General features: G+C 44.8%; 2 protein-coding genes, 1 long non-coding RNA gene, 1 other non-coding gene and 5 pseudogenes across 11 annotated transcripts; 7 read left to right on the top strand and 2 right to left on the bottom strand.

Moving 5' to 3' along the window:
- Positions 1-21,427: 21,427 nt before the first annotated feature.
- LOC109439084 (patr class I histocompatibility antigen, A-126 alpha chain-like) lies at positions 21,428-94,416 on the top strand. Of its 4 annotated transcripts, none has more exons than XR_016020355.1 (9): positions 21,428-21,647; positions 21,967-22,251; positions 22,509-22,784; positions 23,379-23,654; positions 23,772-23,885; positions 24,323-24,355; positions 24,497-24,544; positions 24,696-24,833; positions 94,236-94,416. XR_016020355.1 is itself a non-coding variant. In XM_019719278.3 (8 exons), the coding sequence occupies exons 1-8, from the start codon at positions 21,575-21,577 to the stop codon at positions 24,698-24,700; spliced, it is 1,110 nt and encodes a 369-aa protein (XP_019574837.3). In that variant the 5' UTR covers positions 21,428-21,574; the 3' UTR covers positions 24,701-25,106. The 4 variants fall into 4 exon arrangements, 1 of the variants encoding a protein (XP_019574837.3); XR_016020356.1 differs by lacking the exon at positions 94,236-94,416 and adding an exon at positions 25,615-26,275; XR_016020357.1 differs by lacking the exon at positions 94,236-94,416 and adding an exon at positions 24,920-25,106.
- Positions 57,539-58,339, top strand: LOC109439081 (cyclin-G1 pseudogene; annotated as a pseudogene).
- Positions 63,263-65,166, top strand: LOC141571859 (mediator of RNA polymerase II transcription subunit 4 pseudogene; annotated as a pseudogene).
- Positions 88,292-90,747, bottom strand: LOC148758877 (uncharacterized). The gene is made up of 2 exons (XR_016020361.1): positions 90,447-90,747; positions 88,292-89,935 (listed from the first exon to the last, which is right to left on the bottom strand). It is a non-coding gene; the product is annotated as an uncharacterized LOC148758877 (long non-coding RNA).
- On the top strand, positions 90,810-94,416 carry LOC148758876 (popy Class I histocompatibility antigen, A-1 alpha chain-like). Of its 4 annotated transcripts, none has more exons than XM_088795851.1 (8): positions 90,811-91,027; positions 91,333-91,611; positions 91,839-92,117; positions 92,709-92,984; positions 93,102-93,215; positions 93,633-93,665; positions 93,808-93,855; positions 94,014-94,416. In XM_088795851.1, the coding sequence occupies exons 1-8, from the start codon at positions 90,964-90,966 to the stop codon at positions 94,016-94,018; spliced, it is 1,098 nt and encodes a 365-aa protein (XP_088651977.1). In that variant the 5' UTR covers positions 90,811-90,963; the 3' UTR covers positions 94,019-94,416. The 4 variants fall into 4 exon arrangements, with proteins under 4 accessions (XP_088651978.1, XP_088651976.1, XP_088651977.1 ...); XM_088795853.1 differs by having other exon boundaries at positions 90,883-91,027; positions 91,385-91,611; XM_088795852.1 differs by lacking the exons at positions 93,808-93,855; positions 94,014-94,416 and having other exon boundaries at positions 90,810-91,027; positions 93,633-93,685.
- Positions 94,417-96,501: 2,085 nt separating this feature from the next.
- On the top strand, positions 96,502-159,789 carry LOC148758874 (di-N-acetylchitobiase pseudogene; annotated as a pseudogene).
- On the top strand, positions 125,103-125,316 carry LOC148758875 (small nucleolar RNA U3). Its single transcript, XR_016020524.1, has one exon. It is a non-coding gene; the product is annotated as a small nucleolar RNA U3 (small nucleolar RNA).
- A 13,344-nt stretch (positions 159,790-173,133) lies between the features above and the next one.
- Positions 173,134-173,709, bottom strand: LOC141571860 (transmembrane protein 217 pseudogene; annotated as a pseudogene).
- Positions 173,710-208,768: 35,059 nt separating this feature from the next.
- LOC141571616 (large ribosomal subunit protein eL30 pseudogene) lies at positions 208,769-226,619 on the top strand (annotated as a pseudogene). Its single transcript, XR_016020360.1, has 2 exons — positions 208,769-208,978; positions 226,279-226,619. The product of XR_016020360.1 is annotated as a large ribosomal subunit protein eL30 pseudogene (transcript).
- Positions 226,620-241,850: the final 15,231 nt, after the last annotated feature.

Raw genomic sequence — 241,850 nt, 5'->3', positions numbered from 1 at the left:
GGGAACAGGGCTTTATTGGGGAACAGTGTGTACTTCCAGGCCTTATTTTCCAAGTCAAGTTGTTGTCCTTTCAGTTTTAGTTGTGGAGGGCACAGCTCAGTTCCAGGTCCAGTTGCTGTTGCTAGTTGCAGGGGGCAGAGCCCACCATCCCTTGAGGGACTCGAGGAGTTGAACTGGCAACCTTGTGGTTGAGAGCCCACTGGCCCATGTGGGAATCGAACTGGCAGCCTTTGGAGTTAGGAGCATGGAGCTCCAACCACCTGAGCCACCAGGCTGGCCCTTTTTTTCTTTTCTTTATTCCCATCCTCTTTCCCCCTCTCCTCTGGCAACCATCAGCTTGTTCTTTATATTTTTGGATCTATTTCTGTTGTTTTGTTAGATTCCATACATAAGTAAAATCATACTGTATTTGTATTTCTCTGTCTGACTCATTTCACTTGGCATAATGTCCTCTAGGTCCATCCATGTTGTCATAAATGGCAAGATATATATCACATCTTCTCTAGCCATTCATCTACTGATCCATTCATCTACATTCATATATTTACATTGCTTCCATAGCTTAGCTATTACTAATAATGCAACAATGAACATAGGAGTGCATATAACTTTTCAATTTGGTTTTCTTTGAATAAGTACCCAAAATTGGAATCACGGGATCACATGATAACTCTATTTTTAATTTGAGGAACTTCCATATTATTTTCCATAGTGGTTGCACCAATTTGCAATCCCACCAACAGTGCATGAGAGTTCCTTTTCTCCACATCCTCACCAGCACTTGTTTGTTGAGTTATTGATGATGGTCATTCTGACAGGTCTCAGCTGATAGCTCATTGTGGTTGTATTTGCATTTCTTTGATGATTAGTGACATTGAGCATCTTTTCATATGTCTATTGGTCATCTCTATGTCCTCTTTGGTGTAATGTCTGTTCAGGTCCTCTGCCCATTTTAGAATTGGATTGTTTGAATTTTTTTGATGTTAAGTTATATGTGTTTATTATATATTTTGTACACTAACCCCCATCTGATTTATCATTTCTGAATATCTTCTCCTATTCAGTGGTTATCTTTTCATTTTGTTGATGGTTTAGTAGGTTTACCTTAAGACAGTGAATATGATCAGGAAACAATTAGGGGAAGGGAAAACGCTGGCACAGACAGTCACCTTCCTGGAGGTCCGTTCTGCAGGAGCAGATCGTCCCCTGATTAATATAAACCCTGGCTGTGTGGACACCCAGGATCCCAGGCTGGAAAACAGCCCCTGATCTTCCATCAGTGTCTGAGCACTTTCTCCATTTCTCCGCCCAGTCACACATCTCTTAGGAACCATCTACACTCACCTGCCTGCCTACACATTCATTTTTCCTGAGGGCCTTGTTTGTTGACATTTTATAAGAAATGTGAAAAGAAGGACACATTTTTGTAAGGGTGACCCTGATGACAAGAGGATCTGAATTCCAGAAGCCCTGGTCCCTCAGATGGTCTTTCAGGGAAATTTGCAACCTCCCTGCCTCGAACCTCATGGAGAAGCAGAGGAAATGTGGGCTGAGACCAAGCCTGTGAAGCCCTGAGGTGACCACAGAGGCTGGTGCTCCCTTGTGACACAGGTCACTCTGGATCCGGGGCTCCTGGGCACTGGACACACTGATTCGCCAAGTCCCCAGCCTCCCGCCTCTGCCTCCTCCCACAGTTTCTCAGTGTCCTGGCTGCCGAGCTTCTAGTCCCCAGGAGTCATCTCTCCCACCTTTAACCTCTCCTCTGGGTGACAAATGGCCACGAGACCAACTAGTGGCCTCTCTCCCAGGTTATTTGTCATCCTGGCTCCCTCCCATGATTTGTCACCTGCCTGGGTCACCATCCCTGGCCCCAGAAGTAACAAGGACAGATGCTACGGCCAATGAACCGTGTGGGATGACACCTGACAGACTGGGGAACCCCGTATTCACCCCTCCATGCCCGGTATCTTCTCACACATCCCAGTTACAAGGGTTAGAGCAGCAGGAGCTTCACACCAGCCACGGTCCCCGCAGTGATTAGGAAGTGCTAGAACGTGGGTCAGAGAAGAGAATGGCAAGAGCCTGACCCGGCCACAGGGACCCAGAACAGCACCTGCTACACTGGCTCTGAGAAGGGGCTTCCAGCCCTCGCCTCCCTTCCTACCTCATCTCAGGATCAGGGGCCTGGGCAGCCCTTATGCTGCACGTGGCACGTGAGTCTCTGCTCCCCTCCAGGAGGCTCCACGATAGCTGCCCACCTATGGAGAGTCCTGTCTGCTGCAGACCTGGTGGCCACAAGCTGTGTCCCGAGTCTGGGGCTCTTCAACTTGCAGCAGTTCAGAGTGATCTCTGCTGGGTAAAATGCCGGGGCCGCTTCCCATCAGGCCTTGGGTGACAGGTCACATATGCTGACATGATACTTGAGAGGGTCAGAAGAGTCAGAAGGGATTTGGGAGATAAGTGTCTCCTATCACAGTCCCTTCAACACAGACACATTCAACTAGAGAATGGACAGACTTGCTGGGTTTGAGGGAAGATAATGAGGAAAGTCAGCCATAGCCACAGCCTGAGGGTGGGAAGAGGAGATTCTATTTCAAACTGGACTCTAGGATGACCCAGCTTCCATTATTTCATTCCTCCTTTTTATCTCTAAAGATGTCTTCTCTGCTCTTAAACCTATCCATTTGGTCTCAATTTTAGTGATTTTTTTCAATTTTAAAATTTCTACTGGGTTCTGTTATATACTGAGTTGTGTTCCACCCAAACAGTATATTGCAATCTTAACCCCCTGTATCTTAGCGGGTGACCTTATTTAGAAATTGGACCTTTGCAGATTTAACCAGTTAAGATGGGGTCATTAGGGTGGTGACCCCAATATGAGCGGTGTCCTTACAAAAACAGGAAATTTGGACACAGAGACAGACTTGCACAGAGGGAAGTTTATGTGACAAAACAGGGAAAATAGCATATGAAGATGGAGGCAGAGATTGGACTGGCAAAGGTCAGCTGCAAACCAAGGAATGCCGACCACTGCCAGCAGCCACCAGAGGCAGGAAGGAGGCAGGAAGGATTCTAGGCAGAATCTCTGAGGGGGCGTGGCCTTCCAACACCTTCATTTCAGGCCTCTAGTCTCCAGAACTGTGATCCAATACATTTCTGTTGTTTCAAGCCATCTAGCTCATGGTTCTTTGTTACAGTAGCCCTAGCAAACTAATACAAGTCCCTTTTAAAGTGTTCTATGTCACCTTTTAGAATTTCCAGTTCCCAAGTCAAATTATTATGTGTCTGTATCTGAACATGGAAAGCACATTTGTTTTACTGCATGTGTAGAATTCACAAATTCTAAAGTTTGTGCAGTTCTGCCTCAGTTGAAACTTGTTACCCCCGATTCTGGCTCATGTTGTCTTGGTTGGCTTTGCTTGTATGCTGGACCATTTTAAAAACTACTGTGTAAGCCTTTCCTGCTCCCCTGCCATCTTGGTTGGGGGCTGTCCCGTACCTAAGGCAGGAAGATGGTGGCTGCAAAGAAGACAAAAAAGTCTCTAGAGTCGATCAACTCCAGGCTCCAACTTGTTATGAAAAGTGGAAAGTACATGCCAGGGTACAAGCAGACTCTGAAAATGATCAGAAAAGGCAAAGCAAAACTGGTCATTGAAGAAAACACAAATAAATGAAATGATAAACTGTGCTCAGGGACAGGAAAGAGCAATATCATTAAAATGTCAATCCTGCTCAAAGCAACCTACAGATTCAATGCAATCCCTACCAAAATACTCATGGCATTTTTCACAGAACTAGAGCAAATAATACTAAAATTTATATGTAACCACAAAAGACTCCAGATAGCTATAGTGATATTAAGAGAGAAAAACAAAGGTGGAAGTATTACGCTCCATGATTTCAAACTATACCAGAAAGCTGTCATAATCAGAAGAGTATGATACTGGCACAAAAACAGGCACATATATCAATGGAACAGAATAGAGATCCCAGAAACTAACCCTCATTTAAATGTTCGATTAATCTATAACAAAGATGGCAAGATTATACAGAGGGGAAAACACAGTCTCTTCAATAAATGTTGGAAAAACTGAAAAGGCACGTGAAAAAGAATGAAACTGGACCACTTTCTTACACCATGTACAAAAATAAACTCAAAGTGGACTAAAGATTTGAATGTAAGAGCTGAAACTATAAAACTAGAAGAAGACAGAGGCAGTAAACACAATGACATCACACTTAGCAATATTTTTTTGGATGTGTTTTCAGGATGAAGGCAATAAAGTGAAAATAAACAAGTGGGACTATATCAGACTAAAAAGCTTTTGCACCATAAAGAAAACCGTCAACAAAATGAAAAGGCAACTTATTGAATGGGTGTTGCCACGCAGCAGCCTACCCTCTGTCTCCTCCTACCTGCCCCTAAAAAAAGGACAGTTTGTGAGACGGATCCTTTCAGGGACTTTGCTTCACCTTTGTGCTTACACCTTATATCTCCCTGTTTGACCCCAGAAAGATGGCTGGTTAGCCAATGACAGGAAAGCTTCCCGGGGGGAGGGGGGACAACTCAAGTCAGACACAGCTGCGTGGGGGCCAACAGGAGAACCCACGGGGTTCATAGAGGTGGGCACAGCCCCCCACATTCCCCCACCTAAGGAAAGCCTCTGCCTCTGTGGCTGCATTCCTTCCCACAACCTGCAGGGGAAGAGACTCAATGATGTGCTCTCCACCTATTCATATGCATAAAGGTTTTGTCCCTTGGGGAAGTACATACATCCTGAGACTTCCGGTTCTGCTGCCTGCAGGCAAGTGTGATTGGCTTGAATCAGTTTCCTATTGTGATGTATGGGATTCACAGACCTTGAGATTGACAAGATTTACTTCTTTTACTTCCACACCTAACTAATAAAAACGATGTGTTGGCCCGATTTGGGGCTCAGTCCTTAAGGCTGGAGTCCTTTGGCCCTGCTTGCACTCTATTCTTGGCTGCTGTCTTTCTTAACCCTGCAACGCCCTCCTCGCTCCCCACAACTCTTGTCGCGCGGGACGCGACAAATGGGAGAAGACATTTGGAAATAATATATCCAATAAGGGGTTAATATTCAAAATACATAAGGATCTCATACAACTGAACAACAAAAAACAAAGCAAAAAATCTAATGCAATGAAATGAACAGACAACCTGACATTTTTCCGAAGAAGACATAGAGATGGCCAACAGACATGTGAATAGATGCTCAACATCACTAATCATCGGGGAGTTGCACAGAAACCACAATGAGCTATCACGTCATGCCTCTCAGGTTGGCCTTTATCAGAAAGAAAACAATAACAAGTATTGGCAATGATGTGAAGAAAAGGAGCCCTTGTGCACTGCTGGTGGGACTGCAAATGGGTGCAGCCACTATGGGAAACAGTATGGAGTTTTCTCAAAAAAATTAAGAATAAAATTAAGAAAAAAATTAAGAAAAAATTAAGAATAAAATAAACGAGAAATTCCACTTTTGGGTATTTATTCAGAGAAACAAAAAGCATTAATTCAAAAAGATATATGTTCATTGCAGCATTATTTACAATATTCGAGATATAGGAGCAACCTATGTACCCACTGGTAAATGAGTGGGTAAAGATGTGGTATACATATATCTATATATATACACTCGTACATATACATATACATATATACAATGGAATATTACTAAGTCATAAAAAAGAATGAAATCTTACTGTTGCGACAACATGGATGGACCTAGAGAGTATTATGCTATTACATAAGTCAGACAGAGAAAGAAAAATACTGTATGATTTTACTTCTGTATGTGGAATTCTAAAACACAAAAGAAACAAACAAAACAAAACAGAAACAGACTCATAGATAAAGAGAAAAAAACTAATGGCTGCCAGAGGAGAGGGGCAGGGGGTAGGCAAAAACGGTGAGGGGGATTTAGAAGAACAAATTGCCAGTTATATAATAGGTCATGGGGATGTAAAGTACAGCATAGGAAATATAGTCAATAATATCATAACAACTCTGTGTGGTGACAGATGGGTACTAGACTCACCATGGTCATCACTTCATAAGGTATGTAAATGCCAAATCACTGTGTTGTACACCTGGAATTTATGGAATATTCTATGTCAACTATAACTTTAAAATACATTTTGAAAAAGATAAATGAACAATGTTTCTATAATTTTTGCCGAATCACTTGAAAGTTACTTGCAAGCATCATGACCCCAATCCCTAAACACTTCAGCATTCATCTCTTTAAAAAAAACACATTTCTTCTTATCCATAATATTATAACAATGGGGAAAATAACTACAAGTCTCAAATATATTCAAATTTCAAGATCATATAAAATTATCTTAATTATCCTTCAAAAAATAAATTTCTATCAGCTTTTGAAAAAAAAATCATCTCTTATTTAGTAACACTTTTTAAATGTCTACATAATCTTCCAGTGTGGTTATGCACATGGGACTATTGAGACAAGGGCCACAGCTCACCTTGGCATCTGTCCCCTCAGCCAGGCAGAAGAGGGGCCCCTGTGCAGGGTCACACCTAGTCCCCCAGAAATCTCTCTTGAAGCAGGTGTCAGGCAGACCTGAGAGGGGGTATGAGTGCACTCCTGCCCCACAAGGGTCCACAGTGAACCCATGGAAGTCCTTTAATGCCTCTTCTCCCCGAGGTATTGCTCCCCATCACCAGGAAGTCAAGAAAGGCTCCACACATTGGAACTAAGACGCAAGCACCGCAAACCTTCTCATCTGCACCAACAGAGCCCGTGAGAGCCCAACCCCTGCTCCTGCCCTCCTGCGTCTCTCACACTAACCCCCACCATCTGCCTGACGCCACCAGGACTTGTCTCATTATGTCCTTTCCCTGTTTGTCTCAGTCACACCTGGTCCCCCCAACTTCCTGCACACTCATCTCCACAGCTCTGCAGACCCCTATTCCTTCTCCTCTCACACCCCCTCCCCAACCCCTGAGACCTTCCCACTGAGCCCCTGAGCTCTCAGCCCAGCATCAGCCAAATCCCCAGAGTCCTCTGTCAGGAGGTTCCTTCACCTCGCAGCTCTGACAGAAGCCTGGGCCTCCCCAAGGACACGGCTCCCCATAAAGTTCTCCCCCATGGTGGTGCACCTCTCCTTCCATAGGTACCTCATACCCCATGTTCCTCTCTTCCCTAAACATTTTCTTACGTGAACCTTCTGTACTCAGATTACGGCCCCCACTCCCCTCACTGTAACTATTCCCTGTGAACCCCAGGTCACTCCCCCATTTTTGACTCTTTTAGCTCCTGGCCCACGTCACCCTCCCCAGCAGAGTTATCTCCTTGGTCCTCATTGATTTCCACATAAGAAGAGGTGGGAGGCTGAAGAGTGGTCCCCAAAGATGTCCAGCCCTCATCCTTGGAAACTGTGAATTGCTTCAGTGGCCATAGGGACTTGGGTGATATAATTCAGGGTAAGGACCTTAAAATAGAGAGATGACCCTGGATTATGCAGATGGGCCCAATCACATCACACAATCCCTTAAAAGCAGAGAAGTTTCTCGATGGAGTCAGAGAGGCTGCAGCAGAGATGCGGCTGAGGAGAAGTCAGAGAGGTTCCAAGTGGGGGAAGGACTGGCTGCTGTAGGGACTTTGTTCCAGGTCCTCTAGGAGCTCAGGGTGGCCCCAGCTGGCAGCCTGCAAGGAAATGGGGGCCTCAGTCCTACGTCTGCAAGAAACAATTCAGACACCAAATTTGTGAGCTTGGCAGTGGATTCTCCCAGCGCCCTCAGTAAGGAACAGAGACCTGCCAACACCTTGATCTTAGCCCAGTGAGAGCATGTGGGACTTGGACCCACACCCTGTGAGGTAATCAGTGGGTGCTGTCTAAAGCAGTAGGACCCCACCCAGCAGAGGGGATGCTCCCAGTCCCTGGCTTCTCACTTCCCTGAGCTCCTCTCCTCCGTGACCTTCTGCTCTGTTCTCCCTGGGCCCCATGCCCTTGTCATCCCCTAGACCTTATCACTGCCGACAGCCCAGCCCTTCCACAGTCTCCATTCCACGGTCCCCACTCTCTGCCACCATCTGTCCTGCTCATCCCCTTGCAGGGTGGCCTAAGCCCTGGAAACACTGAAACGATGATTTTATCATATGTTGTAATGTAACACCAGCAAACCATTCATCACAACTCTGCCTGTTTATGGTATTGGCAGAAGAACAGAGAAACAGACCAATGGACTAGAATTGAGAACCCGGAAATAAAAACACATATATATGGGAAGATTGTTTTCAACATAGGAGCCAAAAACATACAATGGAGAAAAGACAGCCTCTTCAATAAATGGTGCTGGGAAAATTGGAAAGCCACGTGCAAAAGAATGAAACTAGAGTGCTATCTGTCACCATGTACCAAAATAAACTCAAAATGGATCAAAGACCTCAATATAAAACCTAAAACAATAAACTGCATAGAAGAAAACATAGGTACTAAACTTATGGAACTTGGGTTCAGAGAGGATTTTATTAATTTAACCTAAAGGGCAAGAGAAGTAAAAGCAAAAGTCAATGAGTAGGCCTATATCAAACTACTTTGCTTCTGTACAGTAAAAGAAACCATCAACAAAACAAAGAGGCAGCCAACTGAATAGAGAAAATACTTGCAAACAAAGCTGCTGATAAGCGGCTAATGTCCAAAATATAAAATACAACTCAACAAGAACAAAAACAATCTAATTAAAAAATGGCCAGAGGACCTGAACTGACACTTCTCCCAAGACGACATAAAAATGGCCAACAGATATATGAAAAAATGCTCAACTTCACTAGCTATTATGGAAATGGAAATCAAAATCACAATGCGATATCACCTCCCAACAGTTAGAATGGCTATCATCAACAAGACAAATAGTAACAAGTGTTGGAGAGGCTGTAGAGAAAAAGGAACCCTCATACACTGTTGGTGGGAATGCAGACTGGTGCGGCCACTATGGAAAATAGTATGGAGGTTCCTCAAAAAATTAAGAATAGAATTAACATATGACCCAGCAAGTCCTCTTCTAAATATCTACCCAAAAAATCTGAAAACATTTATCCGTAGAGATGTATGTACCCCTATGTTCACTGAACATTATTCACTGTGGCCAAGACATGAAAACAACCAGTGTCCTCCGATAGATGATTGGATAAAGAAGATGTGGTATATATACAACAGAATACTACTCAGTCATAAGAAAAGATGAAATACTGCCATTTGTGACAACGAGGATGGATCTTGAGATTGTCATGCTAAGCAAAATAAGTCAAACAGAAAAAGTCGAGAACTATATGATTTCACTCATGTGACATATGAAACTGAAAGCAACAAATGAACAAGACAAGTAAACAAACAAAAACTCATGGATACAGACAACAGTTTAGTGGTTACCAGAGGGTAAAGGAGGAGGGGGGATGGTAGAAGGGGGGAAAGGGGGTCAAACATGAAAGGAGAACTGATTCTGTGTGGTGAAAACACAATACAATATATAGATGATATATTATAGGATTGTAAACTTGAAACCTATATAATTATACCAACCAATGTCACCCCAATAAATTTAATGAAAAAAATTTAAAAACCCACAAATGTGCCTATTTCCCAGGCTTGGAATCCACCCGGTAGCACATCAACTCCAACAACCCTTAAGCCCACTGGGATCCCACTTTGTTGATCCTGCCATCTTTTCACCGTTGCTCACCCCTCAATGTCCTCTCCTCCCTTGTCACTCATTTTAAATTCCATGATAAGTAATTTCAATCCCTCCCTTGTCTCTCACTTGCTTTGTCACCCTTGCTTGGAAAGACAACACAGCTGGTGAATTTGACCTCTGTCCACCCTGCCCCTGCCCCCGTGCAGCTGCAGGAGGCTGGAGAACAACTCACAGCCACGCTGACCACTGTCACCTCAGTGTCATGACCCAAACCACAGGGGAGCCCACACGGCTCCCAGCCATCACCCTGTCCTTGCACGTTCACTCGGTCTGCTCCCATCCTGGCTGCCCTTACATACCTCTCTGCTCACCATCCAGCCCCCTTCCCATTCTCATTACTGCTGATGGCCTTGTTTCCTACCTCACTGAGAATGCTGAGCTCGTTAGAAGGCACCTTTACAGATTTCCACCACCGTCCACTTGCAGACCTTTGTCACAGGTTCACTGTCCCTGCTGCCGGCCAGAGCCAGTCCCCCTGCTGGTGCCCTAGACCTCGTCCCTTCTCGTCTCCTTAAAGTGTTGCTCTAGCGATTCTTCCCTTTTTCTCGTCTGTCATCTCCCCTCCACTAGTCACTGTGGCAGTCACGAGAGTGCACGTCCCAGGCCCTCAGCGAGAGGGAGGATCATTGACTGATGTCCTCAGTGCTGTGCTCTCAGATCTGTTGCCCATTTGCTCTGAGTCTGCGCTTCCCACAGGCTCCTCCCCATCAGAGACTGAGAACAGCAGGAAACTAAGGCAGGACCCTGGCTCCTCTGAAGGCTGACTGAGGCTCTTGGGGCCCTGACACCTCACTGACGTGTCCTTACTCTGCCCTGGCTCTAGGATGCCTCAGCCCATGTTTCTCCTCTCTCCTTCATTTGCATTCAGATGTGATGGCTCTCCCAGCCTTTTCCTTCTCCCTCCCCATTTTCTCTCACAGCTGTTTCCTCTGATAACATCCTGCACATTTAATACCGTGTTGGTGTCTGCTCCTCAGGGACCCTCACTAACACAAGTGGTGTCAGGAGTGGCCCAAGAACACAGGCAAAGGCGGGATTTGGGACTAGCGCACCCACTGCCTGCAGACCAAGAGGGGGCTGTCTAGATCAGTAGGTGGGGCACTGGGTGGCAGCTGAACTGCTAGATGTCACTCCTGGTGACCTGAGAAAATGTCCTGGTTTGGGGGGATGCTCTGGCAAGTATGAGGACAGAAGCCCTTGAAAAATGCTTGGCGGGGGGCGGGGGGCCTACAGAGACAGTGGAGGTGGCTGATTACTGCACGTTGTGTGGATACCCCAGCCCTAGAGAAGGATCATGGGAATCTGAGGAGTTAACACCGTCATAGGCTGGTGTGAGAGCCTCGGCAGTGGCTCACAGACAGGCATTTATCTCACGTACCAGACGGCAGGTGGAGATGGGTGGCAGCTGAAGATGTACCTGTGAGGGTCGCAGAACCCTACAGAGATGGTTGGACACTCAGCCAAGACAGACGTGTTACGTGAAAATCAGGGCCCTGATGGGAGGGATGCTTTCTGGACCCACTGGGCATACAGAGGGGCTTCCCCTTCTCTAGTAACTGTTAGCCCTCCCACTGTGCTGGGGGATGCTGCAGAAGCCGCACGCATGATGCAATGGGGAACTCGGCAAGAACCAGCCAGCACGTATCTGTAGCAGCCCATGGAGCACCTCTGGGGTGGGATTTTAGGGTTTTGATCAAGTAGCCAGAACGTCAGGCTGGAGAAACACAAATTCATTGGCCTAGACGTACTTTCTCAGCCCATGGGTTTATCAGGGACCCCAGGATACGTGGCTCTTCACAGCCTGGAAACAGTGATGTCCAACTGTCAGCGAGGTAGACGTGACTTAGTCGCCCGGGCAGATGGCAGAGGATGGACAAACAGGCTGAAGGGATGGGGGTTTCCTTGTGTGAGGCCAGAGACCCAGCAGCGGATCGTGTTCCACAGGAGAACCCAGAGGGCTCACCTGTCACCAAAGCCATCAGGAGAGGGCCCTGCGTCACTAAGTTTGGGGACGTTGGGTCCTCTGCAGGCTGGGATGACAGTGAAAGGAGATCCCAGAGTCAGCTCATTAGTTTCATGGGGAGGGTATGGCCCTGAAGGGACAGAGGCCAAATGGTGGCAGTTACCAGCAACAGGCAGAGGCCACAGTGACCATAACAACCCCAGAGCAGCAACCGGGAGGGAGCCTGACCCTCGGGAGTGGTGACGGAGGCTGATGGAGTGGTGTCCCTGGGTCAGAACAGGGGTGTCTCAGTCCTCATCGGCTGCTGTAACACCATAACCTGGGCGACTTATAAACAACAGAAACTTACTTCTCACAGTTCTCGCATCAAGGTCAGGTGCTGGCAGGTTCCGTGTGTGGTGAGAGCGGCTTTCTCGGAAGGCGCCTCCTAGCGGTGTCCTCACGTGGTGGGGAAGCGAGGGGTCTCTCACCTCTTTTATAGGAGCACTAACCCCATTCCTGAGGGCCACACCTTCCCAAAGGCCCCACCTCCTAATATTACCACCTTGGGGGGAGGATTCCAACATGTGAATTATGGGGGGACACAAACATTCAGACCATAGCAGATGGGTGGTCAACAAGTGAGCTGCTTAGTATCTAGAATAGAAAAGCAAGACTGAGGAGCAGTAAACTGAGGGGTTTTAGCTCAATAAAGTGTCATGATCCCTTGCTCAGTAGCCAGACCTGAGCCAATTTTCAGATTCAGAGCCCACTGACTGAAGAGGTGTCCAAACCCCCAGGAGGAAGGACCCTGGAACACCGTGGTAAGTAAGGAGGGGACAGTCCCCTCATCCATCTGCAAAGGCACCTCAGCCATTTACTCAGGTGGCTGGACACTGGGGACAGAGAAACGACCAGACTGTGGAGCAGTATTGCACACACAGTGTGTGTTGCCATCGGTACCCGGATTCCCACAGCATCACCACGTCCCCTATGACAGTGGGGCTTATAGGTGCCAGGTCACAGGTGGAGTCCTGGACAAGCCTGGGTCTCACTGTGACCACTGGGTCCCTTACCCACCCGGGTTGTTGCCCCGTTTCCCAAGTACTGACCAGCACTGATGCACTTGGCAGTTGGAGGAACCCTCACATGGGGTCCCTGTCTGTGGAACAGGGTCTCTCATTGTGCTGAAGGGCAGACGGAAAACTCTGAAACTGCCCCATCCCTGCCAGGTTAGAAACGACACTGTGCCCCAGGGGCGGTGCTGTGGAGGATTTTGCAGGTGCTGTAGGGTGAGCACCACCAGTAGAGACCTGAGGGAAGCAGGGGCCGTGTTGGCGTTGACTATTATCTCCATTAACCCAGCAACCTGTCCCTGCAGGTACCTGACGGGGTCTAATGAAGGCGTGAGATTACCTCAGACCTGAGCAGGTACAGCCCTGATGGCAGCTGCACGCTGGATGCGATACCACGGCTGGGGCGGAGTGATAAGGCCGCAGGGACACGGCATGTGGGTGGGACTGTGGGAGTGAGTTCCTTTTATTCCCGTCAGAAAGTGGAGGTGAAATGATTAGCACGTGGAAGGAACAATATTTATTTACATTTGCCTCAGGGCGATTTGACCTCCCTGCCTCTGCGATACAGTCTGGAGATGGGGCCTCCTGCACATCCCATACCCGTGACAGGTGACCCTTGAACAGCCCAGGGGTTAGTGGCACCGGCCACCTGTGCAGTCAAAAATCTGCCCATAACTGAAGTCAGTCCTTCCCACACGCAGATTGCCAACTGCCAGTTGGCCCTTGGACATCTCGGTTTTGAAGTGAGTGGGTGAATTAGACTGAACGGGTCAACTGAAAACAATCTTCTTACAGGGGGACCCATGCAGTTCAAACCCCCCGTTGCTCAAGTGTCAACTGTAGCTCACATCATTGACAGCGTCATGCAGATTGGGATGTGTGAGCAAGAGGTGGGCAGGGCGCCTTGGTAACACGGGCACTAAAGAGGTGGAATTGAACCTTGCAGAGACGCAGGGAGTGGCCGCCTCAGTTCAGGCCTAGAGGTCCAGGGGGAGGGCCATGCAGCCATATCCCCTCTACAGGAAGACACACTACTGCATCCTGCCTCCCTCGCTGCAGAGAAGGAAGCACACTGCCTGGTCGGCCCTGTGGGTTCTCACACACACATTCCACACCTGGTACATTGTTGGGCCCACACTTTGGGTGACATAGAAGGACGCCAGCTTTGAGTGGGACCTGAACCTGGAAGGACATTGCAGCAGTTCCAGGCCCTGGTGCATCACCACCATCCAGCAGCCCCCGTGCTGTTCGAGGTATCAGTGGTGGGAGGGGCTGCAGCATGGGACTGAACCAGGCCGAGTGGGAGAAGCACAGTGTTGGCCCCTGGGCTCTGGAGGAAGGCCATGCCATCCACAGCGGAGACAGACACATTTGGGAAGGAACTCTGGGTGTGTTACTGGGCCTGATAAGACAGAATGCTGACCTTGGACACCAAGCAGCCATGGGATTACAAACGTCCACAGGACTCGGGGTCTGCATAACCCAGTAAGTCATACATTGGACAGGCCCAGCAAGTGGTCCATCGTGCGATGGAAATGGTCCATCTGTGGCTAAGCCTGACTCACATGCTAACACCCACCAGACAGCATCCCCCTGAAGAGGCCCTGAACAGCCAGGCAGACAAACTGACCTCAGCCAGCCTTCATCACTGGGCAGCCCAGGACCGGGAGGACGGGCACAGGGATGGAGTGACCACAATGGCAGAGGTGGGGCTACATCCGGCCCAGCAGCATTGACTCCCACGTACCAAGGCTGTCCCAGCTGCTGCCATCTCGGAATGTCCAAGTGTCAGCATTAGATCAATACCAGGCCCTCATTTGGTCCTATTTCTGTAGGTGACCCACAAGCCACCAAGTGACAGGCTGACTACAGGGAGCCCTTCCATCCTAGAGGGTCATCCCCACAGGGACAGACACCTATGCCATGTGTGGGTTTTCCTTTCCTGTCCCCAGAACATCAGCGGCACCACCACCTGGGGGCTTCAAAACGCCTGATACAGGCTTGGAACTGCTCTCGGCACAGCATCCGACCGGGGGACCCACTTCACAAGAAGGAGGTTCAGGCCGGACGTGACTGTGGGGTCCACTGGTTATGTCACATCTGCACCACCCAGGGCTGCTGGCCACACAGAACACTGGGCAGGCCTCCTGAAGGTGCCAGTGAAGTGCCAGCCTTGAGGACACGCCCTGAAGGGAGGGGGTGACATCGTCCAGGACGCAGAGTATTTACTGAATCAGAGACTTCTGTGTGCTGAGTTCTCAACAGGAAGAGAAGGTGGATCCAGGGCCAGGGGGTGGAAGCAGGTGTGGCTCTGGTCACCATCGCTTAGAGTCACCCCCTGGAGGATGTGACACTTCCTGTCTCTACAACTCTGGGCTCTCAGGGCAGGAGGTCCAGGTTCCGAAAGAGGGGGCCACTCTTACAAGGGGACACAACAAAGGTCCCATTGTACTATACACTATGTTTGTCACGAGGGAAGTGTAGACACTACCTACCTAGAGACCAGCATGTGAGAAGACAAGTCCCCTCTTCTTGAGCTAGGAGTAATGGACCCTGATCCATAGGAAGGGATGGAGCTGCTGTTACATAACGAGGGCAGGGAGAATACGTGGGGATCTGGGTAATACCCTGTAGTTTCCTCTCGTTCCCTGTAACTGTGAAGGGACACGTATAGCAAAGGAGTCTGAGAAGGCTTTGAGTTCCAAGGGCGTAGGCCCCTCAGGCAGGAAGGTTTGGGTCACATCCCCCAGGTAAGCCACCGGGGTCCCCACTCTTGTGCCCTGAAATACATGGCAGCATTTGTGCAGAGGCCCTGCTGCCCAGGGGCTGTTACCAGACAATGACTGCTCACAGCAGGGACACTGAGGCAGGCCATTCTCGGGACACAGGGGCTCCTCTGATGACCGGTGTGGCTTGAGCACTCGCCTAGGGCCTGGCTCCACTTCACTTAGATTGCCCGGCAGGGACCTGAGATACGGCTGACGAACCTTCTCCCCTGACCATCAGACTGGCGTCCCCATCTGCTGGCTCTCCTGGCGTTTTCTGGCTCCTTCTCCATAGTCTCCGACAGGTGTTTCTCCTGGTAACACACTGCTGAGTTTAACCCATCTTGCGGTCTGCCTCTTGGAGGACCCCGAGTAACAAAATCATTTTAATCGGTATACCAGCAACGTATTATTTATCTAAGCTTCTAAAATCCTTCTCTTCACCCAGCTTCTCTCACCAGCGTCTGCTCAATTTTGCTTGTCTTTGTATTACCTCTTAGAGGTAACAGATGTTTATTGTTTTAAGCCACTATATTTTAGGGGAGTTTGTTCCACAGCAACAGATAATAAGAGTCTCTACCCCTATTTCCTTACACTTTGAAAATGTTATCAGCACTCACTATTTCCAATTCCTCTCTGCCTGTTCTCTCTTTTATCCTCTTTTGTGTTTTCTCCTTTCTTCCTTCTTTCCTTCCCTCCTTCCTGTATTCTCATTATCAGGTATCTCAATGATACATAATAATACTACGTGGTTATGCTAAAAGGAAGCATTATCTGGGTGCATGTGTTAAAAGTATAATGACAGGTATATGGAATAAAAGGAAAGGAAAGGAAAGAAAGTAATTAATAGTCCGAACAGAAACTGCCTGGGTGATTCTGCAACCAAGGAACTGACCTCCAACTCTTAATTCCTCTACTTAAGCTGAGTTTGGTTTATTTTCAGAACAGATACATCAGCAACATGAAGCCTTACACACTCCTGGTAAAAGTTTAAATTGGCAGAAGCACTTCAGAAACCAAATGTACATCATCTTACCTCCTGTGCTTAAAGCTCACACCCCTGTACCCAGCCTTCCCTCCTGATCGTCCTCTTCGGGGAATCCCTTGCCTTGCTCCCAGGAGACAAGCACACTCATGTTTACAGCAACTGGGACAACCACGTGTGCATCAGCAGGGAAACAGAGAAAGTGTGGTGTCAGCATGAAATGTAAGACTTCAGCACTGAAAACAAATGAAGGACACCCTCACACATGGGGGTAACTCCCTGCGTAATGCTGAGTCTCAGAAGAGCCCATGCAGTGAGTTCACTGGACAGGAAGTTCCAAAACAGGCAAAAGTAAATAATACTTGGTTTGGGGATATATACACTTATTGTAAAACCTTCACAGAATCTCAAAGGAATAGTAAACACAAGACTCAAGACAGAGGTTCCATCTGAAGGACAGGATGGGGGACGCGGCCACGGTGGCTTCTTCACAGGTTCCGTTTCTGACACCAGTGGTGTGTGCCCAGGTATTTACTTGATCATAATTCCTAAACTGACATTTCTCAAACTGTGACTTGTGAACCATTCCTGGTTAGTTTTTTTAATAAGGAAATTCCAAAGTTTATTGCAATGATCCTTAGAAAGAACTCCCCACCTTGGAACAAAGCCACAGCCAGTGTTATGTTATGAGCCACGTCAGAGAGACGGCCAGGGTGTCACAAGAAACAGCTTTGGCCTGAAATGGGTCATGTGATCACTGGCATCTCTATAGATTTTCTGGGATACAATGTTCAATGTGACCTGCAAAGTGATTCTACCTGTGAAGGAATTGATGTGTTACCTTCAACCTCACACACAACTGAATTAACTACTTTTACAGAACAGAAATGCACATTGTTCATCAATGTAAATTAAACTGGAAAACGCTAAAGGAAACCATTGATAGAACAGAGGTGAGCAGAAAGCATAACAGAGCTGCTTTAACACAAACTTCAGCATCACATATCAACAGTGTTTTTTAGAATCGCATTGGTGTCCAAATCACTTCTACCAAATCTCATTCAAAGACACAGTGAAAGATGTGACATTTATTCTAGGATGCCACTGGACAGCCAGTTTTAGAACGCTTTGTTCCTAGATTGGGGATAACCATCCCTGCCCACTGTATCACACCAAAATTGTTGTTAGAACGCCAAACGAGGTGCATAGACTGAGGCATGAGGTTCACATTTTTCTAAACATTTTGAAAAGTGACTTTGTTAGGCAAATATTTTTTTTTTGGTGGGGGGAGGGGAACAGGACTTTATTGAGGAACAGTATGTACCTCCAGGACTTTTTTTTTTTTTCCAAGTCAAGTTGTTGTCCTTTCTATCTTAGTTGTGGAGGGTGCCATTCAGCTTCAAGTTGTTGTCCTTTCAGTCTTAGTTGTGGAGGGCACAGCTCCGCTCCAGGTCCAGTTGCCGTTGCTAGTTGCAGGGGGCACAGCCCACCATCCCTTGTGGGAGTCGAACTGGCAACCTTGTGGTTGAGAGGACAGGCTCCAACCAACTGAGCCATCCGGGAGGCAGCTCAGCTCAAGGTGCCGTGTTCAATCTTAGTTGCAGGGGGCACTGCCCACCATCCCTTGCGGGAGTCAAGGAATTGAACTGGCAACCTTGTGGTTGAGAGCCCACTGGCCCATGTGGGAATCAAACCGGCAGCCTTCAGAGTTAGGAGCATGGAGCTCTAACCGCCTGAGCCACCGGGCTGGCCCCTAGACAAATATTTTTGAAGATGAGGTTGAGTAAGAAAATTGGCATTGTAGCCAATATTTCTGACATTCTTAATGAACTAAATGTGAAAATTCTAAGAAAAAGCAAAGACAGCTATTGTAAAGGCATTAATGTTATGGCGCTCAGTCTTTAAACTGTGTGATCGAGCTACTATATGTTCTCAACTTTGCTGCCAGTTATTGTAGGGAACATTGTTATTAAAAGCATCTGCAATAAAAACTTACAAATATTGTTGTATCTCCTTTCTCTGTCTTAAACTTTTAATACTACAGTCCAAAAGTGAAATTTTAGGCATTAAAGAAATTAATCAGATAAAAGAAACAATTGATTTATACAATCCTGAAACAATATTTAATTGAAATTTTTATTTTTATATGTATGTAAATTCTCTGACACTCCTCCCTCCCAGAGGTGGAGGAATTCCCTCTCTTTAGTGTGGCCTAGACATAATGACTCACTTGTCATGAGGCTCATGTAATGGTGTGTGATTCTGAGTCTAGGACATAAAACTCAATGCAGCTTCCATCTTGGCTTCTCTCTCTCTCTCCCCCCCCCCCCTCTCTCTCTCTCTCTCTCTCCCTCTCTCTCTCTCTCTCTCTCTCTCTCTCCACTGCTATAGGGGAAGCCAACTACCTAGTCATTTGCTGCCTTATGCCAAAGTCCCCACGGCTAGGAACTGAGGCCTCCTGGGACCATCCAGGAAGGAAATGAGGCCCCTTCCAACAGCCCTATGACTGAGCCGTGTTTCACGTGAGTCCTCCAGCCCCAGTCAAGCCTTCAGACGATGCAGCCCTGGCTGACAACTTGACTGCAACCTTGAGAGAGGCCCTGAGCCAGAAGCGTTCAGGTAAACCTCTCCTGCATTCCTGACCCTGGGAAACTGGGAGAAAGTACACATTTGTTGTTTTGAACTGCTGACTTTTGGGTAATTTGTTATGCTGCCATACATGACTAACACAGTGTCCAAAGAGAGAATGAATTATTGCACTTTTTCATTTGCTCTAAATTAATAATATTAAACATGTCATTTGGTTTTAAGATTTAAGAATTTCCATGGATAATAGAGAGGATGCATTTTATTACATTCACAATAATCTACTTGAACTTCATTTTCAACTGTGAAGTTCAATAACCCCAATAACCACCCCGGATATTCACCTTCCCCCAGTTATTCTATCAAACATTAATATAGGTGCTGGGACGAGATTCTGCAGATGTAACTGAGGTCTCAAATCAGCTGACCTTCAAACCTGGGGACTATCCATGTGGAATGTCCTAAGTAGTGATTGGGGTTTCTCTTTACCCCAAAAATTCTAAGTGAGAGGGATTCAATGTGAGACATTTTCTCTACTGGGGACTTTGAAAATGGAAGGCCAAGGCAAAGACTGCTGGTGGACACTAAGCATTGGGGCAGAATCCCCTTCCTTGACAGTTGTCAAGAAAACAGGGACCTTAGACCTACAACTGGAAAACACTGAATTCTGCTAACAATCTCTATATACACTTGGAGGAAGATCCTGAGCTCCGGATGAGGACACAGCTTTGTGACACCCTGAGCAGAGATCCCATCCACACCGAGCCTGGATTTCTGACTAAGGAACTGTGAGCAAATAAGTGGGTGTTGATTTCAGCCACTGAGTTGTAGTAATTTATTATGCCGCAATAGAAAACTAACACACAGGCTCAAGTGTGCAACAAATAAGCACACAGCATTTTTTCCACTGGAATGAATTTATAAACTGATATGCACACTAGTTTGTGATAAAATATTTCCTTTTTTTGTATTTTATGTGATATAAATTATCACACAATCATTCATTCATTCAACAAATAATTTGCTGCCCACTATCAGGAATGGCTTCATATGCCTGGGATACAACTTTGACTTAAGTAGCACCAGAGCCCCTGTGCTCATGTGCCTGACATTCTAGAAGCTTCCCAGAATGAGATGGAGCCATTGGAGTGTTTTTAGTGAAGAAATGACACAGCCTCACTGACAATAGCAGGATCGCTGATCCCTGTGGGGAGAACAGTCCGTGGCTGGCAGGTGAGGGGGTGGCACTCGTGCCACAATCAGGAGTGAGAGGGTGGTGGGGACTAAGGGGGGAAGAGGGCCTGAGGGGTGAGAGAGACAGAGAAGGGCGGGAGAAGCAGGGGGAGGGAAAGAAGCAGAGGTGAAGAATCCTAAAGCAGTGGACTCTCAGGTTGAAATGTGTTGTGTTATAGATCTTTAGTAAATTATCTAGGGCCCAGCGGGGTGTTCTGTGGAGCTGCCTAAACCCTAATCGCCTCCTTATGCTAATCAGTTTAAAAATAATAATGTGTCCCGATAAAATATGCACACTGCTGAGATGTGAATTATTCATAAAAAACAGACAATGCAAGAACATTCTAACTGCATGAACACTTGTAACTGAGGTTGTCCATGGTCCTGGTTGAAATACACAGTAACAAACTGCTTCCACGTGCTTCTTTGTATTGAGGAGGCGGGGACTCAGACAAACTCAGGACTGTGGAATGAAGATCATTTTACAGAAGAAACATCCGGAGTCACAGGTGCACCGTCTGGGAAAGTGAGACTTAGGAGCTTTGAGAGTCTGGCTGCAGCACTGTTTACACACATTTCTGCACCAAGGGGGACAAATCACGGTTTTACAGATTAGCTTCCTGGTGATCAGGGGTTTCCAAGCTTGTTCCCACTGTGGTTAATAAACAACAAGGAGACTGGTGTCTGTGAGAATCTCCAGCTGGTGTTTTCAGACACAACTTCTCCAGGATTAAAGAGAAAAGCCCTGTCCTTCCTCTATTCCCAGGAAGAGCTCACTCTGGGGCATCAAGTTCCCCGGGGGTGTCTTCTTCCAGAATAGTCCAGGGGGAGAGATAAAGGGTGGGAGGCAGGGCGTCCATTTCAGGGAGAGGGATTCCGGGAAGAGAAGAGGAGGAAAAGGGACTCGTTTCCTCAGACAGCCCCTGGGTCAGGACTCAGGGTGACAGTGTGACACAGAGCGCTCGGTGCAGGAGGAAGGGTCAGGGCAGAGTCCGTCCCGGGTCCCCTGAGGGCGGAGTCTGGGGCGGGGAAGCTCAGTGTTGGGGAATCCTCACTTCCCCGTGGTTTCACTTCTCCTCCCAACCAGTGTCGGGTCCTCCTGTCTGGAAACTCGTGACGCGGCCCCAGTTCTCACTCCCATTGCGTGTCCGGTTTCTAGAGAAGCCAATCAGTGTCACCGCTTTTCCGGTTATAAAGTCTCCACGGGCCCCCCCCCAGCACACAGATTTTCCCCAGACCCCGAGGATGCGCGTCATGGGCCCCGGAACCCTCCTCCTGCTGTTCTCGGAGGCCCTGGGCCTGACGGGAATCCGAGAGGGTGAGTGCGGGGTCGGCAGGGAACGGTCTCCGCGTGGGGAAAAGCCACAGGGCCGCCGAGTGGGGACGCAGGACCCCGGGGAAGATGTGTCCCTACCGCCCGGCCCAGACCCCAGACCCCCGGCTCCGCCCTGTCGTGACCCCGCCCCGTGCCCCGCCCTCTCCTGTCGCCCACTCGGGTCTCCCGCACCCTCCCCTCTCCGTCCCCCCCCCGCTTTTCCGTCTCCCGGGCCCCCTGCCCCTCCCGGCCCATCGCCCTCGGACCCGGGACCCGCGCCGGGAGGAGGGCCGCCTGGGTCTCAGCCCCTCCCTGTCCCCAGGCTCCCACTCCCTGACATATTTCGCCACCTCCTGGTCCCGGCCCGGCCGCGGGGAGCCCCGGTTCATCGAAGTCGGCTACGTGGACGGCTCGCAGTTCGTGCGGTTCGACAGCGACGCTGCGAGTCCGAGGATGGAGCCGCGGGCGGCGTGGATGGAGGGGCCGTGGGTGGAGCAGGTGGTGCAGGGGTACTGGGACCGGGAGACAGGACAAGCCAAGGCCGACGCACAGACTCACCGTATGAGCCTGAAAAACCTGCGCGGCTACTACAACCAGAGCGAGGCCGGTGAGCGACGCGGGCCCGGGTCCCTGTCACGACCCCCACGGACGGGCCGGGGTCTCCCCGAGTCTCCGGGTCCGAGCTTCACCCCGAGGCTGCGGGACCCGTCCGGCCCCTCCACCCGGGAAGAGCTCCAGGGGACTTGGACCCGGTTTCATTTTCAGTTCAGGCTCCATCACTGCGCGGTGGGCGGGGCGGGGTCAAAGGTTGGGCGGGTTTAAAAGTCAGGGTTAAAGGTCGGAGCTGACCACGAGGCCGGTCAGGGTCTCACACCCTCCAGAGGATGTTCGGCTGCGACGTGGGGCCGGATGGGCGCCTCCTCCGCGGGTACAGGCAGGACGCCTACGACGGCGCCGACTACATCGCCCTGAACGAGGACCTGCGCTCCTGGACCGCGGCGGACACGGCGGCTCAGATCACCCGGCGCAAGTGGGAGGCGGCGGGTCTGGCAGAGGAGCTGAGGGGCTACTTTGAGGGCGGGTGCGTGGAGTCGCTCGGCAAATACCTGGAAAAGGGGAAGGAGACGCTGTTGCGCGCAGGTGAGAGGGGCCGCGGGGCCTCCTACGAGGAGGGGAGGAAATGGGATCAACACCCGGACACCCCCCTCCCCGACCCCGGGAGATGGAGTCCGCCTGGGTTTTCAGATCCGGTACCAGAGAGCGACCCAAAGGGCCCCCTTCTCTCAGGGACAGTTAGGGGTGCGGTCTCTCAGGGGATGGAGGGGGGACCATCTCAGAAATAACTGATCAGCGGTTCCCTGTGACTCTGGCAGCTGCTCTGGGATCCCGGGGGGACTTTGTCTCTCAGGCCTTGTTCCCTGCCCCGCACACAGTGTGACTGAGCTGTAACCCCAGCTTTTCTGAGTCATGTGGCCTCCACCCAGCTCAGGACCAGGAATCCCTTTTCTCTCCATCAGAGACCTGTCTCTGACCCTGTGCTGTCTCACCCTGATTCTAGAACTTTCTAAAGATTAGAGATTATCCTGAATGTCTATGTCCAGTCTGGTGTGTGGGTTTTGTGCTCCCTTCCCCCAACCCAGTTGTCCTGACTATTCTCGGGATGGTCACATGACCACTGCTGGAGTGTCCCCTGAGGGATGCAAACGTCCTGAATTTTCTGACCCTTCTCCTCAGATCCCCCAAAGACACACGTGACCCACCACCACACCTCTGACCGTGACGTCACCCTGAGGTGCTGGGCCCTGGGCTTCTACCCTGCGGAGATCACCCTGACCTGGCAGCGTGATGGGGAGGACCTGACCCAGGACACGGAGCTCGTGGAGACCAGGCCTGCTGGGGACGGGACCTTCCAGAAGTGGGCAGCTGTCGTGGTGCCTTCTGGAGAGGAGCAGAGATACACGTGCCACGTGCAGCACGAGGGGCTGCCCGAGCCCCTGACCCTGAGATGGGGTACGGAGGGGGCCGTGGGCACAGAGCCTCTTCTCAGGGAAAGCAGGGGCGTCTGGAGGACGTCAGGTCGGGGCTGAGGCCTGGGTGTCAGGGCCCTCACCTTCCCTTCCCTTCCAGAGCCGCCTCCTCAGGCTGCCATCCCCGCTGGCATGGTGGTGGGCATCATTGCTGGGCTGGTTCTCCTTGGAGCTGCGGTCACTGGAGCTGTGCTGTGGAGGAGGAAGCGCTCAGGTAGGGAAAGGGCGGGGACTGAGGTGTCTTGTCTCATTGGGGGGTTTCAAGCCCCAGGTGGACCTGTGTCCTGTCTCGTTAGTGGGAAGGACCATCCACACACGTGTGCTTTCCCTGTCTAGGGCCCTATTTGCTAACACTTTATTAACACACGTGTGAAAATGAGGGACAGATTTATCACCTTGATGATTCTGGTGATGGGAACCTGATTCTCAATAGTCACAGGTCAGAGCAGAATGTCCCTGCTGAGGACAGACCTCCAGGAGGGTGGTTGGTCCAGTCCCCACACATGTACTTTCCTCAGGTTTCCTGATCCTGCCATAGGTCTGTAGTCACAGTTCTGGAAACTTCTCTGGGATCTAGGACTAGGGGGTTCCTTTAGGATCTCATGGCCCTACCTCCTTGCTGGCTTCTCACGTGATGTTTTCTTCCCACAGGTGGAAAAGGAGGGAACTATGCTCAGGCTGCAGGTGAGTATGGAGGGGGTGATCCCTGAGGCCCTTGGGACAGTGTAGATGGAAGACATTGGGGGAGATCACCCACCCCCATAATTCCTCCTTTAGCCACATCTGCTGTGAGCTCTGACCACATCTTGTTTTGTTCTCCCCCAGGTGGTAACAGTGCCCAGGGCTCTGATGTGTCTCTCACGGCTTCTAAAGGTGAGACCGGGAGGCCTGAAGTGTTAGTCAGAGGGCACAGGACTGGGTGATGGGGATACTTTGGGACAATTTGGGCATGTGGTGGACTGTTCAGAATGTCACCACTTACAGCCACTAACCTGAATTTGTTCATGATTATTTTATTCTATAGCCTGAGACAGCTGCCTTGTGGGGACTGAGTGATACGAGATTTGTTCATGCCCCCACTTTGTGACTCAGGAACCTGTGAGCTCTCTTTCTGCAAAGGGCATCTGAATGTGTCTGCGTTCCTCTTGCATCATGTGAGGAGGTGGGAGACTGCCCGCCCCCTGCCCTCCATGCCCCCTCCCCACACTGACCAAGTCTCTTCCCTGACCCACTGTCCTGTTCCAGCAGAGGCTGTTTCCATCCCCGCCTTTACTTCATGTTACACTGAGTGGCAACTTCTTACTTCCTATGGAAATAAGAATCTGGATATGAATTTGATTTTTTAGTTCTTGCCATGAAGGGTTAATGGGTTAATTAAAGGAGAAAATCCTAAAGTTTGAGAGGAACTAAATGAAGCACTGAGAACCATCCAGAATCCGTGTGTTTGCTGTGCTGAGTCTGTTGCATGTGGAGACAGGAGAGGCTGTGAGGACCGAGCGTGGACGCAGCCTGAGCCCAGTCGGTGCTCAGTGCATCGTGGGCTCTGACATGGTCACTCCTCGGCTGGGTCACCTCTTGCCCCTTAGTCCTCGTCCCTTCAGTAGAACCTTGTCCCACCAGGACCTGTGATCACAGGGACTCGAGCATCACCCAGGTCTGGTCTTGTCAGTGACGGCTTCCTGTGGCCGGGTCACCAAGGCTCAGGCCTGGCCTGGCCCTCAGCCCTATCTTCTGGGTGTTCATTTGTTTCTATAGAGGAATATGACTGTGTTTGTTCTCGTTATGATCCTGGTCTCATCCTCCTGTGGGTGTTCCCTGTCTGTCAGCAGCAGGAGGTGTTTTACCTGTCATTGTCCCCACAAGGCCCAGGGGGACCCTGCACAGAGGAGTCTGTGGATTGAGAAATGCATTTTCAGACTCATCCAGCTCTCGCCTCCTTCTAGGGCTTGATGGTTCTTTCCATCTTTTCCCAAACTATCAGAGGAACCAGATTCTGGAACGCGCAGAGGAGGGATCCCGTAATTTCCCATCTTAGATAAGTTCCAGCTGGAATTCTGCTCTGCTCGCCGCCCTCTCTCCCTGCCCTGAGCTCCAGTGCTGGCTCCAGTCCAAACTCAGGGGTTGATGAAGCAGAGTCCGCTTTAGATTTGGTTGGAAAACAGGACCCATAAGCCGGGGCTCATTGTTTCTGAAGAGGGAAATGTAACTGTGCTGTGGGGAGCAGGAGGGCAGGTGTGGGAGAAAGAAGGGGGAGGGGGAGAGCAGCACCTGTGAGAAAAGGGGAGGTGGCCCTGATGCCAGTGTGAGGGGACTTGGTGCTGTAGCTGCCACAAAACAGCATTTGACCTGAGACTACATTAATAAAGATACTGTCCTTAGAACAAGGAGACGCTGTCACTGATCATTCACTGACATTGGCCGTGTGCCAGATGTGTGACAGTGTCTGCATCTGGGAAGCATCACTGAAGTAGAATGAGAAAATGGCTGAACCTGGGGAGCGTCTGTTCCAGTGGAAGAGACAGACTATATCCCATAAGCACAGTAAACGAGGAAGGTTTGTATGTTAGAAGGAGGTAAGTGTTCTGGGAAAATGCAGTGGGGAAGGGGTCCAGAGTTGGGGGTGTGGGGCCAGGGAAGACGGCTGTTTAGATTGGGGTGCTCGGGGGGCCTCACTGGGAAGCTGACCTTGAGGGAAGATGTGAAGGACACGAGGAATTACCCACGAGGACGTCTGGGCACGTTCTTTCCAGGCAGAGAAACTGCAGTGGGAATGCCCTGGGGCAGGAGTGTGTCTGGTTTCTGGGAAGAGCAGGGAGGCCGGTGTGGCTGCAGCAGAGAGTGATGGAGAAGAGACAGGTGCGGCCAGACCACGTGGCCGGGAGGATGGTAGAGGGCAGTGACCTGTGCTCGGAGTGAAGGGGGAGGTACAGGACAGTTAGGAGCAGAAGGGGACATAGTGTGACCTCCTTTCAGAGGACGGCTGGGGCTGCGGTGCTGAGAACAGACTTGGGTGAGGGAGGCCGTCGGGAAGCCGGAGGAATCTGCAGGGGTCCGGGCTGGACATGCTGCCACTGGGGGTGAGCGGTGGGAATAGAGGGAGTGGGGTTCTGGGTACGTCCTGAAGGTGGACATTGCAGCGTTTCCTAATGGGTCAGTCGGGGTGTGAGAGTCAGGGACACCCAACATCTCAGAGGATACAAGTAGATGGATGGAGTTGCCATTAGCAGAGATGGGGAAGGCTCTGGAAGGAGCATATCTGAGGGGTGGGGGGCGCCACAGGCCTTGATTTTAAAGATGCTGGAGCTGAGATGTCTGTTAGAAATACAAGTGAGATCATCGGACCGGCAGTTGGACAGATGAGTCTAGAGATTAGGGGAAATGTCTGGGCTGGAGAAATAGACTTGGGAGGTGACACATATAAATGATATTTAAAGCCTTGAGCACAGATGAGGTCACCAAAGGAGTGATGGCCACAGAAGAGAAAGGAACAGGACTGAACCGGGGACCCCCAGTGCTGTGATCTGATCAGACCACACACCCTGCAGACGGCACAGTTCTGGCCCCACGTCGATAAGGCACTTAGACCAATGAGTCCCAAACTTCCCTGGGCGGGAATCCCCTGGACATCTTGTTAAGACTCAGAAAGTCCGGAGCAGAGCAGAGCCTCTGGATTTATAAGGAGGTCGGTGCTGCTGCTGGTCTTCAGGTCACACTTTTAGTAGCAAGACCCTCACCAGGATTCCCACAGGCCTGTGCGTCAGCCTCACCTGCAGGGCTTGTTACAGAAGCAACTCCTGGGCTTGTGTCCTGTTCTCTGAGACGGTGGGTCTGGGAGAGGCCTGAGTGTCTGTAACAAGCCCATAAGCTGTCCTGGGGCTCAGCCAGCTTGGGACCCTCTGAGGTCAGTGATGGGGCTATGGGTGGGGAATGGTCTTATATACACTGTTAAACGTGTTTTTCCTCAGAAAGGGGAGGACATATATCATCTATTATGAGACATCATATTGGGAGTTTCATGTCCTTCTCTCTACCAGGGGGCAGAGTCAGTGGGAGATTTAGGACTGGGTCACAGGTCAGTATAATAAAATCTGAATGCTCGCTCCTGAAACTATTCCCTGGATTAATTTCTGTGAGCAAACAATGGAATCAAATTTTTTCTAATTTACACACACACACACACACACACACACACACACATTGGGATCTAACAGTATTTTGGGGAGGCCTTGAGCCCACGCACCAGCAACTGACCCACAACCTCCCAGGTCAGCTCCCACATGGGTCCCACTGCCCCTGCTGCTGTCACATGTGTCACTGCTCACACCACTGACATTCATTGGACCCCATGCCCGGCAGCCATGACTGTTGTCACTGCTGCTCTTGGCAGCTGTGTTGTTACTGCCAAATGCATTCTGCATGGTTCCAGCCTCTGTATCACCACGTCCTGAGTCAGAGTCTGGCATGTGGTCACTTGATGGTGGTGCCTCACGCTGTGTCCAGCTGCAAGATTGTTGGGGACAGTGGTTTCCCTCTTTTATGGAGTGACGTGGACTCTGCCTCCCACCAAGACTCTACGTGTGGAATTTTCCTCATGTAGGAAGAGACTTCAGGTGATGGGGGTGAAGGATGGAAAAAGAATGACTAATTTCAATTCGTGGAGCAAAGATCTGAGATTAAAACTTTCTCTGGTACTTTATAGGCACTCCGGTTTGGCTGGAAGAGCAAGAACTAATAAATGACATCCAATGCTAAGCGAAATAAATCAGATGAAAAAGTAGAGAACCATATGATTTCACTCATAATGTGGTATATAAAACTGAAAACAAAAGAACAAGACAAACAAATTAAGGAAAAAAACTCATAGACATAGACAACAGTTTAGGGGTTACCAGAGGGTAAGGGGGGAGGGAGAGTCTAGAAGAGGGTCTAATATGTGCTGATGGAAAGAGAACTGACTCTGACTGGTGAACACACAATGTGAGATATAGATGATGTATTATAGAATTGTACACCTGAAATCTATGTAACTTTACTAACAACAGTCACCCCAATAAACTTTAAATAAATAAATAAATAAATAACTGACATGCAAGGTGGAGGTTGACTTGCTCACCCTTACCCTGAATTTCTTTGTGGGATTGTGAGGGATTTTTTTTCTCTCCACTGAACCAATTCTCTGATTCTTGGACACCACCACCTGTGTGTCCTTCACTTCAATTCAACTCTGACACCACCTACCTGGAGTTACATCAGACCCCACAGGTTACGGGCTCCGTCCCACAGACTGTCCTCACTTAGGATGCTAGTCACAAGTTTCAGGTACCTCTCATGTTACCTGCACTTCTGTGTGACGTGGGTGCTAAGTTGTGGGTCCCCCATTTCAAGTTCAGTAATTTGCTAGAACAACTCATAGGACTCAGGAAAATGCTAAGCTTACTGTTACAGTTGGTTATAAAGGACACAAGTGAGCAGCCAGGTGAACAGGTCCGTAGGGCTTGGTCTGGAAGGGTCCCCAGCGCAGGAGCCTCTGTCACTGAGGTGGAGTGTGTCACCCTCCCAGCACATGGATGTCATGAGAAATTCGGCAGCTTTCTGAATTCTGTTGATTTAGGGTTGCTGTTGTTTTTTTTAATGGATGTTTCATGACGTAGGCCTGATTGATTAAGTGATTGACCATTGGTGATTGAACTCAACTTCCAGCTCCTCTCCCCAGAGGTCAGGGAGTGAAGCTGAAAGTTGCAACCTTCAAATCATGACTCGTCTTTTTGGTGACCAGCCCCCATCTGGAAGCTCTGTAGGACCCCTCAGCCAAGAGTCATCTCATTGGCATCCCAAAGACAGTTTTCTCACTCAGGAGATTCCAAAGGTTTTAGGAGCTCTGTGTCAGGAACTGGGGACAAAGATCAAATATTTTTAATTACACCACAGCTCTTTGACCACAGATCTGTTTGTAGCAAAAGGACCTTAACAGTTAAAGATGCTGGCACATTACAGGAGTCCCATTCAGTTATTAAGATTTAGTCCAGTCCAGTGTCCTATTGAAGATATTTACATGCATAGTAAATTTACATAACTTCTCAACATTTTTAGGCAGAGGGGAAATGCAAATTAGCTATAATAGGATATCATTGCACACCTCCCAGAATGGCTAAAATGAAAAAGTCAGACAATATCAATTGTTGGCAAAAATTTAATTATAGCACTCATATATTGCGAATGGGAGAGTAAATTGATTCATATACTTCCAAAATTCTTTGGCCGTACATTCTAAAGCCAAACATTCGCTCACCCTACGACCCAACATTTCCACTCCTACTTCTATACCTAATAGACATGCATGCGTGTATGTTCCAGAATATATGAAAAAATCGTTCATAGCAGCATGATTTGTGAAATCTGGGCATAACACAAATGCCTATGAAGGTCAGAGGACAGAAGTGTGGTCCTGTTCATATAATGGACCCCCTGTAGCCGTGGGAATGAATAATCCACAACCACACACGGCCTTAGGGGTGAGACCCAGGGACATAATGTTGAGTGAGAGGCAGATACCTGTTAAAAATCAAGCTAAGATCTACTTGGGGAGAGGTTGGTTTATGACTGAATACGTCTCAAGAGGGTTTCCTGGAGCTGGAAATGTCCCTTGGTGTGGGTGTTGCTTATCCCAACGTTCACTTTGGGAAAATCCACTGTACACTTATGATTTGTCCACCTCTTTCTATGGGTGTGTTAACCTAAAAATAAAAAGGCTTTCAAAGTGAATAGCAGCAACAAGCATTTGAGATATAATTAGATAGATAGATAGATAGATAGATAGATAGATAGATAGATAGATAGATAGATAGATAGATTGATAGATGTATTTGGGAAGCATTGATTCAGACAGAAACCCACATAATATTCCAGTTAGGAAGAAAAAGCAATGGGTATTTATGAGAAAGGGAAGGGGAACAATTACATCAATAGAAGGAAAGCATTTCTATTGGTGCAGATAACAAAACGTATTGATGCTAATTCTAAATAATTAAAATTTTCAGTGCAGTAAACAGAATAACAGCTTTCCTGTTATCTTTGCAAACAGCTCTCTGGGACATAATGCTGCTTTAGGCCCAGTGCAAAGGTTATTTGCCCTGTTTTAACATTTCCAAGGTTTGAAGCATAAGATGTGCAAAGTTCCTCTGGGATGGCAGCTCTCGCTGCATTTTAAAGTGGATCTGTTCAATATTTCTTTAACATTTCCCCCATTTTGATCCACATCTTTCCTTCAATGCATGACTGATGAATCACTGGAAAGCAGCACTGATGGGTCAGTAAAGCGTCCTTGGCCCTCCATTGTTAGGATGGCTCATTTTCGGGGTGTCAGGCCACTGTGGGTCTCTCATTGCCAGGAAAACTCATTGCTGGTACGTCATATCCCACGACGGAGGGAAAGTGGTTTTCTTTGTTCTTAGGAACTTTAGCTACATTGGAGCAGCAAAAGCACCAGCACAGAGGAAAGCTTTGCCGTCGTGTTCCTTTAAGGGCAGACATCGTCTGTACTTTCTTGAGGTTTTTTTATGTAAAGTCTCACAGGCCTTAGTGAGCATTTCAAATGTTGAGCAACTGTTATCAGAGTGGTGTCCTTATAACACCAAGACATCCGAAACTAATGGTTTTAGAGCAGCAAATATTTTATAATAAATAAAATGTTAAGTTCAATTTGAGGAATAGATTTGAACCAAGAGGCAAAGCCTGAGGGCAGTTAGTTGAAGATTAAAAAACCTGAGGTGTCAGTGGGCACTGTATTTAGTCATTTGGTTTGTGCCTGGATTTTACTTAGTTCTGTCTATTTTCCAGAGGTGTTTCATCCAAGTACCAGAGGAATTAACAACAGAGCAAACCCCACATGCTCAGCTAGGAGCTGGTCAAGAGCAAATCTACTGCCTAATATAACTCACATACAGGGATTTAAAGATTTTTCCTGGTCGGCTTTGTTTTAGTGGTAAATACAGCGATTTCCTGCAAGATTTTTGATGTGTTGATAATCATGTATTTTTTTCATTTTAATACCTGCCCAAGGGAAAAGTATTCTTCCTAATCTGGTGCCTTCACGGGGGCTGACATCGCCAAGCAAGAAACGTTCTTGTCTGTGTGTGTAATTGCGGTGCATTTGGACGTGTGAAGTAGGTTTAAAGATGATGCCCAATGTTATCTGCCCAGAAAGAAACTGAGGGGAAAAGCAAACAACAACAATTACAGTGGGTGGCTGACCTCTCATATTTTTGTGAGATAGGAAGGAATTAAAGCGAGAAGAAAGGCAGGGGAATTATACAGGCTTGGCCCGGAATCTTGGGTTGGCTTCCACAACAGATGTGATCTGCTTCATTTCCCAGTCACTTTAAATTTCAAATGTTCTGTTTGTCGAGCTGTCCAGTTTGGTGCAAGATCTTTCTTTAAATTAGGAAACATGAGTCCAAGAGTCAACATCTTTCAGTTTGGTCACAGGTGGATTAGTTAAGAGGACCTGAAATCTGGAGGCTTCAGGTAGGAAGGAAAAGATCAATGCTTTAATTTTGTTTACAAAGGTATAATTTACCAAATTGCTGTAGATCATAGGTAGTTTAGGAAAACATTTTCTTATACCTGGAAAACAGAGTAAAAACCAGCGATGTAGGAGATTTTTTGAGTGCGTGCCGGGATCGTGTCTCATGAAACCAAAGAATGGAAGCACGGACCAAGGATAGGCAAGGTGTTGTAAAAGAGGACAGTTTATTAAAAAGCAAAGGGTCAGAGCTTCTGAGCGGGAGGGGCTCCCGAATGGGGTGACCAGGTCTGGCAAAGGCTCTTACTCTTATATCTTCTCTTCCCTGTTTGACGAAGGGAACAGACACCTTCTAATGGAATTTGTGTACCAGGATTTTTTTGCTCTATTTTCCCATCCTGAAAGCATTAGCAAAATAACTCATTCCCATCTATTAAATCTGCTCCATTTGTCCTGGAGTGAATGAGTTCAGAATTCAGAATCTGGAGTTTTAGGAAATGGCTGCCTTTTGTTTATTCCACCAGGGACCTTCCTGTCTACCTAACAACATGCTAACTAACCTGTCTCACCAGTAATATTTTACATGAAAGTTACAAAAACTATAATCACTCTTACCCATGTTATTAATTCTTGTTGATCTTTATCTTCTTGTCAGTAGTTTCATAAATCCAGTTTTTCCTTAGAGTTGTATAGTTTTTCCTAGTTCAGTGTTATGTTTTTAAAGTTATCAGAAACTTGTATTTTAGAGTATTTGTAAGTTTTTTTTAATGAATATTTGAAGATGAAACACATTTGTAGGAATATGTTTTGCCAAAGCATCAGAGTAAAACCATAACTGTAAATTACAAAAGACTTAAAAAATGGCCGTGGTTAAAGGTCTGGTGAGAGTTTATAGACATCCATATACGCATAATGTAATTGATTCAGTTTCCCATTCCAGTCTTAGCTGGACCACATGGAAATTCTTTTCTCAAGATCCCTCCTCCACAAACCTTCTGCAATATACACAAAACTGCAACTGACCTGTACCTTCCGATTTTGTCTTATCTTTTCCTTTCTAGAAACAATCATTCTAATTTAGGGCAAAATTGCTTTCCTTTTGCTTTATTTACAAAAAAAAAAAAGAAGAAGAAGAAGAAGAACCCAAAAAACAAAAACAACCCATATCCTTTATATGCTACCTTATCCAAAAACCACATTCTATTTTCCTTTCCCTCAACAAAAATGCATCTTCGCACTTCATACCTTCTTCTGCTGAAAACATACATCCCATTTTCATGCACCGTCATTTGTTTTATCCTTTATTAATTTTGGTAGTTTTGTAAAAAAACTAATATCTTTATAACTTTATAACATTCTGCAAGGTAACTTATACAGCGGTCTGTATTTTAAAAAGGCCACTTTTTTTTATCCCATTCACTCTCTGTGGGTAATATATTAGTTAACTCCTTGGTGTTTACATTTCAAAGACATGGTTAAGAGTTACAGCTTTAAGAGATAGAGAAGGTCTACGTTTTACAGCATTCCCAGGACGTGTCAGAATTTTATATAATTTTTAGAACATTCATAATAATATCATATCGACTATATAAATATAATCAAAGGTTTAGCATCACTTATTTGACAGTGTTTCCCATGTAATTAAGATACCAAATAAGACTAATCAGTTTAATTTCCCCCTTTTATAAAGAGAGAGAAATTTTCTTTGAAATATTTGAGGGGCCTTCTGGAACACCCCAAGTTATTCCAATGTCAATAATACAATTTGGAATCTGATCTTGGGAGGTTTGTCAAACACATCAAGAGGTTTAAAACATTTCATGAAATAGAGTCATAGGTCATTGTGGAACAATACTTAATAGAACAATACTTAATTATGCATTTAACCAAAGTAACAAGAAAAGATTTTAAAGAGAAATACATAAGGTTACATAGGTATAAGCAAAATTTTAATTGCTTTTTGTTTTTTAACATTAAGAAGACTTGGTTTAGTTAGGCAATTAAAAACCTGATGACAATGAACACAGGAAATCATTTAAATAAAACATAAAATCTTTGCTTTCCACTTATAATTTCTTAAGCGTACATCAATAATACAGGAAAATTTTGTGCTTTTAGCAGAGAAATAACATTAAGTTTTAGCTCTGCATAAGCACATCATTGATGTGAAAGCTTAATTAATTTTTTCAAAAAGGCCCTTATAATAACAATTTAAATTTAACCTGCTTAATTGTAAGAGATAAAATTCTTTCATTCTCTCTTCCCATTCTGAAATAACCAGAACAAAATCATTTTCATTTTCCTTAAGGAAAACATATCTCCATATCTCAGACTGATTAACATTCTTTAGATTGACAAATTTGTGAATATATTTTGTAATCTCTAGAAACATAGGTTTTTGACTGGTAAATATATTTCATAATTTTTAGAGCCATGTACTTCCTTAACATAAGACATTTTTATTAATAGACCCAAATATCTTTAGTTTTCCTATATTGAGAAGCCAAAAGTAGGTAAACTTAGATTCATTTAGCAATTAATGTTTCAATATTTTATCTTATTTGGAAATGACCTAGATATTCAATAATTTTCATCTTTTCATTTAACATAGTAGATCTCTAAGGTTTCAAGTTACCAAAAGACTTTGGGGAACTATTTTAAGTACACGTACCATAGAACATTTATTGATGAAAACTTTCTCCAAAATTCTTTTATTTTATTTACATCAATTTAATTTAGTAATTCTCAACAATTATACTTAGATGACTCATGAAAATTTTATGAGACATTAAAGGCAATTATTATCCCCAGCTCTTTTCCTGTTGGCAAACCTTGTAATAGAGATAACGTGAACTTAATTGTTTTGTAAACACAGATAAATAACATATTAAATTTGATAACTCTAAAGACGTGTCTGTTTTTGTCTTGTTCTTTTGTTGTTTTTGGTTTATATACCACATATCAGTGAAATCACATGGTTCTCTGCTTTTTCTGTCTGACTTATTTCGCTCAGCATTACACTCTCAAGATCCATCCATGTTGTCACAAATGTTCCTATATCATCTTTTCTTACGGCCGAATAGTATTCCATTCTGTATATATACCACAACTTCTTTATCCATTCATCTATCAAAGGACATTTTGGTTGTTTCCATGTCTTGGCCACCGTAAACAAAGCTGCAATGAACATAGGAGCACACGTGTCTTTATGTATAAATGTTTTCAGATTTTTTGGGTAGATACCCAGGAGAGGGATTGTTGGGTCATATGGTAATTCTATTTGTAATTTTTTGAGGAACCTCCACACTGCCTTCCATAACGGCTGCACCAGTCTGCATTCCCACCAACAGTGTATGAGGGTTTCTTTTTCTCCACAGCCTCTCCAACACTTGTTACTATGTCTTGTTGATGATAGCCATTCTGACTGGGGTGAGGTGATATCTCATTGTGGTTTTTATTTGTATTTCTCTGATGATTAGTGATGTTGAGCATTTTTTCATATGTCTATTTGCCATTTGTATGTCCTCTTTGGAGAAATGTCTCTCCAGGTCCTCTGCCCATTTTTCAATTGTGTTGTTTGTTTTTTTGTTGTTGAGTTGCATGAGTTCCTTGTATATTCTGAATATTAGCCCCTTATCTAAGGAACTGTTTGCAAAAACCTTCTCCCATTCAGTTGGTTGCCTCTTTATTTTGTCGATGGTTTCTTTTGCTGTGCAGAAGCTTTTAAGTTTCATATAGTCCCATTCATTTATTTTAGTTTTTACTTCCCTTGTCTTTGGAGTCAAATTCATAAAATGCTCTTTGAACCCAAGATCCATAAGTTCAGTAGCTATGTTTTCTTCTATGCAGTTTATTGTGTCAGGTCTTATGCTTAAGTCTTTGATCCATTTTGAATTAACTTTGGTACATGGTGAGAAATAGCAGTCCAGTTTCATTCTTTTGCATGTGGCTATCCAATTCTCCCAGCACCATTTATTGAAGAAGCTGTCTTTGCTCCATTGTATGTTTTTAGCTTCTTTGTCAAAAATTATCTGTCCATATTTATTTCTGGGTTCTCAATTCTATTTCATTGGTCTATGTGTCTGTTTTTCTGCCAATACCATGCTGTTTTGATTATTGTAGCCCTGTAGTGCAAGCTAAAGTCAGGGAGTGTGATACCTCCATTTTTGTTCTTTTTTCTTAAGATTGCTTTGGCTATTCAGGGTCTTTCGTGGTTCCAAACAAATCTGATGATTTTTTGTTCTATTTCTTTAAAAAATGCCTTTGGGATTTTGATGGGGATTGCATTAAATCTGTATATTGCTTTGGGTAATATGGCCATATTAACTATGTTGACTCTTCCAATCCATGAGCACGGAATGTCTTTCCATTTCTTTGTATCCTCTTCAATTTCTTTCAAAAATGTCTTATAGTTTTCAGCATATAGGTCTTTCACATCCTTGGTTAAGTTTATTCCTAGGTATTTTATTCTTTTTGCTGCAATTGCAAAAGGAATTATTTTTTGTATTTCTTTTTCTGAGATTTCATTGTTAGTATATAGGAAAGCAATGGACTTTTGTACGTTGATTTTGTAGCCGGCAAATTTACCGTATTCATTGATTGTTTCTAATAGCTTTTTGGTGGAGTCTTTAGGGTTTTCTATATATAGCATCATGTCATCTGCAAAGAGTGATAATTTAACTTCTTCATTCCCAATTTGGATGCCTTTTATTTCTTTCTCTTGCCTGATTGCTCTGGCAAAGACATCCAACACTATGTTGAAAAGCAGAGGTGATGGGGACATCCCTGTCGTGTTCCTGAACGTAGAGCAAAGGGCTTCAGTTTTTCACCATTAATTATGAGATTAGCTGAGGGCTTGTCATATACGGCCTTTATTATGTTGAGGTATTTTCCTTCTATACCTATTTTATTAAGTGTTTTAATCATAAATGGATGCCGAATCTTGTCAAATGCTTTTTCTGCATGAGTTGATATAATCATATGATTTTTGCCCTTTATTTTGTTTATGTGATGTATCACATTGATGGATTTGCAGATGTTGAACCATCCTTGTGCTACAGGGAAGAACCCCACTTGGTCGTGATGTGTAATCTTTTTACGCATTGTTGTATTCGATTTGCTAGAATTTTGTTTAGGATTTTTGCATATGTATTCATCAGTGATATTGGTCTGTAGTTTTCTTTTTTTGTGCTGTCCTTACCAGGTTTTGGTATCAGGGTAATGTTGGCCTCATAAAATCAGTTAGGGAGTATTGTCTCTTCTTCAATTTTTTGGAAGAGTTTGAGCAGGATTGGTATTAGATCCTCTTTGAAGGTTTGGTAGAATTCACTAGTGAAGCCATCTGGTCCCGGACTTTTGCTTTTGGGAAGGTTTTGGATGACTGATTCAATTTCGTTACTGGTGATCGGTGTGTTTAGATTTTCCAGTTCTTCATGATTAAGCCTTGGAAGGCTATATGTTTCTAAGAACTTGTCCATTTCTTCTAGGTTATTGAATTTGGTGGCATATAGTCCTTCATAGTATTCTTGGATGATCTTTTGCATTTCTGTGGTGTCCATGATAACTTCCCCTTTTTCATTTCTGATTTTGTTAATTAGTGTCTTCTCTCTTTTTATCTTAGTGAGTCTAGCCAAGGGTTTGTCAATTTTGTTAATCTTTTCAAAGAACCAGCTCTTTGTCACATTAATTTTTTCAATTATCTTTTTTTTCTCTATTTCATTTAGTTCTGCTCTGATTTTTGTTATTTCCTTTCTTCTGCTGACCTCGGGTTTCACTTGTTTTTCTTTCTCAGGTTCTTTAAGGTGTAACATGAGGTTATTTGGGATTTTTCTTGTTTCTTGAGATAGGCCTGTAATGAGATAAATGTCCCTCTTACAACTGCTTTCGCTGCATCCCAAAAATTTTGGTAGGATGTATTTTTATTGTCATTTGTTTCTATGTATCTTTTGATCTCTCCTCTAACTTCTTCTTTGACCCAGTCGTTCTTTAAAAGTATGTTGTTTAATCTCCATGTATTTGTGTTTTTTCCTGCTTTCTATTAGCAGTTGATATCCAATTTCAAAGCCTTGTGATCAGAGAATATGCTTGGTATGATTTCAATCTTCTGACATTTGCTGAGGCTGATTTTATGTCCCAATATATGGTCTATCCTTGAGAATGTTCCATGTACACTAGAAAAGAATGTATAATCTGATGTTTTAGGATGAAGTGCTCTATAAATGTCAATTATGTCCATTTCATCTAATGTGTCATTTAGGGCTGCTATTTCATTATTTATTTTCTGTTTGGATGATCTATCCATAGCTGTCAATGATTTATTTAAGTCCCCTAGTATAATTGTGTTTTGGTCAATTTCTCCCTTTAGTTCTGTTAGTAGTTGCTTGGTATATTTCGGTGCTCCCAGATTGGTGGCATAAATATTGATGACTGTTATGTCTTCTTGTTGTACAGTCCCCTTCACCATTATCAAATGTCCATCTTTGTCTCTTGTTATCTTTTTCACCTTGAAGTCTCTTTCATCTGATATCATTATGGCTACACCTGATTTTCTCTGGGTACCATTTGCTTGGAGTGTCAGTTCCCACCCTTTCACTTTGAGTCTATGCCTGTCCTTGTAGCTGAGATGTGTCTCTTGGAGACAGTATATGGTTGGGTTTAGTTTTTTGATCCAATCTGCTACTCTGTGACTTTTTATTGGTGAGTTCAGTCCATTTACATTTAGGGTGATTATTGATATGTGAGGATTTCCTGTCATTCTATCTTTAGTTTTCTGGTAAGGCTGTGTCTCCATTGTTTCTTTGCCTTTCTGTTGTTGTCTATTATTTCTGTGTGGTGGTATTCTATGATGTTTCCCTCTGTTTCTTCTTTTATTACAGTATATATTTCAGGTCTGGATTTTTTTTTGAGTTATTACCCTTAAGTCTATGTAAAAGACAGTTTGATATTTAGAGTATTCCATTTTCTTCAGCACGCTTACTTTCTCCATTCCCATATTCCAGTTCAGGCCTTTACTCTCCCCCTTTTTGAGTTTTGGTTGCCACAAATTGTCCCTGTTGATGGTGGTCGAATAGCCTCCTTTAGTATTTCTTGTAGTGCAGGTCGTGTATTAGAAAATTCCCTCAGCTTCTGTATGTCTGGAAAGGTCTTTATTCCTCCTTCATATCTAAAGGATATCTTTGCTGGATATATTATTCTTGGCTCATGGTTTCTCTCTTTCAATAGTTTGAATATTTGGTTCCACTCCCTCCTGGCTTGTAGAGTTTCTGCTGAAAAATCTGATGATAATCTAATGGGATTTCCTTTGTAAGTTACCGTCTTATTTTCCCTGGCTGCCTTGAGGATTCTTTCTTTGTCGTTGATTTTAGACAGCTTCAATACAATGTGCCTTGGAGAAAGCCTGCTGGGATGGAGGTAATTAGGTGTTCTATTTGCTCTTGGATTCGAGGGTCCAGTTCTGTGCACAAGTTTGGGAAGTTCTCATCGACAATTCGTTTTAATATATTCTCTGTTCCCTTCTCTCTTTCTTCTCCTTCTGGTATGCCCATTATTCTTATTTTGCTCTTTCTGATGGAGTCAGAAAGTTCTTGTAGAGTTCTTTCATTTCTTTTAAGTCTCAAGTCTCTTTCTTCTTCCATCTGTGTAATTTCCAGGTTTCTATCTTCAATGTCACTGATTCTTTCCTCCATCTGGTCAACTCTACTACCTAACCTGGTTATTTCATTCTTAATTTCTTCTATTGAGTTCTTAATCTCCAGAAATTCTATTTGGTTCTTTTTTAAAATTTCAATCTCTTTCGTAAAATGCTCATGCTGTTCTTTGATTGTGTTTCTGAGTTCATTACCTGCCTATCTCTGCTTTCTCGCATCTCGTTGAGTTTTTTCAGAACTGCAATCTTGAATTCTCTGTCTTTTATGTCACATATTTCCGTATCTTTAAGTGCCTTTTCTGGAGACTTTTCACTTTCTTTCTGAGCTATCTTGTTGCCTTGGTTATTCATGGTGATTACTGGTTTACTATATCTCTTCCTAGACATCTACAGGAGTGACTTCTGCAACAGGTTGATAGAAAGCGGTCTTTCTTTTGTTTTCCAGTACTTGTTGGTAGAATGTTTTATTGTTTCTCTGACTGCAGCCTATTTTTCCTCTCCCACACGGTAGTGCTATGTTTTCCCTGCACTATTTCAGCTTCTCACACAATGGGGGGATTCCCTGGGAGACGGGCTTCTCCTCTGTTAATAGTTCATCTAGGTCACAGGGCGCAGTGTCCCGGTGGGTATGCGGAGAGCTTTTGATGTTCCAAAGCTCTTCCAGCTCCTGATTCAGAGCCCGTATGCTTCAGCAGTTCTGTTTACTCCTGCAGGGATCCGCCCAGATAGGTGGGGTCAGGGGTGGGATGAGTTGTGAGAGGTGGCCCAGAGCAATGGCGGTGACTGCCACCACAGCTGGTCCTGCCTCCACAGCTCCCTCCCCTTTGCCGGAACTAGTTGGGCTGCGAATCTGTGTCTGCGGTCCACAGTTCTCAGAACAGCAAATATTCTGTTCCTTTGATCTGACACTGCTACTGTTCTGCTTCTAGCACTGGGCAGGTGGGGGCGGAGCGAGCTCTGGGAGGGTAGGAAGGGGGCGGCTAGTCTCAGTGCCTAAGGCTTCCGTTCTCTGCTTGGTAGTGAGGGCTTAAACCACTGTTTTCAGCCTTCTTCCCTCAGTCTTTTCTCCAAGGTCTCTGCCGTGAACGTTGGGTTCAGCCGAGTTGTATGCTGCCCCCTCAGCCCTGTGGGGCCCAGGTGGAGCCCTAGCAGTCCGAGTTCCTCCCTCACTCGCAGCTGCGGTAGTTCCGGGAAGCAGCAAGCTCGGCGCACTGAGCTAGGTCTGCGTCCTGTGCTCGAGCCACTCTTTCTCTGCACTTCTCCCTTCCTTCCTCCCCCTCTTGCGTGATTTGCCCACCTTTAGGTGAATTCAGTAGTGGGCCTCTTCGTCTTGCCTGTCTGCTGTGCAGGGAGTCCTTTGTGGAGTTATTGTTGTTTGATTAGTTGTAAATTCCAGGGGAGCTTTACAGAGGCTCACCTCACTCTGCCATTTTGATGACGTCTCCAAGATGTGTCTGTTTTAATTAAACCAACAAAGTTAAATAAATTTTAATGGTAAATATGTTTTCAGATCACATGATCCTGAAAAGCACTTGGGTTAGTTTCTGTTATAATTATTTTTTTTCCCCCTTCTTCCGCCTCCCCGACCTCACTCTGGTTCAAGCTGTTGTTTCTCAGTCTAGTTGTGCAGGACACAGCTCCCTGGCCATGCTGGTATTAAGAGCCTTGCCCTCCCCCCACTGAGGCAGTCGGTTGCCAGTCGTCGGTCGGCTGCTCACAGCAGCTGTTATAATTCTTATTTAATATAAGCACTTAATTTTTTAACCAGTTAAACAGAGCTCCTTATATAAACGAAGTCTAGTAATTTCCTCTGGAGGTAGACATACATACACATATAAACAAACAAAACATAGCCAGAGACCTGATAGTTTCATTAAAAGAATATTTTTTTTAGCCATGGGACAGGTACAATAAGACAAAACCCCCGTCAATTTATAACAGTTGGAATCATTTAAGTGTATTCATTCAGGTGGCTAAGGCTCTAAGACTTGTATTTGTCCTTGATAAACACTTCAGTTAAGGAGACTGGGGGTGCTGCTTAGGCAAAGGAGCTATTTTAGCTGCTTGTGTTTTTGAAAAAGCTTTCTTCCCACCTCCTGCTCTTTTTGGTTTGTTTAGTCTCAGACAGTTGTGGGCTGTGTTTGCATTTCTGATTACCTGTTAGCAAGGCCTTGCAAGTTACTGAGGCTTAGAAAACTCCTATTAGGCTTCTAATGTTGCCAAATTTCTGATCATAGAGTTATGAAATTACTTTAAATACCTTGTCAGCTTTCAGGTAAGACAAACAGTAAGAAATTTTAAAGTACCTACTCAGATGGTCAAAAATTATTCATTTATTAAAAAACTTCTGCTTATTAACCAAAGATTGCTTTCCATTGTCCCAGAGACGTTTGGATTCCTCTTCCTACAAAATCTTTTTCTTATGACAAGCAACATAACAGAGATACAAGAAAAGGAAACAAAAGAGCGTAAAATAACCAAATGAGTGCTCATCCATCAGGAAACCCCTGCAGAGCTACTCACCTCCCTGGGCGCGTCTTCCAAGCAAAAGCTGAGAAAAGCCACTCTTGATAAAGAAAATTTGTTCCCACATAACTGCATTGGCATAGAATTAACCGCTGGTCATTCACAGAAGGTGCAGAGAATTCATGAGATTCTGCAAAGTGGGAGAACAAGAAAGTTTTATTGAAAGTCAGACAGAGAGAGAGAGTTCTGGCAAAGGGAGTTTGCCAGGGCATCTGAGAGAGAGCTGCGGAGACAGAGGGGTAAGAGAGAGATGCTGGCAAAGGGAGTTTAGCCAGGGCAGAGTCCAATAGAGACAGCTGTGCCGATGAGAAGGAGTGCTGCGGTTTTATATTTTTCCATGCAGGATGTAGGGTGCCTGTCAGCTTGCAGGAGAGCTGCAATTACAATTGTCTTCTCCCAGGAACTGTCCTATTCCCAGCTATGATAGGTGTTTGTTAGTTTGCAGGGGGTTGCTGTTGTGACTGGAACTGTTCTGTTCCCATCTATGATGGATGTAAGGTGCTTGTCTGCTTGCAGGTACAGTGCTAGCCAGGGGAGTGAGAGCCAAGCCATTAATGTTGGAGCTCGTTCCTGCCACACCTTATAAGCCCGGTCCTGTTAACTCTTTACTTGTCTCATTAGTAACAAGCTTCTATGACCTTTCTTCATATGCCAGCACCTGAGGTAATTGCTCCTACCCCCCCCATGAGGGAAAAATCCCTCTCTTGAGGTGAAAAATCTCTCCTTGAGAGAAAAACCCACCTGACCTCAAATAAAGGTATTTGACCTCAACCAAAAAAGGAAGAAGCCTTGACTGTAAGAGGGCTTCACAGTCAGGGAGACAGCAGTCCATGGAAGCCGTGAGCACAAAAGAGCCTCTGTAGGTACCACACCTGGTTCCAGGGGACGCTGGACCATGAAAGTGAGGCCACTTTAGGCCCCTTCATAGTCACCATGATATGTGAACCTAAAAATAAAAAGGCCTTTCAGGTGAGAGGCAACAAGCTTTTATTTGAGATTTTTAAAAAAATAACTACTCAGGAAGCACTGATTCAGGCAGAAGCCCAAATAATGTTTCAATTATGAGACAAAGGCAATGGGTATTTATGAGAAAGGGAAGGAGAACAATTATATCAATAGAAGGAAGGCATTTCTATTGGTGCAGATAATGTAATGTAGTGATGCTAATTTTAAACGAGTAAATATTTTTTTAGTTCTGTAGTCATCATAACTGCTTTCTTTCTCCCCCCCTTCTTCCCCCCTCACTCCGGTTCAAGCCGTTGTTTCTCGGTCTAGTTGTTTGGGACACAGCTCCCTGTCCCATGCTGGTATTATGAGCCTTGCGCTCCCCCAGGCTGAGGCAGTTGGTCACTGGTCACCAGTCGTTGGTCGGCCACTCAGAGCAGCTCAGGGCAGCTCTCACCAGCTGATGGCCACTCACACTGGTTACCGGCCACTCATGGTGGCACACGGCAGCTCACGGCAGCACACGGCAGCTCACTGTAGTACACAACTCAGCAACCTCCAGCTGCTCACCGCAGCCCAGCTCCAGGGAGAGCTGTTGTTCACAATCTTAGCTGTTGGGGGCGCAGCTCACTGGCCCATGTGGGAATCAAACCAGCGGTCTACGGGGCATGGCGCTCCAACCGCCTGAGCCACTGCGCTGGCCCACATAACTGCTTTCCTGTTATCTTTGTAAGCAGTTCTTTGGGGCACACAGTGGCTCTAGGCCCAATGCAAAGATTATTTTGCTCTGTTTTAACATTTCAAAGGTTTACGGCATAAGACATGCAAAGCAGTTCCTCTGGGATGGCAGCTCTGGCTGCATTTTAAAGTGACTCCATTTATAATTATTTTTTGAGAGGTGTTGTTCTCTTTCATGAAAGTATAATTTTCTGGATTTTTGAAACAATTCTATTTAAGCTAACACAGAATTCTTTTTACTGAAAGCTCTTAGAAATGCTGAATTGAAAAAAATCACTGCAATTAAAAAAAAAGTCCAAGGAAATACATTCCTGTGATTCAGCTATGAAGAATAGCATCTAAGGCAACGGCAGTGAGCCTGGGAGCTGAACCAGATAGTTTGGGGAAGGGCCGTCAACCAGGAGCTAGGAATGAAAACCCAAACAGGCCACGGGGAGGGGAGAATGTGAAAGATGCCCTAAGCAATGCATGAATGCCTCATGGGCAGTGGCTGGGGGGGTTGGCTGGACAGTCAGAAACTGGAGGAAAACAAAGCTGGGAAATTGAGAGGTGGAGGAGAGATGTGCTCACACACCTCTTGCCGTGGGGGGAGTGGTGAAGGGACTGGTGTCCGTCTGGATGCCAGCAGAGGTTACCCCACTGGTGGGGGCTGCTGGAACCCAGAGGGGGCGGTGCCTTGTTGGATGGTGTCACTTAGCCTCTCCCAGAACCCCAGGGCTTTCTCATGGGGACAAACAAAACGACAACTGGGATGGAGCTTGTATGGGCACAGCAGTGTGGCTTTCCACTCACCCAGGCTGACCTACCTGGCGTCTGCCACTGCTGAGTGCCCAGCCTGCTGATGGCAGCTTCTTTTTTTCTTTTTTTTGAAAAAAGAAATAGAAGAGGTGAAATTAATTTTTTTAAAAAGAGTCATCTCAGGTAAATATGTCAGTGTAGACATAGGAGAGATTTAAACAATCTTAAAACTATGAAGAAATTTATGTCAATGGAAGAGTCTTACTGCAACGAAATAAGTCAAAGCAGTTGTAAAAATCCTGTTTCCCTTCAGAATATCTGGGATCTTTTACAGGTAAGTTCTATAAAACTTTCAAGGATGGTTCATGATCTTATATAAAATGCTGTATGACAACTATAATTGAAAAATAAAAATTATTAAAATTAAAACCAGAAATGAAATAAAGAATGTAAAGTATTTCAGTTTTATACTGATTACATGTTGAAATAACATTTTTTAAATAATTTAGGTAAATAAAATGTTATTAAAATTAAAAAAGACTTACTATAAAGCTACAGCCATAAGACACTGTGGTATTAATGAAAGAATAGAGCGATACATCAACGGAACAGAAAAGAGAGCCCAGAAATAGACTCACATAAATATAGTCAACTGATCTTTGACAAGGAGCAAAGAGAAAACAACAGAGCAGAGTCTTTTCAGCAAATGGTGCTGCCACAACTGGATGACAACCACATGCAAAAAAGTGAATCTAAACACAGATCTTACACACTTCAAAAAATTAACTCCAAATGGAACATAGACCTAAATGTAAAATGCAAAACTATAAAACTCCAAGAAGATAACACAGGAGACTAAGCTTAAATGATGTCTTGTAGACACAACTCCAAAGGCACAATCCATAAAAGAAATAATCAATAAGCTAGACTTTAACAAAACTTTAAAATTCTACTCTTGAAAGGCAAAGTCAAGAGACTGAGAAGACAAGACACACACTGGGAGAAAAATATTTGCAAAAGACACATGTGAAAAAAGATTGTTATCCAAAATGGACAAAGAATTCTTAAAACTCAACAGTAAAACACAAACCACCCAATTAAAAATGGGACAGAGACTATAACAGACACATCACCAGAGAAGATATACAGATGGTAAATACGCATACGAAAAGATGCTCCACCTCATATGTCATCAGGAAATGCAAATGCAAACAGCAATAAGATATGACTACGTATTAGAATGGCCAAAATCCAAAACACTGACACCACTAAATGCTGGTGAGGACCTGGAGCATCAGGAGCTCTCAGAATTGCTGGTGAGAATGCACTTTGGAAGACAGTTTGGTGGTTTCTTACAAAAGTAATCATACTCTTAACCGTATGATCCAGCAACGGTGTTCCTTGTTATTTACACAAATGACTTGAAAACTATGTCCACACAAGAGCCTGTGTACAGATGTTTATAGCAGCTTATTCATAACTGCCAAAACTTGGAAGCAACCAGGATGTTCTTCAATAGGTGAATGGATAAATAAACTGTAGTACCTCCAAACAGTGGAATATTATTCAGCTCTAAAAAGAAATGAGTGGGGCCGGCCCGGTGGCTCAGGCGGTTAGAGCTCCGTGCTCCAAACTCCGAAGGCTGCCATTCGATTCCCACATGGGCCAGTGGGCTCTCAACCACAAGGTTGTTGGTTCAACTCCTCGAGTCCTGCAAGGGATGGTGGGCAGCACCCCCTGCAACTAAGACTGAACACGGCCTTGAGCTGAGCTGCTGCTGAGCTCCCGGATGGCTCAGTTGGTTGGAGCACGTCCTCTCAACCACAAAGTTGCCAGTTCGACTCCCGCAAGGGATGGTGGGCTGTGACCCCTGCAACTAGCATTGGCAACTAGACCTGGAGCTGAGTTGCGCCCTCCACAACTAAGACTGAAAGGACAACAACTTGAAGCTGAACAGCACCCTCCACAACTAAGACTGAAGAGACAACAACTTGACTTGGGAAAAAGTCCTGGAAGTACATACTGTTCCCCAGTAAAGTCCTGTTCCCCCTCCCCAATAAAATCTTAAAAAAAAAAAAAAAAAAAAAAGCTATCAAGCCATGAAAAGACATGGAGGAACCTTAAATACATAATACTAAGTGAAAGAAGCCAACCTGAAAAGGCCACATACTGTGTGATTCCAACTATATGGCATTCTGGAAAAGGCAACACTACAGAGACAGGAAAATGGTCAGTGATTGCCAGGGGTTAGGGTAGAGAATGGAATTAAACAGGCAGGGCACAAAGAGATTTAGGGCAGTGAAAATACTCTGTATGATACTATAAAGGTGGATACATGCTGTCATACATTTGTCCAAACCATAGAATGTACAACATCAAGAGTGAACCCTAATGTAAACTCTGGCCTTTGGGAGATTATAATGTGTCAGTGTAAATTCATCAGTTGTAACAAACGTACCACTCTGGTGAGGTGTGTTGATTGTGGGAGAGGCTGGGACTGTGTGGGTTCAGGAGGCATACAGAAAATCTCTCCACCTTGATTTTAGTTTGGCTGTAAAGTAAACTGCTCTTTAAAAAAAAAAAATCTTTAAAAAAATCCCCAAACCAAAACCAACCAAAATAAAACAAATAAACAAACAAAAATTATTAAGGGGCTAGTATCCAGAATATACAAGGAAGTCATGCAACTCAACCACAAAAAAACAAACAACCCAATTGAAAAATGGGCAGAGGACCTGAAGAGACATTTCTCCAAAGAGGACATACAAATGGCAAATAGACATATGAAAAAATGCTCAACATCACTAATCATCAGAGAAATGCAAATCAAAACCACAATGAGATATCACCTCACCCCAGTCAGAATGGCTATCATCAACAAGACAAATAGTAACAAATGTTGGAGAGGCTGTGGAGGAAAAGGAACCCTCATACACTGTCGGTGGGAATGCAGACTGGTGCAGCCGTTATGGAAGGCAGTGTGGAGGTTCCTTAAAAAATTACGAATAGAATTGCCATATGACCCAGCAATCCCTCTCCTGGGTATCTACCCAAAAAATCTGAAAACATTTATCCATAAAGACACGTGTGCTCCAATGTTCATTGCAGCTTTGTTTACTGTGGCCAAGACATGGAAACAACCAAAATGTCCTTTGATAGATGAATGGATAAAGAAGTAATGGTATATATACACAATGGAATACTATTCGGCAGTAAGAAAAGATGATATAGGAACATTTGTGACAACATGGATGGATCTTGAGAGAGTAATGCTGAGGGAAACAAGTCAGACAGAAAAAGCAGAGAACCATGTGATTTCGCGGATATGTGGTATATAAACCAAAAACAACAAAAGAACAAGACAAACAAATGAGAAACAGAAACTCAAAGACACAGACAATAGTTTAGTGGTTGCCAGAGGGTAAGGGGGGCAGGGGGTGGGGGGTGGGAGATGAGGGTAAGGGGATCGAATATATGGTGATGGAAGGAGAACTGACTCTGGGTGATGAACACACAATGGGATTTATAGATGATGTAATACAGAATTGTATACCTGAAATCTATGTAATTTTACTAACAATTGTCACCCCAATAAGTTTAATTTTAAAAAAAAATTATTAATCCAGGTTGTTGTGTGTTAGTATTTCATTTTTAATGACTGCATACTATTCCACTGTATACACACAGTACTGTGTATGGTTATATGTGTTTGTTTGTCCTTCTACTGTTGAGGGATATCTGGGTTGTTTACAGTTTTTAATGATTATGAATAAAAGGGCTATAAACATTCCCCTGAGGTGTGTGCAAATAAATTCCCAATTCACTTGGGTGAATATCGAGCAGTGCCATTGATGAGCCATGAGGCAAGTCTGTGTTTAAGTTTAGAAGAAAACACAAACAGTCTTCCTAAGTGGCTTTACAAGTTCTCATTCTCATCAGCCATGAATGAGAGTTCCTGGTGCTCTATATCCTTGCCAGCATTTCTTATTGTCACTTAACATTGTTTTAACTATTCTAGTCATGTAGCGGTGTCTCATTGTGGCTTTAGTTTGTATTTCCCTAATGAAGGATGATGTTAAGCAGCTTTCTGTATGTTTATTTGACACCCATATATTGTTTGGGGTGAAGATCTGTCTCTCACTTACTTTTTAAATTAAGATTTGTTGTTTTCCTTTGTTAAGCTTCAATTTTCTTTATTTATTTTGGCTATAAGTCCTTTATCATATGTGTGACTTCCAAACATTTCTTCAAGTGGCTGGTCTCTCTTTCTCTTACCAGTGTGTTTTGTAGAGTAAGAGTTTTTAATTTTGATAAAGTCTGACATGTGATTTTTTTTTAATGGATTGGGCTTTTGGTGTATTATCTAAAAACTTATCACCAAACCAGAGGTCAGATTTTCTCCTTACTGTTCTTTTAGAAGTTTTATGGCTTTGCATGTCACCTGTAGTACCTGTGATCCATTTTGAGTTAATCCTTTATGTGATATAAGATACCATTTAGATTTACTTTATTTTTTATTTTTTGCATACAGATGTCCAACTGTCCCAGGACAGTTTGTTAAAAAGACTATCCCTTCATCATTGGATTACCTGAGCACCTGCATTCAAAACCAGCTCATGGTATTTGCATAGATCCATTTCTGGTCACTTCATTCTGTTGTATTGATCATGTTTCTACCCTTTGGCCAATTCCACACTGTCTTTTGTGTGGAAAGTCTTGGAATAGCATCCTATAATTTTTGAAAGATACTTTTTCATTATCATTCAGTTGAAATCTTTCTAATTTCCAGTGTTATCTTTGATCCATGGATTATTTAGAAGGTTGTTTGTTTGTTTTTTATTTCTAAATATTGGTTTTATTCTCCTGATATCTTGTTACTTATTTATAAGAAAATTAGTTTTGGCCAAAGTACATATGATTTCAATCTTTTGAAATTTACTATTACTTGTTTTATGTCTCAGCATATGATCTTAGTGCATGTACAAAAGCACTTAAAAAAAAAATATATATATATATATATATATATATATATATATATATATATATATATATGTATGTATGTTGTTCCTGGGTTGCTGTAATGTTCTGTAATGTCAATTAGGTCAAGGTGGTGGGCAGTGCTGTTTATTTATATTTTAAGGAAACTATGAGCAAAAAAAAGAGCCTTTCCTTATCCTATCCCCACCCCCCACATATTTATGATTTCCACTGCTATGCATTCCCTCCTGAAGACTTAAGTTCCCATCTGGTATTTCTTTTCCCAGAGGAAATCTGTTTAATGTCTTTGTTGTTATTGTTGTTGTTTTCTGTTTGAAACAAGCTTTCTGAGTTTTATTTTATCGGAAAATATTTTTCCTTTTTTTTCTAAAGAGTATTTTTACTGCTGTAGAATTCTGATTTAACAGTTTATTTTCTCACAGCACTTTTTAAAAATGTTGTTCCATTGTCTTCTGATGTCCATTGTTTCTGATGATAAATTAGAAACATACTTACTGGTCATTCTTATAATTTTTCTTATGTACGTAGTGTGTCTTTTTTCTCTCATTGGTCTCAAGAGTTTCTGTTTATCTTTGTTTTTTGTCAGATTTCATTGGTGTGGTTTTATTTATATATATCTTGCTTGGAGTCCCCCAAATTTCTTGAGTCTAAAAATTCATGGCTGTTACCAAATTTTGGAAACGTTTGGGCCTACCTCTCTGCAAGTCTTTATTTGTCCTGTTCTCTCTTTCCTCTCCTTATGGGATTCCAGTTGCACATATGTGTGATTGCTTGGATATCATCCCACAAGTCTCTGAGATTCTGTCACAGGTGACCTCAGAAGAATGGTACAAAATTGCTTTTCCTTTTCTCTTTTACACTTGAGGGCACTGGGCACATAGAGGTTCAGTGACCTGTCCAAGTTTAACAATTAAGTGATGGAATAAAAGTTTAAAACTAATCCTTTTATGATAAACCAGTATGTTAAGTTAAAATCCATTCACCCATACTGATATTAAATGGACACATAAATAAATAATTGGGGGCAAAGAGAAAAGGGAAAGTTGTTCTTTACTGTGGAATGCCAACTAATAAATGGGAAAGAATAGAGTTTGAAAAATCATTATTTTGCAACCATAGTAATAACTGATACAGACAGGAATCATCAAGGATTGCTAAAACCAGTGAGTGAAAGTTTGTTGAAGAATAAGATAGTTACATAGTTTCAAAGAATCTCCCCTCAAGTTCCTTGTCAATTATAATGGAAAACAGTAACTTTGTAGTGAAAATACCTGGCAGACACTGCTTTAGCTAAGTGATCAAAATTAACATCACCCACAACGGGCCAAACTGACCTCATGTGTCTCCTGATATGATGTTGTGAGAAGGATACAACATCACAGCTGCAATGTTCCTGCCAAAAATGCACAACTTGATTCGAACCATAAGAGCATTGAATAAACCCAAGTTGAAGGACTTCCTATAGAATAAATGGCCAGTCACCTACAAAAATACCAAGGTCATTAAAGAGAAATGAAATATGAAAAATGGTTCCAAATCGAAGAAGACTAAAGATACATGACAAGTGAATCCAATGCATGTTCCTAGATTAGATCCTGAACTGGAAAAAAAAAATACCTATGAATAATATTATTGACAATTTGAAGAATTTAGATAGTGACAGTAATATTGAGTCAATGTTAATTTTCCTGGTTTTGATTATTGTAGTCTCATTATAAAAGAAAATATCCTTGTTCTTAGGAAACAGACTGATATATTGAGGAGTAAAAGGGCAGTGATATCTGCAACTTACTCTCGAATCATTATGTATACAGCAAATGTGGCAAAACGTTAGGATAGTGAGGATTCTTTTCTACTTTACCTGCAAGTTTTCTCTAAGTTTGGAATTACTTCAAAGTAAAAACCTGTTTAAACACATTATTTTGACTTCAAGACCACATCATACTTTATTTAGTGTGGTTTTTAATAGTCAAATGTTGATGGTTATTTCTCCATGAATATTTTGACCTATTTCTTGAATCATTGGTTTGAAATGTTCAGGCATTAGGATATCCTTGCTATTATTCCCTTCTATTTGAAGGCTTTTTAGAAAGACTCTAGATTTAAGAAAGAAATCTCAGGATCTAGAATTTGGTGAAAAAAAATCTCAATGTAACTTATACCACAACATTGGGCAGCAAGGTAAAAGGAATAAGCAAACAGGGAGAAACCCCTTTACTTTTCTTTCTCTTAGAAAATGTCCACATTGCTGCTGCTCTTTGCATGTCCCTGGGCCTGAGGGACAGACGGCTCCCTTACACTATCAGAGGAAAATGATGGTGGGAAAACCTCTTCCTCTGTCACCTCCTCACCTTCAGCTTCTTTTTGTGGCCCATTCTCCCTCCCCAAGCCCTGGCCCAGGACCTCCAACCTCAGCCATAATCTAGCTTCTCACCTAGAGCTCAGTGGGGAGTGAGCCCTTCCTAGCACTGGAGGGCAGAAGAGAGAGGCTGGAGCCTGGGGCTGTGGGAGAAGGTGCAGCAGGAATGAAGGAGTTAGAGCCTGAAGGACTTCTGAATGAGAGTGAGGTGTAAGGATCAGAGAGTGACTGAGGACATTCCCGCATCTCCCTTTAGAGGGAAAGGGAAGGGCCTCAGACACAGGGACAGAGAGCATGGCAGGGTCTCGATGAGATCCACCCTCACCCTCACCCCTATGCTCTGAGAACACCTCACCTCAGGTCACGCTGAGAGTGCCCTTCAGCCCCAGGTGCTCCACCAGGCAGGTGTGTCTCAGCTCCTCTCTGGGGAGGACCCTCATAGCTGTCCATCATGGATGTGTCCCCAACCCCCAGGTCAGGTCCCTCTGAGAACTGAGTCCAGGCTCAGCACCTTCCCTTCCTGCAGCCAGGTGAGAGGAATGTTGGCAGGTGAGAAATAAATTCTCTGCATACAGCGGGTGATTGCCCTCGGGTCCTCTTGTTGGGTCACCACAACCCTGGAGGACACTGGTTTGAGAAAGAAAGAGCTCAGGGCAGGATGGGGGCTGGACTCAGCTCAGGATCTTCCCTTCTTTCCCAGTTTCCTTCACGCCAAGAAACCCCAGGCCGTGACCTAGTGAACGGATATAGAGACCCGGATCCCCACCCCCTCCCAGGAAGTGGTGGCTTCAGGGGCCTCCATTCCACCTGCAGGGTTAGTGCCGGCCCAGTGTGAGCCCAGGTACATGCAGACGTTGGTTCTGGACCGCTCTTCCCCCAGTTAACCGCATGGCCCAGCCCCTCACCTCTTTCAAGACTTGCTGAAATGTTACCTACCTGAGCACCCCATTTCAAATTGTCATTTGTTCCCCTAAACCACCCCTCCCCCGCCTCCTTCTATTTTTTTCTCTATATCCTGTATCGCTTTCCAACCTATCATATTGTCATGCGGGAGACCCTGCTCGCTGCACCATTTGTCATGCGGGAGATCCTGCTCGCTGTGCCATTTTTCGGGCCGGGCGGCCTGCGGGGTCTCTGCTCCCGTTCCCCACACAAGAATGCAGGATATGGTGAGGCCAAAAAGGAACACCCATGGAGCCATAGGTAGGGGAGTCATACCACTATGGTCTCACTGGAGGCTGGGCCCACTGGACCCGCGACCTGCCATCCGCCTTTCCGCCAACCGACTGACAGACGACTCTCCTCCACTCTCTCGACTCTGTTCCTCTCCTCTCTTCCGCTCTCCTCGGCTCTGTTCGGCTCCTCGGCAGTCCTCGGCTCTCCTCCGTAGCCGCAGCAGTTATACCAGCGGCCAATCGGCTAACCGGCCACAGCCGATGGCCAATCAGCCACAGCCAAGCCAGCACCTTTCCACGTGAGGCCGAGAGCCTGTAAACTACTTTCTGGGGCTCTGTCCCCACACATATTATCAACTGAAACTGGAGACCTGAACTCTTTCAGATCTGGATCTGGGGTTGAAAGGACAAGGGTCACTTTCCCTGTGTGTGGTCTGGGGGTCCTGATTCTGTGTATGCATGTGGGTTCTTTGCCGACTGGCCCAGGCCCCGCAGCCCTGCTGCGGGCAAGCACCGCTGGGCACTCGCAGTTCCGCCACCAGCCTCGAACCACAGACAGACAGCACTAGGTTCGCCGCTGAGCTGCTTGTAGCCCAGACGATCTGCAGACCCCAAGCTAAGTCCTGCAAGGGACCTCCAGGAACATGGCCTCCTTGGCTGCCCGCAGCTGGGCCACCTCACCGCCCACAGCGCCACCCTCTGGGCCTGGCCAGGCAGCTCCCGCTTCATCAGCGAGGAGAAGGAGGTGATCCAAGTAGCTGAGGGCTGAGAGCGCAGGCCGCCCAGGGCTGGACCCTGACTGGGCTGTGAGGTCATGACCCAGGGAGTGGGTCCCTCAACATCCAGGACTGGGCCTTCAGCACCTGCCATTCGCTCTCCTTCCCCAGCACCCCAGAAATTCCTTTGCGCCTGTCTACTAAGGTCTGTTTTCACTGACAGTTCACTTCTGACACCACGTGGGTGGGTTTTTCCACACCAAGCGATTCTCCAATTCTCTGTGGACACCAACTGTATGTCCTACAATTCAATTTGGTTCTGACACCAACTACCAGGGGTTAGTGCAGACCCCCCAGGTGAGGGGCTCACTCAGTCCCATAGACTGCCTTCCCCCCACATCAGATGGGAGTCACCAGTACTGGGTCCCAGGCTACTCACACTTCTGACTTAGCTGCAATTCAGGTGTTTCCATGACAACTGTCTCCAGGTTGGCTAACTTGCTAGAATGGCTCGAAGAACTCAGAAAAGCACTTCAGTACTACTGACTGTTTCATTATAAAGGATACAACCCAGGAACAAGGAAACAGAAGCCATGCATAGGGCGGGGAAGGGGGTGGCTTAGAGCTTCTGTGGTGTCTCCTGGCGCACACCCCTCCCAGCACCTCCATGCCTCACTAACCCAGAAACCTCTGAGTCCCACTGTTTAGGGTTTTGTGGGCCCTCCGTTACATAGGTATGATTGATTAAATCATTGGCCAGTGGTGATCAACTCAATCCCAGCCCCTGTCCCCTCCCTGGAGGTTGGAGGGTGGGGCTGAAAGTTCCAACCCTCTAATTACATAGTACCTCTGACAACAAACCCATATTCAGAAGCACCCTAGGGACCCAGCCTCCAGTCATCTCATTAGGACACCAATGGGCCACTTTTGTCACTCCAGGGATTCCAAGGGTCTTGGAAGCTCTTGTGACAGGAACCAGGCACTCAGACCAAATATTATAACTCAAGATGCTCTATCATCCCTGTCACTCAGGAAATTATGAGGGTTTTAAGAGCTCTGTTCCAGGAATCAGGAGTGAAGACCAAATATGTATTTCTTATTATATCGCAACATCACATTCTCTCCCTGCACCACCCCTGCCCGCCTACACACAAACCCTCTAATCCAGTCCTTCCTATTGTCCTTTCCTCCCTGGCTCCTTCCTCTCTCCTCCTTTCCCGTACTCTCCAGAGGCTCCCTCCTTCCAGGACCTGACTCCTCAGGGCTCCTATCCCCAAATCTCCTGGTTGGTGACTCACAGGGTTGATTCCTGGGAGGAGCGGCCTCCACCACAGAAGAAGCTGTAGGAACAAGGGAGGGGATTCAAGAGTCCAAGGTTCCATCCAGCAAGGTGAGGGACTGTGTCTTGAGGTACCAGGGATTTTGGGGTAGGTCAACCCCACAGTTGAGTCCTGGCTATTATGGTCTGGAGGCTTGCCTCTGCCCTGGGGACAAAGCCCAGAGTCACTCTGTGGTGGGAAGAAATGTCAGTATCAACCAGGATTTTGAAAAGCTGAACAGGCCCTGAGCCTGACCTGTGACCTGGACACCCCCTTCTGTGCAGAGCCCTGTCCAAGTGCTGGGAGCAGAAGGAGACCCTGGAGTGGTCCTGGCTGAGGAAGAGAAAGGGGAGCTGGCTCTTCTGTCCTAAGCCTTGTGGCCACATGAGGACACCACCACTCAGAGCTTGGACCTAGAGAGCCGAGACTAAGGACACACAGAGAGGGATCTGGAGAAGCAACCCTCCTTTTGAATCAGCAAGTGCACAGCTAGTCTGTCACTTTCCCACTCCCTGTTTACTGTGAGCTGGTTCAACACTGCAAGTGAAGCACAGCCTTGGTCTCCATATGAGAAGCTTCTGTTTCTTTTATGCTGCTTTTCACAGATTCCTTTCCTTTTGTTTTTGTGGTGTAACCACTAATACAATATACAGGCAAGACGTTATAAAACCAGGTAAAAGATTATTCCTATCTCCACTTACTTATGAAAGTGGAGGAGTGATTATGAGGGGACAATGATAGATATGGACAGAGAAACATACAGGCAAAGGGCCAAGAGACAAAGACAGAGGTAGAGAGATACTCACACAGGATGTGGATAATACCCACCCACCCACCTATCCATCCATCCATCCATCCATCCATCCATCCATCCATCCATCCATCTACCCACCTACCGACCTTTGCAGGGTACGTACATCAACAATTTTCAGTTTATGCCCCGACAGAAGGCACAGGGCTTCCTTGTGCCCTCACACCTGCCACACTTATTCATCAGGCTGACCGGTACGTTTGCTGAGTTCTACCACGTTCTGTCCTGCGTGCTCAGCATTGGAGTCTGAACAGGAAGAGACACCCGTGACCTGCTCACACCGGGCCCTGCACTGTCCCTGGCTGTGACATGACCTTATCTCCTGGATGCTTTTCTTTTTGGTCTTTGGGAAATGTCCATGCCCACCTCCCTGTTGACATTTGGGAGACTCGATCATGCTGGAACCATCACTATCTTTGAATCAAACTCTGATTTTTCAGCATTTACTCTGTGTCAACCACCTGCTAAATGCCTTTCAATGATTTTCTTTGATTTTCAATGATTTTCTTTGAAACCACAAAGATGTGGTTACCACTCCAAACACGTTGTTTATCAGAACCCTAAAAATAAGGACCCCTCAGGGAAAGGGCCCTCTCTGATGTCTCCCAGGACACCTCATTTCTTCTTCTCCTCTGGGTTCGCTTGCTTGCAAGGTGGCTTCTGTTTTCTCTGACTTTATTGCAAGAAGTGGAAATACTTGCTCAGTGATAAGTTCTTTGGAAAATCCAGGGTCAAACACCACCCCCAGGAATCACACACTCAAGAAAGACATATCTCTACTCCCTAAGTCCTGGAGGTGCTGTATTTATTTTCCTGTGTGTCCACCACAAGCAACTAGAAAATTTGGCTTTTCAATCACATTTAGTGTCTGAAAATGATCTGGAAACAATCGGTGTATTCCCCTTCAAAGACTAAACTGCAGAGGAAATCTGTCCAAATCCACTGTTGTGGTTTCCTGAGTCAATAAAGAAGCCAAATGTGAGGTCCTTCAACAAAAATTAAGAGCTTTGGCTCCAAGCTGATTCAGAGCAGGGCAGTGTCACCTGAGGGGGGGGCACTGAGGAGACCCCCACCCAGGGCAGTTGCCCCTCCCCAGTCCTCTCCCCTCATGCCTGTGAGTCCCCTCGCCTCTTATGCTTCTGGGATCTGATATCGGGGACAGAGTGAGAGTAGGTCCGGGGAGGGTGGTTACCACTGAGAAGCCGCATTTGTGATCAGGATGATAGAGGCACTGACAACAACTGACTCGGAAACTGCCACATCAGCTGAATGCCCCGTTGGAACAGGAGGCGAATGCCAGCCAGGGAGGTCTGCAGCCTGAGACAAATTGAATCTGCACATGATAATGACCTCAGGATGCCTGCAAGGCTAAGGGACTTGGGAGTAAAAGAACTTTCAGGTCTAACTCAGCTCTTTGGCTTCAACACTAAGACACTTTCTCTAGCTATGAATTTACTGGACAGATTCCCGTCCAAAATGATACAGCCCCAGCCCCTTGGGTGTGCCGAACTGAGCAGCTTCTACTTGGCTGTAGAATCAATGGAAGAGGAAAGGAACGTCCCACTGGCAACTGACTGGATCCGAATAAGCCGGTCTAGGTTCACGTTTCAGGCTTTTCGATGAAGATCGAAAAGATTGTGATAGAGAAGGTGTTGGACATTCAAAGCTGCTACTGCCTTTCCATCTCTGCCACTCTGTTATTCACTCACTCACTCAAGAGAACTGGCCATTTGGAAGGAGGAAGAGCCTTAACCATGAAAGACTAGAAGCTCAACTTCAGGCATGCCACTGCAGGATGGTGTTTTCTAACGCAAAGCCGTCTGTGTCTGCACTGTCTGTCATTGCACTGGAGACCCAAGCACAGAGGTGTGTGGAGTTCACAGAAGGAGTAGGATGACTTCAGACACACTGCAAGATAAATGGCAGGGATTTGACCTCCCAGCAAGAGCTCGTACAAGTGTTTAACTGAATAGTCATCAAACAAGTGTTCCAAATCAAATGATCAGACGTTGAAAAGGATTGTTTCTGGGCGTACTGCATGGCAATTGAAGCATAGTTACTACAGAATAACCCACCTTCCAACCATTCCCGAAACAGTCCCTGAATTGGATTATTACAACAATAAAATTCTCTTCTCTGAAGACTTTCTCCCCAATCCTGAGCTATGGATTCCATAATGCTACAATGGATTTAAGCTGTGAAGTCTCAGAAACGTCACAACTACATAACACTGGTGTCAAATTTGGGAAAACTCCCTAATTAACATCACACTGTAGTGGAATTACGCTTAAATTTTAATTCATCTGTGAGGCATAGAAAAAAGCCAAGAGCGTGTGAAATGCTAATGACAAGTCTGGGAAGCTTCATGTCTAACATGGATCCAACTTTCTATACTGGGTCAATATATTTAGGTGGTATCGAAAATAGTAAACTGTTAAATAAAATTTTAATGAGGTTTATATCAAAACCATCATTTCACAAATGCACTTTGAAGGCATAATGAGGGTCACCATTCTAGGCAGTGAAAACGGTTTCTTGGCACCTATAATGCAAGTCACAGATAATCCAGAGAAGTGGGCTTCATTGCTACATGGGAATTACGTTTGAATTTGAGGTTATTTTATATAAAGCAAAACTACACACCTAGTAATTGTGGCATATTAAGTTATTTTTAATATTTTTTCTAGGAAGCAGGTGATGTTTGTATCCACGAAAAACAGAAGTTTTCGTACAAAATCTGCTTCAATCCAGTCTCATCAAGAAAATTAGTTTTTATTATATTAGTAACTCAAAATAAAACATCACTATGAACACTTGCTGATTTAACAATCCAGAACTTTTTGCTACGACTGTTTTGATAAAATGGCCATTGCTTCTCATTGAGAATCGTGTTTAAAATGAAGAGAATATACTTTCACTAAGTGCCCCTCCTGTGCCGACAGACAGTCTTAAGAAGACTAAATAAGCTTCTTCACAGCCGTGTGGTTGCTGGGGTGTGTTCAGGGTTTTCTGTGCAGTCAGTGATGTGAGGACATCCACAGTTTGAAGTGCTGGCTGCACAGACAGTGATGTGAGGACATCCACAGTGTGAAGTGTTGCCTGTGTAGTCAGTGATGTGAGGACATGCACCGTGTGAAGTGTTGGCTGTGCAGTCAGTGATGTGAGGACATCCACAGTGTTAAGTATTCTCTGTGCAGTCAGTGATGTGAGGACATCCACAGTGTGAAGTGTTGGCTGTGCAGTCAGTGATGTGAGGACATCCACAGTGTGAAGTGTTCTCTGTGCAGTCAGTGATGTGAGGACATCCACAGTGTGAAGTGTCGGCTGTGCAGTCAGTGATGTGAGGACATCCACAGTGTGAAGTGTTGCCTGTGCATTCAGTGATGTGAGGACATGCACAGTGTGAAGTGTTCTCTGTGCAGTCAGTGACGTGAGGACATCCACAATGTGAAGTGTTCTCTGTGCAGTCAGTCTGTGAGGACATCCACAGTGTGAAGTGTTCTCTGTGCAGTCAGTGATGTGAGGACATCCACAGTGTGAAGTGTTCTCTGTGCAGTCAGTCTGTGAGGACATCCACAGTGTGAAGTGTTCTCTGTGCAGTCAGTGATGTGAGGACATCCACAGTGTGAAGTGTTCTCTGTGCAGTCAGTGATGTGAGGACATCCACAGTGTGAAGTGTTCTCTGTGCAGTCAGTGATGTGAGGACATCACAGTGTGAAGTGTTCTCTGTGCATTCAGTGATGTGAGGACATGCACAGTGTGAAGTGTTGACTGTGAAGTCAGTGATGTGAGGACATCCACAGTGTTAAGTGTTCTCTGTGCAGTCAGTGATGTGAGGCCATCCACAGTGTGAAGTGTTGGCTTTGCAGACATTGATGTGAGGACATGCACAGTGTGAAGTGTTGGCTGTGCAGTCAATGATGTGAGGCCATCCAGTGTGAAGTGTTGGCTGTGCAGTCAGTGATGTGAGGACATCCACAGTGTGAAGTGTTAGCTGTGCAGTCAGTGATGTGAGGACACCCACAGTGTGAAGTGTTGGACACGGTTACCCGGCGCCATGTGGAGCCTCACCCACCCAGGATCGCTGCACCCAACTTTTACATCATGTTATGGGAAACACGCACTGGAAAATGAACCAAAGAACCACGGTGGATCTTATACGTCTGTAAACCATGTTTTGTAGGTAACTTTTCAGTTTTCCCAAAAGGCTGATATTGTTCAATATTTTTATTACATTGGTGTGAATTTTGAGTTGTCAGAGGTAACCTAACCAACTATCATTATGTATTGGTACTGAGGGATATACATTTCAATAAAGTTATTGAAATGCAAAAAATAAAATAAAAATTAAGAGAATTGCCAGGCCCCTGCTGGTGTGAGATGGGGCTGGGAGCGTCTGCCCCCTCCAGGAACACAGAATATGCTTCTTTTAGGTCCCTGGGGGAGGCAGTCAATCAGTGTCTGGGGGCCTCCAAGAAAACCCTCAGAAGGAGTCTGTCTGCCCAGCAGCCCCCATCAGCAGCTTCCCCTGAAGAAACCCCGATGTCTTAGAAATCAGTTAAGGACAAAGATAGTCAGTGAATCTAATAAAGAAAATGAAAAACCAACACTCCACCAGGCAGCAGGGAAGCTACTGGACTATATGGTCTGCATGTGGAGAAGATACGTTGAACATAGAAGTGGGAATTTGTGCAAAAGTGAGAGGACATGGTCACCTCAGAAAACCTCAGAGACGTCCTGCAGGAGCTGGACCCAGGGTGAAGGAGGCCTGTGTTTCTGCCACCCTGTCATATCCACAGTGATGGAGCTTAGTCCTGGTATGAGGAAAACTGGAAATGTGGGAATTCAGGCACACGACCAAAACAATGACTGGTGTCTGATTTTAGCTCTTGCTCTGTCTGCTTTGGGAGATATTTCCTGAAAGAGAGAAAACAGGGAACACTATTCTTGGCTCCAGACTTGTTTGCCTTTCGTTATCGGAGGATATGCCTGCAGATAGTAAACGAGCCTTTCTGTTTTCTTGTCCCTGTTTGTCCTCCAGCCCCTCCCACAGGGAAGTCAGAGTCTAAGGGGCGGGTGGGGCCTCAAGGTACAAATCAAGGGCGAGAATTTTCTGTCATCTGAGCTTGGAAGTTCCTCTGAGAGGTTGGGAGTAGAAATGTCCGGTTATAATTCTGAAACAACAAATGCTGCTCTGAAAAAAGACAAAAGATACTAAATAATGACGTTACACGTCTCTGCTTCTCCACTCAGAGCTGCTGGTTGCTTTTGAGTGTCTAAGATGTGCTGAACATTCAACGTAAAGCCAGACACTTAGACTTCTCAGAGTCTCCTCGTCGTTAATCGTAGTGGGAAACATTTTGTCAGTTTCATCATTCCTTTCTCTCTCTCATTTTTAAAGATCATCTTACAAAAAACTGCCAATAGATGAAATAAAATACTGTGTGGGTTCACCTCAAAATAATGCATGTGGGTTATGGTTGGGGATACAGATAAATTATGAGTGGATATGATTCATCTTTGTAGCTGAGTGAAGGTTTCACTGTACTCTTCTCCCTACTTTTGTGTATGTTTAGAATTTCTTTAGTACGGAGTTTTAAAAACAAGCACAAAAGTGACCTAGTATCTGGTGGAGGCATCATGCATTCTGAAGCATCAGGAGATCCTGGTTATAGCTTCAAACCAAACCTCCAATAAAGGCAGACATTTTGGAGGGAAACCACAGGAACAACATGGCTTAAATATGTCCAAACTCCTCCATTTCCTCTTCTCAATTCAGATGGGTCACTGCTTCCTCTCATCATCGGTTCCATGTGGCAAGGACTGGAGCCCTCACCCCCATTGGGAAGAGAGGGGGGACTGGAAAACACTATATTATCATCAGTGACAGGAAATAGGATTGGCACTGAGAGGGAGGGGCAGGCAGGGGACACCTGGAGAGCTGCTGTTCCCAGGAATTCCTTTTTCCCTCTGAGAGAAGGTGTAGATGGGACCATAGACCCTTGGTCTCGGGGGTCTCCTAACACCTTGAAAATTGCATGAATATGTATGGGGGTGCAAGTAAGTGATTTTAGCTGGGACAGGCGTGGGGCCAGGCCATAGTTCTCATCAGAGTGTCACAGTGTCTGGATCCACTGAGGGGAGAGAGGATCTGAGTATATATAGTCTGCCCATCTGAGGGACTCTGAGGGAAAGCAGTGGAGACAAAGGCATCAAGGGACCTAAGCCACCAGCAGGGAGGGGCGTGTCCCCTTTGGCAGTCATTGTCCCTCAGCTCTTGCTTCAGCTGATGAGCTTCCTGAAGGCTCACAAGTCATGCTTCCAGCCTGAGTGGTGTGCCCCTGACGCTAGTGGAGCTGAAGCCCAGAGCCCCTCACTCCACAGGCTCCTTCTAATCATCACTCATTTTTCTACCAAATTTTGTATTTATGTCTTTGTATTCCTTTTTGCTAATGGAGACCCCCAAATTGTGTAAAATCTAGCCCCCACAAAACTTGCTGTTTACACGGTAGAGATGGTCCCATGTCTGTAAATCTCAGAAGTGAGAGGTAAGTTGTTCTCTGCCCACTGCCCCCCAGTCACCTGGTTACCACCTCCTGCCTCAGGAACTGTTGTTGCCAATTGTTTGTGTACCTTTGCAGAGATTGATGAAACATTTAACCCTTATACTGTTCTCCCCACAATAAAGATTTTCCCGTCTCCGTGTCTGGCTCTGTGAGCGGCTAGGAATTCAGCAGTGTCCGTGGGCACCGCTTGTTGTCCTTGCAAAGGCAGAGCGTTCACATGGGAGTCAAGCCAATCCCTCAGTTTGGCGCAGACACCCCCACGTCCTTCCTGCTGACAACTGAGCTGCCCAGGACCTCATCGCAGTTCCTGTGGGGACTTAGCAAGCTCTGCCCTGATGCTGTCGGTGTGGGTTTATATTCTCACTGACTCTGAGCAGAGAGCCATACCTGGGTCCTGGGCCCTGTTCCCCACCACAGCTTGTTAATGCCTCTGGACTCTCTCCTCTGGGTCTACTGTAGACAATAGAAATTTGGGTGGGAGAGAAACAGCGCTTTCATCCAGAGTCAATGCCAAGAGCACTTTAGAAACTTGGATTCTCCTTCATGAAGGACAAAATGGAAATACTGCATATGTGTAAATATAATGACAGTAATGATGTGTGTTAATTTTCTTACCTGGCAAAAGGTGGCTGATATTATCATGCAAATTCTTTGGGGCAATTCAAAAGAAATACAACAAAAAATCGACAATTTTAAAGCGAAGATCTATATATCTCATTTATGTGGGATACATTCAAAAATCATGCTCAGTGCTAAATGTGGTTCTCAGCTTTTAGCACCTCAGGCAGAAAGAGAAGCAAACAGGGAATGTGCTAACCCCCCTGGAGAGACACAAATCCTATGATGTGCTGAAGGAAGAGCTTATCGTGTAGATTTTAAAGGTCCTTGCTTACAACATAAAAAGCATTAATAACTGTAATTTAAAAAAATACAAAATAGTTTTACTAAATGTCCACTCGAAACTGTTCTCAGAGAAAAATTGGTATCGAATAATTAAAACTAATTTAAAGAAGCCCTTTGTGAAGGAGCATGGTGGCGTCTTGGAGCCGTGAGAAGAAGGAGCCCCCGGGAGACAGCTCAGAGCGGCGGTAACTGCTGTCTGCACTGGAAGGTCTGCAGGTCTTGTCCAGGGAACTTATAGAAATGCTGGCAATTTCCAGAAACCAGAAGTTGTTACAGGCAGAGGAGGAAAACCAGCTCCTGGAGTTGTTAATTCACAGAGATGGGGAATTTCAAGAACTAATGAAATTGACACTTAATCGGGGAAAAAATCCATCATGAAATCCAAGTTTTAGAACAAGAAGTAGAGAAGAGAGACAGTGCCATTCGGCAACTGCAAAAACAGCTACAGGGAGCAGAACAACTACTGGCAACAGCTGTCTACCAAGCAAAAGAAAAACTGAAGTCAATAGAGGAAGCAAGGAAAGGTGCTTTCTCCGCTGCAGAAATAAGTAAGTGTGCACACAGGGTTAGTGCTAGGAACGCTGTGTGTGCCCCTCTGATCTGGGTTCCAGGGCACCCAGGGGGACCTGGCCCAGCTGGTTTAGAGATGAGAAGTGATCGTTGGGTCAGATGAACAATCCTTCTGCCAATGGTGTGAACGATCATTCAACTGGGGATGCACCTGCAGCAGGCAGACGGTCAGACGTCCTCGCTCCACAGTGTCCCTGGCAGGCAAATGATACAGCCATGAATGTGTTTCCACCAAATCCCAGTAATAACTCTGTGTTGGAACCTCCGGGGCATAATAAAGAAAATGAAGATGAAGGGGTGGTTATGTCAACAGACTCCTCGAGCAGTAGTAGTGACTCTGATTAAAAAAACATACGAGACAAAAGCATACAGAATCGAATACTGTGGAATTCTATTTCTTAAACAATAAGCCAATTGGTATAGTGGATTGTGCAGCCTAGTAAAAAATCACAGTGGACTTTCTTTATAAAGCCAAAAATCATGATTTCAGTTCTAAACCACTTGGTGAATATTTAGAGAATAATCAAGCCTTACTGTTAGAAAAACCAGATTATTCAATTCAGTGCCGTCTGACCCTGTTCTGTTGCAGTTGTGCTGGACTTTTACATAGTAGTTCTGGAAATAAGATTTGAGGGAAATGGTCCATCTACATGTCACTAGTAGGTCTCCTGGAGTTATTTAGAAAAGCAAAACAAAAGGCAGCAGATCACTGAGTGTGCGTCATATCAAAATATCAAAACCCCTCATTGAAAGTGAAGGTTGTTAGCTTCTGTCACAGGAACAGGAAAAATTGTCTCAATTTATACTATTTGCAGTTATTGTTATTTTTGTAACTAAACTAACTTTTGTTTGAAAAAATAAAAGCCCTTTTCATGTAGATCTGAGACAATACCGCCTAATAAAATTCCTTCCCAATAATCTAAACTGACACACGGAAGGGCGAGCCCAGAGGGCAGATGCCTTAGAGCCCATCTCTCGCACACTCAGAAATCCCAACAAGAAACCTGCAGAGCTGCCAACACTGTAAGAAGTCCATGTCTTCATCTTCGTTCTTACTCAGAATAACTTTTCACCTACATTCGCTGGGAAGGGAGCTACAGGGAGCCTAAAACCAGGGCTGAATTTTAATTAAACGTCCTCGACCAAGTTAAGTTCCAAGCACAGGGTTAGCTCCCAGACTCCAAGTGTCAGAGGCACGTGGCCCTATAGAGAATGTTTTAGAAAAACTATCTCCAACAAGAGACTTTTCCAAGTAGTTGTTTTAGTTGGAAATTAGTCTGAGCAACACCCCCCACCCACCTCAGTACCTTTGCACTTGCTTTGCCTCCTCCCTGGAATGCTTCTCCCTGATTTCCCCAGGCCTTCTCCCTCACTTTTTTCATGTCCTCAGTGACGCCTACTCTAAAATGTCAACCCCTAGCACCCACTACCCTCCATATACTTTCCCTGCCTTGATTGTTCTCCATAGCATGAATCATGAGCTTACATACCACATCATTTAGTTATTTTATTTGTTGTTTGTCTCCGAAAAGTATAATGAAAACTCATGAAAGCATGGGGTTTCATCAGTTCTTTTTTTCCTGCTTTCCTCCAGCACGTGCAATACTGCATGGCAAATTGTGGGCTCAATAAATACTTGTTGAATGAATCAATCTGAATGTAGTTTGTTTACATTAGGTCACATCCTGCAGAGCCCATTATGAGGATAGCTGTAGCGTATATCTCCGATTTTGGAAAACAAGTTAGTCTCTTTCAGTGTAAGAGATTTGTTTTATTTTCATTGAGTTCATTTTTTTTTTTTTGGTCGTGTTATTGATGATGGTAGTACAAAATTGTGTTTACTACCTCACTGAATTGGCTTTCAATGCACTTCCTTAGCATTAAACACACTCTTAAGAGTTCTTTATTTCCATTGTCTCCTAATACTGTCCATTTCCTATACCTTTTGCCTCTCAGACTTCAGACTTGATCTTGCCCATGCCCTTCAAGGTTTAGGCTAGAGATACCGAAGTCCTGAGCTCCTGGGTGACAGTGCACAGCTATGTGGGAGGGGGTAGAAAGGAGCTCCTAGAACAAGAAAAAGAATGCTCTCTTGTTAATATCGGTCATCTCATCACTTCTCACAGCATAAACTGCCTCACTCACACATGGGGGTAGGAATGACAAAGGTGGAAAGAGACTGACAAGGGACTTGTCACCTAGCAGCTCACTCATCCCTGCCTTGTCAGAGAACATTTGGATTGGAAGAAGATGTGAATAAAGTTATTGAATCACCTTAGAAAATGAAGAGTCTAAATAAGAAAAAAGAGATAAACTACATGTGGTACCATCAACAGATACAATTGAGAAGAGGGAAAACAATAGCTCTAGAAAATATCCTTCAAGTTATTGATTAATGGATTTTTGATTGGGGAAGTAGGACCATGTAATACTACTCATTTAAAGATTGGAGGGTAATTTAAGTAATAGAAAAGGCAGCATGAGGTGAACCTCTCGAAATCTCTCCTGGAATTTACAACAAATTGAACAGCTATAATTCCACAAAGGACTCCCTGCACAGCAGACAGGCAAGACTAAGAGATGGGCAACTGAAATCATCTAAAGGTGGGCAAATTGGGTGTGGGGGAGGAGGTAAGGAGGAAGTGCAGAGACATGGGCCAAGCAGACCGCAGGACACAGACCGGAGCTCAGAGCTCTGATGTCCCTGCATTCTGGAGCTACTGCAGCTGCGGGAGAGGGAAGCACTCGGACTGCTAGTGCTCCCTTTATGACCCACAGGGCTGAGGGGACAGCATATAACACGGCTGAACCCAACACTCACAGCAGAGACCTTGGAGCAAAGACTGAGGGAAGAAGGGTGAGAATGGTGGTTTAAACCCTCACTGCCAAGCAGAGGATGGAAGGCATAGGCATGGAGCCTGGCTGACCCCGCCTCACCCTCCCAGAGCTCACCCCACCCCCAACCTCTCAGTGCTAGAAGCGGAACATAGCAGTGTCATATCAATAGAACAGGATGTTTGCAGTTCTGAGAACTGTGGCCCGCAGCCATGAACTCGTGGCCCAACTAGTTCCGGCAAAGGGGAGGGAGCCATGAAAGCAGGACTAGGTGTGGTGGTGGTCGCCGCCATTGCTCTGGGCCACCTCTCACAACCCGCCCTGCCCCTGTCCCCACCTATCTGGGTAGATCCCTGCAGGAGTAAACAAAGCTGCTGAAACACACAGGCTCTGAATCAGGTGCAGGAAGAGCTTTGGAACTTCAAAAGCTCTCCACATCCCCCCATGGAGCTGGTGCCCTGTGACCAAAGCGACCTGTTCACAAAGGAGAAGCCCACCTTCCAGGGAACTCCCCCATCATGTGAGAAGCTGGAACAGTGCAGAGAAAATATAACACTACAACGTGAGAGAGAGAATGAAAGGATGCAGTGGGAGAAAAAATAAAACATTCTACCAGCACCTATTGGAAAGCAAAAGAAAGACCACATCCTATCAACCTGTTGTAGAACCAACACTTGTAGAAGCCTAGGAAGAGAAATAATAATTCTAATTGGCATGAATAACCACGGTAACAAGACAGCTCAGGAGGAAAATTAAAAATCTCCAGAAAAATGAACTTAAAGACGTGGGAATATGTGACTTAAATGACAGAGAATTCAAGATTGCAGTTCTGAAAAAAACTCAACAAGATGCAAGAAAACACAGATACAGTAGTACCTTGGTTTTTGAACATCTCCGTTGATGAACATTTTGGTTTGCGAATGCCATAAACCTGGAAGTAAATGCTTTGGTTTTCGAACATGCCTCAGAAGTCAAACATGTCACGTGGCTTCCACTGAGTGCAAGACCCTGAGTCCTAGCTGTTGGATGTTTGCAAACGTTTCAGAATTTGAACGGTCTTCTGGAATGGATTATGTTTGAAAACTGAGGTACCAGTGTACTAAGCAGTTTATTGAACACAGAAACACAATCAAAGAACAAAATGAACATTTTACCAAAGAGATTGAAATTTTAAAAAATAATCAAATAGAAATTCTGGAGATTAAAAACTCAATAAAAGAAATGAAGAATGAAATAGCCAGCTTAGGTAATAGAGCTGACCAGATGGAGAAAAGAATCAGTGACATTGAAGATAGAAACCTCGAAATGACACAGATGGAGTAAGAGAGAGACTTGAGCATTAAAAGAAATGCAAGAACTCTACAAGAACTTTCTGACTCCATCAGAAAGAGCAATATAAGAATAATGGGCATACCAGAAGGAGAAGAAAGGGAGAAGGGAACAGAGAGTACATTCAAACAAAGGGTTGATGAGAACGCCCCAAACTTGTGGGAAAAACTGGATCCTCAAATCCAAGAAGCAAATGCAACAACCAACCACCTCAGTCCCAACAGGCCATCACCAAGGCACATTGTATTGAAGCTGTCAAAAATCAACGACAAAGAAAGAATCCTCAAGACAGCCAGGGAAAAGAAGATGGTAACCTACAAAGGAAAGCCCATTAGATTATCATCAGATTTTTCAGCAGAAACTCTTTAAGCCAGGAGGGAGTGGAACCGAATATTCAAACGATTGAAAGAGAGAAATTATGAGCCAAGAATAATATATCCAGAAAAGATATCCTTTAAATATGAAGGAGAAATAAAGACCTTTCCAGACATACAGAAGCTGAGGGAATTTTCTAACACACGACCTGCACTACACAAAATACTGAAGGAGGCTATTTGACCTGAAACAAAAATCCAAAAGAATACGAAACTATGAGTAGTATTACAAACAGACCGACAGAAGCAGGAAATTGTGACACCTACACCAAATAGGACACTATACACTTGAACACAATATACACGGTAAATAGAAAAAAAAATAAACTTAAAAAAAAGAGGGAATAGACAACTTGCTACTGCAGTGAAGAAATCAACTCACAGAATAAATAGAGATAATTTGTGACAACAAAAACATAAAAGGGGGAAGAGTAAGGCCTGAACTGGCAAAAGGGAATGGAGAAACGAAGCATGCTGAAGAAAAATGGAATATTCTAAATATGAAACTTTCTTTTACATAAGCTTAATGGTAACCACTCAAAAAAAAAAAAACTCAGAACCGAAATATATAACAAAAACAAAAACAAACCAAGGGAAAACTCATAGAATACCACTACACTGAAATAACAGACAGCAACAAAAGGCAAAGAAACAATGGAGACACTGTCCTACCAGAAAACCAAAGATAGAGTGATAAGAAATCCTCACATATCAATAATCACCCTAAATGTAAATGGACTGAACTCACCAATAAAAAGTCACAGAGAAGCAGATGGATCAAAAAAGTAAGCCAACCATATGCTGTCTCCAAGAGACACATCTCAGTTACAAGGACAAACATAGACTCCAAGTGAAAGGGTAGAAATTGACACTCCAAGCAAATGGTATCCAGAGAAAAACAGGTGTAACCATACTGATATCAGATGAAACAGACATCAGGATAAAAAAGGTAACAAGAGACAAAGATGGACATTTCATAATGATAAAGGGGAGTATACAACAAGAAGACATAACAACCATCAATATTTATGCACCCACCCCAATCAGGGACCACTGAAATATACAAAGCAACTACAAACAGAACTAAAGAGAGAAATTGACCAAAACACAATTATAGTAGGGGACCTAAATACATCATTGACGGCTATGGAGAGATCATCCAAACAGAAAATAAATAACGAAATAGCAGCCCTAAATGACACATTAGATGAAACGGACATAATTGACATTTATAGAGCACTTCATCGTAGAACATTAGACTACACATTCTTTTCTAGTGTACATGGAACATTCTCAAGGATAGACCATATATTGGGACATAAAATCAGCCTCGGCAAATTTAAGAAAATTGAAATCATATCAAGCATCTTCTGTGATCACAAGGTTTTGAAATTGAATATCAACTGCAAAAAAAAAAAAAAAAAAAAAAAAAAGCAGGAAACACCAAAAACGTGGAGATTAAACAATATACTTTTAAAGAATGACTGGGTCAGAGGAGAAATCAAAAGATACATAGAAACAAATGACAATGAAAATGTATCCTACCAAAATTTTTGGGATGCAGTGAAAGCAGCATTAAGAGGCAAATTTATATCATTACAGGCCTATCTCAAAAAAGAAGAAAAATCCCAGATAAATAACCTCATGTTACACCTTAAAGAACTAGAAAAAGAACAACAAATTAAACCCAAAGTCAGCAGAAGAGAGGAAAAAATAAAAATCAGAGCAGAACGAAATAAAATAGACTACAAAAAGAAAAAATTAATGCAACAAAGAGCTGGTCCTTTGAAAAGATGAATAAAATGGACAAACCCTTGGATAGACTCCCTAAGATAAAAAGAGAAAAGACACAAATAAACAAAATCAGAAACAAAAGAGAGGAAGTTACCAAGGATGCCACAGAAATACAAAGAATCATCCAAGTATACTATGAAGGATTATATACCATCAAATTCAATAACCTAGATGAAATGGACAAGTTCTTAGAAACATATAGCCTTCCTAGGCTGAACCATGAAGAACTGGAAAATCTAAACAGACCGATCACCAGTAACAAAATTGAATCAGTCATCCAAAACCTTCCCAAAAGGAAAATTCCAGGACCAGATGGCTTCACTAGTGAATTCTACCAAACCTTCAAAGAGGAGCTAATACCAATCCTGCTCAAACTCTTCCAAAAAATTGAAGAAGAGACAGTACTCCCTAACTCATTTTATGAGGCCAACATTACCCTGATACCAAAACCTGGTAAGGACAAGACAAAAAAAGAAAACTACAGACTAATATCTCTGATGAATACAGATGCAAAAATCCTACACAAAATTCTAGCAAATCGAATGCAACAATGCATTAAAAAGGTTATACATCATGACCAAGTGGGGTTCATCCCAGGGGCACAAGGATGGTTCAACATACGCAAATCCATCAATGTGATACATCACATAAACAAAATAAAGGACAAAAATCACATGATTATATCAATAGACACAGAAAAAGCATTTGGCAAGAGACAACATCCATTTATGATTAAAACACTTAATAAAATAAGTATAGAAGGACAATACCTTAACATAGTAAAGGCCATATATGACAAACCCTCAGCTAATCTCATAATTAACAGTGAAAAACTGAAGCCCTTTGCTCTACATTCAGGAACACGACAGGGCTGTCCCCTATCACCTCTGCTTTTCAACATAGTATTGTAAGTCCTAACCAGAGCAATCAGGCAAGAGAAAGAAATAAAAGGCATCCAAATTGGGAATGAAGAAGTTAAACTGTCACTCTTTGCAGATGACATGATGCTATATATAGAAAACCCTAAGGACTCCACCAAAAAGCTAGGGGAAACAATAAACGAATACAGTAAAGTTGCCGTCTACAAAATCAACATATAAAATCCATTGCATTCCTAGATACTAAAAATTAAATCTCAGAAAAAGAAATAAAAAAAATTATTTTGCAATTACAACAAAAAGAATAAGCTTAACCAAGGATGGGAAAGACCTATACACTGAAAACTATAAGACATTTTTAAAAGAAATTGAACAAGACACAAAATAAATGGAAAGACATTCTGTGTTCATTGATTGGAAGAATCAACATAGTTAAAATGGCCATATTACCCAAAGCAATATACAGATTTAATGCAATCCCCATCAAAATCCCAATGACATTTTTTAAAGAAATAAAACAAAAAATCATCAGATTTGTATGGAACCACAAAAGACCCCAAATAGCCAAAGCAATCCTAAGAAAAAAGAAAAATACTGGAGGTATCACACTCCCTGACTTCAGCTTGTACTACAGGCGACAATAATCAAAACAGCATGGTATTGCCAGAAAACAGACACACAGACCAATGGAATAGAATTGAAAACCCAGAAATAAATCCACATAAATATGCACAGATAATTTTCGACAAAGAAGCCAAAAACATACACTGGAGAAAAGAAATCCTCTTCAATAAATGTTGCTGGGAGAATTGGAAAGCCATGTGCAAAAGAATGAAACTAGACTGCTGTCACTGTGTACCCAAATTAATTCAAAATGGGTCAAAGACCTAAACATAAGACCTGAAAGAGTAAACTGCATGGAAGAAAATGTGGGTACTAAACTTATGGACCTTGGGTTCAAAGATGAATTTATGAATTTGACTTCAAAGGCAAGGGATGTAAAAGCTAAAATAAATGAATGGGACTATATCAAACTAAAAAGCTTCTGCACAGCAAAAGAAAACATTGACAAAATAAAGAGGAAACCAACCAAATGGGAGAAGATATTTGCAAACAACACCTCTGATAAGGGGCTAATATTCAAAATATACAAGGAACTCATACAACTCAACAACAACAAAAAAAACAAACAATCGAATTTAAAAATGAGCAGTGGCCCTGAACAGACATTTCTCCAAAGAGGACATAGAGATGTCAAATAGACACATGAAAAAATGCTCAACATCACTAATCATCAGAGAAATGCAAATAAAAACCACAATGAGATATCACCTCACCCCAGTCAGAATGGCTATCATCAACAAGACAAATAGTAACAAATGTTGGAGAGGCTGTGGAGAAAAAGGAACCCTCATACACTGTTGGTGGGAATGCAGACTGGTGCAGCCACTATGGAAGGCAGTGTGGAGGTTCCTCAAAAAATTACGAATAGAATTACCATATGACCCAGCAATCCCTCTCCTGGGTATCGACCCAAAAAATCTGAAAATATTTATCCGTAAAGATATATGTGCTCTGATGATCACTGAAGTTTTATTTACGGTGGCCAAGACATGGAAACAACAAAAGTGTCTGATAGATGAATGGATAAAGAAGTTGTGGTATATATACACAATGGAATACTATTCTACCAAAGAAAAAATGAAATAGTGCCATTTACAACAACTTAAACGGATTGTGAGATTATTATGCTAAGCAAAATAAGTCAGACAGAAAAAGTCGAGAACCATATGATTTCAATGATATGTGAGATAAAAAACTGAAAACAACAAAGGAACAAGGCAAAGAAATAAAGAAACAAAGAGTCATAAACACAGACAATAGTTTAGTGGTTACCAGAGGTGAGGAGAGGGGGGTAGTAGATGAGGGTAAACGGGATCAAATATATGGTGAGGGAAGGAGAACTGCCTCCCGTATCGCTCAGTTGGTTGGAGCGTGGGCTCTCAACCACAAGGTTGCCGGTTCGACTCCCGCAAGGGATGGTGGGCTGTGCCCCCTGCAACTAGCAATGGCAACTGGACCTGGAGCTGAGCTGCACCCTCCACAACTAAGACTGAAAGGACAATAACTTGAAACTGAACGGCACCCTCCACAACTAAGATTGAAAGGACAACAACTTGACTTGGAAAAAAGGCCTGGAAGTACACACTGTTCCCAAATAAACTCCTGTTAAAAAAAAATGCAAAGGATCTAAGAAAATTCCGTAAACAATTATATTGCTACAAACCAGACAACCTAGAGGAAATGATTAAGTTCCCAGAAATACACAGTCTCCCAAGGCTGAATCAGGAAGAATCAGAAACTCTGAATAGACCAATTCTTAGTAGCAAACTGAATCACTAACTTAAAAACTTCCAACAAACAAAAGTTCCAGACCAGATGGCTTCACAGGTGAATTCTGCGGAACATTCAAGTAAGAATTAATAACTATTCCAAGAAATTGAAGAGGAAAGAAAGCTTCCAAACTCATTCTATTAGGCCAGAATTACCCTGATACCAAAACCAGACAAGGATACTACAAAAAAAAAAAAAAAAAAGAAGAAGAAGAAGAAGAAAAGAAAGAAAGAATTACAAGCCAATATCCCTGATGAAGATACATGCAAAAATCCTCAATAAAATAGTAGCAAACTGAATGCAACAATACATTAAAAGTGTCATACAACATGATCAAGTGGGATTTATCCCATGGATGCAAGGATGGGTAAATATGCACAAATCAATGAATATCAATGAATGTGATAACCACATAAACAAAATAAAAGAAAAAATTACGTAATCGCCTCAATAGATGTAGAAAAAGCACTTGACAAAATCCAGCATCAATTTATGATAAAAACTATCAGCAACGTGGGAATAGAGGAAACGTACCTCAACACAATAAATGCCATATATGACAAACCCACAGGTAACATACTCAATAGTGAAAAGCCAAAAGCTTTTCCCATAAGATGAGAAACAAGACAAAGATGCCCACTATCATCACTTTTATTCAACATAGTACTGAAAGTCCTAGCCACAGCAGTCAGACAAGAAAAGAAACAAAAGGCATCCAAATTATGAAGGAAGAAGTAAAACTGTCATTACTGCAGATGACATGATACTACGGATAGAAAACTCTAAAGACCCAACCAAATACTATAAGAACTCATAAATCAATTCAATAAAATTGCAGGATAAAAAATAAATACTAAGAAATCCATTATCTTTCTACTCACTGATAACAAACCATTTGAAAGAGAAATTAACAAAACAATCCCATTTACAATTGCATCAAAAGAAATGAGACACCTAAGAATAAATACAATCAAGGAGGTTATATTTGTACTCTGAAAACTATAGCATATTGATGAAAGAAATTAAAGAAGACTCAAATAAATGAAATGATAAACTGTGCTCATGGACAGAAAAAATCAATATCGTTAAAATGGCCATATTACCCAAAGCAAACTACAGATTCAATGCAATCCCTATCAAAATACCAATGGCATTTTTCACAGAACTAGAGCAAATAATACTAAAATTTATATGTAACCACAATAGCCATGATGATCTAAAGAAAGAAAAACAAAGTTGGAGGTATTACGCTCCATGATTTCAAACTATACCAGAAAGCTGTCATAATGAGAACAGTATGATACTGGCACAAAAACAGGCACACCGATCAGTGGAACAGAATAGAGAGCCCAGAAACTAACCCACACTTAAGAAATCGATTAATCTACGACAAAGAATATACAGTAAGGGGAAGACAGTCTCTTCAAAAAATGGTGTTGAAAAAACTGGACAGGCACATGAAAAAGAATGAAACTGGACCACTTTCTTACACCAAGTACAAAAATAAACTCAAAGTGGACTACAGACTTGAATGTAAAGACTGAAACCATAAAACTCCTAGAAGAAGACAGAGGCAATAAACACAATGAATTCACACTTAGCAATACTGTTTTGGAGATGCTCCTAGGGCAAAGGCAATAAAGCAAAAATCAACAAATAGGACTACATCAGACCAAAAAGCTTTTGCACGGTGAAGAAAACCATCAACAAAATGAAAAGGCAACCTACTGAATGGGAGAAGATATTTGGAAATAATATATCCGATAAGGGATTAATATCCAAAATATATAAGGAACTTACAATTGAACATCAGAAAAAAAATCCAATACAAAACAAATGAACAGACAACCTGAATAGACATTTTTCCAAAACAGACATAGAGATGGCCAGCAGACATATGAATAGATACTCAACGTCACTAATCATTGGGGAAATTCAAAGCAAAACCACAATGAGGTATCGTGTCACACCTTTCAGAATGGACTTTATCAAAAAGACAACAATAACAAGTATTGGAGAGGAAGTGGAAGAAAGGGAACCCTTGTGCACGTTGGTGGGTTGGCAAATTGGTGCAGCCACTATGGAAAACAGTACAGAGGTTCCTCAAAAAAATTAAGAATAAAATTACCATATAAACCAGAAATTCCGCTCTGGGCATTTATTTTTAAAAGTCTAGAACATTAATTCAAAAAGATATATGCACCCCTATGTTCATTGCAGCATTGCTTACAATACCTAAGATACAGAAGCAACATAGGTATCCATTGATAAATGAATGGGTAAAGAAGATGTACTATATATACATATGCATATACATGTACATATACTTACATATATATATATATATATATATATATATATATATATATATATATACACACACATATATGTAATTGAATGTTACTAGGCCATAAAAAATGAAATCTTGTCCTTTGTGACAACATGGATGGACCTAGAGAGTATTATGCTAAATTACATAAGTCACAGAGAAAGAAAAATACTGTATGATTTCACTTATGTGTGTGGAATTCTAAAAACAAAAGAAACAAACAAAACAAAACCGAAACAGACTCAGATACAGAGAAAAAAACTGATGTTTGCCAGAGGAGAGCGGCAAGGAGTGGGCAAAAATGGTGAGGGGGATTAGGGAAGTACAACTGCCAGTTACATAATAAGTCACGGGGATGTAAAGTACAGCATCGGGAATATAGTCAACAATATCATAATAACTCTGTCTGGTGACAGATGGGTACTAGACTCACTGTGGTCATCATTTCAAAAGGTATGTAAATGCCAAACCACTGTGTTGTACACCTGGAACTTATGGAATATTGTATGTCAACTATAACTTTAAAATACATTTTGAAAAAAGACAAATGAATAATGTTTCTATAATTTTTGCCGAATCACTTGACAGTCACTTGAAAGCATCCTGACCCCCATCCCTAAACACTTCAGCATTCATCTCTTTAAAAAAGAACATTTCTTCTTATCCATAATATTATAACAATGGGGAAAATAACTAAAATTCTCAAGTATACTCAAATTTCATTGTCTTATAAAACTGTCTTAGTATTTATCCTCCAAATGTTAATTTTCATATCAGTTTTAAAAAATCATCTCTTATTTAGTAACACTTTTTAAATGTCTACATAATCTTCCACAGTGTGGATATGCACATGGGACTATTGGGACGAGGGCCACAGCTCACCTTGGCATCTGTCCCCTCAGCAGGGCAGAAGAGGGGCCCCCGTGCAGGGTCACACCTAGTCCCCCAGAAACCTCTTTTGAACAGGTGTCAGGCAGACCTGAGAGCTGGTCTGAGTGCACTCCTGCCCCACAAGGACCCACAGTGAACCCATGGAATTCCTTTAATACCCTTGCACCCCCAGGGATTGCACCCCATCATCAGGGAGTCAAGAAAGTGTCCACATACTGGGACTAAGACGCAACCACTGCAAACCGTCTCATCTGCACCGACAGAGCCCGTGAGAGCCCAACCCCTGCTCCTGCCCTCCTGCGTCTCTCACACTCACCCCCACCATCTGCCTGATGCCACCAGGACTTGTCTCATTATGTCCTTTCCCTGTTTGTCAGTCACACCTGGTCCCCCAACTTCCTGCACACTCATCGCCACAGCTCTGCAGACCCCTATTCCTTCTCTCACACCCCCTCTCCAACCCCTGAGACCTTCCCACTGAGCCCCTGAGCTCTCAGCCCAGCATCAGCCAAATCTCCCAAGTCCTCTGTCAGGAGGTTCCTTCACCTCGCAGCTCTGACAGAACCCTGGGCCTCCCCGAGGACACGGCTCCCCACAAAGTCCTCCCCACGGTGGTGCACCTTTCCTTCCATAGGTACCTCGCACCCCACGTTCCTCTCTTCCCTAAACGTTTTCTTACGTGAACCTTCTGTACTCAGATTGCGGCCCCCACTCCCCTCATTGTAGCTATTCCCTGTGAACCCCCAGGTCACTCCCTCATTGTTGACTCTTTTAGCTTCTGGCCCACTGTCACCTTCCTCAGCAGAGTTACAGATCAATAGAATGGAATTGAGAACCCAGAAATAAACCCACATATATATGGGCAGATTACTTTCAATAAAGGAACCAAAAGCATACAATGGAGAAAAGAAATCCTCTTCAATAAATGGTGCTGGGAAAATTGGAAAGCCACATGTGAAAAGAATGAAACTAGACTGCTGTCTGTCATCATACACCAAAATAAATTCAAAATGGATCAAAGATCTAAACATGAAACCTGAAACAATAAGTTGCATAGGAGAAAGCATAGGTACTAAATTTATGGATGTTGGGTTCAGAGAGGATATTATGAATTTGACCTCAAAGGCAAGGGAAGTAAAAGCAAAAATCAATAAACGGGACTATATTAAACTGAAAAGCTTCTGCACAGCAAAAGAAACCAACAAAACAGAGGCCACCAACAGAATGGGAGAAGATATTTGGAAACACCTGTGATAAAGGGCTATGATCCAAAATGTATAAAGAATTCATACAACACTCAACAACAACAACAAAAAACAAACAATCCAATTAAAAAATGGGCAGAGGACTTGAACTGACACTTCTCCCAAAAAGACATAAAAATGGCCAACAGATACATGAAAAAAAAATGCACAACTTCACTAGCTATTAGGGAAATGCAAATCAAAACCACAGTAACATACCACGTCACACCTGTCAGAATGTTGGAGAGGCTGTGGAGAAAAAGTAACCCTCATACATGTTCATGGGAATGTAAATTGGTGCAGCTGCTATGGAAAACAGTATGGAGGTTCCTCAAAAAATTAAGAATAGAATTACCATATGACCCAGCAATCACTCTCCTGGGTATCTACAAAAAAAAACCTGAAAACATTTATACATAAAGACATATGTGCTCCAATGTTCATTGCAGCATTATTCACAGTGGTCAAGACATGGAAAAAACCAAAGTGTCCTTCGATAGGTGACTGGATAAACAAGATGAGGCATAGATACACAATGGAGTACTATTCTGCCATAAGATGAAATACTACCATTTGCAACAACATAGATAGATCTTGAGATTATCATGCTAAGCAAAATAAGTCAGACAGAAAAAGTCGAGAACCATAAGACTTCACTAACATGTGGGATATAACACTGAAAGCAACAAATGAACAAGTAAACAAACAAAAACTCATAGAAACAGACAGTAGTTTAGCGGTTACCAGAGAGTAAGGGGGCAGGGGGGTGAGAGATGAGGGTAAAGGGGGATCAAATACATGGTGGAGGAAGGAGAACTGACTCTGGGTGGTGAACACACAATGTGATATACAGATAACGTATTTCAGAATTGTACACTTGAAAACTATACAGTTTTACTAATCAATGTCACCCCAATAAATTTAATGAAAAACAATTTTAAAAGCCCACAACTGTGTCTGTTTCCCAGGCCTGGAGTCCACCCCGTAACACATCAATTCCAACAACCCTTAAGCCCACTGGGGTCCCAGTTTATTGATCCTACCATCTATTCACTGTCCCTCACCCCTCAATGTCCTCTCCTCTCGTCACTCATTTTAAATTCCATGATAAATAATGTCAATCCCTCCCTTGCCTCTCACTTGCTTTGTCACCCTTGCATGGAAAGAACACAGCTGGTGAATTTGGCTTCTGTCTGCCCTGCACCTGCCCCCGTGCAGCTTCAGGAGGCTGAGAACAACTCAAAGCCACGCTGACCACTGTCAACCTCAGCGTCATGACCCAAACCACAGGGGAGCCCACACGGCTCCCAGCTATCACCCTGTCCTTGCACGTTCCATCTGTGCTGTGGAGGGCATGGCCTTCCTCCAGAGCCCAGGGGCCAGCACTGTGCTTCTCCCACTCGGCCTGGTTCAACCCCCACACTGCATCCCCTCCCACCACTGATACCTCGAACAGTACGGGGGCTGCTGGGTGGTGGTGATGCACCAGGGCCTGGAGCTGCTGAGTGTCCTTCCAGGTCCAGGTCCCACTCAAAGCTGGCATCCTTATATGTCACCCAGAGTGTGGGCCACACAGTTTACCCAGGTGTGGAAAGTGTGTGTCAGAACCCGCAGGGCCAACCAGGCAGCGTGCTTCCTTCTCTGCAGCGAGGGAGGCAGGATGCAGCAGTGTGTCTTCCTGTAAAGGGGATATGGCTGCATGGCCCTCCCCGCTGGACCTCTAGGCCTGAACTGAGGCGGCCACTCCCTGCGTCTCTGCAAGGTTCAATTCCACCTCTTTAGTGCCCGTGTTACCAAGGCGCCCTGTCCACCTCTTCCTCACACATCCCAATCTGCATGACGCTGTCAGTGATGTGAGCTACAGTTGACACTTGAACAATGGGGGTTTGAACTGTGTGGGTTGCATTGTAAGTGTCAGTATTAGACAAATACCAGGCCCTTATTTAGTCCTATTTCTGTAGGTGACCAACTAGCCACAAAGTGACAAGCTGACTACAGTGAGCCTTCCATCCTAGAGGGTCATCCCCACAGGGACAGACACCTATGCCATGTGTGGGTTTTCCTTTCCTGTCCTCAGAACATCAGCGGCACCACCACCTGGGGCTTCAAAACCCCTGACCCAGTCTTGGAACTGTTCTCGGCACAGCATCCGACCGGGGACCCACTTCACAAGAAGGAGGTGCAGGCTGGGCGTGACCGTGGGGTCCACTGGTCATGTCAGATCTGCACCATCCAGGGCTGCTGGCCACAAAGAACACTGGGCAGACCTCCTGAAGGTGCCAGTGAAGTGCCAGCCTTGAGGACACGCCCAGAAGGGAGGGGGTGACATCTTCCATGACGCAGAGAATTTACTGAATCAGAGACTTCTGTGGTGCCGAGTTCTCAACAGGAAGAGAACGTGGGTCCAGGACCAGGGGGTGGAAGCAGGTGTGGCTCTGGTCACCATCACTTAGAGTCACCCCCTGGGGGATGTGGCACTTCCCGTCTGCACAACTCTGTGCTCTGAATGGCGGGAGGTCCAGGTTCCCAAAGTGGGGGGCAGTCTTTCAAGTGGACACGACAAGGGTCCCATTGAACTTACATTATGTTTGTCATGCGGGGGACCCTGCTTGCTGCGCCATTTGTCATGCACAGTGTCAGGCGGGGTGGCCTGCGGGGTCTCTGGTCCCGCTCCCCACATAAGAACGCAGGACAAGGTGAGGCCAAAAAGGAACACCCACGGAGCCATAGGTAGGGGACTCATACCACTACAGTCTCACTGGAGGCTGGATCCACATGACCCGCACCCTGCTGTCCGCTTCTCTGCCTGCCAACCAACCGACCAACCAACTGACCAACGCAGCCGTGGCAGTTATATCAGTGGCCAATTGGCTCACTGGTTACAGCTGACAGCCAACTAGCCACAGCTGATGGCCATCTACTACCCGAGCCAGCAGCTTTCCACGTGAGGCTGAGAGTCTGGAAACTGTACTCCTGGATCTGTCCCCACACTCCACCCCTACAGAGACTCACCTCACAATCTATGTGACAAGCATCTTCTGCGAGGGTCCCTGTGCGAAGAACCTGGAGGTGAATGCAATATCCTGGACACAGCCAGGCTCTTTGGACACAGCCAGGGTTCCTCAGGGCACCGCCAGTGCTTCTGGGCACAGCCAGACTTCCTGGGCTCAGCCAGGGCCTTGGACCTTTTCCTCGTTCACCGCCCAGCCACGTGACTTCAGGTGGCAGAGAAGAGAGGGAGCTGCTTGCTCTAAATCTGAAAGATAATCAGATGTTAATAAAATATCATCAACATAATGAAACAAGGCCACAGAGGATGGGTGATCCCACTGTGCCAAATCCTTGGCTACGAGCCCGTGGCAGATAGTGGGGCTGTGCAAGTATCCTTGAGGAAGGACTTGAAAAGTCCACTGCCGCCCATCCCACGTAAAAGCAAACTGCTCTTGACACTCGGGTGCAATGTCAATGGAGAAAAAAGCATTGGCCAAGTCCACTATATAGTGATATGTCCCCAGGCGGACAGTCAGACGATCCATTAAATCATGAATTGAAGGCACTGCAGCGTGCCAGGGTGGCGTCACCTTATTTAACTCCCTATAGTCCACAGTCATTCGCCAGGTCCCATCTGGCTTCTTGACAGGCCATACACGGGAGTTAAAGGGACTGTGCGTCGGCCTCACAATATGTGCCTTCTCCAATTTCAATATTGTACGACCAATCTCCGCCTGTCCTCCTGGCAGGCGGTACTGTCGCACTGTAACCACGCGCCAGGGCTGTGGCAACACTTGAGGAGGGTGGTGAGCATGCCCGCGTGTCACCGCTTTCACCACCCGGATCCGGAGACGGAACTCTCCTACCGACGTCTGTAAGCTGAGGCCATGCAGCACGTCCACCCTTAGAATATACTCCGGAACGGGGGAGACATAAACCTTGTAGGTACGAGGAGGAAGCCTTCCTATACCCAGTGGTAAGGAAACGGCTTTCACAGTCACAGTTTTTCCCCCATAGCCATCAATGCAGATTGCTGGTCCAGGGAACAGTTCTGGGTTCCCATAAACGAGACTGCAGTCAGCACCAGTGTCAACTAGAGCCAAAACCCTCTGTACATTCGAAGGGGACCAATGTATGGACAGTTCCACGTGGGGCCTCCGGTCCCTGCTCATCCCCTCTGACCGGGTACCTTGGCCCCACCCCTAATCAAGCTGAAAGGGGTCAGCCTCAAGCGGCTGCATGAAGTCCTGGAGGGACACGGGTCGGTCGCGCTTTTTCAGACGTCTCCTTTAGGCTTCACTGGAATTGCTGTTCCAGACGCAACTGTTTCCAAAGTTCCAACAAGAGTGCATTGGGTTGTCGGTGTATTTTTCCCCCCGATCAACCCCTGCTGCCCGAGCTCATGCCACATATGTGTGCGTGTTACTCTGAGGCCCGCGACCTCGCCCCCTTACTTTTGATTTGGGCTTCCAGGTCTCAACTGCGCGGACCTCCTGTCTTAACTTCCTTTGCCGCTGGCTTTCAACATCCCCACAATGTTTGTCACAAGGGAAGTGGGACACCACATGCCTAGGGCGAAGCAGGTGAGAAGACAAGTCCCCTCTTCTTGAGCCAGGAGTAACGGATCCTGATCCACAGGAGGGGATGTGCTGTCACATAATGGGGGCAGGAGGAATATACGGGGACCTGGGTAATACCCTGGGCACCTTGTAGTTCTCTCTCGTTCCCTGTAACTGTCAAGGGACACTGTGGGGACAGAGTCCCAGAGAGCAGTTTCCAGGCTCTCGGCCTCACATGGAAATGTGCTGACTCGGGTAATGGATGGCCATCAACTGCGGCTAATCGGCCATCAGCTATAACCAGTTAACCAATTAGCCACTGATATAACTGCCGCGGCTGCTTTGGTTGGTGAGTCAGTGCGTTGGCAGCAAGAGAAGCAGACAGCAGATTGCAGGCCGTGTGGCTCCAGCCTCCAGTGAGACTATAGTGGTGTGACTCCCCTATCTATGGCTCCGTGGGTGTTCCTTTTTGGATTCACCACATCCTGCGTTCTCATATGGGGAGTGGGAGCTGAGACTCCGCAGGTCATCCCACACGATAAATGGCAGAGCGAGCAGGGTCCCCCGAATGACAAATGGCGCAGTGAGCAGGGTCTCCCGGGTGACACACACTGTCATGCCAGGTGTCATGCAGGGTCTCTAGTCCCTCTCTCCACATAAGAACGCAGGATGTGGTGAGGCCAAAAAGGAACACCCACGGAGCCATAGATAAGGGAGTCATACCACTATATTCTCGCTGGTGGCTGGGTTGGAGACACAGGAAGCAGGAGCCACACAATCTGCAACTCGCCGTCCACTTTTCTCTGCCAACCAACCTCACTTGCTAGCTGCAATCCGCCTCTCTGCAATCCGAAATCCACACTCCACCACTCCACGCCACTACACCACTCTTTGCTATCTTAGCCGCAGCAGTTATATCAGTGGGTAATGGCTAACCTGTGACAGCCGATGGCCAACTAGTCACAGCTGATAACCATCTACTACCTGAGCCAGCACCTTTCTATGTGAGGCCGAGAGCCTGGAAACTGCTCTCTGGGGCTCTGTCCCCACAGACACATACAGCAAAGGAGTCAGAGAAGGGTTTGAGTTCCAAGGGCCCAGGCCCCTGAGTAGGAAGGTTTGGGTCACATTCCCCAGGTAAGCCACCAGGGTCCCCACTCCTGTGCCCTGAAATCCATGGCAGCTTTTGTGCAGAGGCCCTGCTGCCCAGGGGCTGTTCCCAGACAATGACTGCTCCCAGGAGGGACACTGAGTCAGGCCATTCCCGGGACACAGGGGCTCCTCTGATGGCCGGTGTGGCTCGAGCACTCGCCTAGGGCCTGGCTCCACTTCACTTAGATTGCCCGGCAGGGACCTGAGATACGGCTGAGAACCTTCTCCCCTGACCATCAGACTGGCGTCCCCATCTGCTGGCTCTCCTGGCATTTGCTGGCTCCTTCTCCATAGTCTCCGACAGGTGTTTCTCCTGATAACACACTGCTGAGTTTAATCCCATCTTGCGATCTGCTTCTTGGGGTACCCCGAGTAACAAAATCATTTTCATCAGTATGCCAACGACCTATTACTTTTTCCATCTTGTAAGATCCTTCTCTTCACCCAGCTTCTCTCACCAGCATCTGCTCCATTTCGCTTGTCTTTGTATTATCTCTTAGAGGTAACAGATGTTTAATGTTTTAAGCCACTAAATTTTGTGGGAGTTTGTTGCACAACAACAGATAACTACTAAAGTTCTCTTAAGTTTCTATGAGTCTCCATCCCTATTTCCTTGCACTTTGAAAATGTTATCAGCACTCACTGTTTCCAATTCCTCTCTGCCTGTTCTCTCTTTTATTCTCTTGTGTCATTTCTCCTGTCTTCCTTCTTTCCTTCCCTCCTTCCTGTATTCTCATTATCAGGTATCTCAAACATACAAAATAATACTATGCGGTTATGCTGAAAGGAAGCATTATCTGGGTGTATATGTTAACAACGAGAGAATATGGAATAAGTGGAAAGAAAAGAAAGTAATTAATTGTCTGAAAAGAAAATGTCTGGGTGATTCTGCAATCAAGAAACTGACCTTCAACTCTTAATTCCTCTACTTAAGCTGAGTTTGGTTTATTTTCAGAACAGACCCATCAGCAACATGAGGTCTTACACACTCCTGGTGAAAGTTTAAATTGGCACAAGCACTTCAGAAATCAAATGCACCTCATCTTACCTCCTGTGCTTAAAGCTCGCAACCCTGTACCCAGCCTTCCCTCCTGACCGTCCTCTCTGGGGAATCCCTTGCCTGTGCCCAGGAGACAAGCACACTCATGTTACAGCAACTGGGATAACCACTTATGCATCAGCAGGGAAACAGAGAAAGTGTGGTGTCAGCATGAAATGTAAGACGTCAGCAGTGAAAACAAATGAAGGACACCCTCACACGTGGGGGTAACTCCCTACGTAATGCTGAGTCTCAGAAGGGTCCATGCGGTGAGTTCACTGGACAGGAAGTTCAAAACGAGCAAAAGGAAATAATATTTGGTTTGGGGATATATACACTTATTGTAAAATCTTCAGAGAATCTCCAGGGAATAGAAAACACAAGACTCAAGATAGAGGTTCCATCTGAAGGACAGGATGGGGGACGCGGCCACAGTGGCTTCTTCATAGGTTCCGTTTCTGACACCAGTGGTGTGTGCCCAGGTATTTACTTGATCATAATTCCTAAACTGACATTTCTCAAACTGTGACTTGTGAACCATTCCTGGTTAATTTTTTAATAAGGAAATAGAAAAAGAAATACCAAAGTTTATTGCAATGATCCTTAGAAAGAACTACCCACCTTGGAACAAAGCCACAGACAATTGTTATGAGCCATGTCAGAGAGACGGCTGGGGTGTCACAGGAAACAGCTTTGGCTAGAAATGGGTCATGTGGTCACTGGCATCTCTATAGATTTTCTGGGATACAATGTTCAGTGTGATCTGTAAGGTGATTCTATCTGTGAAGGATTTGATGTGTTACTTACATTTAACCTCACAACTGAATTAACTACTTTTACAGAAGTAGAAACGCACATTGTCGATCAATGTAACTTAAACTGGAAAACGTTATAAGGAGGAAATCATTGTTGAGAGTGTGAATGAAGACGCAACAGAGCTGATTTAACACAAACTTCAGCGTCACGTATCAACAGTGCTTTTTAGAATCACATTGGTGTCCAAATCACTTCTACCAAATCTCATTCAAAAACACAGTGAAAGACGTGACATTTATCCTAGGACGCCACCCGGACAGCCAGACTTGGAGCACTTTGTCCCTAGACTGCAGGTACCCATCGCTGCCCACTGCCTCACACCAAAATTGTTGTCAGGATAAACTGAAGCATGAGAGTCACATTTTTCTAACATTTTGAAAATCGACTTCATTAGGTAAATATTTTTGAAGATGATGTTGAGCAAGTAAATTGGCATTTAACCAATACTTCTGACATTCTTAATGAAACAAATGTGAAAATTCTAAGAAAAAGCAGACAGTTATTGTAAAGGCATTAACGTTATGGCGTTCAGGCTTTAACCTGTGTGATCAGCTATTGTATGTTCTCAACTTTGTTGCAGCTTATTGTAGGGAACATTGTTATTAACGGCATCTGCAATAAAAAATTCCAAATACTGTTGTATCTCCTTTCTCTGTCTCAAACTTTTAATCACTACATTGTAAGAGTGAAATTTAAGGCAGTAAAGAAAATGATCAGATAAAAGAAGGGTTATGCTTTATAAAATCCTGAAACAATATGCAGGAGTTTAATTGTAAATTTTATATGTATGTAAATTCTTTGACACTCTTCCCTTCCAGAGGTGGAGGAAGTCCCTCTCTCTTGAATGTGGGCTGGATTTAATGACTCACTTCTCATCAGGTTGATGTAATGGTGTGTGATTCTGAGTCTAGGACATAAAACTCACTGCAGTTTCTCTCTCTCTCTCTCTCTCTCTCTCTCTCTCTCTCTCTCTCTCTCTCTCTCTCTCCCCTCCCCCCCCATCACTGCTCTTAGGGAAGAAGCTAAGTCATTAGCCACCTTATGGAAAAGTCCCCATGACTAGGAACTGAGGCCTCCTGGGACCATGGGAGGAAATGAGGCCCTTTCCAACAGCCCTATGAGTGAGCCGTGTTTCATGCGAGTCCTCCAGCCCCAGTCAAGCCTTCAGATGAGGCAGCCCTGGCTGACAACTTGACTGCAACCTTGGGAGACGCCCTGAGTCAGAAGCGCTCAGGTAAACCTCTCCTGCATTCCTGACCCTGGGAAACTGTGGGAGATAATACACATTTGCTTTTTTGAGCTGCTAAGTTTTGGGTAATTTTTATGCTGTCACACACGACTAACACAGTCTCCAAAGAGAGAATGGATTACTGTACTTTTTCATTTGCTCTAAACTAATTATATGAAACATGTCATTTGGTTTTAAGATTTAAGAACTTCGGGCCGGCCCCGTGGCTCAGACGGTTGGAGCTCAGTGCTCCTAACTCCGAAGGCTGCAGTTTTGATTCCCACATGAGCCAGTGGGCGCTCAACCACAAGGATGCCGGTTCGACTCCCACAAGGGATGGTGGGCTGCATCCCCTGCAACTAACAACGGCAACTGGACCTGGAGCTGAACTGCGCCCTCCACATCTAAGACTGAAAGGACAACTTGAAGCTGAATAGCACCCTCCACAACTAAGATTGAAAAGGACAACAACTTGGAAAAAAATCATGGAAAATACACTGTTCCGCAATAAAGCCCTGTTCCCCTTCCCCAATAAAAACTTAAAAAAAATTTAAGAACTTCCATGGCTACCAACTTGTGCTTTCTAATCCCCTCACCTTCTCCTCAGCCCCACCCCCCTCCCACCTAGCAACACTGTTTTTTCTCTATAGCTCTGAGACTGTTTCTGTTTAGTTTGTTCATTTATTCTATTTTTTAGATTCCACATATAAGTGAGATCATACGGTATTTGTCTTTCTCCGTCTTATTTCACTCAGCACAATGTTCTTTAGGTCCATCCATATCATTGCACATGGTAACATTTCATTCTTTTTTGTGGCCAAGTAACACTCCAATGTATAAATGTACCACAATTGCTTAATCCAGTCGTCTACAAATGGACATTTCGGTTGTTTCCATTTCGAAAATATGATTAACAATGTTGTAAAGATTTTGTAGGGTATTCGATGTACACTTGTCCTATTAGGGAGACCACTTCATGGATGGTGTAGGAGGCTGACCACTGTACTGTACACCTGAAGCTGAATAATGATAAATGTCAACTGTAATTTAATATATATACATATAGTCACAGGATGTAGACTACAGCATAGGGAATAGAGTCAGTGGAATTGTAACAGCTACATACGATGTCAGAGGGGTAGCAGACTGAGGGAGGGGGTATCACTTTGTGAGGGGCGTAAATGTCTATGACATTGTTTTGTACACCTGAAATTAATTAAAAAAGAATTTCCATGGCTAACAGACAGGATGCTTTTTATCACCATTCACAATCCATTTACTTGAATTTCACTCCAACTGTGACCGAAATAAACATACAAGGAAGAACAGGCCATCCTAGGCTGATTCTATGATGGTCCCCAATAAGCACCTTGGTAATTCACTTCCCCCCAATTATTCATTCAAACATTAACATAGGTGCTGAAAAGGGATTCTGCAGATGTAACTAAGGTCTCAAATCAGCTGACTTTCAGATCTGGGGACTATCCATGGGGAATGTCCTAATTAGGTGACTACTGACTGGAGTTTTCCCTTACCCCAAAAGATTCCAAGTGTGAGAGGGATTCAGTGTGAAACATTTCTTCCACTGGGGGCTTTGAAAATGGAGGGCCACATGGCAAAGACTGCTGGTTGACACTAAGTATTGGGGCAGCACCCCCCTCGCTGACACTTGTCAAGCAAACAGGGACCTCAGACCTACAACTGGAAAAAATTGAATTCTGCTAACAATCTCTATATACACTTGGAGGAAGATCCTGGGCTCAGGATGAGCACACGGCTTTGTGACACCCTGACCAGAGAACCCATCCACACCGGGCCTGGATTTCTGACTAAGGAACTGTAAGCAAATAAGTGGGTGTTGTTTTGAGCCACTAAGTTGTGGAATTTGTTAGGCAGCAATAGAAAACTGATACACAGGTTCAACTGTGCAACAAATAAGCACACAGCATTTTTTATACTGTAATGAATTTATGAACTGATAATGTACACTAGTTTATAATAACATGTTTCCTAACTTTTTTGTATTTTTCAGTTTATGGTTTTATACGACATAAATTTTAATACTATCATTCATTCAACAAATCATTTACTGCCCACTATCAGGAATGGCTTCATATGCCTGGGATACAACTTTGACTTAAGTAGCCCCAGAGCCCCTGTGCTCATGTGCCTGACATTCTAGAAGCTTCCCAGAGTGAGATGGAGCCACTGGAGTGTTTTTAGCGAAGAAATGACACAGCCTCACTGACGTTAGCAGGATCCCTGATCCCTGTGGGGAGAACAGTCCGTGGCTGGCAGGAGGGGGGGTGGCACTAGTGCCACAATCAGGACTGAGAGGGTGGTGGGGACTAAGGGGGGAAGAGGGCCTGAGGGGTGAGAGAGACAGAGAAGGGCTGGAGAAGCAGGGGGAGGGAAAGAGGCAGAGGTTAAGAATCCTAAAGCAGTGGAACTCTCAGGTTGAAATAAGTTGTGTTATAGATCTTCAGTAAATTATCTAGGACCTAGCGGGGTGCTCTGTGGAGCTGCCTAAAAACTAATCACCTCCTCATGCTAATTAGTTTTAAAATAATAATGTGTCCCAATAAAATATGCACACTGCTGAGATGTGAATTATTCATAAAAATAGGAGATGCAAAAACATTTTAACTGCACTGAACACTTGCAGCTTTGAGGTTGTAGATGCTCCTCGTTGAAATGCACAGTAACAAACTGCTTCCACTGCTTCTTTGTATTGAGGATGCGGGGACTCAACAGACAAACTCAGGGCTGTGGAATGAAGATCATTTTACAGAAGAAACATCCGGAGTCACAGGTGCACCGTCTGGGAAAGTGAGACTTAGGAGCTTTGAGAGTCTGGCTGCAGCGCTGTTTACACACATTTCTGCACCAAGGGGGACAAATCAGGTTTTACAGATTAGCTTCCTGGTGATCAGGGGTTTCCAAGGTTGTTCCCCACTGTAGTTAATAAACAACAAGGAGACTGGTCTCTGTGAGAATCTCCAGCTGGTGTTTTCAGGCACAACCTCTCCGGGGTTAAAGAGAAAAGCCCTGTCCTTCCTCTATTCCCAGGGCGAGCTCACTCTGTGGCACCAAGTTCCCTGGGGATGTGTGGGGACAGAGCCCCAGAGAGTAGTTTACAGGCTCTCGGCCTCATGTGGAGGAGTGCTGGCTCGGGTAGTGGATGGCCGTCAGCTGTAGCCAGTTAGCCAATTAGCCGCTAATATAACTGCTGTGGCTACGGAGGAGAGGGGAGGAGAGTGAAAGAGAGTCCTCGGTGGGTTGCAGACAAAACGGACAGCAGGTCGCACGTCCAGTGAACCCAGCCTCCAGTGAGACCATAGTGGTATGACTCCCCTGCCTATGGCTCCGTGGGTGTTCCTTTTTGGCCTCACCATATCCTGCGTTCTTGTATGGGGAGCGGGAGCAGAGACTCCGCAGGCTTCCCCGCACGACAGGGTGTTTCTTCCAGAAGAGTCCAGGGGAGAGGTAAAGGGTGGGAGGCAGGGCGTCCATTTCTGGGAGAGGGATTCCGGGAAGAGAAGAGGAGGAAAAGGGGCTGAGTCCTGGTTTCCTCAGACAGCCCCTGGGTCAGGACTCAGGGTGACAGTGTGACACAGAGCCCTCCGTGCAGAAGGAGGGGTCAGGGCAGAGTCCCAGGTCCCCTGAGGGCGGAGTCTGGGGCGGGGAAGCTCAGTGTTGGGGACTCCCCACCTCCCCGCGGTTTCACTTCTCCTTCTCACAACCTGTGTCGGGTCCTCCTGTCTGGAAACTCGTGATGCGGCCCCAGTTCTCACTCCCATTGCGTGTCCGGTTCTAGAGAAGCCAACCAGTGTCACCGCCTTTCCGGTTACAACGTCTCCACGGACCCGCCCGCTCGCAGATTGTCCCCAGGCCCCGAGGATACGGGTCATGGGCCCCGGAACCCTCCTCCTGCTGCTCTCGGAGGCCCTGGGCCTGACGGGGACCCGGGCGGGTGAGTGCGGGGTCGGGAGGGATCGGTCTCCGCCGGGGGTAAAGCGAGGGGACCGCCCGGTGGGGACCCCGGGGAAGGTTTGTCCCCACCGCCCGGCGCAGACCCAACCCCTGGCCCCGCCCTGACCCCGCCCCGTGTCCCGCCCACTGCTGTCGCCCACCCGGGTCTCCCGCCCCCTCCCCTCTCCATCCCCCCTTTTCCGTCTCCCGGGCCCCCTGCCCCTCCTGGCCCATCGCCCTCGGACTGGGACCCGCGCCGGGAGGAGGGTCGCCTGGGTCTCAGCCCCTCCCCGTCCCCGTCCCCAGGCTCCCACTCCCTGACGTATTTCCACACCTCCTGGTCCCGGCCTGGCCGCAGGGAGCCCCGGTTCATCTCCGTCGGCTACGTGGACGACACGCAGTTCGTGCGGTTTGACAGCGACGCGGCGAGTCCGAGAGAGGAGCCGCGGGCGGCGTGGATGGAGCACATGGAGCAGGTGGAGCCGGGGTTCTGGGCCCGGGAGACGCAGAAAGCCAAGGTTCACGCACAGATTGACCGAGGAAGCCTGAACACCCTGCGTGGCTACTACAACCAGAGCGAGGCCGGTGAGCGACGCGGCCCGGGTCCCGGTCACGACCCCCACGGACGGGCCGGGGTCTCCCCGAGTCTCCGGGTCCGAGCTTCACCCCGAGGCTGCGGGACCCGCCCGGCCCCTCCACCCGGGAGGAGCCCGCGGGGACTTTGACGCGGTTTCATTTTCAGTTCAGGCTCCATCACTGCGGGGTGGACGGGGCGGGGTTAAAGGTCGGAGCTGACGGCAGGGCGGGGTCAGGGTCTCACACCATTCAGAGGATGTACGGCTGCGACGTGGGGCCGGACGGGCGCCTCCTCCGCGGGTACGAGCAGTTAGCCTACGACGGCGCCGACTACATCGCCCTGAACGAGGACCTGCGCTCCTGGACCGCGGCGGACACGGTGGCTCAGATCACCCAGCGCGAGTGGGAGGAGGCCGGTGCTGCGGAGCAATGGAGGGGCTACTTTGCGGGCAGGTGCGTGGAGTCGCTCCTCAGACACCTGGAGATCACGAAGGAGACATTGCTGCAGCGCTCAGGTGAGAGGGGCCGCGGGGCCTCCTACGAGGAGAGGAGGAAATGGGATCAACACCAGGACACCCACTCCCCGACCCCGGGAGATGGAGTCCACCTGGGTTTTCAGATCCGGTACCAGAGAGCGACCCAAAGGGCCCCCCTTCTCTCAGGGACAGTTAGGGGTGCAGTCTCTCAGGGGGTGGAGGGGGGACCATCTCAGAAATAACTGATCAGCGGTTCCCTGTGACTCTGGCAGCTGCTCTGGGAACCTGGGGGACTTTCTGCCTCAGGCCTTGTTCGCTGCCCCGCACACAGTGTGACTGAGCTGTGACCCCAGCTTTTCTGAGTCATGTGGCCTCCACCCAGCTCAGGACCAGGAATCCCTTTTGTCTCCATCGGAGACCTGTCTCTGCCCTGGGCTGTCTCAGCCTGATTCTAGAACTTTCTAAAAAATACAGATTATCCCGGATGCCTATGTCGAGTCTGGTGTGTGGGTTTTGTGCTCCCTTCCCCCACCCAAGTTGTCCTGATGGTTCTCGGATGGTCACATGCCCACTGCTGGAGTGTCCCATGAGGGATGCAAAGGTCCTGAATTTTCTGACCCTTCTCCTCAGAGCCTCCAAAGACACACGTGACCCACCACCGCACCTCTGACCGTGACGTCACTCTGAGGTGCTGGGCCCTGGGCTTCTACCCTGCGGAGATCACCCTGACCTGGCAGCGTGATGGGGAGGACCTGACCCAGGACACGGAGCTCGTGGAGACCAGGCCCGCGGGGGACGGGACCTTCCAGAAGTGGGCAGCTGTGGGGGTGCCTTCTGGAGAGGAGCAGAGATACACGTGCCACGTGCAGCACGAGGGGCTGCCCGAGCCCCTGACCCTGAGATGGGGTACGGAGGGGGCCGGGGGCACAGAGCCTCTTCTCAGGGAAAGCAGGGGCCTCTGGAGGACGTCAGGTCGGGGCTGAGGCCTGGGGGTCAGGGCCCTCACCTTCCCGTCCCTTCCAGAGCCGCCTCCTCAGGCCGCCATCCCCGCTGGCCTGGTGGTGGGCATCATTGCTGGGCTGGTCCTCCTTGGAGCTGCGGTCACTGGAGCTGTGCTGTGGAGGAGGAAGCGCTCAGGTAGGGAAGGGGCGGGGACTGAGGTGTCTTGTCACATTGGAGGGTTTCACGCCCCAGGTGGACGTGTGTCCTGCCTCCTTAGTGGGAAGGACCATCCACACACGTGTGCTTTCCCAGTCTGGGGCCCTATTTGCTAACACTTTATTAACGCACATGTGAAAATAAGGGACAGATTTATCACCTTGATGGTTCTGGTGATGGGGACCTGATTCTCAATAGTCCCTGCTGAGGACAGACCTCCACGAGGGTGGTTGGTCCAGTCCCCACACACGTACTTTCCTCAGGTTTCCTTATCCTGCCATGAGGCTGTAGTCACAGTTCTGGAAACTTCTCTGGGGTCCAGGACTAGGGGGTTCCTTTAGGACCTCATGGTCCTGCCTCCTTCCTAGTTTCTCACGTGATGTTTTCTTCCCACAGGTGGAAAAGGAGGGAGCTATGCTCAGGCTGCAGGTGAGTATGGAGGGGGGTGATCCCTAAGACCCTTGGGAGAGTGTAGATGGAAACCCTTGAGGGAGCTCACACACCCCCATAATTCCTCCTTTAGCCACATCTGCTCTGAGCTCTGACCACATCCTGTTTTGTTCTCTCCCAGACGGTGACAGTGCCCAGGACTCTGATGTGTCCCTCACGGCTTCTAGAGGTTAGACCTGGAGGCCTGAAGTGGGGGGGGGGGGACGACAGAGGGGACAGGACTGCGTACTGGGGATTCTTAGGGACAGTTTGAGCAACAGTGGACTGTTGAGAATGTCACCACTTCCAGCCACTAACCTGAATTGTTTATGATTATTTTTTCTACAGCGTGAGACAGCTGCCTCGTGGGGACTGAGTGGTGAGAGATTTGTTCCTGCCTCCACTTTGTGACACAGGAACCTCTGATCTCTTTCTGCAAAGGGCATCTGAATGTGTCTGCGTTCCTCTCGCATCATGTGAGGAGCTGGGAGACTGCCCGCCCCCTGCCCTCCACGCCCCCTCCCCACATTGACCGAGTCTCTTCCCTGACCCACTGTCCTGTTCCAGCAGAGGCTGTTTCCATCCCCGCCTTTACTTCATGTTACACTGAGGAGCAGCTTCTTACTTCCTATGGAAATAGGAATCTGGATATGAATCTGTTTTTTTCAGTTCTTGCCATGAAGGGTTAATTGAAGGAGAAAATCCTAAAGTTGGAGAGGAAATAAATGGAAGACCTGAGAACCTTCCAGAATCCCTGTGTTTGCTGTGCTGAGTCTGTTGCAGGTGGAGACAGGAGAGGCTGTGAGGACCGAGCGTGGACGCAGCCTGAGCCCAGTCGGTGCTCAGTGCGTCGGGGGCTCTGACGTGGTCACTCCTCGGCGGGGTCACCTCTCTGCCCCTTTGTCCTCGTCCCTTCAGTAGAACCTTGTCCCAACAGGACCTGTGATCACAGGGACTCGAATATCACCCAGGTCTGGTCTTGTTAGTGACGGCTTCGTGTGGCCAGGTCACCAAGGCTCAGGCCTGCCCCTGCCCTCAGCCCCCATCTTCTGGGTGTTCATTTGTTGTTTCTTTAGAGGAATCTGACTGTGTTTGTTCTTGTTACGTATCCTGGTCTCATTCTCCTCTGGTGTCCCCTGTCAGTCAGCAGCAGGAGGTGTTTTCCTGTCATTGTCCCCAGAAGGCTGGGGACCCTGCACACAGGAGTCTGTGGATCGAGAGAGGAATTTTCAGACTCATCCAGCTCTCGCCACCTTCCAGGGCTTGATGGTTCTTTCCACCTTTTCCCAAACTATCAGAGGAACCAGAGTCTGGAATGAGCAGAGGAGGGATCCCGTGATTTCCCATCTTAGATAAGTTCCTGCTGGAATTCTGCTCTGCTCGCAGCCCTCTCTCCCTGCCCTGAGCTCTAGTGCTGGCCCCAGTCCAAACTCAGGGGTTTATGAAGCAGAGTCTGCTTTAGATTTATTTATATTTGATTGGAGAATAGGACCCATAAGTCGAGTCTCACTGTTGCCTGGAGTGAAACGTAACTGTGCTGTGGTGAGCAGGAGGGCAGATGTGGGAGAAATAAGTGGGGAGGGGGGAGAGCAGCACCTGTGAGAAAAGTGGAGGTGGCCCTGATGCCAGTGTGAGGGGACTTGGCGCTGTAGCTGCTACAAAACAGCATTTGACCCGAGGCTGTTGCGACCTGCACAACACAAGCAGTGGGAAGATGAGGGAGGCGGCGAGGGTTAAACTATCATAAAGAGACAGAGACTCAAATACAGTTAAATCACAGAGGACCGAGGGACTCGCAGCCTCAAGGGACCGGAGCCCCGAATCGGGTCGTCGTGAGTATTTATTGATTTCTTACAATAAGCATCACAAGATTAAAGGCAGGGTCCGCGAAATTCTCATACCACACCTTTAAATTCTTTCAATTCCCAGATATCTGTCCCAAAGCAACCAATGTTTATTGTCCCCAGGCGACTAAGGTGGGTGTGTTCAACCCCCTGGGGGAGCAAGTCTCACAAGGTAAAACCATCCCATGAGCTAAGCAGGAACAGCGATATCTTATCGCTCTAAGAAGTCCTTTGCATAGCAGAGTGCAGGACAACTGGGGCATGCATTAGCAGCTTCCCATAATGGTGAGGAGGAGGGGTATGGCTACCTCCTGACTTTTATTATGTTAACTCATGGGGGTCCCAGTGGGGTCCCGTCTGGCTTAAGTCATTCCTCCCATGAGGAATCATTACTCCTCTTTGACTGCAGACCCAGCTTACAAGGACCAAATATAGAGACTTAGGATAAATGAACTCAACCCCAAAGAGGGACAGTCCCACAAAGTTTTCTTTCCCTAAGGAAAGATTGGAGGGGACAAATGGCTAGGCTGCTGTGTGACCACACGAGGCTACATTAATAAAGACACTGCCTCTGGAACAGGGAGACGCTGTCACTGATCTTTCACTGACATTGGCCATGTGCCAGATGTATGACAGTTTCTGCTTCTGGGAAACATCACTGAAGTAAAGTCATAAAAGTGGCTGAACTTGGGGAGCGTCTGTTCCAGTGGGAAGAGACAGACTATACCCTATAAGCACAGTAAACGAGGAAGGTGTGTATGTTAGAAGGAGATAAGTGTTCTGGGGAAATGCAGTGGGGAAAGGGATCCAGAGTGTGGGGTGTGGAGAAAGGGAAGACGGCTATTTTGATTGGGGTGCTCAGGCTCTTACCCACGGGGACGTCTGGGCACGTTCTTTCCAGGCAGGGAAGCTGCAGTGGGAATGCCCTGGGGCAGGACTGTGTCTGGTTTCTGGGAAGAGCAGGGAGGCCAGTGTGGCTGCAGCAGAGAGTGATGGAGAAGAGACAGGTGCCGCCAGACCACGTGGCCAGGAGGATGGTAGAGGGCAGTGACCTGTGCGCTGAGTGAGGTGGGAGGTACAGGACAGTTAGGAGCAGAAGGGTACATGGTGTGACCTCCTTTCAGAGGACGGCTGGGGCTGCGGTGCTGAGAACAGACTTGGGTGAGGGAGGCCGTCGGGAAGCCGGAGGAATCTGCAGGGGTCCGGGCTGGACATGCTGCCACTGGGGGTGAGCGGTGGGAATAGAGGGAGTGGGGTTCTGGGTACGTCCTGAAGGTGGACATTACAGCGTTTCCTAATGGGTCAGTCTGGGATGTGAGAGTCAGGGACCCCCAGCATCTCAGAGGATACAAGTAGAAAGATGGAGGTGCTGTTAGCAGAGATGGGGGAGACTCTAGAAGGAGCATATCTGAGGGGAGGGGGGCCTCACAGATACTCATTTTAAAGATGCTGGAGCTGAGATGTCTGTTAGAAATATAAGTGAGGTCATCGGACCGGCAGTTGGACAGATGAGTCTAGAGATTAGGGGAAATGTCTGGGCTGGAGAAATAGACTTGGGAGGTGACACATAAATGATATTTGAAGCCTTCAGCACAGATGAGGTCACCGAGGGAGTGATGGCCGTAGAAGAGAAAGGAACAGGACTGAACCCTGGACCCCCAGTGCTGTGATCTGATCAGACCACACACCCTGCAGACGGCACAGTTCTGGCCCCACGTCGATAAGGCAGGTAGACCAGCGAGTCCCAAACTTCCCTGGGCAGGAATCACCTGGACATTTTGTTAAGACTCAGAAAGTCTGGAGCAGAGCAGAGACTCTGGATTCATGAGGAGGTTGGTGCTGCTGCTGGTCTTCAGGTCACACTTTTAGTAGCAAGACCGTCACCAGAATTCCCACAGGGCTGTGCGTCAGCCTCACCTGCAGGGCTTGTTACAGAAGTGACTCCTGGGCTTGTGTCCGGTTCTCTGAGACGGTGGGTCTGGGAGAGGCCTGAGTGTCTGTAACAAGCCCACAAGCTGTCGTGGGGCTCAGCCAGCTTGGGACCCTCTGAGGTCAGTGATGGAGCTCAGGGTGGGGAATGGTCTTAAATACACTTTTAAAGGTGTTTTTCTTAGAAAGGGGAGGACGTGATGTTGGGAGTTACATGTCGTTCTCTCTACCATGGGGCAGAGTCAGGTGGGAGATTTAGGAGTGGGTCACAGGTCAGTATAATAAAATCTCTGAACACTTGCTCCTGAAACTATTCCCCACATTGATTTCTGGGAGTAAACAATGGAATCCAAATTTTTTCTAATTTAGATATAAAGTAGTTATCTGTCTATCTATCTATCTATCCATCCATCTATCATCTATCTATCATCTATCTATGATATTGGGGTCTAGCACTATTTTGGGGAGGACACAGAACAGCCTTGAGCCCATGCACCCAGAACTGACCCACAGTCCCCCCAGGTCAGGTCCCACCAGGAACCACTGCCCCTGCTGCTGTCACACGTGTCACTGCTCACACCACTGACATCCATGTGGACCCCGGACCCTGCGTCCATGACTGCTGTCACTGCTGCTCCTGGCAGCTGGGTTGTTACTGCCAAATGCATTCTGCATGGTTCCAGCCTCTGTGTCACCACGTCCTGAGTCAGAGACTGGCATGTGGTCACCTGACGGGGGAGCCTCATGCCCTGTCCAGCTGCAAGAGTGTTAGGGACAGTGGGTTTCCTTCTTTTATGGGGTGAAGTGGCCTCTGCATCCCACCAAGACTCAATATGTGGAATTTTCCTAATGTAGGAAGAGAGTTCAGGTGCTGGGGGTGAAGGATGGAAAAATAATAACTAATTTTAATTCTTGTACCAAAGATCTGAGACTAGAACTTTCTCTGGTACTTTATAGGCTCTCAGGTTTGGCTGAAAGAACAGGGACTAATAAATGACATCCAATGCTAAGCGAAATAAGTCAGGTGAAAAAGTAGAGAACCATATGATTTCACTGACGTGGTATATAAAACTGAAAACAACAATAGTGCAAGACAACCAAATGAAGGAAAAAAACTCATGGACATAGACAATAGTTTAGGGGTTACCAGAGGGTAAGGGGGAGGGAGAGTCTAGAAAAGGGTAAATGGGGTCTAATATATGGTGATGGAAAGAGAACTGACTCTGGGTGTTGAACACACAATGTGAGATATAGATAATGTATTTTAGAATTGTACACCTGAAATCTATGTAATTTTATTAATAATTGTCACCCCAATAAACTTTAAAAAAATAAATAACTGACATTCAAGGTGGAGGTTGACTTGCTCACTCTTATTCTAAATTCCTTTGTGGGATGGTGAGGGATTTTTTTCTCTCCGCTGAACCAATTCTCTGATTCTCGGACACCCCTGTGTGTCCTTCACTTCAAGTCAACTCTTGACACCACCTACCTGGAGTTACATGAGACCCCACAGGTTAGGGGCTCCATCCCACAGGCTGCCCTCACTTCAGACGCAACTCACAAGTTTCAGGTCCCCATGTCACCTGCACTTCTGTCTGATGTGGGTACTAAGTTGGGGGTCCCGTTTCAAGTTCAATAATTTGCTAGAACAACTCATAGGACGCAGGAAAATGCTAAGCTTACTGTTACAGTTGGTTATAAAGGACACAAGTGAGCAGCCACATGAAGAGGTCTGCAGGGCGAGGTCTGGAACGGTCCCCAGCACAGGAGCCTGTGTCACTGAGGTGGAGTGTGTCACCCTCCCAGCATATGGATGTCATGAGCAATTCGGCAGCTCTCTGAATTCCGTCGATTTAAGTGTTATTTTTTAATGTAAGTCTCATGATGTCGGCCTAATTGATTAAGTGATTGGCCATCGGTCATTGAACTCAGCCTCCGGCTCCTCTCCCCAGAGGTCAGGGCGTGAGGCTGAAAGTTGCAACCTTCTAATCACGGCTGGTCTTTTTGGTGACGATTCCCCACCCTGAAGCTCTCTAGGACCCCTCAGCCAAGAGTCATATCATTGGCATCCCAAAGACAGTTTTCTCACTCAGGAGATTTCAAAGGTTTCAGGTGCTCTGTCAGGAACTGGGGACAAAGATCAAATATTATTTATTACACCACAGGTCTTTGACCATAGATCCATTTGTAACAAAACGACCATAACAGTTAAAAGATGCTGGCACATTACAGGAGTCCCATTCAGTTATTAACAATTAGTCCAGTCCAGTGTCCTCTTGAAGATACTTACAAGACCAGGAAATTTACAAAAATTGCTCAACATTTTTAGGCAGGAAATTCAAATTAACTATAATGGGATATCATTGCACACCTCCCAGAATGGCTAAAATGAAAAAGTCAGATAAAATCAATTGTAGGCAATAATTTAATTATATCACTCATATATTGCTAGTAGGAGAGTAAATTGATTCAAATACTTTGAAAATTCTTTGGCAGTACAGTCTAAAGCCAAACATTCACTTGCCCTATGACCCAACATTTCCACTCCTACTTATATACCTAATAGACATGCATACATGTGTGTGCCAGAATACATATATGAGAAAATCGTTCATAGCAGCATGATTTGTGAAATCTGGGCATAACACAAATGCCCATGAACGTCAGAGGACAGAAGTGTGGTCCTGTTCATACAACGGACCCCCTGTAGCCATTGTAATGAATAATCTACAACCACACACGGCCTTAGGGGTGAGACCCGGGGACATACTGTTGAGTGAGAGGCAGATACCGAGGGGTTTCCCCTGTAATATTCCAGTCTACCAACACCTGACAGAACTCATCTGTGCTGTCAAAAATCAAGCTAAGAGCTACTTGGGGAGAGGTTGGTCTATGACTGAATACGTCTCAAGAGCGTTTCCTGGAGCTGGAAATGTCCCTTGGTGTGGGTGTTGCTTATCCCAACGTTCACTTTGGGAAAATCCACTGTACATTTATGATTCGTCCACCTCTCTCTTTGGGTGTGTTAACCTAAAAATAAAAAGGCTTTCAAAGTGAGAAGCAACAAGCATTTGAGATTAATATATATATGTTTTTGTGGTTTTTTTTTGGGGGGGGAAGCATTGATTCAGACAGAAACCAACATAATATTCCAGTTAGGAAGGAAAAGCAATGGGTATTTATTAGCAAAGGAAGGGGAAAAATTACATCAATAGAAGGAAAGCATTTCTATTGGTGCAGAAAACAAAATGTAGTGATGCCAATTCTTTCTTTTTTAACTTTTTTTTTTCTAATTTATTGGGTGACAATTGTTAGTGAAATTACATAGATTTCAGGTGTACAATTCTGTTTTACATCACCTATAAATCCCATTGTGTGTTCATCACCCAGAGTCAGTTCTCCTTCCATCACCATATATTTGATCACCCTTACCCTCAACTCCCACCCCCCATCCCCCTTACCCTCTGGTAACCACTAAACTATTGTCTGTATCTATGAGTTTTTGTTTCTCATTTGTTTGTCTTGTTCTTTTGTTGTTTATGGTTTATATACACATATCAGTGAAATCATATGGTTCTCTGCTTTTTCTGTCTGATTTATTTCGCTTAGCATTATACTCTCAAGATCCATCCATGTTGTCACCAATGGTCCTATATCATCTTTTCTTACCGCCGAATAGTATTCCATTGTGTATATGTACCACTACCTCTTTATCCATTCATCTATCGAAGGAGATTTTGGTTGTTTCCATGTCTTGGCCACCGTAAACAAAGCTGCAGTGAACATTGGAGCACACGTGACTTTATGTATAAATGTTTTCAGATTTTTTGGGTAGATACCCAGGAGAGGGATTGCTGGGTCATATGATAATTCTATTCATAATTTTTTGAGGAACCCCCACACTGCCTTCCATAGCGGCTGCACCAGTCTGCATTCCCACCAACAGTGTATGAGGGTTCCTTTTTCTCCACAACCTCTCCAACACTTGTTACTATTTGTCTTGTTGATAATGGCCATTCTGACTGGGGTGAGGTGATATCTCATTGTGGTTTTGATTTGCATTTCTCTGATGATTAGTGATGTTGAGCATTTTTTCATATGTCTATTTGCCATTTGTATGTCCTCTTTTGAGAAATGTCTCTGCAGGTCCTCTGCCCATTTTTCAATTGGGTTGTTTGTTTTTTTGTTGTTGAGTTTCATGAATTCCTTGTATATTTTGGATATTAGCCCCTTATCGGAGGCACTGTTTGCAAAAATCTTCTCCCATTCAGTTGGTGGCCTCTTTATTTTGTCGATGGTTTCTTTTGCTGTGCAGAAGCTTTTAAGTTTCATATAGTCGCATTCGTTTATTTTAGCTTTTACTTCCCTTGCCTTTGGAGTCAAATTCATAAAATGCTCTTTGAACCCAAGGTCCATAAGTTTAGTACCTATGTTTTCTTCTATGCAGTTTATTGTGTCAGGTCTTATGCTTAAGTCTTTGATCCATTTTGAATTAATTTTGGTACATGGTGACAAATAGCAGTCCAGTTTCATTCTTTTGCACGTGGCTATCCAATTCTCCCAGCACCATTTATTGAAGAGGCTGTCTTTGCTCCATTGTATGTTTTTAGGTTCTTTGTCAAAAATTATCTGTCCATATTTATGTGGTTTTATTTCTGGGTTTTCAATTCTATTCCATTGGTCTATGTGTCCGTTTTTCTGCCAATACCATGCTGTTTTGATTATTGTAGCCCTGTAGTACAAGCCAAATCAGGAAGTGTGATACCTCCATTATTGTTCTTTTTTCTTAAGATTGCTTTGGCTATTCGGGGTCTTTTGTGGTTCCAAACAAATCTGATGATTTTTTGTTCTATTTCTTTTAAGAATGCCATAGGGATTTTGATGGGCATTGCATTAAATCTGTATATTGCTTTGGGTAATATGGCCATTTTAACTATGTTGATTCTTCCAATCCATGAGTACGGAATGTCTTTCCATTTCTTTGTGTCTTCTTCAATTTCTTTCAAAAACGTCTTATAGTTTTCAGCATATAAGTCTTTCACATCCTTGGTTATGTTTATGCCTAAGTATTTTATTCTTTTTGCTGCAATTGCAAAAGGAATTGTTTTTTGTATTTCTTTTTCTGAGATTTCATTGTTAGTATATAGGAATGCAATGGACTTTTGTATGTTGATTTTGTAGCTGGCTAATTTACTGTATTCGTTGATTGTTTCTAATAGCTTTTTGGTGTAGTCTTTAGGGTTTTCTATATATAGCCTCATGTCATCTGCAAAGAGTAATAATTTAACTTCTTCATTCCGAATTTGGATGCCTTTTATTTCTTTCTCTTGCCTGATTGCACTGGCAAGGACTTCCAACACTATGTTGAAAAGCAGAGGTGATAGGGGACATCCCTGTCGTGTTCCTGAACGTAGAAAGAAGGGCTTCAATTTTTCAACATTGAGTATGACATTAGCTGAGGGCTTGTCATATATGGCCTTTTTTATGATAAGGTATTTTCCTCCTGTATCTATTTTATTACATGTTTTAATCATAAATGGATATTGTATCTTGTCAATTGCTTTTTCTGCATTAATTGATATAATCATATGATTTTTGTCCTTTATTTTGTTTATGTGGTGTATCACATTGACGGATTTGTGGATGTTGAACCATAGTTGTAACCCAGGGATGAACCCCACTTGGTCATGGTGAATAATCTTTTTAATGCATTGTTGTATTCAATTTGCTAGAATTTTGTTTAGGATTTTTGCATCTGTATTCATCAGAGATATTGGTCTCTAGTTTTCTTTTTTTGTGTTGTCCTTACCAGGTTTTGTTATCAGGGTAATGTTGGCCTCATAAAATGAGTTAGGGAGTACTGTCTCTTCTTCAATTTTTTGGAAGAGTTTGAGCAGGATTGGTATTAGCTCCTCTTTGAAGGTTTGGTAGAATTCACTAGTGAAGCCATCTGGTCCCGGACTTTTGCTTTTGGGAAGGTTCTGGATGGCTGATTCAATTTCGTTACTGGTGATCAGTGTGTTTAGATTTTCCAGGTCTTCCTGGTTCCGCCTTGGAAGGCTATATGTTTCTAAGAACTTGTCCATTTCTTCTAGGTTATTGAATTTGGTGGCATATAATCCTTCATAGTATTCTTGGATGATCCTTTGTATGTCTGTGGTGTCCATGATAACTTGCCCTTTTTCATTTCTGATTTTGTTAATCAGTGTCTTCTCTCTTTTTCTCTTAGTGACTCTAGCCAAGGTTTTGTCAGTTTTATTAATCTTTTCAAAGAACCAGCTCTTTGTCACATAAATTTTTTCTATTGTCTTTTTGTTCTCTATTTCATTTAATTGTGCTCTTATTTTTGATATTTCCTTTCTTCTGCTGACCTTGGGTTTCACTTGTTCTTCTTTTTCTAGTTCTTTAAGGTGTAACATGAGGTTATTTATTTGGGATTTTTCTTGTTTCTTGAGATAGGCCTGTAATGATGTAAATTTCCCTCTGAAAACTACTTTCGCTGCATTCCAAAAATTTTGGTAGGATGTATTTTCATTGTCATTTGTTTCTATGTATCTATTTGATCTCTCCTCTAATTTCTTTTTTGACCCAGTCATTCTTTAAATGTATGCTGTTTAGGGCCGGCCCAGTGGCTCAGGCGGTTGGATCTCCGTGCTCCTAACTCCAAAGGCTGCCAGTTTGATTCCCACATGGGCCAGTGTGCTCTCAACCACAAAGTTGCCAGGTTTGATTTCCCACAAGGGATGGTGGGCAGTGCCCCTTCCAACTAATGATTGAACATGGCAACTAGAGCCGAGCTGCCACTGAGCTCCCGGATGGCTCAGTTGGTTGGAGCACGTCCTCTCAACCACAAGGTTGACAGTTTGACTCCCGCAAGGGATGGTGGGCTGTGCCCCCTACAACTAGCAATGGCAACTGGACCTGGAGCTGAGCTGCGTCCTCCACAACTAAGATTGAAAGAACAACAACTTGGGAAAAATCCTGGAAAAAATACACACTGTTCCCCAATAAAAGTCCTGTTCCCCTTCCCCAATAAAATCTTAATATATATATATATATATATATATATATATATATATATATACACACACACATATATATATACATATATATATGTGTGTATATATATATATATATATATATATATATATATATATATATATATATATGTTGTTTAATCTCTATGTATTTGTGTTTTTTCCTGCTTTCTTTCTGCAGTTGATATCCAGTTTCAAAGCCTTGTGATCAGAGAATATGCTTGGTATGATTTCAATCTTCTTAAATTTGCTGCGGCTGATTTTATGTCCCAATATATGGTCTATCCTTGAGAATGTTCCGTGTACACTAGAAAAGAATGTATAGTCTGATGTTTTAGGATGAAGTGCTCTATAAATGTCAATTATGTCCATTTCATCTAATGTGTAATTTAGGGCTGCTATTTCATTATTTATTTTCTGTTTCAGTGATCTATCCATAGCTGTCAATGATGTATTTAAGTCCCCTAGTATAATTGTGTTTTGGTCAATTTCTCCCTTTAGTTCTGTTAGTAATTGTTTGGTATATTTCGGTGCTCCCTGATTGGGTGCATAAATATTGATGACTGTTATGTCTTCTTGTTGTACAGTCCCCTTTACCATTATGAAATGTCCATCTTTGTTTCTTATTATCTTTTTCACCCTGAAGTCTGTTTCATCTGATATCATTATGGCTACACCTGATATTCTCTGGGTACCGTTTGCTTGGAGTGTCAATTTCCACCCTTTCACTTTGAGTCTATGCTTGTCCTTGTAGCTGAGATGTGTCTCTTGGAGACAGCATATGGTTGGGTTTAGTTTTTTGATCCAATCTGCTACTCTGTGCCTTTTTATTGGTGAGTTCGGTCCATTTACATTTAGGGTGATTATTGATATGTGAGGATTTCCTGTCATTCTATCTTTGGTTTTCTGGCAAGTCTGTGTCTCCATTGTTTCTTTGCCTTTTTGTTGTTGTCTATTTTTCTGGGTGATGGTATTATATGATGTTTCCCTCTGTTTCTTCTTTTATTACAGTATATATTTCAGTTCTGGATTTTTTTTTGAGTGGTTACCCTGAAGTTTATATAAAAGAAAGTTTGATATTTAGAGTATTCCATTTTCTTCAGCATGCTTACTTTCTCCATTCCCATATTCTGGTTCAGGCCTTTACTCTCCCCCTTTTTGAGTTTTGGTTGCCACAAATTGTCCCTGTTGATGGTTGTCGAATAGCCTTCTTTAGTATTTCTTGGAGTGCAAGTCATGTATTAGAAAATTCCCTCAGCTTCTGTATGTCTGGAAAGGTCTTTATTCCTCCTTCATATCTAAAGGATATCTTTGCTGCATATATTATTCTTGGCTCACAATTTCTCTCTTTCAATAGTTTGAATATTTGGTTCCACTCCCTCCTGGCCTGTAGAGTTTCTGCTGAAAAATCTGATGATAATCTAATGGGCTTTCCTTTGTAGATTACCGTCTTCTTTTCCCTGGCTGCCTTGAGGATTCTTTCTTTGTCGTTGATTTTAGACAGCTAAAATACAATGTGCCTTGGAGAAGGCCTGTTGGGATTGAGGTAATTAGGTGTTCTATTCGCTTCTTGGATTCGAGGGTCCAGTTCTCGCCACAAGTTTAGGAAATTCTCATCAACAATTTGTTTGAATATATTGTCTGTTCCCTTCTCTCTTTCTTCTCCTTCTGGTATGCCCATTATTCTTATATTGCTCTTTCTGATGGAGTCAGAAAGTTCTTGTAGAGTTCTTTCATTTCTTTCAAGTCTCAAGTCTCTTTCTTCTTCCATCTGTGTAATTTCCAGGTTTCTATCTTCTATGTCACTGATTCTTTCCTCCATCTGGTCAACTCTACTACCTAAGTTGGTTATTTCATTCTTAATTTCTTCTATTGAGTTCTTAATCTCCAGAAATTCTATTTGATTCTTTTTAAAAATTTCAATCTCTTTCGTAAAATGCTCATGCTGTTCTTTGATTGAGTTTCTGAGTTCATTTAACTGCCTATCTGTGTTTTCTTGTATCTCGTTGAGTTTTTTCAGAACTGCAATCTTGAATTCTCTGTCACTTAAGTCACACATTTCTGTATCTTTAAATGCCTTCTCTGGAGACTTTTCACTTTCTTTCTGAGCTATCTTGTTGCCTTGGTTATTCATGGCGATTACTGGTTTACTATTTCTCTTCCTAGACATCTACAGGAGTGACTTCTGCAACAGGTTGATAGAAAGCGGTCTTTCTTTTGTTTGCCAGTACTTGTTGGTAGAATGTTTTATTATTTCTCCAACTGCAACTTATTTTTCTTCTCCCACACGGTAGTGCTATGTTTTCTCTGCACTATTCCAGCTTCTCACACAATGGGGGAATTACGTGGGAGATGGGCTTCTCCTCTGTTAATAGTTTGCCTGGATCGCAGGGCGCAGTGTCCGTGTGGGTATGCAGAGAGCTTTTGATGTTCCAAAGCTCTTCCAGCTCCTGATTCAGAGCCCGTATGTTTCAGCAGTTCTGTTTACTCCTGCAGGGATCCGCCCAGATAGGTGGGACCAGGGGCGGGGTGAGTTGTGAGAGGTGGCCCAGAGCAATGGCAGTGACCACCACCACAGCCAGTCCTGCTTCCACAGCTCACTCCCCTTTGTCGGAACTAGTTGGGCTGAGAATCTGTGTCTGCGGTCCACAGTTCTCAGAACTGCAAATACTCTGTTCTTTTGATCTGACACTGCTACTGTTCTGCTTCTAGCACCGGGCAGGTGGGGGCGGGCGAGCTCTGGGAGGGTAGGGAGGGGGCGGCTAGTCTCAGTGCCTAAGGCTCCGTTCTCTGCTCGGCAGTGCGGGCTTAAACCACCGTTTTCAGCCTTCTTCCCTCAGTCTTTTCTCCGAGGTCTCTGCCGTGAGCATTGGGTTCAGCCATGTTTTATGCTACCCCCTCAGCCCTGTGGGCCATAAGCAAAGCCCTAGTAGTCAGACTTCTTCCCTCTCCCACAGCTGCAGTAGTTTCGGGAAGCAGCGAGCTGGGAGCACTGAGCTAGGTCTGCGTCCTGTGCCCACGTGGCTCCGTCTCCGCACTTCTCCCTTTCCTCCTCCCTCCACTCGCGTGAATCTCCCACCTGTAGGTGATTTCGGTAGTGGGCCTCTTTGTCTTGCGTGTCTGCTGTGCAGGGAGTCCTTTGTGGGGTTATTGTTGTTCGATTATTTGTAAATTCCAGGGGAGCTTTACAGAGGCTCACCTCACGCCGCTATTTTGATGACATCTCCTTGCTAATTCTAAATAATTAAAATTTTCAGTGCAGTAGACAGAATAACAGCTTTCTTGTTATCTTTGCAAACAGTTGTTTGAGACATAATGCTGCTTTAGGCCCAGTGCAAAAGTTATTTTTCTGTGTTTTAACATTTCAAAGGTTTGAGGCATAAGATGTGCAAAGTTCCTCTGGGATGGCAGCTGTCGCTCTATTTTAAAGTGGATCTGTTTAATATATTTTTATTTTTTTTGACATTTCCCCCATTTTCATCGCCATCTTTCCTTCAAAGCATGACTGATAAATCACTGGAAAGCAGCACTGATCGGTCAGTAAAGCGTCCTTGGCCCTCCATTGTTAGGACGGCTCATTTTCGGGGTGTCGGGCCACTGTCAGTCTCTCATTGCCAGGAAAAGTCATTCCTGGTACGTCATGTCCCACGACGGAGGGAAAGTGGGTTTCCTTGTTCTTAGGAACTTTAGCTACATTGGAGCAACACGAGCGCCAGCACAGAGGAGGCTTTGCCGTCTTGTTCCTTTAAGGGCAGACATTGTCTGTACTTTCTTGAGGTTTTTTATGTAAAGTCTCACAGGCCTTAGTGAGCATTTCAAAAATGTTGAGCAAGTATTATCAGAGTGGTGTTTTTACAACACCAAGACATGCAAAACTAATGGTTTTAGAGCAGCAACTATTTTATAATAACAAATAAAATGTCAAGTTCAATTTGAAGAATAGATTTGAACCAAGAGGCAATGCCTGAGGGCAGTTAGTTGAAGATTAAAAAACCTGAGGTGTCAGTGGGCACTGTATTTAGTCATTAGGTTTGTGCCTGGATTTTATTTAGCTCTATCTATTTTCCAGGGGTGTTTCATCCAAGTACCAGAGGCATTAACAACAGAGCAAACCGCACATGCTCAGCTGGGAGCTGGTCAAGAGCAATTCTACTGCCTAATATAACGCACATACGGGGATTTAAAGATTTTTCCTGGTCGGATTTGTTTTAGTGGTAGATACAGCGATTTCCTGCAAGATTTTTGATGTGTTGATAATCATGTATTTTTTCATTTTAATACCGGCCCAAGGAAAAGGTATTCTTCCTAATCTGGTGCCTTCACGGGGGCTGACATCACCAGGCATGAAATGTCCTTGTCTATGTGTGTAATTAGGGTGCATTTGGACGTGTGAAGTAGGTTTACAGATGATGCCCAATGTTATCTGCCCAGATAGAAACTAAGGGGAAAAGCAAACAACTATTACAGTGGGTGGCTGACCTCTCATATTTTTGTGAGATAGGAAGGAATTAAAGTGAGAAGAAAGGCAGGGGAATTATACAGGTTTGGCCCGGAATCTTGGGTTAGCTGTCCACAACAGATGTGATCTGCTTCGTTTCCCAGTCACTTTAAATTTCAAATGTTCTGTTGGTTGAGCTGTCCAGTTTGGTGCAAGAGCTTTCTTTAAATTAGGAAACATGAGTCCAAGAGTCAACACCTTTCAGTTTGGTCACAGGTGGATTAGTTAAGAGGACCTGAAATCTGGAGGCTTCAGGTAGGAAGGAAAAGATAAATGCTTTAATTTTGTTTACAAAGGTATAATTTACCAAATTGCTCTAGATCATAGGTAGTTTAGGAAAACATTTTCTTATACCTGGAAAACAGAGTAAAAACCAGCGATGTAGGAGAGTTTTTGAGTGCGTGCCGGGATCGTGTCTCATGAAACCAAAGAATGGAAGCACGGACCAAGGAGAGGCAAGGTGTTGTAAAAGAGGACAGTTTATTAAAAAGCAAAGGGTCAGAGCTTCCGAGCAGGAGTGGGTCCCAAATGGGGTGCCTGCATCAGGCAAAGGCTCTTATTCTTATATCTCCTCTTGCCTGTTTGAAGAAAGGAACTGACGCCTTCTAATGGAATTTGTGTACCAGGTTTTTTTTTTTTGCTCTGATTGCCCATCCTGAAAGCATTAGCACAATAACTCATTCCTGTCTATTAAATCTGCTCCATTTGTCCTGGATGAACGAGTTACTTCAGAATTCAGAATCTGGAATTTTAGGAAATGACTGCCTTTTGTTTATTCCACCAGGGACCTTCCTGTCTACCTAACAACATGCTAACTAACCTGTCTCACCGGTAATATTTTATGTGAAAAGTTACAAAAACTAGAATCACTCTTACCCATGTTATTAATTCTTGTTGATCTTTATCTTCTTGTCAGTAGTTTCATAAATCCAGTTTTTCCTTAGAGTTGTATAAATCTTTACCTAATTCAGTGTTGTGTTTTTAAAGTTACCAGAAACCTGTATTTCAGAATACTTGTAAGGTATTTTTAATGAATATTTAAAGACAAAACACATTTGTGGGAATATATTTTGCCAAAGCATCAGAGTAAAACCGTAACTGTCCATAAATTATAAAAGGCTTAAAAATGGCCATGGTTAAAAGTCTGGTGAGCGTTCACATACATCCATATACACATAATGTAGTTGACTCAGTTTCCCATTCCAGTCTTAGTTAGCTGGACCACATGGAAATTCTTTACTCCTCCACAAACTTCTGCAATATCCACAAACCTGCAAATGACTTATACCTTCCGTTTTTGTCTTATCTTTTCCTTTCTAATTTCAAAACAATGGTTCTAGTTTAGGACAAATTACTTTCCTTTGCTTTATTTATAAGAAAAAGAAAAGAACCCAAAAAACAAAAACAACCTCATATGCTTTATATGCTACCTTATCCAAAAAACACATTGTATTTTCCTTTCCCTAAAAAAAATGCATCTTTGCACTTCACACCTTCTTCTGCTAAAAACATACATCCCATTTTCATGCGCAGTCATTTGTTTTATCTGCCATAATTTTTAGTACTTTTGTAAAAAACCTAATTTCTTTATAACTCAACATTCTGCAAGGGAATTTATACAGCAGGCTGTTTTAAAAAGGCCACATTTTTATTCCCTTCGATCTCTGTGGGTGATATTTTAGTTACTCCTTGGTGGTTACATTTCAAAGACATGGTTAAGAGTTACAGCTTTAAGAGACAGAGAAGGACTTTACATTTTTCAGCATTCCCAGGACGTGTCAGAATTTTATATAATTTTTAGAACATTCATAATAATAGCGTATCGACTATATAAATATAATCAAAGGTTTAGCATCACTATTTGACAGTGCTTCCCGTGTAATTAACATACCAAATAAACCTAATTAGTTTAATTTCTCCCTTTTATAAAGAGAGAAATTTTCTTTGAAACGTTTCAGGGGCCTTCTGGAACACCCCAAAGTTATTCCTAGGTCTATAAGACAATTTAGAATCTGATCTTGGGAGGCCTGTCAATCACATCAAGAGGTTTAAAACATTTCATGAAATAGAATCATAGGTCATTGTGGAACAATACTTAATAGAACAATACTTAATTATGCATTTAACCAAAGTAACAAGAAGAGATTTTAAAGAGAAATACATAAGGTTACATAGGTATGAGCAAAATTTTAGTTGTTTTTTGTTTTTTAATATTAAGAAGACTTGGTTTAGTTAGGCAATTAAAAACCTGATGACAATAAACACAGGAAATCATTTAAATAAAACATAAAATCTTTGCTTTCCGTTTATACGTTCTTAAGAATACATCAATAATAAAGGAAAATTTTGCACTTTTAGCAGAGAAATAACATTAAGTTTTAGCTCTGCATAAGCACATCATTGATGTGAAAGCTTAATTAATTTTTTTAAAAAGTCCTTATGATAACAATTTAAATTTAACCTGCTTAATTGTAAGAGATAAAATCTTTCTTTCTCTCTTCCCATTCTGAAATAACCAGAACAAAATTATTTTCATTTTTTTAATGAAAACATGTCTCCGTATCTCAGACTGATTAACATTCTTTAGATTGACAAACTTATTAATATATTTTGTAATCTCTAGAAACATAGGTTTTTGACTGGCAAATATATTTCATCATTTTTAGAAGCATGTACTTCCTTAACGTAAGACATTTTTATTAATAGACCCAAATATCTTTAGTTTTCCTATATTAAAAAGCCAAAAGTAGGTAAACTTAGATTCATTTAGCAATTAATGTCTCAGTATTTTATCTTATTTCAAATGACCTAGATATTCAATAATTTTCATCTTTTCATTTAACGTAGTAAATCTCTAAGGTTTCAAGTTACCAAAAGACTGTGGGGAGCTATTTTTAAGTACACATACCATAAAACATTTATTGATGAAAAGTTTCACCAAAATTCTTTTATTTTTTTTACATCTATTTAATTTAGTAATTCTCAACAATTATACTTGGATTACTCATGAAAATGTTATGAGACATTAAAGTCAATTGTTATCCCCAGCTCTTTTCCTGTTGATAAACCCTGTAGTAGAGATAACATGAACTTAATTGTTTTGTAAACACAGATAAATAATACATTAAATTTGATAACTCTAAAGACATGTCTGTTTTAATTAAACCAACAAATTTAAATAAATTTTAATAGTAAATATGTTTTCAGATCACATGATCCTGAAAAGCATTTGAGTTACTTTCTGTTATAATTCTTCCCCCTCCTTCTTCCCCCCCCCCCCCCACTCCAGTTCAAGCCGTTGTTTCTCAGTCTAGTTGTGCAGGACACAGTTCCCTGGCCCGTGCTGTGTTATGAGCCTTGTGCTCTCCCCGGATGAGGTAGTTGGTTGCCAGTCATCGGTAAGTCGCTTGCAGCTGTTATAATTCTTACTTAATATAAGCACTTAATTTTTTCACCAGTTAAACAGAGCTCTTTATATAAACCAATTCTAGTAATTTCCTCTGGAGGTAGACATACATACACATATAGAAACAGACATAGCCAGAGACCTGATAGTTTCATAAAAGAAAAATATTTTTTAGCCATGGGACAGGTACAATAAGACAAAACCCCCTTAATTTATAACAGTTGGAATAACTTAAGTGTATTCATTCAGGTGGCTGAGGCTCTAAGATTTGTATTTGTCCTTGATAAACACTTTAGTTAAGGAGACGGTGGGTGCTGCTTAGGCAAAGGAACTCTTTTAGCTGCTTGTGTTTTTGAAAAAGCTTTCTTCCTACCTCCTGCCCTTTTTTTTTTTTTTTTTTTTTGATTTATTTAGTCTCAGGCAGTTGTGGGCTGTGTTTACATTTCTGATTATCTGTTAACAAGGCCTTGCAAGTTACTGAGGCTTAGAAAACTCCTATTAGGTTTCTAATTTTGCCAAATTTCTGATCATAGAGTTATGAAATTATTTTAAATAAGTTGTCAGGCTTCAGGTAAAACAAACAGTAAGAAATTTTTTTTTTTGAGTAAACATTTTATATACATAGAATTAAATTCTTTGATATCTTTTTACCTCCACTGAGAAAAGAGTTTGTCTTTTCTCTTTAAAATAACAACTGCATTTTAAGTGAAAACATGCTGTTATTGCTTCTTGTACATAAGAAATGGAATACCTATGGATTTTTAAAGTGATATGTCAGGGAGACAAAATGCCATATATTACTAGTAAAGTAGACCATTAACAAACAGTAAGAAATTTTAAAGTACCTACTCAGATGGTCAAAAATTATTCATGTATTAGAAACTTCTGCTTATTAACCAAAAATTGCTTTCCATTGTCCCAGAGACGTTTGGATTCCTCTTCCTATGAAATCTTTTTCTTATGACAAGCAACATAACAGACAAGAAAAAGAAACAAAAGAGTGTAAAATAACCAAATGAGTGCTCATCCATCAGGAAATCCCTGCAGAGCTACTCACCTCCCTGGGTGCTTTTTCCAAGCAAAAGCCGTGAAAAGCCACTCCTGATAAAGAAAATTTGTTCCCACATAACTGCATTGGCATAGAATTAACCCCTGGTCATTCACAGAACGTGCAAAGAATTCACGAGACTCTGGAAAGTGGGAGAACAAGAAAGTTTTATTGAAAGTCAGGCAGAGAGAGAGAATTCTGGCAAAGGGAGTTTTGCCAGGGCATCTGAGAGAGATCTGCAGAGACAGAGGGATAAGAGAGAGATGCTGGCAAATGTAGTTTAGCCAGGGCAGAGTCCAACGGAGACAGCTGTGCTGATGAGAAGGAGTGCTGGGGTTTTATATTTTTCCATGCAGGATGTAGGGTGCCTGTCAGCCTGCAGGGGGGCTGCAATTACAATTGTCTTCCCCCAGAAACTGTCCTGTTCCCAGCTATGATAGATGTTTGTTAGTTTGCAGAGGGTTGCCGTTGTGATTGGGAACTTTTCTGTTCCCATCTATGATGGATGTAAGGTGCTTGTCAGCCTGCAGGTGCAGTGCTAGCCAGGGGAGTCAGAGCCAAGTGGTTAATGTTTGAGCTCGTTCCTGCCATATCTTATAAGCCTGGTCCTGTTAACTCCTTACTTGTCTCATCAGTAACAAGCTTATATGACCTTTCTTCGTATGCCAGCACCTGAGGCAAGCCCCCCACCACCACCCCATTAGAGAAAAATCCCTCTCTTGAGGTGAAAAATCTCTCCTTGAGAGAAAAACCCTCCTGACCTCAAATAAAGGTATTTGACCTCAACCGAAAAAGGAAGAAGGCTTGAATCTATGAGGACTTCACAGTCAGGGAGACAACAGTCCATGGAAGCCGTGAGCACAAAAGATCCTCTGTAGGTACCATTCCTGGTTCCAGGGGACGCTGGACCATAAAGGTGAGGCCACTTTAGGCTCCTTCATAGTCACCAAGATACATGAACCTAAAAATAAAAAGGCTTTCCAGGTGAGAGGCAACAAGCTTTTATTTGAGATTTTTAAAAAAAGAATAACTACTCAGGAAGCACTGATTCAGGCAGAAGCCCAAACAATGTTCCAATTATGAGACAAAGGCAATGGATATTTATGAGAAAGGGAAGGAGAACAATTATATCAATAGAAGGAAGGCATTTCTATTGGTGCAGATAATGTAATGTAGTGATGCTAATTTTAAATGAGTAAACATTTGTTTAGTCCCGTAGTCATCATAATTGCTTTCTTCCCCACCCCCTTTCTTTCATCGTCCCCCTCCAGTTCAAGCCATCATTCCTCAGTCTAGTTGTGTAGGACACAGCTCCCTGGCCCATGCTGGTATTATGAGCCTTGGCGAGGCCCAGCTGAGGCAGTCAGTCTCCAAGCTGAGGCAGTCAGGCGCCTGTCGCCAGGTGTCGGTCGGCCACTCAGAGCAGCTCAGGGCAGCTCTCACTGCCTGATGGCCACTCACGCTGTCTGCCAGCCACTCATGGTGGCACACAGCAGCTCATGGCAGCACATGGCAGCTCACAGCCTCACAGGGCAGCTCAGGGCAGCACATGGCAGCTCACACCAACCTCCAGCTGCTCACCACAGCCCAGCTCCACGGAGAGCTGTTGTTCTCAATCTTAGCTGTAGAGGGCGCAGCTCACAGGCCCACGTGGAAATCCAACCAGAGGTCTTCTCTGTTCTCCACGCGGTGCTCCAACCGCCTGAGCCATCAGGCCGGCCCACATAACTGCTTTCCTGTTATCTTTGTAAGTAGTACTTTGGGGCACATGGTGGCTCTAGGCCCAATGCAAAGATTATTGTGCCCTGTTTTAACATTTCAAAGATTTAACGCACAAGACATGCAAAGCAGTTCCTCTGGGATGGCAGCTCTGGCTACATTTTAAAGTGACTCCATTTATAATTATTTTTTGAGAGGTGTTGTTCTCTTTCATAAAAGTATAATGTTCTGGATGTTTGAAACAATTCTATTTAAGCTAACATAGAATTCTTTTTACTGAAAGCCCTTACAAATGCTGAATTGAAAAAATCACTACAATTAAAAAAAATCCAAGTAAACACATTCCTGTGATTCAGCTATGAAGAATAGCATCTAAGGCAACGGCAGTGAGCCTGGGAGCTGAACCAGATAGTTTTGGGAATGGCCGTCAAGCGGGACCAAGGAATGAAAACCCAAACAGGTCCCTGGGAGGGGAGAATGTGAAAGATGCCCTAAGTAGTGCATGAATGCCTCCTGGGCAGTGGCTGGGGTTTGGCAGGACAGTCAGAACTAGAGGAGAATAAAGCAGGAAAATTGAGAGGTGGAGGAGAGATGTGTTCATACACCTCTTGCCGTGGGCAGAGTGGTGAAGGCACCGGTGTGGGTGTGGATGCCAGCAGAGGTCATCCCTGTGGTGGGGGCTGCTGGAACCCAGAGTTGGTGGTGCCTTGTTGGATGGTGTCACGTAGCCTCTCCCAGAACCCCAGGGCTTTCTCATGGGGATCCTGTACAAAACAACAGCTGGGATGGAGCTTGTATGGGCACAGCAGTGTGGCTTTCCACTCACCCAGGCTGACCTGGCGTCTGCCAGTGCTGAGTGCCCAGGCTGCTGATGGCAGCTTCTTTTTTTTTTTTTGAAAAGAGAAATCGAATAGGTGAAATTAATTAAGAAAAAAAGAGTCGTCTCAGGTAAATACGTCACTGCAGGCATAGGAGAGATTTAAACAATCTTAAAACTATGAAGACCTTTATGTCAATGGAAAAGTCTCACTGCAAGGAAATAAGTCAAAGCGGTTGTAAAATTCTGTTTCCCTTCAGAATATCCGGGATCTTTTACAGGTAAGTTCTGTAAAACTTTTGAGGACGGTTCATGCTCTTATATAAAATATTCAAAAGAATGGAGACATACAGGGAAAACCAAACAACTCGTTTTATTAGGCAGGGGTAACGCTGATCCTAAAGGTAGTCAGGGAACAAATAAGAAGCAAGCATTCTGGGAAAACCGCCTTTCAGAAATTAGATCCTGAGAACAAAGCCATTATGTGTGTGTATATAAACTATATATAAAATACAGTAGTACCGACAGCCGGGTGAAGCCCCAGCACGTTCAGGCCCGCGCTCAGGCTCTGGCGCCTCCTCGCCCGCCCGCGGGCAGCGCCCCTGGGATGGCTCCGCTGCAGCTACGGCCACTGCGCTGATGCCGCCGCTCCGGGAGGGGCCAACTGCCCGTGCCGGGATCCAGCGCTCTGCCAACCCATCCACCACCACTCCGACTTCGATCTTTGTGTTTTGTGTTAGTGACAAAACTGGGGAATCTTATGACTGGTCACAGATTAGAACTGTGACAGTCTTTGGGAAACATGACTCAGGATTTACGTGCTATGCGCATTCAAGAAGGGCCAGCGCAGTGCTAAAAGGAGACATGTGGGTAAAGAAGATCGTCAATCCTACTCTCAGAGCGTCCTGGGTAACTCAACAAGTTAACTTGTCCAAAACACGATGGATGGATGGAATTAATATAGACACAGAGCAAGAAGCTAATTGTTCATCACCTGAATATGATGCATTAGCTGCTTTAGTCAAAGAAACGACAGATCCTTTCCATCGGGAAATCGAGGGATCCCAGGTAACGTGTGATGTAGCTTGGTCTCCAAAGTGCATAGACACAGGTGCTATAATTATACTGGAAATGCAGATGCTGTGACTTTCTCTTTGTTACGTCTTGTGATGAACAAAGGCAGGTCGGTCAGAATGTATTGCAGCAGCCAAGGCTCCCTATGATCAGACATTAACTGCATATGACACTACACCAAGGTGGGCATTAACCCTAAGGCACGTGTAATGGGTGTTCCCTGTGTGGTTGTGATTATACCTGCCCGGCTGTATTGGAGGATCACGTTTGTACCATTGCAAAAGTCCCTTCCCGGGGGTCCTTGTAGTGATGCAGCAGGATGTCAGGTGTCCTACAAAATTATTATGAAGCAAGTAAACAGTTCTATTCTGGAATCCAGTGGGATAAAGATCAAAAGCCTCCTTATTATAACTGCAAAGATGCTGCTGGCCGTACCCATCATGTGTGGTGTGATAACCCGTGAGCATGTCTTTAAAGGCAGCATATATACAGACGTGTGGCTTACATGGCCTTGGCATGTGGCTTACACGGCACTGGCATGTGGCTTACACGACACTGTCATGTGGCTTACATGGCCTTGGCAAGTGGCTTACACGGCACTGGCATGTGGCTTACACGGCCTTGGCATGTGGCTTACATGGCATTGACGTGTGGCTTACACGGCACTGGTGTGTGGCTTACACGGCACTGGTGTGTGGCTTACTCGGCACTGGCGTGTGGCTTACATGGCACTGGCATGTGGCTTACACGGCACTGGCATGTTGCTTACACGGCACTGGCATTTGGCTTACACGGCACTGGTGTGTGGCTTACTCGGCACTGGTGTGTGGCTTACATGGCACTGGTGTGTGGCTTACACGGCACTGGCATGTTGCTTACACGGCACTGGCATGTGGCTTACACGGCACTGGCATGTGGCAGGCAAACTCGGGAGCTGCTGTAGCCAAACAGCAAACTGAAGAAATGTGGAAAGTCTTAAAAGCAACCTGTACAAACATGCACATCTTCTGTCAAACAATTGAGATTTAGAACATTATCTGTATAAACAGATCTAGTTTCTCGAAGGGATAAAAAATGTATACTTTCTTGTCATGTTGCTATACATTTTAGTTATTATTGTACTCAAAAACAAAGAGATTCTTTGATTGTATATATATATATATTAGTCACCAATATACTATAAAACAATTAAATACCTTGAGCAAGTTAGGTATCCCAAGAGCACAAAGATACTGAATCTTTAAATCATTTAATGCACTTCACCACTAAAAAGACAGGGATGATCACATCTTAGCAAATGTAGAAATTACTACAGAAGAAATTCAGAGCTCCCTCTGACTCACACTTCTGTCATCTTCCACTTGAAGGACCCATGTGATGAGATTAGCCCCACCCCCACCCCACCCCCATTATGGGGATAATCTCCTCATCCAAGGTCCCTGCCTTTAACGCCTGCAGAGTCCCTGTGGCTGTGTATGGCGACATAGTCACAGGCTCTGGGGATTGGGCTTGGACACATTTGTGCGGCCATTACTCTGCCGACCACAGCGTATTTAGTGATTGAATGAAGAGGTTTAACGTCAGTCCAGTTAACGTCCCAGAAGGTGAAAAGGAGGGAGGCACAGTGTAGAGACTATGGCTAAAGATGAAGTAAATGTTTACAGAGCCTTACGAATCTGAAAAAGAGACCCCTGACGATTCATATTCCACTGAACATCAGACGATAAAGACAAATGATGATCTCAAAAGTCGCCACAGAGGGGCCGGCCTGTGGCTCAGGTGGGTGGAGCTCCGTGCTCCTAACTCCAAAGGCTGCCGGTTTGATTCCCACATGGGCCAGTGGGCTCTCAACCACATGGTTGCCAGTTCAATTCCTCGACTCCCACAAGGGATGGTGGGCAGCGCCCCTTGTAACTAGCAACGGCAACTGGACTTGGAGCTGAGCTGCGCCCTCCACAACTAAGAGTGAAAGGACAACTTGACTTGGAAAAAAGTTCCAGAAGTACACACCGTTCCCCAATAAAGTCCTGTTCCCCTTCCCCAATAAAATCTTTAAAAAATTAAAAAAAAAAAAAAAATAGGTCGCTGTAGAAGGAAAACATCATGTAGAAAAAAACTACGGTTAGAATGAAGCTGACTTCTCCCTGCATATGAATGGCAGCCAGAAGACAGTGAAATGCCATATGGGGGGGTGGGGGGGATGGTAAACCAGTGTCAAACCAGGAATGTGAGACTGGGAAAGTGATCTTTCAAGTAAAAAAAGACACTTTCATATAAAAACTCCATTCATCAAATATATGGTGATGGAAGAAGACGTGTCTCTGGGTGGTGAATACACAATGGGGTTTATAGATGATGTAATACAGAATTGTACACCTGAAATCTATGTAATTTCACTAACAATTGTCACCCCAATAAATTAAAAAAAAAAGAAACTCCATTCATTTAATAGCAAAATACCTACTCTAAAGGTATATACAAGGTTTAAAGTGATATATGAGAAAGCAAACAGAAAAGTTAATTGGTAATGATAGATGTAGGTAAATCAATACTGCATTTATAAAATATTGCTAATGTGGATTTCAAAGCACAAAAATAAAATAAATAAAATACTTATCATGTTATAATTATTTGAGGGCTGAGAGAGTTTGAATTTTTAATTCACACTCCACTTCTTATAAGTAATGCCCAGAATAAATTAGGTATTCAGTCCATGTTTAGCAAGTGAATGAGTTTCCCCGGAAGCTCCTAGAAGACCAGGAATTGTGATGCATACATAGAACTCAAAAGAGGCTGAAGGCAGTGACATCGAAGAAAGTGGTGGTAGAGGGAACTTCAAGGGTCCATCCTTACACAGAACAATGAAAAAACTAGCAAAAACTGTCAGAATCAATTTTATCAGACCTCTATAAAGTAATGCAGTGTTTATAGATACCAAGAAAATGCTAAAGCAGAAAAAGACAATGGAAACTCAGTAGGAGAGCTTCGTGGTGTCTTGAGTGGCCCCTGGACCGTTCCCCGCTCCCCAGAAGAGCTGTCACCTTGAAGGCAGGGCTACTGGTGTGGGTTCTGGGCCACAGGAATCAGAGTGGACAACTGTTGTCAAAGAATTGTGATTTTCTGTTTTCACCGTCAGGTGGCTGGTTCCCTGCAGGATGAATGGAAATGTCTTATCTTTATTTTACCTAACTCAGAACTCTCAGGGCAGAAAAGGACCTAAAAAGCAGTTAAAGGAAAGGGCATTTGTCAAAAATTTTTAATTGTCAGTGAACCAACAGCTGTCACTTGGGTTAAAAAGCATCAGTTGGGGCAAACAATAGTCATGTAGAAAAGCATGGGAGGAAGAGCTAGGAGGTGAGGTGCTTTGGACAGTAAGAGCTGTGAAACATGCACCTATTGCTGGGGATGTAAAAGGCCACGTGCTTGCCCAGCGTGGGGCACGTGATCAGAAGACCCGAAGAGGCCGTGAGATCGTGTCTCTGCACAAGTGGGAAGTGAAGGCAAAGACAGAGCTGTAACCTGCCCAGGTGAGTTTGAAGGCATGTCCCAACACACACACACACACACACACACACACACACACACACACACACCGGAGGACAGACACACACACACACACACACACACACACACACACACACACAGAAAGAGAGAGAGAGAGAGACCAACTCCAAAGACAGAGAGGTATTTTCTTTCCCATTTTTCTTTTTGGTTCCAGACATTTGAGGAAATCTCTGTCAAATCACGAGCTGACACTAAGCTAACAGAACACAGACTTCAGTGACTACACACAATAAATATGTTATCTGTACAAAATTGTTTAGAAAAGTCAATAAACAAAGAAACACCTACAATCCACAACAAGCAACAACAATAAGCCCCAGGGAGGTGAGAAAATCTTTTTTTTTTAATTTAAAAATTTTTAATTTTTATTAAATTTATTGGGGTAACGTTGGTTAGTAAGATTATATGTTTCAAGTGTACAATTCTATACTATGTCATCTATTCTTTGCATCGTGTGTTCACCACCCAGAGTCAGTTCTTCCAGCACCATATATTTGACCTTTTTCCCTCTTCTTCTACCACCCCCCTCCCCCCACTAGTAACCGCTAGAATCTGGTAACCCCATCTGGTAACCACTAAAGTGTTGTCTGTGTCTGTGTTCTTGTCTGTCTGGTCATCAGAGTCACACTCCCAGTATGTCCCCAGTGGCACACAGCTGAAGGATGGGCTGGGGTAAGAGTGGCCATCTTTCTTCAGTTGTGGGTGACAGATGGGTAGATGGCTGAGGCATTCAGCTAAGGGACATGCAGGTGCCCGGTGTCCCTGAGCTGCCCCCTGGTTCCTCTGCTGAGGACCCTACCTGCACACACCAAAATGATATATTCATTTCTGAGCAGGCTTCTCTCCAGATCTGCAAACATGACATCTCGAGCATTAAGACCAATCATTGGCTCTCCCAGTGAATCCTACTAATCGGATAATCTCCTACCTTCCCCTGAAAATTAGCCTCAGCCTTGCATCTGAGTAGCTGAATCCAAGGCAGAAAGTCACACTGGGGTTTGCACTTTGCTGATCTAGGAGGACGGTCTGACAGACGGCTTTCTATAGGCAGAAGGTCAAGGGCTGCTCTAAGTAGGGGATGAAGTCCTCATGGGAGAAGACAGATAGGCAGATTCTAAAGCAAAGCTTAGTAGTTTACCACACAAAAATAAAACTACTACACATGTAAGATAGTACCTATAAAATAGCAAAAATAATGATAATAACTGATGTGGCAGAGCTGCAAGCACCTCACGTGTACTAACACTTTAAATCTTGCAGCCACAACTGGACATAAATGCTGATATTTTCCCCATTTCACAGATGAGGCAACTGAGGCACCAAGAGGGAAAGTGCTAGTGAGACCAGAGCGGGAGCTGAACTCAGGCCTCCTGGCTGCAGACTCTGCTCTCTCAGGTGATCAGTGGGCCCAGGGCTGACGATGGCACTGAGATCCCAGCTGCCTGCTGCCATTATGGTCTGTTGGCGCCATTTGCCATTGACCCAGGTCCTGCAGGCTAACGAGCTCTGGGGACTGTGGGGAGCCATGGTTACAGCTAACTCTGAGCCTTAATAGAATGGCTCAGTTTATGCTTAACCTATTTCCTCCCCCTGAGGCAATTGTCTCTACCTGCATCTGGAGGGTGCTTGTAAGCTGCTCAGGAATGTGGTGGGAGCGGCCAGTTCCCGGACACAGAAGGCTGATGCCTATCAGGGCAATTGATAATTACTTGTGAGAGTTTCAGTGAATTTTGTATCCTCTATGTGAAAGTTAAAGATTTACTGTTAATGAGGTAATGCATTTTTGTGATTGTTAAACTGCACGTCCACAGAATGTATAAATTCTGGGGACAGAATAAACTCGAAGCTTCAGCATCACTGGAGTCCGATCGATCGCATCATATTGTGTGAGTGTCTTCTTTCATTCCCACTCCCCTTTTCAGGTACTGATCGACTCGTGGAGGCTGGCACGCCACAGGGGACAGAGAAACCAGTAAATGTTCAGTTGGTGGCAGAGTACTGCTTACTGTATTATTCCCTCAGGGATTCTCCTTCAGTTGCTCCAAAATCAGGTCTGCCTTTCTCTCAGGGAGGATAACACCCCACTTTTTCCCTCTCACCCCACTTTCCCAGCCCCTGCTGGTCTCCCATGACTCCATGGGCATTGTCATTTGTCCCTGCTTCCACCACCCCACCCACCATGCAAGGGGGTGGCTCCCATTCCCCTCACAGGTACCCAACATCCACTCCTCTTACAGACGCTGGTCACCCCCACACCTGTCTGTGCAGAGGGAGATGGGAGGGACCCTGTGTAACAGGCACAGCACCCAACCCACTGCCCAGATTTCTCACCTGGGTTCTCCGCAGCCGATGGTGTCTTCTTCTTATACCAAAGGACACAGAGAATGATGATGACAGCAAGAGCAGCAGCAGCGACACCCACAATGATCAGTGAGTGACCCTGGGATCTCAGCTGATCTACCTGCTGTTGTAGGAAGATCTTCCTTCCCTCCATATGGTTCATGCCCATCAGGGCTCCACAGGGGGCTGAGTGGCCTTTAATTCTCAAGGCCAACATTTCTGTGAACCGAGGCCGAGGCTTTAGGTTCTCAGGGACTCAATTTCCGAAGATCTAAAACAGAAAAATCCATCCACTCTTTCAGGTGTGGAGGGCTAAACCGCATACATTCATCCATACGTGTATATTAATACATACATACGTTCGTATATAATCATGTGTACAGCAATAGGTAATTGATAGATTGGTGGTGTTCTTAGTGTTGCCTTTATCGCCCATCTGCCCTCTGTAACTGGGATGGAGCATGGACGGTGCAGGAAGAGTTCATTTCTCTTTCTCAGGAGACGTTTCTGCCCGTGGATCCTAATGAGAGACGCTGTGTCAGCTGAGGTGGGAAGGAGATCTGGACTTCTTTTTGTTATTACTTTACTTCAGATGCTTTACTGTGAAATTTAAAATGTGTTTTTCATGTTAGAAAAATAGAAACCTGTTCAAGCACAGAAAACTTTAAAATGCACAGAAGAAATGTAGAAATGTGATGTCTCCTCAGAAAACGTTGTGAACTATTACATGGTTGAAACTTCCCAGACTCCAGTGTGAATGGTGCTCCCTGGAGCCGCCCTTTGTAGCGGTCCTGATTTTCAACGTGTTTACGTATATTAAATTCATATGATATAATAATAATAATATTACAATATACATAAAATTATAAAAGTAAAGTTATATAAAAGTAATAGTAAATATATATGTATACGTGTGTTCATTTTACAAAGTTGCATTTGTATGTTACAGATCAATTTAAATGTTACTTTCTGAAATGCGTTACTATAAAACATGCAGTTTTCCATGGTATAAACTCTGCGTAAGTTTTACACCACTTTTACAAGCTGCATACTGTTTGAAACAACGGGATATAAACAGACCCTTTTTCTATCATTTAGCGTTCATCTCTTCTTCTTGTAAAGATTTCACAAGCGTCATTGTGCAGAAAGATTCCTCTACACTTGGGATTTTTAAATTGATAGACTACTCTAATGGTCAATATTAAGTCAAACAGTTTAAACATTTTTACACCTTTTCATGCATATGGTCAAACTGCTTCCTGAAATTGCATACTGACATATTCGTTTATTTAACACACATTTATTGAGTCCCTGCTATGAGCTGGGAACGATGTGGAGGATACAGAGATGAAGAAACAGACAAGACCATATATTACAGACAAGGAACATGTATTACAGTGATACTCACTGACAATAAACACAATTTTTATGAGATCAGTGGTAATTGCTTTGCAGACAAACATGCCTGGGATACAAGGCTGGTAGGTGGATGGCAGGGCATATATATCGGAGTTTGTTGGACATGATGTTTGTGAGGACTGACTGAGCCGTGGACACTTGAGCAGAGCCCTGAAGGGTGTGAGGAGTGGCCCTGTGCATCCCTGGGGAGGAGGTGCACTTGAGGAGGCACAGCAGGGACAGGGCCCTGAGACAGGACTGGGCAGGGTCCAGAGGCCCCTGTGAGTAGAGGCGAGTGAGCCGGGCTGAGAGCCGGGCTGAGAGCAGGGTGAGGCCAGGGCAGTCAGAGGACCCCTGTCATACGGGGCTGGCAGGCAGCTGAGGGACTGGGGCTCACTGTGCCCGAGAAGGGAGACACTGCAGTGTCATGTGGGACATGGTGGAGAGAGTATGTCCCCATTCACATTTAAGAGACCACTGTGTCCGCTGTGTGGGTGATGGGCACGAGCATCCCCAGCGGAAAGGTCCCTGTTACTGCTGTAGAGGATGGTTCTGGATGGAGCAGCAGGGCACTGTGCAGTGATGGATTGCACAGTGGTACAGTTAGGGGTGTCAGCAGTGGCCCAGGGGAGAACCACACATTTATGTACTTACCTTAATTCCACCGCTGAGTCACGGTGGCTTCCTGCAAGAAACCCAAAGTATGATACATGAGTTATTTAAAAATCAACACCAAGAATAATATAGATTTTAAAATGTTAAGACTATACTTTCAGGGATCATTTCTATAGTTTGTTACTAGAGAAGTTTCTCTGATCGTGTAGAGTACCCGAAACCATGAGGAGGAGATGTAGTGTTCTCTTCTTAGCGTGAAGCTGGCTCTCGGTGTTGCGTTTGCAAGTGTCATTAGCCATTGATGATTGTTCTTCTCTTCCTTTGGAAGAGTGAGAGGGAGACAAAGCAGGCTGAGGGGTTTCTGTTTAAAAAAGGGCCAACCCGGTGGCTCAGGCAGTTGGAGCTCCATGCTCCTAACTCCAAAGGCTGCCGGTTCGATTCCCACATGGGCCAGTGGGCTCTCAACCACAAGGTTGCCAGTTCAATTCCTCAAGTCCCTCAAGGGATGGTGGGCTGTGCCCCCTGCAACTAGCAACGGCAACTGGACCTGGAGCTGAGCTGCGCCCTCCACAACTAAGACTGAAAGGACAACTTGACTTGGAAAAAAAACAAGTCCTGGAAGTACACACTGTTCCCCAATAAAGTCCTGTTCCCCTTCCCCAATAAAAAGAAATCTTAAAAAAAATATATGAAAAAGAAAAATGTTAAGACTGTGATAAAGCTAGAACATTACTAGGCAAATTGGAATACGTGAAACATTTGCAGAAATGGAGTGTTTCAAAAATATATGTACCTCTGTGTTGTTATTTAATATATATTTGTATTTAATATATTTAACATATTTATATTTATATTTATAAATTCAAAATATTTATATATACAAATATATATCATTTATCTAAAACATATAATTATATATTATAAATATATTTCAATATGCATATTCATATTAAAATGTATATCTATAGAGAGAGATTGATTAGTTTAATGAATTGGCTCAGGTGATTGTAGAGGCTGAAAATCTGTCGCACAGGGCAGGACACCAACTGGAAGCCCAGAGAAGAGTTGGTGCTGACGTTCCAGTCTGAAGGCAGTCTGCTGTCACAGTTCCCTCCTCCTTGGGGGAGGTCAGCATTTTCTGTTTTTTCCTATTTAGGCCTTGAATTGATTAGATCAAGATCACACACATGACGGGAGGGTAATCTGCTCTACTTAATGTCTACTGATTTAAATATTAATCTCACCCAAAAAATACCTTCACAGAAACTTCTAGAATAACATTTGATCAAATATCTGGGTACTGTGGCCTAGCTAAGAGGACACGGAAAATGAACCTGCACACGAGGCCATCGCCTACATGGCCAGTCCCTGTTCCTACTTCATTCTGCCCAAGAAGGGAGACGCTGGAGTGTCATGTGGGACGTGATTCAGATCCCACACGGAGACAGGGCCAAAGTAAATTAATGCCAAGATGTTCAAAGATGAACTCACAATCTACAGTCAAGAAGTGAAGGTAAAACCCTCAGCAACCCAAGGGGATTCTACATTTCTCCCCAGACATGGCCTCACTGTGCGCTGCTGAAGAGAGAGGGTCCCTCCTGGACCCCAAGGCAGAGGGGCTGCCGGGCTGCAGCCCTAAATAGAGTTGTCCCTTCAGGTCCCACAGGCTCACAGCCAACCTGTGAGCTCACCTGAACTGGGAGTTTGGTTTTCAGCTGTTGGTTCTATGTGAGCATTTGTGTGGCTTCAAAGTGTGACATAGAGGTTTCCTTGTACTATTTCTTTGATGGAATTTGACATCCACCCTTGGTGGCTCTGACTTCCTACCTGGTCCCTGGAGGGAATGGACAGCCCTGCACCACTTTTCAGTGTCTCCTTGTGTAGGGGGATCAGTAGACTTGGAGTTAGGGGGTCTCCCATTCTCACCTTCCTCTCTCATGCAGAGTCTTTTACATGTTTTAGGGGGCGGGGTTCTTTGGAGTGTACTGAATATCACTCTCTTATCTCCTGAAACAAAGGCATATATGCACATAACATTAACTCTTGTATGCAACACAACATGGGAGGTTCCTAGATGCCAGGTTACGACTTTGTCTCTATTTACAAGGGGGTAGGGGTGGGGTGGGGGTGAGGTGGGTGTGGGGTGGGGGGTGTGGGAGTGGGGGCTGATGTCCAGAGTAGGAGCCACAGGTGTCCTTCAGCATTTCTGATTGATGTTTGTTTTCCTAGAGTTTGGAGGAGTTTGTTCTCAGGAGGAGAAAGCCTTTGAAGAAGGTGAGAAATATTTAGGGTGTGTGGGGGGAGGGGAAAAGGATGAGGAAATAGGGAAAAAGCACAGTGGGGCTGGGCAGGAGGCGAAGAGAGTCCAGGAGGAGAGGGGCCTGGCCTGATGGCAGCAGGTCTGGAGCCCAGAGCCTCACTGCCCAGGGTCCTGAAGCCCGTGAGGAATGGGGAGAGGCAGGACCTTCTATTGTCCAGAAGAGTCACAGCAGAATTTTGCTTTTTGTTTTGTTATTGTTTTCAGTCAGGACAAATTTAGTAAGTCAGTGGGTGAGATATAAGGACCTATTTTTCAAAGGATAAATATTACAGTCTCCTTCCACTTTATCTCATCACTAGTCCCCTGGAGAAGGGAGGGAGCCAGGCAACAGACATTCTTGAAACTGCTTCAGATCAGAAAGTCAGTCTCGTTCTTCAGACTTGCTGTGAAAGCCTTTGATGTTTCCAAATGGCAAATCAGTGCTCAAGGAACAAGATTTGCCCCAACTTTGTTTCTGACCCAAGGACACTGTGGCAACTCCAGCTTCAAACTGGGTTTGAGTATGAATGTGACAGAGTCCCTTGTGCCCCAACTCAATATTGTACTTTTGAAAATTACAGCCTGCATATTTTATAAATATTTATTTCACATCTGTCTACTCCAGTAAAAACATCCCTTTAAAAACACTTTAAGAAAGAGTCAATGCTATCAAAATGTGAAGGATTATCTCAAAAGACTATTTCTGGTGTTGAATTTAATTAACATTTTGGTTTTTAAAAATCTCTAATTTATTGAGTTTGGTTGCTTAGGTTTATAATATTTCAAAACTGACATGCTCTCTCCCTGACTCTATGTTGTCTCTAAGCTCCTGAAACATTCTTATCATCAATGTTCTGAACTCTGTTTCTGATAGGTTAGTTACCTCTATTTTATTTTGTTCCAATTCTGGAGGTTTCTTCTGTTCTTTCATTTGGGACATGTTTCTTTGTTTCCCCATTCTGGCTGACTCTCTGTGTTTGTTTTGATGGATTAGGTAGATCCCCTAGAGATCTTGGTTTTTACTGGTGATCTTATGTAGTATGTGTCCTTTATATTTGACTTGCACCACTTCGTTCTTCTCCTCTGCGTGTGTTCCAAAGGTGACTCTTGTGTGGTCTATATTGTCCTGTTAAAGAAGATCTTTAATTGCTTTTCGCTTTTGAGTAGGTGGGGTTAACTCCTAGGCTGACTAGTTGTGAGACTTGGCTCCCCCCCCCCACCCCCCCACCCCGCAGGGTGTTCTGCTGCGTGAGGGTTGACCACTTAAATGTGGTTTGGCCTCTGTGGGCTCTTGTGCCTGTAGAGAATTCCCTCTGGGTGTGTCACTTGTAGGTCAAACCTGTTAGTACTCTGGTTTGGTCTGGAGTTGGCCTCGGGGTATGTTGAATCTTGTGCCTCTTAAGCTGGGCCCTGGTAGGGCAATTTCAGAACAAAGCAAATCACCAAGCACAACAACAACAACAAAGAAAAACCGATGTAGAAACAACCGATAACCCACACTCAACACAGGCAAGAATATAAAAAATACAAAAAACAAACAAACAAACAAAAAAGCAGCGCCAGTCTTGGCTTAAGCCCACCAAGTGATCTCCAGGTTGTCCTCTGCTGTACCAAAGAGTCCTCTGTGTATTGTGCAGGCAGAGCTGGTCACCTGGTGCCAAGAGTGACCTTGGGACTGCAGATTTAGATACGTGGGGCTATGAGGTAGTTTTTACAAAGTCAGTGCAGTTTCTGCTCTTGCCTGCACATATGCGCACTGAGAGTAGCACCACCAGCCCTGTGCCCTGTGCCCGTCTCCTGAGTCTTAAGGCACCTCTTCCGTGTGTGTGTGTGTGTGTGTGTGTGTGTGTGTGTGTGTGTGTGTGTGTGTGGAGGGCGGGAGATTTCTGAGCTGCTGAAAGCCCAGAGCTGTGTCTGCTGCCTACTGCTGATCCCTGGGTGTGTCTCCGCAGTTGTAATTGCCCTGCCCTAGGCAGGCCAGAAAAAAGGGGACTGGGGATGGAGGAGTCTTCTCTCTCCCAGTTCAGTAATATCACAGTCTTCCCAGCCTCTTCCCTGGGTCAGAGCTGCACACCGGGTCTTCCTAAATCCTGAGCACCACTCCTCTCTGTAATCTGACACTACTCCTCAATTCAGGAGCCAGTTTGAGTCTCTGGAAGGGCGGGGGTAGGATTGGGAGAGTGGGGGGAGAGGCCCAGGCATGGTGTTCTGACCTAGGGCCCAGCTGGGGGTCTCAGCTGAGGTTACTGCCTCAAATGCTGGATATGCTGTTCTCTGAGCAGGAGAGAGCAGCTGTGGGATGCAGGGAGAGAGCTCACCTCCTGGCTCTTGTGTTCTCTGTTCTGTCCTGGGACCCCCTGCCTTTCCACAGTCACAATTGCGGGCCACATCTCCACTCCACTCCCTTCCCTCTTCTTCTGCTCACCCAGTTTGCCCATCTTCAAGTAAATCCTCATCCGACTCTCTTAGCTGTTCTGTGTGATGAGCAGAGAGTCCTTTGATGGGTTATAGATGTTCAATTTGTGGTAATTTCCGGAGGAGAACTCAAGAAGACCACCTCGCTGCCGCCATTCCTATGACGTCACGCTGACCCTCATATAAATCCAAACTTATACTAAAAGATAAAATTCCAACATGTCATTGAAAGTGAAAGTCACCAAGTTACCCCACTTCCTGGAGACACCACTGTCAAAACTTTGGTGAGGAACCTTCCAGGTTTTCACCTCTTTACAACATAGTTAATTTGTAAGTGGTGTCAATGGCATTATAATTCAGTATATTCTTAACCTTTTAAAAAAGCTTAAAAGTGTGTTGGGACATGTTTCCATAGCAGTACATTAAAATCGATCTTACTTCCTTTATTGGCTGCATAGCATTTTCCTCACTTTCTTCCGCCTCCCCTCCCCACTCTGGTTCCAGCCATTGTGTCTCAGTCTAGTTGTGTAGGACACAGCTCCCTGGACTATGCTGGTATTATGAGTCCTGCGCTCCCCCCAGCTGAGGCAGTAGGTCAGCAGTTGGCTGCTCACAGCAGCAGCTCACAGCAGCTCTCCGTGGGCTGCCAGCCACTCACTCTGGCCACAGGCAGCTCATGGCAGTACACGGGAGCCCACAGCAGCACACAGCAGCCCAGGGCAGCTCAGCCAACCTCTGGCTACTCACGGCAGCCCAGCTCCAGGGAGAGCTGTTGGTCACAATCTCAGCATGTGGAATCAAACCCGGACCTCAGCAGTTAAGAGCACAGCACTCCAACCACCTGAGCCACTGGGCAGGCCCCGCATAGCATTTTATGACAGGCTTTTCTTTGGGGACAATGGAATGGTCTCCATCTTCACTGTGCTAATGGTGACGAGGTGTACAATTGCCACAACTCAACCAGCTGAGCATTTCAAACAGATGCATTTTACTGCATGTCACGTGTGTCCCAACAAAGTTGGCTTTAAGCATAGTGTCCTCTTTGAAATGTGCACTTTGGTTATGTAAACAAAACAAAAACACCTTGTGGTTAAGAGACACCATGACACATCTGGAGGTGAAGTGTCCTGATGTTGCAACTTACCCTCAAGTGAGTAACAGTAACAGGCATCTGTTTATGTCCTCAGAGAGATCAAACAGCTAGGGTGAAATGTTAATAAATGACAAAACTAGATAGAAAATAAAAACTTAAGGTTAGACATAATGTTACATCCTGTAAAATTTATTTCCCTTCTACTTTTTTCTCCCCTTTTCTTCTCCCTTCCGTTCTTCAACACTTTCCCCCTTCACTCCCTCCTTTTCCACTCGCTCTGCATTTTGTCCCAGCACATTCCAGCCTCATGGTCAACACAGGTGACTGTGTCCCCTGGGACAGGTCAGGGACAGAGACGGGGAAGGGCGATGGTCAAGGGGTTTTGAAAGCGCTGTCGGGCCGCTGTTCCTGTGTCATTTCAGTGAAGTCACTCTAGTCTCTGATGGAGGTCACGCCAGGTATAAAGTAGGTCCTCCCTGAACGTGGCAGAACCTCGTGGTTTTTCCTGGATCCTTAGTGGTGGCTTTTCATCCAGGCCAGCGGAGCCCGACTAAATCAGGATGGTCCCCCACTGGAAACCACTTTCTCCAGTGACGAGAGGCTGTAGGAAGTGTTTTGGGATCTTAGAATCCAGAGGTGGCCCTTGGGGGTGGGGGCTGGAAGAAGCGCTTCCCTACTCACAGGCCTCAGAACCAACCCAAATGCTGTGTTAAATGAGTCGGAATCCAGGACCCCCTCCAGACCCAGGAAGTCTGCGTTTCCCCAACAGGCAGGTGCAACTCCCCACCCCCCCCCCACCCCCCACCCCCGTCCGCAGTTTGAGAACCAGAAACCAACATGCAGCACACTCTGCTCCCAGCCTTCCTTCTGCTTTGAGATAATTGGACAACTTTTATTTCCTTTAGGCCAGAGTGAGGGGATGGGTGACCTTCTATCCTCCATGCAAACTGGGTTGTGTTAGCTATGCACCAGGTGGTCTCAGTGTCTCTCCTCACCCAGCAGTGTCTCCTGAGGTCTGCAGGGGCCCCTATGCTGGTGAGGCGGGGCTCCAAGGATGGGAGTGGAGGAGACAAATCAGTTTATGGGGAAGAGCAGAGGGGGCTGGAAGCAGGGTAGAGTGGAGGAAAATACTTTGTACCAAAGATGACCTGGGAGGCTTGGTGGGGGAGGGGCAGACGGCCTAGATCCTGGAGGGGGGGCACCCCAAATGCTGAGCCCTAGAGCACCAGGGCCCCTTCCACCCCCAGAAAGAGTAGGAGTGGCTTCAATGTCTCATTGCAACCATCTCTAAATGCCTTGCAACAAACCTAGCATATCATCATCCTCATCATCGTCATTAATATTATTAATGTATTAAAACAGTAATGGGGTGGGGACGACTGAATGAGACGTTTGCTGGACCTGCCACACCTAGGAAGCCCGGGAAGGAGGGCTGATGACATCATGGAGGAAAGCGCTTGGGACCAGCTGTCAGGAGAGCTGGGTTCCATCTCCCTCTCCACACCCGCACTCCCCTGTGACCTTTAGCAAAGAAAAGAATCTCTCTGAGCTGGGACAGTGTAAGAAGAATAGGGAAGAGGGTTGCTAGTTGTGAGGCTGACACTCCTTTGTCACCCCCAACTAAGTTTGACAAAGTCACTAAGTGTTCTGTTAACTGCTCTGTTAGCCTATTTTCCAGGAAATTATGGGCAACCTGGATAACCACCTGCAGAAACCACTAAGGCACCAAAGAGAGAACCTGCTCAAACCGGTTAAGGAAGCCTCTATGAACTTGAGGGGAGGGAGAGCTCATATAATAGTAAATCCCGCCTCTGGGAGGAGTTTGGACGCCATTATGTGAAGATGCCCCACGTGAAGAAACATCAGCTGCTACCACGCCCGGGACAGCCCAGCACCATGCTTTGCATCCTGTGCATGTGTGACAACATTCCCATCGTGCATGTGCATTGATTTGAAAGGACCGAAACACAGGGCTCCCCACTTAGCAGAGCCACTACTTTGGAAATTATTCCCTGTGGGCTCCTTATTCGCTGCAAATAAATCTCCCTTTGTGTGCTAACTACCCTTGGTGTACGGTCTGATTCGTGACTCACCAAGATGTGAACCCATTGTAAGTTCAGTCACAACAGGACCCATCCCTGACGTGCTAAATACATTGTGATGGTCACGTCATTAATCAATACAAAAACGTGCAACCTAAGGAATTATTAAAACGTTGTGATACGTGACATCTCCACCCACAGACACGTGTAGGATGGGGGTCCCTGTGGTTAGTGACGATGGGCAGAGCCCCACTGTAAGAAAGCATTCTCAGAGAGACAGAGAGGAGGGAACACAGCTCCTGGTCCTGGAGCGGCTCACTGTCTAACGGGGGGAGTTCAAGATGGTCAGGTGGGTTCAAGGCAGGGCACCTGGGTACCAGCAGGGAGGGTCAACCATGGGCTGACCAGCGGTTCTAAAACTCACCTGCACAGTGGAGTCACCAGGGAGATTTAAAAGGCAGAAGGCCTGGGTCCGACCCAAGGGTCCTATTCGATGGCTTTGGCCGTGGCCTGGGCCTGTGGAAGAACTCTCCAGCTGGTTCTATAAGCAGCCGAGATTGCGGACCACGGGGACATGTCCAGAGAGCAGGAGATGTGTGTTGGGGCTGAGGCACAGCTGTCAGTAGAAGGCAGCGTCCGGGATGGTGTTATTGTTATTATCAACATTATTACTGAGATGTGGTTCATATATCACCTAATTTGTTAAGACAGAGGGATTGTAATGATGGCTCTAAACCTTCTGAGGTTTGACTCTCTGGTATAATTGGATTTAACAAGTCTAATTTAGCTTGGGACATTTTGAAAGCTTTTTTCCCTTTGCTTCCTTTCTACCAACTATTAATGGTTCTGCTTCCTACACACTTACCATGCAGAACAATTTTAATGTTTCTATTTACTTCTGCCTAGTGCTGGCCCTGTGACTTGGGAAATGTTTTGTATCTGTGTGGGATCCACTACTGGCGCCAACTTAAATTTACATAACATATACAAAGGTGGCGATAACCGGCTTAACTGCACTGACCCCCACCCCAACTGACAAAGCCTAACTCTCTAGAAAATTCCACTACAGGTTTAAGAAATGTACATCCTGAAAATATAAAAGTAAAGATGAAACAAAGACGCGGGGCAGTAGTTTCCAGCAGACTCTGCCCAGCCGGCTCTCCTCTTCCGTATTTCTATCTGATTCATGAGTTCTTTCACAGCCCTCGAGTGAACAGCCACGACATTTGGGGGCCTGTACAGGGACTAGGTCTCTCCTGTCCCTACTGGGGTTTCTTCCCCGGTGGCTGTCTCGCCTCGGACGGAGACCTACTCTCCAACGTGTGGCACAGTTGGCAGCGGCAGCTTGTCGAGGGCGAATCCACACAGGCTAGTAGCTCTCTTTCCTCTCCCTTCCACGAGTCTCTCGGATCTCCCGCGGGTTAGGTGGGAACTGAAGGTCCCTGGCTCAGGCTACTCACCAGTGGAACCGAAAGCCCGACCTACTCTCCAAACGGCCCCCCAAGGCCGTAAGATGTGCGATTCCCCTTTTACTCTCTGGCTCCCTGTCTCTTCTACTTTCGCCTTTTATCTGATCTTCTAGGGAAGCACCTCTAGCAACGTGCCCAGGCATCAGTCAGTAAGTGGATACCCCTGGGGACATCTACGGGGTGCCGGGAATTCCACGGGCGGGTCCACCATCCACAACCTTAACGCAGGGAACGCTGTCATAGCTAACGGTCAGTCAGTTTCTCTCCTTCGCTCCCTCTCGGGTTTCTTCCCCGGTGGCTGTCTACGCACCGCTTAAGTCCATAACCCAGAGTGGGAGGAACCCTCGGAGATTTAGGAGCCCCAGCTATCTCAAACCACTGGCCCCGCAATCACGGGAGGTAGCCCCTTTATTCCCTGGGACTCTCCTCTCGGCTATCTTCTTAAAAATTGGAAAAAAATCAACCTCTCCTCTCTGAACAAGAAGAAAATAGTTTTCTTTTCTAATGACGCCTGGCCTCAATATAAGTTAGACAGTCAGGAGGCCTGGCCGATTAATGGGACTTGCAATTTTTATACTATCATGGCTTAGACCTCTTCTACCGCAGGCTACGCAAATGGTCGGAGGTCCCTTATGTCCAAGCCTTCGTGGCTCTCAGCAGGACCCAGATCTTCGGAAACAGCATGAGCTCAGCAAAATTTCCTCCTCCCTCCTCTTGACATCCTAGACGATCCTCTTACCCGGAGCCCCTCCTCGGCCAAGGCAGCCTCCTATCCCCCCGATGGAGGCCCCCACGCTGCCCCTACCTCTCCTTCTATTTCCTCTTCACAGCCAAGGCAGGTTCCTAACGCCCCTGGGATGGGGGTGGGGGCACACATCCCCCTAACTCTCCTTCCTCCATTTCCTCCAGCCCTTGCTCCCCGTCCTCGGCTCTCTACTCATCGGGGCCCTCTCTTAGTACTGCAGGAACCACCCCTCAGCAGGACCCATTTTAAGGCAGAGCTCATGTTGCCCCTTCAGGAGGTTGCTAACGGGAAGCAGGAAGCATTGGGGTTCATGTTCCTTTCTCCATGGCAGACTTAGCCCAGACAGAAGCCAAACTCGGCAGCTACTGGGAGGACTCCTCCGGTGTCATCCAGGAATTCCAGGGCCTTACCATAGCCTTTGATCTTCCTTGGCAGGATATACATATTACCCTGACCACTTGCTGTACCCTGGAAGAAAAGAACCGTACCTGAGCTTTAGCCCAAAGGTATACAGACGAGTTAGCAGCCAGCCAACCAGACCAATATCAGATTGGAGCAGAGGCGGTCCCAAATGATGATCCTAGTTCGAATTACCAGCTCGAAGCCCAAGACAGGCATCGGAGAGATTATATGGTCACCTGTCTAATAGAAGGGATGAAAAGGGGTATAATCAAGCCCGTAAACTATGAAACATTGCAAGAAATTACAGGATGAGAATCTGGCCCTTTTTCAATCTCATCTGGCTGATGCCCTCAGAAAATATACCAACCTAGACCCATCGAGCCATGAAGGAACCACAATATTAGCTATGTATTTCATTGGTCACTCAGCTCCAGATATCCAGAGAAAACTCCAGAACCTTGAGTTAGGACCTCAGACCCCCCTCCCTATTCTATTGCACACAGTCTTCAAGGTCTTTAACAACCAAGATGAAGCTGAAAGGGAGTCTAGGCTTAGGAAAAAAAGGAAAAGGATCATTGAGGGGCTCAATTAATAGCTGCTGCCCTTGCCAGCGCACTTCCTATGCAGCCTTACCCGGGTTCGGGCTCTCAGGGAGGGAGATCCCTGAAGACAGGACCAGACATCTGCTACACCTGCTGCCGAGACGGGCACAGGAGTAAGGATTGCCCACGCCAGGCCAGGAGGTCACCTCCTGGGCCTTGTCCCCTTTGCAAAAAGAAAGGACACTGGAAGAGGGAATGTCCCCTTTCCTCTCAAGGGAGGGGGCCACCCGGATTCCAGGCTGACCAACAGGGCACCTCCTCCAGTCAGCTCCCACTAACGGTTATGGTCGAATATGAACCGGGCGATGCTGAGCCACTCATGTGATGGGCCCCAGGGTTCATCCAGGTTCCCCCCGCTCGACATCACTGAGGCCGAACCCAGGGTAACATTTGATGTAGCCAGTAAAAACATTACCTTTCTAATAGATACGGGAGCCCTTTTCTCTGCTCTTATCCAACACTCTGGCTCTACATTTCCTTCAGCTCTTCTCCTCACAGGCTTTGCGGGAAACCCAACGACCTACAGGTGCACTTTACCCCTCCCATACTGCCTCAGGCCCCTCGTATTTACCCATAACTTTTTGGTGATGCCACAGTGCCCGATTCCCTTACTAGGGTGGGATATTATGCAGAAGTTACAAACAAGCCTCCATTTAACACCTAAGCCTTCTCTAATGGCCTCTCTTTGGCCGCTACTTCCTAGTCGAGTGGGAGAGTCCTCCCTCCGCTCCATCCCTTCCTAGGTTAAGGATCTAGTTGATCCCATAGTTTGGAACCAAGAACTCCCAGGGAGGGCATCCCATATCACCCAGTCCAGATTAAGCAGACAGTCCCCACAACGTCCCCTTGTAGGCCTCAATATCCTACCAACAAGGAGGCTTTGCTTGGACTTCAACCAACAATAAGTTCCTCAAGCATCGTCTTTTAATCCCCTGCAATTCACGTTGCAACACTCCCATTTTACGAGTCAGGAAACCACCGGGCCAATATCAGCTAGTCCAAGACCTCCACATTATCAATGAAGCAGTAATCCCAATACACCCCCTTGTCCCAAATCCATATACCCTTTTGGGACTAATACCACCCAAAAGGAATGGCTTACTCTCCTAGCTCTAAAGCAGGGGTATCAAAACTGCAGCCCGACTGTCCTAGCTCTAAAGCAGGGGTGTCAAAACTGCAGCCCGCGGGCCAACTGCGGCCCGCAATCCATTTTTTACTGGCCCGCAGCAAATTCCAAAAATATATTTAGTTTACTTACATAAACCAGGTGAGGCAATACGTACTTCACCTCGAGTGAATGGCCCCGCTGTTTGTGTATTTTACCGCATATGGCCCTTGGTGAAAAACGTTGAAAAAGGTTCAGACACCCCTGCTCTAAAGGATGCTTTCTTTTGTATTCCTTTAGATCCCCAGTCCCAATTTCTTTTGCTTTTACCTGGACTGACCCTCATACGCAGGTCCACCAACAATATACCTGGACTGTCTTACCACAGGGCTTCCACAACAGCCCTCACATTTTTGGACAAGCTTTAGCCAGGGACTTAAGAGACCTGTCCCTCCCTGGTGCCACAGTACGTGGATGATCTTCTAATCTGCAGTCCAGATAAACAAAGCTCAGAGCAGCATGCCATTGTGACTCTCAATTTCCTTGTGAGGCGGAGCTATAAAGTATCAGCCCCAAAAGCCCAGATTTCACAACAGGTTACATACCTTGGGTTTGTACTCTCACAGGACAATGACAACTGAACATATCGAGGAAAGAACTCATTATTTCCATGTAGCCTCCCAACACCAAGAGACAATTAAGGACCTTCCTACTGTCGATGAAAAACATCCAGGCTAAGAGAAAGCTTACAAGAGTTTGAGCAAAACTGACGACAATTGCCAGGAAGCAAAGTATCAACAGATTGAGAAAATGCTTCCCAGCAACTGTCATCAGTTTGGCTCAAATAAACTCTTGTAAGCTTTCTCTTAGCCTTGATGTTTTCCATCAACATTACTTGGCGTAGTTGGCAGGATTCCAAAGAAGCCCACTCAGGACCACCCTGAGAATCCCAATATTGTGCTGGGTACCAGCAGGAGCCCTTTGTGCCCCACCAGCTCTCTGCTTCGCAGTGGGTGAACTTGGGTGAGTTTGTCTTAGAATTCTGAACCTCTCTGTTTTAAGGTAGGGGGCCCTGACTTTATTTGAGCTGTTTGTTTGTTTGCTTGTTTATAAATCCTTGAGGTGGCAGTTAAAGGTTAAGGATTGAAATAACCCAGGTTGAGGACAAGATAACTCAGGGACAGGACAAAAAAATGGGTGGCTTGGTTATTATTTTGGCCTTTCAATTGGAATTGCTTATGGAGAGTCTGAACAAAAACCTTTTGCTGGATAAATGAGAGTCTGAACTTGTTCAACTCCAAAGATAGTGGGCATTTACTCCCTCCAGCTCAAATTTTGGGCATTCTTAGGTGACTAAGAATCTTTGTGGAGGTGTTTGAGGGTACTCCTCAAAACGTGCAGTAGCCCCATGGATTTCAAACACAACTGTAATTAAATATTTGATTCATCCAGGGACGCACACAACATAAAGGCTGGTTATTTAGCGCTGTGAGTCCTCACGGTTGTACTAGATAGCTGGGGAGAGAAACCGAGGCACATAAAGAGTGGTGAAGTGACTTGGGAGGTGACAGCCCCTTGGAGCTCAATCCATAAGCAGCACACTTCAACCCACTACACACTATCACTAGAAATGAGCTACTGTAGCTCATAAAGTGTATAGTAGACGTTCTATCTCTCCAAATTTCTAGTGATATTCAGACTTTGCAGATCTCAAAAGAAAACTAAAAACCAGCATGGGAAATCATGCCTCCAAGGCCAGTAAGCTCTCAGACCCCAGCCCCATTTATTATCCTGCAGATGTACAGTTCCTAGGAGTCTTGCAAGTCCTTACAGATATGGAAAGGTTTAGCTAGAAGTGATATCAACTTAAGATGGCCAAAATGTAGCTCTTTTTCTTTTCTTTTTTTTTTTTTTTTTTAAGATTTTCTTGGGGAGAAGGGGAACAGGACTTTATTGGGGAACAGTGTGTACTTCCAGGCCTTTTTTCCAAGTCAAGTTGTTGTCCTTTCACTCTTAGTTGTGGAGGGTGCCGTTCAGCTTCAAGTTGTTGTCCTTTCAGTCTTAGTTGTGGAGGGCGCAGCCCAGCTCCAGGTCCAGTTGCCATTTTTCTAGTTGCAGGGGGCACAGCCCACCATCCCTTGCGGGAGTCGAACCTGCAACCTTGTGGTTGAGAAGATGCGCTCCAACCAACTGAGCCATCCGGGAGCTCAGCAGCAGCTCAGCTCAAGGTTCCGTGTTCAATCTTAGTTGCAAGGGGCGCTGCCCACCATTGCTTGTGGGACTCGAGGTTGAGAGCCCACTGGCCCCTGTGGGAATCGAACTGGCAGCCTTCGGAGCTAGGAGCATGGAGCTCTAACCACCTGAGCCTCTGGGCCGGCCCAAAATGGAGCTCTTTTAACATCGAAATTAATTCTTGTGTGTACAGTTAGAAAAAGCCGGCTTAAAAATCAAACTGAATGGAATGGGAGGCTTACTTCAGTTGCCAAATAGAAAGAAGACTCTGAAAGGGTACAGAGAGACGTCCTTCTCTCCAGGAAATAAGAAAACTTTGGAAACTGTCTCTGAACTAAAGAGGGTTTCTAAAGCTGCTCAATGCCAACACCCCACTCTTCCCTCTTTGGCTTCCCTCTTTGGCTGCCCCACTGTGTGCTTTACTCTGTCCGGACTTGCTCTCCTTTTCCTATTCCTCCCCCCTTGTCATGCGGGAGACCCTGCTCGCTGCGCCATTTGTCGTGCAGGGAGGCCTGCGGGGTCTCTGCTCCCGCTCCCCATACAAGAACGCAGGATATGGTGAGGCCAAAAAGGAACACCCACGGAGCCATAGGTAGGGGAGTCATACCACTATATTCTCTCTGGCGGCACTATACTCTCAATGGAGGCTGGATTCACACTGTCCGCAAACCGCCATCCATACCAGCCCAGCCGCCATCTTCTTGCCAGCCCCCATTTTCTCTCTTCTCTCTCTCTGCTAGCGTAGCCACAGCAGTTATATTAGTGGCCAATGGCTCACTGGTTACAGCTGACGGCCAACTAGCCACAGCTGATGGCCATCCCATCACAGTTGATGGCCATTTACTACCTGAGCCAGCACCTGTCTATGTGAGGCCGAGAGCCTGGAAACTACTTTCTGGGGCTCTGCCCCCACACCCCTGTACCCCTGTTGCATCTCCCTTTGGAGAGGAGCTAGCTGGTCTTGGACGGACGGGAATCGGTGGTTGTATGCAGGCAGAACTAAGACATCTAAAGATTCCCCCAACCCTCTCTAGGACCCTGATGAGTTTGCAAAGGAATTTGAGTTAACTGTTAAAACATACAATCCTGGCTTTTCTGATTTATTCCAATTAATGCATCTACTAGTTTCTGAAAGCAAAGCAACAGAATTATTAAAGGTTTGCTAGGGAAACTCCTGTAGAGGAATCTGCTGTGATTGTGAAAAGACAAGTCACCTTACGGATTGTGGAAAACTAAAATAGGATTTAGAAAAAGAAAGGAAATAGAAGCAAGCATAGGGCTGTTCCAAGGACTATGAGGGAATTTCCCCTTCTTACTAACACTGGGGCTACTTTATCTGTTAGCACCATGTCAGGCGGGGTCTCTGCTCCCGCTCCCCATACAAGAACGCAGGATATGGTGAGGCCAACAAGGAACACCCACGGAGCCATAAGTAGGGGAGTCATACCACTATATTCTCTCTGGCGGCACTATACTCTCACTGGAGGCTGGATCCACACTGTCCGCAAACCGCCATCCACACTTGCCAGCCCAGTCGCCATCTTCTTGCTGTCCCCCATCTTTTTCTCTCTTCCTCCTTCTCTCTCTCCCTCTCTCTGCTAGCGTAGCCACAGCAGTTATATTAGTGGCCAATGGCTCACTGGTTACAGCTGACGGCCAACTAGCCACAGCTGATGGCCATCCCATCACAGTTGGCCATTTACTACCTGAGCCAGCACCTGTCTATGTGAGGCTGAGAGCCTGGAAACTAGTTTTTGGGGTTCTGTCCCCACACACCACCTGGCTAAGTTGCCCTCTCCCTTTGAGTAAAGCTACTGTACAAATGGTAGGGACATCTAATCAACCAATGTCTGTTTCAGTCAGAACCTATTCCTCTCCAGCTAGGAAATGTTAAGGGGCAACATGTGTTTTTACTACTCAAATCTGCCCCAATTCACCTGATAGTGTGAGACTTTCTCATCAGTGGTGCTCACATATCCTCCCAGAAGGGTGAAATGTATTTAGGACTAAATGAATCAGATTGGGAAAACAATCATTTTCAACGAGACAAAAACTAAGAGGAACTGGGAAAGTTATAGAAGTTTTATAAAGGAAAATCTTGAAAGAATTTTTGTAATGGTTAAGCGAAATGTGATTAATTAAATAAATTTAAATATTAAAAGTAAGCTGGTACAAAATTAGTTAAATTTTCTTTCTCTGCTAAGAAAGTCTGTTACAAGACTGCTGGTCTGCTACTGATACTGTGAGAAAGTTTTCTGCCTGAAAACAATTATGTGTCATCAAAATATGTTTCACATTGTCTTAATTAGGTCTTTAGTTACTCAAGAGAACTAAATCTAAGAACTAAGTTTTGCTATTAGTTATGTAGACTTCTGTATTTTAGGACTGCTGGAGTTCACTTGCCCTCCTCGGTGTCAGAGTATATGCCAGTGTAAGGAAACTTAGCCTAATGGGTATTGGAATGGTTATAGCCCACTGTTACACCAGCTGGTATTACCTCATTGTACAAGATTACCTTTAAAAGGGGGGCTTATAATTCCATATATGAGCACCTGTAATTCTCCTATCCTTCCAGTAAAGAAACCCAATGAGAAAGACTGGAGATTTGCACAGGATCTGAGGTAGAAACAGATATCATGTGGTTCCAGATCCACATACCCTGTTATCAGCTATTCCTGTGTGTACTGCCAATATTTTTCAGTGATAGATTTATGGAGTGAATCATTATAGAAAAAAGCTTACCAACTCTTGGATTACTAGATTTAAAATAATAGCAATTATAATGAATTAACTAGACATAGTGGTTATAAATTTCCTAGCACAGTGCTTGAATATGGTTGTTGGTCGAAAATGCTAACATGCCACACAAAATTTGTATTGGCTCACAAATTCAATGCAAGCACTTTAATCAAACAATGAAAAATGATGAGGATGTATTGATTCATTTTTTTTTTTCATTCCATATAGAAATACAATTCATAAAGTATAGCCTGGGATACATTTAAAAAATTTTTTTACAATGTTTATATGGTATTCCTCCAAATAATTTTGATCAGGTTTTTCAAAAATTGTTTAGCAATGAGAGTCTGTGCTTGAAAAGGATCTTACATATCCAATTTATAAAACAAATAAGGTAAAACCTGCTTTCATTTAAGCACAAGAAATGTTTTGGTTCAGCATTCCTGTAAAATAAAAGGCAGGAAATACCTCTTTGCTTTTCCACCTGGGAAGATCAGAGTTTACTTGGACAGTAACACCCCAGGGGTATACAGAGAGTCCCACCTATTTCTCTCAGATACTAAAAGCTGATTTAAATAATGTTGAATTTTCCAGAAATTCTACTCTCATTCAATATGCGGATGATTTATTCTTATGCTAAATGCAATAACTTTCACGGTAAATGTGGGGACAGAACCCCAAAAAGCAGTTTCCAGGCTCTCAGCCTCACACAGAAAGCTGCTGGCTCAGGTAGTAAATGGCCATCAACTGTGATTGGATGGCCATCAGCTGTGGCTAGTTGGCCGTCAACTGTAACCAGTGAGCCATTGGCCACTAATATAACTGCTGTGGCTAGGCTAGCAGAAAAATGGGGGCTAGCAAGAAGATGGTGGTTGAGCCTGCAAGTGGTGCAGCGAGGATTGTGAACAGTGTGGCTCCTGCTTCCTGTGTCTCCAACCCAGCCGCCAGCGAGAATATAGTGGTATGACTCCCTTACCTATCGCTCCATGGGTGTTCCTTTTTGGCCTCACGGTGTCCTGCGTTCTTATGTGGGGAGCAGGACCAGAGACCCCGCAGGAAGCCCTCCACGACAGTAAACATAAGTTTAAGTTTCTTATTTACTTAAATAAGATCAGCTTAACAAGCTAAATTAATTGATTTAACAGGAGCTTAAAAGTGAGCCAAAGATCAAATAGCTAATATTTACACTGATAGTTGCTATACCTTTGGTGTAGCTCACAACTTGTGGAAGTAGTGAGGCTTCTTAACTTCCTTAGGGCAATCTATAAGGATGGAAAACAGGCTGCAGAATTTTAATTAGATGTCGTACAGCAACCAAAACAATTCGCAATTATCAAAATTCCAGGACATTCTAAGGCTGCCATCATAGAAGGAAAAAATAATTTAGCTGATACTGCAGCTAGACCGGCAGCAATAAACAGCCCAATTATCCAAACTTGAGAATGTTTATTCTCCCTATTAAATCAATAAAAGACGTTTACAGTTCCAATGGGCAGCTGCAGAAGAAAAGAAAATATGATAACAAAAGAGGGAACTTATACCCAAACAGATATAGCTTAGCATGTACATGAACTAGCACATTGGGGTCTGGGAAAAATGGTTTCATATAGTAAATTTTATTAGAAACCTCCTACTGAGGCTCATAAAGTGTATAGCAGATGTTCTATCTGTCCAAAATATAACCCTGGAAAATCACTCCATAGGTCCCAAGGACATTTTCCATTTCTGTTAGATCTATTTGAGGTATGGTGATTGGATTTTATTCAAATGCCACCACATCAAGGATACAAATATGTATTCGTCATGATTTGTATGTTGTCTCACTGGGTTGAGACATTCCCTTGCAGGAGAGCAACAGCCTTAATGATAAAGAAGTTATTTAAAATAATAACAAATAATCCTCAATTAGAGAATTCCATGTGAGTTACATAGTAACTGAGAGACTCATTTCACTGGGCCAATAATATAATCTATTTGTAATATTTGGCTTATTTTACAGAATTTTCATTGTGCTTATCACCCCAGTCCTCTGGATTGGTAGAATGTACAAATGGTAAATTATAACTCAACTAGGTGGGGCCGGCCCAGTGGCTCAGGCAGTTGGAGCTCCGTGCTGCTGGTTCGATTCCCACATGGGCCAGTGGGCTCTCAACCCTGCAACTAAGATTGAACATGGCACCTTGAGCTGAGCTGCCACTGAGCTCCTGGATGGCTCAGTTGGTTGGAGTGTGGGCTCTCAACCACAAGGTTGGCGGTTCGACTCCTCGACTCCCAGAAGGGATATTGGGCTGTGCCCCCTGCAACTAGCAACAGCAACTGGACCTGGAGCTGAGCTGTGCCTTCCACAACTAAGACTGAAAGGACAACAACTTGAAGCTGAACGGCACCCTCCACAACTAAGAGTGAAAGGACAACAACTTGACTTGGAAAAAAGGCCTGGAAGTACACACTGTTCCCCAATAAAGTCCTGTTCCCCTTCCCCAATAAAATCTTAAAAAAAAGAAAAAAAAACAAAGAAAAAAAAACACTCAACTAGGTAAATTTTCAAAAGCTTTTAATCTCCCTTGGCCAAAAGCTCTCATTATCGTGCTTCTCAACCTGAGATGTTCCTTTTGGTAAACACAGCTTTTCGCCTCATGGGTCATTGTTCACATTATGTGAAGGGACATATGAACCAATCTTACTAGAAGGAGACATTCTACATTATTATCAAGGACTTAACCAATTATCTTAACGAAGTTAATAAATTACTGAATCACTTCAGTGTGCTCCCGAGAGACAAGGACTTCAAAGACCACGACTCACAACCAGGAAATTTTGTCCATTACACAAGACATCAAAGACTCCAACCTTGTCAGAAGGGACCTATCAGCGGATATCAAAGACTCTTCAAGGATGAGAAGCTGCTGACATCAGGGGTAGACAGCTAACCCAAGACATCTAGAAGGCCTATATATCTACATAATTGATACTGAACTTAAAATAACCATGTGTTTGATTGCCTTTACCTGTCTACTAATAATAGTAGTACTAATGATAATTATACTTGTTCTTTAGGCTTTTCTCAAACCCTGTACTTATATAACCCAACTGTAAATAGTTGCTAAAGGTATATAAGATAACTTCTTTATTATCAATAATAATTTTTATGGTTTTAAAATTTAGAAGGAATGTTATTATAGAAAAAAAGGGATGTGTATGTGTATTTTTGAGAAAAGTTAAAAAAAAAAAGAAAGTCATTTGTCCTGGTAAGTTGATTATTTCTGAATGAGGAAAAGGAGACAGACAAACTGAGAAGGATGAGTGAACTTGCACGAAGGTTAGTGGAAAAGAAAAATATTGCGAAAGAAATTCTATATGCATAAATATTAAAACCCAATTATACTTATCCCCTAACTCAACACAGACTACTAACTATATGAATTCAGATAAAAGATAAAGTGGATGTATATTATAAAAAATGGCCCTCTATAATGGCTGCTGAGGCACAGAAAATTTATTTATGAAACTCTTACTGTCCTCCTGGACTCTAGAAATCTTTAGGTAGTAATTGTAATTTATACCATTGAATTCTTACAGCCTTAGAAATCAGATTAATGTATGACACTTGCGTGCTTCCAATGGGAAGTAGATAGGCCATGTTAAATAAAAAAGGTGAATGGTTATGTCCCCAATCTATATGGAATTCTGAATTCACCCAATCCTGACCTATTGTACCCACCCCAACAAACAACAACATCTGGTATACGGGAAGGGGAACTTTTTATCAGGAAGCGTTAGAAAATTCTTCTTGTCATACTAATTTCTATTGTAATGACACCAGGTTTACAGTAAATGCTACGGGAATATAGTATAATACTCAAATCATAGACAAATTAACTTTGCCTGAGGTCAATAAAACTCATGATAACATTGATACTGAAAATCCAATATATTGGGAAATTGAACTTAATCCTCCCCATGAAGTTCTTTGTATGGAAACTAATTGGCCAAAAGAAAAATTAGAACTTCTAGATCATAAACTAATAAAAAGTCTTCATTCATCTAGCCAAACTTAGTATAAGGTACAAATAACAGTAAATGAGACAGGAAAATATATTATTAGCTTAATAAACACATTATGATAATACATGTAAAGCTAAAGGTTCTTGGTGGGCTAGGATGTTTGCTCCCCTCAGACTCAGGTCTCTAATATTAGACATTTTCTGCTCCTAATCAGTGTTACTGGTTTAATACTATTGTTCTTGGTCCTAGTTTGTACATGTTGTACTAGATACAAAAAGCAACATAAAACAGACAGAAGAAGAAGAAAAAAAAACTCAGATCATGATAGCTCAGAGATTAGAAATGATCCAAAGTATATTTAATTTAGACACATAAGATCTGACTGCCTCCCATTTGCTCACATTTTCTTTTAACTATAAATAAATAATTTGGCTGTGACTGCCATCTAAGGTTAGGGTCTTGCCCCACCCCCAATGGTCCAACACTCAGCAAGACAAACGCTGACACTAAGACTTCCTAGGAATAAGCCTTCCTAGCACCGTGGGACCACACTATCCAACCAAAAGCATGGTCATCAATGCATCCTTCAGATTGATTTACAACCAAAACGGAGAAGTGTGGACGGAAAAGGGCCACATGTTAAACCTGACAAGCTCAAGAGACTGAAAATCACCACATAAGATGGTGTGAGCATAAAAATTTCATAACTGAGTGAGCCATGGCGGGAAGTCACATCTTTAGCTTCCTTCATAAAGTTAATCTGTGCCTTTAAGTGGGCCTGTCTATTGTCTTTTTGCACCTAAGATGACATCCTTGGAATGTCAGTAATCCCTTTTTCTGGACCAGAGCAGGAAAGTACAGAATCCCTCATTATTGTTCCTGTCCCTTGATTAACATCTCTATGAGAACTATTAACTGTCGTGTACCCACCTATGTGAAAGAAGTACCTGTCTCTCCAATTTACTTTTATCCAAGCCCAGAGACATCCCCGCTTTGCTTTCTCCCTACACTTCATTTACCACCAGTGGATTTCATGTAACCCTCCTCCTTTGATTCTATGTATAAAATAAGCTGCAAACCACCATTTTGCAGAGCATTTTCTCAATCCGTTGAGATTTTGCTTCCCGGCAATTATCATCAGTTTGACTCAAATAAACTCTTATAAGCTTTCTCTTAGGCTGGATGTTTTTCGCGACACTAGGTATGGTTGGATATTGCCAGATCTGGATTTCCCAGTTCGGAGTCATAGCCAAACCTTTATACAAGGCTTTAAAAGGTCCAGATTACGAACCTTTATACTGGAACACGGAATTAGAGTGGGCATTCCGTTCTCTCTAAAAGGCTCTTACTGAGACCCCAGCCTTAGCCCTCCCCAACCTCTCCAAGCCTTTCTCACTTTATATCTCGGAGAGGAGAGGAATTGCTTTACAACTTCCTATTCAGACCTTAGGAGCAGCTCCACGGCCAGTCACCTACCTAGCAAAAAACATAGATTTAGTAGCGAAAGGTTGGCCTCCTTGTTTAAGAATTCTAGCTGCCTTAGCTCTACTTTTAAGGGAAGCCTTAAAATTCACTTTTAATCAGCCTCTGAACATTTATACTCTTCATCAGGTAATAGATATCCTCCATGCTAAGGCTCCTCACTGGCTGTCAAACAGTCAGCTCAATACCAAACCCTGCTGTTTGACTCCCCAGACTTAACTATTAAGCCCTGCAATACGTTAAACCCCTCCACCCTTCTAAGGGATCCATCCACCCCAGAAGAGCACAGATGCTTAGAGGCCCGAAACCTCTCCCACTCTGCCCAGCAAGACCTAGAGGACACCCTGTTCCCAAACCCTGATGCCATGTGGTTCATGGATGGAAGTAGTTTCATTAGTCAGGGGCAGCGGAAGGTGAGTTACGCAGTTGTCTCCACATCAGAGATAATTGAGGCGAAACCCCTTCCCCTTTCAACATCAGCGCAGAAGGCCGAGCTCATCGCTCTAACCAGAGTGCTCCTCCTCGCCAAACACCTCAGAGTTGTCATCTATGCTGACTCTAAGTGTGCCCGCCATATCCTCCATGCTCAGGCAGCAGTTTGGCTAGAGGGGGTTTCCTCAGAGCCCAGACAGCCCCATTAGACATGGGGCCAAGATCCTCCAATTACTCGAACCAGTTTTGTCCCCCGCCAGAGTAGCTGTTATTCACTGCAGGGGACAGCAGTCCAACACAGATGAGATCTCCCAAGGCCACAATTCTGCAGACAAAACAGCCAAGCGGCTGCCCTGTCTACTATTAAGGTCCTTCCCCTCCTTTCAACCGGCTTTGCTTTTCAACCTAATTACACACCACAGGAGGCCCTAAGGCTTGGGAGAAGGGTTATACACCCAGCCCCCAGGGCTGGCTCATAGATCCACAGGGAAAGCTGTGAATCCCAGGAGCCTCCCAATGGAAATTTCTCTATCACTTCCATCATACTGAGGCAGGTTAGGGAGCATGTTGCTAGGTAGACGGGGGGGGGGGGGGGGGGGGGGGTCCCTGGTGGAATAAACAAAAAAGCAGCCGTATCCTGAAACTGCAGGCCCTGGAATGTCTCCTTCACTCCAGGACAGAGATATGAGAATATGCCTTGAGGTTAATAGATAATCTCAAATCCCTTCTGGCTGACAAAGGAGCAGATCTGATAGATAGGAATGGGTTATTTCGTTAATCCCTTCAGGATGGGCAAACATGAAGAACCTGATAGATGAATTCCCTTAGAAGGCTCCAGCCCCCCTCCCCAAGCAGGCGACGGAAGGTATAAAAGTAAGAGTTTTTGCCTCAGTCACTGGCCACCCCCATTCGGGACCCCCTCCCACTTGTGAGCTCTAATCCTTTGCTTTCAATAAACTATCCTCTTTGTAAAACTCTTGCCTCTCCTGGGTCCGTGTTTCCATTCTTCGGTCTCACGAGACGCTATCCTGGCCCACACCAAGAAACTGCCAGCAGATCCAACATCATTTTATCAATACCACCCACCATGGAGCTTAAGCACTCACTGAAATCATTGAGCAGCATTTCATAGGACAGAATATCTCCAGACTTGTCCCATATGCTTTAGAACTAACCCTAAAGGACACTGTAATCTCCTCTCCTCTTAGAATCCATCAGAGAAGAGGACAACTCCCAGGAGAAGACTGCAGATAGATTTTACTCATATGCCTCCCTGCAAGGGATACTGTAATATCCTCATTTTCATTGACACTTTCACAGGCTGGGTTGAAGCCATTCCTTGGAAAATAGAGCAAGACTCAGAGGTTACCCAGGCCTTACTGCAGGAAATCATCCCCCACTTTGGTCTACCCCTTCTTTACAGAGCAACAATGGAGCAGCTTTTATCTCCCAGATCACTCAGCAGGTCTGGGAGGCCCTCCAAACTGCCTACCACTTACACTCTGCCTGGCACCCCCAATCTTCAGGGAAGGTAGAAAGAGCTAATGGGCTCCTCAAGAAACACCACACCAGGCTCACCCAGGAACTACAACTCTCCTGGGTCCAGCTTCTTCCCCTAGCTCTCCTAAGGCTTAGAATTAGTCCTGGCTCAGACATACATCTCAGCCCCTTTGACCTACTCTATGGGAGACCATTCTTATCCACAGACCTCCTATTACACGCCGAGTTCAATGCTTTAGCTTATATGTCCTCCTAGGTCAAACACTTAAGGAACTACATTTATATGCTAAGACACACCTTCCAGCCCCAGACTGCTCCCTACCTACCTGGAACACCCAAGAATCAATCCTGGAGCCTGGGTCTTTCTGAAGGCCCTCCCCCACCAAGCAAAACCTCTTCAACCAACTTGGACATGTCCTTTCCAGGTGATCCTATCAATGCCCACGGCTTGGACACCTGTCCTGGATACACTTTACTCAGATAAAGCCTGCGCCTGAGCCAGACTCCAGCCTGGAAACAACAGCACCTGAAGATGCCACAGACACCTATTCCTGTGAATCAACGGAAGGAGTCACGCTCCTCTTTAAGAAGCAAGCAGGTAAGTCATGATTGACTGATGTTTTAAGGCACTTAAACACCACCGCGCCTCCACGACCAAATTATGCTCATGCAAGGCTTCCAGCCCATCCCCGCAGACGATCCTGAAACATCCTTCAGCCCCAGAGATCAGAGCCCCACCTCACAGTCTGGAGCCCCCACCCCAATCCAGTTTCTAGACAGAGCCACCAGGATTTTCCAAGTCCCAGTTGTTCCACCGTTTTTGACCAGCAATCTCGTAGGTAGGGACAGCTCTACGCCCCTGCCCAACTCTGAAGCTGTTACAGAAGATGGACCCTCATCCCAAATACTAAAGATTTTTCATTGCTGATCAGAGATGGGGGAATGTCAAGACAGAGGGATTGTAATGGTGGCATTAAATCTGAGGTTTGAATCTCTGGTATAATTTGATTTAACAAGTGTAATGTAGCTTGGAACTTTTTGAAAGCTTTTTTCTTTCTTTCCTCTGCTTCCTTTCCACCAACTGTAAATGATTCTACTTCCTACACACTTACTATGCAGACCAGTTTTAATGTTTCTATTTACTTGAGCCCATTGCTGGCCCTGTGACTTGGGAAAGGCTTTGCATCTGTGTGGGATCCACTCCTAGCTCCAACTTAAATTTACATAACATATGCTTCCTTCACCCCAACTGACAAAGCCTAACTCTCTAGAAAATTTCACTACAGGCTTAAGAAATGTACATCCTGAAAATATAAAACTAAGGATGAAACAAAGACGCGGGGCAGTACTTTCCAGCAGACTCTGCCCAGCCGACTCTCCTCTTACTTTAATAAATCTTCTGTATTTATATCTGACTCTCGTGAATCTTTCGCCGCCCACAAGCGAACAGCCACGACATAATTCACCCCTTTAAAGTGTACAGTTAGATGGTGTTTAGTGTAACCCCCAGGCTGGCTGGTAGAGTCAGTACGAGCAGCAGGAGATTACAAAGGCTGCAGCGCTAAGCGAGTTTGGACTCTGAGTGATTCCCCTGAGGCCTGACATTGCTTCTGAGAGGCGGAGGTGGCGGAACTCTGCCAACAGGTCTGCAAATCTGGTCACTGGTGGGAGAGAACCGGACCTGAAGGAAGAAGCCTGGAAGGGAGGCGGATGGGCGTCTCCCGGAGCGGGGTGTGAGCTGCGCTGCTCCTGGGCGAGATGCCCGCTTTGCGGGGAAGGCGGCAGGGGTCTGGGTGCCTCTGGGGTTGGGGCCCTAACGCTCGGTGGCTCAGACTGTCCAGCCGCACTGGGCTGCACTCACCGAGGTCTCAGCCGCCTGGGATCCTAAATCGCAGCGTTTTAGGTGAGCTGAAGGGGCCCCGCTGGCAGGGGTTCCTGGTGCTCTGGGTTTGTCTTGGGTTGGCCCAGGGCTCAGTGGACTTTCCGCGTGCTGAGGGAGGGGGCGTGGGAGAGAACGAGGGCCAGGAAAGGCGGGTGGGTGTCTCCCGGAGCCTGCCCACTGTATCACACCAAAATTGTCAGGATGCCAAGCTAGGTATATAGACTGAGACAGGAGATTCACATTTTTCTAACACTTTGAGAAGCAATTTCATTAGGCAAATATTTTCGAAAATGATGTTGAATAAGAAAATTAGCATTTTAGCCATTATTTTTGACATTCTTAATGAAACAAATTTGAAAATTCTAAGAAAAAGTAAAGATAGTTATTGTAAAGGCATTAATGGCAGGGTGCTCAGTCTTTAAATTAGTTGATCCAGCTGATAGGGAACCTGACCATAAAATGGTTCCCTGCCACGTGGAACCGACCTGAAATGTGGCCCAAGTGGAGAGAGAAGTCCCCAGCCTAAGCCCAAACCCATTTTCTCATAACCCCCCTCCAAGCCACACCCCGAGCCAATCACCAGAGGACACCTGCCTCTTCCCCGATTCAAGAAAGTCCCCAACCCATAAAAACCTGCTCAAAACCTTGCTAGGGGCTCAGTCTTTTGGGAAGGATCCCGCTGAGCCTGCCGGCGTAATAAAGCTGACTCTCCTAACTCTCTGAGTGCCTCTTGGGTTCTTTGAGGTCTTGGATTCTGCAACATTTGGTTCCCTGACTGGGAACCCAACCGCGCTGGCCCTTTGAGCCACCGGTTTGGGAAGAGGCAGGCCGCAGGGTGGCAGGAGAGCCAAGATGGGGCTAGGCGCGCTGTGCTGATTTCGGCAGGCCCAGGACCTGCGACCTCCCACCGGTTTCGGCCAGTGGCTCCCTGCCGGACCCCAGTAGGGAGAAAGGACGGACAACCAACCAGGACATCAGACACAGTAAGACCCCCGGGCCCAGACCCAGTTAAACCTGCCTACGGGCAGGAGGGGAGCCTGATCACCTCCCGCTGAGTCCCACTTCGGACTCCAGTTAGGGCCGTTCCGGGGGAGGGTGTCTTTCCTCCCTGACTGACTGTGTGTGTGCTTGGTCCCAAAAGGGATTCTGTGTGGATCCATGGCCTGTCGGCTACGGAACCCGAGTGAGCCCCAACCTGCGTTTCCATGGTAGCATCGTAAGGCATAACGGTGATTGGCACTCTCGGAGTGCGACCTGGCCCGGGGTTTATACAGACACACCTTAGCCAAGATGTACCCAAGGTTCCCGCAAGGGAAATGGCCAGGCGGGTGCCTCATTGAGACCCTTCCCTTGTCCGTGCGACACCAAACATCATGGGAGGGAAACACGGGAAGCCCACGGTTCTAGACTGTATGTTAAAGAATTTCAGGAGTTCCGGAAAAATGGCGGCGTGAGGTGAGCCTATGTAAAGCTCCCCTGGAATTTACAAAGAATCGAACAACAAAAACTCCACAAAGGACTCCCTGCACAGCAGACAGGCAAGACGAAGAGGCCCACTACCGACTGAAATCACCTACAGGTGGGAGATTTGCGCGAGTGGAGGGAGGAGGAAAGAGCGAAGTGCGCGGAGACGGAGCCACGCGGGCGCAGGACGCAGACGTCGCTCAGTGCGCCGAGCTCGCTGCTTCCCGGAACCACCGCAGCTGCGGGAGAGGGAAGAACTCGGACAGCTAGGGCTCCGCCAGGGCTCCACAGGGCTGAGGGGGCAGCATATAACACAGCTGAACCCAACGCTCACGGCAGAGACCTCGGAGAAAAGACTGAGGGAAAAAGGCTGAAAACGGTGGTTTAAGCCCGCACTGCCGAGCAGAGAACGGAAGCCTTAGGCACTGAGACTAGCCGCCCCCTCCCTCCCCTCCCAGAGCTCGCCCCGCCCCCACCTGCCCGGTGCTAGAAGCAGAACAGTAGCAGTGACAGATCAAAACAACAGAAAATTTGCTGTTTTGAGAACTGTGGACCACAGACACAGATTCACAGCCCAACTAGTTCCGGCAAAGGGGAGGGAGCTGTGGAAGCAGGACTGGCTGTGGTGGTGGTCGCTGCCATTGCTCTGGGCCACCTCTCACAACTCACCCCGCCCCTGACCCCACCTATCTGGGCGGATCCCTGCAGGAGTAAACAGAACTGCTGAAACATACGGGCTCTGAATCAGGAGCTGGAAGAGCTTTGGAACATCAAAAGCACTCTGCATACCCACCGGGACACTGCGCCCTGTGACCTAGATGAACTATTAACAGAGGAGAAGTCCGTCTCCCAGGGAATCCCCCCATTGTGTGAGAAGCAGGAATAGTGCAGAGAAAACAGCACTACCGTGTGGGAGAAGAAAAACAGATTGCAGTTGGAGAAATAATAAAACATTCTACCAACAAGTACTGGAAAACAAAAGAAAGACCTCTTCCTATCAACCTGTTGCAGAAGTCACTCCTGTAGATGTCTAGGAAGAGACATAGTAAACCAGTAATCGCCATGAATAACCAAGGCAACAAGATAGCTCAGAAAGAAAGTGAAAAATCTCCAGAGAAGGCACTTAAAGATACAGAAATATGTGACTTAAATGACAGACAATTCAAGATTGCAGGTCTGAAAAAACTCAATGAGATACAAGAAAACACAGATAGGCAGTTAAATGAACTCAGAAACTCAATCAAAGAACAGCATGAGCATTTTACGAAAGAGATTGAAATCTTAAAAAAGAACCAAATACAATTTCTGGAGATTAAGAACTCAATAGAAGAAATTAAGAATGAAATAACCAGCTTAGGTAGTAGAGTTGACCAGATGGAGCAAAGAATCAGTGACATTGAAGATAGAAACCTGGAAATGACACAAATAACAGAAGAAGAAATAGACTTGAGACTTAAAAGAAATGAAAGAACTCTACAAGAACTTTCTGACTCCATCAGAAAGAGCAATATAAGAATAATGGGCATACCAGAAGGAGAAGAAAGAGAGAAGGGAACAGACAATATATTCAAACAAATTGTCGATGAGAACTTCCCGAATTTGTGGACAGAACTGGACCCTCGAATCCAAGAAGCAAATAGAACACCTAGTTACCTCAATCCCAACAGGCCTTCTCCAAGGCACATTGTATTGAAGCTGTCTAAAATCAACGACAAAGAAAGAATCCTCAAAGCAGCCAGGGAAAAGGAGACGGTAACTTACAAAGGAAAGCCCATTCGATTTTCATCAGATTTTTCAGCAGAAACTCTACAAGCCAGGAGGGAGTGGAACCAAATATTCAAACTATTGAAACAGAGAAATCATGAGCCAAGAATAATATATCCAGCAAAGATATCCTTTAGATATGAAGGAGGAATAAAGACCTTTCCAGACATACAAAAGCTGAGGGAATTTTCTAATACACAACCTGCACTACAAGAAATACTAAAGAAGGCTATTCGACCACCATCAACAGGGACAATTTGTGGCAACCAAAACTCAAAAAGGGGGAGAGTAAAGGCCTGAACCGGAATACAGGAATGGAGAAAGTAAGCGTGCTGAAGAAAATGGAATACTCTAAATATCAAACTTTCTTTTACATAAACTTAAGGGTAACCACTCAAAAACAATCCAGAACTGAAATATATACTGTAATAAAAGAAGAAACAGAGGGAAACATCATAGAATATCACGACACAGAAATAATAGACAACAACAAAAAGGCAAAGAAACAATGGAGACATAGACCCACCAGAAAACTATAGATAGAATGACAGGAAATCCTCACATATCAATAATCACCCTAAATGTAAATGGACTGAACTCACCAATAAAAAGGCACAGAGTAGCAGATTGGATCAAAAAACTAAACCCAACCATATGCTGTCTCCAAGAGACACATCTCAGCTACAAGGACAAGCATAGGCTCAAAGTGAAAGGGTGGAAATTAACACTCCAAGCAAATGGTACCCAGAGAAAATCAGGTGTAGCCATAATGATATCAGATGAAACAGACTTCAGGGTGAAAAAGATAACAAGAGACAAAGATGGACATTTCATAGTGGTGACGGGGACTATACAACAAGAAGACATAACAGTCATCAATATTTATGCCCCCTATCAGGGAGCACTGAAATATACCAAACAACTATTAACAGAACTAAAGGGAGAAATTGACCAAAACACAATTATACTAGGGGACTTAAATACATCATTGACAGCTATGGATAGATCATCCAAACAGAAAATAAATAACGAAATAGTAGCCCTAAATTACACATTAGATGAAATGGACATGATTGACATTTATAGAGCACTTCATCCTAAAACATCAGACTATACATTCTTTTCTAGTGTACACGGAACATTCTCAAGGATAGACCATATATTGGGACATAAAACCAGTCTCAGCAAATTTAAGAAGATTGAAATCATACCAAGCATATTCTCTGATCACAAGTCTTTGAAATTGGATATCAACTGCAAAAAGAAATCGGGATAAAACACAAATACATGGAGATAAAACAACATACTTTTAAAGAAAGACTGGGTCAAGAAGAAGTTAAAGGAGAGATCAAAAGATACATAGAAACAAATGACAATGAAAATACATCCTACCAAAATTTTGGGGATGCAGCGAAAGCAGTTTTAAGAGGGACATTTATCTCATTACAGGCCTATCTCAAGAAACAAGAAAACTCCCAAATAAATAACTTCATGTTACACCTTAAAGAACTAGAAAAAGAAGAACAAGTGAAACCCAAGGTCAGCAGAAGAAAGGAAATAACAAAAATCAGAGCAGAACTAAATGAAATAGAGAACAAAAAGACAATAGAAAAAATAAATGTGACAAAGAGCTGGTTCTTAGAAAAGCTTAACAAAATCGACAAACCCTTGGCTGGACTCACTAAGATAAAAAGAGAGAAGACACTAATTAACAAAATCAGAAACGAAAAAGGGGAAGTTATCACGGACACCACAGAAATACAAAGGATCATCCAAGAATACTATGAAGGACTATATGCCACCAAATACAACAACCTAGAAGAAATGGACAAGTTCTTAGAAACATATAGCCTTCCAAGGCTGAACCATGAAGAACTGGAAAATCTAAACAGACCGATCACCAGTAACGAAATTGAATCAGTCATCCAAAACCTTCCCAAAAGCAAAAGTCCGGGACCAGATGGCTTCACTAGTGAATTCTACCAAACCTTCAAAGAGGATCTAATACCAATTCTGCACAAACTCTTCCAAAAAATTGAAGAAGAAACAGTACTCCCCAACTCATTTTATGAGGCCAACATTACCCTGATACCAAAACCTGGTAAGCACAGCACAAAAAACGAAAACTACAGACCAATATCTCTGATGAATACCGATGCAAAAATCCTAAATAAAATTCTAGCAAATCGAATACAACAATGCATTAAAAAGATTATTCATCACGACCAAGTGGGGTTCATCCCCGGGGCACAAGGATGGTTCAACATACGCAAATCCATCAATGTGATACATCACATAAACAAAATAAAGGACAAAAATCATATGATTATATCAATTGATGCAGAAAAACCATTTCACAAGATACATCAATTTATGATTAAAACGCTTAATAAAATAGGTATAGAAGGAAAATACCTTAACATAATAAAGGCCATATATGACAAGCCCTCTGCTAATCTCATAATTAATGGAGAAAACTGAAGCCCTTTGCTCTACGTTCAGGAACAAGACAGGGATGTCTCCTATCACCTCTGCTTTTCAACATAGTGTTGGACGTCCTTGCCAGAGCAATCAGGCAAGAGAAAGAAATAAAAGGCATCCAAATTGGGAATGAAGAAGTTAAATTATCACTCTTTGCAGATGACATGATGCTATATATAGAAAACCCTAAAGACTCCATCAAAAGCTATTAAAAACAATCAACGAATACAGTAAAGTTGCTGGCTACAAAATCAACGCACAAAAGTCCATTGCCTTCCTATATACTAACAATGAAATCTCAGAAAAAGAAATACAAAAAACAATTCCTTGTGCAATTGCAGTAAAAAGAATAAAATACCTAGGCATAAACTTAACCAAGGATGTGAAAGACCTATATGCTGAAAACTATAAGACATTTTTGAAAGAAATTGAAGAAGACACAAAGAAATGGAAAGACATTCCATGCTCATGGATTGGAAGAATCAACATAGTTAAAATGGCCATATTACCCAAAGCAATATACAGATTCAATGCAATCCCCATCAAAATCCCAATGGCATATTTTAAAGAAATAGAACAAAGAATCATCAGATTTGTTTGGAACCACAAAAGACCCCGAATAGCCAAAGCAATCTTAAGGAAAAAGAACAATAATGGAGGTATCACACTTCCTGACTTTGGCTTGTACTACAGGGCTACAATAATCAAAACAGCATGGTATTGGCAGAAAAACAGACACATAGACCAATGCAATAGAATTGAGAACCCAGAAATAAAACCACATAAATATGGACAGATAATTTTTGACAAAGAAGCTAAAAACATACAATGGAGCAAAGACAGCCTCTTCAATAAATGGTGCTGGGAGAATTGGATAGCCACGTGCAAAAGAATGAAACTGGACTGCTATTTGTCACCATGTACCAAACTTAATTCAAAATGGATCAAAGACTTAAGCATAAGACCTGACACAATAAACTGCATAGAAGAAAACATAGGTACTAAACTTATGGACCTTGGGTTCAAAGAGCATTTTATGAACTTGACTCCAAAGGCAATGGAAGTAAAAGCTAAAATAAACGAATGGGACTATATGAAACTTAAAAGTTTCTGCACAGCAAAAGAAACCATTGACAAAATAAAGAGGCCACCAACTGAATGGGAGAAGATTTTTGCAAACAGTGCCTCCGATAAGGGGCTAGTATCCAGAATATACAAGGAACTCATGCAACTCAACAACAAAAAAACAAACAACCCAATTGAAAAATGGGCAGAGGACTTGAAGAGACATTTCTCCAAAGAGGACATACAAATGGCAAATAGACATATGAAAAAATGCTCAACATCACTAATCATCAGAGAAATGCAAATCAAAACCACAATGAGATATCACCTCACCCCAGTCAGAATGGCTATCATCAACAAGACAAATAGTAACAAGTGTTGGAGAGGCTGTGGAGAAAAAGGAACCCTCATACACTGTCGGTGGGAATGCAGACTGGTGCAGCCGTTATGGAAGGCAGTGTGGAGGTTCCTCAAAAAATTACGAATAGAATTGCCATATGACCCAGCAATCCCTCTCCTGGGTATCTACCCAAAAAATCTGAAAACATTTAGAGATAAAGACATGTGTGCTCCAATGTTCATTGCAGCTTTGTTTTCAGTGGCCAAGACATGGAAACAACCAAAATGTCCTTCGATAGATGAATGGATAAAGAAGTTGTGGTATATATACACAATGGAATACTATTCGGCGGTAAGAAAAGATGATACAGGAACATTTGTGACAACATGGATGGATCCTGAGAGAGTAATGCTGAGCGAAATAAGTCAGACAGAAAAAGCAGAGAACCATGTGATTTCACTGATATGTGTATATAAACCAAAAACAACAAAAGAACAAGACAAACAAATGAGAAACAAACTCATAGACACAGATAATAGTTTAGTGGTTGCCAGAGGGTAAGGGGGTGGGGGGTGGGAGATGAGGGTAAGGGGGGTCGAATATATGGTGATGGAAGGAGAACTGACTCTGGGTGATGAACACACAATGGGATTTATAGATGATGTAATACAGAATTGTACACCTGAAATCTATGTAATTTTACTAACAATTGTCACCCCAATAAATTTAATAAAATTAAATTAAAAAAAAAAAAGAATTTCAGGAAAGGTTTCAGAGGCGACTACAGGGTCAAAATGACCCCTGGACATCTCTGCACTTTATGTGAGCTGGAATGGCCAGGTTTTGACATGGGATGACCCCCAGAAGGCACTCTTGACTTCCCCACGATTCTCTGAGTCTACATAGTTGTCACTGGGACCCCAAGATATCCAGACCAGTTCCCTTACGTTGACTCATGCTTGGAAATAGCCTGAACCCTCTTCCTTGGGTATGGTTCTGCTCCAATAATAAGGGACAGTCCAGGATCTTTGTTGCACGGAATCTGTGAGGCCGCACCTAGAGAGAGGCGACTAAGACCATATACCAGGGAGACCCTGATGAAGAGCCGATACCACCTCCATATGCTCCATGGCCAACGGCTAACGCGTCCCCGGCACTCCCAGACACTCCGCCTCCGTCCGAACCCCCTGAGTCGACACCCGACCTCCCAAACCCTCCCCAGGAGGCCCCTGATCCTCAACACCAACCCTCACCAGGACCTGGTAGCCAACTAAGGTCCAGGGATACACCTCTACTTCAGCTGCCGCTCCAAGAGACCAGAGGGCCAGACCAAGTGGGAAACAATGGGACCCTCCAGCCAGGACGCCCCATCATCTACTACTAGCCCTTCTCCACCACTGACCTGTTAAATTGGAAACATCATACCCCAGCATACTAAGAGAAACCACAAGCCATGATAGACATTATAGAGTCTGTCTTCCTCACCCATTGCCCCACCTGGGAAGACTGTCAGCAGCTCCTCCAAACGCTCTTCAACACTGAAGAGCGCTGACGGATCATACAGGGGGCAAGGCAGTGGCTAGAAGAAGTGGCCCCTGGGGAAGTCCTGGATGCTGCCACCTGGGCGACTGAGGCTGCTCCGGATGCATGGCCTCATTGGGACTTTAATACTGAAGTGGGGAGAGGCACAATCCGCCGATAACTGGGAAGAGACTCCTGGTGACTTCTGTGAACATCTCTGTGAGGTGTTCCGGGTCTACACTCCATTCGATCCGGAAGCCCCCGAAAATCAAAGGTTGATAAACGCGGCCTTCATCGCTCAGGCAGCCCCTGACATATGCCGAAAACTCCAGAAACTTGAGGGGTTCGCAGGAATGAACATCACCCAGCTCTTGGAAGTGGCTAACAAGGTCTATTGGACCTGTGAGGTTGTGGCTAAACGAGAAGCCGATAAGAGGATGAGAGTAAAGGTAACCCTCCTTGTGGCTGTGCTCCAACAGGGAAGGGACAGCCCTGGAAGTAAAGGACCTCCCCACCGGCAGGCAGGCCCTCGACCGCGCGTCCAGCTAAATGACCAATGTGCATACTGTAAAGAACTAGGCCATTGGAAAAATTAGTGTCCCAACTGCCGGAGAGGGAAGCCTCAGCCTCCCCGTGGTCCCAACCCAACCAGCCCAAAGCCCGACTTCATAGGATTAGCGGGAATCGAGTCGGACTGAAGGCGACCAGGCTCGTTCGAACTCGGCCCCCACGAGCCCATGGTCAACTTAGATGTGGGGGGCCAAACAGTGACTTTCATGGTAGATACCGGAGCAGAACACTCGGTAGTCACCATGCCGGTGGCACCACTCGGGGACCGCAGAGTCACCATAATGGGAGCTACCAAGGATCAAGCTAAGAGCCGGCCATTCTGCCAGGCTCAGACTTGTAAATTAGGAGGACACACCATGTCGCACAAGTTCCTCTACTTACCAGGCTGCCCAATCCTGCTCCTGGGACACAACCTCCTTACCAAATTAGGGGCACAGATCTCCTTCGAACCATCAGGCCGAGCCACCATGTCACTGCATCTCCTGTCAGTAGGACTTATTCTGTCTATCACCACCCCGAGGGAAGAAGAATGGAGGCTTTATGGGACCAGCAGTAGAGAACAGAACCCAGAAGCATACAGGGCCGATTTCCTGGAGGTTTGGGCAGAAGATAATCCGCCCAGGCTGGCAAAACATAAGGCCCCAGTTTTGGTGGAGCTAAAACCCGGAGCTCAAGCCCAAGGGCTAAGCCAATATCCCATCTCCACAGAAGCTCGGGCAGGGATCCAAAAACACCTCGCCCCTGTCAGAGCAGCAGGGATACTCGTAGAGTGCCAGTCACCATGGAATACACCCCTCCTGCCGGTAAGGAAGCCTAATGGAGAATACCGGCCAGTACAAGATTTAAGAGCAGTGAACCAAGCCATGGTCTCCCTACACCCCGTGGTCCCAAATCCGTATACTCTCCTCAGTCAGCTGCCCCTGGAGGCCGGATGGTTCACCTGCCTGGACCTGAAAGATCCATTCTTCTGCATTCGGTTGGTGCCCCAGAGCCAATCACTGTTTGCCTTCGAATGGACCGATCCTGATACCGGCCGGCAGCTCCAGCTGACATGGACTCGGCTCCCACAGGGCTTCAAAAACTCCCCAACCCTCTTTGGGGAAGCGCTAGCCTCAGATTTAGCCACCTTCCCTCAAGAAGAATACTGCTGCATTCTATTGCAATATGTGGATGATCTGCTCCTAGCCTGTGCCACCGAGACCAGTGCCAAACCGTGACACGGGCATCCTGTCCCACCCAGCCGAGATGGGGTATAGAATATCCTGGAAGAAAGCCCAGCTCTGCAGAAAACAAGTACAATACTTGGGCTTTGTCATCTCCAAAGGACAGCGGGCCCTCAGCACCAAGCGGAAGAAAGTCATCACCTCTCTCCCTCGGCCCCCCAACCGGAGGGCGCTCCGTGAGTTCCTCGGGGCCGCCGGCTCCTGCCAGATCTGGATTCCTGGCTTTTCGACATTAGCCCAACTCTTATATGAGGCTCTAACTGGTCAAGAAAAGGCCCCCGTGCTGTGGACAGAAGATCAAGAAAACGCCTTCCAGCAGCTCAAGAGCTCACTTGGACAGGCCAGCCCTCGGGTTACCTGATGCTGAGAGGCCATTCCACTTATTCGTCCATGAAACAGACAAAGTAGCCTTATGACTGCTGGCCCAAACAGTTGGACTGTGGCTCCGTCCCGTCGCCTATCTCTCAAAGAAACTAGATCCGGTAGCAGCGGGTTGGCCACCATGCCTGTGAGCCCTAGCAGCGACTGTGATTCTCATCAAAGAGGCAGACAAGCTCACCTTAGTCCAAAGACTCATAGTTAGGGTACCCCACTCAGTCACCACCTTAATGAATAGTCAAGGACCCTGATGGGTGTCGAATGCACAGCTGACTCAGTATCAAGGGCTACTCCTGGAAAACCCTCGGATCTCATTAGAAACTGTGTGCGCCCTGAACCCAGCCACTTTCCTGCCAACCGAGGAAGGGGACCCAGAACATGACTGTATAGAAGTTATCAACGAGGTCTATGCCACCAGACCCGACCTCCGGGACAGCCACCATCCTAACACGGACCTTGCTCTGTATACTGACGGCAGCAGCTTCCCGAGGGATGGAAAACGTCACGCGGGGTACGCAGTAACCACCACAGACGAGGTACTCGAGGCAGGGGCACTTCCATCGGGATGGTCGGCCCAATGGGCAGAACTGTGGGCACTAATAAGAGCCCTTACTCTATCTGAGGGCCGAAAAGTCAACATCTACACTGACTCTCGGTATGCCTTTGCTACTGTCCATATCCATGGGGCTATATACAAAGAAAGAGGCCTTCTGACCGCGGAGAGAAAAACTGTTAAAAATAAACAGGAAATCCTTAAGCTCCTATAAGCCGTTTGGCTTCCCTAGCAGGTTGCAGTTAGCCATTGTAGGGGCGACCAGAGGGTAAACAAGCCCTCAGCAGTCGGGAACAGGCTCGCCGACACCACGCCCAAATCAGCGGCGATGGGAAGCCCTAGTGAACTACTCACTGACACTACCACCACGTCCCTCCCGCAGTACACAGAAGAACTCAGATGGGCAAGGTCAGAAGGCGCCACCAGGTTGCCACAAGGGTGGTGGCAACTGCCCGATGCAAGACTCTTCATCCCAGCCTTCCTGGGTCCTCAAGTAACCACTGAATATCACAAGTTAACCCACTTAGGAAAAGCTGCTCTCAAGGGCCTCCTAGCCAAAAACTTCTATATTAGCTGGCTGTCAGCTCTTTGCAAGTCCATCAGAGAACGCTGCATCATCTGTGCAAAGAACAATCCAAAGTCCGGCCCCAGCCCTATTCCCGGGATCCAAAGGAGCGGAGCTGCGCCTTTTGAAGACCTCGAAGTCGACTTCACCGACATGACAAACTGCCGTGGTACTAAGTACTTGCTGGTCCTTGTCTGTACCTACTCCGGTGGGTTGAAGCCTTCCCCACTTGGACTGAGAAGAGCCACGAAGTAGACAACGTCCTCCTCAGGGAGATTATCCCCCGCTATGGGATTCCACTTTCTATCCACAGTGACAATGGACCAGCCTTCGTAGCAGAGCTTCTCCAGACGGTAGCCAGAGCTATGGGCATCACCTGGAGACTCCATAGAGCATACTGACCACAAAGCTCAGGGAAAGTTGAACACATGAACCACACCCTCAAGGAGACATTAGCTAAACTCCACCAGGAGACCTCCGTAGGGTGGGTGGACCTCCTATCGCTAGCCGTCCTTAGGGCGCGCTGCACCCCTGGCAAATCTGGATTCTGTCCCTTGGAAATTATGTTCGGTAGGCCCCCTCCCCTGCTGACCAGTCTCCCTGGTGACATTCGCCAGCTGGGGTTCTCCAGCCTCCAAAACCAGATGGCTGCGCTAGGCAAGGTCCTCACAGATGTACGTGCTTACATTCTGGAAAGGGCCCCCATTTCCCTTGGTACCCCGGTACACCCCTTTACCCCAGGAGATCAGGTCTGGGTCAAAGATTGCAAATGCAAACCCCTCCGGCCCAGGATGGGAAGAGAGAAAGAAAGAATTTTATCTCTTATAATTAAACAGGTTAAATTTAAATTGTTATCATAAGCGCTTTTCAAAAACTTAATTAAGCTTTAACATCAATGATGTGCTTATGTCGAGCTAAAACTTAGTGTTATTTCTCTGCTAAAAGCACAAAATTTTCCTGTATTATTGTTGTGCTCTTAATAAGAAATTATCAATGGGAAGCAAAGATTTTGTTTATTTAAATGATTTCCTGTGTTCTTTATCACCAGGTCCTTAATTGCCTAACTAAATCAAGTCTTCTTAATATTGAAAAGAAAAAACAACTACAACTACTAAAATTTTGCTTATAACTATGTAACCTTACGTATTTCTCTTTAAAATCTTTTCTTACTACTTTGGTTAAATGCACAATTAAGTGTTGTTCTATTAAGTATTGTTCCACAATGACCTGTGATTCTATTTCATGAAGTGTTTTAAACCTTTGATGTGTTTGACAAACCTCCCAAGGTCAGATTCTAAATTGTCTTATAGACCTAGGAATAACTTGGGGTGTTCCAGAAGGCCCTTGAAACATTTCAAAGAAAATTTCTCTTTATAAAAGGGGGAAATTAAACTAATTAGGCGTATTTGGTATGTTAACTACATGGGAAGCACTGTCAAATAAGTGATGCTAAACCTTTTGATTATGTTTATATAGTCGATATATTATTATGAATGTTCTAAAAATTATATAAAATTCTGACATGTCCTGGGAATGCTGAAAAACGTAAAGTCCTTCTCTGTCTCTTAAAGCTGTAACTCTTACAGTGTCTTTGAAATGTAAACACCAAGGAGTTAAAAAATATTACCCATAGAGATTGAAGGGGATAAAAAAAGTGGCCTTTTTAAAACACAGACTGCTGTATCAGTTCCCTTGCAGAATGTTGAATTATAAAGAACTTAGGATTTTTACAAAACTACTAAAAATTAATGATGGATAAAACAAATGACTGTGCATGAAAATGGGATGTATGTTTTCAGCAGAAGAAGGTGCGAAGTGCGAAGATGCATTTTTTTGTTTTTGAGGGAAACGAAAATAGAATGTGTTTTTTGGATAAGGTACCATATAAAGGATATGGCGTTGTTTTTGATTTTTGGGTTCTTTTCTTTTTGTAAATAAAGCAAAATAAAGTAATTTTGTCCTAAACTAGAATGATTGTTTCAAAATTAGAAAGGAAAAAATAAGACAAAAATGGAAAGGTACAGGTAAGTTGCAGGTTTGTGTATATTGCAGAAGTTTGTGGAGGAGAAAAGAATTTCCATGTGGTCCAGCTAACTAAGACTGGAATGGGAAACTGAGTCAACTACATTATGTGTATATGGATGTATATGAACTCTCACCAGAACTTTAACCATGGCCATTTTTAAGCCTTTTGTAATTTACAGACAGTTGCGGTTTTACTCTGATATTTCGCAAAATATTTTCCCACAAATGTGTTTCATCTTCAAATATTCATTAAAAACACCTTGTAAGTACTCTAAAATACAGGTTTCTGGTAACTTTAAAAACATAACAGTGAAGTAGGTAAAGATTTATACAACTCTAAGGAAAAATTGGATTTATGAAACTAATAACAAGAAGTTAAAGATCAACAAGAATTAGTAACATGGGTAAGAGTGATTATAGTTTTTGTAACTTTTCATATAAAATATTACTGATGAGACAGGTTAGTTAGCATGTTGTTAGGTAGACAGGAAGGTCCCTGGTGGAATAAACAAAAGGCAGCCATTTCCTAAAACTCCAGATTCTGAATTCTGAAGAAACTCGTTCATCCAGGACAAATGGAGCAGATTTAATAGACAGGAATGAGTTATTGTGCTAATGCTTTCAGGATGGGCAATCAGAGCAAAAAAAACCTGGTACACAAATTCCATTAGAAGGCGTCAGTTCCTTTCTTCAAACAGGAAATAGAAGATATAAGAGTAAGAGCCTTTGCCCCACGGGGTCACCCCATTCGGGAGCCCCTCCCGCTCAGGAGTTCTGACCCTTTGCTTTTTAACAAACTATTCTTTTACATTCCTTGCTTTTCCTTGGTCCATGCTTCCATTCTTGGGTTTCATGAGACAAGATCCCGGCACTCACTCAAAAAATTTCCTACATCACTGGTTTTTACTGTTTTCCAGGTAAAAGAAAAATTTTTTCTAAGCTACCTATGACCTATAGCTATTTGGTAAATTATACCTTTGTAAACAAAATTAAAGCATTGATCTTTTCCTTCCTACCTTTTCATAATAGCTGCTCCCAAGAGTGTGCCGTGCCCTCTACTGGTGGAGAGAAGAAACCTCATCATTACAGGCCTGCGTTCTTAGCACTCCGTAAAATTAGATGTTATCAGAGCTTCACTGAATTTCTGATTCACAAGCTTCCCTTCCAGCGTCTGGTGCGAGAAATTGCTCAGGACTTCACAACAGATATGTGCTTGCAGAGTGCAGCTACTGTTGCTTTGCAGGAGGCAAGCGAGGCCTATCTGATTGGCCTTTTTGAAGACACCAACCTGTGTGCTCTCCATGCCAAACATGCAACAATTACGCCAAAGGGCACCCAGCTAGCACGCTGCATACGTCGAGAATGCGCTTCAGAATCCACTATGATGGGGAAAATCATTCTTAAAAAGAAAAAAATAATCTTTTCTTCCTGTCATTGGTAGTTCTGAACTTAAGATATTTTTTCTGCATGGGGTTAAAAGGTACTAATCATATGATCGCAAGTGGAAAAACGGGGGCAGAAATCAGGTATTGGCAGTTTTTCCGTTTTTATCTGTGTGTGAATTTTAAATATAAATGCAGGGACATAAAGCATTAATGCAAGTCAAAATGTTTCAGTGAACAAGTCTCAGCAGTTCAACGTTATAACAATTATAAATAAACCTGTTAATTTTTTCTGGACAATGCCAGCATTTGGATTTCTTTTAAAACAAGTAAATTTCTTATTGATGGCAACTAAATGGTGTCTGTAGTTTTTTTATCATACAGTAGATTCCATCCATTACTACACTTTTCTGAGTTGTCCTACATGCAAGTACAGGTTTTTAGTGTTGGTTTCTGTGCTGTTCCTGTAAATTTGCTATTAAAATACATTAAACTATTTAAAAAAAAAAAAAAAGAAGAGTAGGAGACACCTGAGAGCTCTTTCTCTCTCCACCTATGCACAGAAGAAAGGCCATGTGAGGGCAGAGAGAGAAGGAGGCCATCTATAAGCCAGGAAGAGAGCTCTCACCAGAAACTGAATTTGCTGGCACCTTGATCCTGAATTTCTAACCTCCAGAGCTGTGAGGAAATAACTGTCTGCTATTTAAACCACCCAGTCTGTGCTGTTTGTTATGGTAGCTTGAGCAGACTAAGACATATGGTGAAATGATTTTCAACAAGGGTGACAAGACCATTCAATGGGGGAGAGGACAGACAGTCTTTTCAAAAAATGGTGCTGGGTTAACTGGTTATCCACATGCAAAAGAATGAAGTTTGATCCTTATTTTACACCGCAAAAAATTAACTCAAAGTGGGTCAAAGACCTAAAGTAAGAGTTAAAACCATAAAACTCTTAGAAGAAATCATAGAGGAAAACCTTCATGACACTGGATTTGGCAATGGTATTCTTGTATATGAAATCAAAAGCACAGGCAACAACAACAAATAATAAAAAGAAAAATATGAAAATTGGAGCACATCAAAATAAAACACTGTGCATCAAAGGACACAATCAATAGACTAAAAATACAACCCAGAGAACAAGAGAAAATGCTTGTAAATCAAGTATATGATAAGTTTTAGTGTTCAGAATATATAAAAAACTTCTACAACTCAAACAAAACAACCTGATTTATAAATAAGCAAAGGACGCGAATAGACATTTCTCCAAAGAAGATATACAAATGACCAAAGAGCACATGAAAAGATGCTCCACATCACTAAGCATTAGTGAAATGAAAATAGAAAACACAATAGAAAATAGAAAACACAGTCATTAGGAAGTTTGCTATCAAAAAAAGAAAGTAAATCTGAGGAGGATATGGAGAAACTGGAACATTTGGGGATGTAAAATAGTACTGCTGTGGTGAAAAACAGTATGGCAGTTCCTCAAAAGCTTAAATTTAAAAAAACTTAGAATTAAAATAGAATTATCATATGATCCAGCAACTCCACTTCTGGGTCTATACCCAAAAGAATTGAAAGCAGCGTGTCCAAGAGATATTTGTACAACAATGTTCACAGCCAAAATGTGGAAGGAACTCAAGTGTCCATCAACAGATGAATGGATAAAATGTGGTATATACATCTCACAGCAATATTACACAGCCTTCAAAAGGAAGGACATTTTCAACCATTCTACAATATGGTGAACCTTGACAACATTACGCTAAGTGAGAGAAACCAGTCAAAAAAGACAAGTGCTGTTTGATTCCACTTCTATGAGGTACTAGAGCAGTCAATTCAGAGATAAAAAGTAGAATGATGGTTGCCAGGCGCTGGGGAGAGAAGAAGATGGGCAGCTGTTGTTTAATGGATGTAGAGTTTCAGTTTCAATTTCAGTTTTGCCAGATGAAAAGAATTCTAGAGAGCTGTTGCATAGCAATGTGAATGTATATAAGACACTACTGAAGTCTGCACTTAAAAGTGCAGTATGGTAAATTTTGTTATGTATATTTACCACACAATTAAAAATATTACAATTTTAAAAAAGAAAGTGAGGATTACCAGGGAAGGATCTAAGATGGTTGAGTAGATAAATGCTATATCTGCTTCTTCCCGTGGACATGTTAAAATTACAACTAAATTATAGAACAATCAACCTGGAGAACTATCTGAAGTCTGCCTGAATAGAAGTGTTATAACAGGATATAAATAAGCCACGTCAAGACTGGTAGGAGGGACGGATACGTGAAATGAGCTGGCCCCACACCTGCATGTGGTGGTTGAGAATCAGGAGTGATATCTCAGCCACAGAGGTCCCCTCCAGGCGGAGTGAAGGACCCAGCCCTACACCGGACTCTCCAGCCTGGGTTCCTGGTGCCTGGAAGAAGAGCCCCCAAAACATCTGTCTGTGAAAAACAGTGGGGATTCTGACCATCCGGGTGGGACGGAGGGATGCGGAAAACCCAGAGGTTCTCTTAAAGGGCCTGTGCACAGATACATCACTTGTAGGCACTCTTCCTGGGCTCCTGTGGATGGACAGTGACTGGGGAGCGTTGGAGACATACAGGGAAAGACTAAGTTGTATGGCTGTGGGGCGAGAACTGGAGGGGGCGGGGACAGTGGCCATTTTCTCTGTGTGGAGTCCTGCTCCCATGGAGCTGACAGGCAGGTACCATCTTTCCTGTGCTGAGCACTCCCCCAACACCCATGGCCAAGTCTGACTCTGAATTGGTTTGGTAAGCTCTGCTCGCTTCACCATAGTGATTTCCTGAGTCCCCCACCTGACCCAACTCATGGACCACACGAGGCTCTATCAGTGCCTGCATTTTACAGGAGCTGGTAGGTGGCAATAGACCCCAAGGTGTCCTGGATTTTTGCGGAACTACCCCAGGGCCAGTATTGGTGGCAACCATCCTCGGTTTCAACATGGCCTCCTCATGTACCTCCAGGTACAGCACAGGCAGCGACCAACTGTGGATCACACTGTAGCTCCTATTAGGTAGTCCTCGGCCAGTCACAGGCAGTGGCTGACTTGGGCTGCACCAGAGCCCCTTGCAAGAGGCCAGGAACGAACATACTGTAGGTTGGCTTTAGACCACAGCACAGGACCACCTAATTAGCCCCACAAGCATCACACCCAAAGGGTAGTCTCAACAGGAACCAGAGCACAGTGGGGCAAATTCCGCTCGGTGACAATCCCCACACACAGCAGCCCATAAGTTGTATGTGGACAAACCCCAAAGCTAGTCAGCCTTAGGGTCAATCCCACTCACTGTCATGCCAACAGCAACCAAGGCTCAACTATAACAGGAGGGCACACACAACCCACACGGGACACTCCTGGAGCACCCGGTGCTGTTGGGCAGGGCGCCTGTGACACTGGGCCCCACTGGACACCTACTACATAAGTCCACCAGCTCAAGACTTGGAGACATAGCAGTCCTAACTAATACATGGAAACAAACACAGAGAGGCCACCAATATGAGGGTACAAAGAAATACATCCCCAATGAAAGAACAGGAGAAAATTCCATAAAAAAAACTAAACGAAATGGAGGCAAACAACCTACCAGAGACAAGAGTTCAAAACAGTGGTTATAACGATGCTCAAGGATCTTAGTGAGAACTTCAACAAACTGATAGCAAACATAAGAAAGGACATAAAAAACATAAAAAAGAACCAGTCAGAAGTGAAGAATACAATAACTGAAATGAAGAATGCACGAGAAGGAATCACCAGCCGACTAGATGAAGCAGAGGATAGATTTAGTGATTTGGCAGCAAAGTAGCAAAATCACCCAATTGGAATAGCAAAAAGAAAACAGAATGGTAAAAAATGAGGATAGTTTAATAGTCCTTTGGGACAATATCAAGTGTAACAACATTTGCATCATGGGGGTACCAGAAGGAGAAGAAAGAAAGCAAGGGACTGGGAACCTATCTGAAGAAACACTGACTGAAATTTTCTTATCCTGGTGAAGGAAATAGACATAAAAGCCCAGGAAGTGCAGAGAGTCCCAAAAAAGATGCACTCAAACAGGCCCACTCCAAGACACATTAGAATTAAAATGAGAGAATCCTGAAAGCAGCAAGAGAAAGGCAACTAGTTACTTATCAAGGAGCGCCCATAAGATTGTCAGCTGATTTCTGAACAGAAATTTTGCAGGCCAGAAGGGATTGGTACGAAATATTCCAAGTGATAAATAATAAGGTTTTGAAGTACCAAGAGCACTCCACCCAGCAAGGCTATACTTGAAATAGGACAGAGAAGGACAAGGAGCTTCCCAGACAAGGAAAAGCTAAAGGAGTTCATCAGCACCAAACCAGTATTACAAAGAATGTTAGAGGGACTACTTTAAGACTATATGTATGTCACCATATATATGAATAATAAAATGGCAATAACTACATATCCATCAATAATTACTTTCAATGTAAATGGATTAAATGCTCCAATCAAAAGACATAGGAGGGCTGAATGGATAAGAAAACAAAACCCTTACATATTCTGCCTACAAGAGACTCACTTCAGATCAAAGGACACACACAGACTGAAAGTAAAGGGATGAAAAAAATATATATCATGAAAATAGAAACAAACAAATGATATAAGCTGGAGTAGCAATACCAGACAAAATAGACTTTAAAACAAAGAATATAACAAGAGACAAAGAAGGACACAGTAATCCCACTTTTGGGTATTTATCTAAAGAAACCCAAAATGCCACTTTGAGGGGACATGTGCATCCATATGTTCATTGCAGCATTGTTTACAATGGCCAAGATGTGGAGGCAGCCTGGGTGTCTGTCGATGGATGAATGGATATAGAGGAGGCGGTACATATATACAAAGGAGTATTGCTCAACCATGGAAGGGAATGGGTTCTTTCTATCTGTGGAAGCAGGGATGGACCTGGAGGGTATAGTGCTGATTGGAGAATGTCAAATTAGAAGGACAGATGAAATATGATTTCACTTATATGTGGAATCTAAAGAACAAAATAAACAAACAAACAGAAACTCATAGATACAGAGGACATTTTGATGGTTGCCAGATGGGAGATGGGTTGAAGGGGTGGGTGAAAAAGGGGAAGAGATTTAAGAAGTACAAATTGGTTATGATAAAGTAGTCATGGGGATTCAGGGTATAGCATGAGGAATAGAGTCAATAATACTGTAATAACTATGTAAGTGCCAGATGCACTCTAGATTTATTGGAGTGATAAATGTGAGGGGAGTTGGGGAGTAGGGTGAAAAAGGTGACGGGATTAAGAAGTACTAACTGGCAGTTACAAAACAATCATGGGGATGTAAAGTAAAGCATAGGAATATAGTCAATACTATGGTAACAACTATGTATAGTGCCAGGTGGGTACCTGACCAGTCAGGGGGATCACATTTTTAAAAAACTTTTTTTTATTGGGGAATATTGGGGAACAGTGTGTTTCTCCAGGGCACCAAATAGTTGTCCTTCAATCTAGTTGCAGGGGTGCAGCCTACCATCCCTTGTGGGAGTCGAACCGGCAAGTTTGTGGTTGAGAGCCCACTGGCCCATGTGGGAATCGAACCGGCAGTTTTTGGCATTAGGAGCACGGAGCTCTAACTGCCTGAGCCACCGGGCCGGCCCCAAAGTGAACTTTCTTGATCTGTGATAATGTGTAACTTGTACTGTCTCATATGGTTGGCTAAGTGATTCATAACTGCAAAATCCTCAAGGTCAGGCCTCAAATCTTACACTTTTCTTGCATCCTCTTCCAGTGTCCAGATACAGTGCCAGACACAGAAAAGTTTAGCAAGTCCCTTTTGATGAACCAAGTAAGTGTCTTTTGCACTATTTCACAAATTTGGAAAGGGGGGTGGGATTCAAAACAGAAAAGGAAGAATGATTTTTCTCTATTTTTATTCTTTTACTTATCTGGAATATAGCATAGAGGACACAGGGAGAAAAACTATAGCACAAAGTCACCGACAGAATCCTTTATGCAATCTGAGGTACACATACAGATGCGCCTGTCCCAGGGTTACACTAGAGAGCTCTGGCTTGAAGGCTGATGAAGACATACCGAGGTGAAAGGATTGCCTGACTGCAATTCCCTTCATTTCACTCCCTTGCCCTCTTTACTTTGACCAGGAAGGTGGTACTGACCAGAAAAGGAAGGAGAACTCCAGGAGTACTTGATAAATGACAATGCCCGTTAAGTAACCATCCTCTGTGAGCAGGATTTCTCTCCACATTGGCCAAAAGGGTGGCAGTAGGGTCTCTAGTTGAATAGACCAGCAAAGTGAAAGACATGGGAAATAGAACTATTATGAGAACCTGGGAGATCTACTGCTCAGAGCAGAGAAAAGGGCCAACGTTATTCATTATAGTGGCAGGTAAAGTTGATTATCTTTGATTTCCGCCGTGGGAACTCTCTACTGCCTGCAGAAATACGTCTGTTGTAGAAAATTATATTGCCCTGGCTTTACTTTTGTAGATTATGTGGGCATAAGTGATGACAAAGAACATCCAGAAACGCTGCATGAATACACGGGACACCAAGCCAAACCAGCGCATAACTCTGCCCTCCCAATGCTGGTGACATTGTTGGTAAGAATTTGTAGTACGATGTTTACAGTTTCATAGAAGAAGATCCAGATGACGTAGATCACCAAGCCCCTGCACATCTGGGCGTGTACTGAGTATATGAGCAAGCAGCTGATGATGATGGTGATGCAAGACAGGAAGAGGGCGATATTCAAACTCCAACAGATGAGGAACTGACGTATCAGGAGAATTACACTCTCATTCCATTGGTCAACCTCAGTGCAATTGCTGCTCCTCAGTGGCTTGTGTTCGAAGATGAGGTACATGTCAGTGGCTACGATGGTAAAAACCCTGCTAACACGGTGTCTGTTTTGGCGGTCATCCCACACCAGTGTTTCTGTCTCATGCTGAGAATGCCTGTGGAGACAAACAATATAAGGGGGAATTCTGCTTCCTATCCACGTGGTAAATTAAATTACCAGGGTGTCTGCCTCCAGTCCTAAAGGAAATTACAGAGAGAAATATGAAACCAGGAAATAACTGTAGGAAGACAGAAGACTGTTTACAATTGATTGGGAGTGGGAGTGGGAGTGGGGAGGAGGGAGGATGCAGTCTGGTGGCAGCGAGCAGATCAATTACAGGAGTGGTTCTCAACCAGTCTTCTTCACATTAAATCACTGTAAGTACAAGGCCCAGGCCCTATCTCAGACCAATTAGAACATTTTCTATGTGGGTCCCAAATATCAGAATTTTTCAAAATTCCTAGTGATTTTCACATGTAGCCAGGATTGGAAAACACTGAGCAGAAAAGGTAGTTTAAATGATCTTTCCTAGCTTTGCCTTGGGCGACCATTGCTGCCCCCTCATGGGGAAAATTGGCGGCACTTGTCCGACCTTGAGTGCAGGTGTCCTTAGGAGAAAAATCTGGGCAGCAGGATAGCCCTGCTGGGGTGAGAGTTGATCAAAACAGGGGGTTTTGAGTAATCACGCCTCCATTACAAATCAAAACTTAAGGACTACAACGAAAGGTGTACTTTAAGGAAAATTGAGAACCTTAGGATACAATAGCCTTGTAAAAGAAAAGAAAAAGCAATAATCAGCTAAGTGTTCAACTCAAGAAGTTAGGGAAAAACAACAACAATAAGAACAACAAAAAATGGAAGGAAGAAAATGAATAGAATAAAAAGCAATGAAAAGGAAAATTTTAAAAAGCAGGGGTATTTCTGAATGGTTAGGTTTTTGGAGCCAACTAGCTGCTAAAAACAACTGAAAATGCTGAATAAAATTGTTTTAAAATATTCTTAAGAGCACAGAATTCCTGACAAGGTAGGAGGTAAGAGGTAGAAAGCCAAAGTCCATAGAGGTTTAAGAACTGGGACAGGTAAGCAAGCACGGAAATCAGTTTTGCTCTGAGGATATTTGCCAATCTGACCAAACTTGAATTTAGAGAGAGTTCTGTAGAGTAAGAACAAATGAAATCAAAGCTCAGGGTTGGCGAAGATGGGGAATCTGTTTGAAGACCTTCCCTATATTAGTCATGGACCCCCCCAAAGAGATATGATTAAAGGTGAATCAGAAGTAAACCTGCCCTCACAGCTTTCTCCCAAGAGACTCCAAGGAAAGCTAACTTAGTAGTACACTGACTTTATGGGGGGAGGGGAAACTCTCCTTGAGACATTATACTCGTAGCTAGCCTTTTTGTGGATTTGTAGCCTAAATTACATGAATCATTCAAAAAAACTTTTAAGTCATAAATCTAGTTTAAAGTAGTCCTAAACTGAAAGTGTCTCTAAGTGCCAGCAAAAGCAAACTCAAATCGTCTCTGGAAGAATGCATCTTTGTCTTGGTCCTCAAAGAATCTCCTTTAGTAATTTTTCAGAGACAGTGACTAGTACGCAGTAAAAAATAACAAAGCAAACAAGGAACAAGCCACTGTGAGTGAGAACCAACAGAAATAACAGACAATAGAAACAGAACTGCAAGAATACCAGATTATGAAAAAATTATGATTGCTACTTTTTTGCATTACTTTTTAATTTTATTTTTAATTGTGGTAAAATACACATAGCATAAAATTTACCATTTTAATCATTTTTAAGTGTGCAGTTCAATAGTGTTAATTACATTCACATTGCTTTGCAGCCAATTTCCAGAACTTCTTACAAAACTGAAATTCGATACCCATTAAACAACAATTCCCTATTTCCCTTTCTCTCCAGCCTCTGGCAATCACCAATCGACTTTCTGATTCTATGAATTTTACTACTCTGGATATGATATATGATAGATCTGGGTATGATATATCAGAGTAGAAGAGTGGAATAATACAGTCTTTGTCTTTTTTGAGACAGGTTTATTTCACCTATATAACATCCTCAGATTCATCTACATTGTAGCATGTGTCATAATTTCCTTTGATTAGTACATTTAAACAAATATAAAAGATAATATTGAAAACTATGTGGAACAGGAAACCATAGAAAATAACCTAGTATGTTTCAAACAGAACCAAATAGAATTTCTAGAAATAGAAAACTCAGTATCTGAAATTAAAAATACAGTAGGCATTTGGTAACAGATTGGATACAGATGAAGTGATAATCACTTAACCGGAGGATAAATCAAAAGAAATTATCCAGAATGTAGCACAGAGAAACAAAAAGATTAAAAATATGGATGAGAAATTAAGAGACATAAATGATATAATAAGATGTTCTGATTCAGAGAGAGTGAGAGAGAAGGAAGGAGGGAGGAAAGAGAGTTGGATAGCATATTTGAAGAGATAATAGCTAAGGATTTGCACAACTGAAGAAAAATGTCTATGCAGATTCAAGAATCTTAACTGATTGCTAGTAGGATGAATAAGAGGAAATCTACACCTAGACATTTGGTACTCATTCTGTTGAACATCAAATACTAAAATAGATTCTCAAAATGCAGCTGAGGGGCTTTTTATTCATAAGAGCAATGATTAGGCTTCTAAAGGAAACCAAAATCCATTGGAATTATAAACGTGCTAAAAGAAAATAACTGGCAACCTAGGACTCATTCTACACCCAGCTAAATTATTTCTCAAAATTGAAAGCATGTTGTATATTAACATTTTTGTAAAATTCCAGACAACTGAAATGTAATATATTGCTTGGCCTACATATATATGTGGATTAAATTTTATTTTAAAAAGTAAGGAAATAATAAACATAAAATGGGATAGTGGTTACCTTTGAAGTGCAAGAGCTGGGATAGGGAAGGGGCATATAGATAAATGTGAATTATAGTTTATCTTCTGTTCCTTGGGCTGAATGAGGGCAATTAGAGTGCTCAGTATAGTGTAAAAAAACAAACAAACAAATAAATTGGTAAATAAAAGTGGGCCATGGAAATCCCACGTTCATAGATTGGAAGAATTAATATTGTTAAAATGTTAATACTACCAAAAGCCATCTATTGACCTGGTTTAACTACTTGGCACGTTACAAATTGGATAACTACTATTAACTATATTTGCCATTATGCAACCCCTATCAATATTCCAATGGCATTTTTATAGTAGTAGAAAAAAACACCTCTAAAATTTATATGGAACCACAAAAAAACCCAAATAGCCAAAGATATCCTGAAAAAGAAGAACAAATCGGAGGCATTACACATTCTGATTTCAGGCTATATTATAAAGCTTATACTTATCAAAACAATACTAACATAAAAACAGACAAATAGACCAATGAAAAAAAATCATGAACCCAGAAATAAACCCAACATACATGGTCAACTAATAGTTGACAAGGGAACCAAGAATAGAAAAGACAGTCACTTCAATAAATGGTGCTGGATAATTGGATATTCAAATGCAAAAGAATAAAACTGAGCCCCTTACACCATTCACAAAAATCAACTCAAAATGGATTAAAGACTTAAATGTAAGACCTCAAATCATGAAACTCCTAGAAGAAAAAAAACACACATAGGAATAAAGCTCCTTGACATAGGTCTTGGTAATGATTTTTTGGATATGACACCTAAAGCACAAGCAACAAAATAAAAAATAAACAAGTGAGACTACATCAAACTAAAAACTTCTACACAGCAAAAGAAACCATTAACAAAGTGAAAAGACAAGCTATGGAATGGAAATCCATATTCACAAAACATAAATCTGATAAAGAGTTAATATTTAAAATATATAAAGAAATCATACAACTCAATAGCATAAAACAAAAAAACAATTAAAAAAATGGGCAAAGGACTTGAATAGACATTTCTCCAAAAAAGACATACCAACAGGCATTATGACTTTGAAGGCATTATGCTAAGTGAAATACGTCAAATAGATAAAGACAAATACTATGTGATCTCACTTATATGTGGAATCTTAAAAAAAGAGAAGACAAAAGAAAGAAAAGAAAAACCAACCAAACTGATAGAAAAAGAGATCAGACTTATGGTTACCAGAGGTGAAGGGTGAGGGGAGAGGGAATTGGATGAAGGTGGTCAAAAGGTAGAAATTTCCAGTTGTAAGATAAAGAAGTACAAGAGACGTAATGTACAACGTAATGACTATAGCTAACAATGCTGTATGACATATAGGACAGTTGTTAAGAGAGTAAATCCTAAGAGTTCTCATTATAAGGAGAAAAACTTTTGCCTCATTTTTCTTTTCTTTTCTTTTTATTGTATCTATATACCGTGTTTCCCTGAAAATAAGAGCAGGTCTTATATTAACTTTTGCTCCAAAAGATGCATTAGGTCTTATGTTCAGGGGATGTCATCCTGAAAAATCATTCTATGGCTTATTTTCCGGTTAGGTCTTCTTTTCGGGGAAACATGGTAAGAAGATGGATGTTAGCTGAAATTATTGTAGTAATCATTTCACAATATATGTGACTCAAACCATCATGCTGTACACCTTAAACTTATGCAGTGATCTATGTCGATTATTTCTCAATAAAACTGGAAAAAAACGCTGTGGAGAATCAAATCTAAGTTAATAAGCCTGAATAATTAGGAATTTACCACCAAAACTAAGGTAATAAGGCTGAAAGATTTGGTAATCAGGATGAAATATAAATGATAAATAGATTGTCTTATAGCCAGAAAGCAAAGTTCCATGGGAACTTTGATGGTCGTATGAATATCACCCCAAAAATGAGAACTAAAACACTCTGGAGTGAAGGTACAGCAAGAAGGCTGGCTGCCATGCCAGTATCTGCTGCTATGTATCTGAATAGATTATCTGTTTAAATACAAAGGGTGCCATTGCCCTGGTTTACCTATATGGCATGCTACAAATTGGGTAACTACTACCAAATATATTTCCCACTATGTAAGTAGATTTTCTTGCTCATCATTTAATCTCTAGTGATTATTTTTTTAATTAAATTTATTGGGGTGACAATTGTTAGTAAAATTACATAGATTTCAGGTGTACAATTCTGTACCACATCATCTATAAATCCCATTGTGTGTTCATCACCCAGAGTCAGTTCTCCTTCCATCACCATATATTCGATCCCCCTTACCCTCATCTCCCACTCCCCCCCCTCCCCCCCCCACCCTCTGGCAACCACTAAACTATTGTCTGTGTCTATGAGTTTCTGTTTCTCATTTGTTTGTCTTGTTCTTTTGTTGTTTTTGGTTTATATACCACATATCAGTGAAATCACATGGTTGTCTGCTTTTTCTGTCTGACTTGTTTCGCTCAGCATTACTCTCTCAAGATTCATTTTGGTTAGCTTTCTTGCAGTGTTTTTTCTACATAAAAAAATTCACTTAGCACCCTTTCATGCATTTATTCACAGATATGGGGTGCATGATATACATTAATGTTGGTTTTAATAAAAAATAATTAAACCAACAAATAAATTAGTTAGTAAAAGGGGGCCATGCATTGTATTCTGATGCATGTCTGTTTTTTATGACATGGGATTATGACTAATCCAATTCGGGATCCCTGAGTTCCCTAAGGAGAAACAAGGATGGAAAAAGACAACCCAAACTTTCAGTTATAAGTTAAATAAATACTTTTCTCACAACAAATGTTCCTGTGGTGTAATTGACCCTGCTGTGTTTACTGACTCTCAGCCACCTGAAACAGATGGCAGACTTCCTCCTTCTATTCCTTAAACTGCTCATTAAAATTTTGGGGTTCCCATTGGTCTCTCTATGGTAAAGATTGTTCATTGTCTCCCAACATCCATTTTCTTCTTCTTACTTTTTGTTGTAGCTAGATACATGGCCGCTGGACTAATGACTACATTTCCCAGCCTCCCTGGAAGCTTTTCTCTTTAATTAAAAAAATGTATTACAGTAAAAGACACATTGCCACCAATCTCCCCCAAAATACTCCCCCTTACTTCAAACACACTTATCCCATCCTTCTTGCCACTTTTTTTTTTTTATTGGGGAAGGGGAACAGTGTGTACTTCTAGGACATTTCCCAAGTCAAGTTGTTGTCCTTTCAGTCTTAGTTGTGGAGGGTGCAGCTCAGCTCCAGATCCAGTTGCCGTTGCTAGTTGCAGGGGGCGCAGCCCACCATCCCTTGCAGGAGTCCAACCGGTAACCTTGTGGTTGAGAGGATGCGCTACAACCAACTGAGCCATCTGGGAGCTCAGTGGCAGCTCAGCTCAAGGTGCCATGTTCAATCTTAGTTGCAGGGGGCGGAGCCCACCATCCCTTGCTGGACTTGAGGAATTGAACTGGCAACCTTGTGGTTGAGAGCCCACTGGCCCATGTGGGAATCGAACCGGCAGCCTTTGGAGTTAGGAGCACGGAGCTCTAACCGCCTGAGCCACCGGTCTGGTCCCCTTCTTGCCACTTTTTGAAGCAGTTCTGAAAGTCCTCTTTCGTGAGTGTCTTTAGTTGTGCTCTTGTGGCTGCCTCAACGTCCTGAATCATTTTAACTTTGGGGAAGAGCCAGAAGTCGCATGGTGCTAGATCCGGTGACTAAGGTGGATGAGGACACACGTTTTTTTCCCCCTTTTTTGTTTCAGGTTTACAAAACAATGTAATAATTAGACATTTATACCCTCATAAAACGATAAACCCCCAATCTACTGCCCCTCTGACATCATATATAGCTATTACACTACCGTTGATTATATTCCCTATGGTGTACTTTATATCCCGTGACCATATGTATAAATATATACATATATATGTATATATATTTAATTATAGTTGACATTCAATATTATTCTACTTCAGCTTCAGGTGTACAGCACAGTGGTCAGGCATCTACACTGTCCATGATGTGATCCCCCAATAAGTCACGTGCCCATCTGGCACCCTACATGGTCTTTACAACATTATTGATTATATTCCCCATACTGTATTTCATATTCCTGTGCCTGTTTTGTCATTACCAACGTGTGTGGCTATGTGACCAATGGGAGGTGATGAAAGTGACATGTGCCACTTTCCAGTCTTATTCATAAAAGGATGAGGAGTGTCTCACCTTCTCCTTTTCCTCCTTCCTGATTCTTGGCCTTGATCAGAACTGATGTTTGACCCAGACTTGGAGCCCTTGTCGAATATGGTGAACACCCTGTTAGCCATGGATCACTGTTCTTGAGAGAGAAATAAACCCCTACCATAAATAAGCCACTGTTTGGGGGGTTTGTTACGATAACTTAGCCTGTGCCATAATATATCTAAACTTCACTTTTTGGGGCTAAACCCAGTGAGAACTAGCAATCCACGGGGATCTAGCTCCTCCCTTGACTTTGCCCTTTTGAAGAAACCAGCAGGTTCTCTCCATCTATGTTTATCTCCCTGAAAGAGACATCTCCCTTTAATCTCAGGGTCACTATTGTCTTTGCAATTAACTTGATAATAAATCAAGTTATGTGACATTTTTTCTATTGTTTTAAATTGCTATCTCAATAGTCTGCATTTATAAGAATCATCCCAATGGCTACTAATGGGGATCTTAGAGTTAGAGAAGGTAATTAATTTTGCCTAAGGCTGTACATCTGGTCAGTGGCAAAATCCAGATTTTAACCTATATACCTGTCTGGCTCCAAGACCAATCTCAACACTCAATTCACTTGTGCCTTATCTTCCTCAGAGATCTGTGAGCTCGGTGAGCCCAGAGACTCCATCCATCCCAGTTCCTAACAGATGGTCTTGACTAGAGCAGGGCCTCGATTAGAGCAGGCCCTTGACAAATACAGACAATTCTTCCCCCATTGCCTCTCATCTTAGTCATCTGTTCTCCGTAACTCTGAGGCCCTTATGCTCTTCTCTCCTTTTCCTTCCTCTCTCCTAGGTTTTCTCCTTTCTTCCCTTCCCTCCCTCCCTGTCTTCTTCCCTCCTATACAGTAAAACTTCTAAGTGTGTACTCTTGATCGCTCTAAGAGAAGGTGATGGTCTTTAACCTGGGAAAGTAGAAAGGGCTAGGAAATGCAGGGAGCAAAAAATTGCACGATGGTCCTCAAGCATGTTTTGTTTGAACAGCAGTCTTTTAAAGAAAGTTGAATTAAAATGCTTTCAGGCAAGGTGGATACTGTCCTGTTGTTAATTTTCCATCGCTCCCTATTATCTTTACACCCCTTCACCTCATGCATTTATTTTACTTGCCTGTCCCCGGAAGGCCTTGGAGTTTGAGACTCTTGCTTCAGAAGTCTCTTTACCTCATTTGATAGAGTATATGTGACATTCTATGTAACATGAAAATATTAATCACAATATTAATAACATTTTATGAATAATAATTAAAATATTATTATTAATATTTTCCTGTATTTTTATTTGTGACTTTTTAAATCTTAGTATTGGCTTTCCCCCCCTATGGGATTATCTCTGTAAGGACCTGGCCCACAGGCAGACAAGCTACCAGCCAAGGCAGTCAGGGTCTCCTGGCTCCACGGGAACTCTGCTTAGTAGACCCCCAGTTCTGTACACTGCTCAGCCGTCAAGGTCTCCAGGCTTCTTGGGGCGCAGTGTGCACGAGAGCAGGCCTGCAGGGCCCGCCAGATCCTTCTCCCACGGAACGCGTTTGTTTTGTAGGACCTGTATAACCTCGCTTCTCCTCCACCTTGGGGCTGATCACTGCCCCTCCCGCCGGCCGCCACCGGAGACTCTCCCCGGTCAGTAAGTCTCAATGAACCTCCTTCCCGCACTCAGCCAGCTGGCATGTTCTTTGGGCTTGCGGCTTCTAGGGCGCAAATCTTAAAACAACTCGGACTCAGTCCGAAAAATCTCTCTTAAGTTATATGCTAAGTCAATAGAAAATTATCCTTTACTTTTACACATTAAAATATTTACTTCTCAGGAATATGCCAATCAAATGAAATGAGGAAATAATAATGATAATAATAAACATTTACTAAAATCTTACTTTGTGCTGGGCATTGTGTGAGAGTTTCACAACATTCTTTTGAGTGTAGCTGTAATTGTACAATTTATTTTCTTGTTAAAGGTGAGAGAGGAGAGGTGTATTTGTATTATTTATGCATTCAGACTTCCAGATGTTGATTTTTTACTTGTCAGGAGAGGAATGATTCACAATTACTGACAACCATTCAGAATTTAGCTCCAACTCAGGAGGTCGTTCTGCTAATTTTCTGATTCTTCAATAGGGCTTTGAAGAAATCCTGGTTCATTTCCCAAGGTACCTTCAATTGTACTAGTAACTTTATTTGATTTATTTTATTATTTGGCTCATTGTAAGTTAAAGTCACCTGTAGATTTAATCTCTAGTACTTTTCCTTAAGTTTCTGACTCTTCAGTTTGTTGTTCATTTGTTTTCTATTGCTAACTGTAATAAATCACCACAAATTTAGTAGCTAAAGACAACACAAGCTTACTATCTCACAGTTCTGTAGGTCAGAAGTCTTGGCTGCCTCAAGACTCAAATGGTTTCTCTGCTTCAGGGTTCACACGGCAGAAATCAAGGTGTCATTGGCTGGGTGGGTTCTTGGTGGGAGGCTCTGGGGAAGAATCCACTTCCAAGTTCTTTTAGGTTGTTGCCTGAATTCAGTTCCTCGCAGCTGTAGGACTGAGGATCCCATTTCCTTGCTGGATGTCAGTTGAGGGCCACCCTGTCCTCCTGGAGGCCCCCTCTGTCCTTGCCTGTGGGCTCTCAGAGCGGGCGCGGTTCACCAAACCTTCTCATGCTTAGAACCTCCCTGACTTCTTCTGCCTCTGGCTGGAGAAAGTTCTCTTCTGTTACCAGCTCATTGGATTAGATTGGGTACACATGGGTAATCCAGTAATCTCTATCTTTAGATCTCTTACCCTAATTACATCTTACCTTAATTACAGAATCCCTTTGCCATATTCATAGATGTGATTCAAGGGGCAAGGGTCAAAAGGACCCTTTGTGTCCCCCCAAATTTATGTTGAAGTCCTAACCCCCAGTACCTTCTGACTACATTTGGAGATAGGGCCTTTAAAGAGGTAATTAAATTAAAATTAGGTCATCAGTATGGGCCCTAACCCAATATGCCTGGTCTCCTTATAAGCAGAGGAGATTGGGACATAGACACACAAGGAAGAGGGAAGACCAAGTGAAGACAGGGAAAAGATGGTCATCTACAACTAAGCAGAGAGGGCTCAGGGGAAACCAACCCTGCCAACCCCTTGACCTAGCACTTCTAGCCGTCAGAATTGTGAGAAAATAAATTCCTGTAGTTGAAGCCACCCAGTCTGTTGTGCTCTGTCACGGCCGTCTCAGCAAACTAATACAGGGGCCAAAATTCTGCCAACCACAGTCATGAATTGTCCTCCAATTCTTCTTTGGATCTGGGTACATTGCCTGTCTACAACTGGGATGCTTTCTTACAAAAATTAATTCTTTTGGAAAAGGTATTTTTACAATCAGTTTTCTTTTAGACGAAAACAATATAACAATACAAAGTTGTTTTTTTAACTAAGGCTGTGGGATTAAACCAAATCATTCAAGAGCCTAGCTAAATCGTTGTCAGTCAACTCCATTTAATTTTTAAGGAGTCAACACAAAGCTCATTCTCTCTGGGTGTTCTATCTTTAATACATCTTTTTTCCAACTTAGAGAGAAATGTTTTTGGGAGGTGGAGCTGCTCTGTTCCTGGATTTGCTTGCAACTTCCATTTCAAAACCCGGCTTCCTAGGTCTACCTGATGTTGTAGCTAAAAATAAATAAATAAGATAAAATAGAATAAAATAGAATCTCAGTCCCTAGACGAGACCTGCTGAAGGCGTGGACCCAGAGAAAACTCCCAACCTTGCTACTTGTCTTCTTTGTGCCTGAAACTGGGGGACAGAATAAAGCTGAAGGAAAAGTTACCCTACAAGGTATTTCTTTTTTGCTTGTGTAAGTCTTCTGGGGAGGTACACAAAAATTTTATTCTTGACTCTGGGCTAATATATTTCGTTACCAGGTACAAAAAGATGTCTTGTTCCAAAAAATAGAATTTCCCCAAATTGATGCAAATAGAAATATGGATCACAACATGTTGACATTGCAAAACTCTCCACCGAAAGGCTCCTGCCCATACTGGATTTTCTATACATAACATTTTTTCCGAACCTCCAAGGGTAATATATACCAAGGGTCCTACGAGATATTTTGTACCAGTATTCATAGTCAGCAGTTCCAACTGGGCCTTCAGCAACGCTAGGAACTCCTACTACACATCTCTGGTGACTTCCTCTCCTATTATTTGCAACCACCATTTTAAACCTTCTGCTTTAAGATGCACAAATCCCATTTCCACATACACACCCTCTTCCTCTGTTACAGTGACTATCTTTCTCCCTCTACCATTGTCTGTGTTCCAGAGCCCCTTCCTCCTGCCCTCTCTGGAACTTTACATTTATTACTTCATTGGACCCCTCTGTGTCTCTTCAAGGATCTTCTTTTGGTTTCTGACAGCAAACTCACCTTATTTTCCTTCCATTTCTCTGGCAACTCCTTTTCAAAATCCCTTACTGGCTTCCTTCTGTTTATTCTTAAATGTTAGTCTTTCTCTGTACACAAACCAAGACACTCTTCTCACTTTCTCTGTTGTCACACAGCAGCCTAGCAGACTGTCCCCCCATGTCTTTCCTTAAGGAAAGAAGAGTCTGTGAGACTGTCCATCTCTGGGACTGTATATTTCTCTGTATTTAGTCTCCAAAAGAGGGTTTGCAGCCAATGACGAGTAAGATTCCCCATGAAGAGGGCAACTCAAGCCAGGTGGAACCCCATGGAGACCCCCATGAGCTGCCTTAAAAAGACTTGGGAAGGGGCCTTGTCTCCCCTTCCCCCTGCCTGGGAAAAGCGGCTGCTGGCTCTGACTCTTCCCTCTCACCTAATTGGGAGAAAAGTCTTGAGAGTGATAAGATTAAACTCACTCTGCTCAGCTCTGTGAAACAATTTCAACATATGATATATGTCCCTTAAAAGAGTTGCATACCTCATCTCAAGGACTTTCTGCTTTGGCTGTTTGAAGATCAACATAATTGGTTTGGGTTGTTTGTATCACATGATAACTGAGTCCCACAGACCGTGCCAAAAACACTGCTATTCCCTTGTATACTTATCAATAAAAACCTCCAGTTGGCTTTGTTCTGGGCTCCAGTCTTTCAGAACTGTGAGACCCTAGGCCTTCTGAGATTTAAATACATTGTCTCTGTATGTTTCTTTCTTAAAACTTGACCCAAACTGCCCCTTCTCGCACCCTCACTGCCCGTGTTGTGCTGGACGCGACATTTCTCCTTTCTCCTCAAATATTGTCACTCATCGCCATGGTTCAGTTGCCATCACAATGAAGACTCCCAATCCAGTCCAGTCTTCTATGTAGAGATTTAAACCTGCATATTCACATATTCTGCCTCCATCTGGGAACTTTTCAGGCTGCTCAAACTCAACATGTCACAAACTAAGCTTACAATCTCCCATCCCCATCCCAACCTGCTGCTATGTCAGTGTTCATTTCAGTAAATGATATCAGTATCTATCTCCACCGTTTCCCCATGAACCTCCTTCTCTCTCGTCCTTTACATCCAGAAATACTCCGTTTCATCTACTCTTCCTCCCACATATCTCCTGAATCAGTCATGTTTTCCCCATCTCCACGGCCACCGCCATAATCCAATCACCACCATGTCTCCTCTGGGCTATTGCAACTAACACGTCTTGTAAAGTTGTCGTCTTTGTAGCCATGAATGATGATACAGCCATGTTGGGCATTTGGGTAAAAAGCCAGTGGACATGTGTGTAAAGGATGAAAAGTCCTCATTATCATGATGGGAGGTCAATAAATAATGTCTAAAAATGATTAATCAAGAAATATCAGTATGAGTGTATAAATTAGAGATAAAAGGTAAACAGGAGGAGAAATAGAAGAATTGAAGGTGGTTGCCTGTGGGAGGTATGACTAGAGGTAGGGACAGGGAGCAAAGGACTACTGTTTTTATAAGCCTCTAACAATATTACTATACACACACAATTTTAACAAAAACAAATTTATGAAAATATGAGTTTCATGAGTTCATAATAAATCTAGATCATTAAATAAATCCCATTGGCTGCCTTAATGCTGGTGTGGCTTTCTTTTCTTTTTGAATTAAATTTATTGGAGTAATGTTGGTTAATAACATACACATTTCAGGTGTTCAATTCTATAATACATCAACTATATATTGAACTGTGTGCTCACAACCCAAAGTCTAGTCTCCTTCTGTCACCATATAGTTGACCTCTTTTACCCTCTTCATCCTTCCCCCACCCTCTTCCCCTCTGGTAACCACTGGTGTTTTCTTTAATGCAGTATCTCCTAAGCTCCAGAAAGGGTTAAAGCTGGCATCATGGAGAGACAGCTGGATAACTTTGCTCCACTCTAAACAAAGAGCTAAAAATGTTGTCATGAAAAGTAGTTGGTGTTAGCATAATCTTCTTGATTTATTTGTGAAATTTCCTGAAAATCATATATTAGTTTAAATGCTACATAACTAGAAATGATTCTGATTCTATCTTTGAATATTTACAACATTCCAAATTGTTTTAAATTAAAGAAGTCTCTTTTTATTTTTAAATAAACTATAGTAGAAAAATAAAAAAATATTATACAACAAAATATTGTAAAAAAAGAGTTGATTTTTATCCTTCCACTTCACATTAACATCACCCTTTTGAACTCAATAAAAGTGTATAATGTTTATTTTAAAATACTCTTTGTTTTTTAGGCCCTGAACTAAGGTCTTATCTTACTTGGGAAGGTCTCATTTGACAATCTGCAGATCTAGTCCTTTCTGAGTGGGCTGTATTTAGGGCATTGGCATGTGTATTATTTTGGAAGCACTGCACTCCCAGGTTTAATCCCAGGGTTAGGGGAGGGAGTTAATTAGTCATGTTCTGAAGGGTATCCTGAAAATGCAACGGAAGAAATAGACTACAGATAATTATAAGGGAGGTGTCAAGGTTAGGAACAGCAAGTTTTCAAGTCAAATGGCCAGAGTCCAAACCTTGGTTTCCCCATTTACTGTGTATTTATCCTCAGCTACCACATCTTTAAATTGGGTCTACAATTACTCAGCAAGAAAAAGAAAAAAAAAATGAAATCTTGCCATTTGTGACAACATGGATAGACCTAGAGGGTATTATGCTAAGTGAAATAAGTCGGACAGAGAAAGACAAATACCATATGATTTCACTTATATGTGGAATCTAAAAAAGGAAGCAAAACAAATGAATAAACAATACAAAACAGAAGCAGACCCATAGACGTAGAGAACAAGTTGATGTTTGCCAAAAGGGAGGGGTGAAGGGATGGGTGAAATAAAAAATGAAAAAACAAAACAAAACAGATAAGACAAATAGAAAACACATAGTAATATAGCAAAATGGTAGATTTAAATTCAACTATAGCAATAATTACATAAAGTATGAATGATCTGAACACTCCACTTAAAAGACAAAGATGTCAAATAGAATTTAAAAAAACTACCAAACCCACATTAAATATGGAGCTACAAATAGATTAAAGGACAAAGACAGGATAAAATAGTCTATGCAAACACTAATCCAAAGAAAGCTGGACTGGCTGTATTAAAATAAAAAATAAGTGTATTTAGGAGAAATATTACCAGAGATAAGATTGTATGCTTTCTAGCAATAAAGGAGTCAAATTATCAAAAGGAAATATCAATCTTAAATTTGTATGCATGTAATAGCAGAAATAAAAATAAAAAGTAAATTGTGTACCAGTTACTATTTTTTTACTAATTTTACCAGTTTGCATAACAAATGACTACTCCAAAACGTAGAAGCCTAAGACAACCATTTATTATGCACATGGATTCCGTGGGTGAGAACTTTGGACACAACACGGGGTTAGCTGAATACTCACTGTGCGTGATGAGGAATTTGGACATGGCACGTGCAGGATGACTTGTCACCGCTCATGAATTTGAAGGCCCTCTCCTGGAAGACTCCTTTACTCACTAGCCTGGCACTTGCTGCTGGCTCAGTTGGGGGCCTCAGTTCCTCTCCAGTGTGGTCTCTGTGGGGGCTCAGAGCTGCTTCTTCACAGCCTGCTGCCTGGCTTTCACAGAGCAAGTGTCCCCAGAAGAGTGAGTCACTGGAAGCTGTGTCCCCCTTCCTTAACTTGGCCTCCAAAGTCCCCCCACCACGCTGCTTCTGCTGCACCGTATTCTTTAGTCACCAAGGCCGGCCCATATTCAAGGGGAGGCAATTAGGTTCTACCTTTTGTGGGAGGAGCTAAAGATTTTGCCCATGTGCAGGGCCTTCTGGTTATCTCAGTGGTCATGACCCAAGTTCCCGCATTTGCCCGGTTGCCCAGGGAAGCAAAAGTGACCTGCTAAGCTTAAAAAAGAAATGAAAAGAAAATTCCTTCCAAAGTGAGAGGCAACAAGCATTTGTTGAGATCAATAACAATAGCTATTCGGGATGCACTGATTCAGGCAGAAGCCCCAATAGTGTTCTGATTGGGAGACAAAGGTGATGGGTATTTATGAGAAAGGAAAGGGGAATGATTACATCAGTAGAAGGAAGGCATTTCTAGTGGTGCAGATAATATAACACAGTCATGATAATTCTAAACAATGTCTTATATTTTCACTCCAGCAGTCATAATAACTGCTTCTTGTTATTTTGCAAACAGTTTTTTGCAAGGCACAAGGTGGCTTAGGCTCAGTGCAAAGGTTATTTTGCTTTTTTTTAACAATTCCAAAGATGTGAGGTATAAGACATTCATGGCAGCTCCATCTCCATTCTCAAGTGGCCCTGTTTATAGTATTGTTTACAGATCATGACAATGAAATATTCAACAATGAACTGACCTTCCCCACCTCCCCCCAATATTCCTCTTGGCTGAGAGTATGGGCTCTCTGTGCCCTAATAAGCCCATCAGATCAAAGTCTTTATTAGTCATCCTTTCTCACGTAGCCCAATGTAAATAACTGACAACCCAACGCAAATAATTTGCAAAGCATGATGGCAAGTCTTGCAAAAGAGGCGGGATCTCATGCAGCCATTACAGAGGATGTAGAAAAACTGCTGGACTCACAGGAAACTATTAGCAAACATGGATGTGACAGACACAGACTAGTGAATAACCAGAAAGGAAAAAAAAATCAATAAGTATGTAACAGGTACTTCAATAAAGAATGGTTTGAGGATGAGTAAACTGTTACATATTCACACACTGGATTTTAAATGGTTGTCGAAATGACAGTAGCAACACACAACAATATAAATGAATCTTAGCAATGTAATAGTAAGTGAAAAAAAGTACCAAAAGATAAGACAGTTAAAAACAACCATAAATACATATTAAACACACATATACACACATTTTTAGGGCCATATATAGACGCAACAACACTATAAAATTGTACAAGGAAAGTAAAGAAACGATAACTTCAGGATTTTGGATGATTACTTTGGGCCCGGGGAGGAAGTGACATGGGTTGGGTGGACCATCCAATCAGAGGCGAATTATTGATAAGAACCTCATTTTATTTTGGGTGGAGGCTTCGAGAGACTATTACAATATTAAAAGGAACTAATATTTGAAAAGTAAACAACAGAGAGCCATGCGTGGAGCAATGAGGAATACGTCCTGCACCAAGGATTACAATAAATCTAGTTGTGAGCAGATGAGGCACAATAAAAACTAAAATAAAACAAGGATAATAATAACATTTACCTCATAAAGTGGCTGTGAGGATGAACTGAGTTAATGCATTTAAAACATTCAGAACAGTGCCTGGAACACAATAGCACTGTCCTATATAAGTACTTTTGCTATCGTTATTTTTATTGTATGCCCAGGGGCAACTGCTATTTATTATGCATATAAAACTACTATTTATTAAGCTGTGTTGCAGCAGACACCATTAGCTTCCTTCCCAGTACCCATTTCCTCCTTCTTTGCTAACAGAAGTCTGCTTTTGTTCAGGATGGCAATGAACTGAGACACAGGCAAAATGTTTGCTTTTCCAGATATTAGCTTGTACCAAGGGTGTCCATGGGACACAGTTCCAGCAAATGACACATAAGCAGAAAACTGTTAGGGGCTCTGGGAAGACTTGCTTTTCCTGATAAAAGAGGATGATGTGGCTGGCACCATCCTTGCATCTCCTTTCTTAACTTGCATGTGCTGCGATGCCTAGAGCCTCAGCAGCTATTTTGTTACTATAGGCAACAGGCAGGAAGACAGAAGCAAACATGCTAAGGATGTCAACACGAAAGAGTCTTTTTGCAGTTTATCAGTTACTCCTAAAGTTGAACGTTCTTATAACTATTGATACATGATTGAAAAATCTATGTCTGACTAAGTTTAAAAATTAGTGTGATAAGTAGAAAACAGAAGTTCTAGGTGATGAGAAAGCATCAAGCATAATTTAATTAATAGGCTTTTTCTCTCAGTTCCTGCCATTAATCTTATCATGATGAGTTAATCTTAGATTAAATCAATTACAGTAAGACTTTATATTCACAGTTCCTTTCACAATTTGCCTTGTGATCCCAGCAGAACACATTGCTGCCAGCTCCTCTCAGCTGGATCGCCTGCATTGTTAGGTTGGGGAAGAAAATAACAGTGACAGTGAGCACATTATAAGGCCTTACAGCCTAAGGCCCCTGTATCAGTTAGGAGTACATTTGGCTGCAAAGAACAGAAACTCAAACAATGGTAGCCTTTGAACAAATAAAGATTTAATTTTCTTCTCATAACAGAAAATCTGGTAGTGGCAGTGGCATGCGGGGTGTCAGGTCGGGTCTCTTCTGGGGTCTCTAGTCCCGTTCCCTGCATAAGAACACAGGATATAGTGAGGCCAAAAAAGAACACCCACGGAGCCATAGGTAGGGGAGTCATATCACTATAGTCTCTCTGGCGGCTGGCTTGGAGACACAGGAAACAGGAGCCACACGATCCGCAACCTGCTGTCCGCTTGTCTCCACCAACCAACCTCACTTGCTAGCTGCAATCCGCCCTCTGCAATCCGCAATCCACACTCCACACCACGGCACGCCAGAACGCCACACCATGCCACCACATTTTGCAAGCTTAGCTGTGGCAGTTATATCAGTGGCTAATGGCTAACCGGTAACAGCTGATGGCCAACTAGTCACAGCTGATGACCATCTACTACCTCAACCAGCACCTTTCTATGTGAGGTCGAGAGCCTGGAAACTGCTCTCTGGGGCTTTGTCCTCACAGGCAGTCTGGCATTTGGGCTCTGGCCTCTGAGGAGCACGTCTGGGTGGCTACGAAGAGGTAGGATAGAAAACTGTTTTCTTCACACTTTAAGTATATGTGACTATTTCCCCCCTCCAATACTATATTATTTATTGCTTTGTAACAAATTACCTCAAACCTTAGGAGCTTATAATAACACATATTTTTTATGTCATAGTTTCTGGGAGTGGCTTAGCTGGGTGGCTCTGGATCAGGGAGTCTCACGCAGTGGCATCCAGCGTTGGCTGGGGCTGTGGTCACCTGAATGCTCTGTGGGGGTTGGAGTCAGGGGAGGGGCGGTGGACGAGACCCTCCGATCCTCATCCAAGCTCACCCATGTGGTTATTGGGAGGAAGTCTCAGTGTCCTGCTGGCTGTTGGACAAATACCTCAGTTCCTAACCTCGTGGACCTTTCCAGAGGCTGTTTGAGTGTCCTCGCAACATGGCAGCTGGTTTCCCCTAGAGCAAGTGATTCAAGAGTGAGAGACACCGAAATGGAAGCTGCAGTACCTTTTATAACCTAATCTCAGGAGTGACATCCATTATTTCAGGTGCATGCGATGGTCACACACATCAACCCAGGAGGAGAGTATGGGGAGTGGGCTCCACAGGATGGAAATACCAGGAGGCGGGATCATTGAGGGTCAACTTGAAGGCTGGCCACCTGCTTTAGCACATATTTGCCAACATTTGGTATTATTATTTTAAAATTATTTTCTATTTTGATATATTCTTTCCATGTAACTTATGTAGTAAGTAAAAAAAAAAATCATACTTTAATTTTTGAACCTTATTGATTCCTCCTAAAACTGAATATTTAAAACATATTTGTTGACCAGTTTCATTGTCCCTTTTACAAGTTATTTATGTCCTTTACCTAATACATTCATGTATTAGGATGTTAGTGATTTTCCCCCCAATTTGTATAAGTTCCTTATATAATAAAGAAAAACCAGAGGCTCCTGTCTCGTTGGTGTGGAGCGTTGAGACCCTGCAGTCCTCATGGGCAGAGCTGCAGGGAGGGCACAGGACCTCAGAAGGGATGTCTGGGTATTGAACTGGGGGGGACTGGACCCCAAGTACTAGGAGCTCCCCCCAAACCAAACTTGAGGCAGGCTCTTCCGAGTCCTCTTCTTGAGTTAGCCCCAACCTTGGGCTCTGTCCTTGGCCTTTAGTCCAGTTTTAGCAAGAGTCCTGCTGAGTGAATTGAGTGCCAATCCCCACATTTGTGACTGGCCTGCCTTCAGCAAACATCCTCCCAGCCTTACGTCTCCTCTTGGTACTTTTCCATCCACTCGCCCCCACCCTGGTACTTAGCTATAAATCTCCACTTGTCCTTGCTGTATTCAGAGTTGGGCCCAATCTCTCTCCCCCACGACAAAACCTCCATTGCAGTAGTTCCTCTTGAATAAAGTCGTCCTTACAGTCTTTAACAAGTGTCATGAACAATGTTTTCTTTAACACTCCCAACCTCAGTAAAAATACCTACGAGTATAACTCACGTGGGGCTAGAGCAGGAGCTGGTGGGCATGCACGAGGCATCTGTTAGAACCCCACATGATGGCCACAGGTGAGAGGCTGCCCCTGTTTCTGGCACCAGGCTCTACGTCTGGATTCTGAGGCATCTCTGAAAGCTAGAGGAATTCTGGTGACAAGAGAGATTGGATTTACTTCTAGCCTACTATATTTCCCCCAAAATAAGAACGGGTTTTATATTAATTTTTGCTTCAAAAGATGCATTAGGACTTATTTTCAGGGGATGTCTTATTTTTTCATGCACAGCAATCTACATTTATTCATGTACAACAGTCTACATTTATATAATAAATGAACAGTCTACATTCATTTATTCATGTACAAAAATCTACATTTATTCAAATATAGTCCTGTCATCTTCTTCTGGAACATCGTCATAACTCTTCAAACCCCGAATTCTGGTTTGAAATTCTTGTGACTCCATTTCCTGTAGAACCATTGGCCCCAATCTCTCACGTCCAGCAACAGAGCTCTTGTTAAATGAGCACTTCTTGTCCATGCAGCCTGCTCGCAGTGCATTGGCAACACAGCTGTCAGTGATTTTATCCCATGAATTCTTCACCCAAGTCACGACCTCTTGCAGGCTAGGCTTCACAAAGTTTCCACGCTCATTTCTCTCCATTCTGTTTTCAATGTAGTCATTGTTTACCATGTGCAAATGGTCCTTGAATGGCTTGTTTATTGCAATATCAAGTTATAACAGGCAGTCATTCCTGCGGGAATCATTATTTGATTTATTCTTCTCTCTGCGAGGAAGTTCTTCATGTCTTTAGCACGGTGAGTGCTGGCTGAATCCCAGACTAGCAGACCTCTTTGGCCACCTCACAAAACAAGTGGCAGCATTACATTGACCCACTTCCTTATAACTGCTTGTGTACACCACGCTTTTTTGGTTTCAAGACCATAAATGCCTGAAACACGTTCAACCTTATCTTTCTTGCCCTTAGTGATGATTAGAGGTGGGGCTTTCTTTCCATGCAGACGAATTGCCAAAATACAGGTAACATGTGCCCTTTCATAACCAGTGGAGGGAACACAGATTGACAAGGCATCCCTCTGATCAATTGTCATTTGAGATATTCGGCCCACAAGCACTGCAGTTTCATCCATAGCAGTCATGTTGGAGAGTTGGTATTTAGAAAAGTCGATGCCATCAACAAAGGACTTGAATGCAAGTGCACATTTAATAACTTCAGTATCTTCCAGCTTGAACAGTGTTGTCGCACTTAGAGACAGGTCATATCGCCGAAGAAAGCCATCCAGCCAGTGTTGTGATGGTTTGAATTCTTCTGGGGATATTTCTAACTGTGGTGCCATTGCAAGGGCAATCACTTGAATATCAGCCCTGCGCACAACCAAAGCCTTTGCTCTCCTGTCAGCAGTCCATTCACAGATGATGTCTTCCAGCTCAGGAAATAATGGTTGCTGACCTGATCTATACTCGTGCTTCTTAGCATTTCCCTCGTCCACCTGTTGACTGAGGCTATTGTATTCTGTTCACCATTTTCGGGCCATTCGGAGATCCAACTCCTTCTCTTTGCAGAAGCCGTAAGATTCCTGCCCCGGGAGTCCTCCAATTCCTTTCTTGTACTCGACAGAATAGCTCTTTCTTTTTGCACTCATTTTGTCTGGGGGTCAAAATATTATTCCCTTTAAAACTACCATTAAATCAAATGTTAACTGAAGACTTATGAGACAGAAGTGGCAACAAAAATGATGACAGTTAAGAATGATGGTCCACATAAAAGCGACAAAAAATTGCAGGCACCAAAATTCAGAAAACTTGATTTTATTTCATACAGGTGCATTAAGTATGTCTGTTTCAACATATGATGTATTGAATTATGAAGATTCACGTTAGACACAACCATAGCCGTCCGTTATCAAGTGCGCACTTTATTCTTGAGTACTCTGATTGGTCATTCGGCAATAAGTCTCGAGTTCATCTGTTTACATAGGCGTTTGTTTACCTCTCATCCAAAGGCGCCTGCTTCAGTATTTACAAATACTTAATTATAATTTATATTATCATTTATTTTACGTATTAATGTCAATAATATTATTTATTTATATTTAATTATATATTAACATTATTATAATTCAATACGTCCGTCGTGTGTTGCAGTGGATGTACTAAATGCATCTGTCTGGGTAACATTCTTAACTGGGGCTTATTTTTTGGGTAGGGCTTATATCACGAGCATCCCCCCAAAAAATCATGCTAAGGCTTATTTTCCGGTTAGGTCATATTTTCGGGAAAATACAGTAGCAGTATCAGGCCAATCTAATTAGTTTTTTTTTTAAATTAAAATGCGTACTTTGTGTGTGTGTGTGTATATACATATATATACACACACACATAGTTACATATATATATATATATATATATGTATGTATTTGAGTTCTTAGAGACATATCTTCTACATTTCCTTGTAAAACATCCATCAACTTAAAAGAAAGCTACTGAGGTAATTTATGACCTCTTCTCACACTGTTTTCCTTGGCTTTGTGTAGCACAGTTGAATACATACCATAATTGAATACGCTAATGCAAGAAGTGGCTTTATTATTTATCTTTATTTTTTTTAATAATATAAAATCTGACTCAGTGTTCTTTCTCAAGGATTTAAGGAGAAATTCTACCTCAATCAAATAGAATTCCCAGTTCACCGAATCTTGGAATCTCAGGGAAGGGCTCTGGGCTTCAGGCTGGTGTGTGTCCGAGCTGCGGTTGTCACACTGCTCATGGCCCCAAAGGCTGTGTCTTAGAGCTCAGTTCCCGTGTCCATGCAGCTCACCCATTAGACACCCTGTCTCTCCAGTGTCTGGAAGGAAGTCAAACTAGGGCTCCAAGGTGGGCAGAACCAGACACCTCTCTATTCCCTCAAGAATAAGGAAATCCCACTTGCTGCAGGGATTGGGATCCATTCGCTTCTCCCTCAACTTCTCAAGTCAACACCCCCTACACACCCACAGAATCTAGATCTCTGCCTTTAAGAGCCTACATGGTCCAAAACAAGAGTCTTGTAACTACCTAATGGGGGAGACAAGGGCATTCCTTTCAAACCTAAAAAGAGAAAATGCGTGCCATGCTTTGGTGGTGAATCAGCCAACAAGCAGGGAAACCAGCCCCAACTCTGAATGAGGTAATTCTGACAGAAAATCACACCGCTGCATACAAAGGCCTCATGATCTGACTCCATCCAAATTTCCAGGGGTGTCTCTGAGCATTCCTTCTCCTGTATACAATGTTCTCACGTGCTCAAATATGTTTTCTCCCCTTCTCCACTGGCTCACCCCCACTCATCTCTTCCGGTCATTTGAATCCTCAAAAAGGCGTCAGGGCTCTAGGTTGGCACCTATAATTCCCTTTCTCTTGTGGTCGCAGGCTGACTGCTATAGTACCTCACACCAGTATTCCAAACAGGACTATGCCAGTAAGTTCTCCTCTGTGTTTGTCTCTTTCATAGGAAGGAAACCGCTTCCCAGAAGCCCCCAGCAGCCTGCCCCTGATGGCTTATTGGTCAGAACTGGGTCACATGGCTACTCAGAGCTGCAGGGGAGGCAGGAGAAGCAAAGTTTATGCCAAAGCTGAGTAGGATTGCCGTACTGATTTGGATAAACCATGATTTATGCCCAGACAGGAAACACAGTTGCCTCACCTCTCTACAAAGATGATTCTCTTAACAAGGAAAAAGGAAGGAAATGGCTAGTCAAGTCTACCATAGAGATTTTGTTCCATTAATTGTCCTGTCTTCTCCTTTCATGTGGTAGAAACCACTACTATCTCTTTGTCCTTTCTTCCACAGAAGCAGAATTTGTAGGTATACACATGGTTGGCCAGAGCGTTTGCCTTTTCCAGCCTCTCTTGCAGCTGAGTGTGGCCATGTGGCCTATTTCTAAGAATGGGTTGAAAAGGGAAGAAATAAATATAAACACCAAACGTTAAGGAGAAAGTCATATTCTCTCTCTCCCTCATCCCAGTGGCTGAGATGTGGATGTGGTGGGAGCCATGTTGGACCCACTGGGTGAGGATATGACAGAGCTTAGAGACAAGGAGCCGAGGCCCCTGAAAATTTCACACAGCAGAGCGGCCACATCATCTTAGACTTTTACATGAAAAAAACTGTAAATTTCCATCATGTTTAAAGCATTGTTATTGTGCAGCCACACTTAGGTCCTAGTATTAATAAATACAACTTCCTCCAATACACCGCCTATATGCATGTTGTCTCTCCAACCTCAAACAACCTCTCCTTTGACCCTGTGTTTCTAATTTACATTCAGTCTTTCTCTGTTAGTCAGAGCAAGCAACATATATCAATTCTTGGCTGATTTAGCAGAGAAGGCAGCTAGTAGGCTTATGGAAAGGGCTAGAGAACCATCATCTATCTACTGCCATAATAATGTCACATAAAGAACCACAAATCTTCAGTGGCATATAACATGAACAGTATTTAGTTCACAAGTCTGTGGGGTTCAGCTTATCTGGGGCGGGGCTGATCTCAGCCGGACTTGCTCAAGTGTCTGGGGTCAACTATTGGTTGGCTAGAGAGTACTGTTGATTTTGGCTGAGCTCATTCCTATGTCTGAAGCTCAACTGGCTGTTGGCTGACTAGGACGGCCTCAGCTGGGGTAACTCAGGGAGACTCGTGTTAGTGCCACATGTTTCATCATCCAATGGACCAGCCAAGGCATATTCTAATGGCAATGGCAGAGGTCAACAGGGACAGTGCTATGGATTGAATGTTTGTGTTACCCAAAACTCATATGTTGGAAACCTAATGCCCAAGGTGATATTAGAAGGTGGGGCCTTTGGAAAGTGACTCAGTCATGAGGGTGGAATGAATGAAACGAGTGCCCTTACAGAAGAGGTCCCAGAGAGATCCCTGCCTCCTCCCACCATGTGAGGACACAATGAGAAATCTGCAACGCAGAAGAGAGCTTTTCCCGGAACCTGACCATGCTGGGATCTGGATGATGGACTTCAAGCCTCTAGAACCATGAGAAATAAATACCTATTGTTATAAGCCACCCAGTTTGTGGTATTTTATTAGAGCGGCCCAAATGGACTAAGATACAGAGTGAGCCCATCACACAAGTGCTTTTCAAGCCTATGCTTATGAAACGTTTGCTAATATCCATTGACCAAACCAATTCACAGGGGGAGTCCAGAGTCAGAATGGGAAGGTGACAAGACAACACGGACGCAGGGAGAGGTGAGTTGAGGCCATTAATGCAGTCACGGTACCACAGCATATTCAGAGGTTTCGCTTACAGGGCAGCAGCCAGCATCACACCACAGAGCTGGACCAGTGAAGGTCCTGCTCCTGCCACTGATGAGCATCTGATGCCACAGCTACACTGAGAGCCCTTCTAGCACAGGCCCTGGGTGCTGCTGCTGCTGTGGCTGTTCCCCCAACTGGGTGCTGCTGCCACAATGGCACTGCCACCAAAAGAATGGATTCTTTTCTGTCTCTTTGCATCACAAGCTCCACCTGATTCAAAGTATAAGTGGGGCAGATTTTATTAGCAGATGATTTAGTCCAGAAGAAAGAGTGGGAAAGTGAGGCGCCTACATTTTTATCTAGAATCCTGGGAGATAGACTCTGCTTCCCACAAAGTTTCATAGAGTGGACAGTTGTCCTCACACGGGAAAAGGGCTTGTATCCTAGGCAGCTAAAAAACTGAAACCAACGTGGAGAAGGAGGAGGAAGACAACACTAGCTTCTCCTTCTCTACAGCTAAGCTGTTAAATACTCCTCGTTCACTTTCCTCCTTCTCTTCCATTCCACGGCTGCAGGAATCAGTCTTGCCGCACTGATGCACAGGCCAGGGGTTCATAACCACAAGCATCTACTTTTCTCATCAGGCTTCAGGCTGCAGGACGGCTGGGTTTGGTTCCAGGCTTCAATTTGGGTTTTCATCTGCTCCACGTGGCTCCTGTCCTCTGGCCCAGCAGCTCCTGGGGTATGTTCTTCTCGTGCTGAATGGCAGGAGTGCAAGAGAATGAGTGGAAACGTGTGATCCCTTCTAAGGCTCTGCACTTCTGCTCACCTTCCATTGGCCAGAAGAAGTCTAGCAGGGAAACATACTCCATCCACTTTCACGCACTGCAAGGTCATGTGGCAAGAGGGAGTGAAGAAGCGAGAAGAATAATCCAGGCTACTACAGCATCTGTCTTCTTACCCTGCTGAGCCATCTGGGTCAACAACAACCTAACAATTGGCAAATCAAACACACAGCTTGCAGAGGATGAAGAGACGGGCATGTGCCACGTAATGCAATACCTTTTAGCCACAGTTAGGAGTTTGGATTTCTAAGTGTAGGGGAAACCATTTAATGATTGGATATATGACCACAGCGGGCTTTTTACAATGCAGATCTGGTCATGTCACGCCCATACTAAACTTTCAGTGAATGTCCCATGGCCTAGAGGGAAAGGTGACATGATCCTTATAGCACATTAAAAGCCCACCATGACAGGCCCCTGCTCCAGGATCTCCTGTCACTGCACCTCATTCCTTGCACATGTGGAGCTGCTCATGGTTTATTTAAGTTTGGATTCTCCCAGAGGCTGATCCTGAGACAAGGGTTTGAGTGCAAGTAGTTTATTTGGGAGATGATGGAAACACCAGTGAGGAAGAGGTGGAAAGTGATACAGGGGAGGAAGGGTGAGTTATTAAGTCAATTACCACAGTGGGCAACAGGAGTTTAATCCTGTAAAGAAACTGGAAAACACTTGCCTCAGAATTATCCCACCTGAAGGGTGAAGGAGCTGGGGGATGTACACACCATCTCCTGACATTCCCTGTCTGAGGGCTGTTCCCCCGGTACAGAGAGCATATGGAGATGCCGAGGGATACGGGCCAGGCACTGACAGTGTCTCCACATGGCTTTGCAATACAGCTTATCTTGTAGGTTCCCATCGTTCCATAAATGGTTCCCCTTCTGCCTACAATGTTTTCCCCTCCATGTGTGCCTGGTAAACTCCTACTGAATTAAATTCAAGACATTTCCCAGTTTCCTAAATAGAAAGGACCAGGCCTCACTCCTTGCTTTCTTAGGACATAGTACATACCTCTGTTTTGTTTTGTTTTTCCTAATCACGTACCATACTGCTTTACTTACTAGCCTGACTCCCTTACTAGGTATTACTAGCACTGCATGTTGACAGCTCTTACTTAACACAGTTTGTCACCTGAAATGTAACAGTGACTCCACAAAAGCCAGTGGGATGGACTTTCTTCCTATGGCCTGTCAATAACATGGTGGAACTGCACTGAGCTGCGTGCGGCCCGTCTGAGGTGAAGTCATACTAGTTTTTATGCCCCTCTATTATCTCTATGGGACTCCCCTTCTTCCACTCACCTGGTGCCCTCCTCTTCTGTCTCCCTACCCTGATGTCAAAACCTGCTCCTAGACACTTCTTTACATCAAAGGAGAGCAAAACCAAGAGACGGAATCTCTGGTTCCTGTTCACCTTTGTCATTGACTAGCTTGGGGGTCCTTGGCCAAGATTCATCCTCTCTGAGCTTCAGGCTCCTCATCTGTAAAATGATCTTGAATGTCCATGCCAATTACTGAGGGGATCTGGAAGAATATCTCTGGAAGGATGACACACAAGGAAATGCAACAGTGGTTGCTGCTGGGAAGGAAAAATGGGTGTCCATGCGTCAAGAAGACCAACTTTCTCTTTATATCCTGTATTAGTTTCCTGGGACTGCTGCAACAAATTACTACAAATTTGGTGGCTTAAAAGAACAGAGATTTGTTTTTCACAGTTCCGGAGGCTGGAAGACCAAAATCAAAGTGTTGGCAGGGCCACACTCCCTCTGAAGGCTTTTGGGGAGACTCTTTCCTTGCCTCTTCTGGGTTCTGGGTGGCTTCATGCTTTCCTTGTCCTGTAGCTTCATCACCCAAATCTGTGCCTTTGTGTCAAAATGCCTCCTCCTCTTCTGTCTGTGCCTTCTTTCTTATAAGAACACTTGCCATTGGATTTATGGCCTACATGACTAAACCATGATGATCTCGTCTCAAAATTCTTAATTTAATTATATCTGGAAAGACTCTTTTTCAAATGAGGAAACATTCACAGGTTTCGTGGATTTGCATGTGGACGTATCTTTTTTGGGGGGTTCACCATTGAAACTACCACATATCTACCTCAATGCTGTACATTTGCATCATGTACACATTTATAAAAGGAAGGAAGGAAAAAAGAAAGACATATATGACTGAACAGATATTAAAATTTCTACTTTTGTGCCTCATGTTCAACCCAAATTTATTCTTCATATAGGATCTGGCTTTGAACCATTCCTCCCCAACCCAATTTTTATTTACTGTTGAAACCACATTATAGGAAATGAAAATGGAACTCTCATCCCATGTGGGTGGAAGAGTAAAGTAGTAAAAGCTCTTTGAAAAACACTCAGGTACTATTTGGCAAAGTTGAATAAGCAATGCATGCACTGTAGACCAGCGATTCCACTATTATGTGCACTTATCCAGGAGACATAGATAAGAATGTTCAGGGGCGGCCCGGTAGCTCAGGCGGTTTGAGCTCCATGCTTCTAATTCTGAAGGCTGCGGGTTCGATTCCCACATGGGCCAGTGGGCTCTCAACCACAAGGTTGTTGGTTCAACTCCTCGAGTCCCTCAAGGGATGGTGGGCAGCACCCCCGGCAACTAAGATTGAACATGGCACCTGGAGCTGAGCTGCCGCTGAGCTCCCAGATGGCTCAGTTGGTTGGAGTGCAGGCTCTCAATCACAAGATTGCCAGTTCGTTTCCTTGAGTCCCTCAAGGGATGGTGGGTAGCGCCCCCGGCAACTAAGCTTGAACACCGCACCTTGAGCTGAGCTGCCACTGAGCTCCCGGATGGCTCAGTTGATTGGAGCACGTCCTCTCAACCACAAGGTTGCGGGTTCAACTCCTTGACTCCCGCAAGGGATGGTGGGCTGCCCTGCAACTGGCAACGGCAACTGGACCTGGAGCTGAGCTGTGCCCTCCACAACTAAGACTGAAAGGACAACAACTGGAAGCTGAACGGCACCCTCCACAACTAAGATTGAAAGGACAACAACTTGACTTGGAAAAATCCTGGAAGTACACACTGTTCCCCAAATAAGTCCTGTTCCCCTTCCCCAATAAAATCTTTAAAAAAAAGAAAAAAGAAAAGAATGTTCATAGCAGCACAGTTCACCATAGTACGAAGTATAAAACAACCAAATACCCACAAGTAGTAATACAGAAAGCTGTGCGATTTATAAAGTGGAATATTACACAGCAGTGAAAACGAGTGACCTATAGCTACACTCATCAACATGGGTAAATCTCAACACCATACTGTCTTCTAAAAGAAGCAACAGAACAATAGACACAATACACTACCATTAATACAAATAATATATAATTTACAGTTACAAACACAGGTGGAAAAGTACAAAGAAAAACAAGAGATGATGAATACATAGCTCTGCACAGTGATTACACCTGAGGGGAGGAGCAGGGAGAGCCCAGAGGAAGGAACACTCTGAGGCTTCTAAGGTACGAGTGACGTCCTACTGAATAGTTTGGGGAGTGGGAATGTGAGTGCAAATGCTATTTATTACTCATCAAACTGTACATATTGGTGGGTTTTTTTTATATCTATGATAATATTTAACATCTCATGAGAAAAACCTAGTGTAGGTGAGAATGTGGAGCAAAATAACTTCTTACTCCCTGCTGAATATAAGTGGGGAAAACCATTTGGGAGAGCACCTAGCAATGCCTTTCCTAGGTATTCCTGGGTGCCTTAAAGCAGTGGTTTTCAAACTTTCCAACAAAAACTTGTTATTAAGAAATACACTTCACATTACAACCAAGTACACAATTTACACACAAACACACATACACATGGATGTGTAACTGTGTATAAAGTTGAAACAAAAGTTTTGCAGAAAACGACATCCAAGATGGCACAGTACATAAACGCTGTGCTTATCTCACCCCATGAACACATCAAAATTACAACAAAACTATACAACAATCAACCTGCAGAATCATCTGAAGTCTGGCTGAACTAAAGTTTTATAACTAAGGATATAAAGAAGCCACATCGAGACAGGTAGGAGGGACAAAGATGTGAAACAGGCTGGTCTCACACCCATGTGTGGTGGTTGAAAGTCAGGAGAGACATCTTGACCACAGAAGTTTCCCACAAGGAAAGAGGGACCCCAGCCCCCACACCAAGCTCCCCAGCCTGCAGTACAAGTACTGGGTAGAGGAGCCCCCTCAACTTCTGGCTGTGAAAAAGAGTAGGGATTCCAACACTCCCAGTGGGATGGAAGGCTTTGGGAAAGCCAGACATCCTTTTAAAGGGCCCACACAGACACTCACCCCGGGTTCCAGGGGAGGGATGGTGACTCTGAGGACATCACAGACATATGGGGAGAGACTGAGTTGTGTAACTTGGGGTGAGAACTGGAGGGACAGTCCCCATTTTTCCTGTGTGGGGCCCTCTTCCCATGCAGCCAGCAGGCAGGCATCACTTCCTCTGTTGAACCTGCCCCCACAGGCCAAATATGAAACTGATTAGCCTGGTGAGCTCCGCTGCTCTGCTGCTGACTCATTGAGACCCTGCCTCACCCAGCTTGCGAACTGCAGGAAGCTGTATCAGTGGCTGAACCTTATGGGAGCCAGCAGATGGCAGCAGGCCTTGGTGTGTCCAGGCTTTTTGTGGAGCTACCCCAGACCTGGTACTGGTGGCAGCTGTTCTTGGTTTGCAACATGGCCTCTCCCATGTGCCTCCATGTACAGCACAGGCAGCGGCCAACTCCAGATGGGTTTGTAGGTCCTACTAGGTACTCCACAGTCGGTCACAGGCAGTGGCTGACCTGTGCCTGCACCGGAGCCCCCCTGAAAAGGCCACAGAACCAACATACTTGGAGGTTGGCTTCAGACCACAGCAGAACACCACCCAATTAGCCCCACAGTGGCACACACAAAGGGCAGTCTCAACAGGCAACAAATCCCACTGGGGCAAATCCTGTTCCATAGGGTAAGCCCCCTGCACAGCAGCCCATAAGCTGTGAATGTAGCCAAACCCCACAGTCAGTCAGCCTGAGGGTCAGTCCCACACACTGATGTGCCAACAGTAATCAAGGTTCAACTATAACAGGAAGGCACACACAACCCACACAGGAAACATTCCTGGAGCAGGTGACCAGGGAGACGGCCACTGGGCCTACTGGACACTTACTACATAAGGCCAAGTGCCAAGACTGGGAGACATAGCAACCCTCCTTAATACATAGAAACAACATGGAAAGGTGGCCAAAATGAGGAAACAAAGAAATACATCCCCACTGAAAGAACAGGAGAAAACTCCAGAAAAAGAACTAAACAAAATGGAGACAAACAACCTACCACAGACAGAGTTCAAACAATGGTTATAAAGATGCTCAAGGAACTTAGTGAAAACTTCAACAAAGAGATAGCAAGCATAAGAAAGGACATAGAAACCACAGAGAAGAACCAGTCAGAAGTGAAGAATACAATAACTAAAATGAAGAATGCACTAGGATAAATCACCAGCAGACGAGATGAAGCAGAAGATCAAGTCAGTGATTTGGAAGACAGAGTAGCAGAATGTACCCTGTAGGGACAGCAAAAAGAAAAAAAGAATAATAATAAAAAAAAAAACGGGATAGTTTAAGAGTCCTCAGGGACAACGCCAAGTATAACACCATTCGCATCATAGGGGTACCAGAAGGAGAAGAGAAAAAGCAAGGGACTGGGAACCTATTTGATGAAATAATGACTGAAAACTTCCCTAACCTGGCAAAGGACATAGATATACAACCCCATGAAGTGCAAAGAGTCACAAACAAGATGTACAGAAGCAGGTCCACACCAAGACACATTATAATTAAAATGCAAAGGTTAAAGACAAAGAATCCTAAAAGCAACCTAGAAAAGCAGTTAGTTGCCTACAAGGGAGCCCCCATAAGGTTGTCAGCTGATTTATCCACAGAAACTTTGCAGGCCTGAAGGGATTGGCACAAAATATTCAATGTGATGAAAAGCAAGGACATACAACCAAGATTACTCTACCCAACAAAGGTATCATTTAGAATCAAAGGACAGATAAAGCGCTTCCCAGACAAGAAAAAGCTAAAATTGTGCATCAGTACCAACTCAGTATTACAAGGAATGTTACAGTGACTTCTTTAAGATAAAAAAAAAGTCAAAATTATGAATAATAAAATGGCAATCGTACATCTCTATCAACAATTACTTTCAATGTAAATGGATTAAATGCTCCACTCAAAAAACATAGGAGGGCTGAATAGACAAGAAAACAAGACCCTTACATTTACTGCCTACGAGAGACTCACTTCAGATTAAAAGACACGTATAGAGGGAAAGTAAAGGGATGGAAAAAGATATTTCATGGAAATGAAAAACAAAACAAAACAAAGCTGGGTAATGCTTATACCAGACAAAACAGCTTTTAAAACAAGAGTTCTTCAACCAAGAGCACAGGCAAACATATGGAATCTTTGGTAAAGTGGACACATCCTAACGATGTTTAGAAAATGTTTTCTATCACCTTTTCCAACAAAAAACGTGTATGAACAACATAGAACCAAAAGACAACAATAGTTCAGACTCTTCAATCTCTTAGTTAAGCACCTTCCACGTGACAAGCACAATTCTAGATGCTGGGGTTATAGCAGAGAACAAAACAGACAAATCCCTGGCTTAGTGGAGTTTGCATTCTGGGGTATATAGATGGACAACAAAATAAGAAAATAACATAGTAGTCAGCGATAGTACTTTAAAGTAAAATGCAGTGGTGGAGCCCGCTAAATATTTCTTAAATAATATGGATGGTCAGGGAAGGCCTCCCTAAATCGAAGCCCTGTGGGAATGTACCTGAATGAAATGAAGGAGCAAGTCATCTAGATACTTGGGAAAAGTGAATTCCAAACAGAGGAAATTGCCAATGCAAAGGCCTTGAGATAGGAACATGCTTGGATTGTTCAAGGAACAGCAAAAATGCCAATAAGTGTGGTTGGAGCAGATTAAGCAAGGAAGAGAGTGGGACCAAATCATGCCGGGTCTTTAAGGAGCTTAGGTTTTATGTCAAGTGTGATGGAGCTATTTCAAGGTATTGAGCAGAGGAGTGATGTCTGACTGGCATTTTAAAAGGCTCTCTCCGGCTGCTGTGTAGGGAATACACTCTACTCCTCCGAGGAGTAGAAGCAGGGAGGCTTAATAGGAGGCTGTAAGGATGTTGGTTGGTTTAGATTTGGGTGGTCATGGTGGTGATGGTGGTGAGAAAGGTCCCAACCATCTCAACTTCCCTGATAAAGACTATTTAATAAGTTTCACCAGACGACTGGAGTGAATTTTTAAAGTTCTGTATGGGAAACTGGCTTAGATGTAGAAAAGCAAGAATAGGGATAACAGGGCTTCTTTGGGTTGAATGATGTTAACAGTATCCCCTGGGAATCAGAGTTATTTAACATTTAATAAAAAATGAAGAAAAAAGGAACACTTTGAGACATTTCTAAGTATGCAAATTATACTCTGCTTTCCACATGTGAAATAGCAAGTTAATAGGGAGCTCTTCTGGAACACTTCTGAAGCTCTGTGAATAGGCTGGAAAGCAACAGGTGACTTGCCACATGGACAAGGGTAAGACAGCTCCTATAGGGGGAGATAATTCAGATGACACCTTTAAGATAGTGAACTCTGACTTGCCAGTATCCCGTGAAGAAAGGGATCTAGAAGTCACTGTAGATTATTTCTTCAAGACATCAGCTTCTGTAAAGTCCAAAATACCAGCAAAAGTTCTGGCGTCCAGAATAAAGACAAAACATCAGCTTCAGCAAAACCTCAGGAAACCCCTCTTGGAGCCCAGTGTGCAGTGCTGGTCACTGCATCCTAAAGAAAGAAAAAACAAAAACAGCCAAAGAAAGGCAGCTAAAACGTTTAAAAGATAAGAATAAACAGGTAAGAGGGACTTTCGTTTGATGGATAAATGCTCATAAATGTGATTATGTGAGACAAGATAAGATGAAAGTCTATAAAAGCACAAAAGGTCCAGAGAAAGTAAAAACAGCTCTTTTTATACAATCCCATGATTGTGAAATTAGGGGCCAAAGAAGCTTGAAAATGGGGGTAATATCTATGTAGAAAGAGGCCACTGGAAGGCATATAAAAAAGTCCTTTAGACAGGGGGTCCTTAAGTATTCTCCAATATGTGGAAAGACGTGTGGCAGCAGTAAACAAGCCACCTCACCAGTCCTTTGTTGGGATGGAAACTATTCTGACTGGTGTGTGCTCTCTGTCCACACTCCTCATCACTGGTGCACAACCACAGAAACTCAAAAAGAGCAAAAACACTGACAAGACATTCAAAGGATTCAAAATGCTAATATTAAATCTCATTCCGGATTTAAAACTAGACTGAAAATAAAGTCAAGGATGAAAAACTGATAATAGATTAATAAGAGAAATTAAGTCTGTTTGGGGTTATATCCTTAATCTTTGTGATTCACGTCATGGAGATATATTATGTCCTCGCAAGAAACGTTATTTGCTGGTCTGAATTGGATGAATACTTTGTCAGCATCTGGGTTCTGGTCAGAAAGTGACAGTTATTGGTTGAAACAGGGATTAGATCATTTGAACTTCACCCACAGCACAAGTCCTTCAATGGTGTTCGATGAACAGAGGAGACGGAGATTCCTGTGAACCAACCGTCGCTCACGTGTTGAACAGTCAGCAACCACACGCTATCGGACCCGGATTGATCTTCCTTCACAGATTAAAAAAAAAAAAATCGGGTTCCAAATGGAACGGGAAACGGAAGGTAAAACCAGTGTCACTGAGCTGGGTGGGAGATTTTAAAATGGGTTGCAAACAACACATGGGCCCTTATTTTTAGGTCAAGATTTATGTATATAAATAAATACATATGCTCTCTCTTCCCCAAAAATATTAGTCTCAAGAACCTCATTCCCCCCAAAGAAAACTGTGCCCTTTCTTCTTCCCATAGGTCCTTTACCTGCTTCTTGCCCTCTCCTGGTTAAGGAACTTTCAGCCCCGCCTCCCTGCGGGTCCGAGCTCCGCCTTCCCGGTCCACCTGTGTGCCCGGCCCCTGACGTCACCGTTCGGCTTCAGCAGCTTGCAGGATTCCGGCTCCTGATTGGTTCGTCCGAACACGGCCTGGCAGTTCACCAATGGCAGCGGCGCTGGGTGGGGCGGTGCCCATATCCAAGGGGGCGGTCCCAGCAGCTAGGAGCGGGTGACTGGCAGCGGGGGCAGCGGCCTGGGTTGGCCCTCCGATTGTGGGGTCCTGGGGGCATCTCGCCGAGTACCCCCCGGCCCGCCTACCAGGCCTTCCCCCGGCCAGAGCAATGGCTGCCGAGAACAGCGAGCAGTTCTGGAAGAGGAGCGCCAAGCTGCCGGGGAGGTGAGCCCAGGAGCTGAGAGGAGGAAGAGGATTGGACCAAACCCTTCCAGATCTGAAGCCCTGAATCTCGCGGGCCTGGGGTCCCCCGACCCCGGCAGGCTGGTTTGGGGAACCTGGGCTGGGGGAGCTGGGGCGGCCTGGTGGCGGCAGGGCAGCTGTCAGGCTGAGGCGCAGGCAGCAAGCTGTGGGGACGGCTGGTTGTGGGAGCAGCCCGGGGTCTGGGGGGGAGGGCTCTGGGGGGGCTGCCCTCAGCCGGGAGGTGGCCGGAGTCCGCGCGTAAGAGACCCTGGAGTGGGATGAGTAGCCTGTGTCCGTCCTGGGTTAGGAGGCCCGGCCCTGGAACTGCTTCTCACTTTAAACAGAACTCTCCTGGGGGGTCTCCCCCACGCACAGGTGGTTGTTTGGACACGGATGGCCCCTTCCCCTGCTCCTCCAGCTCGGCACGTAGGAACCTTTCCCTGGATTCCATCCAGGTTCTGCTGGGAGCTTGGGACCGTCTGCAGGGGGACAGGAGAAATGAGGAGAATTCTCAGGCCCGACCTTACTTTATCTTCAGTTGGCCTTTTCCCATTAGGAATTATTACAGGGTGACCCAAGAATTGAGGTTATTTCTTTAGCCTTTTCTAAGGATTTGTTCAACCCCGAGTGACCCCTTACCCTCCTGCGTTGTATTGTTCTTTTTGTGCAAATGCACTAAATTTTTTCATTCTTCAGGTGACGGGTTGGAGAGCAGACCTTCTAAGCTATTTTTTTTTCCCTTTGTGGTGTAAGTTGAGACCCTTAACAATTGTACATCCATCCATCTGCTGTTGGTTTGCAGTTTCAATTTGTTTTGGGCAGAGTCCTGAGAAGTATAAGGAGTGTATGTTTCAGTCGTGAATTTAAGATTTCTGACAGCCACAGTCTACTTGGTGATGAAATTCGTGTGGGTTGCCCCACATGCTACCTTTCCTCATTGATTCAGGTCTTTTCCTTCTGGGATAATCCTTTGAACTTGTGACCTTTTTTTTAGGATCCTATTAGACATATGGAGAATGGTGGGAATCAGCTTCCAGTGACACAGTATTAAAATACTGCAAGGGAATGCAGAGATGGCTTCAGATGAAAGTGCTGTGGAATTACAGTGTTAATGTCAGTGCTAAAGACTTTTATGTTTTTAGATAAGCACCACTTCCTGCCAACTGATTCCTTTTCCTTCCTGGTCTAGTGAGCTCTCCAGTCTCACTAACTGTTGTTCTCTGGGGTTTCCATAGTGAGGTCATTAAATGTTGACATCCTAGGGGTATAATCAGAATCAGTGGGAGAACTGTTCAATCAGGAGGCAGTAGATGAGATGTGGGACACGCATGGTCTTTTGTGCCTACTGAGTGCTGGTTGTTATTAACACTCTTTTCTGTGTTTCCTGTTTTGGACAATAGGAACAGTCACCTTTTTTCAAGGCACTGCTCTTGCAAGATAGGAAGAGGAGTCTGTTCAGTTTTCTCGTTTCTGGCTTCCTTTTTCATTTTGAAGAGGAACATAGAGGGATAGAGGAGGGACCGTTTCAGTTCAGAAAGACTTGGGTTATTATTTGGACCCTTTTACCTGTGTGATTAAGGACAGATGGTTTGCTCAATTTCTCTCGGCCTCAATGTCCTGATCTATGAAATGAGGATAAAAATACTTTCCTCAGGGTTACTGTGAGGACTTCACTTAACATCCTATTTGTAAAGAACCAAGGACAGTGTTTATTTAGTACATTGTGGTTGATCAATATATACTAGTAGTTAGTAATACTGGTTATTCTTAGAGCAAATAAATGAACCTTTACTCAGATCCTTACCCTGGTGTGAGGTATTTATGTTCATTGTTTATCTGAAGACATCAAAGTGTTGCCATGATTGACAGTAGTTTTTATTACCTTGCTTGTTGAGGGGAAATATTGTTTAGTTATGTGCTTTTAGCAGGGAACCCTCCAGGATCCCCTGGTTATGGGGACAACTACTTTTAGATAGTAAGTGCTTTGATTTAAGGAAAATGTTAGGGCATTTTCTCAGGAATAGAATTTTTGCATTTGTAGTCTTTCCATTTTAGGGAAGAAATGCTTTCTCCTAGTGGGGAAGTGACATAGACAACTGTGTTTAGGCCCATTGCAACCTAAAAGTGAAACCAGTTTACTTTTCTCTGCAAACTGAAAGGTAAAATTCAAAGCAATATCAGGTTACTTTCAGTTTCTTTGATCATGACCCAACAACCTTAATGACAAAGAAATAAGACTTTTATTTAGTAAAATAGCCTAAGTTCACAATGAATTAAGCATTCTTTTTTTAAAACAACAGCTTTATTGAGATATAATTCACATACCATAAAAATTCACCCACTATTCAATGGTATTTAGTATGTTTATCTAGAGTATGATGGTTTTGTACAACCGTCACCACCAATTGTTCCCACGCAGTAGCCTACCAGTCTGTCCTCCGTGCCTACACTTAAGAGGAAAGGAGAGTCTGAGACTAATCCTTTCAGGGACATTGCTTCACCTTTGTGCCATCTCTCTGTTTGGCCCCAAAGATGACTGGACAGTCAAAGATGGGTACGACTTTTCACGTGGAAGGCAACCTAAGCCAGGCGCAGTAGAGTGGGGTCCCACTGGAGAACTCGCGGGGTCCATAGAGGTGGGCACAGCCCCCCACCTTCCCCCGTCTAAGGAGAGCTTCTGCCTCTGTGGCTGCATTCCTTCCCACAACCTGCAGTGGGAAGTGACTCAGTGTGCTCTCCAGCTCTTCCTGCATAAGGCTGTAGTCCCTTGGGAGGCACATATTACAAAGACATCCTGGGGACCTCGGGCTGCCTGCGGGCATGGAGATTGGCTTAAATCCGTTTACAATGCATCAGATTCACAGATTTTAAGATTAAGAGACTTCCTTAACTAATAAAAGCTCTGGGTAGGCCGGTCGGGGCTTTCAGCTCTTTGAAGGTGGAAGACCCTTGGCCCCCACTTGCACTCTATTCTTGGCTGACGTTGTCTTTCTTAACCCTGCGCCGCCCTTCGTGCTGCCCACGAGCTCCTGTCTTGCAGGACACGACAACTAATTTCAGTACATTTTTATGATCCCCAAAAGAAACCTCATAGCCATTAGTAGTCACCCTCCATCCCTCTCCACCCTCCTCAGCCCCTGGCAACCACTAATCTTCCTGCTTCAATAGATTTACCTTCTGGACATTTCTTATAAATGGAGTACTGTGATATGAAGCCTTTTCTGAACTCTTTTATTAAGCATGGTGTTTTCAAGGCTCATTCATGTTATACCATGTATCAATATTTTATTCCTTATAAGGGCTAAATAATATTATATGGCTGGGCCTCATTTTGTTTATCCATTCGTTAGTTGATGGACATTTACGTTGTTTCCACTTTTTGTCTATTGTGAATAATGCTGTGAAATTCATGTGAAGGTTTCTGTGTGGATGTATGTTTTCCATTCTTCTGAGTATATGTAGGAGTGGAATGGCTGGGTCACGTGGTAACTTGGCGGAATAAAACATCTTTTTAAGTTCTCTCAGTCACATGCGTACATAAGAGCCCTGTGTACTTAATACATCACATGGTCCTTGTACGGATGCCTAGGAAGCTAGGAGGTGACATGTACCACGTGGTTAAGAATCGGGTTCAGAAACTTGCAGCTAATAGGTAAGTCAGTCCTGAGATCTAACGCACAGCGTAGGGATTATAGCCAACAGCGCTACAGTATAAACTTCGCAGTTGCTGGGAGACTAGGTCTTAATTGTTCTCACCAGAACAAAGCAATTATAATTATGTGACGTGATGGAGGTGTTAGCTAACCCTTTGGTGGTAATAAATTGCAATGTGTAAATGTATCAAGCCAACACACTGTACAGCTTAAACTTTCACAATGTTTGTCAATTATATCTCAAATAATAATTTGTAAAAAGGTGAAGGCTTTGAAATAAGATGATAGGAAAGCATTTATGTGAAGTTCAAGAACAGGCAAAACTAGTTGATGTTGATTGAGGTCAGTGGTTGGTGGGGAGTGTTGACTGGGGAGGAGCGTGAGCCTTCTGGGGCAGGACGTGTTCTTCACCTTGATCCGGGTGGTTTCATGTATACGGAGGGTGCCAGAAAAATGTATGCACATTGTAAGAAAGGAAAACTATTAAAATTATAATAATCACTATATACTGATAACAAAAGATGAATACAAGTCACGTTTGACGTCTGCAGTTACAAGAGGTGCCCAGAGTGGTTCCCATCAGCGTCCAGACACTTCTGATGACGGGGAACTACTGCTTGAGCAACGTTGACCAAAGTGTCCACTTGTCTACATGTTTTTGACACCCCCGGTACATGTAAAGCCATCCAGCTGTACACTTCAGATTCGTGTAGTTACTGTATGCAAGTTATATCACATTTTAAAAATTGGAAAAAAAAAGGCTGCAGGGGAGCTCCTGGTAGGAGAAGGGCACATGGTTCAGTGTGTCGTGAGGCCACCATTGAAGGGTGGGGAGGAAAGTAGGTGGGTAAGTGGTGCAGGAAAATACAGCAACACTGAAATCTACCCACCAGACAGACTGTTGACCTTGTGAAAATTGCCCCAAACCGAAATGGACGAAAGCTTCCTTTCTCACAGGGGAAGGCTGAAGAGTAAGTGATTGTACTTGAATCTTGGTACCAAGTGAGGATCTTGATGTTGGCAGCTGAGAGACTTGAAGAAAACAGTGTAACCCATAGGATTCAGGGCTGACAAGTCACAGAGCTCATCGGATACGAGGTGGTGGCTGTGCAAGGGGTTGTGCAGCACTGAGAGTGTTGGGCTGTGAGCGGTGACGGTGGGAAACCCTCCTGGCTAAAGGGAAGCTGTAGTGGTGGTCAGATAGGCTGACATTGGCCTTGGACCTGAGATCCTAATTCGTAACCAGCAGGGCCTCCACCTGCAGTTCTGAACTGCGGGGGGAGGGAGAGGGGGCTTCTCTCCCCCAGCTGTGAGCCTGAGGAGGGCTGTACCTGCCTAAGGGGGCCTGTCAGGCTGTTGCGGGTCCTGGAAGGAGGAGGGAAGCAAAAGGGACTCTGCAGGGAAATGGGCTGCACATGCGACAGCTGTCCCTGCTCTGATGTAAGGCTGCACGGAGAGCAGGCCCTTCTCAGCACTTGCCCGGGGCCTGCCCTGCGCTAGGTTCTTCTCCCTGATGGGGACGTAGAGGAGAGGCCGCTGCAGCCAGCCACGCAGACTGCTGAAGGGATTTCCTGGCAGAGGAACAGCCAGAGCAAAGGCCCTGCAGGGGTCAGAGGTTGAGGTGCTGGGGAAGGGAGGAGGCAGAGGGAAGGCAGAGTGGCTGGAGTGTCAGGAGGTGAGGGGAGAGCGCTGGTGTAGGCCATGGGAAGGGGGTGGGGCTTGACTCTACAACAGGGAAACTCGGACCCCCTTCCTTTATCACATCAACAGCCAGCCCTAAAGCCTGGCCCTATAATCTCTGGGCCTTGACCTGCACTGCCAGCTCTTTGGAGATGGGATGAGGAGGGAGGCTTTGGTCCCACCCCAAAAGCCAGCCGAGTCCCTGGGATTTACAGTCCCTTGTTAAATAACAAAATCATAGCAATGGGAATGCACTTGCCAGCTTCTGCCCTCCGGCCCCGGGCTGAGCCTGGAACGTTAGTGGGACTGGGAAAGCCACAGAGTTAGGTCACTGGAAACATGTTCTTCTTCCTGACACCCGGGTAGAGAAAACCAGGTGTGGGCAGGTGTGGGCTTCAGACTTTGGGGGAGACTTCTCCCTGTCACACCCCGGACAGGAAATCTGCCGGAGTTCTGTGAGTGTGGCAGGCCCCTGGGTCAGTGTGCCACCACATAACACAGCCAAACAAGAGGAGTTGCTGGGAGGGAGAAAGAAAACACCTCCAAAAGTCAGAAATTTCGTGTATGTTTAGAAGAACATGAGCTGCTGTGCGAAATTGTGGGCACTTAGGAAAACAGCGTACAGGACATTTGTACAGGCCGAGTGGTTCCAGAGTGGTGGGCAGCGGTGGGGTGGGGGCCTCCTGGAGAAGCTAACCTGCTGGTCTGTGAGCACTGGGGAGCGGCTGTGACCATGGGCGAAGAAGAGGAGCAGGTTCCTGACACACTGGTGAGCGTGCACGCGCAGGAGATCTTCAGTCTTACTCCAGCAATGACCCTGAGCTTCCACCGAAACTAGAAGAACTGAGTGTAGTAGAGCGAGCCTGGGTTGAGGGGAGGGAGCCCGGGTTCAGGGGAGCGAGCCCTGGTTCAGGGGAGAGAGCCCGCATTGAGGGGAGCAAGCCCGGGTGCAGGGGAGCGAGCCCTGGTTCAGGGGAGAGAGCCAGCGTTGAGGGGAGCAAGCCCGGGTGCAGGGGAGCGAGCCCGGGTTCAGGGGTCGAGCCCAGGTGCAGGGGAGTGAGCCCGAGATCACAGTGGCCGAGGCCGTCATGCCCACATTCTCACTGCTGCACGGCCACCCTTAGTGGCCTGTCCACAAAGGTCGTCAAGGCTCATCAAGGTTAAGTCTGTGATCCCGCTCCCAGTGTTTCAAGATGCACATTGTGTTACCAGAGAGGGGGGCCCTTCTCTGGGAGATGTCCCGGCTTGGCTCTCACACCAGGGGTCGAACCCGGGCCTCGGGGAGGTGAACTAGGAAACTGGCCACTGTGTTACCAAAGGATGGGCCCTCCTTGACACGGTGTCCAGGTTCTTGGCGTCTCGAGCCAAGAATTGAACAAGACACAGGGGTGAAGCGGTGAGAGGAAAGTTTATGAGAACAGATAGTCACTCCAAAGAATTAGGAGCAGGCCGAGCACTGAGAAAAGCGGCTCAAGGCTCAGGGCTCAAGGTGGCATTATTAGGAGAGAAAGTCCACCCCAAAGGGTTTGCAGCGGTGCGCGCAAAGGCAGGGCTCAAGGGGAGCTCAAGGCTCAAGAGGCAGCGGCTCCCAGGAGCCTGGGGGTTTGTCTTTTTCTCTGGGATGGGCTGTTCCTCTCTGGGAGCCAGACTGCTTGATTGGCACCTGTGATTGACAAGGGGCATTACCTCACCCTCTTAGACTGCGCATGTCCCTTCCCAGAGTTCAGTCTGTTGTAATGATATTAATGAACGTCTGGGTCTATGTATGATAATATAATGATAGTATAATGCAGCCAGGAAGGTCGCTGTAGCCCTTTACTGCACAGGACCGGTCGAATTCATGGTCTGTCAGTCTCCTCACAGTGGCAGATGCTTAGGGCAGATAAGGGAAGAATTTGGGAGGTCTCCAGCCCATGCTCCCTGTACGTTGTGTTGGACATGCAGGAATGCAGAGACCCCATTACCTGTCTCTAACTATTCTCCTTGGAAGGGACCGTCTCCAATTGTTAGGAATGAAAATAGTTTAGTTACAGGAGAAAGTCCTGTCCTAAGACCGCCCCTCCAAATGTTAATTACGCAAACTGAAGACCATCTGAATACTCTCACCCCTACATGGAAGATTCAAATTGACCCCGTGTGGGGACAGAGCCCCAGAGAGTAGTTTACAGGCTCTCGGCCTCACGTGGAAAGATGCTGTCTCGGCTGTGGCTGATTGGCTGTCGGCTGTGGCCGGTTAGCCGATTGGCCACTGGTATAACTGCTGCGGCTACGGAGGAGAGCCTAGGAGCTGAGCAGAGCCAAGCAGAGTTGAGGAGAGCGGAAGAGAGGAGAGGAACAGAGTTGGGGAGAGTGGAGGAGGAGTCGTCAGTCAGTCGGTTGGCGGAAAGACGGACGGCAGGTCACGCATCCCATGGGCCCAGCCTCCAGTGAGACCATAGTGGTATGACTCCCCTACCTATGGCTCCGTGGGTGTTCCTTTTTGGCCTCACCATATCCTGCGTTCTTGTGTGGGGAGCGGGAGCAGAGACCCCGCAGGCCTCCCTGCACGACAAATGGCGCAGCGAGCAGGGTATGGTGTCGGCTGAAACTCTCCGGAATGTACTGGAGCAGTTTACACGTATAAAAGCTCAGCTTCGTAAGCAGAGTGCGGTGCCGGCCAAAACCTACCGAAGCATGGTAGAGCGGTTTGTTCGTGTGAGAGCCCAGCTTCGGGAGGCCCATGAGGAGCGACACCGGGAGCGGGAGGCACCGTCTGCCTAGGAGACTCGAGCCTCCAGCTGGCACACCACCTTCTTGGGCATAGAAGGCGTTGTCCTCCTTTTGTTGATCTGCTGCGGCCTTAGGATCCGAAGCTGGTGGACATCTTACAAGGAGGCCTCCACCCATTCAGACACCTGGCACGGTGAGCAAGATTCCGACCAGGTAGGAATGGCGTCTGACTCTGGGCAGGAGGACGTGTGGCCCCCACACAGTGTATGGTGTTCGGTGGCCACTGTTCTCAGGAGTTGGACCCCCAAGGAGGGGTGGGAGGACATGGACGGCTCTCCGGCCAGTGTGGAGAGGGCCCTGCAGGCTCTGGCTGAGCGTTTGCCGGAGGAGGAGAAGGCTACAGCCGGCCGCGTGGGCTGGATGTTCCTCACGGCCTTGAGTCTCAACACGGAAAATGGGCTTAATGAAGTGGCCCAGGTGCCGAACCAGGTGTCCCGGTTGGACGCGCTGGAAGCCCGGGTCCGCCTGTTAGAACAGGGGCCCCACAGTGGAGACTCTGAGACAGAGGAAGCAAGTGGAGACAATGTAGCTCCCAACCCCCAAGCCCGGCCAATCTTTAAGCAAAGGGTAAAATGTGAGCAACCTTTGGGCCCCGGGGGCGTTGCTGCCAGCAACCCAGCTGTGACTGAGTTCACTACCTACACCCCATACACTCCCACTGAGTTGCAGGAGCTGGGGAGGCGGTACAGACAGCGCCCTGGAGAGCCAGTCTCAGCTTGGCTATTACGTTAATGGGATGAGGGAGCAGACAGCATTCTCTGCTCCCCAGGAGAGATGGAAAAGCTAGCCTTCGTGACAGTGCATCCGTCCCTGCGACAAAGGTTACAAAACTGCCATAGGTTGGCCCACGACCAGGGCAACCATTCTCTAATGCAGTGGCTCACGGCTGCGGTACGCACAGTATGGGGACAGGCTGGCGAGCTGCCAGACACTGAGTCAATGGCAGTCATATACGGAACTTACGCAAATAATCCGTGAAATGGGTATGAGACATGCTATTTTTAACCTCAACATGCAGGGCCCAGATGACGAGCTTTTTACTGCCAGCATGAGAGATCTGGTTTTGGATACTGCACCTGCGAGTGCTTTTGGATCCTTGGTTGCTATTCTTACACCATATGTAGGGCGACAGATCCATGAAGTTACAACTGCCATGGCCACCCTAGGGGATGTTGAAAGCCGGAGGTGAAGGAAGTTAAGACAGGAGGTCCGCGCAGTTGAGACCTGGAAGCCCAAACCAAAGGTAAAGGGGCGAGGTCGCGGGCCTCAGAGAGTAACACGCGCACAGATGTGGCATGATCTCGTGGCAGCAGGGGTCGATAGGAAGAAAATAGACCGACAACCCAATGCACTCCTGCTGGAACTTTGGAAACAGTTGCGTCCGGAACAACAATTCCGGAGAAGCATAAAGGAGGAGTCTGGGAAAGCGCGACCCGTGTCCCTCCAGGACTTCATGCAGCCGCTTGAGGCCGACTCCTTGCAGCTTGATTAGGGGTGGGGCCAAGGTACCCGGTCAGAGGGGACGAGCAGGGACCGGAGGCCCCACGTGGAACTGTCCATACATTGGTCCCCTTCTAATGTACAGAGGGTTTTGGCCCTAGTTGACACTGGCGCCGACTGCAGTCTCGTTTATGGGAATCCAGAACTGTTCCCTGGACCAGCAATCTGCATTGATGGCTACGGGGGAAAAACTGTGACTATGAAAGCCATTTCCTTACCACTGGGTATAGGAAGGCTTCCTCCTCGTACCTACAAGGTTTATGTCTCCCCCGTTCTGGAGTATATTCTAGGAGTGGACGTGCTACATGGCCTCAGCTTACAGACGTCGGTAGGAGAGTTCCGTCTCCGGATCCGGGTGGTGAAAGCGGTGACACGTGGGCATGCTCACCACCCTCCTCAAGTGTTGCCACAGCCCTGGCGCGTGGTTACAGTGCGACAGTACCGCCTGCCAGGAGGACAGGAGGAGATTGGTCGTACAATATTGAAATTGGAAAAGGCACATATTGTGAGGCCAACGCACAGTCCCTTTAACTCCCCAGTATGGCCTGTCAAGAAACCAGATGGGACCTGGCGAATGACTGTGGACTATAGGGAGTTAAATAAGGTGACGCCACCCTTACACGCTGCAGTGCCTTCAATTCATGATTTAATGGGAGACTCTGTTAAAGCCAGGCTACGGCAGAAATGGGAACATTTTGCTGCCAGCACCCACATGCTTGAAAGCAGGGGAACGGCAGCAATGGACTTGGCCCTGGCAGGTCAAAAACCCCCACTGTCGATGGTTGGGCCTGATAGCCCCATGGGGGGCCGGTTTGACTCATGATTTGCAAGTGACGCCAGGGGTGGTGGCTGAGTGGCCACCACAAGTGACTGTAGTATACAAAGGTCCCGATACCGGGATGATTTTGCGAGGAAACTATGTGCTCTCACTGTGGCCTATTATGGGGTCCCCTGTTCTGTTACATGTTGAAACTATGCAAGGGACCCCAAGCACTGCCATAAAGGTCTGGTACCACAAACCGGGAAAGTGCCAGTGGCAGCGACCCTCCTTTCCCAGGACAAAAAGCTAGCATGTATCCTCCCAGATGGGAGGGATTTGCCATTGTTGGTTCCTAAGACTACCGTTTCTTTTTGTCCGTAGGTGTCAGTAGGCTAATATGGCACCGGGACCCTCGCGGAAGACGCTTGTCACGTAGATTGTGAGGCGAGACCCTGTAGGGGTGGAGTGTGGGGACAGAGCCCCAGAGAGTAGTTTACAGGCTCTCGGCCTCACGTGGAAGGGTGCTGGCTTGGGTGGTGGATGGCCGTCGGCTGTGGCTGGTTGGCCGTCAGCTGTAGCCAGTTAGCCAATTGGCAGCTAATATAACTGCTGCGAATACTGAGGAGAGTGGAGGAGAGTCGTCAGTCGGTTGGCAGAAAAACGGACAGCAGGTCGCACGTCCGGTGAACCCAGCCTCCAGTGAGACCATAGTGGTATGACTCCCCTACCTATGGCTCCGTGGGTGTTCCTTTTTGGCCTCATCATATCCTGCGTTCTTGTGTGGGGAGCGGGAGCAGAGACCCCGCAGGCCGCTCCGCACGACAGTCATCTTGGTTCTCAGCAAAGAAAATGTGAGCCCATCATCAGAGACAGGTGGCAGCTGGAGGAGACGATAGCAGTTCTCTTCCAAAACACCATGACATAGCCTATATGAAGTGAATTTAGAAACAAACAAACATAAACAAAGAGACTGAGGCTAAGGGCCAGATGAACACCTGTCACAGTGTCACCATGACGTGCCAGCCCTGGGGCTCTGTGGTTTTGGGGACTTGGCTCAGGGATGTCTGAAATCCTACAAGCTGGTGGTACGACAGCCTGCAGAAAACAAGTATGAATTATGATACAAAGGGAGAATGTAGACAAAAGACACAAGAAGTGATCAACTCAGAGCAGAGTATTTACTTACTGAGCACAGGGAAGGTTTGTATCATTTAACTCCCACCTGCCATTTTCCTGTCTCCTATCTGCCACTCGCCCCAGCACAGCAAGCATATGCTTTCTAAAAGATATTCAGGTTTCATGTTTATTTGAAAAATGATGATAGTATTCCACTCCTTTTATTAACCTACCCATCCCCATCCTCGAGAAAAGTCACAGAAAAAAATAACCAAATAGTATGATTCCATTGAGAAAAAATAAATAAGGAAAAAGAATGGCCACTCCCTCCACCAGAAGGCAAGGATGGGAAGAGTTGTTTCCTGTCATCCCTGGAAAAGGAAAGTTGGTCTGGGCAGGAACCGTAGCCCTGGGGTATTAGGGAGGGTGTGAGTGAGCAGGAGAGTGGACCCTTCTCCTTACATCCTCAGTGGAGCAGCTGGAGTAAGAGAAGTCAGGGGTCCACAGACAGACCAAGTGGGAGCAGGAACAGCTCGTGTTCACTGTCCACACACGCAGCTCTGCCGCCATAGAAGTAAATGGTAACAGACTCGGGTCAACCGCTAATCACTTAAACATGCTGAGTGTCCTCATAGCTCGTCTCACACCCCACGTTCAAAACATCACGACCTCCCTGTAGCTCAGTCCTAGGCCCCCGTGACTCAACTTCTTGTCTTGTCGGGACCTTGAGGACAAGACCTCAGGAAGCCCTGAGAACATAAGGGTCCTGGGCACTGGACAAGAGCCTGATTAGAGACGGGCTGTAAAGAAGATCTGAGCAGAGGACCCAGGAGAGGGGGTGCTGAAGGCAGACTCGTGGGGGTACAGCTTTCCGCTCTCTGCTCCTTTTTCCTAAAGGTTATTGAGATCCGCTTCCTCCTGCTCTGTCCTGTACGTACTTACAATTTGACATTGGACCCCTCCGTCCACATACAAGGACACAGCATCCCAGGGAGGCCCTAGTGGTGCATTGAAGCGTCAGGACAGCTGGGTATCATCCTGTTCTAGGCAGAGCCAGTGAGTTCAGCTTCATTGTTTTGCATCCTTAGGTAAATGTACACTTATGTATTTTATTCATTTTCATGCTGTCGTTTCAAGCATGGGTGGTCAGAATTAACGCTGGGTATTATCAGGTGTAGACCATTACTCGAAGCCTCTTCTCCGAGGAACAGAACACCTCACAGGATGTGTCGCTGTTGTAGGTGGTGAGGACACTTTTCAGTCCAGGGTGGGGAGCAATGGAGAAGGTGGTCAGATACAAGCTTTAAAGTCCATTCAGGTTGTGACTTACAAACTGTGAGTCTGGAAAAGGACGTAATCTTGGGTACCCGAGTGCCATCACCTACGCAGACTAAGGAGTAAAGTGACGTTGCGTGTAACACGGCCGTGTCAAGGACGCTGTGAGCACTGGGCACAGGTCAGGTGCCTGAGGTGACGACATGGCTAACAGGCCCTGCACAGGCTGTGCTCACCGCTGAGTAAGAGGCCGGATTCTGGTCTGTGCCAGGGAGTCATCGGTCATTTTGCAACCAACTGAGATTCACTTGGTGGAATGGAAACAAAATCCCACCACTAGTTGCTCTTCCCTCCATTTCATCAAACTTCATTTGTGCTGTTTTATTGTGATGATTCTTTTGTCCTTATTTTTTTCTTTTCTTTATTTCCATCCCCCTCCCGCTTCCTCTCTGGCAACCATCAGCTTGCTCTTTATATCTATGGATCTATATCTGTTGTTTTGTTAGGTTACATACATAAGTAAAATCATACAGTATTTGTATTCATCTGACTTATTTCACTTAGCATAATGTCCTCTAGGTCCATCCATATTAACACAAATGGTAAGATTTTATTCTATACCGTGTTTCCCCGAAAATAAGACCTAGCTGAACTATCAGCTCTAATGAGTCTTTTGGAGCAAAAATTAATATGAGACCCGTCTTATATTATGTTAGATAAGAACTGGTCTTATAGTAAAATAAGACAAGTCTCATATTAATTTTTGCTCCAAAAGATGCATTAGAGCTGATGGTCCGGCTAGGTCTTATTTTTGGGGAAACACGGTACACACACACACACACACACACACACACACACGCATCTTCTCCATTCATCTATGGATACATAGGTTGTTTCCATATATTAGCTAATACTAATAATGCTACAATGAGCATGGGAGTGCATATAACTTTTCAATTTAGTGTTTTTGATTTTTTGGGGATAAATTGGAATTACTGGATCATAGGGCAGCTCTAGTTTTAATGTGAGGAATCTCCATACTGTTTTCCATAGTGGCTGCACCAATTTACAGCCCCACCAACAGAGAGAGCACCAGGGTTCCCTGTTCTCCACATCTGTTCATTGATTTATTGATAATGGCCATTCTGACAGGTGCGAGGTGATACCTCATTGTGGTTTTTATTTGCATTTCTCTAATTATTAGTGACATTGAGCATCTTTTCATATGTCTATTGGCCACCTGTATGTCCTCTTTGGTGTAATGTCTGTTCAGGCCCTCAGCCCATTTTGGATTAATTTTTTTGTATGTTAAGTTGTATGAGTTTCTTATATATTTTGAATACTAACTCCCATCTGATGTATCATTTCTGAATATCTTCTCCCATTCAGCAGGTTGTCTTTTCATTTTGTTGATGGTTTAGTAGATTTACCTTAAAACAAAGAATAGGATCGGGAAACAATTAGAAGAAGGGAAAATGCTGGCACAGACAGTCACCTTCCTGGAGGTCCGTTCTGCAGGAGCAGATCGTCCCCTGATTAATATAAACTCAGGCTGTGTGGACACCCAGGATCCCAGGCTGGAAAACAGCCCCTGATCTTCCATCAGTGTCTGAGCAGTTTCTCCATTTACCCGCCCAGTCATTCATCTCTTAGGGACCATCTACACACACCTGCCTGCCTACACGTTCATTTTTCCTGAGGACCTTGTTTGTTGCCATTTTATAAGAAATGTGAAAAGGACACATTTTTGTAAGGGTGACCCTGATGACAAAAGGATCTGAATTCCAGAAGCCCTGGTCCCTCAGATGGTCTTTCAGGGAAATTTGCAACCTCCCTGCCTCGAACCTCATGGAGAAGCAGAGGAAATGTGGGCTGAGACCAAGCCTGTGAAGCCCTGAGGTGACCACAGAGGCTGGTGCTCCCTTGTGACACAGGTCACTCTGGATCCGGGGCTCCTGGGCACTGGACACACTGATTCGCCAAGTCCCCAGCCTCCCGCCTCTGCCTCCTCCCACAGTTTCTCAGTGTCCTGGCTGCCGAGCTTCTAGTCCCCAGGAGTCGCCTCTCCCACCGTTAGCCTCTCCTGCTGGGTGACAAATGGCCACCAGACTGCCCAGTGGCCTCTTGCCAGGTTTATTTGTCATCCTGGCTCCCTCCCAGGATTTGTCACCTGCCTCGGTCACCATCCCTGGCCCCAGCAGTAACAAGGACAGATGCTACGGCCAATGAACCATGTGGGATGAGACCTGACAGACTGGGGAACCCCGTATCCACCCCTCCATGCCCGGTATCTTCTCGCACATCCCAGTTACAAGGGTTAGAGCTGCAGGAGCTTCAGGCCAGCCACGGTCCCCGCAGTGATTGGGATGTGCTGGGACGGGGGTCAGAGAAGAGAATGGCAAGAGCCTGACCCGGCCACAGGGACCCAGAACAGCACCTGCTACACTGGCTCTGAGAAGGGGCTTCCAGCCCTTGCCTCCCTTCCTACCTCATCTCAGGATCAGGGGCCTGGGCAGCCCTTATGCTGCACGTGGCACGTGTGTCTCTGCTCCCCTCCAGGAGGCTCCACGATAGCTGCCCACCTATGGAGAGTCCTGTCTCCTGCAGACCTGGTGGCCACAAGCTCTGTGTCCCAGGTCTGGGGTTCTTCATCTTGCAGCAGTTCAGAGTGATCTCTGCTGAGTATAATGCTGGGGCCGCTTCCCATCAGGCCTTGGGTGACAGGTCACATATGCTGATGGTGATACTTGAGAGGGTCAGAAGAGTCAGAAGGGATTTGAGAGATAAGTGTCTCCTATCACAGTCCTTTCAACACAGACACATTCAACTAGAGAATGGACAGGCTCGCTGGGTTTGAGGGAAGATAATGAGGAAAGTCAGCCAGAGCCACAGCCTGCGGGTGGGAAGAGGAGATTCTGTTTGAAACTGGATTCTAGGATGACCCAGCTTCCCATTATTTCATTCCCTCTTTTTATTAAGATGTTTTCTTTGCTCTTGAACCTATTCATTTGGCCTTAATTTTAATTATCTATTTTTTCAATTTTAAAATTTCTGCTGGGTTCTGTTCTATGCTGAGTTGTGTTCCCCCCAAAAAGTATGTTGTAATCTTAACCCCCTGTATCTCAGAGTGTGACCTTATGTGGAAATTGGATCTTTTTTAACCAATTAAGATGGGGTCATTAGGGTGGTGACCTCAATATGAGTGGTGTCCTTACAAAAACAGGAAATTTGGACACAGAGACAGACAAGCACAGAGGGAAGTGTATGTAACAAAACAGCGAAAATAGCATGTGAAGATGGAGGCAGAGATTGGACTGGCAGAGGTCAGCTGCAAACCAAGGAATGCCGACCACTGCCAGCAGCCACCAGAAGCTAGGAGGAGGCGGGAAGGATTGTAGCCAGAATCTCTGAGGGGGCGTGGCCTTCCAACACCTTCATTTCAGGCCTCCAGCCTCCAGAACTGTGATTCAATAAATTTCTGTTGTTTCAAGCCATCTAGCTATGGTCCTTTGTTACAGCAGCCCTAGCAAACTAATACAGGTTCCTTTTAAAATCTGCTATGTCACCTTTTAGAAGTTCCAGTTCCCCACTCAAATTATTATGTATCTGTATTTGAACATGGAAAGCACACTTCTTTTACCGCATATGTCCAATATTTACAAATTCTAAAGTTTGTGCAGTTCTGCCTCAATTGAAACTTGTTACCCCCGATTCTGGCTCATGTTGTCTTGGTTGGCTTTGCTTGTATGCTGGACCGTTTTAAAAAATATTACGTGTAGACCTTTCCTGCTCCCCTGCCATCTTGGCAGCTGCTTTTGGTTGAGGGTCCTTCTGCACCTATGACAGGAAGGTGGTGGCTGTAAAAAAGTCTCTGGAATTGATCAACTCTAGGCTCCAACTTTTTATGAAAACTGGAGAGTGCATGTGTTGGCATAGAATTAACCTCTGGTCGTTCACAGAAGGTAAAAGAATATCCAAGAATCTATAAGAGTAGCCAGAGAAAACATTTATTGAAAGTTAAAAAGGGAGAGAAAGAGTTCTGTTTGGAACTGGCAGAAGTTTGCCAGGGCAGTTGATGGAGACAGCTGCAGAGACAGACGGGTAAGAGAGAGATACTGACAAATGGAGCTGTGCCAGGGCAGAGTCTGATGGGGGACAGCTGCACTGATGAGAAGGACTGCTGGGGTTTTATATTTTTCTAAGCAGGATGTTGGGTGCTTGTCAGCTTGCAAAGGGGCTGCCATTATATTTGTATTCTCCTGGGAACTGTCCTATTCCCATCTATGATGGATGTCGGCTTACAGGGGGTCCCTGTTACAGTTGGGAAACATTCTGTTCCCATCTGTTATGGGTGTTTGTTAGTGTGCAGGGGGTTGCTGTTATGATTGGCAAGTGTACTGTTCCCACCTATGATGGATGTAAGGTGCTTGTCAGCTAGCCAGGGGAGTTGGAGCCAAGAGGTTAATTTTTAAGCTTGTTCCTGTTAGCCCACAAGCTCGCTCCTGTTAACTCTTTACTTGTTTCATCAGTACATGCTGGGATACAAGCAAACTTTGAAAATGATCAGACAAGGCAAAGCAAAACGGGTCATCCTCACCAACAACTGCCCAGCCGTGAGGAAATATGAAACAGAGCACGGCACCATGTTGGCCAGGACAGGTGGCTGTCACTACAAAGGCAACAATATTGAACTGGGCACAGCGTGTGGAGAACTCTACAGAGCATGTGCACTGGCTGCCACTGATCCAGGGGGTTCTGACATCATTAGCAGCATCGCAGGACAGAGTGGGGGAAAGTAAATCGTGCAGATTTTTTCTTTAATAGAACTGGCCAGAACTTCTTTTAAAAAAAATAAAAATAATAAAAATGTTGTGTGTAGGAATTATTTGCAGCCTAAAGTGGTGCTATCTTATTCAGGACGGTTGTCCTAGTTGTTTCTTGGTGCCCAAGGAGATGTTTGCCATGATGCCCCAGCCGCAGTCTGAGGGCCGAGTCATCCCTTATCACCCAGAGATGGAGAAACCATAAGTGACTGTAAGTTCCTGAGCGGACTAGTTATTTCAGATTCACTCACGTTTCTAGGAAGCAGCATTTCAGAGTCACTGCTTAATGTGGGGGTTAGTGTATCAGGGTCCCACCCTCGTTGGGCGCCAGCTTTCACCTCCTTTTCTGCTCAGTCCCTCAAGGACCCAAAAGCTCAGACAGAGTTCTCGCTGATCTCCTCAGGTTTGGCAAATGCCCTCAGAGCGAAAGTGACTCCGGAGCTCTGGGCTCCCTGACATCAGCTCCCCAGGCAGTGGTCCTGCCGTAGAACTTGGCTGGACCCCCTCACTGTGTTTGCATGTTGAAGGTTTCAAGGACATGAACTATATTTTATCAGAATTTCTCGGTTGTTCTCAGTGGGAGCCTGGGTCTCCTGAATCAGCTCCTGCTCCCTAACCAGCAGTCGGGGGACAAACTACTTTCTAGGCTGAGAGGGAGCACAGTGCTGGGAGCTCCAGGTCTGAGGGGAGGGAAGGAGAGCATTTGATCCTAATGGAGGGGGAGCAATGTCAGGGTGAGCGACAGCTCAGGGGTGGGGTCACAGGCCCAAGGAGGGTGCTGGGGACAGAGGGGAAGGGCAGGACAGTCTCCCTGGTACACTTGCTCCCACAGAACATCTCAGGACCAAAGTCCATACAGGAAGTGCTGCTCCTTTGTTGTCACTGACTTTTCCTCCTGTCCCATGGCCTCCCTCTGGCCCTCCCAAAGCCACAGGATCCTTTAAAAGGACATGAACAGAACTGGGGTCTCTCTGGGCAAGTTACACACCAGGAATGTGTATGAATCACACACACACCCTGGTCACCTGCCAGGACCACGAGTCCCAGAGGAGGATTCAGGGGTCAGTCCTTTCCCCGCCCTCCCCTGAGAGAGGTGACAGAGGATTGTCTCCCTCCCTGAGGGCGATCATGGAGGGGTGGGCTGCCCTAGTACCTGGGCAGCAGTGTCTCATTCCAGACCTCGGGGTGTTGAGTAGCAGGTGCACACGCTCTTCAGTCAAGAAGCGGCTCAAGGTCTTTGCAAGACAAATCTCTCCCCACTTGTGCGTGGCCTGCGTAGCCACCCTGCCTGTCACTTCCCAGGTTGTGGGTCCCTGTTCACAGAGAGAAAACCCTCACATTCCTCGGAGACTGAGTGTCCCCTGAGGAAGCTCCCGTTGGGGCCATCACGCAGCAGGGCAACCTCTGCAAGGCTGGGACTCTGGACCAAGAGTCAGTCAAAACTGTTAGCTGAGAAATAACAACCACAAGGTGTTTTGTCACCAAAAAAGGATTCACTCGGGGAAAAAAACAGGGTTGCCACCCAGCGCATGCAGACATGGCAGCCACGAGCACACTCTGCCTGCGTGCCAAGGTGGAGGGTACTGATGGGAGGGAAGGACAGTTAATGAGGGGAAGTTAGAACCTGGAGATTTATTACAGAATAGCATTCTTCCTTAGGGGTCTCGGGATCACTTAGAGCACAAGACCTTCCATGAGCCCTCGCTCCTCCCACAGACCCTCCCCACTGATTACGTTGCTTCAAGTTCCAGTCCATCTTTATCAAAACCCAGATTGAAAATGAAGCCCGAAGCAAAACGCCACACGTTGGTCCAGGCTGTGAGGGGTCACTGTGTCCCCACACAACGTGGTGAAGACGCTCCCCTCCTCACAGGAGGGAGACCTCTGCTGGTGCTTGTACGGAGCCTGACCTCACTCACAGGCCTTGCGTCGATGGTTCAAGCTCTGCCTGTACCCCCAACACCATGGGAATGTTCTGTTATGGTTTTCATAAATCTTTCTCCTGGTCCCCATAGTCAGGTCCCATCTTCTCCAGCCACGTAGCCCGCGGCATCACACTTTGACTCGCTCTGCGGCTGTGGAAGCACAGGACCCACCCACGTGTGTCCCCCAAGGTGATAGGGGTGAAGCCGGGCTTCCTGACTCTGGGGGATCAAGGTGGTGTCTAAACAAACCAGGGAGTGAGAGCCTGGGCAGAAACGGTCCTCAGGGGAAGGCGGAAGGGGCTGTCACACTACCGCCCCCTCCTGGCTCTGTCCTGAATTGGGCTCAGCTGCTCCCAGCTCCCTGCCTCCTGCACCTGTGCCCAGCAGCTGTTCCCCTGGGGCCGTTATTGATTTTTGTGGAGGGTAAAGGTGAGAGGAGGAGAGATGGAGAAGCCAGGACAGGGATGGGGTGGGTGGAGGGAACAGTGTGTGGTGAACGGAGGGGAGGGGTCTCCATCAGGGTCGCGATATCCACAGCCGCAGGAGGAAGGTTAGGAGCCACTGGAACCAGCTTCTCCCCACATCTCAGTGTCTGCAGAGAACTCTGAATCCCCACCCACTGCTATAAACACAAACCTCTACTAACTTTGATGGGCTTTTCCAGAACCCTAAGATCTAATTCTAACAAAAATGTGTCTGTATCATCAGTCCCCAGGCAGAACAAGCTGAAGGAGGTCGGGAAGAGGAAAATGAAAGCCTGGGAGAAGACCTGGGAGACAGGCACCCCTGAGGGCGGGGCTCTGCTTAGACCCGCCTCCCTGGGCTGCATGTGCTCAAGCCCAAACGTGGCCGTGTAGCTGTGTCCCCAGCCTCCTCGTTACCCACAGGGCAGTCGTGGGCCCGTTCTGCCTTGGAGACTCGATCCTGGAGCATCTGAGTGAACCACCAAGGACATCCGGCTGCCTCAGGCCTAGGTAATCCTTCTTGCTCTCCTTACATCATAGAGTGAGCTCTTCACCTAGGGAGGGCAATTTGTTTTTGTGGATGGGTCTGAGATAATAGAACATATATGTTGGCCTCTAGAAGTCCCTGGTTTCTGGCACAGAGCTCCTGAAACCCCTGTAATTTCCTAAGTGTTAGGAACACTAGGAGCACCTCTTGTTCTAATATTTGTCTTTGATCTGGTCCCTGACACAAGATTCATAAACCTTTGTAAATTCCTAACTGATAAGAGCCCTGAGAAGCATCTTTTGTTCCATTGAGGGGGCTCTGCGTGGGCCCCTGGATGGGACCTGATCACCAGAAAGAAACTTGGAGTTTTCATCAGCCCCCTCTGCCCCCTACTTCTCCAGAGAGGGGAGAGGGGCTGAAATGGAGTTATAACTGACCACCCCTACGTGAGGAGGCATCCATAAAATCCCAATAGTACAGGGTTCTGGGAGCTTCCAGCTGGGTGAACCCATCCACTCCGGGGGGGGTGAACTCCATGGACAGAAGCTCCTGTGCTCAGGACCTTCCCAGACCTCACGCTCTGTATTTCTTCACCTGGCTGTTCATCTGTATCCTTTATCATCACCTTTAATAAACCGGTAAATATACGTAAACGTTTCCCTGAGTTCTGTGAGCTGCTCTAGAACATTCATTAAACCAAGGAAAGGGTCATTAGAAGCTCTGATCTATAGCTGGTTTGTCAGAAGTGATAACGTGGGCTTAGAACTGGCATCTGAAGGGGGAGGGGCATCTGTGGGACGAGCCCTTAACCCCTGGGATCTGATACCAGGCAGACAGTGTTAGAATTGAGTTAAATTGTAGACACATCCAGCTGGTGAAACAGAGAATTGCTCATTTGGTGACCAGAAGTGTCAGAAGCAAAGTGTCTGTAGAAGTAAATGAGACACACAGGAAAGAACGACAGGGAAGCACTGGGTTTTCCCAACACAGGAGGAGAACTATGAGTTTATCCTTTACAACGGGACAAGGTAAGTAGGGGAAAGAGAAGGAGAGCCAGGGGAGGGGGACAGAAAGGTGTGGAAAGGTTCAGGGAAGAGGAGGTGACCAGGGGCTCCGGGGGGAGGTGGGATGGCTCACTCTCTTTGCCCAAGCACCTGCCAGGCTGGCCCTCCTTTGTCCTCCGTCTGCATTATCAGTCTTCTCAGTCTCCATGCTCACCAGCCCTGGGCTCAGTCAGTCATAGGGCCCCAGAGAGGAGGAGAAGGAGGGTTGGGAACCCCGTGGTCTGGCCGCTCGGGATGCCTTGGAATCTGGGGTGAACGTGGTGCCTGCCCCCTGTTGTGACTGTTGTAAATGTATATATTGGGTAACCCTGATTGATTGGCTTTCCTACAGCCTCAGAGCCTATTGAAAAGTAGACATGATGCTGTGTCCTCTGTCCCTTGGTAGAGCAGTAATAAACACCTGGCACAGGTGTGTGAGAACTGAGAGGAAGTCCAGCACTAAGCCACCTGCTGAGCTGGACTTCCCCACCCAGCGACTGTGCTCAGCGAGAGCAGGAGATTCTCACACCCAAACCTGGAGATTGTTTCGGTGTTGTTGTTTTATTACTGCCATCCTAGGCCTTCTGCCTGAGTCCCACCTCTTCCCCCAGGATTTCACAGAAGAAACGTCACCATGGGAACTTGCTCTGTCTAGTGCATTCACGGTAAGTTCAAGTCTATGTATTGTAACATCCTCAGTCATTTCTATCAGCTCCTTATCACCACCCTGGGCCATGCTCGTTTGCCTTGACTTTCTTCAACATGAAGCAAAGGAACTCTCTTTCTGTGGTAAAATGCCTGAAAAGTAAGGAGTAGTCTTTACTCCATCTGTTGTTAAAACTTCAGTCCTTAGTTTGTCTCTCAGTTTCAATCAGTCTGGTCACTTCAGGGCAAGTCCACAAGCAGCACATGGCGTCATGAGCTGATCCACCATGACATTCTTTTGTTCCCACATTGAGCGTACAGACCAGGTGACCTTGGAGCCATTTTGTTTTTCACAATTAGAAGCCACTAGTGCACTAACCACAGTGTTTTAAATGAAAAAAAGTCTGACAACATCAAGTGTTGGCAAAGACATAAAACAACTGTGTCCTGCTGCTGAAAGAGTAAACTGGTTTAATAGATTTGAAAAATGGTTTGTCCTTATCTACCAAAGATAAAGATTCACCCTCTGTATACTTGTGGATTCCACTTTTAGGGTTTACCAACAACAAGAAAATACATGTACCATAGATTGTTCAAAGCAGTTTTATTTATAATAGTCAACAGCTGGAAACAACCCAAAAATTCACCAACAGTAAAGTGGATACATTGAGATATGTTCATGCAATGGAATGCTACACAGTAACAAACATGAACAAAATACCACTACCCACAATTACATGGATGAACCTCACAAACAATATTGTTACACAAAACAACAGATAGAGTATGATTCTGTCTACTACACTCTTAAATAGGAAAAAAATATTCTGGGTTGCTAGAACTAAGATTAGTTGCTACCTTTGGGGTGGAGAGGAGATGTAAAAATTAATTAGAGACCTCAACCAAGATTGGAGCCTGGAGGGCCTGTAGGGGGAGCTCTCACACCCCCCACTGTAAGGTGCCCCCAACAGGAAGAAACTGCCTGACATCTCCAGTAGGAAAATGTCTTATAATCTACTACCTGCCAGGAGGGAGGAAGATTTTCTCCTCCCCTGGCAATGGCCGGGCCAATGAGAGACTGTCACAACCCAGCCAATGAAAAGCCTCTACACTTTGAACTCCCAGTTTCCTCCAGTGGATTTTTTTTGTTGTGTATAACAGCTCCTCTCAACTTCCCCTTTCCTCTATAAATGTTCCTTTCCTTTGTTCTTCAGACTTGCCTATGGTTTTGCCATAGCTCACTTATTCCAAATTGCGATTCTCTGCTATTCCTCCGTAAACCTATCTTTTGTATGTCTTAATTTCTTCCCCATTTTCACCCACTCCCCTCAACCCCCTTCCCATCTTGCAACCATCAAAATGTTTTCTGTATCTATGAATTTGTTTCTGTTTTGTTTGTTCATTTTGTTCTTTCGATTCCACATATAAGTGAAATCACATTGCGTCTATCTTTCTCTGTCTGACATACTCCACTCAGCACAACACCCTCCAGCTCCATCCATGCTACTGCAGATACTAATGTATTTCCTTGAAAATAAGAACCAGCCAGTCAGTCAGCTCCAATGAGTCTTTTGGAGTAAAAATTCATATAATATAATATAATATAATATAATATAATATAATATAATATAATATAATACCCAGTCTTGTATTATATTATATTATATTATATTATATTATATTACCCAGTCTTATATTATAGTAAAATAAGACCCGGTCTTATATTAATTTTTGCTCCAAAAGACACATTAGAGTTGATAGTCCAGCTAGTTCTTATTTTCAGGGAAACACGGTATTATATAGAAAACTCTAAAGATTCAACCAAAAACTATAAGAACTGATAAATTAATTGAGTAAAATTGCAGGATAAAAAATAAACACTCAGAAATCTATTACCTTTCTACACACTAATAACAAACCATTAGACAGAGAAATTAACAAAACAATCCCATTTACAATCGCATCAAAAAGAATAAGGTATCAAGAAATAAATATAACCAAGGAGCTTATTTTTGTACTCTGAAAACTATAGCACATTGATAAAATAAATTAAAGAAAATGCAAATAAATGAAGTGATAAACTGTGCTCACAGACAGGAAAGATGAATATCATTAAAATGTCAATCCTGCTCAAAGCCACCTACAGATTCAATGCAATCCCTATCAAAATACCAGTGGTATTTTTAACAGAACTAGAACAAACAATGCTAAAATTCATGTGGAAGCACAAAAACTCCAAATAGCCATAGTGATCTTAAGAAAGAAAAACAATATTGGAGGTATTACGTGCCATGATTTCAAACTATACTACAAAGCTATCGTAATCCCAACAGCATGATACCAGTGCAAAAACAGGCACATAGATCAATGGAACAGAACAGAGAGCCTAGAAACTAACCCACACTTAAATGTTTGATTAATCTACGACAAAGATGACAAGATTAAACAGTGGGGAAAAGACAGTCTCTTCAATAAATGGTGATGGAAACACTGGACAGGCACACACACAAAAATGAAACTGGACCACTTTCTTACAGCATGTACTAAAATAAACTCAAAATGGACCAAAGACGTGAATGTGCAAACTGAAACCATAAAACTCTTAGAAGACGTGGAGGTAGTAACTGCCTCTGAATGACATAGCACTTAGCAATATTTTTTTGGATATGCTTCTAGGGAAAATGCAATAAAGCAAAAATAAACAAAGGGGACTACATCGGACTGAAAAGTTTTTGCTGAAGAAAACCATCAACAAAATGAAAAAGCAACCTACTGAATGGGAGAAGATATTTGGAAATAATATATCTGATAAGGGGTTAATATCCAAACTATATAAGGAACATTGAACATCAGAAAAACAAAATCCAATACAAAAAACAATGAACAGACAACCTGAATACACATTGTTCCAAAGAAGACATGGAGATGGCCAACAGACATATGAATAGAGGCTCAATGTCACTAATCGTCGGGGAAATTCAAAGCAAAACCATAATGAGGTAGCACATCACACCCTTCAGAATGGACTTTATCAAAAAGACAACAAACAACAAGTGTTGGCAATGATGTAGAGAAAAGTGTGCCCTCGTACACCTTTGGTGGGATTGCAGATCGATGCAGTTACTATGGAAAACAGTATGGAGTTTCCTCAAAAATTTAAGAATAAAATTACCATATAAACCAGAAATTCCACTTCTGGGTATTTATTCAAATGAATGAATCAAAAACGTTTATTCAAAAAGATATATGCACCCCTATATTCATTGCAGCATTGCCTACAATGCCCAAGACATAGAAGCAATGTAGGTATCCACTGATGAATGAATGAGTAAAGACGTGTTATGTACCTATATACATATGTATACATATATATTTACACAATGGAATATTACTCTGTCACAAGAAAGAATGTAATCTTACTATTTTGATAACATGGATGGACCTGGAGAGTATTACGCTGAGTTACATAAGTCAGACAGAGAAAGAAAAATACTGTATGATTTCACTGGCATATGTGGAAATGAGAAAAACAAAAGAAACAAACAAAACAAAACAAAACAGAAACAGACTCACAGATACAGAGAAAAAAACTGATGTTTGCCAGAGGAGAGGGGCAGGGAGTAGGTAAAAATGGTGAGGGTGATTCAGAAGTACAACTGCCAGTTATATAATAAGTCACAGGGATGTAAAGTTCAGCATCAGGAATATAGTCAACAATATCATAATAACTCTGTGTGGTGACAGATGGGTACTAGACTCACTGTGGTCATCACTTCGTAAGGTATGTAAATGCCAAACCACTGTGTTGTACACCTGGAACTTACGGAATATTATATGTCAACTATAACTTTAAAATACATTTTCAAAAAAGATAAATAAATAATGTTTCTATAATTCTGGCCAAATCACTTGCAAGCATCATGACCCCAGTCCCTAAACACTTCAACATTCAACTCTTTAAAAAAGAACATTTCTTCCTATCCATAATACAGTGGTATCTCGGTTTTCGAAAGTAATCTGTTCCGGAAGACCCTCCGAGTTCTGAAAGGTTCAAAAACAGCTGACAGCTAGGCCTCAGGATCTTGCTCTCAGCAGAAGCTGCGTGACATGTTTGACTTCCGAGGCGAGTTCGAAAATCGAAGCATTTACTTCCAGGTTTACCACATTTGTAAATCGAAATGTTCGTCAATGGAGATGTTAGAAAACCGAGGTACTACTGTATTATACCAATGGGGAAAAGAACTACAAGTCTCAAATGTATTCAAATTTCAAGATCATATAAAATTATCTTAATTATCCTCCAAAAAATAAATTTCTATCAGCTTTTGGAAAAAAATCCTCTCTTATTTAGTAACACTTTTTAAATGTCTGCATAATCTTCCAGTGTGGATGGCACATGGGACTATTGGGACGAGGACCACAGCTCACTTAGGCATCTGTCCCCTCAGCAGGGCCTAAGAGGGGCCCCCGTGCAGGGTCACACCTAGTCCCCCAGAAATCTCTCTTGAAGCAGGTGTCAGGCAGACCTGAGAGGGGGTATGAGTGCACTCCTGCCCCACAAGGGCCCACAGTGAACCCATGGAAGTCCTTTAATGCCCCTCCTCCCCCAGGGATTGCACCCCATCATCAGGGAGTCAAGAGTGTCCACATACTGGGACTAAGACGCAACCACCGCAAACCGTCTCATCAGCACCGACAGCCCATGAGAGCCCAACCCCTGCTCCTGCCCTCCTGCATCTCTCACACTCACCCCCACCATCTGCCTGACGCCACCAGGACTTGTCTCATTATGTCCTTTCCCTGTTTGTCTCAGTCACACCTGGTCCCCCCAACTTCCTGCACACTCATCTCCACAGCTCTGCAGACCCCTATTCCTTCTCTCACACCCCCTCCCCACCCCTGAGACCTTCCCACTGAGCCCCCGAGCTCTCAGCCCAGCATCAGCCAAATCCCCAGAGTCCTCTGTCAAGAGGTTCCTTCACCTCGCAGCTCTGACAGAAGCCTGGGCCTCCCCGAGGACACGGCTCCCCATAAAGTCCTCCCCCATGGTGGTGTACCTCTCCTTCCATAGGTACCTCGCACCCCATGTTCCTCTCTTCCCTAAACGTTTTCTTACGTGAACCTTCTGTACTCAGATTACGGCCCCCACTCCCCTCACTGTAGCTATTCCCTGTGAACCCCAGGTCACTCCCTCATTGTTGACTCTTTTAGCTCCTGGCCCCCCGTCACCCTCCCCAGCAGAGTTACAGACCAATAGAATAGAATTGAGAACCCAGAAATAAACCCACATATATATGGGCAGATTATTTTCAATAAAGGAACCAAAAGCATACAATGGAGAAAAGAAATCCTCTTCAATAAATGGTGCTGGGAAAATTGGAAAGCCACATGTGAAAAGAATGAAATTAGACTGCTGTCTGTCATCATACACCAAAATAAATTCAAAATGGATCAAAGACCTAAACATGAAACCTGAAACAATAAGTTGCATAGTAGAAAGCATAGGTAGTAAATTTATGGACGTGGGGTTCAGAGAGGATTTTATGAATTTGACCTCAAAGGCAAGGGAAGTAAAAGCAAAAATCAATAAATGGGACCATATTAAACTGAAAAGCTTCTGCACAGCAAAAGAAACCATCAATAAAACAGAGGCCACCAACAGAATGGGAGAAGATATTTGGAAACACCTCTGATAAAGAGCTAATATCCAAAATGTATAAAGAACTCATACAACACTCAACAACAACAAAAAACAAACAATCCAATTTAAAAAAATGGGCAGAGGACCTGAACTGACACTTCTCCCAAAAAGACATAAAAATGGCCAACAGATACATGAAAAAATAAAATGCACAACTTCACTAGCTATTAGGGAAATGCAAATCAAAACCACCATGACATACCATGTCACACCTGTCAGAATGTTGGAGAGGCTGCGGAGAAAAAGTAACCCTCATACATGTTGATGGGAATGTAAATTGGTGCAGCTACTATGGAAAACTGTATGGCGGTTCCTCAAAAAATTAAGAATAGAATTACCATATGACCCAGCAATCCCTCTCCTGGGTATCTACACAAAAAAATCTGAAAACATTTACCCATAAAGACATATGTGCTCCAATGTTCATTGCAGCATTATTCACAGTGGTCAAGACATGGAAACAACCAAAGTGTCCTTCGATAGGTGACTGGATAAAGAAGATGAGGCATATATAAACAAAGGAATAATACTCTGCCATAAGATGAAACACTACCATTTGCAACAACATAGATGGATCTTGAGATTATCATGCTAAGCGAAAAAAGTCGAGAACCATAAGACTTCACTAACATGTAGGATATAACACTGAAAGCAACAAACGAACAAGTAAACAAACAAAAACTCATAGACACAGACAGTAGTTTAGTGGTTACCAGAGAGTAAGGGGGCAGGAGGGTGGGAGATGAGGGTAAAGGGAGATCAAATACATGGTGGAGGAAGGAGAACTGACTCTGGGTGGTGAACACACAATGTGATATACAGATAACGTATTACAGAATTGTACACTTGAAAACTATATAGTTTTACTAATCAATGTCACCCCAATAAATGTAATGAAAAACAATTATAAAAGCCCACAAATGTGCCTGTTTCCCAAGCCTGGGATCTACCCCGTAGCACATGAATTCCAACAATGCTTAAGCCCATTGGGATCCCACTTTGTTGATCCTGCCATCTTTTCACCGTTGCTCACCCCTCAATGTCCTTTCCTCCCTTGTCACTCATTTGAAATTCCATGATAAGTAATTTCAATCCCTCCCTTGCCTCTCACTTGCTTTGTCACCCTTGCTTGGAAAGACAACAGAGCTGGTGAATTTGGCTTCTGTCTGCCCTGCACCTGCCCCCTTGCAGCTTCAGGAGGTTGGAGAACAACTCAAAGCCACGCTGACCACTGTCACCTCAGCACCATGACCCAAACCATAGGGGAGCCCACACGGCTCCCAGCTACCACCCTGTCCTTGCACGTTCCATCTGTGCTGTGGAGGGCATGGCCTTCCTCCAGAGCCCAGGGGCCGGCACTGTGCTTCTCCCACTCGGCCTGGTTCAGCCCCACGCTGCATCCCCTCCCACCACTGATACCTCGAACAGCACAGGGGCTGCTGGATGGTGGTGATGCACCAGGGCCTGGAGCTGCTGCAGTGTCCTTCCAGGTCCAGGTCCCACTCAAAGCTGGCGTCCTTCTATGTCACCCAGAGTGTGAGCCCAACAATGTACCAGGTGTGGAATGTGTGTGTGAGAACCCACAGGGCCGACCAGGCAGTGTGCTTCCTTCTCTGCAGCGAGGGAGGCAGGATGCAGTAGTGTGTCTTCCTGTAGAGGGGATATGGCTGCATGGCCCTCCCCCTGGACCTCTAGGCCTGAACTGAGGCGGCCACTCCCTGCGTCTCTGCAAGGTTCAATTCCACCTCTTAGTGCCCGTGTTACCAAGGCGCCCTGCCCACCTCTTGCTCACACATCCCAATCTGCATGACGCTGTCAGTGATGTGAGCTACAGTTGACACTTGAACAACGGGGGTTTGAACTATGTGCGTAGCATTGTAAGTGTCAGTATTAGACAAATACCAGGCCCTTATTTAGTTCTTTCTTTAGGTGACCCACTAGCCACCAAGTGACAAGCTGACTACAGTGAGTCTTTCCATCCTAGAGGGTCAAAGTTTGTCCCCACAGGGACAGACACCTATGCCATGTGTGGGTTTTCCTTTCCTGTCCCCAGAACGTCAGCGGCACCACCACCTGGGGGCTTCAAAACCCCTGACCCAGTCTTGGAACTGCTCTCGGCACAGCATCCGACCAGGGACCCACTTCACAAGAAGGAGGTGCAGGCCAGGCGTGACCGTGGGGTCCACTGGTCATGTCACATCTGCACCATCCAGGGCTGCTGGCCACACAGAACACTGGGCAGACCTCCTGAAGTTACCAGTGAAATGCCAGCTGTGAGGACACGCCCAGAAGGGAGGGGGTGACATCTTCCAGGACGCAGAGTATTTACTGAACCAGAGACTTCTGTGTGCCGAGTTCTCAACAGGAAGAGAACGTGGGTCCAGGACCAGGGGGTGGAAGCAGGTGTGGCCCTGGTCACCATCACTTAGAGTCACCCCTTGGGGATGTGGCACTTCCTGTCTGCACAACTCTGTGCTCTCAATGGCGGGAGGTCCAGGTTCCCAAAGTGGGGGGCACTCTTACAAGTGGACACGACAAGGGTCCCATTGAACTTACATTATGTTTATCATGCGGGGGACCCTGCTTGCTGCACCATTTGTCATGCACGGTGTCAGGCGGGGTGGCCTGCGGGGTCTCTCATCCCGCTCCCCACATAAGAACGCAGGATATGGTGAGGCCAAAAAGGAACACCCAGGGAGCCATAGATAGGGGACTCATACCACTATAGTCTCACTGGATGTTGGATCTACATTACCCGCACCCTGCTGTCCACTTTTCTGCCTGCCAACCAACCGATCAACCGACCAACGCAGCCGTGGCAGTTATATCAGTGGCCAATTGGCTCATTGGTTACAGCTGACGGCCAACTAGCCACAGCTGATGTCCATGTACTACCCAAGCCAGCAGCTTTCCATGTGAGGCCGAGAGTCTGGAAACTGCACTCCTGGCTCTGTCCCCACACTCCACCCCTACAGGGTCTCGCCTCACAAACTACACGACAAGCGTCTTCTGCGAGGGTCCCTGTGCGAAGAGCCTGGAGGTGAATGCAATATCCTGGACACAGCCAGTCTCTTTGGGCACAGCCAGGGTTTCTCAGGGCACCACCAGTCCTTCTGGGCACAGCCAGACTCCCTGGGCTCAGCCAGGGCCTTGGACCTTGTCCTCATTCACCTCCCAGCCACGTGACTTCAGGTGGCGGAGAAGAGAGGGAGCTGCTTGCTCTAAATCAGAAAGAGAATCTGAGGTTAACAGAATGTCATCAACATAATGAAACAAGGCCACAGAGGATGGGCGATCCCACTGTGCCAAATCCTAGGCCACAAGCCCGTGGCAGATAGTGGGGCTGTGCAAGTATCCTTGAGGAAGGACTTGAAAAGTCCACTGCCGCCCATCCCACGTAAAAGCAAACTGCTCTTGACACTTGGGTGCAATATCAATGGAGAAAAAAGCATTGGCCAAGTCCACTACTTAGTGATATGTCCCCAGGAGGACAGTCAGACGATCCATCAAATCATTTATTGAAGGTACTGCCGCGTGCAAAGGTGGCATCACCTTATTTAACTCCCTATATTCCAGAGTCATTCACCAGGTCCCATCTGGCTTCTTGACAGGCCATACTGGGGCGTTAAAGGGACTGTGCATTGGCCTCACAATATGTGCCTTCTCCAATTCCAATATTGTACGACCAATCTCCTCCTGCCCTCCTGGCAGGCGGTACTGTCACACTGTAACAACGCGCCAGGGCTGTGGCAACACTTGGAGGGTGGTGAGCATGCCCGCGTGTCACCGCTTTCACCACCCGGATCCGGAGACGGAACTCTCCTACCGACGTCTGTAAGCTGAGGCCATGTAGCACGTCCACCCCTAGAATACACTCCGGAAAGGGGGAGACATAAACCTTGTAGGTACGAGGAGGAAGCCTTCCTATACCCAGTGGTAAGGAAACAGCCTTTACAGTCACAGTTTTTCCCCCATAGCCATCAATGCAGATTGCTGGTCCAGGGAACAGTTCTGGGTTCCCATAAACGAGACTGCAGTCGGCGCCAGTGTCAACTAGGGCTAAAAACCTCTGCACATTAGAAGCGGACCAATGTATGGACAGTTCCACGTGGGGCCTCCGGTCCCTGCTCATCCCCTCTGACCGGGTACCTTGGCCCCACCCCTAATCAAGCTGAAAGGAGTCGGCCTCAAGCGGCTGCATGAAGTCCTGGAGGGACACGGGTCGCGCTTTGCCAGACTCCTCCTTTATGCTTCTCCAGAATTGCTGTTCCAGACGCAACTGTTTCCAAAGTTCCAGCAGGAGTGCATTGGGTTGCTGGTCTATTTTTTCCTGATCAACCCCTGCTGCCACGAGATCATGCCACATCTGTGCACGTGTTACTCTCTGAGGCCCGCGACCTCGCCCCTTTACCTTTGGTGTGGGCTTCCAGGTCTCAACTGTGCGGACCTCCTGTCTTAACTTCCTTTGCCGCTGGCTTTCAACATCCCCACAATGTTTGTCACCAGGGAAGTGGGACACCACGTGCCTAGAAACCAGCAGGTGAGAAGACAAGTCCCTTCTTCTTGGCCAGGAGTAATGGACCCTGATCCACAGGAGTGGGGGCTGCTGTCACATAATGGGGGTAGGAGGAATATATGGGGACCTGGGTAATACCCTGGGCACCTTGTAGTTCTCTCTCGTTCCCTGTAACTGTGAAGGAACACTGTGGGGACAGAGTCCCAGAGAGCAGTTTCCAGGCTCTCGGCCTCACGTGGAAATGTGCTGACTCAGGTAATGGATGGCCATCAGCTGCAGCTAGTAACCAATTAGCCACTGATATAACTGCTGCGGCTGCGTTGGTTGGTGAGTTGGTGGGTTGGCAGGCAGAGAAGCAGACAGCAGATTGCAGGCCCTGTGGCTCCAGCCTCTAGTGAGACTATAGTGGTGTGACTCCCCCATCTATGGCTCCGTGGGTGTTCCGTTTTGGACTCACCACATCCTGCGTTCTTATGTGGGGAGTGGGAGCTGAGACC

This window comes from Rhinolophus sinicus, chromosome 2 (genome assembly GCF_057876585.1).
Source record: "Rhinolophus sinicus isolate RSI-liver-muscle chromosome 2, RSI-T2T, whole genome shotgun sequence".
NCBI classification, from domain to species: Eukaryota; Metazoa; Chordata; class Mammalia; order Chiroptera; family Rhinolophidae; genus Rhinolophus; species Rhinolophus sinicus.
The sequence above is the reverse complement of the archived record's forward strand: the minus strand, read 5'-3'. Positions and strand labels throughout refer to the sequence as shown.

Coding starts and splice junctions, on each gene's coding strand:
- LOC109439084 (XM_019719278.3), top strand. CDS start 21,575: ATGCGCGTCATGGGCCCCGGAACCCTCCTCCTGCTGTTCTCGGAGGCC. Junction 22,785..23,378: donor GGAGACGCTGTTGCGCGCAG/GTGAGAGGGGCC, acceptor CCTTCTCCTCAG/ATCCCCCAAAGACACACGTG. Junction 24,356..24,496: donor GAACTATGCTCAGGCTGCAG/GTGAGTATGGAG, acceptor GTTCTCCCCCAG/GTGGTAACAGTGCCCAGGGC.
- LOC148758876 (XM_088795850.1), top strand. CDS start 90,964: ATGGGCCCCGGAACCCTCCTCCTGCTGCTCTCGGAGGCCCTGGGCCTG. Junction 91,028..91,332: donor CCTGACGGGGACCCGGGCGG/GTGAGTGCGGGG, acceptor CCCCGTCCCCAG/GCTCCCACTCCCTGACGTAT. Junction 92,118..92,708: donor GACATTGCTGCAGCGCTCAG/GTGAGAGGGGCC, acceptor CCTTCTCCTCAG/AGCCTCCAAAGACACACGTG.